This window comes from Sphaerodactylus townsendi, linkage group LG15 (genome assembly GCF_021028975.2).
Source record: "Sphaerodactylus townsendi isolate TG3544 linkage group LG15, MPM_Stown_v2.3, whole genome shotgun sequence".
Taxonomy (NCBI): Eukaryota; Metazoa; Chordata; class Lepidosauria; order Squamata; family Sphaerodactylidae; genus Sphaerodactylus; species Sphaerodactylus townsendi.
Window position 1 is genome coordinate 26,843,996 of NC_059439.1, and position 235,428 is coordinate 27,079,423.

The 235,428-nt window shown below is 47.8% G+C and overlaps 11 protein-coding genes across 18 annotated transcripts in view; 5 read left to right on the forward strand and 6 right to left on the reverse strand.

The window, feature by feature from the left end:
- Positions 1-16,727, reverse strand: part of TEAD2 (TEA domain transcription factor 2) — a 25,317-nt gene extending 8,590 nt beyond the window's left edge. For 3 of the 5 annotated variants that reach the window (XM_048518113.1, XM_048518115.1, XM_048518110.1), the window contains exons 1-9: positions 16,395-16,727; positions 6,931-7,131; positions 4,210-4,274; positions 4,056-4,118; positions 3,790-3,915; positions 2,157-2,215; positions 1,602-1,666; positions 1,375-1,508; positions 1-157 (exon numbers count right to left, since the gene is read on the reverse strand). The exon at positions 1-157 is cut by the window's left edge and continues 11 nt beyond it. In XM_048518113.1, coding sequence (XP_048374070.1) covers positions 1-157; positions 1,375-1,508; positions 1,602-1,666; positions 2,157-2,215; positions 3,790-3,915; positions 4,056-4,118; positions 4,210-4,274; positions 6,931-7,078 — 817 coding nt within the window. In that variant the 5' untranslated portion in view covers positions 7,079-7,131; positions 16,395-16,727. The remainder of the gene's footprint in view (positions 158-1,374; positions 1,509-1,601; positions 1,667-2,156; positions 2,216-3,789; positions 3,916-4,055; positions 4,119-4,209; positions 4,275-6,930; positions 7,132-16,394) is intronic. The other 2 variants (XM_048518112.1, XM_048518111.1) reach the window with 2 other exon arrangements.
- A 5,601-nt stretch (positions 16,728-22,328) lies between these two features.
- Positions 22,329-36,222, forward strand: DKKL1 (dickkopf like acrosomal protein 1). 2 transcript variants are annotated; one of them, XR_007246210.1, is made up of 8 exons: positions 22,329-22,548; positions 24,599-24,730; positions 25,001-25,087; positions 32,040-32,132; positions 33,901-34,048; positions 35,127-35,289; positions 35,732-36,127; positions 36,160-36,222. XR_007246210.1 is itself a non-coding variant. In XM_048516356.1 (7 exons), exons 1-7 carry the CDS (start codon positions 22,414-22,416, stop codon positions 36,057-36,059), a joined length of 1,086 nt encoding a protein of 361 aa, XP_048372313.1. In that variant the 5' UTR covers positions 22,330-22,413; the 3' UTR covers positions 36,060-36,222. The 2 variants fall into 2 exon arrangements, 1 of the variants encoding a protein (XP_048372313.1); XM_048516356.1 differs by having other exon boundaries at positions 22,330-22,548; positions 35,732-36,222.
- A 5,790-nt stretch (positions 36,223-42,012) lies between these two features.
- KASH5 (KASH domain containing 5) lies at positions 42,013-62,272 on the forward strand. Its single transcript, XM_048516703.1, has 14 exons — positions 42,013-42,082; positions 43,159-43,275; positions 45,189-45,369; positions 48,133-48,300; positions 49,406-49,523; positions 50,100-50,150; positions 50,511-50,588; positions 50,717-50,773; positions 52,611-52,670; positions 53,190-53,254; positions 55,034-55,124; positions 58,955-59,004; positions 61,379-61,489; positions 61,985-62,272. Exons 1-14 carry the CDS (start codon positions 42,013-42,015, stop codon positions 62,181-62,183), a joined length of 1,416 nt encoding a protein of 471 aa, XP_048372660.1. The 3' UTR covers positions 62,184-62,272.
- Positions 62,273-66,227: 3,955 nt separating this feature from the next.
- LOC125444900 (GTPase HRas-like) lies at positions 66,228-72,488 on the reverse strand. The gene is made up of 5 exons (XM_048517654.1): positions 72,321-72,488; positions 70,494-70,626; positions 69,814-69,992; positions 68,710-68,869; positions 66,228-67,643 (listed from the first exon to the last, which is right to left on the reverse strand). Exons 2-5 carry the CDS (start codon positions 70,602-70,604, stop codon positions 67,533-67,535), a joined length of 561 nt encoding a protein of 186 aa, XP_048373611.1. The 5' UTR covers positions 70,605-70,626; positions 72,321-72,488; the 3' UTR covers positions 66,228-67,532.
- A 4,136-nt stretch (positions 72,489-76,624) lies between these two features.
- Positions 76,625-85,457, forward strand: LOC125443968 (galanin peptides-like). 2 transcript variants are annotated; one of them, XM_048516385.1, is made up of 6 exons: positions 76,625-76,645; positions 77,803-77,883; positions 80,559-80,613; positions 83,623-83,715; positions 83,805-83,879; positions 84,862-85,457. In XM_048516385.1, the coding sequence occupies exons 2-6, from the start codon at positions 77,803-77,805 to the stop codon at positions 84,918-84,920; spliced, it is 363 nt and encodes a 120-aa protein (XP_048372342.1). In that variant the 5' UTR covers positions 76,625-76,645; the 3' UTR covers positions 84,921-85,457. The 2 variants fall into 2 exon arrangements, with proteins under 2 accessions (XP_048372342.1, XP_048372344.1); XM_048516387.1 differs by having other exon boundaries at positions 83,626-83,715.
- A 3,113-nt stretch (positions 85,458-88,570) lies between these two features.
- PTH2 (parathyroid hormone 2) lies at positions 88,571-93,118 on the reverse strand. The gene is made up of 4 exons (XM_048516705.1): positions 93,113-93,118; positions 92,474-92,537; positions 92,250-92,370; positions 88,571-89,226 (listed from the first exon to the last, which is right to left on the reverse strand). The coding sequence occupies exons 1-4, from the start codon at positions 93,116-93,118 to the stop codon at positions 88,833-88,835; spliced, it is 585 nt and encodes a 194-aa protein (XP_048372662.1). The 3' UTR covers positions 88,571-88,832.
- A 17,620-nt stretch (positions 93,119-110,738) lies between these two features.
- Positions 110,739-117,019, forward strand: GFY (golgi associated olfactory signaling regulator). The gene is made up of 4 exons (XM_048518088.1): positions 110,739-110,786; positions 113,083-113,487; positions 115,037-115,213; positions 116,648-117,019. The coding sequence occupies exons 1-4, from the start codon at positions 110,741-110,743 to the stop codon at positions 116,902-116,904; spliced, it is 885 nt and encodes a 294-aa protein (XP_048374045.1). The 5' UTR covers positions 110,739-110,740; the 3' UTR covers positions 116,905-117,019.
- A 1,886-nt stretch (positions 117,020-118,905) lies between these two features.
- On the reverse strand, positions 118,906-140,042 carry LOC125445180 (excitatory amino acid transporter 2-like). 2 transcript variants are annotated; one of them, XM_048518085.1, is made up of 12 exons: positions 139,909-140,042; positions 138,282-138,384; positions 137,970-138,136; positions 131,226-131,378; positions 128,732-128,982; positions 128,455-128,632; positions 127,056-127,182; positions 124,884-125,117; positions 123,544-123,738; positions 123,268-123,402; positions 121,728-121,962; positions 118,906-121,078 (listed from the first exon to the last, which is right to left on the reverse strand). In XM_048518085.1, exons 2-12 carry the CDS (start codon positions 138,323-138,325, stop codon positions 120,983-120,985), a joined length of 1,815 nt encoding a protein of 604 aa, XP_048374042.1. In that variant the 5' UTR covers positions 138,326-138,384; positions 139,909-140,042; the 3' UTR covers positions 118,906-120,982. The 2 variants fall into 2 exon arrangements, with proteins under 2 accessions (XP_048374042.1, XP_048374043.1); XM_048518086.1 differs by having other exon boundaries at positions 138,282-138,389.
- A 942-nt stretch (positions 140,043-140,984) lies between these two features.
- FLT3LG (fms related receptor tyrosine kinase 3 ligand) lies at positions 140,985-169,932 on the reverse strand. Its single transcript, XM_048517861.1, has 9 exons — positions 169,701-169,932; positions 162,010-162,080; positions 155,606-155,702; positions 146,358-146,468; positions 145,343-145,396; positions 145,097-145,249; positions 144,625-144,763; positions 143,282-143,454; positions 140,985-141,666 (listed from the first exon to the last, which is right to left on the reverse strand). The coding sequence occupies exons 3-9, from the start codon at positions 155,639-155,641 to the stop codon at positions 141,655-141,657; spliced, it is 678 nt and encodes a 225-aa protein (XP_048373818.1). The 5' UTR covers positions 155,642-155,702; positions 162,010-162,080; positions 169,701-169,932; the 3' UTR covers positions 140,985-141,654.
- A 20,939-nt stretch (positions 169,933-190,871) lies between these two features.
- On the reverse strand, positions 190,872-223,142 carry ALDH16A1 (aldehyde dehydrogenase 16 family member A1). Its single transcript, XM_048517493.1, has 18 exons — positions 222,158-223,142; positions 220,374-220,753; positions 218,176-218,278; positions 216,211-216,337; positions 213,942-214,120; positions 213,712-213,789; positions 212,800-212,984; positions 212,423-212,575; positions 208,826-209,023; positions 207,132-207,230; positions 206,580-206,716; positions 205,261-205,366; positions 204,169-204,338; positions 200,455-200,622; positions 195,016-195,220; positions 194,164-194,349; positions 193,736-193,861; positions 190,872-191,133 (listed from the first exon to the last, which is right to left on the reverse strand). The coding sequence occupies exons 1-18, from the start codon at positions 222,954-222,956 to the stop codon at positions 190,957-190,959; spliced, it is 3,576 nt and encodes a 1,191-aa protein (XP_048373450.1). The 5' UTR covers positions 222,957-223,142; the 3' UTR covers positions 190,872-190,956.
- Positions 223,143-226,131: 2,989 nt separating this feature from the next.
- Positions 226,132-234,724, forward strand: PIH1D1 (PIH1 domain containing 1). Its single transcript, XM_048516706.1, has 11 exons — positions 226,132-226,181; positions 226,820-226,917; positions 228,387-228,453; positions 229,459-229,644; positions 229,943-230,004; positions 231,352-231,436; positions 231,660-231,756; positions 232,476-232,526; positions 233,512-233,599; positions 233,733-233,876; positions 234,524-234,724. Exons 2-11 carry the CDS (start codon positions 226,831-226,833, stop codon positions 234,722-234,724), a joined length of 1,068 nt encoding a protein of 355 aa, XP_048372663.1. The 5' UTR covers positions 226,132-226,181; positions 226,820-226,830.
- The last annotated feature ends 704 nt before the right edge of the window (positions 234,725-235,428 follow it).

The window sequence follows — 235,428 nt, forward strand, 5'->3', positions numbered from 1 at the left end:
CCAAGAAAAAGGCATGGGGAGGTCCTTGGTCATACAAGTCTCGCAGCCCACCTCCTCGCTCTGGGAACTTGTCATAGATTTGCCGTACGTCCACGGTCTCCAAGGGTGAGTCGGTGGCAGGTGCTGGATCGATATGCACAAAACGATGTGGCTGCTGCTTACATTGCGGAGGACAAAGGGAGCAAGTCAGAGACAGAACTAACGGATATCTGCACAGTTCTGTCCATTGCAACGGCAAACCTTTCTCTAAACGCGCGATGTGAGCTTGCAATGACTGCCTGACTTTTAGACTTCTCTCTTTTAATTTTTTTAAAAAATAATTATTATGTTATCAACAAGGAATGACAGGAAAAGAAAGTTAAGTAAAAATAAAAGTAAGTAGAACAAACCTATAAAAAGGGGAAAAGATAAGAAAGACTAATAATAATAATAATAATAATAATAATAATAATAATAGTTTAGATTTATACCCCACCTTTCTTTCCTATAAGGAGACTCAAGGTGGCTTCCAAGCTCCTTTCCCTTCCTCTCCCCACAACAGACACCTTGTGAGGTAGGTGGGACTGAGAGAGTTCTGAGAGAACTGTGACTAGCCCAAGGTCATGCAGCAGGAACGTAGGAGTGCAGAAACATATCTGGTTTACCAGATAAGCCTCAGCCACTCAGGTGGAGGAGTGGGGAATCAAACCCGGTCCTCCAGATTAGAATCCACCTGCTCTTAACCACTACACCACGGTGTTTCCAAGAGCTCAACGGCTCAGTCATACGGCTGATTCTGGATTTTGTCAGAACTAGGGGGTCTAAAATCCAGACCCTTCAAGTCCACCCATCAAATTTAAGGTCCCCAATACCGGGGGGCTGGGGGGGGGGGCGAGGGCTAAGAAAAACTTGCAGTTCAACTAGCCAAATAGCCCCTATCAGCAATGTGTAGTCTGAGAGCACTTAGGCCCCTTCCACACACACAGAATAATGCACCTTCAAACCACTTTCAATGCACTTTGCAGCAGTGCGGAATAGCAAAAATCCACTTGCAAACAATTGCAAAAGTGGATTGAAAATGCATTATTCTGCATGAACAGAAGGGGTCTCAGAGACCAAACCAGAGTGAAACATCACTCCAGCAGAAGCCAACTTTTAGATTTCTCAAGCAAGATGACTCTCAGTTTTCCTCAGACCTTTCAAGATATGGCTACCCTTACTTGCTGCCTTGGGAAACGAGCATACGCCCTTCTGAAGATGCCAGCCACAGATGCAGGCGAAACGTCAGGAGAGAATGCTGCTAGAACACGGCCATACAGCCCGGAAACCACACAGCACCCCAGTGATTCCGGCCGTGAAAGCCTTCGACAATACATACGCCCTTCTGTCTCTCACCGAATCTGGTTCGCCCTGCCGCTCCACAAAAGCTGTGAATTCCACCAACCGAAGCGTTTCTGTACCAATGTGGCTTCCCTGCCAAGAGGCTGTACTGGGGAGGCGAGAGAGTCTCCCTGTGGTTGTATGATAACCTGTAAAAGAAACAGGAAGCAGGCTGAGGGCTAGCCTATGTCCCCCCCACCTAGGGAACAAGCTAGGAGAGGGAAACGAAAACAATAGCTTACCTGGGGCAGCAGGGGGCGCTGTGACCGGTGGGATGGTATATGGTGCCTGGACGGTAGGCTTGACACTGAACAGGTGGGGGAATAAAATGCATTAACATAAGTTGAACCCTGGTGAACATACCATTCAACTGGGGGGGCTTCACCACAGGGAGGGATAGATCAGCCCTTTAAACTAGTGGGAAAGTTCCCGCTGGGCCACCGTCCTGGAAGTGGCTAGCAGCAACCCCAAAATCGAGCCCAGCAGTGCTGGCAGAAGCCATTCGCTTTGGATGCGGTTTGAAGTGGCATGAGAAGAAGCGACGGATCAGCCTATTGTTGTTGTTGCCCTGGTCCAGATCCAAACCAAATGGACCCCATGGCTTGTCCTGGGGCTGGCTTAACATCTTCGACCACCCCCTCCCTGGTTATGCTGGAAGACAGGGGCGTACCGCCCAGGGGGTTGCAACCATTTCGTCCCATCCCCCCCACACACCCCTCCTCCTTCCCCCCAGGTCCATACACTGACTTCAAATTCTCTCTCCTCAGCAGAGGGCACGGGGAGCAGCAGACACTTACTCCAGAGTTGCTGAAGACTGGTTGCCATCCCCCATCCAGAACTGGAAGAACTCCGTCGACTGCAGGAAATGCAAAAGGAAAAGTTGGAGTACCCGGGGCACGTCTAGACGACGTAAATGGATTTCAGTTACTCCCTTTCTCCAGGGAAGCGGCATTCAGCTGTGACCTCCGACTTCAGGCACTTTGGCACATGCGGCATAATGCACTTTCAATGGACTCTGCAGCCGGATTTTACTGTGTGGAATAGCCAACTCCATTTGCAAACAATCGTGGAAGTGCACTGAAAGTGGATTGAAATGGCCTTATTCTGCATGTGCGAAAATGCCCATAGAATTCTCAGAGCCTCAGAGAATTCTTTGAGGGAAGAGCCATAGGAGTTTAAACAAAACGAATGGAACGGTATGGGAGCAGTTGAACAACTTAACTCCACTGGTTTCCATAAGAACTTAAGTACGAGCCTGCTGGATCAGACCAGAGTCCATCTAGTCCAGCACTTTGCTACTTGCAGTGGCCCACCAGGTGCCTATGGGAGCTCACCTGCAGGAGGTGAAAGCAATGGCCTTCTGCTGCTGCTGCTCCTGAGCACCTGGTCTGCTAAGGCATTTGCAACCTCAGATCAAGGAGGATCAAGATTGGTAGCCATAGATCGACTTCTCCTCCATAAATCTGTCCAAGCCCCCTTTAAAGCTATCCAGGTTAGCGGCCATCGCCACCTCCTGTGGCAGCATATTCCAAACACCAATCACACGTTGCGTGAAAAAAAGTTTCCTTTTATTAGTCCTAATTCTTCCCCCCAGCATTTTCAATGAATGTCCCCTGGTTCTAGTATTGTGAGAAAGAGAAAAAAATGTCTCTCTGTCAACACTCTCTACCCCATGCCTAATTTTATAGACTTTAATCCTATCCCCCCTCAGACGTCTCCTCTCCAAACTAAAGAGTCCCAAACACTGCAACCTCTCCTCATGAGGAAGGTGCTCCAATATGCTAGGTTTAATACTTGAAGACCTCTGTATGCTGTCACCCAGAGAGATTCTTAAAAAACCTTAAAAAGCAGACTTCTAGAACAGGAATACCATATCTTGTTGGGCCAAGCAAATAAATCATGCTCACTCCTTTCTGTCGGAATAGTACCAGAACAGGGGCACATAGCCAAATATCTTGAACTATTAACTGAACCCCAACGGAGATGGATTAATACAAGGGCCAGATGCAATACATTTCCATTGGCCATTACAAAGGGTTGCTACCTATCTATCCCTCTCCAGGATCGGGTCTGTCCACACTGTAAAAACCAAGTGGAGACTCTTGCTCACATTATACTTGACTGTCCGAGATATGTGGGTATTAGGAATTTCTCTCCTGGGCGGGTCTTAGACAAATGTGAAAGAGACTCTGACAACTCTGTTGTGGAGCTTTTGTTAAATAACACAGAGGCCGTGCTCTTGGAAAAAGTAGCAAAATTTCTTTTACAAGTGACAGAATTTTCTAAGTAACGTCAAATGCTAGATACAGTTTACCTGTCTGTGTTTTGAATGTACTTTTGATTTGTACTTCAGAAATGTCTGTAATGCTCTGGAGCCTATTTTAATATGCCTAATAAAGGTTGTTGTAGTGTGTGCTCCAATATGCTTACTGCAGTGGTAGATGGATAGTGGGTTTCTGACAGACCCAGTTTTTCCTGAAGGACTGAAGCAGAAATCAGCTGAGCAGAAGACATGGCGGCCATGGTCTGAAGGGCTTTGTCCTTTGCAACCTGGTCCTAGGAAAGAAACAAATTACGGGGTCCGGCAGGCGTTGTGGGAGCTTTGCCAAAACGAGCCTTCAGGAAGAAATTATGCTTGGCGTGAAGAGGCCGGGGGGAGCTGAAGGGACGCTTTGGGGCAGAAGGAAGGGCCTCACCTTGAGCTTAGCCTGAATCTCACGGGTTTTCCGCCGGGCCAATACTTGAATGTGACTGGAGACCTACAGGAAGGAGTTGAAAAGGAGTAAGCAAGGAAGGTCTCTGGGGAGGAAGGAGCGGGCCCTGACCCCTGCTCAGCCCTTCCCCTCCAACCTGTTTCCTTGTTCGCGTTTTCCCGGTTCTCAGTTTGATGTAGCGGGCGATGAGTTCGTTGCGGCCTGAACGGGAGACAAAAGGGACGTGAAATGCAAAGAACATCCGGCCCAGGCCAAGCAACATTCCCAGGCAATCCGATCCACCTGCCTTCCCTGCCCGTGCCTGCTGAGGCCGGCAAGATTCAATCCCGACTGGCTGGCTTGCCACAATGGACAATTAGCCAGCATATAGCGGTCGTGTGTTGTAACAATTCTGCACAAGCTCTCCTTTTATTTACTTATTTTCTTGAAGTTTGTACTGTATGAACTATGAGCAGTTGTTATACCCTGTCAAACTCAGGATCATATTACTGCACAGTTTATCTGTATTTTCTCTTGATGCCTAATAAAGGTCTTTGAAGTTGAAGTTTAATTCTGCACATGCTCGAACAGACATGTTCCCGGACACTTCTGAGTCTCCTGGACTGTCCAGGTACTTCATCCAGGGAAGGGTAGGTTGAGGTGAATGTATGCCTGCTTCTTGCCATCTCTGATTCCCCAAATCCATGGACACTGATTTAACCATCCGACATCCCAGTGACACCAGAAGAAAGACCACCTGCTTCTGTGCAAACTTTGCTGGGCTGCAATCCCCTCTGCGGGCATGCAATTTCCCCTTCAGATGTAATGCCACCAGACCCAGGGTCTTTGGCGTGGTGGCCCCCAGACTCTCTCTATATATATAAACCTTTATTAGGCATAGAATCCATATAACAGCTAACATTGTCCAAACAAGTATCCCATACATGAGAACCATCGCAGGTAATCATTTCAAAGTTTCTATAAGGAACCTAGCTACTAAAGTTAAAATCTCGGAGGCGGAATTGTTTAGTAGAAATGTAATCTTCCCCACAGTAGAGTATTCATTAAAGATTACAGGACAAAGAGCAAAAAGTCTGGTCCTAGATCCCTCGTATTTGGGGCAGTCGAGCAATATATGTTCCATGGTTTGAATCGCTGTGGTACAATGAGGACATTTCCGCTCTTACAGGTTGATTTTTCGGAACCTTCCTTGTAGCATAGAGCAAGGGAAGGAGTTACATGGAGCCCCCAGACTTTAGAACAGGGGTGCTCAACTCTGGTCCTCCAGATGTTCATGGACTACAATTCCCACCAGCCCCTGGGGGCTGATGAGAATTGTAGTTCACGGACATCTGGAGGGCCAGAGTTGAGCACCCCTGCTCTAGAATACCACCCTGACACAAATTCATTTTCCAACTTGCCTATTCTCCTTGAAAGAGCCAATTGATCGTGACTTCCCCCGGCCGCTGGGGCCACTGGGCGGCTGTTTCATAAGCAATGCCTGATGCAGCCGGCCAGATCTGTTCTTGTTTTGATTTTTTTTAAAAAACAAACTTTGATTGTGATCTGTTTTGGAGGCCTTTTGTTTTGGGGAAAGGCTTATGGCACAAAAGTCATAATAAACAAATTACCCAGATTAAATGCACTGTGTTGATGCAGGGATTTTATGGAAGAACAAGTTACCTCCTCTTCCATGAATCTGGGTTAATTACCACCTACGGGGAACAGGTTGCCTGTGAGGAGTCTCGTTGTTGCAAGAGGTCAGAAGCAAGCCTTTATTGGCATAGACAGCAGTACAACAATAATAAAAACAGATTAAAAAAGGATATACAATACAGGATATACATGTTAGGACGAAGAAAATCTACTGGCATTTAGTAATTTCCAGGAGAAAGTCTGCCACTATCATACAGAGAGAAGGATCAGGGTTATCCAACAAGTAGTGTAATCTAAATGAATCGGGGAGATCGGGTAAATGTAAAGGAGTGAGATTCACATACTTGGATCTGATTTCCTTGAATCTGAGACAGTGAAGTAATTGGTGGGCCAGAGATTCAACTGAGCCATCGTTACATGGGCACAATCTTTTAGCCTTTTCTTGCTTATTAAATCTGCCATGTAACAAGGCAGAAGGCATAACATTAAACCTGGCGAGCATTATGGCTCTCCTTTGAACAGGGTTTATTAAGCAATACAGGTAGTGTGCCAAGTGTCCCCGTTCAAATGGGAGAGAAAAATACAGGGGGGAGCACGTTTTCTTGGCTGCGGTGATTAGGGTAGAGAACTCTCTATCCAATAGTTGACCTTTTAATTTCCTATAAGCTTCTGAATAGGACAAAGGGCAAAGTGAATCCACTGACAGTCTGATAGAGGCAATTTTTTCTTCAATTATGGAAAATCAGGGGTTGGAATGGGTGTCAGAGAGCAGACGGTGGACCAGGGAATTACAGTCCGAGAGAAAATGAATTTGCAGCCAGAATCTAAAAGTCCTCAGCCAAGCGGCTGATTCCAAGGAGTTTTGACCTAACTCCAAACAAAGGGCTGCATAGGGATTGTTGCAAGAGGTGCTGCACGCCAAGTTCTTGCCGGAGGGTTACCTGACCGGGGGGTTCTCACCCTCCTTCTAGCCTTAAACAGCTATTGGCCCTTCAAAAGTTAGAAAGGAGATTCCGGCACGGCCTCTGCGTGAACCCACAAGGCCACTTTATACTTAAGAATCAGACTGTTCACTGCTGACTCAACATCGGTCTTGTCTGCTCCAATGAGCTCTGTAGGGTTACAAATAAAGGCCTTTCCCATTGCCTTATTCCTATCCCCCCCCCCCACCAGGAAGGATGGCAAGGCAGGGTTAAGCCGCTCCAGAAAGAGTCCCACGTACCGTACATCTTCCCCTCGTCCGAAAGTATGATCTTGCGCCTCCCGCAAGGCGGGTAGATCGCCAGCGCCTCATGGAAACTCTGTTCAATGTCTGGACTCCAGACCCCTTCGGCATCGTTGTCCAGACCTTTCTCCCCGGCATCCCCCATCTCCTGGGAGGGACTGGCCCTCACGCTGGACTCTATGACGTCAGGAAGAACACCTGAAAGACAACAGACGAGATGGCGGCACTGCGGGTTGGTATCCCAGGACTTAGAAGCGATGCCAACGGGTTGTCAAAAGAAGGGCTTTTTTGCACGTTGTCGGAAAAGAAAGGGTTTTGAGAGTTTGCCTCTAACAGGCCAGATGTGGGAGGGAACTTCATCTGGGTACCCGTTCTGGCGGTTTCTATTGTTTTCGTGGATGAATGCTTGGCAGGGTATGGCCGCTTACTACTGAACTCTGCCTTCCCACATTACCCGTTCGTAAGATAACATAAAAACCTTCTTGCTGGATCAGACCAAAGGTCCGTCCGGCGCAACATTCTCTCCGCGAGACCGGCCGACCAGAAGTGTCTGCGAAATTCACAGCCGGAGCTCAAAGGAACAAACGTACCCTGTTTGCCCGCGTAAACAACAAGCGTGTTTGCGTCCATGAAAAAAACTTTTCCACAGGCAAGCCCAGTTATTACAGCCAGAATCCGAAGAACGGAGGAACCAGATTCTGTAAACCCAAGGGAGCTTTAAACTTGTTTTTCCTCAAACAAAAACCCATAACACATACACGCTTTGTTTAAAAAAAAACACACCTTAGATTTTCATAAACAGTTTGTCCAACACGGTAATCAGCAAGCAGTCAGAACTTCCACCGAGTTTGAAAAAGTCGTTTTCAAGAGCCTAAGCGATGTTTTGGATCCTAGCCCCCTTCCTTAATTCTCCCTTCCTTGAAGAAGCTCCAGCTGAACGTATGTTGGGTTACACACTGTCCTAGCGACAATTCTGCAAAGTGGGTCAGGCAGTATGACCAGCACAGGGTCAGAAAGATTCGTGGCTGAGCAGGGGTGTGAACTCTCGTACACAGCACTTTATTCGCTGTGAAAAACAGCATTTGTGGGGCCCGTGGGTGGCAACTACATTTTAACAGGGGTCATCTTGCCAATGGAGGAAAGGCTGTGAAACACAGCAACATTGGCTCCGCCTCCTCCCTTTTCACAGGATCATAGAGTTGGAAGAGACCCCAAGGGCCATCGAGTTCAATCCCCTGCAATGCAGGAACACATAATCGAAGCAATCCCGACATACGTTTATCCAGCCCCTCTTTAAAAACCTCCAAAGAAGGAGACTCCACCACACTCCAAGGCAGTGAATTCCACTGTCAAACAGCCCTGACGGTAAGGAAACTTTTCCTGATGTTTAGGTGGAATCTCTTTTCCTTCACCTTGAACCCATGACTCCTGGTCCTAGTCTCTGGAGCCGCAGAAAACAAGCTTGCTCCCTGCCCAACATGACATCCCTTCAAATATTTAAACATGGCTATCATGTCACACTTTAACCATTCTCTTCACCAAACTAAACATCCCCAGCTCCCTAAGCCTCTCCTCGTAGGGCATGGATTCCAGACCTTTCAGCATTTTGATTGCCCTCCTCTGGACCCGTTCCAACTTGCCAATATCCTCCTTGAATTGCGGTGCCCAGAACTGTACACAATATTTTGTACCATCAAATCACAGCTGACCTACAGGGACCTTGTAGCAGCAGTGGCGTAGGAGGTTAAGAGCTCGTGTATCTAATCTGGAGGAACCAGGTTTGATTCCCAGCTCTGCCGCCTGAGCTGTGGGGAATTCAGATTAGCCTGTGCACTCCCACACACGCCAGCTGGGTGACCTTGGGCTAGTCACAGCTTTTCAGAGCTCTCTCAGCCCCACCCACCTCACAGGGTGTTTGTTGTGAGGGGGGAAGGGCAAGGAGATTGTAAGCCCCTTTGAGTCTCCTACAGGAGAGAAAGGTGGGATATAAATCCAAACTCCTCCTGCTCTTCCTCTTCCTCTTCCTCTTCTTCTTCTTCTTCTTCTTCTTCTTCTTCTTCTTCTTCTTCTTCATCATCATCATGACAAGAGGCATTGGGAGCCGGTTCGCCATTGCGTGCCTCCATGTCACGCCCCTGATATTTATTGGAGATCTCCAATCCAAACGCTAACCGGGGCTGGCCCTGGTTAGCTTCTGTGTTCCAAGCAGATCAGACTAGCCTAGGGTTACCAGATTGGGGCCCTCTCCGTCTTAGCAGAGAGAAAAGGGGCTCTCGGACACATCTTCCCAGCTTCCGTGTAGGACAGTAGTTCTCAACCTGGGGGTCGGGACCCCTTTGGGCAGTGATGGCGAACCTATGGCACATGTGCCAGAGGTGGCACTTGGAGCCCTTTCTGTGGGCACACACACAGAGTTCATCGTGGGGGGGGGGGGCGGCGGAAAATCACCCCCCGCCACACACATCTAGGCTGGTCTGGTCCACTGAGCACGACGTGCGTGCACCGCAGTGAGCAGGGATGACTCGGCTGGCAGGCCTGGTGCCTGTGCTCTGGGTGGCTGCTGCCCAAGGTGGGGGGCACAGAGGAGGCAGAGATGCTAGAGAGGCACAGAGCGGTGCACCCAGGACTTGCTGGTCCCTGCTCGAGCGGGTGGGGCGGAGGAAGAGAGAGCCAACCGTTTTTTTTCTAAACTAAAACCTCAGCATTCAGGTTAAATTGCTGGGTTGGCACTTTGCAATAAATAACTGAGGTTTGGGTTGCAATTTGGGCACTCGGTCTTAAAAAGGTTCGCCATCACTGCCTTTGGGGTTGAATGACCCTTTCACAGGGGCTGCCTAAGACTCTCTGCATCAGTGTTCTCCCTCTGTAAAATGGGTAAATGTTAGGTTTGGGGGTCACCACAACATGAGGAACTGTATTAAAGGGTGGCGGCATTAGGAAGGTTGAGAACCACTGGTGTAGGAACAGAGCCTTTCAACCTTGCCGTCTCTTGTGTGGGTAGCCCAGGGCCTTCCCATGATGCCCTTCAGCTGCACATTCCTCAAGAGCCAGTGTGGTGCAGTAGTTAAGAATCAGGAGAACTGGGTTGGATTCCCCACGCCTCCACATAAGTGGTAGACTCTAATCTGGTGAACCAGAGTTGTTCCCAGGAAGTGTGCATGGTTGCCAGCTCCAGGTTGAGAAATCCTGGAGATTTTGGGAGGTGGCATCTGAGGAGGGTGGGGTTTGGGAAGGGGAGGGACTTAAATGGAGTATAATGCTATTAAGAAGAAGAAGAGTTTGGATTTATATCCCCCCCTTTCTCTCCTGTAGGAGACTCAAAGGGGCTGACAATCTCCTTGCCCTTCCCCCCTCACAACAAACACCCTGTGAGGTGGGTGGGGCTGAGAGAGCTCCGAGAAGCTGTGACTAGCCCAAGGTCACCCAGCTGGCGTGTGTGGGAGTGTACAGGCTAAGCTGAATTCCCCAGATAAGGCTCCACAGCTCAGGCGGCAGAGCTGGGAATCAAACCTGGTTCCTCCAGATTAGATACACGAGCTCTTAACCTCCTATGCCACTGCTGCCACCTTCTAAAACACTCATTTTTTCTCGAGATGGATGGATCTCTGCCGCTTGGAGAGCAGATGTCATCCTAGATCTCCAGCCATACCCTGTAGGTTGGCAACCTTAGAAGCATGCAATGATGCCCCCCCACGTCAGACTGCTTTCTTCGCTTTGTGGTGGGAGGGGGGTCCCCAATTTCACAAACTATGCTGGGGCCAGAAACTCCTAGGTCGTACGGGCCTCATTTCGGCTATCGCTGGCGCAGGTCGGACACAGTCCAGAGCGTACAACCCCCGAAGGGGAGGAGCAGGCTCGAAACGGAGTCTTGTGAAGAACAAAAGCTGTTTTTGGAATGGGCGCACACTAATTAAATCTCTTCCAGAGAAACCAGATTGCGGGGGAGGGGGGAGCACATGGGTGTCTCTCTCTCCCCTCCCCTGTTCCCTGTCAAGCCAAACACAGTTGACTGTCTGGTTACTTTAGTTCAAATAAAGGAAGGGGGGGGAGTGAAGCAGCTAGACAAAGAAACCTTCCAGCATGGATTGCATCTCCTGTTCGAGGCAGGAAGGAGGTTCCTTTTTTTCCAATCTGTGATCAGATTTCCCTCCCGCCCCCTCCAGAATACTAGACTCTCACTTCCTTTGCTCCTGTTTCCTTGCAGGTCTCCCGACAGCTGTGAACCTTTCAGACAAGAAATGGTTCACAAAGCGAGGCTGGTCAAGGCTAGCATAAGATTGATCATGACCGCCAATTTCCTCAGAACTCGGCCAGGGCCGTTGCATTTATGAAAGTTAATTGGGGGCGGGACTTTCTCCTGCACTTTTCAATCCACTTTCAAGGAACTTTTAATGTGAATTGTGATAATTATTAAAGCCACCTGGATTTTTTTTTTTAAAAAACATGGCTTCTAAATTGTTGTCACAGGGCCTTGCCCCCCCCCCCCCGCCCCCCCCATGGCAAAAAAGCAATCTCCAGGGAAATGGACCAATTTTTTTTTTTAAATGGAGATCAAGTTAACACATCTACCACATACAGGAATTCTCTGTCCCTTGAGCTGCTGATATCTCTCAAAAGGACTTTAAGACATACTTGCCAATTAAACAGTGAACTGTCAAAAATATTACACCCATGCGTACTCCAACTCACTAGGTGAGTAACATTTCAACAATATCTTACAATCATATATATACAAGAAAGATTTTTATAAGTCAGTACACCGTCAGGTATGGCTATAAAACCTCTAGATTAGGTTTTTATTTCGGCAGTCCTTTGTCAAGCCAATAATTGTTGTATACAAATTCTTTTTCCTTACTCCTCTAGGAGCACAACTGTTTTTTCTTACACTAGATAGTTTCCAAACTGAATTCAAATTTCCCTTGAATGGCTCTTCTTTAAATAGTCCTTCTCTCTGGATTTCAGGATCTCATGTGACTGCCAAAATAAAAACCTAATCTAGAGGTTTTATAGCCATACCTGACGGTGTACTGACTTATAAAAATCTTTCTTGTATATATATGATTGTAAGATATTGTTGAAATGTTACTCACCTAGTGAGTTGGAGTACGCATGGGTGTAATATTTTTGACAGTACCTGTTGTACACCTGCCTTGATAATTAAACAGTGAAGGCTGAATCTCTAGTGTACATATTTACTTTGGAATCCGGTGACTTCTTCTCTTAACATCTGCAGGTAGCCTTAAATGCCCACCCCACCCCTGTGTGGCATATTCTGTTTTGCCCAAATAAACTCAAAAATACACACATTGCACTCTGGCTGTGTCCAGTCTTATATATTGATCTTACATATAATTAAACAACTTAACTTAATATGTATCTGTGTAACTTTAATTTCAGATATACCCATTAGAAGCCTCAAAGAACTGTTGGAAGTTGATTGAACATACTGGCATACTGAGGAAGACGCACGAAAAATGTTCTATACGCGCGAGATGTTTTTTATGTAGATCCTACAGAATTGGAATATGGACTATATGGAACTGAAGCTTTGTTTCTGAACAAATAATTGAATGGACTAAGTGATTATTTATGTTTAGTTATAAGAGTTGGAAGACTTATGCTGTATCTTTAAGAACTTTGTCAGAGAAATAAGGAAATGTAAATACAAATAGAAGTGTTAAGTTGTTTAATGATATGTAAGATCAATATATAAGACTGGACACAGCCAGAGTGCAACGTGTGTATTTTTGAGTTTATTTGGGCTAATGTTGACATTGCACTCTTAAAGATAGTGGTGATATTCTGTTTTGCAACATTGTGTTACTAGAATGAAATATCTGAGATGAAGGCTTTTTAATAAATTCAACACAGGGCCCCAGCCTTTCTGAGCACCTTTGGAATTCTGACACAAAATGGTTGTCAGGGAAGGTGGGGCCGTACACACACAGAGGAAGCCCCAAGTAACAGGAGATGATAACGACAACACACACACACACACACACACACACTGTGGTGGAATCTGCCACTTGAACAATGTTATCTGCATAGCCAATCAGATCTTCAGTGGTAAGACCCCCCACACACATTCTAAAAACAATGGGTGGGCACCATGTTCGGGACCCCCGAATTAAAGACTGTAATCCTTTGCATATTTCAAAGGAAGTAAATCCTGTTCACTGGCAGGACTTACTTCTGAGTTAACATGCTGAAGATGAGCTGAAGTCCTAAGCATTTGTTACCCTGGAGTGAAACCTCACTGAGCATAATACGTTTTAATTCCCAGATAACATTCCCAGGATTGGGATGAAGGCTCTGATAGCATTTGATGTAGAAATCTGTGAAATGCTGTTCACAGATGCGTCAGTTTCCGGAGGCTTGAAAACAAAACCAGAGCAAGCAAACGAACACACCGAGCAAAAACTCACAATATTTGTGCTTTTAAAAGTTCAACTTTATACAAGCCAAACTGACAACTTACTCTTTCCCTACACGCTTCATTGCTGCAACATCCCAGAGTTTGCGGCCGTGTGAAACGCTAAAAATAATCCCCAAAAGAACCTGCAGAACTAAATTTTCAGGACAACCAGTGGATTTAGATTTTTAAAAAAATAATGGTAAAAGTTAAACACGCTGCAGTGGCAGACCCCAGATCCAGATCTGGAATCCCACAAAGCGCCGGGCCTCGATTTGCTTCTCGCGAACCCTTTTAATTTGTATTTTTTTAAAAAAACCGAGAACCGCAGGGGAGGTTACAGAAAAGCCGTCCTGGCCTGCCTTCCAAAAAAGTACCGATAGGCCCCACAGCTTCATCCTGTAATTTGAGAAACCCCTGCACGTATGTGAAAGGTCATGTTTGTTTTTGGAATAAGTCACATCAAGGACTTGTGCAAACAGGAGACTCCTGCAGCCAAGTTTGTGTGTGCCTTTCTCTCTCACCCCCTTCCGACTCTCTCTTCCTTGCAGATAATACGGAAGACAAGAACCAGAACAAACAGGCAAAGGGTTTAAAACACCCGCACACACACACCCCTGCCCAGGCCTGCTCACCAAATCTGGGCCATCCGCTATTCAATCACAGCTCTGGACACACACTCATTTCTGTAGGAAAGATTTCTGTGCTTCCAATGTAGGAAGAAGGAGGAGGAGGAGGAGTCGTCTGGATTTAATCCCTGTCTTTCTCTCCTGTAAAGAGACTCACTGAGCATGAGAAGTGTTCATTCCCCGATTAACATTCGTTCGCAAACTTGGAATGAACACTCTGATGTCGTTTCATGCAGAAATCTGTGAAATACGGTTCCTTTCCCTTCCTCTCCCCCCAACAGGCGACTTGTGAGGCAGGTGAGGCAGAGAGAGTTCTGAGAGAACTGTGACTAGGAAAAGTCACCCAGCAGGCTTCATGCGGAGGAGTGGGGGAACAAATCCAGTTCACTAGATCAAAGTCCGCCGCTCTTAACCACCCCACCACACCACACCGAAGTGCCCTCTGCCTTAGAGAGCCTTTTAAAAAAATCCAGAGATTCGAAAATTTTTGGGCCTTAAAAGTAATAAAGGAACCAAGATTGTGTGTCTGGTGGGGAGATACAGGCAGAGGTGGGATCCAGCAGGTTCTTACCAGTTCCCGAGAGTGGGTTACTAATTATTTGTGTGTGCCGAGAGGGGGTTACTAATTGGGTCCGCTTTTCCATCTCCACACCCTCGCCTCCCCGAGAGGCACACTGCCTTTGAACGTGAAGGTTCCATATAGCAATGGCGACTAATAATGTCACTCCCTGAACTGGGTTAATCCCTCTCAGGTACTGCAATTCATTGATTCTCAGCCTTTCGTACCTTTTATCTCATCAGTCTCTATCAAAGAACATTGCTGTGTTCAGATTTGTGAGTTGGGGCATCTTCTATAATGTGATAATGATTTAGAAATGACCTGGTGCCAAAAAAAAAATTTGGGGTCATGGTGGGGTGGCTGCCCGGGGATCCAACTCAGGTTTTGCCCAGGGCTCAGGTTTGCCTAGGTACGCCTCTGCCCACTTTGCTGAGGGGGGGCTGGTGAGGGAACCTGTTACTAAAATTTTTGGATCCCACCACTGGATACAGGTCATATATATTCTGATAAGACTTCTTTGCTCGACCCAATTGAGAGTTTTAACAAAATTGGGGGAAGGGGGGAATAAGTCTAATAGTTCAAGTCTGTTCTCTGTTCCCCAGATGGTTTTGATCGAGGACCCTGGAAGTCCAAATAGCAAAATAGTTTCCACCAACTTTCTAAGTGTCCTGTTTTGCCTGAGGCCTGGTGAGTTCTAGGTGCTCCGACCTAACAGCGTCCAACCCTGCCTTTGTTAATACCAGTTCACACTGGGGAGACTTCTTAGCTAAGTTTTACGCAGGTCTGTGTAAAAAAGTCTCTGTAGGAGGGGCTGCTTGGGTCCCTTCTGCATAGTTACTCAGGAGTAAGCCCCGGCAGCAAAAGCGTTTAAGAGGCTCCATTAGAATTGCAGAAAAGGAGAGGAGGAAATCGACGAAATAGAAGACACCCAATCGACACAGGAAGCAATTCAGGGGAGCCAGCAACCTAACCCTAAAAAACGGTTGGCACATCTGCGCGCCACCCTTCGTAGGACCTCACTCTCCAAACCAGGGCCTCTTCCTCACATGCAGAATAATGCGCTTTCAATCCACTTCCAATGCGCTTTGCCGCTGTGCAGAATAGCGAAACCCACTCGCAAACAGTTGCGAAAGTGGATTGAAAGTGCATTATTCTGCGTGTGCGGAAGGGGCAGCCCAGGGCGCATTGGCAAGGCACTCTTGTTTTACAGGCGAGGAGAGATCTTATCTTTCCTTCCCTCACCCAGGGGTCTGCAACCTGCGGCTCTCCAGATGTTCGTGGACTACAAATCCCATCAGCCCCTGCTGGCAGGGGCTGATGGGACTAGTCCACGAATCCCTGGAGAACTCCGGTCTGGCTATAAAAAGAAGCCAGCCCTTGGAAAGTGGCAACATCAAGCAAAGAAGAAGAAACCCAAACCACTGCACCGACGCGCAAAAGTGGCGCTGAGAAACTCGCCCCCGGTTTGGAAAAGCCTTTGGAAAGCGCACGTTCAGAGATCAGATCAGAGGGAAAGATTCCAGGCGCGGGGCTACGGATTTGGTTTTCAAAGACTTTTCAAACTTTTCCAACGCGACCCTGCTGCGGTCCCCCCCTTGAAAAGCAAATCGCGAACACGCCTCGTCCAGTTGTCTAAACTTTCCCACAAAAGGGGGTGGGCTGCGGTGGGGAAAAAAGTTTGCAAAAAGTTCCCCCCCCCCCCCCGCCTCCGCCTCCAAATCCTGCAGCTCCCTTGCCGGACGGCGCGTTTCCCTTCCAGAACTGGCTTCCAAAGGAAGTCGCGATGAAAACAGACATCAAATGGGGGGAAGGGGGGGAGAGAGAAAGGAAAACACAAAAACGGATCGAATCGAGGACTTACCTCCAGATGATTCGCCCAGCGACCCGCTCTGATTGGACGAACGGAGGAGAAACTTTCTCTGAACTTTTGCGTTGCTTTTCCAAAAGAAAAAAGGGGGGAGAAAAAGTGGAGGGGGAGAAGCGGAAAGGTTTCGTCCCCCCACCTTGAGGGTTAATTTGGGCTGATCCCAGGAGATCCTCCGCGCTCCTTGGGGTCGGGATGGGAGGAGCTGGAGCGGGGGGCGCTGAGCGAAAGCGCCAACGGGACTGCGTGGTATTTTGGAAAGGTGACAGTTTTTCTCAGGAATCTTTGGAATGAGGCAGAGGAATGAAGTTAGCCAGCAGTGAGTCAGTTTCATGGGAGGGGGGGAGGGGCGGGGCCGAGGGATGCAGGGGCGGGGCTTGAGACACGCAGCCCCTCCCCGGCAGGAAAAGGTGCTCCAGAGAAGGAGAGGGCAGAAAAATCAGATCGCTTTGCTTCCAAAGAGACCTGCGTCAAACCAGGGCTGCCCTTCCTCTCTGGGACCTTTGCAAGTCCAGTTTCCTTCTTAGGCCTCAAAGGTGGAAACCAACAATGCAGTCGCGCATTTTGGGTGGGTGGGCTGGTTGCCAACTTTTCGGGGGGCCTCGGGTGAGAGAAGATTGTGCCGCCTGAGAAATGGGAGACCTGGCCTCCATGTGAGACCTGGCCTCCATGTGAAATGATGACGCTGGGCTTCCTTGATAGGCCTTTGGGGACAATGCCTGGTGGAGATCATGTTCCCTAAGCAGGTCATTTAGGGTTGCAGAGATCAACAGCATTATCCTAAAGCCTAAACAGTCACGCCCTTCTAAATCCATTGAAGTAACTCAATCTAGAAGAAGAAGAAGAAGAGTTTGGATTTATATCCCCCCTTTCTCTCCTGTAGGAGACTCAAAGGGGCTGACAATCTCCTTGCCCTTCCCCCCCTCACAACAAACATCCTGTGAGGTAGGTGGGGCTGGGGAGCTCGAGCTGTGATGACTAGCAAAGGTCACCCAGCTGGCGTGTGTGGGAGTGTACAGGCTAATCTGAATTCCCCAGATAAGCCTCCACAACTCAAGCGGCAGAGCGGGGAATCAGACCCGGTTCCTCCAGATCAGAGTGCACCTGCTCTTAGCCACTGCTCTTAGCCACTACGCCACTGCTGCTCTAGAAGAGTGCAGCGGCTTAGGACTATTTTGCATTGGCCCTGTAAACATGCTGGTAACCCATCCAGATGTCTCTAAATGGGCGAGTTGTGTACGTACTAAGATTTGCCTGCGCTGACTTGTTCCTTGATACGCTCGGCTTGATGAAGCTTCCAGAACCTCCCATAGAATAAACTACCATACATACTACTGGGTGAATGATGATGGCCATGTCTCTGTCTTCTAGCAGTAAAAATCGGGGACTTATCAGCTGAACCTAAGAAAGCAGGCAACTACAGCCATTTATATCCCCCTTTCTCTCCTGCAGGAGACTCCAAGGGAGCTTACAATCCTTGCCCTTCCCCCCTCACAACAAACACCCTGTGAGGTAGGTGGGGCTGAGAGAGCTCCGAGAAGCTGTGACTAGCCCAAGGTCACCCAGCTGGCGTGTGTGGGAGTGTACAGGTTAATCTGAATTCCCCAGATAAGCCTCCACAGCTCAGGTGGCAGAGCTGGGAATCAAACCCAGTTCCTCCAGATTAGATACACGAGCTCTTAACCTCCTACGCCATTGCTGCTCCGACCCCATGTTCCAGACAGAAGGACCCCATGTTTTTGCCCTTCTGTCTGGAATTTCTCTGACTCCATGGGGGGGCCTTCCTGTGAACCGGGGAGTGGCAGAGAAGGTTCCGGAAAGCCCAATGGCTAATTTGGCTTCACCTCTGCATAACGTATGCAAAGGCTGCCCAAATATACCCTATTGCTCAGTAATGCTGTGTGTGTGTAAAGCGCCAGTTCATACATTTATTTAATTGTTTGAAAAGTTTAGCCGTTTTCATGAGGCGTCTTTCGATTTTTCCACGTCTGTATCAGCGCATTTGCGTGTCTTTGTCTTTATGGATAGACAATACACAGATTATCTCTTAAGTTATGTTTGTACTTTAATGAGTGGGGTGTGCATACACATATACATGCTTAACTTTGATTTCAGTGAAAAGTAAAAGAGTCTGTGGGGAATCTTTTCTGGCATTTCCCTCCCACGATGTGGAGATAGTACACATATGCGCGCAACAGAATGGGCACGGTGACAGAAAAGCCAAATGTGTCTGTGTGAAGAATGCTGGCGTGGAATAACCATGGATAATTTGTCCCCAACAACATGGCCTTGGGGAACCTCCCATGATACCACTCTCTGTCTGCATCTGTAAATAAAGAACCAGGAAGTCGAGATAAAAACACCAGGAGCAATGCATGGAGGGATAGATGTCACCAAGATCTTCATAGCAACAGGGAAAGTCGGTGACAAAGGTATGCTGCAAAACCAGCCGTGGCGGAATTTGTTGTGAAGCGCTTCTGCACATCTGCTAAAAGCAAGCGTTTGCTCGTATTTCCCATGTGATAAGTTGGTCGTCCATGTCCAGCCGGCTTTACAGACTCATATCCGTCTCCCCCAAGAAGAATTCCGTGGAAGAGGAGACAGCCCGCCTGCTCCAGTGAAATCACGCACCACCATCTAATGGTGGCGTGGAAAAATTGCAGCCCCTGCTTCTTACTTCCTGGGCGTGAGCTCATTCACAGGAAACGCCGAATGCAATCCGTTGCAGCATCTTGTCATTCGGCAGAAAATATTTTTTAAAAAAGAATATTTTTTTTATTAATTTTCTCATTATAATTGACAAGCAAATAAGGAAATATAGAGCAGAAAAAGAAAAGAATACAGCTACCCCAGAACTGTATGGGTATTAACACTAACACATTGGATCTCAAGATTTCAAAGCTGATATCATTAGAACATCACACAGTTTTAAAATTCACTTCCGTCCATTAGCTCTAAGGCAGGGGCGTCAAACTTGCGGCCCTCCAGATGTTCATGAACTACAATTCCCATCAGTCCCTCCCAACATGAGCATTGGCTATACTGGCAAGGGCTGATGGGAATTGTAGTTCATGAACATCTGGAGGACCGCGAGTTTGACACCGGTGCTCTAAGGCATAGGTGTCAAACTCGTGGCCCTCCAGATGTTATGGACTACAGTTCCCATCATCCCCTGCCAGCATGATGCTGGCAGGGGATAGTGTAGTCGGACTGACTACCTGTCTTCATCGATAATATTCTAAAGAATATCTTGACTCGCATTCAAAGCCCACTCTCAGGACGCTGACCGGTCTTTTTACACCTGTCGCCCCCGTGTGTTTAGCTCTGTCCTCTGACCGACTCTGCTCCTCAGGGTTAAGTTTACCTGCTTTATTGTTGGCCCCTGCTCCCGTTCTTTAAACAGCAGCCTAACATGTACATATTAATACGTGATCGTGTGCCCTTCCTTGCAAAAGCATCACCTGATGATTTCAAGTGGCCGCCAAAGGCATAGAAGCACTGCAGACCATTAGTTTCGTTGCTTGTTTCTTGGTTAGCTGGCAGCACCATCCGGAATGCATTTTTAAAAGCCTTGCAATGTGCAATACTTCATCAGTTTGTATAAAGAAGAAGAAGAAGAAGAGTTTGGATTGATATCCCCCCTTTCTCTCCTGAAAGGAAACTAGATTTCGATTTCGAATACATTTAATGGCATATAAATAGTTTAAGATTAACTTAGCAAGATAATAACTGCCTTTACAACTTCTGACGAGTTAAAATAACACCATTTAAAAATTTAGCCACCGCTTCCAACAGCTCGTAGTTGTGGCTGTTTAAAAGATATATAACCTTCTGTTCATCTGTAATGCCTTCACTTCCATGCAGGAAGGGGATTATTGTGCTTCTTCCTATTTATCTCTTAAAAAGGACAATTCAACAGCATATGAGATACTGTTTCCACAGAACCCATGCCACACGGGCATTTCCTTTCTTTATGTGGGATTCCAAGGTGGCGTCCAAGGCTAAAGGAAGAAGGCAGGGCATTACACCTAGCTAAGGTGATTGCTCTACGCCACCGGGCCTCAACCAGGAGATAAAGGTACTGGGCTACAATTAATCTATCCACAGGTATTCCCAGAGAGATCGGGGAACAGGTTTTATTAGCTGAAAGGAAACTCAAAGGGGCTTACAAACCCCTTTCCCTCCCCCGCCCCCACAGTGGGTGGGGTTGAAAGTGCTCCGAAGAACTATGACTAGCCCAAGGTCACCCAGCTGGCGTATGCTGGAGTGCACAAGCTAATCCGGTTCCCCAGATAAGCCTCCACAGCTCAAGTGGCAGGACTGCATTTCTAAAAGCCCTGCAACGTGCAGTCCTTCATCCGTTTGTAGAAAGCAAATGTCCTTGGTATAAATGGCTGTTTCTGCCTCACAAGGAACTGCATCTTTACATGTGTAGTATAGCAGTGCCCAGCGTTGATTTCAGGAAAAGGAAATGTACTGTGGTAGCATGATGGATGTGATAAAGCAGCAGTTCTCCAACTTGAGCAACCCCTTTGATTTCATAAGAACATAAGAACAAGCCAGCTGGATCAGACCAGAGTCCATCTAGTCCAGCTCTCTGCTACTCGCAGTGGCCCACCAGGTGCCTTTGGGAGATCACGTGCAGGATGTGAAAGCAATGGCCTTCTGTGGCTGTTGCTCCCGAGCACCTGGTCTGTTAAGGCATTTGCAATCTCAGATCAAAGAGGATCAAGATTGGTAGCCATAGATCGACTTCTCCTCCATAAATCTGTCCAAGTCCATTTTAAAGCTATCCAGGTTAGTGGCCATCACCACCTCCTGTGGCAGCATATTCCAAACACCAATCACACGTTGCGTGAAGAAGTGTTTCCTTTTATTAGTCCTAATTCTTCCCCCCAGCATTTTCAATGCCCCTGGTTCTGAGTATTGTGAGAAAGAGAGAAAAATGTCTCTCTGTCAACATTTTCTACCCCATGCATAATTTTATAGACTTGTTTTGCGTCGACCCTTACGGCCTCTACTCCTTTGGCGGCCCAACCACACTTTTTCACAGCTGTGCAATAGAGACCAGAACATGTTCAAATTGTTAACAGAAATAGAAAAAGAGAATGGCGTCTCACCTTGCTGGGGGCTGAGGGAATGCATATTTGGTCTGTGCAGAAAGGGGCCCTCTGACCCAAAAGACCCAATTGCTACCCTTAGAGGCAAAGGCTGGCTCTAATGACGGAAGATGGGGGTAAAGAACATGCTCGGAGGCAACTTTGTGTTCATATGTTCTCAGAGGCGTTCAAAACCAGTGCTGCACACGAGGCTTTTCCTAGAGCTAGTTCATGTGAAGTCCATGCTCGCAGGGGCTGATGAGAATTGTAGTCCATGAACATCTGGAGAGCCGCAGGTTGCAGACTCCTGGGCTAGAGTCTGACCTGGGACCCAGAATGCCCGTTCAAAGGGAGACGGGGCCTTCCTCTGGGAAGGGACCAGGAGTGACTTGTAAACAGTGATCCCCGGCAACCTCTGGCCAGCTGTGTGGGTCTTTGTGGAGAAACAGCCCGACAAGTTCGGAGACGGAATCATTGGCTTATCAACGATTTGGTCAAACTGACCGCTTGGAGTTCTGGGATGTTAACAGACTGGTCAGTGAGAAGCAGGTATACGTGGGGTGTCCTAGAGCTGAGATGGGAATAGGGTGTGGGTGAAGGAAAGGGGGCACTAAGAAAGGTTTGCGGCTGGTGTGGGGGATGACCTCTGTTCAGCAGCTGGGATTAGGGATGAAAGCCTTTTGGAGCTGTGATTTTTCTGGCAGAATTTGGCACCTGCTCCTATCATTTAAGCATCAGTCCATGGATTGTGGAGCAAGGAGAGGGAGGTGGGTGGTGGTGGTGGTGGGGAATATCTGATTGACAGGAAGGGGTGAGAGAAGGCCCCGCCCCTACCGGCGTTCAGCCTTTCCTCTGATCTTCCTTCTGCCTTTTGTGCAGTTCAGGCTGCCTGCCAGAGGAGCAGGGACCAAGCCAGGATGCTGCTGCCGGTATGGGGGTTATGGTGCCTGACACTCCTGATGCAGGGAAGGACAGCTCCCGCCGCCTTCCTGCCCTTCAGCGCGGAGGGAATCTTCCGGGCTTTCAACAACCTCATCATGGAGCAAAACCAGGTAAGGGTCAGAGAGGGAAGAAGGGGAGGTCCAGGTAGCCAGATCAGCCCCCAAATAAAAGGGATGCTCCAGTCCTGGGAAAGGGGAATGCTATCTTCTAGGGAGGTGGGATTCTCTTCAAACAAGGGAGCATCCTTGCAGCAAGATGTACATCTGGCAAATGAATGTCGCAGCTAAGCTAACATCTCTTTCCGAACTTCTCTGCATCCCCCTCGTCCAAATATTTCTCCCGTCTGCTCCAATATACCGCACTGCACACCAGTCTTGTGTTTGGGTGCATATGCTGCTCTTGTTATCACTCGGGGGAACGGATGTGAGCGTATTCTAGCACCGACTGTCCTAGGAGTCCAAAACAGAACCAGGTTTTTTTTAATATTTCAGGAGAGGTTTGATTGTCAGCTGTTCACAAACCTCTCAGCCGGCGGCGTCTTCATTTTGGATGCAAAGGAGGGCTTCACAAAGCTGAAAAATTCTAGATTCTGTCATTAAACTGCAACTGTGAAACTGAAGAGATATACCCCCCGCCCTATAATTTCTTGCCAGTCTCTGGGGTGTGATGTTTGCTGTTTGGTGTTTTCAAATTTTCACTTGAATCTGTAGCCTTTCATGGGGTGTGACACACTCCAAAAATTATATTGACTGTAAAAATTGTGTAAGTATTCTGATTTCCCACAAGACAAAATTGGAGTGTTTATAGTCTGACAGTGCTGAGAATTCTTGAAGGACTTCTGAGTCCAGACAGTTCAATGACATGGGCCAAACGTACTTGAGAGATCCTCAGCTGCTATGGGGTGCCCTCTGAAATTATGCACGTTGTTAGGATTGCAGAATTACACACGGAGTCATTTGGGGTAGCTGCCCCTCAAGTGTGTCTTATTCTTGATCTTGTTTTTTAAAATTAGACCTGCAAACATTGGTGGATGAATCCACTGAAAACTTTTTAATCAACAGAAAAGATGCTCTCAACGAATCACTCAACGTCTTTAAACAAACTTAGCTCTTTGAAATAGAAGCAATATGAAAGATGCAGGAATTGGGTAGAAGAGGCATTCCCACTGACTATTTCAGGCAAGGAGGAATGCTTTTCCTAAGAGGGTATCTGCTATGACATGTACATGCGGTCACTTAAAAAGAAAGTACACTTCCCCTCCCTTCAAAACTATTGTTTTATTAATATGCAAATGTAATTAATCAGAATGGGCATTGTTAATCAACCTTCTGGAATCCCCTTTCCCAATTAAGAAATACCCATTTGTTTGGAGACTTACAAGAACCCAAATTGATATCTTTCCATGTCCCAGCATGGCGTAGTGGTTAAGAGCAGGTAGACTCTAATCTGGAGAACCAGGTTAGATTCCCTGCTCTACTACTTGAGCTGTGGAGGTTTATCTGGTGGATCAGATTAGCTTGTGCACTCCAACACACGCCGGCTGGGTGACCTTGGGCTAGTCACAGTTCTTTGGAACTCTCTAAGCCCCACCCATCTCACAGGGTGTTTGTTGTGAGGGCGGGGGAGGGAAAGGAGATTGTAAGCCCCTTTGAGTCTCCTTACAGGAGAGAAAGGGGGGGAGTATAAATCCAAACTCTTATTCTTATTCTTATTCTTATTCTTATTCTTATTCTTATTCTTATTCTTATTCTTATTCTTATTCTTATTCTTATTCTTATTCTTATTCTTATTCTTATTCTTATTCTTATTCTTATTCTTATTCTTATTGACAGCATAAAACACAGGACAGTATACAGGTCATTTTCAGAAACCCACTGTTAAATTAATTAAAACTTGAGCACGCAGTTCTGGGAGAACAGACACACAGACACAGAAATACCCACAAAACAATTTCAGGCCAGTGAAGAACAAGAAGTGATATGAAATCTGCCATGAGCTTCATATGGGTGTCATGTTCATGCCGAGCCATGTGACCTTTTGGGAACCCCATTCTGGGAGGTCCTTCCTTGTTGGAGTCAGAATACTGGACAAGATAGCTCTCTGGTGTCTGGCCTGATGAGACAGAGCTATTCTCGGACGTTCCCATCTTTGTCGCTGTAGGAAGCACTGGCGAATGAGCAGTTTGGCCGTCCAGTGGACATCAGCAAACTTCCCCCCAACTACCACAATGAGGAGGAAAAGCAGCGGAAAATGGGGAATGCCACTTTGTACAGCCACCATGAAATCAACAAGGTGAGTGAGCTGTTGATAAAAACTGGAGTGTGTTAGTTCTTTTAATCATATGAATCAGAATCAGCCACTCTAGTGGACCGTGGCTCTCTCCAGGGTCTCGGGCAGACAAATGTCCTACCATCTACCTTCACCCGCAAGGCATTTGGTGGGCTCGGCCAGGGAGGAAGGCGGGGCCTGTCCCATTTTTATTGCCACCCATGCCCCAGTGGTTCTATGTTCCGATGTTCTGTTGCCCCCTCTTAAACGCCATCCCGCTATCTGTACACGCAGGTGACTGACAACCGTACAGGTGAGATGATCTTTTCGGAGAAAACGGTGACTTCTATTGAAGGGGGAGACACCCTTCCAGAGAAGAAGGTCAGTACGCAACATATAAGCACCAACCTGTTTTAAGACGTACGTGGCCTGATTTGGATGTGTATGAGGAAGAAGGGACAGTCTGTACGGTGGATGGCAGAACCATTTTGCATGCGTTTCCAAGGGCCAAGTTGAAATGCCAACCTGTGAACAGACCTGTTGGGAAGCTAAGTCCTCCCATCCTCCCATTTTAGATGACAGCATTGTGGGTACAATGCCCAGACCTCCCATGAAACAACGCAAGGACATGTATGCCTCTTTTAGGAACAGACCTAGAGAAGGATATTTGGCCTCAATGTGCTACAGGCTGGATAGATGTTCCTAATGTGTCATGGGACACACAGGCACATAATTTTTACTAGACTGTTGGTTGTTCCCAGAAGTCTTGGGGGTTTCTCCTGCAGTCACCCAATAGATTGCTGTCCTTCCCCTACCTGCAGGAAACTTTTGACATAACAACACAAGCCTTTATTGGCATATAAAACAGGACAAAATTTTAAAACAAAACAAGGTTAAGAAATACAGTTAAAATTGCTAAAATTACTAATTTCTAGTATAAAATTTGCAACAGTTTCACAAAAGAGCACATCAGAGCTGTTCAGGAGATTGGGTATCTTATAACACTCATGCCACTGAGAACATTGCAAGAAAATGGAATTCATGTATTTCATCGCGTGTCTTATTGTATTTAGGGCATAGAAACAAAGAATGGTCAGATGTTTCAGCGTAGTCTATCACATGAACAAACTCTTTAGAACGTTCCATATTCTTAAAATCTTCCCTCCAGCAGAGTTGATGGCAGCACATTACATCTTGCAGTAGCCAAGGCTCTCATCTGGGTGGGATTAATCAGCAGACGAAGATATGCGGCCACATAATTCCCTTTGCATGGGATTAATAATGTAATTAGGAGAACAGGTTGTCTTGGCAGCACGAGACAAATTATGAAAATCTAGATCCAAGAGGCTTTTCATAACTAGTCTGAAGGCTTCCACCTTTGTGAGCATAAGGAGTGATTCCAAGGGGAAACCAATAGCTTCAACCTTTCTAAAGATCAAAGTATACCATTCTGAAATAAAGTGATCTGATAACAGAGAGGGAATATAGCTATTGGATCCCACTAGAAAATGTATATGCAGCCAATATTTTATGGCCCTTATCCATGCCAAGGTTTCTAGAGTTGTTTGGCCCATCTCAATGCACAACGCAGCATAAGGCACACATCTAGGGAGCCCCATTAGTTTCCTGGAAGATTTGTCCTGGATCATGTGATTCAAAATTCCATTTCCAACAGTGCCCAGCTAGAGGCCTCCCAGACAAACATTAAAACGGGGCATAAACTACCACTCCATTGTCATCTGCTCTAGCTTTGTAAAGGCAACTAAGCAAGGGCGGCTTTGTGGGGTGGATAAGTGGGGACCGGCACAGCCATCTCATCCAGAAGTCTCATGTTGAACAGTAAACATGTATTCCATTTAGCTATCATGCCTGACAGCTGTTTTTAGACTTTTAATCGATCTCTAATTCAGTTAAAAACCAACAATAAAAAATAACGGAAGGGCTCCATTTTTCTTCTCAGTCCAGACCACAAGACTCCTCTTTCCTTTTCCCATGAATTCCACCTTCCTTTGAAGGTAGGGAACCTCTTGAGGTCTCCAGATGTTCCAGGAACTACGAATTCCCATCCAGCCCTGCCAGCATGGCCAATTGGCCATGCTGATAGGGGCTGATGGGAATTGTAGTTCCTGAACATCTGGAGAGCCGCAGGTTCCCTACCCCTGCTCTAGCGGCTAGCCACAGCACACATCTCTAGTCCTAGAACCTGAGTGTTATAGTGGTTAAGAGCAGGTGGCCTCTAATCTGGAGAACTGAGTTTGATTCCCCACTCCTGCACTCCTGCTGGGGGACAGTTCTCTCAGAACCCTAACCCATTTACCTCACAAGGTGTCTGTGGTGGGGAGAGGAAGGGATGGAGTTTGTAAGCCTCCTTGAGTCTCCTTACAGGAGAGAAAGGCAGAGTCTCCTTACAGGAGAGAAAGGAACAGCAGTGGCGTAGGAGGTTAAGAGCTCGTGTATCTAATCTGGAGGAACCGGGTTTGATTCCTGAGCTGTGGAGGCTTATCTGGGGAATTCAGATTAGCCTGTACACTCCCACACACGCCAGCTGGGTGACCTTGGGCTAGTCACAGCTTCTCGGAGCTCTCTCAGCCCCACCTACCTCACAGGGTGTTTGTTGTGAGGGGGAAAGGGCAAGGAGATTGTAAGCCCCTTTGAGTCTCCTGCAGGAGAGAAAGGGGGGATATAAATCCAAACTCCTCTTCTCCTTCTCCTTCTTCTTTTCCTTCTTCTCCTTCTTCTTCTTCTCCTCCTTCTCCTCCTCCTCCTCCTCCTTCTCCTCCTCCTCCTCCTTCTCCTTCTCCTCCTCCTTCTCCTTCTTCTCCTTCTCCTTCTCCTTCTCCTTCTCCTTCTCCTCCTTCTCCTTCTCCTTCTCCTCCTCCTCCTTCTCCTCCTTCTCCTCCTCCTTCTCCTCCTCCTCCTCTTTTTCCTCCTTCTCCTTCTCCTTCTCCCTCCCTGCCACCAGCTGTAAGTGTACATTTTCCTGATTCCCACAGACCACTGAGGTAATGGCTTCCCTTTTGGTCCATGTCTTTCCAGGTTCCCAAGCCAGTGGCTAGTCAGGAAGCGGAAGCAGACTCTAGAGCGAACCGACAGTTAGTGAGATGGGACCTTCTGAGAGAGGCCCCCCCAAGCCTAGGCCTAGGCTGACCTGATCTTCCGCTTTCCCCGCCGACTCAAGAGCAAGCCAGTGTCTGAAGGCAGCTGGATCAAGGAAGAGCCCATCAGTGATAAAAAGCATAGGCTGCTGGCCATTCGGTTGGCATTTAACAGCCCAGCCGATCAGAAGAGAGTCCTCCCCGCCGCCCCTCAGCAGAAGTTCATCCCACAAAAGCGTCACTTCTTTTTCTTCTGGCGGAAAATATAAGCTGTGGGGAGGCTTAATCCGGGCCCCCCAAGAATTGTTCTGGTTTCCTCCATATTTCCTGTTGGGTTTGCAGAGGGATTGTACAAAAGAGAGGGGCCGTCATTTCTCTCCGTTTTGGTCAAAGTCATTCCAGAAAAAAACAGAAACTGTACGAGAATAGATCTGTACTGATACTTTGCCTCGGGGACTGAGAGAAGATATGGATGCTAATGCTTCCAGTATAACGCTATAGGCTGGGCCGTAACGTAGTGCGTATTTCTTCTGGGAGGACATGGGGGCTGGAGCCCCCGGTGCCACTTCCTGAGGGCGCACAGCGGGGACAGCCCAGGCTACATCCCATCCCAAACTCCAGGAGGTTCATGAAGGGGTGCAGTTGAAAGCTGGCAAGCAGGGCATGCCCCGGCCCCCGTTTCCACGTGGAGGTCAGGAGTGGCAAAGGCCAGCTTTAAACAGTCTGGTTTGGGCCAGGTTTAAACTGCAACCTTCAAGCCTGCAGTTTAGAGCTCAATCTAAGCCTGTCTGAGGCCAGGCGGAAACTGATCACAGGTGCCATCGAGCCTCTACCTTTATACTCTTGGCTCCGCCCCTCAAGCTGGCTGCCGTTTTAGGGAGGAATTTGCTCATTTTAAAACTACTGCAAGTGCCCATTCCTGATCAGAGTTTTTGCACGGGAGACCGGTGCCTTTTCAAGTACTGAAACAGCCCTTGTTCGAAGACTCCAATTTAGATTTTACAGGGGATACTTTTGAGAAGCCTGATTAACCACCTAAACCACCAATTGGCCATGCTGGCAGGGGCTGATGGGAATTGTAGTTCATAACATCTGGAGTGCCAAAGGTTCGCCACCATGGACCTAAAGACTGGTGAGACACCTGGGCCAGATTTGGTTCCTCCTGTTCTATGAAAAATTGACGTTGTTTGTTGGTTGCGTATAATTGCTCATGGATAGAACCAACTTTGACAGAGGCAGCAGACGATATTAGTGCCCACTTACAAGGAAGGGGCAATAAACGACTCTGCTAAGTAGTGTCCTCTTAGTCTTTTCCGTGTCTTGGGTAAGTGTCATCCTCAAAACGCATCTACGGAAAAAACTAGAAGACACAACGATACCCAGGAGCTGCTATTCCTAATTAAGCAACTTCATAAGTCTTCCTAGTGAAGTACAATATAATCTGCAATGCTCTGTTTCTAGTCATACTCTTTTCCACATAAAGATTGTAAATTCATCGCAAGATGCTGGATCTTCTCTGTTTTAGAATGCTCTGCTTGGGTCCTGCCTACTTCGATTTCCCCCTTCCCTACGAACGCAAAAATAAAAAAACCAAGGAGGGCGTTTTGTTAGTATTTAAGCCCGCATAAACCAGGGTGGAGAAAGAGTGCAGCGAGCTCTGGAGAGCCTGCCTGGAGCCTCTGGACATTGGACAGGAGGGAGGGTTGGTTTTGGTGTGGGGCTATGTGGCGGCTGTTCTCATTTCAAGCATCTGGGGAGACGCAAGTGGTACAGTCGCTTCAATATGGATACGGACCCTCTGCGTCTTGAGTGGGTGACCAGCCATCCCGATTTTAGCATAGGGACACTCACGCGTTTTTAAGTAATGTGTCGGCGTCCCGCCAGGCTTTGCCATTGTCCCGGTAAGGCAGTAATAGCCAATGTGCAGCCCACTTAGTAGTGCCTTCTGGGCCAACTTCCCTGTTTCCTGACCGGGGCGCCGCGCAAAACAGTGTATGCGTCAGCGCCCTGCTTTTTAATAGTAAAAATCTGGTCACCTTAGTCTTGAGGGACAGAAATTTGCCTCTGAGGCCCCTTCCGCACATGCAGAATAATGCGCTTTCAATCCACTTTCACAGTTGTTTGCAAGTGGATTTTGCTATTCCACACAGTAAAATCCAGCTGCAAAGTGGATTGAAAATGGATTGAAAGTGCAGTGACTGCGTAATGCGGAGAAAACCTGAACAAATGCATGCCCTAGAGACCAATCAATCCCCTCTGACATCCCACCCAGGGTGGGAAATTGATCACTTTAATACTGACTCTTCACGGGCTGGAAGTCCAGCTGGACCAAGTCGGCCCGCTGCCACTGCTGGGATACAACACACAGGACAGACTCCACAGTTTCTCCAAGCCTCATAGGGCTACAATGCTGGGGGGAAGAATTAGGACTAATAAAAGGAAACACTTCTTCACACAACGTGTGATTGGTGTTTGGAATATGCTGCCACAGGAGGTGGTGATGGCCACTAACCTGGATAGCTTTAAAAAGGGCTTGAACAGATTTATGGAGAAGTGAAGTCCAGGCATTCGCGCTACCAATCTTGCCAGTCCTCCCTTGATCTCCAGATTACCGTCAAATGCATTTAGCAGCAGACCAGGTGCTCAGGAGCAGGAGCAGCAGAAGGCCATTGCTTTCACCTCCTGCATGTGAGCTCCCAAAGGCACCTGGTGGGCCACTGCGAGTAGCAGAATGCTGGACTAGATGGACTCTGGTCTGATCCAGCAGGCTAGTTCTTATGTTCTTAATGTTCTTATGTTCTTAATGTTTGCCTGGCTGGCGGTCTGGCAAAGAGCAGCCTCCAGCCCAGCTCGGGGGAGAAAGCAGCTCACTGCATCTGAACTAGGCATGGCAACTCCTGAAGGCAAGATTTGCTGATAGTCGTTAGATGCACTATAAATGCTCTTTTATCAAAGTGCCATGTTTAATTCTGTGCAGAATAATGGTTTCGACAAAGGCTGCACTTAAAAATGAATGATAATGCTCATAGTCTTTTGGGACTGTTTTTCTACTTTGGATGCAGGCTACTTTCTCTTCTGCCACACCACAACTGATCGCACTTTAATCTTTTTGTGGAAAAGAGTATAGTAAAGTTACTGGGGTTGGGAGGTTAAACAGCAGGGGCTGCATTTCTCACTGCCTATGGTTTTCAAGCTTCTTCAGAAGTTTGCTTCTACAGATCTACATGCCGCCCGCCCGTTTCCCATCCTTTTACATGCTGACGACACAATCTTGTTTTCGCTTCCTGCAGTTGGCATGCACTGAGCTTGAAAAGCATGTGCGGAATACTGTTAAGCCTGAATCCTTATATATCCTAGCTTTATTTGTCTTATCTTTCATTGGAGCAGACTGTGGTATCTGAGCTGAGAATCTAATGGAAAAGAAGGAAATTAATGGCTTGGCTTTCTTTCTAGCTGATGATAACAGGCACAGTAAGAAGAAGAAGACAAGTTTGGATTTCTGTCCTGTAAGGAGACTCAAGGTGGCCTACAAACTCCTTTCCCTTCCTTTCCCCACAACAGATGCCATGTGCGGAAGGTGGGGCTGAGAGAGTTCTGAATGAACTGTGACTAGCCCAAGATCACCCAGCAGGAATGTAGGAATGCAGAGACACATCTGGTTCACCAGAGAAGCCTCTGCCACTCAGGTGGAGGAGTGGGGAATCAAACCCGGTTCTTCAGATTAGAATGCACCTGCTCTCAACCACTACACCATGCTGGCCCTTCACACTGGTGAAGGTTTGTGAATAAGATTCACTCTCAGGCTGTACAGGAAGCATTCTGATTGCAGTTGTCAAAGAGAAAGTGAGTTCCAACCAATCAGGTCACAGGACAGTCATGGCCAATCTCATGCTCAGGTAGGTGGACTCATCAGCATCAAGTGTTCCGTACCTGCTCCCAGGCATTTTGACTAGAAGCTACAAACCTAGGCTCCTTTGGCACATGCAGAATAATACACTTTCAATCCACTTTCATAATTGTTTGAAAGTGGATTTTCCTATTCCACACAGAAAAATCCACTTCTAAAGTGCCTTGAAAATGTATTGAAAGTGCATTATTTTGCACGTGCGGAAGGAGCCCCAGACGCAATTTCCTCACTTCAGCCTGTGATCAAAAAGCGGATCTGCTGGAATTATAGCTGTTCCCCAGTTCTGAGGGAGCCAACCTGCTAGCCTTGACAGAATTTCCTTCCTCAACAGGTGTGCGTGAATGACAATGATTGTCCAAAGGACCAATTCTGCTCTCGGTCGCTGCTTGCATCTCATTGTCAACAGTGCAAAGCGAAGCAGATGGTGAGTCAACTGGGATACGTCTCGCTGAGCATTGTTTGCATGCAACTTTGACGCTGCATCTGTCGCAGGAAAGTGTCCCCATCCCTGCAGATAGGGCGGCCTGCTCTGCAAAATGTGAGTCACAGTTGCCTCTGACTCAGCAAATTATTTGTCTCCTTGAAGGGTTTTCTTGCCCTTATTGCTTGCCTGTGTCTTGAAATTAAAGTATGGAAATTGTCAGAGGTGGGATCCAGCAGGTTCTCGCAGGTTCCCGAGAGTAGGTTACTAATTATTTGTGTGTGCCGAGAGGGGGTTACTAAGTGGTGATTTTGCCACGTGATTTTTGCCTTAGTTACGCCCCTCCTCCCGGCTTCTTTCAGCAGTGGCGCCAAGAGAACTTGAAGCAAAGTCCTAGCAGGAGGAGGTGCACCCGGTGTCGCGTGGCAAGGCCTGCGCCGGCGCGGCATTCCTGCTTCCCTCCCAAGGACCGGCGCAGTGGCTGCATCCTTGCCACAGCCCTGCCCAGCAATGCCCCGCCCCCAGAATGCCTGGCCACGCCCACGTAGTGCCCCGCCCAGCCCCATTGGTGCTATGCCACTGTTTGAATCCCACCACCATGGGAACCTGTTACTAAAATTTTTGGATCCCACCACTGGAAATTGTGATGCTGGGACTTCAGACACATATACTGAGAAATGTGAAGATGCACAGTCTTTGAACATGTTGCCTGAAGGAACAGGCGAACGGTGGCCATTTATACAGGCACTACTGACCTGTTCCCAGTGGGGTTTTCCTGCACTTTTTTTTTAATTGCACAGGGATTCTCCTCCTGTGAAGAGTTCCTAGCCGAGCTGATCTGTCATTTGGTCTGCAATCTCGTTGTTTTTCTGCAATCTCCATTTGGAGAGGCTGCCTGCCACTTTCCCCCCTGTTCTCTATGATCTAGTGTTAGTTTGCTAGACCGTGGCCCCTTCCGCACACGCAAAATAATGCGTTTTCAAACACTTTCACAACTGTTTGCAAGTGGATTTTGCTATTCCGCACAGCTTCAAAGAGCACTGAAAGCAGTTTGAAAGTGCATTATTCTGCATGTGCGGAATGAGCCCATGACAATTTCATGTCAATTTCAGTGATACAACAATAATAGAAAAGAAAGCTCTTCTGATCCTTCTGAAATGGTGGCCTGGAGAGTGGGTGGAACTGCTATGGTGTGGGTGGGGGAAGAATAACAGTTTGGATTTATATCTCACCTTTCTCTCCTGTAAGGAGACTCAAGGTGGCTTACAAGCTCCTTTCCCTTACTCTCCCCACAACAGACACCTTGTGAGGCAGGTGGGGCTGAGAGAGTTCCAAAGAACTGTGACTGGCCCAAGGTCACCCATCAAAAATGTAGGAGTGCGGAAACACATCTGGTTCACCAGATAAGCCTCTGCCACTTAGGTGGAGGAGTGGGGAATCAAACCTAGTTCTCCAGATTAGAATCCACCTGCTCCTGACCACTACACGACGCTGGAAGGTGGGGAGGAGTGCAAAAACCCAAAGGAAGCTACATGTTTGTTGATCTCCTGTGGTTTCCCTGAGCACTTTCAGAGCTTTTGGAAACTATGGGAGTGCTTTGAACTGAAGGCAGGGTGAGTTCTGAAGAGGGGAAAACGTGTGCGTAACTGGGAATCAAACCTGAAGGGAATGTTTCCTCAGTGCAAAGGGAGACCGCGAGTGCATAAGCGGCCGCTGTGCTTTCCAGAAATGGAGTCCAAGCTGCCTGCACCTCACCTGCTTTGTCTCCTAGACTTGCCAGAAAGATGAGGAATGCTGCTTGGGTTATCTGTGTGTGTGGGGCAAGTGTGCAGAAGGCGTAAGCCGAGGAGAAAGCGGGACAAGATGTGACCCGAACCAGGAAGAGTGCTCTCCGGGGTTGTGCTGTACCGCCAGCAACGGTGAGATACTTTTCAGCCTTGCAGGCTTCCCCTTTCACTCTACTCGAGACTTGAAGGGATGTGATAAAATGAGGCACTTGGGACATTTTTATTACTCCAGATGTTACTTGCTAGGTGGTACTGCTACGTATTGCATTCCAAAGGTGCATCATCTGCAAAAAGATAACTGTCCAACTGGGCTTTATTGGCTTCCGTTTGACCAGAGGTGGGATCCAGCAGGTTCTCACAGGTTCCCGAGAGTAGGTTACTAATTATTTGTGTGTGCTGAGAGGGGATTACTAATTGGTGATTTTGCCACGTGATTTTTGCCTTAGTTACGCCCCTCCTCTCAGCAGTAGCGCGCAGATCTTGAAGCAGTCTAGCAGGAGGTGCACCGGCGTGCGTGGCAGCCTGCGCCTGCGTGCATTCGTTTCCTGCCCAAGGACCAGAGCAGCGGCTGCGTCCTTGCCACAGCCCCTCCCAGGAATGCCCCGCCCCCAAAGTGCCTGGCCACGCCCCCGTTGTGCCCCACCCAGCCCCATTGGCACTACGCCACAGTTTGAATCCCATCACCATGGGAACCTGTTACTAAAATTTTTGGATCCCACCACTGCGTTTGACCCTTGTGGACCATCTGATTCCCCCATCTGGTTAGACCTGCACAAATTGAGGGGCAGGAGAAATCATGAGGATGCTGCTCAAATTACTTGTAAGCATGATGGAGAAACTTAATTGCTTTGCTGGACCAAACCAAGGTTCAGCATTCTGGCAGGGGCCAGACAAGGGTCCCGAAAAAGTCCTGGGAAGAAGGGGACAAAATATTTCCAGTGCATGAATACTGCAGGGACCCCTTTCATTTCAGTGTGGTTAACCTAGAGCAGTGGTGGCGAACCTTTGGCACTCCAGATGTTACGGACTACAATTCCCATCAGCCCCTGCCAGCATGATCAATTGGCCATGCTGGTAGGGGCTGATGGGAATTGTAGTCCATAACATCTGGCGTTCCAAAGGTTCGCCACCACGGACCTAGAGGCACTTATTTTGACCCGTACGTTTTGCACGTGTAACATCACCCGATTTCTGTCCTATCTCCTTGCAGCGTTGTCCTTTCCGCTCTGTGTTCCTTACCCAAAAGAGGGAGAAGAATGCCAGACACCAAGTGCCAACTTCTTTGGCATGATGGGCTGGGGCAGCCAGTCAGCTTTTGCCAAATCCGGGAAGTACTGTCCATGTGCCAAGGGATTGCAGTGTAGAAGGAAAAGGTAAAGAGGACTCGTTCTGCTGGTCCCCTGTTTCCCCATCAACAGAATGCTCCCTTCCCCAAACACCAGCTTCCCCAATCCCCCTTCTCAAGGAATTTCCCAGCCCAGAGTTGACAAGCTTAACTACAACTGTGTTTTAAGTTAAAAAACAAACCAGTGCTGAAAAAAAGAGGGGTAAACAACACAGAAAACACTGGAATGCAACGGGACCTTCTTGAGATGAAACGATTCCAGTGATCTCTTGGATCCGCTGAAGATGCCAGCTACAGATGCAGGAGAAACGTTAGGAGAAAATGCTACTGGAACATGGCCGAATGACCCGGAAAACCCACAACACCCTAGTGATTCTGGCCGTGAAAGCCTTCGACAGGACGTTGACATGATCCCAATTTGTGTGTCTGACACTGATTCCACTTTGCCGTTGTGTTCCCTTTCTTCCCAGATATACGATTTCCACATGTGAGAAGCTGGAGAACAGCGTGGACGTCAACAATCTCGGCGGACAGCTCCTGGACTTCGAGCCCATCCTGATGAACCGGGACAAAGAGGAAGCTTATTATGACGACTCTAGACAAGATGGCCCACTGGCAATCGTCAGTCTGCCCAAAGGCCCTTATTATATGGAAGATGCTGGGCTGAGTGAAGACTATGAAGAAAAGAGACTCTCGCCATGGGAGGGCAGTAGGGACGATCCCAACCAATCAGATTTCCTGGAACTTGAACATCTGGCTGACCAAATGGGACAGTACTTTGGACCTGGCTTTTACTAAATGGAAGAGTTTTTGCCTGAGATTCTCATAGTTTGTTGCCCCTCCTTGATGCTCGCCTCATCTTTTGCCTGTTCTTTCCAGTCCCCTTCGCCTCTTTCGTCTGTTCCTTCCACATTCTGCATGAGAACCCTTTGTTTTTGTTAATAAAAGCATTCTGATGACAGTGCTGTTGTATTTATACTTTGACTATAATTCTTTAGAATTGGATCTGATTTCATTTAAAAAGAACCCCTCTAGGCAGTCTTGAGTCTGGTTTTGAGAAACACCCTCTGGATAGGCTTGCAGTCTGATTCATTGCCTGGATAAATTATTCAACAGCGATAGGTATTGACTCGTTTGGTCCGGACACCACATCTATGTTAACACTGAAAATCCCTACAACTACCTTGTCAAAGGCTTTCATGGCCGGATTCAACTGGTTCTGGTGGGTTTTCCAGGCTGTGTGGCCGTGGTCTGGTTACACAGTGTTACACACTGTGTGACAGACTTCCCTCTGTGATACACCTCTGAAGATGCCAGCCACAGATGCAGGCGAAACGTTAGGAACAAGATCCACCAGACCACGGCCACACAGTCCGGAAAACCCACCAGAACCTACAACTACCATTTTTTTCAAATTAACATATGATGTGGTATAGTGGTTAAGGTCTGGTTCAAATCCCCCCTCTGCCGTGGAACTTGGAACACTGTCTCTCAGCCTTGACCAGGCAAGTATTTGGATGGGAGGATTCCAGGGAATACCAGGGTCCCAACGCTGAGGTCAGCAGTGGCAAACCACCTCTGAATGTCTCTTACCTTGAAAACCCCACCAGAATAGCCATAGGTCATCTGTCACACACAAAAAAAATCTTAATTGAGATTGGGACACACGATTGTCACTTTTGCAGACTTTTTATGTACAAAGACCGGTTTGTGTCCATTATAAAATATTTTTTTAAAGAAGCATTTCTTAAAGAAGGTATCATTAGAACGAGGGCTATGAAGAAACATAAAACAAGGCAATGAAGAAGAAGAGTGTGGATTTATACCTGTCAAATTCTCCATTCAGACAATAACTCACTGGATGGGTTCAAGGATTTTATTGCAGACATGAGAAAGACAACAAAAGGCTGTTCTGGCGAATTGGTGCCAGAACAGTTGATAATATAATGTAGCATTTCCCAATCCCCCCCACATACGAATCATCACAGCAAACTGTCCAGCCTGAAGTCTCATCCCAGCTCTGGACTTCAAGGCTGAGAAAACAGGTAAACCACATCAGCAAGCGCTCAAGCTCTCCCCAGCTATTCCCCCCTTCCAGCAAAGGCATCCTAACAATACCCCACCTTTCTCTCCTATAAGCAGACTCAAGGTGGCTTTCAAGCTCCTTTCCCTTCCTCTCCCCACAACAGACACCTTGTGAGGCAGGTGGGGCTGAGAGAGTTCTGAGAGAGACTAGCCCAAGGTCATCCAGCAGGAATATAGGAGTGCGGAAACACACCTGGTTCCCCAGATAAGCCTCTGCCACTCAAGCGGCAGAGCTGGGAATCAAACCCGGTTCTCCAGATTAGAATCCACCTGCTCTTAACCGCTACACCGCGCTAGCTCTCCTGAGACAACGAGTGTCTCAGGGTACTCCAGAGGTGTGAATAAAGAGGGAAGGTATCTATAGACGAAGTTTCTTAATAGATGGATGGTTAATGTGTTGTAAGGGATGGCCCACGCTAGATTGTGTCACGTCTTGAATACTACGGTAAGCAAGGTCAGCCCTGGTTAGTGCTTGGATGGGAAACCTCCAAGGAAATCCAGGGTCACTACGTAGAGGGGGGCCGTGGCAAACAGCCTCTGCTTGTCTCTTGCCTTGAAAACCCCATGGGATCATCTGCAACTCAAGACACTTTCCACCAGGGGAGAAAACACAAGCATGGGAAGTAATTTGAGCCAATGAAGGAAGACTCTCTCAAATTGGACTGCATACGATCCATAGAGTCAACGGTGAGTCCCCAGCAGTATATTTGCAGTCCTTCCCTGTCCAAACACTGTTTTAGGCAATTGCAGCATCTATCCCAGGCTGTTCAGAACTACACGGAAACATGAAAAGCCTTCCTACGACAATCGAAAGGTGGTGGTGGGAGAATGTCAGTTTGTGTCTCAACCGGGGAGGACATCTTGGAATGGGTAGCTGCCATTCAATTGCAGACAGTGCGACATGAGTTAGGTTTGGGCTTGGATGCCCTAACCCAGTGGTGGCGAACCCATGGCACGGGTGCCAGAGGTGGCACTCAGATCCCTCTCTGTGGGCACGCACAAATAGAGTGCCCCCCACACACATCTAGGCTGGCCTTGGCTGCTGGGCTCGATTATTAGCATTAAACCTAAGACCTAGTTTTGAGGAATCAGTGTAGGTAACCCTGTTAAGTGCTGTTATACCCCACTGATTTTCATGTGAAGAACTAAAGCGTGATCCTTTACCTGGGAGTAAGCTTGGTTGCTGGCAATGGGGCTTGATTCTGAGTAAACCCTCCCACGATCGTGATTCACCCGTTGGAAGAGTTGCACGGTTGCTTCAAAGCAAAGCCATCGACTACCACCAAACTTACTCCTGAGTAACACACGCCTCAGAGCCAACCGTCTTTTCTAAACTAAAACCTCAGTATTCAGGTTAAATTGCCGTGTTGGCACTTTGCGATCAATAAGTGGGTTTTGGGTTCCAATTTGGGCACTCGGTCTCGAAAAGGTTCGCCATCACTGCCCTAACCCCATCTGTTTCAATTGTGACTTTGGCAAATGATGTATTAAGAGATGTTGGGCAGAAAACTTTCTACGGAGGAAAATAGTCACGGTAGCATTTCTGGTTTTGAACATTTTTCCACCTTACATCACTGGGGTAAATGAGAGCGAGCAAAGACCTGTGTGTGCAGAAATTAAAAAGATAAGGGGCTGAAGAACTGCAAAGTACTATGTGGGGTGGAAGAAGTGTGTATTAACTGTGTTAAACTGGGTTGCAAAAAGTGTGCATTAACTGTGTTAAACTGGGCTGCAAAAAGTGTGTATTAAACTGGGCTGCAAAAAGTGTGTGTTAAACTGGGTTGCAAAAAGTGTGTATTAAACTGGGTTGCAAAAAGTGTGTATTAATTAAACTGGGTTGCAAAAAGTGTGTATTAAACTGGGTTGCAAAAAGTGTATATTAATTAAACTGGGTTGCAAAAAGTGTGTGTTAAACTGGGCTGCAAAAAGTGTGTATTAAACTGGGTTGCAAAAAGTGTGTATTAATTAAACTGGGTTGCAAAAAGTGTGTATTAAACTGGGTTGCAAAAAGTGTTGCAAAAAGTGTGTATTAAACTGGGTTGCAAAAAGTGTGTATTAAACTGGGTTGCAAAAAGTGTGTAGCTGAGAAACTGCCGGCTGCTGCGAGGGAAGTAAGCAAAGACTAAGGTGTGGGTCGGGAAGATCAACAATGGGACACACGCCTGAAAGAGGGATAAACAGAGACACCAGCTGTGGAATGAAGAGAGAGAGAGAGACCAATGGGCGAAGGGTTAACAAGATGCTTCCTTTGATCCGGACCCTCACTACAATGAGCCGCCCTCGGCCATTGGTCCACCTTGCCGCTTTCAGTTTTCCCGCCTTCCGCCCAAAGCTTCCCTCACAGCTACTACCAGAGCGCGGCTTTTCGGGCCTGATCCCGCCCTTTCGTCCCTCACCCTCTATATAAGGCGGTGGCCGCCTCCTTTTTGTTCTCCACAGGCGGCGGGACTTGGGGATTTTATTAGGCTTATTGAGGGGGGTGGTCGTGGTTTCCTCCACTCATCCTAATCTAGACGGAGGAGCTAGTTTCCAGGTTGAGTAGTTCTCACACGGGGGTCCGTGGCTGCAGCAATGGCGCATTGTGGTGCCAGGAACCCCCCCCCCCACACACACACATATCCTTACCTTCGCTTTATAAATCCACCGTCGTCAGTTAAACCTTCCTACCTTTTCTTTGAAATACTGGGCCGTCATTTTAACAGGCCCTTCTCCCTTCCCCTCGTGTCAATTTCCTTATTCCACATTTTTTGCTGCTAGCTATTAAACCAGGTTGGCTGCCCCCTCTTTTTTAAAAATTAATTAAATTAAAATTAAATTTTAATTAGATAATTTAAAACATCTTTATTTTGAGGAAGGACTGACTTTAAAATACACCACGGCGTGAACAAAATCCCAAAGTACAGAGACAAATGACAAAGATGCTAATAAACATTGGCCCCTTCCGCACACGCAAAATAATGCGTTTTCAAACCACTTTTACAACTGTTTGCAAGTGGATTTTGCCATTCCGCACAGCTTCAAAGAGCACTGAAAGCAGTTTGAAAGTGCATTATTCTGCATGTGCGGAATGAGCCATTGATACTCGTTAAATAAAAGGAAAACAGTCAAACAAAGGAACAATCAATAACATTCCTTTGTTACAAAAACATACTGTCAAAACAGTCTTAATTCATCATATCCTGCATACTGACTCGCCTACGTAGTACATAAAATCTACATCTGAAACACAAGTTCTCTTAAGTGGTAAATTATATCAAACAGAAGATAAGCGAAAAGAAATGATCTATTATATTTTCTATGCCCCCTCTTCATGGCCTTCCCCACGCCCAGCGCCAGTCCCCGCCGTTCAATATTTTATACGCTGCTGTTTGCTAAAACACAAGTGGATTCCGCATAGCATATTTATAATGCATTGCAATCGTTTGTAAATGAACTCGTCTTCCCTTTTTACAAATGGACAACGAATTAATTTATAGCAATTGCAACTGGTTATAAATATGCTGTGCGGAATCCACCGGAATCCGTCAGAATTTGCTTTTAATGCAGACCATTCTGTTTCAAATATTGGTATGGCTGACACTCCCAGGTGTAGCAGCCCTTTCCCAAAACTTAGGCTCATTCCGCACACGCAGAATAATGCACTTTCAAACTGCTTTCAGTGCTCTTTAAAGCTGTGCAGAATAGCAAAATCCACTTGCAAACAATTGTGAAAGTGGTTTGAAAATGCATTATTTTGTGTGTGCGGAAGGGGCCTTATTTTTTGCTTGAGCTTTTCTCAACTTCCTCCTAAACCCCCGCTCAGTACTTATCTTAACATTTCTGTTAATTGTTCCTTTTCCAAAGTGACGTCCTAACCTTCTCCAAATCATATACTACCTAGCAAAATTAGTTTGAAGTGAAATTCTGGTGCTCTAATAGTGAAGCATGCTGTGAATTCCACCATTCACAAAATGGACTATTAAAATGGATTGGGACACTGCAAATAATCTGGACAATCCCTAATATAACAGCACCCTCATATGGATAAAAATCCTCCTAGAAATATGCCTAAACACATTTGAAAGTTGAGCCATTTTGCATAAGCCAGGGCAAATGTTTATTTCTTACTGTGCGCAGTAAGAAATCTGTGCTTCTTACTGTGTATGAGAGTTGAATACATGTGCATTTCATGTATACGTACCACAGAATTTCTGGGGAAGGTGGAATACTTTTTTTTTTTACTATTTTGTTAGTCCAAATTTTGTGAGGCCCACATTTAAGCATAAATGGATCTCAGTTTTCATAACCAATACAGTTCTGATGGGAGGAAGCATTTTTTTAAAGTTTACATATTATACCCACAAAAAAGGGAATGGAAATTAATTCCAATTTTATCTTTATTTTGTTTATTGTAGTGATTCAACCAGTCATAACTCTCAGTGATTTATCAAATTGAGGGACTTTTCATGCCTTTGGTTTGTATAATTTTTAAATGAGTGGCAGTTTAAGTGTTTTTATTCGTTCCATAAAACTGGGCTGCTTGCTGTATAGACACTGGAATTTGTTGTGCTGTTATTTTGTTTGGTGCAGGTAGAACAAGAAATGATTTTAATAATCTACTTTTCCTTTAAAAATTGCTTCTAGAGAGAGAGAAGTTCCTCATCAAGGAATCGATCTATGTGCAGTGATGGAGAATGTTTGTCACAAGTCTCTTGAGAATACAGGAGATGCGGAGTTAACTTCAGAATCAGCAGAAGGTAAGTGTTGGCCATTCCTGAAATCATCAGTTTGTAATAGTTTGTATTTTGTGAGAAACTTCTGCTCCTAGAAGACATCTTGTCCTCCACACTTCATAACATAACATATAACATAACCTATTTTAATTGCAATAACTCAAAGCCATAGCAAAACAATAAAAACAACAAGCAGATAAAACAAATATAAAATCAAGTAAAATTGGTAAAATATCTATTAGAAGATCTATTAAAATACCAACAAACTTTATAGCTAAAAGAAGCAGAATTAACAGTAGTTTACTGTGCCAATTTAATAAAGAGTGATCTAGGATAAATCAGTGGATTCCTTTTAATTTCATGACAAAGGGCATCTTCCTGATGAAAACCATCAGGTAAACTTCAGGAATTCTTTCAGACAGGTAGCCACAAGAAGAGAGGAGGAGTTTGGATTTATACCCCACCTTTCTCTCCTGTAAGGAGACTCAAGGTGGCTTACAAGCTCCTTTCCCTTCCTCTCCCCACAACAGACACCTTGGGAGGCAGGTGGGGCCGAGAGAGGTCTGAGAGAACTGTGACTAACCCAAGGTCACCCAGCAGGGATGCAGGAGTGCGGAAACTCACCTGGTTCACCAGATAAGCCTCTGCCACTCTGGTGGAGGAGTAGGGAATCAAACCTGGTTCTCCAGATTAGAATCCACCTGCTCTTAACCAGTGCACCACGCTGGCTGTCACGACAGTCTGTGGTGTTTAGGTTCTCGCCATTTAGGTGAACTAGGGACAGTAGCTCTGGGAAGCCTTATGTCTAGTCGGAAGAAAAATAGTTTAATGGGTAGATACTTTTTTTACATTGCTAATTTCCCCTTCAACCTTTACCATGGTCTTACCTCACTGCTAGTTTCCTTCCCTTCCTGGATAGTGTCATAATTCCCAACCAAGCCTTTGTCAGGGAGATTTATTTTAGACGTCCTCACCTTAGTAATGGGACTGTAAATACATTTCATAACAGCCCCGGAAGGATGACTTGGCCTGCAGATAATCCAGGCTTAGAAAAAAAAAAATCTAATTTACGTTTAATGTTGCTTCCTCTTGTTCCTTAGCAGAGCCATGGGATAGCATAGGCGTCAGCAGCAAGAGCAGCATCCTGAGTGCCAGCCAGTGCTCTGAGGAACATGTTCTGAAGTGCACATTCAAGGCCTGTGATCCAGAACAAACAGGTAGAAAGTGTTTTAAGGCCACCTGGAGGCGTTCAGCCTTCAAATCCAGCGGGAGATCAGATTTGTGTTGTTTTGCTAACCTGTTTCAAGTACTTTTCAGAATTGGTTAACGTGAGCACCAGAAGTCTTTAGCGTCTCACTCGAGCTCTGACTTAGAAGTAATTAATTCATCAAGTTGTCATAAATCGGAAGTGGCTTTACAGCACTGACAACCCCCCCCCCCCCATTTCTTAATGCACTCAGATATTATCAGGGGAAAATCACAACAAATCAGGAGTAACTATTTAATAGCAATAAGTCCTGGGAGGAAGATAGACGTTTAAAAAAATAAGTTAGTTATTTGGGGTGTTGTGTGGGTGTTCTAGTAGCCTTTTCCCCTGACGTTTCGCCTGCATCTGTGGCTGTCACCTTCAGATGTAGGCGAAACATCAGCCACAGATGTAGGCGAAACATCAGCCACAGATGTAGATGAAACATCAGGAGAAAATGCTACTAGAACATGACCATTCAGCCCGGAAACCACACAACACCCTAGTGATTCTGACTGTGAAAGCCTTTGATAATACATTTAGTTATTTGCATCTTTGTTTGCTTTAGTACTCCGGCCAAGGCCGGGCTCAGGGTGGCTGACACACATGTTTAAGTTACATTTGGAAAACACTACATAAATAAGTTTATAGTTAAAAAACATTAAAATCATTCAGTACATTATAATTTCTCAGATGGCTATTGATGACATGTCACCCACATATCAATTCAACTCGCTCCAGCTTAAAGGTCTATGGGCAAGAGATGACGGGGTGTAGTCTCAGGGGCCAGTATGACAGAATTTGGACCAAGGGGCTTCTGATACAAGCCCAGCAAAACATCTTGGTCTTACAGGCTGTACAGAATTGGTTTATATCCCTCAGAACTCTGATGTCTTCTGGGAGAGAATTCCACCAGACTGGGGCCAGGGCTGAAAAAACCCTGGCTCTGGTGGAGGTCAGCCAAATGTCCTTGGCAGTGGCGTATCTGCCTAGGGACAAGGGGTACCCCTTGTCCCCGGGCACCACTCTTCTGGTCACGTGGGGGGCGCAAAATCGACCCCCCACATGACCAGGAAGTCCTGCTGTCTTGTTGTTTTCACGTGCCTCGACCCCTCCGAGGCACGCAAAAATGACAAGACAGCAGGACCTCCTGCTGCCTCCAGGCGCCCTCAACCCCGCCCTGGACTCCTCCCTCCCTTCCTCCCCCCAAGCCCCACCCCCCAGCCTCAGTGATTATAAAAGAAGGTCTCCGAGGCTGGGACTGCAGTCTTCTGGCCTGCCCGGAGGGGAGGTCAGAAGAGACTGCAGGCTGTCGGCTGGGAGCCCAGCCGGCAGGAAGAGTCTGGGGGGGCGGGGAGGTGGGCACCCTAAACCTTGCCCATGTTCATGGTGACATAGGGGGGTTGAGGGCAGTGGGGGTGGAGCCGAGGTGGGCGGGGCGGGGGCAGAGCCTGGGGGGCATCCTGGAGACAACTTGTCTCCGGGCACCATTTACCCCTGGTATGCCTCTGGTCCTTGGGTTCTAGGACCATCAGCAAATTACTATCAGAGGACTGAAGTGTCCTCCATGGGTGGTATGGGTCCCGAATATGAGTTTTTTAAAGGTTAAGTTTTTATTGAGGGGTAGTTGCTCAGTGGTAGAGCATTTTCCTCCAGAGCAGAAGGTCCTGGTTTCAGTCTTTGGCATCTTCTGTTAAGAGGATCAGATAGGTGAAGTTAAAGACCTCTTCCTGAAGAGCTACTGCCAGCCAGAGTGGGAAATAGATGAGAGCAATAAAGCACAGATATTATATAAATGAGAGGCAAAAGAAAGCAAAAGATCTGATTTCAAATAAACCTTTCTGCTTGGAGTTTTCTAGCTACCTTTATGTGTTCTGGTTATAGGAGAGGTATCTGTTTTCCGAATCATCGAATATTTACAGGAGATGACAGGACAGGGCAGTGAAGACTGGAGGTTTCATTCTCTCTATACAAGATTGGATCCAGAAGAGAGAGGCATTGCTGTTGACTTTCCTACTTTCCATCGAGTCATGAAGGACTGGATAGCAGATTGCCGACAAGATGGGTTTGTAATTATAGCAGTTGGCTGCATTGTCTTATTAATTGTTTTGATGTACATGTTAAATGAGTTGCTTTGCCATGGACGTTAAATTCCCTAGGAAAGATATGATTGGTATTGTGAGATGGGGGGTTAGGAATGGTCTTTTTAAGCATTAGGCAGAGGAAAGATACAGCAAAAAGGTGAAAGCATGTAATACCCTTTCCCTATGGATGGAAGGGCAATTCTTCTTCTTCTTCTTCTTCTTCTTCTTCTTCTTCTTCTTCTTCTTCTTCTTCTTCTTCTTCTTCTTCTTCTTCTTCTTCTTCTTCTTCTTCTTCTTCTTCTTCTTCTTCTTCTTCTTCTTCTTCTTCTTCTCCTTCTCCTTCTCCTTCTCCTTCTCCTTCTCCTTCTCCTTCTCCTTCTCCTTCTTCTCCTCCTTCTCCTTCTTCTCCTCCTTCTCCTTCTCCTTCTTCTTCTCCTTCTTCTTCTCCTTCTCCTTCTCCTTCACCTTCTCCTTCTCCTTCTCCTTCCACATGAGTGCCTTGATAATAGAGAGTGAAAAGAAAACTATAAATGAACTGAAAGCTCTGGCAAACTACGGTATGCACGCTCCAATTCCAGAACTAAATTTCTCCTGGTGAAAAACTGGAATTAAGGAGGAGTGAAGCATGCAGAGACCAAAACTCTGGAAGGAACAAGACAAAAAGGATCTACTCATTAGCAATTTTGAACCTTCATTCCTGCTAGATCACCAGGCTGTCCTTTCAGCTGCTACTCTACTCTCCACCTGGCAATCCAACCCCCCAACTTGGGGAAAACATGGTCTATTTATTATATAATTTTAAAAAAGGGTTTTTTTTTTAAATAACAGATTTTGTTGTTCCTGTGTTTCTATGTACCTTCCAATATCATAAAGTCTTCCCACACGTCAGTGGGTAAGTAAATATTTCCCACTAGCACAAAGAAGAGAAAACAACTGTACCGAAAGAGTGTGGAAAACAAGGAAAGCTCATCCAGTGCTGATTTACTTTCTCAGGCTGATAATAAGGCAGGAGATATGGCTGTTAATCTGAGTTTTATCTCGGAGATTACACAGTCCCCAAGAACTGGAGAAATTTATAGGCCATATCTACATGTGGCCATCTGGTTGTGCTGAAAAAAGAAAAGGAATAAATGAAGAAAAAGAGGACGTTGTCCTTAACTTTCTAAATATAGTGTGTTTGGTAATGTAGCCCTCTTTTGGTGCATAGACCTGTCTTTGCATAGATGGATCCCTCTCTTGATTTATTGACAAGGTGGAAATTTGCTGTTTAAAATGCAGTCTGTTTCTAGGGGTTGCTGGTGGTGGGGAGCCTGTATTAAGAACTGCCAAATTGATAGCATTCCCCTTCCCAAGATAAATATGTGTGTAGAAGAAGAAGAAGAAGAGTTTGGATTTATATCCCCCCTTTCTCTCCTGCAGGAGACTCAAAGGGGCTGACAATCTCCTTGCCCTTCCCCCCTCACAACAAACACCCTGTGAGGTAGGTGGGGCTGAGAGAGCTCCGAGAAGCTGTGACTAGCCCAAGGTCACCCAGCTGGCATGTGTGAGAGTGTACAGGCTAAGCTGAATTCCCCAGATCAGCCTCTACAGCTCAGGCGGCAGAGCTGGGAATCAAACCCGGTTCCTCCAGATTAGATACACAAGCTGTTAACCTCTTACGCCACTGCTGCTCCTTTAGTACTGATTACTAAATTAAAAAAATAAACATTTTGGCTTTCTTGGAAAGAAGCTAGAAATTTCTGGTTTTCATATGTGCATACCAATAGTGGGAGAAGGGCAGACAGTGGCACATGAGATTTCAATTTTTTACTTTTTTGGACAGGAAGTCCTGATGGGTTAGAAGTGTTTGCAAGGGATTGGCCTGTGGAAGTTTGTACATATTAGCCTTTTAGGCAGTGGTGGGATCCAAAAATTTTAATAACAGGTTCCGACGGTGGTGGGATTCAAACAGTGGCGCCGCCACGCACATGCACCTCCAGTCCCTATTGGGCAGGGAGGTTGCTTTAGTGACCCCTTCTCGGCACTCTGAAAAAATTAGTAACCATTTCTAGAGAAGTGGTGAGAACTGGTTGGATCCCACCTCTGCTTTTAGGGCCAAAACTGATGAGATGAAGAGTAGTAGTAGTAGTAGTAGTAGTAGTTTGGACTTATACCCCACCTTTCTCTCCTGTACGGAGACTCAAGGTGGCTTACAAGCTCCTTTCCCTTCCTCTCCCTACAACACCTTGGGACATAGGTGAGGCTGAGAGAGTTCTGAAGAACTGTGACTAGCCCAAGGTCGCCCAGAAGGAATGTAGGAGTGCGGAAACACATCTGGTTCACCAGATAAGCCCCTGACACTCAGGTGGAGGAGTGGAGAATCAAACCCGGCTCTCCAGATTGGAATCCTCCTTCTCTTAACCACTACACTACGCTGGGGGAATGTGTGAATAGATCTTTCTGCTGCTTTACAAAGGGAAATGGCAGTCTGACCTGAGGGGTGCTGATTGACATCAGAGCCTCACTTTCTAAAAGCAATCTATTTATTTGCTGCTGACTAGAAAATCTTTGTTGGCTTGTCTCTGTCAGCGAGGTCTGGCTATCTACAGCATCCGCAGAGTAATGTCCAAGGGGGCACGTACCAATATTGTTCAAAGGGGAACTGGCAAATAATAACGAGGGCTGTGGGGTTCCAATTAGCATTATCCTAGTAGACTGTTGTTCCTCTCTGACTTGCCACCCCTCTTCCTTATTTCTTTTCCTAACCAAAGAGACGAGGCAGCAGACTTGATGAGCAGCATCCAAGACTTGCAGCAGGGGAACAAGAAACTAGCCGTGCAGAATACCAAACTGCAAGGGACGATTGAGGCTGCAGAAGAGCTCAATTTGCGACTTTCTGAAGAGGTTGCCGAGTTGAAAGGAAAGCTGAGAGGGTGTGTTAAGAGTAAGACTGGCACACAATGTGGACCGCTGATTAAGGCTAATCCAAGGAAATAGATGTGGAGGCAGGCATGGCAAACCGCCTCCTCTCTTGTCTTGAAAACCCTATGGGGCCACCATAATTCAGCTGTGACTTGATGGCAAAAAAAGGAGGCTTAAGGAAGAGGAGAAGGGCTCTTGAGAAGAGGGTTACATGAGACTATGAGATATTGAGAGCCATGTTGAAGGAAGTTCAATTTGCAAATACGTCTGTAATCAGTGCAGTGGCTGATGCTTACTTTGTTCCCCTGTTCCCCCCTCAATTACCATGTCTTCCGATCAATGAAGCAGCAGTGGCGTAGTGGTTAACAGTAGGTGTACTCTAATCTGGAGGAACCAGGTTTGATTCCCCGCTCTGCCGCTTGAGCTGTGGAGGCTTATCTGGGGAATTCAGATTAGCCTGTGCACTCCCACACATGCCAGCTGGGTGACCTTGGGCTATTCACAGTTCGTCGGAGCTCTCTCAGCCCCACCCACCTCACAGGGTGTTTGTTGTGAGGGGGGAAGGGGAAGGAGTTTGTAAGCCCCTTTGAGTCTTCTTACAGGAGAGAAAGGGGGGATATAAATCCAACTCTTCTTCTCCCCCTTCTCTTTCTGCTTCTTCTGCTCCTCCTGCTCCTTCTTCTTCTTCTTCTTCTTCTTCTTCTTCTTCTTCTTCTTCTTCTTCTTCTTCTTCTTCTGCTTCTGCTTCTTCTTCTGCTTCTGCTGCTGCTGCTGCTGCTGCTGCTGGTGGCTGGTGGCTGGTGGCTGGTGGCTGGATTCCAAAGTTTCTGGTCCATGAATGGTAGAGCCTTCCTCTCATGTAACATACTTCTCCCATCTGAGGAAGGCTCCTTGTACTTGATGAAGGCCCCACTATTAGTGGTATGGAAATTTTGGAGGTAACCCCATTACATTTCCCAGCTTGGCCTGTGCTCCCTCCATCCTAATTTTGATATTCTTAATTGGATCGTCAACTCTTTTACTTGTCAGCTCCTTTGGTGCTTCCTTGTATAGTTGAAATACAGTGAGGATTGAAACTCATTGTAATCAAAGATCCGTTACTACCCTGTCCTGCAGCACCCAGCAAGCCCTAGACCAAGCAAGAGCGGTGGCAAATGAATTAGAAGACCTGAAGTGTTTTTCCAGGAGTTTGGAAGAGGAAAACAGCAAACTTCACGCACTAGAGCGACAATTGGTGAGTGCTTCTGAATATTTACTTGTGGAATTGATCCAGAAGAAGAAGGGTTTAGATTTATACCCCACCTTGCACTCCTGAAAGGAGTCTCAAAGTACCTTACAAATGCCTTCTCTTCCTCTCCCCCTAACAGACACCTTGTGAGGTAGGTGGGGCTGAGAGAGTTCTTAGAGAACTGTGACTGGCTTAAGGTCACCCAGCAGGCTCCATATGTCGGAGCAGGAAACAAATCCATTTCTCCAGATAAGAGTACTCTGCTCTTAACCATTACACCACACTGAAGTCACAACATTTTGTGGGGTTTGGAGGGCATGTGTTTTCTTCACAGTTCCTGTGAAACTGTGTACATGTCGTTGCACATATCTGAAATGTGTGGGTTTCTGTGAACTTTGGCTGGATTCGTGGTAAGTGCTGTTCAAAGGACTAGCTGATGTGCATGACCTATGTTCACAAGTTTCCATATGTATGCAGACCGCAGAAGTACTTCAGGAATCATCTTGTGGCTGCAAAATACTATGTCAGAATTTTGTGTCCTTTTAAAAACCTGTTTTAAGACATTTTCCGCTCAAACTTTAGGAAAAAGAACAGCAGTGTCTCTTGATTCAAGTGGATAACCTGCAGGAAGAGGTAAGGAGGAACAAAAATGCACCCCTGTTGTCCTGCTGGTGTTTCAAGAGTATGACCCAAACAGATGTATAGGGCTTAGGGGAGGATCTTGCTGCATTTGCAGTTGTGACATTTGGTCACCAAATGCAGAAGATAACAGTGAGGAACAGTCTGCCTGTGGTCTCAGGTATGCTATTACATTTGTCTGCTTCTCTTGAATGTACGTAGGGTGGAAACCGACCCAAGTGGATATTTGACGTTCGTTCTCGGTTTCCCCATTCAGGTGGGAAAAAAGTTCAGCTGAAACATCAGGGACATAGTTTACTGCTTTAGCACAAAGGGAGAAAACACTGTTAAAATTCTGATGTGTTTTTCTTACAGATCCGGAAGCTGCTCCTGGAAAAAGAAAGCTGTAAAAGTAAAATCAAACAGCTGAGTACGGAGAAGGCCCAAATGAAGGTACTGGTGACCTGAGGGGCAAGTAGAGCTCTACTCATTCGTCTGGTAACGTCTGTTCTTGTCCCTTAGGTTATTTTTTGTAAAAAGTCAGCAAGACAGTTATTTGTACTATTGTTTCTTTCTTGCAGTGTCAGCTCTGTGAGTGCGAAAACCTCATCTCCTGCAAAGACACTGCCCTTAACAAGGTGAGTTGCCTTTAAGAAAAAAAATAACAAATGAAAAGTAGTACCAAAAATTAGAAGTAGCACCGAACTGAAAATTAGGAGGGTTGAACAAAGGTAACTCTTCTAAGTCCTATCGGTCCCAAGCAGACTTAGCCACAGTGATCCATGCAACGATCACCTCTAGGCTGAATTATTGCAAATTGCTTTACACAGGGCTACCCTTGGGCTTGCTCTGGAAACTCCAGCTTGTCCATCATGCAGCAGCAAGGGTCCTAACTGAAGACTCATGGTGGACACACATTCAACCTGCGGTCCACCAGCTGTACTGGCTCCAGGTGGAGTACTTGATCAAGTTCAAGGTTTTAGTACTGATGCACAAAGCCCTAAATGGTCTGGGACTAATGTACCTATGAGACCCTCTCTCCTGTTGCATCTCCAGCATGGTGTAGTGGCTAAGAGCAGCTGGATTCTAATCTGGAGAACTGGATTTGATTCCCCACTCCTCCACCTGGGTGGCAGAGGCTTATCTGGTGAATTGGAGGTGTTTCAGCACTCCTACATTCCTGCTGGGTGACCTTGGGCTAGTCACAGTTCTTCGGAATTCCCTCTGCCCCACCTACCTCACAAGGGTCGAATCCCCACTACTGTCTTAGCCAGGTTTCAGAACACAAACTAACCAGGTTTGAGGGACTACCTCCCCATTGCTTGCGTGGCAGATTCTGTTTCTGGCACTCATTCTCCTTGTTAATCTGCGTTCCGGCAGGACCTGGTTGCAAGTGGCATAGACCCCATTAACACGGTTCAGAGCTGATCGGAGGAGAGGGATGAGGGTTGAAACCCTGACTCCTTTCCCGCCCTGGGCAACCAATCAGCACTGCGATGCACACACAGCCTTTCCTTGGTTCCATTTCCGCTTTTGCGATCGGCCAGCAGAAGGGGATGCAAACATTAAACAGTCAAACGCGTAACTTTGAATCGTTCATGGTTTACACAGGTAACGATTAACTGTTTTCACAGTTAAACAGTTAAACGTTAAACTTTTACACGCTGGTTTTTTTTGATCACACCCCTACAATGTATGTTTCCACAGTGGGAAAAGGTCCCACCCCATCAAGGCACGCCTGCCAATCAGGGGAGACTGGCGAAGCAAGCTCGCCTGGTAGTGGGGATTGCTAAGAGTTCTGCAACGGGGTGTGTCTGCTGTGTGCTCGCTGCGGTGGGGAGGGAGAAACTCCGATGAAGAGGACACAGTTTCACAACAAACAGGTTTGAATCTGTGTGCAAATTTCAAGTGGGGATTCGACCAAGGTGTCTGTTGTGGGGAGAGAAAGGGAAAGGAGCTTGTAAGCCACCTTGAGTCTCCTTACAGGAGAAAAAGGTGGAATATAAATCCAAACTCCTCCTCTCTCCTCCTCACACCTTCTAAGTAATTTGTCTTGTTCATCCCTGCATTCAGAACAGTTTTATCATGTTTCCAGTTACTTGCATTTCCATTTGGAAGTAAGGCTGCCTGCATGATTACGGGTACAAAGTGGCAATTTGAAATGGTTTGTTGGCGTTTATCTTCTGTTATGTGGTCTTCCTCTGGTGATGGACAGTACACAGACAGCAGAAGACAAATCCCACATCCTCACCAGCCATATATGTGGGCAAAACGTTAGGAGACAGCCGGGAAAACCCACTACACCCTGTTTTACAGGAGTTAGAATGTTTCTGCCTTCTTGAATCACTAGGTGTCACTGCAACATCGTGGCCGAGCATAACTGAAAAGAAGCCATTTTTTCAAAATCGCAGTTTGCTTTGACATGAAGTTGCCACAATCCCCAACTAATGGATTGATTATTTTTGATTTTCCCAGAAAGAGAAACAAACTGAAGAGTTGACAGTGACCCTAGATGAATACCAAATGATGGTTCAGGTAACAGAGGTCGTATTCGGGACCTAGGAGGAGTTTAACCAGAGTGGTGTGTTTATTATACGGCGTACCTTTTATTTAGTTTGCGATGTAGGAAGTACTCTCAACAACCTCCCATCAAATTCTGTGGCTATTATATCCTGTCAGAACAGATCACCACCTGCTACCTACTCTGGGATGAATAGTAACGAACAACAGACTCCAGAGATGCTGCTGCCAAACACCCTTTTTGTGTCAACAGCAGATATTTTAGAGTCCCATCCAAGAAAGAAAGAGATTGTATACTACTAGGAAGGGGTGGAGGGAGTAGCTAATCAGAGGCAAAAACTCCTAACACGTTTGTGCTCCTTCCAAATATGAAATATTGGAATTTTCACAGAATTGAACCATTAGAAAACTTGATGCCCTGGAGACTGGTAGGCAAGCACAGACACCTTATCTATTTAATTTCCCTCGGTTCTGTCTGCATGGCCATAGCGTCTGTCAAACATACATCCCGCGTTCTCTTTGTGGCCTCTGCAGGAATTGAAAGTGGAAGTCAACAGCCTTCAAGAACAGCTATGCCGTTCCCAGGAAGATGGGGAAGGGTAAATATTGTTACATTTTAGATGGGCCTTCTTTGTTGCTGGTTAGGATGGGCAAGGAATGCATTCCTGTTTGTCTAAAGTAGAAGGTATGGTCAGTGGTGGGATTCAAATAATTTAACAACTGGTTGTTTACAAGCACCATTTTAACAACCGGTTCTGCAATCCTGCCGAATCCCACCACTGGGTATGGTACTCCGCCAGTTATAGTTCTGTGATGTTTTCAAGATTGTCCATAAAATCACCATCATGTCTTGAACAGGGAAATTGTTTTGAATGTATAATATATATGAGCAGAGATCTAACTTTTTAACTACCTGCATTCTATATTTCTAAAAGCGTTAGTCATAAAATACGACCTGCTCATGACTAATCTCCATGAAGGCACACACAGAAAGAAAGTAACCCTGAGAGTCATTATTATGTTCTCACAGTTGCTCAGAAGAGCTTTCTTTTGAGGTGGTTTATGGTAGCTGGGGTTAAGCTTTTCACAGCGTTGAACTGTTTCTGGTCAGGCTCATATTAAGCTGTGGAGATCTGTCCTAAACTTCAGGGACGGTCCAGGATTCAGATTTTAAATAACTTATAGTTCCATCTTATGCAAGCTTATCTCAGTTTTACTCCAGTCTAACCCGCTAGGATTAAAACTTTGTATAGGATTGCATTGTAACAGTAACAGTGGAAGTGCATTATTTTTTTCAATATTGCCGTGCTCAACTGTGGATTAAAATAATTAGTGGCCTCTAGTGCATAAAATTGATAACTGTGGAGTTTGATAATTAATTTTTCTGTCGAAGGAGCAGTTGTCAGCCACTTGCCTGTCTCTAGAACAGGGGTCTACAACCTGGGCTCTCCAGATGTTCATGGACTACAATTCCCAGCAGTCCCTGCCATGCTGTCAGTTGGACATGCTGGCAGGGGCTGATGGGATTTGTAGTCCATGAACATCTGGAGAGTCGCAGGTTGCAGACCCCTGCTCTAGAATATGAATCTGACTGGGACTTGCCAAAAACAGTACATCCAGAATACAGCTGAGCAGGGAGCAGGAATATGTGGGGATTCTTTCTTTAGCACCAGGTATTTCCACTTGGGAGGAATCAAGTGACAGGACAGAGGAGTCCCGTTTGGTGATCTCCAGAGATTGCGGTTTTTGTCTTGTATGGAATCAGTCCATCCTTATTATTTACTCTCTCAATTTTTGTGTGGCACTGAGGATCTGAAATTTTTTTACTAGATGTTTAACCTTTGCCATGGAAAAGTAACATTGAGGGTATTCTAATTTAAACTTCCTTACTTTCTTACTTAAACTGTCTTTGTCCCCTTCCGCACACGCAAAATAATGCATTTTCAAACCACTTTCACAACTGTTTGCAAGTGGATTTTGCTATTCCGCACAGCTTCAAAGAGCACTGAAAGCAGTTTGAAAGTGCATTATTCTGCATGTGCGGAATGAGCCACTGACAGATACACAAATAGTTGTGGTCCTGTCATGACCGTCTTTGCCATGGCACAATGAGAATTTTTGCCAGTATGCCTTTCTTATTTGCTAAAGGAAAATGAAATCAGTGTGCTGTTTGACTAAAATGTAACTTTTGGGAGGGGTGTCTTCTTCTGGTTTGGGGCCGCAAATGCCCTTTATACCCTCTCCAGTATTTTCTGATAATTCTGCATTCCAAATCTGCCTTGCTCTTGTATGTAGGTGTCCAACCAAAATAAATAAGTTTATTAAACTGAACATGCTTCCTTATGCTAAATGTTACAACACCTGTCTGTTTGATGCAGGCTGCTAAACTATTCCCTAGAAAATGGGAAGACCTGCTCCATACAGGCCCCAGCACAGCCCCTCTCCATGGAGATTGAAGAATCACAGAAAGTAAGAAGTTGCCACACATTAATATTTCTTCTTGCATTGTTATCCTGTTGTTCTGACCATGCAGAGATAGGATATCCGGACTCACTTCAGATACCTTTATTTTGTACTGCCGACATGGGGCTTTTATCAGATGTGTCCACCACTCATGTGGAGGAGTGGGGAATCAAGCTCGATTCTCCAGATTAGAGACCACTGCTCTTAACCATGCCAATTTACCCTGAACTTTGAGTCCCCATGGTGGGGAGGAAGTGGGGTATAAATTTTTTTTAAAGCCCTAGTTAGCAAGGAAACTTTTAAAGGAACTCCAGTACAAGTTTCAGAAATACAAAACAGGGCATAAGAACATAAGAACTAGCCTGCTGGATCAGACCAGAGTCCATCTAGTCCAGCATTCTGCTACTCGCAGTGGTCCACCAGGTGCCTTTGGGAGCTCACATGCAGGAGGTGAAAGCAATGGCCTTCTGCTGCTGCTCCTGAGCACCTGGTCTGCTAAGGCATTTGCAATCTCAGATCAAGGAGGATTAAGATTGGTAGCCATAGATCGACTTCTCCTCCATAAATCTGTCCAAGCCCTTTTTAAAGCTATCCAGGTGAGTGGCCATCACCACCTCCTGTGGCAGCATATTCCAAACACCAATCACACGTTGTGTGAAGAAGTGTTTCCTTTTATTAGTCCTAATTCTTCCCCCAAAAAAGACTGGGGTTACCATAAAGTGAATACTAATCATCCCAGCGCAGAATCATTATTTTAAATTATAAAATAGAAGTTCATAGAATGGCCTGTGGGAAAGTGTAGGGATGCACTGCTGACCCAGCAGCACCGTGGGTAGAGCTGAACACCGGGCGCGCCCTATCGGGTTCTGGTCGCACTGCCTCCGCCTCACCCCCCCCCGGATGAGTCATGGGTCATGAACTACCTGGCTCACAACCACCGGTGTCTGCACAAAGGACAAACACCTGCCCTGCAGGATTAGGCCTAGACGCTGATGCTCCTTCCTCCCACGAAGCCAGTGCAGATCGCATCACATGATGATCTCTCAGTCTCCCCGCCTCTCCCGCCTCCTGAATCCTCTCAAGTTCTCTACACTCGCTTAGAATCATCAGTGCAATAAAAGGTGCCAGGAGCCAGCACGCAGGAGAGTCGCTTAGGAACACGGACACCCGCTACCTGCTGCTGGCGCCTTCCACCAGATGTGCGCTTCACCGCTATTCTGCGCTTTGTCTTTGCCGCCACTACAGTGGAAAGGAGTTATCACCCATTATTAGTGATGTCACAAATATGATCTGGTATTTGCCCTTGGTATTTCCACAGTCTTTGCTTGCAATAGCATGGATACAGTAGCTGGAAGGAGGACAGTATTTTCTCAGTGATGAAACATTGCAATTGTACTCCTACTGTGTTTCTCCGAAAATAAGACAGTGTCTTATATTAATTTCTGCTCCCAAAGATGCGCTATGTCTTATTTTCAGGGGATGTCTTATATTTCTGTGTTCTGTTCCCGGCCATAGGGCATGCTTCCAAACAAAAAAACTTTGCGTATATGTCTTACTTTTGGGGGATCCACGGCCTTATATTTCGCACTTCAGCAAAACCTCTACTATGTCTTATTTTTCGGGGATGTCTTATATTAGGGGAAACAGGGTAGTAGTGCCATTTCTGCAACAGGAGCACTGACTTGAAGGAAGGTACTAAAAACCACATGAAATATTTCTTGCACTTCCAACCTATAGGTTCTTTTTGTATTCAGCAGGGGATTCTGCACTGACCAAATATAACAGGTTCAGGCCCTTTTTAAACTGTTTTGGGGGAGAAGTTCCCACAGAAGTCGCCCCCTCAAATGCTTCTGACGTGCTATATTTGCCCGAACCTGGGTTAAATGCAGGTCGCTAAATTAGCTTAATTTTTCCTTTTAACATGGAGCTTTAAATGCTTCCTGCTTCTGCTCATGCGAACTACAACAAGCAGGAAGAGTTCTGTGCCCACCTTCTTCCGTCTGCCATTATGCTGGATTTCCCTGGCGGCTGCCATTCGAGTGGATTCTCCAATAGACAGCCACCGTGTTGTGCCGGTAGGTGGGTGGGTGGGATTCTCAGGTGAGGGGATTCTTGGCTGCATGGTTAGCACAGAAACACTGTGTTTCCTGTGCGAACCGTGCTTGCCTCCTGCTGTGGGGATCCCAGCAATCCCAGATGGCCCTGTATCCTCAGTACAAACGGCGGCAGAGGCAACACGGGTTCAGAATCAGCCTGAGATGACCGGGAGTCCAAAATCCTTTTAAAACTTAAAATACTTATTTCAGAATATTATAGGGCAATATGTCCGATTCCCTGCTTTGCTCACAACCCCTTGTTAATCTGAGGGGGAAGGATCAGAAATTTGTGGCAGGAGAAAGACTTGAACCCAAGTTCCCACAGTCTAGTCCAGCATTTCACAGTACACCACATGGACTCTTGATTCTCTCTGAAGCTAGCTCACACAGACAAGGTTGCTTTTCCTGTGATATTCATTGAAATGCATCCCAGTGCCAAATCCCACATTCTACGGGGCTGGTTGCTGATTGGAAAAACGAAAAGGCAAATGTGAAATATGTAAACTTTCAATTAAGGTTTAATTTTCTAATTTAATGTTCTTGGGGTATAACACTTGTCCCCAAGAGAAAGCAGACAAGTATGTAACAGCATAATTGCAGAACTTCCTGATCTTATATTTCCATTCTGTATAATCTCTCTCCACCCCCCCGCCCCCGACCCCCGCCATTCTTACCGTTTCATTTAGACTAATGGAAAACCCCTCAGTGAGATTTCTAGTATTGTATTTGTTAATTACCCTTTTCCCGGATAAGAGTTATTATTTCATCTGCCCAAACGTAGGTAGGGGTTTTTTAACCTTGCATAAAGGTAATTGGTTTTCTATGTGGGGCGGGGAGAAAAGAACAAACAGATGGAGAAAAATTGTCCTTTTGGGTGCCTAGTACCATTTACGTAGCTATCACAATTATGAGCCATGCAGCATTTACCGCAAATGGAGCTGGCTTACCGTAACAGCCACCTGACCCCAAGAACTCTTTTCTTTGATTGTACTTGAGTCTAGTTAGAAGAACCCCCCCCCCCCTCCAACCCTGATTTTCCTTTCTCCGAATGGTACACCAACAGAAAAGCGCAGCAATTCGGGCAAGTAATGTAGTCTCTGACAAGACTCTTTTCAGTCATCTCCCCAATTAGAAATTGAGGGGGCCTGCTTATACTCTTTGGGTGGGACAGGGCACTGCCCTTCCAGTTTGGTGGGTAAGCATATTGAAGAGCCTCTCTGGGGTGAAGTGATTGAAACCCTTTTTGAAGAGAAAAAAGGGGCCAGTTCATACATCCAGAAAAATAAAGGAGTTGAGTTTTACCTGAACTTCAGTCTGGAGAGTGTTGGGGGGTGGGGAGAAAGATTCCTCAAAGCATTTTCTGCTATGTGCTCCCCCCCCCCCTGTTATATGCAGTGTGTTTCTTCCCTTATTTGAAGTGCAACAGTTCAAGTATTACCATTAGAGAAAAGTTTGCAGATTAAGGTGTACTCCTAAGTCTCTTGGTGACCTTCAAATTATTACGTCAGGAGAAAATGCTACTGGAACACGGCCATACCACTCAGAAAACCCACAACACCCTAACTAAAGTAATAATTTGAAGGTCCCCAAGAAACTTAGGAGTACACAAAAATGTCTTCAAAAGTCATTGGAAATTGGATGGGCAAGACAGAACCAGGTTTAAATCCAACTGATACTAGATTTATGTAACTTATGTTAAAGCATCTTCAGCGTATCAATCACTGTTTTCCCCCCAAAAAGGCTGAATGTACAAACCTGCCAGAAATCACAGCAGTCGGCTCAGCAGAACAGTAAGTGTCCATGTTGGTCAGATCCACCCGTACTTAAGAGTGGCAGAATGAGGCTCCTTTAGTGGCAAACACTGAATGGGGAGCACTTTGTGGTAGAAAACATTCTTTGCACACAGAAATTCAATCCCCGGAGAGCCGCTGCCACTCAGAATAGGCAGCACTGACCAAGAGGACTATAGTTTACTTCATGCAAAAAAGTACAAATGGCCCCTTTTAGGATAGGGCTATATCATTTGGTTTCCTGTAATAGCACTTTCCACATTAGAACACAAGCATGATTTCTCACACCCTGAAAGGTTTAGTTATGTTATGTGTCCTTTTCAAACAACTCAGTTTCGTAATTAATATGAAACGGAAAAGGACTTCCATCGTATATTTCCTTGAATAGTTTGCTGCACAGTTCGGAAGGCTGCCTACCGTGTTTCCCTGAATATAAGACAGTGTCTTATATTAATTTTTGCTCCCAAAGATGTGCTATGTCTTATTTTCAGGGGATGTCTTATTTTTCCTGTGTTCTGTTCGTCGGGCATGCTTCCAAACAAAAACTTTGCTATGTCTTACTTTCGGGGGATGCCTTATATTTCGCACTTCAGCAAAACCTCTACCATGTCTTATTTTTTGGGGATGTCTTATATTAGGGGAAACAGGGTAGAGGTAGACTATGCTGAGGAGCTCACTGTACATTAGAAGAAGAAGAAGAGTTGGATTTATATCCCCCTGTTCTCTCCTGTAAGGAGACTCAAAGGAGCTTAAAAACTCCTTTCCCTTCCTCCCTCACAACAAACACCCTGTGAGGTGGGTGGGCCTGAGAGAGCTCAGAAGAACTGTGACTAGCCCAAGGTCACCCAGCTGGCATGTGTTGGAGTGCACGGGTTAATCTAGTTCCCCAGATAAGCCTCCACAGCTCAAGTGGCAGAGCGGGGAATCCAACCTGGTTCTCCAGACTATAGTGCACCTGCTCCAACCACTACACCATGCTGGCTTACATTCATGCACCCCAGATTCACCACAAAGACACCAGATTGGGACCCTGAGGTGGGGAGGGGATCCTTAAACCTTTCCCGGATGCAATTTTCCCGTCTCCAAATGGCCCCAGAGATCTGCTGTCTGCCCCATGGGAGAAACTTACATGTATTGATGGCTACTGGCAAGTTTCCCCAGTGGGACACATAGCAGCTGTCCAGAGCCAGTGTGGGTCAGAAAAGCCCCATGCAGGGGAGAAACTTTTAACTGCCTCTCCTCACACACCACAATCGTCATCTGAATCTGTGCTTGAGAGGTGAGTTCCCAGTGCAGAACTCGCAGCATCCGCCTGGTCAAACGTTCTTGTGATAGGGTGGGGGAAGGCAGGACGAAAGGGGTTTGGTCTTGATTACCTTTATGGGAAAACAAACAACTGTACCACGTGCAGCCCATCACTCCAGTGTCCTCCACGGTTTCTGTTCTGCGGCTGCTTCAGAGTACAGGTTTGTCCTCACATGGAATACCAGCCCTTGTTTTAAAACTGAACACAGCTTTCTCCTTTAACCAGGGCCCTTTCCCCACTTATCTTAAGCCCCGCGCTACTCTCCTCAAGTAGCGCGGGGTCCCGGGGTACTCCCCACTACAGGGGCGGCGACAGCGCAGCCGCCCCGACGCTGCTGCTCTCGCGCCCCCTCAGCTCGCGGCATCCCTGGCGCTCCTCAAAACGGCGCCTTTTGATGACCCTGCACAGGGGTCGTGGGGACGCCCGGGCGCGCACCAGAGATGCCACGCGCTGAGAGCAGCACGCAGCAAAGGGTGGTCAAAGGTAAGTGGGGAAAGGGCCCTGGTTGAAAGAAAAAAAAACCCTTTTGATCCACTTCAGAGTGAAAAAAAATCTGCTGGGTGATTGCTGGCAGAGTATCCTTGTGGACTGCAGGCACTACAAGCAGCAGGGCAGTGCCAAGCCCTACTTCACCTCTCCTTCCCTGGCCACCTTAAAGGGCTTTTCTTAACCAAGCTGAGCTGTTCTGGAATGTGACAGCACAGCTCACCTAGGAAGGGGGAAAGAGAGAGCTTTCGGCTTCGCAGGGGGCACAATCTCTGTCGATTGTGTACTTTTGTGCACTGCAGAAGGGAACGGCATCTTTAATCGCAGTTAGTGGCTGGTGACACTGGGGATGCCCTTCCCTTGATGTTTAGTACTGCCACACTGTGGCAGAGGTATATTTTCATATCCCTGTGTGCAGTCAGCCTGTGACTAGAGATTTTGGCATATATATCCCCATCCTCCCCGCCCGCCCGCCCATTTGCTGCCAATAATGCCAGCTGGTGAAATAAATATCAGTTGTCTTGTTAGCATTCCAAAAAAAGGAATTTCAGTGTCTGAAATGTTTGGCTCTCCGTTTGGCAGGTCTGAACCAGCCCCTGAAAAACAGGCTTTAGTCCCAGTACACCATGAGCTGATGCCAGCTGGTGGGAAGAAGAAGCCGTGCAACAAACAGTTTGCAAGTCTAATGGAATGGTGAGCAATTTCTACAATTGACTGTGTCGGGTTTTGGCAGTAACACTGATTAAATTGCACTGCTATTCAGCAATGGGTTTTCAACTGGTGGGTCAGGACCACAATTGGGTCACACCCCACCCTGGATAGTTCTCCAAAGAGAGCAGCAGTGGTGTAGTAGTTAAGAGCACGTGTACTCTTAATCAGGAGGAACCGGGTTTGATTCTCCGCTCTATCACCTGAGCTGTGGAGGCTTATCTGGGGAATTCAGACTAGCTTGTGCACTCCAACACATGCCAGCTGGGTGACCTTGGGCTAGTCACAGCTTTTCGGAGCTCTCGCAGCCCCACCCACCTCACAGGGTGGTGGTTGTGAAGGAGGGAAGGGCAAGGAGATTGTAAGCCCCTTTGAGTCTCCTACAGGAGAGAAAAGGAGATATAAATCCAAACTACTACTACTCCTCCTTCGAATCTTCCAGCAGTCATGAGACTAACATGATGTCGTCTCTCTGCACAGGTTCCTTGATATCCCGTTATGGTACATTTTGCTGCAGATCTTGCAAAAACTGGTGCTTCTGGGGCTCCTCCTTACCTGTGTTACATTACTGGCAATAGTCTATTTAGTGCTGCCGTACGGCCATCTCGTCTGGGCTGAATCCAGGAGAAATCACTGGCCTCACCTGCAGTTGCGATACCTACGCCCACCACCCATCTAGTACTGTCCCTCTTCAATTTGTGCAAAGGAAAGCAAGCGGATCAGGAAAGACCAGTGCCAAATTAAAAATAAATCTTCAAAATAAAACTTGACCAGAAGCCGAAGATTTATTGAGCACCAACTCAGCCAAATAATTTTTGATAAGGGTATTTCAAATATTCTTTAAAGTGTGCTAAACAACTTCAGTTGTTTCAGGAGCTTGTGTTTCTTTTGGAAGGTCAGTGTCTCCATCTTTAAGAGAAGTCTCCAGAAAGGTAAAAATAGTCCCCTGTGCTAGTATCAGGTTATTACTGATCCATGGGTGACATCACCTCACAACATTGACAAGCTGGAATGGGCATCCAAAATGGTAAAAAGGTCTAGAATCCATGCCCTACAAGGAGAGATTTAGGGAGCTGGGGATGTTTAGTCTGGAGAAGCAAAGGTTAGAGGGGTGGGGCATGATAGCCATGTTTCGATATTTGAAGGGATGTCATGTTGGTGACGGAGCAAGCTTGTTTCCTGCTGCTCCAGAGACTAGGACCAGGAGTCATGGGTTCAAGGTGAAGGAAAAGAGATTCCACCTAAGCATCAGAAAAAACTTCCTGACAGACAGGGCTGATCGACAGTGGAATGCACTACCTCGGAGTATGGTGGGGTCTTCTTCTTTGGAGGTTTTTAAAGAGAGTCTGGATGGCCATCTGACAGGAGTGCTCTGATTATGTGTTCTTGCATTGCAGGGAGTTGGACTTGATGGCCCTTGGGGTCTCTTCCAACTCCATGATTCTGTGATCCACTAGTTAGGCCTTGCTCTTGGGGTGGTCTGCTATTGCCTTCCCCAGTCCTGTACACTTTCCCCCCCAGTGAGCTGGGCACTCATTTTACTGACCTCAAAAGGATGGAAGGCTGAGTCAATCTTGATCTGGCTACATGAAACCCATTTCCTTTTGGGATAAAACTTACATCATGAGCAGAGCTTGGACTGCAGCTTACCACTGTGCACCACAGAGCTCATATAGCCAACTGCAAAAGGCCGCATGCTAATAGAAAACAAAAAGTCGCCTTTAAAAGAACACCCCTACCCCACCCCAAATGCAGGGTAAATGATTTTTCTACAGGAAGTAGGGCTGATCTCTTCAGCAGTTCCACAGAAATGAAATGTGGGGACCACAATCTGGTTTAAAAGGGCGATCGAAGCATGGCAGTTAATTCTGAGACTACAACGTTCAGAACTTTATGCAATATACAGTACAGAACAACTGAATCCCTCTGGATCAGTGTTTCCCAACCTTTTCGAGGTCAGGGTACCCTTGACCTCACTCTTCATATCTCAAGGTACTCCTGCCACCACCCCCCACTTTCCCCTCCCATTGCCCCTGCTTGCCACACCCCCCACCTTCCCCTCCCAGGGTGAAGGGAAGCACTGGGGGGGTGGGGGGGTGGCTGCTGACCTTGCGGCAGGCCCTGCCCCATGGCTCAGCTCCATGTCCTTGCTGGCGCCGGTGGGAGACACCACAAAAATGAGGGGGGGCGGTAGTGTTGCCATGGCACCCCAGAATGAGGATGAGAATGGTTGAGAATGGCTGCTCTGGATCTTGATCATTTCTTTTCAAAGAGGAAGATTCTGGTTCCCAAGGTTAGAAAAACAGGATTTATAGCCTAGATAAATCTTAGGATTTGTAAGAGAGACATCTTTAAAAAGGCTCCTAGCAGGACATAATCTATGCTCATATGGATACTGGTCCTTCCTAGATCCTCTAAGTCACAACTGCCCAAATGTCTCCTTTTTCTGAAGGTGCAAATACCTTCTGTGGCGGAAAATGCCATCAAGTCACATCTGATTTATGGTGACCCCTGAAGGGTTTTCAAGGCAAGCATCGTTCATAGGTAGTTTGCCATTGCCTGCCTCTGCATGGGCTGAAAAAAGTCCTGAGAGAACTGTAACCAGCCCAAAGTCACCCAGCAGGCTTCATGTGGGAATTTAACCCAGTTCTTCAGATTAGAGTTTACTGCTTTTAACCACTACACTAGGGTGGTCTCAGCACCTTCTACCAACATCTAACAAATGAGTTTTGCCTTAGTCTGACTTTACCAGCTGTTTCTCAGCAACTGAATGGGCCAATTTATAAATTATGCTTCCAGCAAGGACTCCAAATTGCTGTTTGGCATTTAATGATAATGTGTCGGGAAGGTACGGTAGTTTGTAGGGGATAATCAGCAAGTGGGAGTACTTGGCCCTATTGCCTTCTTATCTCCCCTTCCCTGGTTCTTCCTGCTGGAGGAAAGACTATTTGGGTAGAGGACTAAATTGCCTGCTCTCCTTCCTCTTGATTCTCCTGTACAAATTCCACCCAGCACTATCATTAGCATTTCCTAGTCCCCATCTCTGCAAAAGTAGCATGCTGTTCTATCTCAGGACATCCAATCCACACAGGGATATTTACTATGCCGGTCCACCATTTTGTTTTCTTATATTGTAAGGCTCCAAGAATGAGAGGCAACAGGGTAGCCAAAATGAATAAGAATACACTGAAATGAATAGGAATATGCTGTTGTGTCCCATAACCACATCCCAACGGGTGTCCCCTTGTCCGCCTCTCGTGGTGCCAGTGTTTAGATTTGCCTCACTAGAAAGAAACCGGCACTACCGGAACCTTGTATTACAGCATGTTATGTGAATCTCCCTTGGTTACATCACACGCTTACTTTAAGCCACAGAAACTCTTATACTTCACATCTGGATTGTCAGTTTGCTCCTTCCTCAGAAGATCAGGCCCATAAATACTACCTGAGCTTTTGTGACAACAGGAGATCCCAGCATTGGCGTTGCGCCCATGGTGCAGGGGACCTCCGATGCCCTGGGCGGAGCAGAGGCGGAGCCGGGTCATCAAGGGGGCGGGGCGATACCGCAGCAGGGGTGCAGGGTGTGTGCGTGCCCCAGGCGCAATTTCTCCTTGCTCCACCTCTGGATCCAAGCTCTTCCAATAAATTTGACAGAATGAACCACGAACGCAGATTCTAAAAGCTATAACCCCTCCCTGAACAACACGATAACCTATCCTAAGAGACTGGTTATATACAGAGCTGCTTTGTTTCCCCTTGTCAACCACATTAAATAAAACTAATGTTATATCAAAAGGATCAGACCACTACGAATGCAGCAAAGAGTGAGCAGCCAGTCATCTGTAAAAGGGTTTACAGGGCGTGACATTCATGATGAATCAACTAGAGCTCCCAATGTGGTTTTCCAGCACACGCGGCAAAGATGATCCTTGGAAAAAGTAAAGGGAGCTCAGCTTGTGTACGGTATATATTTTGGAGCAATAAAAAGAGTTGGAGTTACATAGAGAAGGTATGTTACTACAGTCCAGAAGCATTTTTAAAAGGAAGGAGAATTTTGGGGCATTCCAGGGACCATTAATGAAGGAGAAGCAGGAGGAAAGATCCATAACAAACAGAAATGCCTCTGCACAGAATCCAATCTGATAATAGAAGAACGTTTAGACCAGTGGTGGCGAACCTAAGGCACGGGTGCCAGAGGTGGCACTCAGAGCCCTCTTTGTGGGCACGTGAGCTGTCATCCCAGTTTGGGCACTTGGCAATGGCATAGCGCCCAGAAGGCGAGGGGTGCGCGACGTACTGGGCGCACACCCCTGTGGGGGTATGGCGAGGGTGTTCCGGGAGCAGGGCGGGGGTGTTTCGGGACATTCTGAGGGCATTCCAGGGCAGGGCGGGGGCATGGAAGGGGCACAGGGCGCATGCGTACCCCAGGTGCAGTTTCTCCTCGCTCTGCCCCTGGCACTCAGTCTCTAAAAGGTTTGCCATCACTGATTCAGACTGAAAGAGGCCATATTTTCAGGCAAATATCTGCTGATCTTGGAACCATTCAGAACCGACAAAGTCTCATAATTTCTTCAAAAGCCTCCAGAGAGCTTACGAACTTCCAAGACAACCCATTCTAGGAAATGTGCGCGCGCAAAGTGCCATCAAGTCAACCGCTGAGACGGGAAGGATAGTGGCAAAGGAAAAAAAAGCTAACTCCGAAACAGGCCGCAAACCCAAAAGAGAGGATTGCTTCAATGTTTATTGTTTGAAAACAGACATCAGACCTTATAGATCAGTTAGCTTATTCACAAGTTTATTCCCAGTGATGGGTTTTATTGTACAGTTCCTTCGGACTGTGGGAAAGGACCAAATCAGTTAACATAGGATTCTGAGATTTTTGAGCGGACAGTTGGAATACACAACAGGAGAGAAACTGATGCCTTATTTAATCCTGAGCAGTATAATTTTCAAAGTTAATTCAGACTTTACCTGGTTTCTCCCGCCTTGTCTTTTAGGAAATTCTTATACCCCACCCAAGGAGGCAGCAAAATATTTGGGAACAAGACTTTTGGACCAAATTTCTCTCTTCTTTCTAAAGCATCAAAATCATTTTGCTCCAAGCCATGGACAACTGTTTCTTAAAAGAGGCAGCAGTGGCTAGTTATATTACGATGTTTCTCTTGGTGTCAACATTTAGCCATTTGCAAAGACGGACTGTTGGTTTTGCAGAATTATCAGACGCCATTGCCTCTGGGTGGAATCTTTTTGTACTAATTACCCAAAGATCATTCACCTTTTCACACTGCTGATCTCCCCACACCATACACTCTTGATAAAACATTCGAAGGCAAGGAGAAGCCTTTACTCAGAAGTAGTGCGGTACAGCCCAAAAAACAAACTAGAGAAACAACGAAATACAGAAGTCAGCCACCCAGAAGAAAAAGAACCGAGCACCATCTATTTTAAAACAATGGGATGAAGTATTCAGCTACACGGAAGGTTTGGCTTTCCACATTTTCTTTCTTGGCCATCTCCAACCAACGCGGCTCTTTATTCTGCTAGCAAGAAACGTGGCACCCAGTCTATTTGGCTTGCTCTTCAGTCTCGCTGAGAACCAAAGGGAAAAATGCTACAAAAATAAGAAAGGCCCCTAAGGTTCTGACTCAGATGCTGCCTGTACGCTATGACTTCCATCTAACTGGCAGGATTGAGCTATTAGCAGGCCACTTTTTAATGGTCTGGCCTCTAGAATCCTAAGGATTGGAAACCCAGTGATATAAAACTACAGGGCAAGAAGTGACAGGAACATAAAATGTGGTTACAAATCCTCCTCATATCTGATGAAGTGTCCCAGTTTTAAAAACAAGAAAATAAAAATCAACGTTTTAAGAGAGAGCTCCGCTGCTGCCTTCTTCCAGCCAAAAAAAGGACGAGGGGACACGGCCTTCAGAAGTTATCTTGCAACTCGGGAGGGAAAAAACCCAAACTCCAGAGGGTCTTCCTGCATTCCCAACAGTGGAATTCAAAGTCTCTTCCCCACCCCCCTTCAGAGGATAATACACTTCCTTTTGGAAGATTTCTTCTTGCGCCCGTTGCTGATCTTTTCTTTGTGCTTTCGGATTTCTCGCACCAGGGTGTAGAAAGCATCCTCCACTCCCTTCAACATACACAGAGAGAGGACATGGAAAAGGGACAGAAAACACAAACAGATGACATAATTAGTTATCCTGTTTAAACATTAGGGGAGTTCAAGGCTTATTAAAAAACTGCAGATGGTTTCTTCTAGTTACTACTGGGCAGATCGATGAGTTCTCTCTCTTGGGTGGAGAAAAGACCCAAGTTGTCATTTTCTTGAGAAACTTTCATACATTCACCTCTGTCTTTGCTGTTCGAAAGCTCCTTGGGGTTGAAAACAGTAGAAGCATGGTGCTTTGTTGGTTACCCCCCCCCCACCCCCCCATCACCAATCAGATTCAGCAAGGCAAAGGACATGAAATACACTGTAGCTTCCAAATCATGAACTGCTCCTGCAGTGACACTATTAATGGTCTGGGCACTATGATTTTGGGTCTGAATCCCATTGCTTGGCTGAGTGTTGGCACAATGCCGTTGGGGAAAGGCATGGTATAAGTGTTTTAATAGAATACGTGAAATAAATAAAGTTGATCCCACTGCTAGGATGTAGATTTAAGAAAAGAAGATGTATTGTCGAAGGCTTTCACGACTGGATTCACCTTCTCTCGGTGATACACCTCTGAAGATGCCAGCCACAGATGCAGGTGAAACGTTAGGAACAAGATCCACCAGACCACACCAGAACCAGAAGAAGAGTTTGGATTTATATTCCCCAACAGTTGTGGATGTGCAGCACCTAGGACAGCCGTCTGCAACCTGCGGCTCTCCAGATGTTCATGGACTACAAATTGTAGTCCATGAACATCTGGAGAGCCGCAGGTTGCTGACCCCTGACCTAGGATAAGCCCTGGCTGTCATTATACACAGCTATACATCCCTGGGTTTAATTACTTCATTTTTAGTCCGCCATTTCTCTCCTGTAAGGAGACTCAAATCTTACAATCTCCTTTCCCTTCCCTCCTCACAACCAACACCCTGTGAGGTAGGTGGGGCTGAGAGACCTTTGAGACTCCTTGCGGCTGAGAAAAATGGTATAAATCCAAACTCTTCTTCTTCAAGCCCCTTTTTCCCTTGCATAATACTGTTACCTGTCTGGTTTTGGCAGAGGTCTCTACAAACGGGATTCCATAGCTCCTGGAAAGCTCCTGAGCCTGTTTAGTATCCACTGTCCGAGAGGGGAGATCACACTTATTGCCAACAAGAACCATAGGAACGTCATCGGAATCTTTCACACGGTTGATCTGTTCTCTGTAAATTACAGGGGGAAAAGAGGGTATAATCCCAGCATGAAGAATTGACAGGTAAGCCCAGAATTGCCTAGCTGTCCTAGAGCCAGTCCTAGTTCATTCAGTCCATTCAGAAGCAAGAGATCTTTGCACGGCATGCCTCTTATTTATTTACAGCTTGTGCTGCGCACTTCTCCTGAATCTGGGTAGTCCAGCTGAGGTCCACGTTAATAGGATGGGTCATCACGCCTTTCTCCTCCCAACTTAAAAACAAAAACTGAGCCAATCTTTGGAGGCTGCATGCTGAAGTGATGCTTAACCCAAAGGAACGGGGGTGGGGGGGGCGGAACACACACACCTATCCCATTCCTCCACTCATACTGTTGAAGGCTTTCACGGCCAGAATGAACTGGCTGCCGTAGGCTTTCTGGGCTGCGTGGCTGTGGTCTGGTAGTTTTTGTTCCTAACACCTTGCCCGCATCTGTGGCTGGCAACTTCAGAGGCCTGTCACTGTGCCACAGAGAGAAATAATAATGTCTCTGAAGATGCCAGCCGTAAACGTGGCCAAAATGTTAGGAGCAAAAACTACCAGACCACAGCCACAGAGCCCAGAAAACCAACAACAGCCCATCTCCACTCAAATGTGCAGGAAAATGCCAGGGAGCTGGAGAGGAAAAGACACATGACAGCCAAATGCCACAACTATCTTGATCCGAAAAAAAATAGGAGCCACTAAGCAGTGAGAATAAGTGAGGCGGCGGCAGCATCTCTGCAGAAGTTTGACTACTCTGCTCAAATCTCTGTGTTAGCGTTTGTATTGATTCCTAACCAAAGTCCCTTCCTACTAGCTGGAAAGACCGCACATAACTCATTTTCACGGATTTTAATTAGGTCTTTAAACCGGCCTCCCCTGCCAATAACATGACGGCTCAAGACAATAGAAAAGCTTAATCCGAGTCCTCTTACCGGTAGTGGTGAACATCTTCAAAAGACTTGGTGTTGTTGATTGCAAAGACACAAAGGAAGCCTTCTCCTGTCCTCATATACTGGTCCCGCATGGCACTGTACTCCTCTTGCCCTGCTGTGTCCAGGATATCCAAGAGGCAGGTCTCTCCGTCAATAACCACCTGTTTCCGGTACGAATCCTGAAAGTCACAAGCCCAGAGATGTGACAAAGCAATTTTTAACAAGTGAAATCTGCACAGGCAGTCTGATTTGAACTGGGTGGAAGATACACCAAGGCCCCTTCCGCACACGCAAACCACTTTCACGACTGTTTGCAAGTGGATTTTGCTATTCTGCACAGCTTCAAAGAACACTGAAAGAAATTTGAAAGTGCATTATTCTGCATGTGTGGAATGAGCCCAAGAAAAGGCGGGCAATGAGCCCCATCAAAGACAAGGGCGTTTTAGCGGCAGGCACAGGGAAAAGGGGCACATGTCTTAGATATGCTCAAAGGATTGTTGCAGATACCAAGACAATAAACAAGTTTTCCACAACAGCAGGAAGAACGACTGGAGGACTGAGAGAGATCGGCACACTGGAAACCCGGATAAATCTGACCAGGTAGTCTGATTGAAAGACAGCAGAGGATTCTGAATCTGGCGCTAAGGAAGTTGTCACCAGCTCTGGGAAGATTACCTTACCTCTATAGTTGGGTCATATTCATCCACGAAGTGATTCTGGATCAACTGTATGGTCAATGCACTCTTCCCAACGCCACCAGCACCCACCACTACCAGTTTGTATTCCGTCATCTCCGCGAGGTAATGGGTCAAGCTGAAAAGGAAGAGGAAGTAGAGCCAGTCTAGCCAAAGACGATGCAACAGAATTGTTTGCCCCCACCCACAATTCATGTGAGTTTACAGCACCGTGGAATCCTCTCAATCACACCTCCCCCCCACACTAGGTTCCGACTTAACTCCCCCTCCCACTATGTCGGAAAACCTCAGACCCAGTACTTTACATTAAAATAGATGATGTTTATTCAAATTGTTGGGCTCAACAAAACTCAGGCAGGGTACAGACATAACAATAAGCCATGACTCTGGTTTAATCAACGTTTGAATCCTGTCTTATAAAACAAAGATCAACCAGCAGACAGGGATTCAGATTTAACTACATGAACTTCTCAACAGTACAAGTTTTTCATCGGAGAGCTCGATGTGACGGCAAGGAGGACAGGAATTTTTTTTCAAGTCATAGGATCCCCCAGGGTTGTTCCTAGGATGAAAAACCATGGCTTGCCATTCGGTATGAATCATACCATAGATTTTTTTTTCTACAAAGAAGGGACTAGGACTCCTTGGCTCTTCTACATCACTAAAAGCAACTCGGACCGCAGGATTTCCAGTGCGAGGCATTTTAGAGATGCCAGTTTCTGCCACCAGAAGAGCTGGTCCCTTGGGTGGAGCAGAGCCAAAGCTAATACTGGCAGGTCAAAGATATCACTTGGAGTAATCTGGAGGGTCAGAGCCAAAGCGAAACCTAGACTCCATTGGCTTTCAGCCTCCCATCCTGCTAAACTTACATAAACAGCTTTATATATCAGACCAGTAAATATAGATTCAGGCTTGCTGAATCGGTACACCTGACACAAACATATATGCCACATGCAGGGTCTACATCAATCTGATTGACACAGCAAGTCCCTCCACAACAGAAGAAGAGTTGGGACCACTGGAAGCAGTGCAGGCCGGCATCACAATGCAGCTCAAACCTTACGAGCCAATTACTACAGGGGGACCCCTCCCTCTTTGTGGTTAAGGGCTCCAGTTCTCCACCAGCCACAAGGAAAGCAACCATCTAGCCACGACCATCTCCCGTCTTTGCAAACCTCCACCACCCCCAGTACATCCAAGGCCAACTTTTGTCCTAACAGCATTACCTGGATGCCTTTACTAGTCCTGGGACACACCAAAATCACTCTGTTGCAACAATAACACGCACCTCCCCCCCCTTGTTTACTTTGCGCTGTTGGGAGAGGAGGGTGCAGGGACAGGTGTGAAAGGTCAAGGAAGTTTGTAAGGAAGTAAGATACTAGCAGGGAAAGAGAAGAGACCTGGGAACAACGGAAGGGGGAGGGCGATGCTTAGGGCGGTGGAGGGGTCGCATCTACAGCTTGCAATCTTTCCCTTAAACCCCAACCCGCTTTCTGTTCCCATTACTCGTGCCCCGGTCTTCGCATTGTGAGCGCACATGCATGCCCACCTTAAGTTTATCCGCTGCTTTTTGCAAGCAGATGCCCCACCCTGAGCCAATCCCCCAACTCCAGTGTACGCCCATAATTTGGAGCTAAATGCAAATCTGTTCCCACCCACCCCTTCCCACCCAAGCACCCCTTCCACTTTCCCAGCGCCCCACCCCTCAATCCAACCACTTTCCCAGAGCCCCACCCCTCAATCCAACCTTGGTTGATCTGCTGTTAATCAAATCCCTGCAAACCCCCTCCCCCCGCTTGCTTTTGCACTTACCCGCCCAATCCCTACAGGAGGGGGAGGAAAGGCTCCGAGTCTTATTCGCCTCCCATCGAGGTGGGGAGGGAGCGGGGTGGGGGTCTTCCAGCGGCCGCGAGCGAGCGCACGCACCCTCCTTGCAAGGCCCGGGCCCAGGGCCGGCAGCGGAAAATCCCTCCCTCGAACAGCCTGACAGCTCCCCTCTATGCCCCGCCTCTCAATCGCGGGCAGCCAATAGAAACACGGCACCGCCCTGGACCAGCCAATCAGAGCCGCTGGCGCCATAGAGTTGCGGTCCATGGGTGAGGCTAGAGAAGCTGCTGGATGCTGGGAGGACTAGGGCGGGGCTCGGACGGGAGGAAAGAGTGTCAGCTGGAGATGGCATGGGCGCCAAGGGGCGGGGGGCGGTTTAAAGGGCCAGCTCCGCTTTTTTTCATTGTAGGATTGGCAGGCGGTTTCTGCTGGTGTTTTTGCTTCTGGTGGAATCACCTTTTTTTTTTTGTCGGGATGTAGGTTGCCTTTTTACACCCCTGGATTATCCATTAAGCAAAATAGGCACGTGCTTACTAGGCCTCAAGTAAAGAGGGTCCCAGATTAATTTTGAGACTGGGTCTGATTATGATCAAGATTTTGCAATTTAAAAATGCAGGAGAAAATTTTTTGTAGTAGACATAAAGTAGTAGTATAAATGTATAAGTCTAAGTAGTATAAGTATTAGTATAAATTTATTTTTATTTATATTTTATTTATATTTTAGATTTCTAGGCCGCCTCTTCCCCGAAGGGCTCGAGGCGGCTCAACAACATGGCTGTCATCAACAGCAACTCAATAACATAATAATAATAATTAAACATTAAAACTCCGGCAGCAATTACATATAATTTAAACAATCCAAGGAATTCAAACAGCTTAAAACAGTTCAAACAGGCGCCCCGCCTAAGGCTAAAAGCAAGGAAAAAATAAAAGAAAGAAAAAGGAAGGGAGGAACAGGTGGGCCCAGATGGAATCACAGCAGGCCCAGCCAAGATGACAAGATGGAAATGGAAATCGGCAGGATCTCAGTGGGGTAGTAAAACCGGGCGAAGCCAGCCTCTCCAAAAGCCCGGTGGAATACTTCTCATCTTTACAGGCTCCTGCTGAACTCCCTACAAGGTCCCGCAGAGGGCCCGGACTGATGGAGGTAGGGCATTCCACCAGGCAGGGGCCAGAGCTGTAAAGGCCCTGGCCCGGGTCGCAGGCCAGCCGCGATTGACGCTGGGCTAGGGAGTCATCATACTCCGGGCCACTGCTGAACACAGTGGCCTATGTGGGACATAAGGGGTGACGCCGTCCCGTAGATAAGGAGGGCCCCATGTCACAGTAGCGTCTTTGAAGGTTATTACCAGCACTTTGAAGACGATCCGGAACTCCACTGGGAGCCAGTGCAGACGGGTATAGCACAGGGGTGATATGATCTGAGTAATCACCAACCTGTTAGAAGCCGTGTCGCTGCATTCTGGACCAGGTTCACCTTCCGGATCAATCGCAGCGGGAAGGCCCGCGTGCAGCTTGTGCTGTGCAATCTAACCTCGAGGTGACTGTCGCCGGATCAAGCAGTGGCCAGGTCGGACCGGGAGAGATAGGGGAGCCGAACCGCCGTGCCTGGCGGAGGTGAAAGAACGCGAACCTGGGTAATATGGGCCACCTGGCTCTCCATTGACAAGGCAGAGTCCAGGCGGACTCTGGTAGGCTACGAAGCCAGGGATGTCGGGGCCAGAACGGTCCCCTCCAGTATAGGCGCCTGGAATTTCTTTGGTCTCTCTCCCCGGCCCAGCTAGAGGACCTCCGTCGCTTTGCCGGATTGAGTTTTTTTAACCTACTCTGCCTCAACAACCAACCAGCAAATCGACTCCAAACAATGCTGTAGAGCTGCAGGGGCAGAGGTCGCCTCCCTCTCCATCAACAGAATGAGCTGGGTGTCATCCGCATATTGGTGACAGACTAGCCCAAAGCTCCGCACCAGCTGAGCAAGGGGGCGCATGTAGATGCAAATAAAAGCTGGGAAAGCAAGGCCCCCTGAGGAACCCTACAACTAAGTGGGAGCCCCTCTGGGAAGCCTCAGCCTCGGCACCATACCTAAGCTGACTCCGACCCCGGAGAAACGAAAATCCATTGAAGTTTATCACGCCCCGCACTCCAGAGGCCGCTGGCGGGTGGGATCAAAAGGTCGTGATCGCATCACATCAAACGCCGCTGTGAGATCGAAAACACAAGCAAACGCCGCATCCGCTTTGCTCCAGCTGCATGCGGAGCTTTATTCGTGATGGCAACGGTGACGTTCTCTGTCCCATGCCCAGCACGGAAACCGGACTGGAAGGGATCGGTTAATCGATGCGTCCTCCAGGAAGCCCTGGAGCTGCTCCAACACCACTCTCTCAATTACCTTCCCCAGGAACGATAAGTTCGAAACGGGGCGGTAATTGGCCAGATCGCCAGGATCTAAGGATGGTCTTTTTAAGAGTGGGCGGACCACTGCCTCCTTCAACCCACCCGGAAACACTCCTTGCTCAAGGGAGCTGTTGACTATATTCAACAGGTGGGGTCGTAACTCCTCCCGGCAAGCCTTTATCAGCCAAGAGGGGCACGGATCCAGAGGACAGGTAGTAGGTCTAACAGCAGCTAGGACCCTGTCAACATCGGACTCGCAGAGTAGGGAAAACTGATCCAATCCAGAATCCAAAGACGGCGAAGAAGCCTCGAGTTCCTTTACTGTATCAATTGTGGCCGGAAGGTCCCGGCGGAGTGACGCGACTTTATCTACAAAAAAGCTCTGAAATGCCTCACAGCCGATAGTCAATTGAGAATTTATAGACCCCTCCACCAAAGAGGTGAGGGATCGAACAATCCGAAATAATTGTGCCGGGCGAGAGCTAGCAGATGCGAGGGAGGACGAGAAGTGGGCATTCTTCGCCCTCCGTATCGGATATTGATTGGCTTTCATAAACGTCCTATAAGTTGTTCACGCCACACGAAACTGACCAACCAGAACCGCATCTAGCCCGGTCTGAACACCGGTCACCGAATTTGCACCAGCGCCAGTCGGCATCACCGCACGCATCACCACGTTCGAGATCGCAGCATCAGCCTGGGAACGATTTCCTTGATGACATCGGACAGTCTGGAGTTCCAGCCCGTCGCCCGCTCATCGAGGGTGCCAGGAGCGCTCAGGGTCCCGCTAGGTGCCATCTTGTGAAACTTGGTCAGTCTCCATAAGTCTTCGCGGGCGGACATAACAGGGTCCGCCGCCTAGACAGGCTTGGCGCCGCGAAATAATTCGAACCTTCAGGGCAAAATGGTCGGACCATGGCACTCTGTTAACAGAGGATACGCACCATATTCACTCCCGCCCCAAAAACCAGATCCAAAGTGTGGCCAGCTTCATGGGTAGCGCCGGTGTTAAGAAGGGAGAGTCCCAGCGTCACCATGGATGACACCAGATCCACTGCCGCTGAACATGAGGCGGTGTCCACATGGACGTTAAAGTCCCCCCAAGACGCATAAGTCGGGGGAATCGCAATCGCCACTCGGCCACCTCCTCCAGCAGCCGTGGCAGGCCGGGCCACCCGCGCGCCAGGGCGACCGGGTACACCAGGAGGACGGCCAACCTCTCCCCAGACAGCCACTCGTCCAGCACAATTCTCGAATCCTGAAATTTGAGGGGCAGGGACTGCCCTGAAGGCTATGGAATCTCCTATTGAACATCGCCATTACCTCCTCCCCGGCCCTGTGTTCGGTGACTGGTGGGACACAAGCGAAACCTGGGGGCATGCATCGCATTGACGGCGCTTTAATCGCCTCAGCCTCCCGCACTCCAGGTCTCGCGATGCAAGCCAGGTCCATCATCTGCTACCGGTGAAAATCTCGCTGCGTTGCGGTCTTATTATTACTGGACCTGGCATTTATCAACACCAGGCTCGAAGCAGGGTATCCCTGAGTCTCTCTGCTCGCATCTCTCGGGATAAGCCGAGGTGGCCAGAAAGGGGACCTATATGCGCATCTCCCCCCCTTTCTCTCATATGGCCCCCTCCAACCCGCATATCTACCCCGTCCCCATAACACTGGGATCTCCCGGCCCCCCCACACTGCCCCCCCACTGCCGTCTCCTCCCATGAAAAAGTCCATGAAGTTATAAGTAAGAAATGAAGTTATAAGTAAGCAATAGTAAACATTGGGGTGCTGTGTGTTTTCCGGGCTGTATGGCCGTGTTCTAGCAGCATTCTCTCCTGACGTTTCGCCTGCATCTGTGGCTGGCATCTGATCTTCTGAAGATGCCAGCCACTCAGCATCTCAAGACAGACCTGAAGGTAGGAAACTTTCTCATCTTTGGCAGTTTATAATTTTAAGGCGTCCATCTGGGAATGGAATGCTGGTTTTAAGATCCCTCAATGGGGCTGATAAAGCATCACAATAGAGTACAATAGAGTATTCACTATTTTTTTGGTCAGCTTTCTGTGTGTAACAGGTAAGAATTCATCAGGTGTGACCTCTTGCGTCCTAACAGTGCCGTGAGGGCTATACCTCACCTGTTGGATGCAATCAAAAGCAAAAGATTTGGGACCATACCTATAATATTTGCCAGCTGCCCAAGAAGGGAAGGAAGGTGCTGTCTGTGAGGAGTCAGAATCTGAACACTTCAAGGTGAGGTACATGTTTTTCAGAGAGCTGAAGAGGTATCACAGAGGCATTACTGCCCCTGATGTACATACTCACTTGCTATTGTCTGTGGTCAAACAGGTGGTGCAGGTTTCTCTTGTGCCTTAAGAAAACCTGCAAAACCTGCTTGTCTGGAGATGACCATGAGATAAAAATAATACTTCTTTGTCCTAGATTCTTGGATGGGGGAATGCAGGAAAGACTCATGAGCTTAGTGGGACTTGCTCTCTAATAAGTGTGTATAGCATTGGTGGAGTGTTGGTGGAAAGGGCTGTTAGAGTGCAACTGACTAATGGTGACCCTGTAGGTTTTCAATGAAAGAGATGAATAGGGGTGGTTTGTCATCAGCCTGCCTCTTTGCAGCATCTCTCAATTACTCTGGTGGTCCCGGATCCAATTTTTTACCAGGGCTGCCTAGCTTAACTTCTGGGAGCTGACAAGAAGAGGGAGCAAGCTTGTTTTCTGCTGCCTCAGACACTAGGACACAGAGTAATGGATTTAAGGTGCCGGAAAAGAGATTCCACCTAAACATTAGGAAGAACTTTCTGACTGTCAGGGCTGTTGGACAGTGAAATTCACTGCCTCAGAGAGTGGTGGAGTCTCCTCCTTTGGAGGTTTTTAAAGAGAGGCTGGTTGATCATTGCTTTGATCGTGTGTTCCTTCATGGCAGGGGGGTTGGACTTGATGGCCCTTGTGTTCCCTTCCAACTCTATGATTCTAAGGAAGGAAGAACCTGGGCACCTGGGTAAGAGGATGATGTGATCAGAGATGGCATTTCTCCTCAGCTTCTCTTCTGTCTCTCTCACAGATGTGGCACTCTCGGCCCATGTTGTGTTTTTCTTTGCTCCTCTGTGGACTTCTTGGGGAATGCTTAGGAACTGCCCTTCTGGTGAGTGAGGTCAGCTCTTCTAGCCTTGATTTTCTTATGTTTCTTCAGCAATGTTATACTCTGTTTCACATTAAGCAAGGAAGAGTTGGTGTCTGCAAGCTCTTCAATAATCTCCAATCGTTTCCAGCATCGCCAGTATCCTTTATTAGTTAGACTTCATGGGAGGAGTCAGAGTCCTAAGCTTTCAATACTATTCAGTAGATGTATATCTCTCCTCCACAGAACAAAGCGTGCCGAATGCTCTGCCTGGGCCCTAATGCCTACCTAGCCCTGCTCTCCTCCCTCTTTGAAAGTGAAAATACGTTTCAGCATAAACGCTCCCGGGTCAAAGCACCATGTTCAGTAACACACAGAATAACCGTTTTGACGAAGGCAGCATGTAAAAATGAATGATAATTCTCATATTCGTTTGGAAATCTATACAGAAGCCTGCAATTTTCTCAACTGCTGTGCCTCCACTGACCAAACCAGTGTCTTTATGTGAAACAGATTATATCAGCACCAAGGTGTTTTTGTTTGGGAGGGGGAGGTCGTGGGCAACCTGGTACCCCCTCCCATCACCTTCCCATCACCTTCTCCCCATATGTCCCAAATAGGTCTCTGCGTTCGGCAGAGGCCAACTTACTGGTGATCCCTGGCCCCTCAATGATGCGGCTAGCCTCCACCCGGGACCCAGGAACCTTTACAACCCTGGCCCCAGCCTGGTGGGCAGCTTCTCCCACTCCAGGCTGTCAGGGCTCTGCGGGATCTCAATGTAAGGTTCCGCAGGAGACCTGCAAGACTGGGCTGTTCTACCCGAGACCTTTGGGGAGAGCTGGCCCACTGATGCCCCCCCCTTTACTTAACATCAGTGGATCCCTGCCGTCTCCTTCCCTCTTTCTCTTTTAGGGGACTTGAAGTTATGCGATGCCATCTGTTATGCTGAAGATTTAGTGTGCTTTCACGTTTTAATGGGGTGGGGTTTATTTTATATAGAGCCAAATTAATTAATATTTAACTGATTTTAGTCCTTGATTTTATTGTGCTCTATTTATGTTTGTTGTTCACCGCCCTGAGCCCTTCGAGGGAGGGCGGCATAGAAATAAATAAATAAATAAATAAATAAATAAATAAATAAATAAATAAGTACAGCCCCTGCTGCCCCCAGAGGGAGACAGGGAATTGAACAGCACTAACTTCTCCTTACTATTCCAAGAGGAGCAGACAGCCTTGGGGTTGGGTCTTCCTGACTCCTGTTTCAGTATTGCTGTAGAGTGGTGCCCAAGGTAGCCATGGTGCCTGCCGACGCCTTTCCTAGCCTGCACCGAGTGTTTTTGCAGAGTGGGCAGGGCAAGGCGGGGTTTTTGCCCAGCAAGGCATTTGACTGGCTGTGCTTTTCATAAACAGGGGTGGCTGCAATCTGTGGCTGAAGGAAGGTGCGTCCCCCACTTAGTGGCTGTTTGAGCTATTTTGAACCAGTTGTTTAGTGACTGTGCTCACAGCGCTGGGTCGAAATCAGAAGTGGGATCCAGCAGGTTTTCACAGGTTCCTGAGAGTAGGTTACTAATTATTTGTGTGTGCCGAGAGGGGGTTACTAATTGGTGATTTTGCCACGTGATTTTTGCCTTAGTTACGCCCCTCCTCTCAGCAAATGGCAGCGCGGGAACTTGAAGCAGTCTAGCAGGAGGTTGCACCGAATGTGGCAGCCTGCGCCTGCGTGCATTAAGATTTCCAGCTTGGGGACCCGAGCACAGTGGCTGCGTCCTTGCCCACAGCCCCGCCCAGGAATGCCCGCCCCCGGAATGCCTGCCCTGCCCCATCATGCCCCGCCCAGCCCCATTGGCGCTACTCCACAGTTTGAATCCCACCACCATGGGAACCTGTTACTAAAATTTTTGGATCTCACCACTGGTCGAAATCCCAAAGGTGCCCATTTACTCAAAAAGCATGGGCCCCCTCTTCTATAGAGCAACCCATTCTTCAGGGGACAGCTATGAAGCTGCCAGTCCAAGTTTGCATAAAACATTTGACCTTATCTCTTTTTGGGGGCTAGGTGTTAGGTCTCAAACCTTGAATCAATAAACTGACCCTGTGTGGTTGATCAGCAGTGTGTATTGGAAGGCAATGAAGCCCCTAGCTTGTTAAAGCCAGTTCTGGCGAACCTGGCTTTTGCTATCCCCTTTATTCAGAAACCGTCCCCCCTCCCGTTTTCCCAAAGAACGTGAGAAAGGTTGGCAACAGATAGAGATAAATCCACCTGGCCTCCTCTCACAGACCAATGGAAACATCCCGTTTCCCATGGGAGCAAGAGTGTCAGGGGTAAGCCTAGTTATCTACCGAGCGTGTGAAGCCATAAAGAAAAGATGAAAGAAAGAACGTCCCCCTTACAGCAGTGGTAACATATAGCAGGCTGGTTACATGTATCTTGCGGTGATTACATTGAGGTAGGAATGCATCTCAATCATCTAGATACAATCACCGGTGATATATCTTGTAACAATGACATGAAGCTAGGAATGCATCTCGATCAACTAGGTTCAATCCCTGACAGCTAGGTGGGCTTTGGTGGGGTAGGCCTGCGGTCTGTGTAGACATCCAGGTGACCAGAGGATGTTGGCTACAATTGCCTCTTTTGTGGGATTTCTGACAGGGTGGGACTCATCTAATCGGACTTTCCTTGCCTCTTCCTGTTATAGCCCAAGGATAAACGTGGCTGGACCCTGAACAGCGCTGGATATTTGCTGGGACCTCGTAAGTCTATATAGGCCTAAAGCAGGGGTAGGGAACCTGCGGCTCTCCAGATGTTCAGGAACTACAATTCCCATCAGCCTCTGTCAGCATGGCCAATTGGCCATGCTGGTAGGGGCTGATGGGAATTGTAGTTCCTGAACATCTGGAGAGCCGCAGGTTCCCTACCCCTGGCCTAAAGTGTCCACTTGGGTTGGGATGGGAAAGATAGGTGGGTGTGGCTCAAAGTACAGGAAATGGCGCCTGCGAATGGACTCCACCCGGATACATGCAAATGGACCACACCCCCTCTCCCACCTGTGAAGTGGACATGATGCCATGGAGAGAAACCCATCTCACCGTGACATGCTTCTGCAGATGCCAGTCATAGCTGCAGGCGAAACATCTGGAGCTAAAGCTACCAGATCACGGCCTCACAGCCTGGAAAAGCCCATAATGATTCTGGCTGTGAAAGCCTGTGACAATACATTGTTTAGGAAGGACTTGGGGGGAGCTGTCTTCTACCAGAACACGGAAGGGGGCGGAAAATGCCCCTCCAGTAGGATAGACAGATCTCATGGCGAAAGACCAATGACAGGCTCAGCTCAAGAAAGCCACAAGACTCTTGTGGCGCAGTGGTTAAGAGCAGATGCATTCTAATCTGGAGGAACCGGGTTTGATTCCCCGCTCTGACGCTTGAGCTGTGGAGGCTTATCTGGGGAATTCAGTTTAGCCTGTGCACTCCCACACACGCCAGCTGGGTGACCTTGGGCTAGTCACAGTTCTTCTGAGCTCTCTCGGCCCCACCCACCTCACAGAGTGTTTGTTGTGAGGGGGGAAGGCCAAGGAGATTGTAAGCCCCTTTGAGTCTCCTGCAGGAGAGAAAGGGGGGATATAAATCCAAACTCCTCTTCCTCTTCCTCTTCCTCTTCCTCTTCCTCTTCCTCTTCCTCTTCCTCTTCCTCTTCTTCTTCTTCTTCTTCTTCTTCTTCTTCTTCTTCTTCTTCTGTGTTTTCAACGGGCTTCTCAAGGTGTCCCCCCACCCATCCCCCGGTACTTTGGAAGCTTGCAAAATCTGCTTGGCCAGAGACAGCTAAAAATTAAAGAATGCAAATACCAAAGCTAGTTGGGCCATCTTGAAATCTCTCAAACTATTCTGTAACTATTCTTCTATATCTCATAAGGGAAGAATCTGTCAGAACCACAGGGGTGTAGACAAATTTTTTCCGGAGGAGCGCCCCACAGGAGCAGATCACCCAGCAGGAACCAGGAACAGCACACAGACACAAAGTCACCAAAGAAGAAGAGAAGAGGAAGAGGAAGAGTTTGGATTTATATCCCCCCTTTCTCTCCTGCAGGAGACTCAAAGGGGCTGACAATCTCCTTGCCCTTCCCCCCTCACAACAAACACCCTGTGAGGTAGGTGGGGCTGAGAGAGCTCCGAGAAGCTGTGACAAGCCCAAGGTCACCCAGCTGGCGTGTGTGGGAGTGCACAGGCTAAACTGAATTCCCCAGAGAAGCCTCCACAGCTCAGGCGGCTGAGCAGCCGGGGGAGATCAAACCCGGGAGTTTCAAGCCCTCCGGGTCCAGGCCCTTAGAGCCTACTCGAGCTCTCTCTTAACCTCCCTCGCCACTGCCTTGCTCCACCCGAGGTTCCCTTTTATTGTTGTGGTACTAAGCAGCAAAGTGCTTTGCCAGGCAGCAGGTGTTCCAAGACACACTCATTTGCCTTCCCTCTGCCACATATATACAAATGTCCACCTATCCGGTGCAGGTGTCTTATCAGTCCTTGGCTGCACACGGCACTGTCCAAGGTCAGACATAACTGTCATGTAGATTAAGCTGACACTTTGACAGCACCTGACAGAACCTCCCCCCTTTTAAACCCAGCTTATTATGGATTGTTTGCAGTGGTGGGATCCAAAAATGTTAGTAACAGGTTCCTACGGTGGTGGGATTCAAACTGTGGCGTAGCGCCAATGGGGCTGGGTGGGGCACGACAGGGGCGGGGGTGGGCATTCCGGGGGCGGGGCATTCCTGGGCGGGGCTGTGGCAAGGACACAGCTGCTGTGCCGGTCCTTGGGCAGGAAACGAATGCACGCAGGCGCAGGCTGCCACGCACGCCGGTGCACCTCCTGCTAGACTGCTTCAAGTTCTGCGCGCTACTGCTGAGAGGAGGGGCGTAACTAAGGCAAAAATCACGTGGCAAAATCACCCATTAGTAACCCCCTCTCGGCACACACAAATAATTAGTAACTTACTCTCGGGAACCTGTGAGAACCTGCTGGATCCCACCTCTGGTTGTTCGTCACATCAGGAGGGATACCGAAGAGCCAGTAAGATCACATTATAGCTGTGCCCCATTATTGTCTGTTAAAGGCAGAGTTGGGAAATCAGCAACTAATACTTCTTGGCAATGCCTGCCCCTCACATTCTGCATGAGCGGTGAGCCAGAAAGTTCAGTATCCATGAACGCTGCAGGCATCTGTAGGCAAGCAGCACAATCTTTGGCATCAATCTCCCATTCTATCATGTGAGCTTAACAACCATTGGACTGCCATACAGGTAGCTTCAACCGCTCCTGTTTACTAGGGACAGTCCTTTTGTTTCCGGAATGTGCCCTGGTCTGGTGTTGTCCTTTTCCTGATCCTTGGGGATCATCTTGATTAGAGCAAGTTGCTAAGGGTGTCGTTCTTTCAAAGCTCAGCACCCTTTCCTGGGATCCTAGAAGTTAAATCTCTGAATGGCAGATCTCCTCTCAGTGAGGTTCCTTGCAATTTCTCAGTGGAGATCAGCCCTCTCATGTGTATGCATGGAAGTTAAGACATTCCGCATCTGACGTGCAACTTCATTTTGGATGGCCGACTGTAGGAATGCTACGCGAGTGTATTTTTAGCCTGCAAACCAAACACCCTCTTTGATATTCATGCAGAATGAAAGGGGTATAGCCGGTAGAATACAGGCTTCAGCAATGTTCGTGGGCTGAATGCGTCTAGTTTAATCCAGCTTTCTCTTCCCTTCTGATTCCCAAAGCAGATGCCCACCAGACGCTGACGGATAAAGGAGGCCTAGCCGGTAAGCGGGAAGCTATGGAGGACCTGTATTCGTTAGGGCAGGATCCCTTTGGTGAGCACCTCCTCTTGACCCCTCTCCTCGAAACCCGCTCCGCCTTTCCATCCGCTCCGCCCTTCAGTCCCGGTTCTTCTCTCTTGCAGCTACAGCTGTCCGCCCCGCTGAGGAAAGCACTCTCCAAACCCTGATGGATTTCCTCTCTTTCCTGCACCTCCGAGGTGAGTGTTTCGGCCAGGCACCCTAGAAGGGAGAGGGGCTATCAGTTTTAATGAGCTAATTGTGGTGTCACAGAAAATATAAGATTCACAAACACGCGTACCTGTAATATAAATTGCTTGGGCCAGCGCCTATGTGCCACTCGTGTTTGTGAATCTTATATTGTTTTGGACGTAGCACATTAACTTCATAGATTGTCACAGAAAATATAACAGATAGTTTCTCTTCGCTCCACATATCTCTTGTCTGATATAATCAACCAATTAGGAGAACTGTGTTTCAGATATAGATTTAATGCAATACCTGGGCGAATCAGTATGTAAGACATAATATTGAAATAGAGTGTGAGTTTTTTTTTATAGTACGGCCGGAAGCTGTGGCCCCTTCCGCACACAAAAAATAATGCATTTTCAAACCACTTTCACAACTGTTTGCAAGTGAATTTTGCTATTCCGCACAGCTTCAAAGAGCACTGAAATCAGTTTGAAAGTGCATTATTTTGCATGTGCGGAATGAGCCTTTATGTAACGAACAACTTTTATTGATTGTTCTTTTTAGTTTTCATTGAAAACTTTCAAAAATAACTTCAATTTCTGTTTCTTTGATTGTTTGTTTTCCTCCTTTCTTTTCTTATTCTTCTTTTCCTTTCCTTTTTTCCCTTCTGTTTAATTAGAATTGATACGTTTATTAGTATTGTTGTCGTTTGGGCTCCTTTGGGCATTAAAATAACTTTCTCCTCCAGTTCTGAAATGGGTCACTGCTTGCAAGAAAGTGTATGCATGAATAGCAACAGCTCAAAAAAGGAAAGTTTATATAGAACTGCCGTGCATTCAGTGTGCACTTTTGTTGGTTCAGACATTTGTTTGGAGCAGAGGATGCTAGGAATGCCAAAGTTCCTTTTGCTGGTTGTTAGATGGGAAGTAGATGGGATCCCATTGGGAGCCTAAGAACTCATTCTTCTTTTTTCCCCATTTTCTTCTACAGAGCAAGCGGCTGTTTCACGCCTGCCACTCCCACTGGTGGAAAAATCCGTTCAACAGTAGCGTCTCTCTCCTAAATGGTGCCCCACCAGAGCTGCCTGCTATTGCCTCACTCAGACTTTCCCCCATTTCTCTTTCTCTGACTGTCTCCCTCTTTTTCCCCCCCGTGGAATTGTTATTCCAACACAAATTCGTGTCAGTATGTTTTGTTCTTGTGCCAAACCCTAAGGTTTCCTCTTCAGTTGACAGACAGTGCAGTGTAGTGGTTACAGTACTGGACTAGTTTCAGTCTACAGGAGATCACTTGGATTCGAGTTCAGTAGCGTTTTTAAGACCGACGAGAGTTTTAGGGAATAAGCTTTCGAGAGTCCAGAAAGCTGATATCTTAAAACGCTTGCTGTTCTTGATTAGACTCGAATCTAATTATGGGACTAGGGTCTGGGAGAATTGTGTTTGATTCCTCACCCTACTCTGGGAGTCCCCTGGGGGACTTTTGGGACAGTCACAAGCTCTCTGTCTAACCCACATCACAGGGTCATTGTGTGGATAACCACTACACTACGCCAGCATGGTGTAGTAGTTAAGAGCAGGTGCACTCTAATCTGGAGAACCAGGTTTGATTCCCTGCTCTGCCACTTGAGCTGTGGAGGCTTATCTGGGGAACTAGATTAGCCTGTGCTTCTGAGCTCTCTCAGCCCCACCCTCCTCACACGGTGTTTGTTTGGGGGGGAGGGGGAGGGAAAGGAGATTGTAAACCCTTTTGAGTCTCCTTACAGGAGAGAAAGGGGGGATATAAATCCAAACCTCTTCTTCTTCTTTCCCATCCCTGCTGTTTCCCAGACTTGGTCTCTTGCAATCATTCCTCTTGCATACGTGCATTCTTGCATAATCTTTTAACTCCTTTTCAAAAAGGGTGCACACAGTAACGCTCATTCCCTCTTTTTCGAGGCCTTCTCAACCGGAAAAGAGACCGCAACCAAGAAATCAGAAGGAGATTGAGACTAGAAAGGGCAGCCACGAAGGAGCTAGAAAAGATTCTTAAGTGTCAGGCTGCATCACTGTTGACCAAGATCGAGATAAATCGTGCCATGGCATTCCCTGTTGCTGTGTACGGATGTGAGTCTACTCTGACCACAGCACCAAATCGGCCATCACCCGAGCAATAGAAGACTCTTGTGCACAATCATGGTGGTTGCACACTTGCCCAGAGACTTCCTTGCCTTGGTCAAAACTCGCACACACTAAGATAAACACACATGAGCTTTCTGCAGCTCTCTCCTCTCTTCTGCTGGGACTGTGGTTTTGTTTTGTTTTGTTTTTGTAAACCAACCAATTTCATCCTCCTTGTGGGGACGGAGAGGCTGGAATTTGGGGGCTGAGTTTGTGCAGTTCCAGGTGGGAGAGGCCCACGTGAAAGGATTACTTGAATAAATCTTTCTCTTCTAAATTATATTTCTCTCTTGTGGATGTATGTGGTGATTTGGGCTCTAGGAAGAGTGGGGGGATACAGTTGTAGGGACAGCTGCCAGAGATTCTCTAACAGGAACGGACTGTGGGTAAAGTCACCTGTCATCCTGCTCCTTTGCCTGTGATTGGCTGTTTGATGCACTGAAATGAGCAGGTAAAAATTTCAGTGGTCCCCTCTGAATTAACAATTGGGGATACCTTCTACTTAACAGGAATGAATTCAGAGTTTAGAATTTCCCAGTTTAGAGAAAGACAGCTAGGAGAGATGGAACACGCAAAGCAGGTTTATTTATTTCTGTAAATTTATTTCCCACCCATCATCAGACTCGCTGGGCGGGGACATGATACACAGGGCGGATGTATTCTTCCAAAATGCTGGGCCTTGGGGGTACCTAGTGGTTTCAGGGCAAGCAGAGAGAGAATTGCTTCTAAGTCCTCTCAGCAACTAATTTTTAAGAGGGACTCTACTTTCAGATGTTCAGGGTCTAGCGATATTGGGTCTGCCCGCTGAAGTATTCTCCCTTGAATCAAGACACAAACAAAAGGCTCTTTATCTGACTGTTGTGAGTTTTCCGGGCTGTGTGGGCATGGTCTGGTCGTTTTTACGACTCACATTTTGCCCCCATCTCTCAATATAGCACATTTAAATCCCACTTTTCTACCACAAAGCTTAGGGCAGGATACACAATACTTCCTCTCCGCTATATCTTCCCCACAATCCTGTGGGGTCGGAACCTCTATTCCACACCGGGTCTTTGAGTCCATGGCTGTTTCCCACACGACTGTTTGTTCTCCCTTGATATTCTTACTACAGCACTGTTTGGGGAGACTCAACGGCCCCTTCCGCACAGGCAGAATAATGCACTTTCAATCCACTTTCACAATTGTTTGCAAGTGGATTTTGCTCTTCCGCACAGTGAAATCCTGCTGCAAAGTGCATTGAAAGTACATTAAAAGTGCATTATTCTGCATGTGCGGAAGGGGCCAAAGTCATCCTCTAGTACCTGCCCTTTTCTTGCAATCTTGGCACACACTTTTTGGAACAGTTGGAGAGCTTTTCCCAGGCTTAAAAAAACCCCCCAGGAACATCTGGATCACTAGAGCATCACAGCATTATCCATGGTCTACTAATGCCCAGCGTTCACTTTCTTTAAAAAAGCAAAGTCTCTTGCAGCACATTTCCCCACATATCTCCACAGTGAAATTGGCTGGATAGATACCTTTTTAAAAAATGTTTGTAGTTCTTATAATATGGCAATAGGTCATTATAATGATATAGCTATTTACCACCCCTCTTTTTTAAAAAAAGCTTTCTGTTGAGGAGGGGATGGTAGCTATAGAAGAAGAAGAGTTTGGATCTATACCCCACCTTTCCCTCCTGTAAGGAGACGCTAGGTGGCTTACACGCTCCTTTCCCTTCCCCTCCTCACAACAGACACCTTGTTAGGTAGATGGGGCTGAGAGAGTTCTGAAGAACTGTGACTAGCCCAAGGACACCCAGCAGGAATGTAGGAGTGTGGAAACACATCTGGTTAACTAGATAAGCCTCTGCCACTCAGGTGGAGGAGTGGGGAGTCAAACCTGGTTCACCAGATTAGAATCCACCTCTTAACCACTACACCAGGCTGGCTCTCAGAAGGGCTGAGCTATTGCAACCTTGGTTTGCCAGTATAAACAGCAACCAACACCCAAGCAGAGCTCACTTCTATGTAGCTGAGATCATATATCTATTTTGTTCTGCCTGGTTTGCCATGGAGTGAGCGCCAGAACAAGAAGACGGCTTGCCCTCAACCCCTCATGCTGATCTTACTGTGGAGAAAGAGCCCTTTGTGTGTCTTAGGCCCCTTCCGCACATGCAGAATAATGAGTTTGAGTTTTGAGTTTGGATTTATATCCACCCCTTTCTCTCCTGCAGGAGACTCAAAGGGGCTGACAATCTCCTTGCCCTTCCCCCCTCACAACAAACACCCTGTGAGGTAGGTGGGGCTGAGAGAGCTCCGAAGAACTGTGACTAGCCCAAGGTCACCCAGCTGGCGTGTACAGGCTAATCTGAATTCCCCAGAGAAGCCTCCACAGCTCAGGCGGCAGAGCTGGGAATCAAACCCGGTTCCTCCAGATTAGATACACGAGCTCTTAACCTCCTACGCCACTGCTGCTCCTGCACTTTCAATCCACTTTCAGTGCACTTTGCAGCTGGATTTTACTGTGCGGAATAGCAAAATCCGCTTGCAAACAGTTGTGACAGCGGATAGAAAGTGCATTATTCTGCATGTGCGGAAGGGGCCTTCGCAGAGGAGACCAGCTTAATGGACAATTGCCTGTGTGTTTGTGGAGAGGGGATGGAAAGACTTTGGAACGGAATTGGAAACAGGGCTGAGGGGGAGGGTGAACAGATTTGAAGCCTGCCATCGTTCTATGAAACAGCAAGCTCATTCTTGGTGAGTTTCAGCGAATGGTGTCACGTCCTCGTTGTCATTTCCCCTTCCCTGTGGCCGCCATCTCTCCTTCTTACTCAGAGTTCACCACCAAGAACTTTTGTATATAGGAATTGAGCCATTTCTGCCTTTCCATAGCCGTCAACATTTTGCTCTTTTCTCGGAAGGCCGCATCGTCGGCTACCGCAAGGCTCCGTTTCCCACCCCATCTTTGTACCCAGCTAAGTGGGAAGAAGGCTATCTCCGGGCCTTCAAGAGGCAGAGCTTCCTGAGGGGACTTCTTGTCTTGCCCTTTGCCATCTTTCCGTTCACGCCGAGGAGCTGTGACATCCGAAGATGTCCACTTGAGTTTCCAGTCGTGCAGGGTGAGGGAAGGGATGCGACTGCCCCAGGGGATGAAGGGGTTTTTGACGTCAACATTGCTGTCTGGTGAAAGAGTCTTCAACGCATCGTGCTTCCAAAGCAAGCTAGGAAAGAAAGCAAGTGGGAAAGCCTTTGGTTTTCTGAACAGACACTGGGATCTGGCAGGTTGACAACAAGAAGGCGACTTTGAGAGGAAAGTGTCACAGAAGGTCTATCTAAACCACACTCCGTTCCACATAAAGATGTTAGTTTGCTCAATTATGGTGCAGCAGTCGAGAAAACTGTATGCTTCCGCATTAAAATATAGTCCTGAACAAATATGAGAATTATTCATTTTTAAGTGTTGCCTTTGTCAAAATCATTATTTTGTGCATTATTAAACATGGTACTTTGAAACAAGCGCATTTCAGCCAAAATTTATTTTTACTTTCAAACTGATTGGGGCGGGGGGGGGGGGAGAGCAGGGGTAGGTAGGCACTAGGATCCAGGTGGAGCAGTCTACAACAAAGAAGATCCGGCATGCTTTGCTCTGTAGTGGAGGAATATACAATCTACTATCATCTATCTGTGGAACAAAGTATAAGGGCTGTCACTACACCTCCTGCAATAATCCCTTATATGTTAATTACAGAACCATGGTGGAAGAATTTAAGTTAAATTATAGAATTAACTATACTGTAAACAACTTGGGGCCAACCTTCTTGAAGTGTATAAAGTACCATGTGCATGGAAGGTATTCAAATATATCTGTGTGTGTGTGAGGGACAAAATTCCTTGGACACTAGCATCATGCTGCATCCAGACCAGGGGGCTGCAACCTGCGACTCTCCAGATGTTCATGGACTACAATTCCCATCAGCCCCTGCCAGCATAGCCAATTGGTAGTCCATGAACATCTGGAGTGCTGCATGATTTGTAGTCCATGAACATCTGGAGAGCCGCAGGTTGCAGACCCCTGATCCAGACCAATATGTTTTATTTTACTTTTAATGCAGTTCTGTGCAGCAGCCACTAGGGGCAGGAGAAAGGCTGAGCACAGTAAATGGCAGTCACTCTCGCCTTTCTGCAAGGCTGAAGCAAACCCTTGCTTAAGAGATCATGGGAAGCCCCCCCAACCGAACTAGCATTGGAGCGAGGCAGTCTATCCTTTCCCTCTTCCTTTTCTTACAACCCACTCCATAGTTTTGTCGTCCAGAGATCTTGCAAAGTGCGTCGCAGCAACATAAAACACCCTTTCCCTCTCTTTTCCTTAATTTCTCTCCCCCTTTTTCATACTGTCCTCCTTCATTTTGCTCTCTTTATTTCAGGATCTGCCTTCATGTCTCTCTCCCTCTCCCTCTTTTTTTCTCGTCCTCCCCACCTTTATTTGCAAGTCTTGGTCTCAACTTCTTCTCATTCCTATCCTCCTTGCCAACTTCGAATGTATTTAATAGCTGCATAGCAGCAAACCTTTGTTAATATTTTGGACAGAAGGAGGAAGTTAATATTTCCCCATGATCTAACAAAGTCGTAAAAGGATGTGTTCCCCTCCACATTTTACATGCATGCTGATGGACTGTTTATCTCTTTCAGTGGTTCTACACATGGGACAGGAATTAGATCCCCCAGCTTAGGCACCGGGTTGTTAGCATTGGGCACTTCCGCACATACAGAATAACACACTTTCAATCCACTTTCACAATTGTTTGCAAGCGGGTTTTGCTATTCCGCACATTGAAATCCAGCTGCAAAGTGCATTGAAAGTGGATTGAAAGTGCATTATTCTGCATGTGCGAAAGTGCCTATTAACACTGTGTTGGTGGGACATCTAATAGTCCTCTGTAATGACTACTTTGCTATATGACAGATACTATGATCTTTTTAGACAATAGCAGCAAAATTAATCCCAGTGATCCCAGTACCTCTCATCCAGCATCACTGCATAACCATCTTAACCCTGCTTTTGTGCTAGGTAAAAGTACAAGGGTAAACTGAAATGGGATTCTTATTAACCTACCTAACAAATATTTATTGTGATATGATGTTTTTGTGAAATGGAGCCTACTTGGTCAGATGTTAGAAATGTATCCTCTTGGTAGACATATATAAGTGTACATAAACATAAAATTACAAAATTAGACACATGGCTATAGAGAGTGATATACAGTGTGATATGATAATTTGGTTTGGATCAAGGTCGAATGAAGCGAACAGATGGAATTTTTGTCTGGGGGCCCAGGGTCACTCTCAGCTGCCCTTCACGTGAGTATCGTAACTATGTCTTTTCTTTGAGACTCCGTATCCTCTGCCGTACCATTCCCAGCACCACCCTATGCAGAATTACACCAGCGTGGTGTAGTGGTTAAGGGCAGGTGGATTCTAATCTGGAGAACCGAGTTTGATTCCCCACTCCTCTACCTGAGCGGCGGAGGCTTAACTGGTGAACCAGATGTGTTTCCTTACTTCACATTCCTGCTGGGTGACCTTGGGCTAGTCACAGTTCTCTCTGAACTCTCTCAGCCGCACCTACTTCACCAGGTGTCTGTTGTGGGAAGAGGAAGGGAAAGGAGCTTATAAGCCACCTTGAGTCTCCTTACAGGAGAGAAAAGTGGGGTATAAATCCAAACTCTTCTTCTTCTTCTTCTAAGCCGATTTATTTCAATTGATTTATTTAGAATTGCACTGCCAATCTGTCACTTACATCTCACAAACTCAACCCAAGTCTTCCTAGCCAAGTACCTGCTCCCAATGTCAGCCTGTCTTGTATGAACCTGCTTCCTTTGGTATTCCTTTCTGTTTCCCCTCACAGTCTCCCCTTCTACAGAAGAGAAGAATAAATGGGCTCTCCGTCTGGTCTGTGAGCTTCCTACATTTGTACTGAAGTTATAATCCCCCTAACCTGGAACCAATGAAAGCTCCTAATGAGTAGCCAATGGTTGGAAATCGGAGCAGGAAATTGTTGAAAGGGATGTGTGTGAGTATCCCCTTTAAAAATACCACCATCCAGAAAATTTAAAAACTCACTTGGTAAAGAGAGTCTCCCTTCTCTGCCACAGATTCTTTTACAGGACCTTGGTCATGTTTCAGAGCGTTCCCCCACTTCTCTGGGGGTTCCCAGGGGGAGGAAAGAGAACGCCTCGCCACTTACCTGCCTGAATCACGCAGTTTGGGAAGCAAGGTCCCTGAGGAGAGCAGCACACCTGAGCTGAGAAAGGTGATGAGCCAGAGTCCTCTGCCGTTTCTGATCTTGGGTTCCATCACCCCTGATCCTAGGATGGGAGAGAAAAAAACGGAGATAGAATCAGGAACGATCCTGCACAGATTTACTTACAGTATGGGGTCCTCTTCCTGTAAGCTCCCAGGGATCCTTACCAGCACATGAGGGCACCGCAAAGTTTTCTCGTAGCCAAAGTCCGTATCCCCATTCAGCTGCCTCCTGCAGGGGTATTTATACCCCCGTGTCTTTGCTTGTGACGCAAACCAGAAGCCCAGTGTCGGGGCAGGTGGAGGCGTTGGGGTCCCAATCAATGGAAAGGCAAGCCAGTCTCTTTTTAGGAGGAAGAACGGAATAGATTGCTCCGCATCACTTGGATCAAGAAAAATAATGAGGATGTAAAATGGAGCAATGGTGTGTGTGTGTGTGTGTGTGTGTGTGTGTGGAAACACACATACGCAAAAGTTATGATGGTGGGGTTTCAGAAGAAAGAAGTATGGTTTGTTTTTAAAGTGTAAATTGGGAGAGAGAAACCCAGCAACTGACGATGGAAGTAAACAGACAGAAAGGACAGAGCAAGAGGAGGGAAGGAAGGAAGAATGGAAGAAAAGAAATGTCTACATGGAAGAGATAAAGAGCCCCTATCTCTTACATTTTTATTCCACATTTCCTCCATCCCAAAGCAGCTCAAAACATTCATACTCCTGACCTCCCATTTTATCCTCACAACACCCCTGTGGATTAGATTAGGTTCAGGGTCACCTGGGGAATTTCCTGGCTGAGGACGCCATTGATACCTCCATCTCTAAGGCCCTTGTTCAGTATTCTAACTACACATCTATCAAATAAGAGCAGTTTGATCCTCGTGGCTAATTTGTCAACTGGTGAGGAAGCTTTTAGTTCATACTTGGGGCAGCTTTGGAAGAATCTGTGGTAAAATGGGTTGTCTGGCTGGTCTCTAGCTTGTCCAAGATGATTCAGACCCTGAGGTAAAAAGGTCCAATGTTTAGCAAAGAACATAGGCCATAATCCATCAAGAACCTGCTCATGTGATTCCTAGGGATTCCACATAAAGGAAATGCCCATTCTTTTTATGAGATAGGTAGGAAGAAGCACACAATCCCCTTCCGGCATGGAAGTGAAGGCATTACAGATAAACAGAAGGCTATATATCTTTTAAACAGCTACAACTACGAGCTGTGGATTCACATTGCCCTTTGTCCTATTCAGAAGCTTATAGAAAATTAAAAGGTCAACTATTGGATAGAGAGTTCTCTACCCTAATCACCGCGGCCAAGAAAACATGCTCCCCCTGTATTTTTCTCTCCCATTTGAATGGGGCCACTTGTTACATGGCAGATTTAATAAGCAAGAAAAGGCTAAAAGATTGTGCCCATGCAACGATGGCTCAGTTGAATCTCTGGCCCACCAACTACTACACTGTCTCAGATTCAAGGAAATCATATCCAAGTATGTGAATCTTACTCCTTTACATTTACCTCATCTCCCCGATTTAATTAGATTACACTACTTGTTGGACAACCCTGATCCTTCTCTCTGTATGATAGTGGCAGACTTTCTCCTGGAAATTACTAAATGCCAGTAGATTTCCTTCGACCTGTATTGTATATGCTTTTTAATCTTTTTTTTATTACTGTTGTACTGTTTTCTATGCCAATAAAGGCTTGCTTCTACAACTACGAGCTGTTGGAAGCGGTGGCTAAATTTTTAAATGGTGTTATTTTAACTCGTCAGAAGTTGTAAAGGCTGTCATTACCTTGCAATGTTAATGTTAAACGATTTATATTGCCATTAAAGGTATTCGAAATCGAATCAAATCGATTCCTAGGGTTGCCAACAGCTCACAGGGAGAAAAAGGATCTCTCACCTCTTTGACAGAGGCGGATGTTATTTATCAGGTGATATTGACCTTTAGCACACGTTTGGTCTCTTTGGGTCAAGCAAAGGTCAGTTTCCTTCGGGTCAGTTTCTCAATTGCGGATGCGTTTCCCCCTCTTCAGAACAAACTGCGCTGCAGATCAGAGAAGCTCCACACTCATTTTGCTTTCCCTAGCCCACACGGGAGAAATTCTTCTGGCATTTCTGAGGTTTGATGGGGGTCCTTTAAAAAAATTTGGGGGGTGGGCTCTTTTGATCTATCCCAGGAGTGATAGATTATGGAAACGGCCATTAAAAAGAAAATATCAGAGGCAGGCAGCAAACAACCATCTGAACCCAGGAGCAGCAGGGAGCAGGCAAAATGGTGGCTAGGCTTGGAGGAAGCAGCGTAGCACCTTCTTGTGTGTAAATGAGGAAATACTGGGAGACCCCACTGTGACACAACACACAACAGTGCCAAAAACGGTAAGAGCACAAAGTGTCATTGTTTACTTTCTGGCCACGAAACGCCTCAGGTGCTCCACACAACACAACCTCCTGTGAGCTTTGTGGCTGCGTACAAGGTTTGAAACCAGGTTTCCCTAGACCTAGTTCACTGTTCTAACCACTGCACGTACTGCCCCTTTGATGCACACAAAGATAGGAGGAAGAAATCATGATGTTGCTAAGGGACAGACAGGCATATCCGTGTAAAAGTCAAACATAAATGCCAGAATCACTGTTGTTTTTCCCTGAAACTAATACACATTAGAAAATTATATCAATACAGTACTAGCAAAATGGGAAAATTGGACTGCCCGTTTTCGCCTTGTTTCCTATTATTAAAACTTGTCTATTGGAGCCAATTGACCCCGCCGGAAAGGTCATTTTTAACACTGCCACTAATGAAGTCCTCTCCTACGCCAAGACGTGACTCACAGCTTGGGTATTGATGGAGGGTGGGCGGCTGGTGGTCTTATTTCGATGGGGCCTCATTAACATAAGGGCTCGTTAGTAGCCATGCTAGGAAACCACCGTGGGAAAGGAGTTGTGCCTCCATAGAGAGAGGAAAAAAGCATCTCCTCAGCTGTGCCCAACTTTTAAGTTCGCACATCAACATGGAGTCAAAATGGAGTCTTTATACATCCCCGGGGAAGACTTGAAGTAGCTTCCATTTCTCTTTTTTCCTTCATTTTATCCCTACAACAACCCTGTAAGGTAGGCGAAACTGTGTGTGATTGGCTCAAGGTCCTCCACTGCACCTCAACTGACCATACTGACATCTTAGTATGGCATAGGAGTGGCATAGGTGGCATAGGAGGTTAAGAGCTCATGTATATAATCTGGAGGAACCGGGTTTGATTCTCCGCTCTGCCGCCTGAGCTGTGGAGGCTTATCTGGGGAATTCAGATTAGCCTGTGCACTCCCACACACGCCAGCTGGGTGACCTTGGGCTAGTCACAGCTTCTCGGAGCTCTCTCAGCCCCACCTACCTCACATGGTGTTTGTTTGGGGGGGGGGGAAGGGAAAGGAGATTGTAAGCCCCTTTGAGTCTCCTTGCAGGAGAGAATCCAAACTCTTCTTCTTTTTCTGAGACAAAGTATAGGAAGGGATATAGTGGATAGAGTATAGGAAGGGATATAATGGATAGAGTTAGGGTTTTCAGGTCATAGAATCATAGAGTTGGAAGAGACCCCAAGGGCCATCAAGTCCAACCACCTGCAATGAGTTGGGTTGGGAAATTTCTGGATATTTTGGGGGTGGAAACAGGGTTTAGGGAGGGGAGGAGCTTCAGTATAATGCCATAGAGTCCACCCTCCAAAACAGACATTTTATAACGGGGAATTAATCCCCTGGAGATCAGTTGTAATTCTGAGAGATGATCAGGCCCCTCTTGGAAGAACAATAGCATCAAGACTACTATGTCTCCACATAGCTGGTTGAGATTACATGTTAACCATTTATGGAAATCTCCAACTAAACATTACACTGAAGATTACAAGCATTTATTACAAACCAAACCAACCGTGGCCTCCGTTTGGAAACGTGTTACAGGAAAATAAGCAGAGATTGCAAGTCCCCTGAATAAGCCATTGAGCGAAACAAGGAGAAACCCACTCCAGAACACAAGCAGAAAGATATAGTATTTAAAGAGACAACATAAAGAAGAAGAGGAGGAGGAGGAGGAGTTTGGATTTATATCCCCCCCCCCTTTCTCTCCTATATGAAGACTCAAAGGGGTTTAAAAACTCTTTTCCCTTCCCCCCTCACAACAAACACCTTGTGAGGTAGGTGGGGCTGACAGAGCTTTAAAGAACAATGACTATCTCAAGGTCACCCAGCTGGCATGTGTTGGAGTGCACAAGCTAATCTGTTTCACCAGATAAGCCTCCACAGTTCAAGTGTCAGAGCAGGGAATCCAACCCAGTTCTCTTAACCACCACACCACTCTGGCTCTCATATTTAGAATCACATTCAGATGTATATCGACTCTGACCGAACTGTAAAAATGTGTGACTTACTGTGGCGAATTTTGTTATATCAATATAAATTGCTTTGATGAATAAGAGTTGATTGTTCAAACATATGCCAAACTTCCACATTCTAACTAAAATAGCATATTCATATTCGGTTGCGCTAATGCTATTTTGTCTTAGACTCTTAGGTTGGTCCGTCTATTCGAGTAGAAGGAAGTAAGCGATAGCTGTATTTTTAAAACATTGTTTTAATACATCTTGACTGTGTGTTTTAAACAGATATTCAGATGCTGACTTTGTGGAAGAGAAAATAAGGAGTCGGCGTCTCCGCAGTTATCGATAGCGCCTCGGCTGCAAGAGCTGACCTTCGATGCCACTAATTGGTCCTTGGATCAGAGATACGGAGCTAAGTAGAAAAGGCACTTTCATAAATGAGTGGAGTTGTGAACCACCCCCGGACTCTCCATGTTCTCAGACGTAGCCAATGCAGGCATGTGGGCACTTGGTCTTTAGCCTAACACACACGTACGCAAACTCAGCCTTCCGAGGACAAAAGAGGTCAAAACACCCAAACAAAATACAATGAAACATCTGCTTTCGCACCAGATATGGGCAGTGGCGGGATCCAAAAATTTTAGTGACAGGTTCCCTCGCCAGCCCCACCTCAGCAAAGGGGGCAGAGGCGTATCTAGGCAAACCTGAGCCCTGGGCAAAACCTGAGTTGGATGTTCCCCCCCCCCCCATGGGCAGCCACCCCACCACAACCCCAAATTTTTTTTTGCACTAGGTCATTTCTAAATTATCATCATCACATTATAGAAAATGCCCCAACTCACAAATCTGAACACAGCAATGGTGAAACACACAGGTTCTTTGATAGAGACTGGTGAGATAAAAGGTATGAAAGGCTGAGAATCAATGAATTGCAGTACCTGAAAGGGATTAACCCAGTTCAGGGAGTTACATTATTTATTAGTTGCAATTGCTATATGGAACCTTCACGTTCAAAGGCAGTGTGCCTCTCGGGAAGGCGAGGGCGTGGAGATGGAAAAGCGGACCCAATTAGTAACCCCCTCTCGGCACACACAAATAATTAGTAACCCACTCTCGGGAACTGGTGAGAACCTGCTGGATCCCATCTCTGGATATGGCCATAAAGAAACGCAAACTTGTCAGAAGAGTGCCGTGTGGAAAAGACCTAAAGGATGTGTTTGCTTATTTGCTGAAACAATCTATTCACTTATTTATTTAAATATACCACAGTGTTTCCCCTGCATCAGAGCTCAAGGAAGCTGACAGAAAAGTCTTCGCAGTCAACAGAACGAGGTGGTAGAATCCTGAGATCATGGCAAAGAGGACTGTACCTCCAGATAGCAAGTCGGGGACGTAATTTTTGAACGCTCCCCCCAGGACAAAGTTCCCTCTAAGCAAAACAACATGAACCAGCCCATCTGAATGAAAATTTAGAACATAAGTACATAAGAACGAGCCTGCTGGAACAGACCAGAGTCCATCTAGTCTAGCACTCTGCTACTTGCAGTGGCCCACCAGGTGCCTTTGGGAGCTCACATGCAGGATGTGAAAGCAATGGTCTGCTAAGGCATTTGCAATCTCAGAACAAGGAGGATCAAGATTGGTAGCCATAGATCGACTTCTCCTCCATAAATCAGTCCAGGCCCCTTTTAAAGCTATCCAGGTTAGTGGTCATCACCACCTCCTGTGGCAGCATATTCCAAACACCAATCACACGTTGTGTGAAGAAATGTTTCCTTTTATTAGTCCTAATTCTTCCCCCCAGCATTTTCAATTTATGACTCCTGGTTCTAGTATTCTGAGAAAGAGAGAAAAATTTCTCTCTGTCGACATTTTTTACCCCAAGCATAATTTCATAGACTTCAATCATATCCCCCCTCAGACGTCTCCTCTCCAAACCAAAGAGTCCCAAACACTGCAGCCTCTCCTCACGAGGAAGGTGCTCCAATCTCTCAATCGTCCTCGTTGTCCTTCTCTGCACTTTTTCTATCTTTTTGACATCCTTTTTGATTTCTATCTCAGAAATTTCTATCTCAGCCTGGTTTTTGTTTTGCTGGTTTGCTGCTGCGCTCTGAAATGCCGCAGTCAATTATTCCACATCCTGACTCCGCCATCTTGTATTTCTCCATGTGTTGGTCAGGTCGGTCAGGTTTGGCTTTCCTGGTATGGCCAAGGTGGAGGTGGGAGAGACTTCAACCAGTGGGGTATAAATGCCATCAAGTCCACCTTGCAAACCTGCCACTTTCTCCACATGAACTGATCTCTGTCACCTGGGAATAAGTTATTATAATCCCAGGAGATCTCCAACCCCCAGCTAGAAGTTGGTAACCCTATTTTTGATCTCACCCTGCGGATTGTCCTTTGCTACTTGAAAGCAAGTTTGGCCACCCCTATGACCAGGGCTGGCATAGCAGTAAGCCTCCCAGGGACTTTGGGGTCTCTTGATATGTGCCTCTAGCTCCGTGGTGGTGAACCTTTGGCACTCCAGATGTTATGGACTACAATTCCCATCAGCCCCTTCCAGCATGGCCAATTGGCCAAGCCGGCAGGGGCTGATGGGAATTGTAGTCCATAACATCTGGAGTGCCAAAGGTTCACCACCACTGCTCTAGCTTATCCTGATCTGTTTCAGGCTATCTATTCTAAGGTTGTCTGTTTTTGAAACAGTCCCTGTAGCTGTCCCTTTAAAAGAGGTTTTAATCACACTGCAATTTGCAGATGAATTGATGGATTCAATGGGACTTATGCAAGTAAGCCAAGCTGCTACAGGCCTGGAGGTAAACGTAATAGAAGCTCAATGTTTAGAAATAGGCAGCTGAAGCTTTTCATTGATAAATAACTTCTGTTAAAGGGGCAGGGCATATTTTCCCCCTCCAGGCATTTGGCAAGCCTGCTGCTACAATTTTATGCAGGCTTACTTGAAAACAAGTTCAGGGGGACCTGAGATAAGTTTTGAGTAATCACAAATGGCCTCAAACGGTTCCCTTTTTGAATGTTCTTGAAGAGCCATTCACAGCCAATTGACTTTCCCTTTAAATACCCTCTATCCATTACAACCCAAAAGAGGATCCCTGATCTTCAAGGGATGAAGATGAAGGGAGCCGTGGTATTATTATTTATTGTGGGCTTATTAACACCTGCTGGGTCTTCTTCTCTGTTCACATTGGGTGAGCGTCTTAGAAAGGCTGTGGTAATTTTTTTAAAATAAGGAATTGTGACCCTTCATCCCTGTAGGGGTACTTGCAGTTTTGGAGACTGAAAGGTATATATCCCATCTTTTAAATGTGTAGTTAGGTTTGCCACTTAAATAGTCTTGTAACTTAAAGCTCCACTGAAGAAGATTTCAGTGCCACGGCATATTTATATTGAGGAAAACTGTACTTATTAAATTTCTGTTTTCTGTACTGTTCAGGCAGGAGAGCCTTTCTAGGTGGAAACTCTAGGGCAGGAGTCCCCAAACTACGGCCCGGGGGCCAAATGTGGCCCCCTGAAGGCATTTATCCGGCCCGCCAGGCATGGCGGCGATTGCTCCATTCATGTGCAGTGGGGGCTCGAGGGAGAGGAGGAACCAGCCCCAACGGCTGTTGATTGCAATTACATGATGGCACCCCCAAATCTCCATGAATTTTCTGACCCAGAGTTGGAAACCTTATATCGTGGGCAACTTGCTCACTTCCCTCTCAGCTACCTCCATGCTGTTGCTCTCAGGCTTTCTGTTCCGCCTCACTCCCATTGGCATCAGCCAGGCTGGCGAATCGCTCTGGCTGGCTGCTAGGGAGGAAAGAACCCAGGAAGATACCTGATCCTGGGTTAGATGGAATGCTTCATTGGGAAAGTTCTGCTTTTTTTTTTTTACAGGGGAAGGTATTCCACAGCCTCCCCAACAATATTTGGAGCCCACCCTGTACTTGACATCCTTTGGTCACTGTTCTAAAAATAGACCTTGACAGAAAGGCTGAAAGGTGAAATCAAACATTTTACAATCATTTGTGCATAGGAACTTGTTCATAGTTTTTTTTTAGTCCGGCCCTCCAACAGTCTGAGGGACAGTGAACTGGCCCCCTGTTTAAAAAGTTTGGGGACCCCTGCTCTAGGGATATACCATATTGGGATGTTTACTACAATTGTGCTTGCAAACAAGTAAGGTTTGGCCCTCTTATGGAGATATATTCTAATCTGGAGGAACCGGGTTTGATTCCCTGCTCTGCTGCCTGAGCTGTGGAGGCTTATCTGGGGAAGTCAGATTAGCCTGTGCACTCCCACACATGCCAGCTGGGTGACCTTGGGCTAGTCACAGCTTCTCGGAGCTCTCTCAGCCCCACCTACCTCACAGGATGTTTGTTGTGATGGGGGAAGGGCAAGGAGATTGTTAGCCCCTTTGAGTCTCCTACAGGAGAGAAAGGGGGATATAAATCCAAACTCTCCTCCACCTCCTCCTCCTCCTCCTCCTCCTTCATGATTCCTTATTTGAAATTTCAACTTGAAATAAAAGGGCTCTGCTTTTTCCTTTCTGAAAGTGTTAAGTGGATAGCATGTGTTCCATCCTTTGCTTGGTAAAGACGTCGTCCTCTCTGCATATTGGCCAATGAGCACAAATGTGTTGGGGCAACTTTGCAGCACAAATCTTTATAGATGTGCTAACTGATTAATCCTGTGCCAAAGAATGTGGGCGTGTCATATGGAGTTCTGAACTTGTTTAGAGACTGAGGATATTTATACATGTGCTACCTACCGCACGGTCAGTTCTCCCAACTCTGTTTTGTAGCAGGGTTTCCCCACATTTTTGCTTTATACAGGCTACCCTCCTGTGAAGCGTCTCTGGGCCGCCATTTTGCCCTCCTGTGCCCTCCTGTTTCTGTGCAACCTCCATTTGAGGAAATTGCCTGCCACCTTTTTGTTTTGTATTTTTGCCGTCTTTGGCCCAGCCTTGTCAATTTCTCTAGATCAGCCTTGTCAATTTCACTAGGTTCACCATTCAATTCAAAAAAAGAGAAGCCTTTCGGATCTTCCTGAAATGGTGGCACAAATAGCGAGAGGCGCTACTGTGGTCTGGGTAGGAGAGAGAGAGAAAAAGTCGCACTTAAAGAGCTTCTAGAAACCATGGGAATTCTTGATCTGACAGGGGCAATGAGAGGGAAACATGTGCATAACGTAGGATTAAACCCAAAAGGAGAGTTTGCTCAAAGAGAAGGAGGAGACCACATGTGCAGAAATGGCCTGATGCTTAAAAAGATGAAAGGGGTTCAAAACCAGGTTCCCTTTCCCATATTTATCTTCTTTCTCTCCTACCCTCTAGATTATCCCATTTCCTTGTATTACCGAGATTCTCGGCTCTCAACTGTGCTTTGGTTCCGACCTGCCTATTGCCTATATGAGCTATGGAATTCGGATGCCCTGGATTCTAGCCAGGCCACCCGACAGACGGCCACCATAGAGATGGAGGTGAAACTAGCAGGTATTGGTAGGTGGTGGTGGTAAACGAAGCAGCGTGTGAGAAACTGCTGGAGGGTTTTGTCTATATAATGGGGGGAACTTTTTTGAGCATGTGGGCCCCTTTGGAATTTTGTGAGAGGATGGTGAGCACCGCACCAAAATGGCTGCCACAGGGGGCGGAGCCTAAACCAAAATGGTGGCCCCAAGAGGCAGAGCTGAGAGGAATGGTTTAAGGGCAGGTGGATTCTAATCTGGAGAACCGGGTTTGATTCCCCACTCCTCCAACTGAGTGGCAGAGACTTATCTGATGAAGCAGATGTGTTTCTGCGCTCCTACATTCCTGCTGGGTGACCTTGGGCTAGTCGCAGTTCTCTCTGAACTCTCCACCTATCTCACAAGGTGTCTGTTGTGGGGAGAGGAAGGGTAAGGAGTTCATAAGCTACCTTGAGTCTCCTTAGAGAAGAGAAAGGTGGAATATAAATCTAAACTACTACTCCTCTCCCTCCTCACACCTTCTAAGAAGAAGGAAAGCGTGAAGGGGAATGAAACCACACACTTGTTAAGGAAAATGCAGCTGCTTACCATTCTTTAAAAGGGGCTTGGACAGATTTATGGAGGAGAAGTCGATTTATGGCTACCAATCTTGATCCTCTTTGATCTGAGATTGCAAATGCCTTAACAGTCCAGGTGCTCGGGAGCAACAGCCGCAGAAGGCCATTGCTTTCACATCCTGCACGTGAGCTCCCAAAGGCACCTGGTGGGCCACTGCGAGTAGCAGAGAGCTGGACTAGATGGACTCTGGTCTGATCCAGCTGGCTTGTTCTTATGTTCTTATTCTTCTTGACTCTCCAGTGGAAATATTCCTCATTTGAAACCGATCAGCCAATAACAAGTCCTGTATTTTGCACATTCAGTTTCTTGTGCTTCTGAGTGCATCTCTGCAAAGAGCGTTCTGGGAAGTTCTGATTTGCTCATTATTGATTCCCCGGCCTCCTGGGTTCTAAATAGATCGGCTGGAGGACAGATGGTTTTGGCTGCAGACCTTCCTGGGAGTAAATCACCCTGATTAAAGTGACACATACTTCTGACTAGAACCGCTTAAGGTTTTTCTTTTTTCTTCTAGGAGATAATGACGTGTACAAATCTCCCAAGAGGTTCCCTATACCCATTTGCAGCCCCTCCGTCTATCAGTCTTTGGCCTTGGGAGACCATGCTTGTGAGATGGGGCCCACACTAGCTTGCCTGAACGATACCTGCACAAGAGCTGTCCTTCCTGGTCGAAATTACAGGTGAGAGGCCTTCTAGGGGAGGGTGTTGGATGGGGGGCGGGGGGCAAAGTTGTTAGTCTGGGAAGGGGTGTAACGAGGCAAACTGTAGCCCTGGGCAAAACCTGAGTTGGATGCCCCCCCCCCCCAGGTTTGGTGCAGTTTGGTTCAGGGGGCCCAAAGTTATGGACCCTCAAAACTGTAGCCCCCATCTCCTATTAGCTCCCATTGGAAACAATGGGGGATGGGGGCACCCCCTTTGGGAATCCATAACTTTGGACTCCCGGAACCAAATCTCACCAAACTTGGGGGGGAGCATAAGGACAGTCTCCTGATGATACGCCGCTAGCCTAAAAACTGCGCCCCCTGCAGGCCAAAAATGGAAAACCACTAAAAATACCCAAGAACGAACCCTGCATTTTGATGCCCCCCACAAGGTGGTGCCCTGGGCAGCTGCCCACCTTGCCCAATGGGCATTACGCCCATGAGTCTGGGTCAACTTTGATTCATAAGCAACAGTATCATTTGGTTCTTACGGCCATGTCCACTGCCTGGTGGAACACCCTTCCTCCAGCTGTCCGGGCCCTGCGGGACCTTGGTGAATTCCGCAGGTGATGCACCCCCCCCCACTTTGGGTGGTCCCCCTTCTGATGGTCCCCTTAACATCTGAGGGACATACCGCCCCCCTCTTGGGAGGGTTTTCGTTGTCGGACGAGATATTGTATACTGGAACGCTGTGTTTTAATAGGGGTTTTAATTGTTTAATCCTAATAGGGCCATACATATGTCATTACAGTTGTATTTTGTTATGTTTTAAACTGTGCTCTACATATATATCAATATGTTGTGCACCACCCAGAGCCCTCCGGGGGAGGGCGGTATACAAAACCAATTAATAATAATAGTAATAATAGTAATAATAATCATAAGAACATAAGAACATAAGAACATAAGAACAAGCCAGCTGGATCAGACCAAAGTCCATCTAGTCCAGCTCTCTGCTACTCGCAGTGGCCCACCAGGTGCCTTTGGGAGCTCTAGCTCCCCCATTTTAGGTCGAATGCTTCTACTATTAGCATAGAGACACCTGTATACCCTGTCTCTGTCCTTAACCTGGGATTTATGTGCTTTACCCTCAAGTCTTTTGTAGACACTATCCCTTGTCACATGCACATGTTTATGTTCCTTGCTTGTATAATCTTGCTAGCTGAGCAGGCAGAGCTGTGTTCAAAATACCAAGGACTGGAATGCTGCGATTTATTGAGAGAAGAGCAAGATGGGTATGTGTTGGGTAGTGTCTCAAGATGCCTGAATCCAATAATGAAGATATGGACAAGTTATGAGAATTGGATGAAGGAGACGGGAGTCAAAGAAGACATATGGATAAGAAGACAACAACGAATGAACTTACTGCTGTTGGGTTAAAGAAAAGTAAAACATAATATTAGGGGAGGAAAAAAAGGGGAAATTTATTGTTTGGAAATTATATCAGAAAGATGTAAATAGAACGATTATTTCAAACTATACAATAAAAAATATTTTTTTAAAAAACGATGCCTGAATCCTGCTTTTGTCTCCCTCTCTTGGATAGAATCAGATTCCTTCTCTACAATCAAGAGCGGACTCTGCTGGCGGCAACCGACTGGTCCCGGAATTTCCAAACACGGGGTGAGGTTTTGGGAAAGGGGAGAACCACGACCTCTGATCCAGGAGACGCTCTGGAAAGAGGAATACAGATTGTGCCATTCCTGCGGCCACCCTAATAGAGGAATCCTCCTCCTTTCTGAACCCGTGGGTACTTCTAGAATTGTGGCACAGGGATGTGGACACAAAGCAACATGCAGGAGGTTGAAGTGGACACAAAATGTCAGGGAACAAGGTTGTGTGTCACACTAATATTTTATTTATTTAGTTATTATTTGGACTTTTATACCGCCCCATCCCCGAGGGGCTCCGGGCGGTGTACAACATAAAATATAGTTATAGATAAATTGCTAAAACCTTTAAAACAGTGATAAGAGTAATAAAAGGCGTCCGGCCAACCCCATTTTTAAAATCCTCCCCAGGAGAGAGGGGCGGCGAGTTAGTCCCATTAGATGATAGGGCCCGGATGTAAAGAGCCAACGGGGGGGGGGGACCATTTTAGTGGCTGGTCCCTCCAAAGGCCCGGCGGAACAACTCCATCTTACAGGCCCTGCAGGACCTCAGTGAGTTCCGCAGGGCCCGGACAGCTGGAGGAAGGGTGTTCACCAGGCCGGGGCCAGAGCCGTGAAGGCCCTGGCCCGCGTGGAGGCCAGCCGCATCATTGATAGTAAGTCTTATAATAGTAACTCTTCAGCGTTTTAGACGTAATATCTGTTTAGCTAGATCAGGGATAGGGAACCTGCGGCTCGAGAGCCGCATGCGGCTCTTCTGCCCTTGCACTGCGGCTCCACGAGCCGAGCCGCTGGCCCCATCCTTGCCCGCCCTGCAGGCAGCGGGGTGGATGCATCCATGCGCTTCTCAGAATGAGCGGAGTAAAAGGTAAAAAAACCCCTATATATATAGTGTTATCTTTATTTTAAATGTCAAAAATTATTTGCGGCTCCAAGTGTTTTCTTTTCCCATGGAAAACGGGTCCAAATGGCTCTTTGAGTGTTAAAGATTCCCTACCCCTGAGCTAGATGCTGCTGAAGCTGCAATCAGCCCATCAGAAGTCCTACTGGGCAGAAGCTCCACCTGACTAGGCCTCTTTCTAAAAACTCTTGGCGGACACCGGAAAGTTGTTGACCGGCATCACGGTGCCCAAAAGGGGCTACACTGGGAATCCCCGCCCTAATTTCTGCTCTGCAGGATTCTTTATATAATCAGGTTGCTTCACTGGAGAGCCAGCGTGGTGTCGTGGTTAAGAGCAGGTGCACTCTAATCTGGAGGAACCGGGTTCGATTCCCCGCTCTGCCGCTTGAGCTGTGGAGGCTTAACTGGTGAACCAGATTAGCTTGTGCACTCCAACACACGCCAGCTGGGTGACCTTGGGCTAGTCACAGTTCTTCGGAGCTCTCTCAGTCCCACCCACCTCGCAGGGCTATGACTGCCGCTGAACCGGAACTCCTTCCCAAATGCCTGTATCAAAACAGACTTGCTCTTTTGGGATTGTCTTCTGACAGCATTTAATTTTTCTTTTAAACAACATCCTGGATGGCCGCTCTGTGTTGACAGGAGTGTTAAGCTGCAGTGGCGTAGTGGCTAAGAGCAGTGACTAAGAGCAGATTGTGAGCTCTCTCAGCCCCACCTACCTCACAGGGTGTTTGTTGTGAGGGGGGAAGGGCAAGGAGATTGTAAGCCCCTTTGAGTCTCCTACAGGAGAGAAAGGGGGGATATAAATCCAAACTCTTCTTCTTCTTCTTGGACCAATGCCACCGACTCTTTCTTCTTTTTCCCTGCTTTAGACCTGCCTCACGATTTCCGCACCATGGACGTTGACTTTGGAGGCCACTCCGTCGGGCTGGTGGTCCTCACGATGCTAATAAGCATTGCGGTTTTTCTCCTGCTGGGGGCCACTGGGCTAGCCCTGATCGTGAGGCCACCGTCCGCTTTCTCCTTCGGAAGCCCCTCATCTGATGCTTGATGGAATCTGGCCCCAGAGTGGATCCAAGCTAGATCACCATTCTCCTAGATCCATCTTACGGATTTTGGACTTTCGCTTAATAAATGTGACTTGCACCTTTCTGAGGGTCTCGGCTGTCTGTCTTGTGACCGGTTGCCTGTTGAAGTGTTGGTGTTTACAAGTGTCTGTCGCTTTCAAAGTCATGAAAGTGTTAACTGGTTGGGCCACCTTTTAATGAGCTGACCTATTGATTAGCCATTGGCTGGGCATCGAGCCATTGCTCACATCTTTGTGAGCATGTATACCTGAAATTATATAGTGAACTTGTGTTCTTTGTTCTAGTCAGAGAATCAGTCCTAGCCATGAGCTAAGACTACTGTACATATGTACCAGTACAGTATAGTATTTATTGTTTTATCTCCATGTTACCCAACCCTAATAGCTTAGTAAACCTATTATTATTATTATTATTATTATTATTATTATTATTATTATTATTATTATTATTATTATTATTATTATTATTATTATTATTATTATACACATAACAACACAGCACAAGTGTCTGGAATTCATCTCTGAATATCGAGTCCTTCCCAAGGACCTAGGATATTAGAGGTATTTTATGAGAATGTGCAGTTCTAGAAGTGCTGCTTCTGCAGCATGTGGACTGGATGTTCCGTCCAAGCTTAGGCTTTCCAGATGTTTTCAAGATTTCTTGGGAATTCCTCCTAGAGCAATCAATTACTAGTGGGATTACTGTTGTTCTTTTCTGCCACAATCGCTCAACTTCAATTTGTAGGTCCTGTATTTTGTGATCTTTCCAGCTCTTGTCCTCTACTCCCAAAGAATAACTGGCACAGCAACATCTATGATCCAAACATGTTTTTTCTCTATCACTGTTATGCCTGGGGTAAGCAGTGCCAGGTGTCTGTCTGCCTATTCTAAAGTCCCAGAGTATTTTGTTTCTTCATTTTCTGTGGTCTTCTGGCTTGTGCTCGTACCCAGGTCTTGCTACAGGGTATAATGCACTTTTTGCAAAGGTTCCAGTGCACCATTGCTGCTAGCCTATCAGACGCTCTCAATGCATAGTCAGTTATTATTATTACATATTATTATTACATATTATTATTATTATTGATACCAGAAACAGTTACACACAGTTAGCAAGATCAATATGCTGGATTTTGTATTACATCACACGTGGGACACTTCCCTAAGCATCTAGGACTGTGTGATGTATCGACGAATAATGCGTGCAGAGCCAGTAGGGTGGCCTTTTGCAGCTGACATATGGTGATTTTGTCAGCGCCAATTGTTTTTAAGTGCCGTTCAAGATCTTTAGGCACTGCACCCAGTGTGCCGATCACCACTGGGACCACCTTTACTGGTTTGTTATTATTATTATTATTATTGTTATTATTATTATTGTTGTTGTTATTATTATTATTATTATTATTATTAATAATAATAATAATAATAATATCTGCTAATATTATCTGCTAATATAATATCTGCTAATATTATCAGTATCAGTATCAGTATCAGTATCAATATCAATATCAATACCAAGAATATCAATAATATCAATAATATCAATAATATCAATAATAATATCAATAATAATAATAATATCAATAATAATAATAATAATAATAATAATAATAATAATAATAATAATAATAATAATAATAATTTAGTATACTGCCCTATCCCCGAAGGGCTCAGGGCGGTGTACAGATAAAATATCAGCTAAAAACATACATATAATTAAAACAGCAGTAATATCTTAGAACATCGCCCGCGCCCTTACGAAACTTTCCTAATCCGAAATAATGGGTCCTGATGTGGTAGTTAGGGGCTCCATGGGGGGTAAGGAGGGCAGGGGGGGGAGGCACCCTCAGCGGCCAGTCTCTCCAAAGGCCCGGCGGAACAACTCAGTCTTACAGGCCCTGCGGAAATCCCCAAGGTCCTGCAGGGCCCCGGACAGCTGGAGGGAGAGTGTTCCACCAGGCCGGCGCCAGAGCCGTGAAGGCCCTGGCTCGAGTGGAGGCCAGCCGCATCATTGAGGCTTAGTAGAGGCTGATCAACTCACTAATATCTGGGTCTTTATTGGCATCTGCTAAACTCTGCTAATAATGTATACCAACCAGCAGGATAAAACGCAGTGTAATCCATACGGTCAGTTACAATCCTGTTCCTGCATTGTTTTGCTACAGTTTTGCTACCGTTCTAATCCCTTCATAAAAATTCCCTCTTGAACATTAGCCAGGTTGCTAAGCAGTTATTCTGTCTCTCTTGGGGCTTATGTTATGCTAGGTTCTTTTCTCTGGGGCAAAGGATGTCTGGGGTGGGGCAACTCTCTTCCACTGCATTCGACTGCAAGAGATTCTGTTTAACTTCAATCCGTGCCTGTTCCTGTTCTTTAGGTAAGTGTTTGCAACTGTCTGAATGGGAGACCTCGCCTTGCACTGGAGGGCGTGCATGCTAACTTTTTACAATCTCTTTATTGATGCTTCTCAAAATATCTTCGCCTCTAGGCTCTTTCTCTGTGTTAAGGTGTTTAGAAATCTTCCACTGGTGTTTGAACGCTCCTTCCTTTTATTTCTGGATTTAAGTACCGTGTAAATTACCTGGTTAATTTCCCCAGAAGCTGCTTTGAAATTGGCCTGCTGTCTATGAACCCCTTTAAATACATTTCCTAGAGGTTTCTATTTGTAGACATTCTCGAGCATTGTTGTCCAAGAGTTAAACCAAGAGCTCTAGGCCCCTTCCGCACATGCAAAATAATGCACTTTCAATCCACTTTCAATCCACTTTGCAGCTGGATTTTACTGTGTGGAATAGCAAACTCCACTTTCAAACAGTTGTGAAAGTGGATTGAAAGTGCATTATTCTGCATGTGCGGAAGGCGCCTAGAGCAGTGGTGGCGAACCTATGGCATGGGTGCCAGAGGTGGCACTCAGAGCCCTCTCTGTGGGCACGCGTGAACAGAGTGCCCCCCCACCCCATCTAGGCTGGCATGAGCCACTGGGCTCAATTATTAGCATTAAACCTAAGATCTAGTTTTGGGGAAACAGTGTAGGTAACCCTGTTAAGCACTGTTAAACCCCACTGATTTTTATGTGAAGAACTAAAGTGCAATCCTTTATCTAGGAGTAAGCTCAGTTGCTGGCAATGGGGCTTGCTTCTGAGTAAACCCTCCTAGGGTCGTAATTTATCCGTTGGAATAGTTGCACGGTTGCTTCAAAGCAAAGCCATCGACTACCACCAAGCTTACTCCTGAGTAACGCACGCCTTGAAGCCAACCGTTTTTTCTCAACTAAAACCTCAGTATTCAGGTTAAATTGCCATGTTGGCACTTTGTGATAAATAAATAGGTTTTGGGTTGCAATTTGGGTACTTGGTCTCGAAAAGGTTCGCCATCGCTGGCCAAGAGTATGCAACTATGGTTGCCCAGGGTGGGGCAGAAGAGAAGGAAACCTGGGTTTAAATCTTCCCTGAGCTATGAGCTATTTAGCTATTAAGTTCTTTGAGTGCCTCTGTCTCTGGGGAAAGAGACTTCTGAGAGAACTGTGACTGGGCCAAGGTCACCTGGTAGGCTTCATGTGGAGGAGTAGGGGATCAAACCTGGTTGTCCGGATTAGAGTCCGCCACTTCTAACCACTACACCATGCTGACTTGGAAGAAAAACAGTACCCAAAACATCACACATAAACCTGTGTACATTCTCATTGCTCTTTGATAGGCTGGATGTTCAGTAGAGTGAAGACCTCTGAGGAACTTAAAAGCTTACTTGGTACGTGGTTTTTTAAAACAGTCCTAATTTTTTAACAGTCACTCTTCTGCTGTCTGTAGGGGTTTTTCCCCCTCAGTGAGCTACACTGATTACTTTGCAGTCTTTCTCTGGGAAATCAATACTGGCCTGCTCCCCTCGATTCTAACCAGCAATTGCAGTTTTTTGTTCCTACGAAATTCTGATCACCGAAGGTAGACTGCGTCTCGACATGGGGGCTCCATTTAGATATCCTTGGTAATTGGGTTTGAGAAATCCATCCTTTCAGGAACTTGTCTAGTATTTATGTGGGCAGCTGGGAGTTTGGGTGGTCACTATTACAAAACTGAAAGGAATTAGTGCTTGAGAAAACAATTACGAACCTTTTGAAGGTATGTGTCTGTCGGGTTTGTTTTGTAATAGCTCCCCCTCAGAAAACCTTTCCCCCCTCTGCAAAGAGAAGGGGAGAGAGAGAAAGCATGAGAGTGCAAAACCAGCTAAGAAGCGCCATTGCCGCGTTTCGACGGTAGACAAGCTGAAAACTGTAAACAGGGATTTCCCAATGGCGGATTTGTTGATACACAGGAGAATCTGACTCTCCATTTTGTATCTAAGGCTGGGCCTCAGCCTTGGCTAGAAGCCTATTTTTTTAAAAAAACGTAGGACTTAAGAAAATGTTTTAGTCTAAAAGCAGGATATAAAAAGCATCTGTTCTTCCTGTTCCCACAGCAAAGATCTTGGTTGTGGCCATGCTGGGGTGGTTGTGCAGGATCTAAAGCAACCACTACGGAGCAGCAGTGGCGTAGGAGGTTAAGAGCTCGTGTATCTAATCTGGAGGAACCGGGTTTGATTCCCTGTTCTGCCGCCTGAGCTGTGGAGGCTTATCTGGGGAATTCAGATTAGCCTGTGCACTCCCACACACGCCAGCTGGGTGACTCTTTGGGCTGATCACAGCTGCAGACTTTCTCAGCCCCACACACCTCACCGGGTGTTTGTTGTGAGGGGGGAAGGGCAAGGAGATTGTAAGCCCCTTTGAGTCTCCTGCAGGAGAGAAAGGGGGGATATAAATCCAAACTACTCCTCCTCCTCCTCCTCTTCCTCTTCCTCTTCCTCTTCCTCTTCTTCTTCTGTTGTGCAGGATCTAAAGCAACCACTACGACCAGGCCTGGGTGAGGGAAACAGGAGACATCTTCTCTTTGGCCTTGCACAACACTCTTGTGAAGCAAAGCTTTGTGGAGCTTTAACACACCTGGCCATTAAACCCCAAGCGCAGAACCCCAACAGCAAGTCTGTTCGATGGGACCAGGGCAGGCACACAAGGGTCTTGAAAGCCTTAAAGGCCATGTGTTTATTGAGGGGCAAAACAGAGACTTTGCATCAGCTGTGCAGTAGGCATTCTTCTACCACCTGTTCAGTGTGGTGTAGTGGTTAAGAGCGGGTGGATTCTAATCTGGAGAACCTGGTTTGATTCCCCACTCCTCCACCTGAGTGGCGGAGGTGCATCTGGTGAACCAGATGTGTTTCCGCACTCCTACATTCCTGCTGGGTGACCTTGGGCTAGTCACAGTTCTCTCAGAGCTCTCTCAGCTTCACCTGCCTCACCAGGTGTCTGTTGTGGGGAGAGGAAGGGAAAGGATCTTATAATCCACCTTGAGTCTCCTTACAGGAGAGAAAGGTGGGGGTATAAATCCAAACTCTTCTTCTTCACACCCCGGTTTGCAGGGAGAAGGGTTTCAATCTCCCCCCCGCCCCCCGTTCTTGTCACATCCTCAAACCAACCTGTGGGGCTATTGCTGTTACTAGAGCACGAGACATTGGAAAACTATATCAAAACACCACTGGATTATTCAGAGTAAGAAACGAGCATAAAACATAGTTATCCTCATGTTATCTCTCTCCCTGTCTGTCTTGCTTATACTCCCACAAAACACAACAAACAGAGAACATGGTGAGTGCGTATAGGGAAGATTTATTCATGACTGATTGCCTGTTGGTCCATGTAGACCTAATGTTTGAAAAGGACAAATATTTTGTCGGAAGGCGCATTGAATTAATGTGGATTGGCCTCAGACGCTGATAGGTTTATGCATTCCTTTTGCGGTGCCATTTATTCAGTGGTGGGATCCAGCCTATTCGCACCTATTCGGTAGAACCGGTAGCCAATTTTTTGTCTCGTTCAGAGAATGGTTGTAATTCCACCACTGAGTCCTTTCGGAACCGGTTGTTAAATTATTTGAATCCTACCACTGCATTTATTGATTATCGATTTATTTATTTATTGACTGTCCTGCGTTTGATTCTGTTGTGTTGTTTTCTGCAGAAATTCCTCAGTGCTACGGTCTGAAAATGCATCGATATCGCCTTCTGTTTTGCTCCTTGCTCATCTTGGGGACAAGCTATGCTGCAGCTGACACCACCTCTATAACCCCTCTTCCTTCCTCTCCATCCCAATTCCCGACCGCAGCTTCCATCACCTCACAATCATCCGCTAAATCCACATCAGATCCCAAGTCTCTCCTTGCTCCTGGGCCTGACACGACGTCTCCGCCTGATCCTTCCCTACCTCAGGAGAACCAGACCCAACCTGTGTTCTCCCCTAAGCAGACCCCAAAGGCCTGGCTGTCTCAGGAGAAGACAGGCCACGCTTCCTTCAAGCTTCCTGTTGAGATTGAGAGACCCAATTCTGGGGCGAGCGGAGTGGAAATCGTGCTGATGGAACCAAAACGTGAGGCAGTTTAGCTGACCGACATATTTGCTGAGTTTTCTTGGAAGGAGCACTGAAGCCCCTTCCGCACATGCAGAATAATGCACTTTCATGAAGTTGTTACGCCGACGCAATGAAGAGACGAGACGCAGCGATATCAGGAAACCGGTGGAGAGAAGCCAGCGGCTAATCTAGCTGATCTGGCTAGTCTGCCGAGCTGGGGTCCCTGGCACCTTTATTAAGGGTTTGGGGAAGGCGGGAGAGCGGGAGAAAGTTGAGCAATTTGTGACTCAGCGGAGGGCTGCGTACGTGCAGGGAGAAACGTTCCTGTCTGGGTCGAATCCACATTCAGGCATCTTGTGACCCGGGTGTCTGGGGGATCCCGTGATGTGCATACGTGTGAGCCCAGGAGGGGACAGATGGCGCAGGCGTTCCTGTGCACTTTCTGAAGCTCTACTGGGTTCGCGAACGCACCCCTACACTTTCAATCCACTTTCAATGCACTTCGCAGCTGGATTTGACTGTGCAGAATAGCCAAATCCACTTGCACAACAATTGTGAAAGTTGATTGACAGGGCATTGTTCTACTTGTGTGAAAGGGGCCTGAGTCAATTGCTGCATTCTTGCATCTGTGACTGGCGTAAGGTGGGAGAGGGCTTGTTTCTTATGGCAGCATACGGCCACCACATCAGGTCTTGAATGCTCTAGAGCCGGGGTCCCCAATCTTTTTGAACCTGTGGGCGCCTTTTGCCTTCTGATACCAAGTAGCGAGCGCAACCACAAAATGACCCGGAAGACAGCCCCGAAACCCCGCAACACCCCACAAAATGAACCTCTGTGAGCCAGAGCCGACCATGCACACTCAGGAAGCCCATGTGTGAAAGATAAGAGGTGCAAATTTTAAAAATACACTTGGAAAGATGAGTCAGAGGAAGAATAAAACCGGCGTTGTGGTGGCCACTGTTGCTGACATGTTATTTTAATCTGCACAGCCAACCTGATCTCAAATGGCCAATTAGAAGCCCTGCTGGGGAGAAGCCCACCTGACCCCACCCACTTTGTAAACACACTTGGCAGGTACAAGGAAAGGTAACAGCAGGTGCCCTCGGAAGATACCTGGGAGATACTTGGCCTGCTTCGACAGAGGAGCACAGATATGTGTCCTTGATATGGCTCCTATGTCAAACAATATGGGAGTGGGCAGGAATAGGGTCTATATGCCCTGTCTTGCTGATTGTGACCAGCGTGGTGTAATGGTTAAGAGCAGGTGGATTCTAATCTGGAGAACTGGGTTTGATTGCCCACTCCTCCTCTTGAGTGGCTTATCTGGTGACCGGATGTGTTTCCGCACTCCTACTTTGTAGCTGGGTGACCTTGGGCTAGTCATGGTTCTTCGGAACTCTCTCAGCCCCACCTGCCTCACCAGGTGTCTGTTGTGGGGAGAGGAAGGAAAGGAGTTTGTAAGTCACCTTTAGTCTCTTACAGGAGAGAAAGGGGGGGGGTATAAATCCAAATTCCTCCTCCTCCTCTTCTTCGCTCTCCGCCTGACATTTTTCTTTTTGCTTTGCAGGCCGCGGGTCAATGAGGGAACCCCAAGAAACAGCCAACCACGCCATGGGGCTCTTCCTGGGGGGCTGTGGTCTGTTGCTGTGTCTTTTTATTGGCATCTATTGCATCTACAGCCGTGGGGCCAAGAAGGAGCCCTTTTCTCACCATCGGCTGTATGAAGATGGATTTGATGATCCCGGTAAGGGTGTCTATTGGGATTTCAGGCTGGGAAGAATGCCATTGAGAGTCTCGACTAGAGGAGGGAAGTTGTGAAGCCAGTGCACATTCATGAATACCGTTTCATAACAAAGAGTGGGGTTTCCCAGCAATTAATCCTCCTTCTGTACTATTGTTTCCAGCCAGGTAATAACTCACAAGTAACCTAGAAAGGGTCTGGATACTTTTAAGAAGAAGAAGAAGAAGAGTTTGGATTTATATCCCCCCTTTCTCTCCTGTAGGAGACTCAAAGGGGCTGACAATCTCCTTGCCCTTCCCCCCTCACAACAAACACCATGTGAGGTGGGCGGGGCTGAGAGAGCTCCGGAAAGCTGTGACTAGCCCAAGGTCACCCAGCTGGCGTGTGTGGGAGTGTACAGGCTAATCTGAATTTCCCAGATAAGCCTCCACAGCTCAGGCGGCAGAGCTGGGAATCAAACCCGGTTCCTCCAGATTAGATACACGAGCTCTTAACCTCCTATGCCACTGCTGCGGTGGGTTTTTTTTTGCCAACTAGTAGCTGAGACTTTAGCTTAGTCTCAGTATCTGGAATTGCCCAATGAAACTAATCAGCTGTCCACACACAGCAGATTAACAGGAAAAGGTCTTCTCACAATGTATAAATAAGCTATGGAATTCACTATTACAAGACCAACTGAATTCATGGAGGAGAGGTTGACAGCAGAGGCGTAGCTCAAAGGGGACTGGGGGGTGCGTGATGCACCCTGTGTGGGTGTGGTGAGGGCGTTCCAAGGGCATGGCGGGGGCGTGGCGGGATGGACAGGGGTGTGGCAGAGGTGGAAGATGCACCAGTGCACCGAGCGCTTTTTCCCCTTGCTACACCTCTGGTTGACAGCTATTAGGTGTGATAACAAAATAGAGCCTCCTTAGCCAGAGGCAACACACCTCTGAATCTTCATGTGGATTCGCCCCTCCAGATTTCCAGTGCATGCTTGAGGGTGGCATAGGTCAGGGATATCAAACACGCAGCCAGGGTCCTGATCGAGCCGAGGAAACCCCCCCTCTGCTCCCAAGCTGGCTTGGCAAACCATCCACGCGTGCCAATCTGGGTCTGCTACGGGTTCACCAGCTGAGACAGCCCCCCCCCCCCCAGTCACATTTAAGTCATATCCGGTCCTTGCAACAAATGAGTTTGACGTTCCTGGGGTAGGCATTCTTTTCTGTGTTGCCCTGCCAGGATGCGATTATCTTTTTATACAGTGGGATCAAAGGGAATTAAGAGGTAAACAGTTCAGATTATCTTGTTGGTGCGTCCTGATAGTGTACGGAACGGTTGCACAGGAATCAAACCAGAAGGTTTGTTACTGAAGAAATATGGTCAAAGCCTGAAGTGGAAACTTGATGGTGCCGACGACAGAAATTCTATTCTGTTTCAATGTCCTCCTTTCCTTCTTAGCTCTCTTCCTGGACAACCCAAAGGATTACGACTGGTTCTTCTACGAGACCGACGGTTACGTCTACCCCACGCCCTCCCAAAGCCCTCCCAAACCAATTCAGACCCTTTCCGTCCCAGCTCTGAAACAGCCGGCTCCTGTTCCGGAAGTGTCACCAGGGAAGCTGGAAACTTCGGAGGCTGCACCAGATGCGAATTCATCCCCAGCAAAGCTCGAATGTCTGTCCCCTGCCAATTTACACGCTGGGAATTTCATCTGAGGCTCCTATCATCTGAGGCTCCTATCGTCTTCAGAAGTCTGGGGCTGTGTGCAAATCCCTTTTCCCCACCCCAGTTTCCAGAGCAGTGCATTTCAAGCGGTCTCAATGAAACTCCCCCCCATCAGTTAGTCCAGGGGTAGGGAACCTGCGGCTCTCCAGATGTTCAGGAACTACAATTCCCATGATGGGAATTGTAGTTCCTGAACATCTGGAGAGCCGCAGGTTCCCTACCCCTGAGTTAGTCTGTTATGACATCTCTACTGCATAAATCAGTGATTCTCAACCAGGGTTCCATGGTACCCCAGGGTCCCAGGGGTACCCTGACAATGCTACCGCCGCCCCCCCCCCCACTGGAATCAAATGGATTTTGAAGGGGCGGGGGGAGGGGGGGTTTGGAAACCTCATGGGCTTCCTTTAAACAACATTTAAAACAGCATTGTTTTATTTGCCTAAATGCGGTGTGGTGTGGATTGGGGGGGGTAGATTTAAAGGGAGCTTTCCCTTTAAATCCCCCAAATCCATGCCGAATTTAGGCAAACAAACAACGCGGCTGTCAATGCTGCTTTCCCTCCCCTCCCCTCCCCCTGCTTGCCACTCCCCCCACCTACTGGCAAAAAAAGAAAAAAACCCTTAAAAATGCAAAAAAAATTCAAATGAACCTCAAGGGTACCTTGAGATATGAAGAGCAAGGGATATGAAGGGTACCGCGACGTCGAAAAGGTTGGGAAACACTGGCATCAATGCTTCCGTTTCAGTGCCATGCACCTTTTGCAATGGCTCTTTTCAATAGGCCGAGGTGGCCGTGATTAGATTTACCAGCCTCCAGTTGGGTTCTCCTGGAATTACAGCTGATCTCCAGACTGGAGAGATCAGGTTCCCTGGAGAAAATTTCCACTTTGGTTGATGGGTCTATGACAGTGATGGCGAACCTTTTCGAGACTGAGTGCCCAAATTGCAACCCAAAACCCACAATTTAACCTGAATACTGAGGTTTTAGTTTAGAAAAAATGGTTGGTTCAGAGGTGTGTGTTACTCGGGAGTAAGCTTGGTGGTAGTCGGTGGGTTTGCTTTGAAGCAATCGTGCAACTCTTCCAATGGGTGAATCACGACCCTAGAAGGGTTTACTCAGAAGCAAGCCCCATTGCCAGCAACCAAGCTTACTCCCAGGTAAAGAATCGTGCTTTAGTTCTTCGCATGAAAATCAGGGGGGTTTAACAGTGCTTAACAGGGTTACCTACACTGTTTCCCCAAAACTAGGTCTTAGGTTTAATGCTAATAATCAAGCCCAGCGGCCCAGGTCAGTCTAGCTGGGGGAGTGGGGAGAACTCTGTTTGCGCGTGCCCACAGAGAGGGGTGTGAGTGCCACCTCTGGCACCCGTGCCATAGGTTCGCCACCACGGGTCTATGACATTATACCCGACTGAGGTTTCTCCTTTCCCCAGAGGCCAGCATTCTTAGCCTCTACCACAAATGCATCAGGAATATCCCAGCCTAGAATAGGCAACCCTGGCATAGTTTATTGAAGGCCTGTGACGCAGAGTGGTCAGCCGCAGTACTGCAGTTATACTTTTAAGGAAGTGGGTTTTCAGGTTTAAGGTTGACTTTCCCCACTTTTCAGGAAGTGGGTTTTCAGGCTTAAGGTTGACTTGTTGACCCAAAACATGGGCCCATTGCCTGATGTACTTTTTAGGTGGAAATATTTTAATCCGTTTATATCTTGGCAGGAATAACATAGTTCCTTTTTTTATCCTTCTCCCCTCTAGGGGGCTTTTGGGCTGCACCTCTACACACATTTACTTGTGAGTGGATCCCATTTAATTCGATGGGACCTCCTTCCAGGTAAACGTGTGTAGGAGGATCACCAGTGGTGTCTACCCATAAGGATTTGCTGAATCTCAGGAGATGTGGGAAGATCATTTATTACTTTGGGAAACTGCGGTGCAGCATCGAAGGGAGTAAATTTTGCTCTAGTCTGCAATTGAATAAAACATGATGCTTAACTCTGCTTCCGTCTCTGATTTATTGCTCAAAACCATTCACACGGACTGTTAAGGACCCCAAACATCCAGTCTATTGGACTTGGGATTCATTCCTGAATGTATGGAAAAGCCTGTCGCATTCTGAGTGTGAGAGGAATAAGGATAGAAGATCAATGTGATATCCAATATGAGCAGTAGGTGGCGATGTGGAGTCGCAGATGCCACTGAAAGGCACAATAGGGCCAGTCCCCCAGAAGGGAGTGCAGAAATCTGGACGCGTCTTTGACCCCTTCTGCACGTGCAGAATAACGCACTTTCAATCCACTTTCAATGCACTTTGCAGCTGGAATTTTACTGTGTGGAATAGTAAAATCCACTTGCAAACAATTGTGAAAGTGGACTGAATGTGCATTGTTCTGCATGTGCGGAAGGGGCCTTGTGGCCTGCAACCGGATTGGGACAGGCGCAAGGTGTAAGGGATGAAGAGTTCCTGGAGAGCCAAAGGTCCTTCTGGAGTAAGGAAGGAGGTGCAAGTACCTGGGCCCCTTTCGCCTTTGCTTGCACGGATTGCATAACGTGCCCGTCTTGCTTCACGCTCCCTTAGGGACCTTTTGCTGCAATAAGACTCAGCTCCACTTCAGGGATCACTGGTGCAGGATTACGCCGGCGGCTTGACTCCATCGTATTGAAGCAGCCTTTTGCGTCATTGCCTCTCCCCAGGCATTGATTAAATTCCTGGCTTTCTGCTGCTTAAGCCCAACAGACGGAGGCCTTTCCACTCCCCAACCCCCCCTCCCCCACCTCCCTGCAATCCCTTTCTGGTCTCTTTCTCCCCTTGGGAGCTGGGCAAACCATTCTGGGGGCGCAGCCTTTGCCACGGAGCCCTGTGCGGCAGCCACTGGTTTGCCCCTTCCGCACATGCAGAAATAATGGACGTTCGATCCACTTCGCAGCTGTGCGGAAGAGCAAAATCCACTTGCAAACAATTGTGAAAGTGGATTGCCTTTAGCAAGCCTTTATTGGCATAGATGACAGTGGATTGGAAGTTCATTATTCTGAGTGTACTGAAAGAGCCGCAGGGACCTTCATTGTCTGGCCTCTCCAGCAAAGCAGATCTCTTGTTGCAGGTGGCGGGCAAAGGCCTTTCCCTGCTGGCCACCAGCCAAGATGGGAAATGTGGTGCTAAAATGCAGCGCTCAGTGCAGGACAGCTTCCTACATGCACGCGCCTACTGATCTAAAAGGAAGGTCAGTGTTTTTTCCTGCCAAGAACAAGGGGAGTGGCTTCCTTAAAGGGGCATACAAGTTACATCCAGCCTTCAAAACACACGCTTGCACACGAACAAACACATGCGCACAGACACACACACTGTCTTTTGCTCTGATCTGGACGGTCCAGGCTAGCTTGACCTTATCAGATCTCAGAAGCTAAGCAAGGTCAGTCCTGGAGGCCACCGGAGAATCCCAAATTAGCAAAACAGGCTGAAAGTAATATAAGGCACTTTCGCACATGCAGAATAATCCACTTTCAATGCACTTTGCAGCTGGATTTCAATGTGCGGAATAGCAAAACCCGCTTGCAAACAATGGTGAAAGTGGATTGAAAGTGCGTTATTCTGCCTGTGCGGAAGGGCCCTCGCGAGAGGCATTAAGGTTGGAAATTACCCATGGATCAGAATAATGCAGCAAGTCACCGACAGAGATTTTTTTTGAAAACTGGAAGTCTCTGTGAGGGCAATCAGCCAGTCTGGAAATCAGGATTGTAGTTTTAGAAATTTGATAAAATAACCAGGGAGGGCGTAGGGAAAAGTCATAGAATCATAGAGTTGGAAGGGACCCCAAGGGCCATCAAGTCCAACCCCCTGCCATGCAGGAACACACAATCAAAGCACTCCTGACAGGTGGCCAGCCAGCTTCCGTTTAAAAACCTCCAAAGAAGGAGACTCCACCACAAGCCACCTATTGCTTAGGTGCTGGCTATAGATATGAAATATTGCCAATTGGATCACGATAATAAACCAGTGTGTTTTCTCCCACCCCTCTGTCTTGCTGAAGCCAGCAGCAGCTAATAAGGGGGGTCTGGGGGACAGGGAGGAAGAGTCATTCTTCGTCTTCCTCTTTCTTCTCTTCGTCATCTGCAGGTCCTTCTTCGTCCTTCTCACTGTACTGTGATGCTGCATCTATTTTTTCTGGTCGCTGCAAGGAAAAAATGTGGAGCAGGATTAAAATTCAGGGTTTTGTGGGGGGGGGAGGGGGGAGTTGTGTCTAGGGCCGATTATACACCGGTGCTCTGGCCAGCACTGAAGGGAGAGTCTTTTCAGGGCAGACCTGCTACTGATACCTTTCCCCCACACTCCTATTCACTGTACGGCAGATCCCATAGTCTACGACCCTTTCCGCACATGCAAAATAATGCGTTTTCAAACCACTTTCACCACTGTTTGCAAGTGGATTTTGCCATTCCGCACCGCTTCAAAGAGCACTGAAAGCAGTTTGAAAGTGCATTATTCTGCATGTGCGGAATGAGCCGTAGTGGACTCTAGCTGGACAATCAGATGCAATTCCCCACTCATGCACACGAAGTCTGCTGGTGACCTACCTCACCAGGTGTCTGTTGTGGGGAGAGGAAGGAGAAGGAACTTGTAAGCCACCTTGAGTCTCCTTACAGGAGTAAAAGGTGGGGTGCAAATCCAAACTCTTCATCTTCTTCTTCTTAGAAGACCGCAGAGGTAGGTAGACAAGTCCAGACCCCACAACGATAGTTTCCAAGTTTGTGTGATCTCAGCTGCTGAGAGCCTGCCCCAGTGAATTTTGTTACATTCATTTTGAGATTATGCTTCCTCACCTCTTCTTCTTCCTCCTCATCTTCCTGGCTGGGGAGGGCTGTATACTCCGACCCGATAGAACCTTCCCGTGAAACCTGGTGGTTGCCCACGACCTGCAGTTTGAGGGCAATGGAGTCCGGCCCGCGCCCCTCAGACCGGCCGTCGAGGATCGCCAACTCTTTCTGCGAGAGGTGGTGGATGATGCCGGCGCCAAAGGAATCGCCCACCACGTTGATGGAGGTTCTCATGCGATCTCTTGGAAGGAGAGGAGAAAACAAGGAAGGCATTAAAAATTGATGAGATGGAGCCCCAACCCAGCGTGTCTGATTTCTCTTTGTGGTTGCTGAAACCCATTGTGATTTTGATAGATCTCTGGGAAAGGGAAAATCACTGACTGAGGGATCCCTAAAGAGGACACTTGGGAAGAAGAAGAAGAAGAAGAAGAAGAAGAAGAAGAAGAAGAAGAAGAAGAAGAAGAAGAAGAGGAGGAGGAGGAGGAGGAGGAGGAGGAGGAGGAGGAGGAGGAGGAGGAGGAGGAGGAGGAGGAGGAGGAGGAGGAGGAGGAGTTTGGATTTATATCCCCCCTTTCTCTCCTGTAGGAGACTCAAGGGGCCTTACAATCTCCTTGCCCTTCCCCCCTCACAACAAACACCCGGTGAGGTGGGTGGGGCTGAGAGAGCTCCGAGAAGCTGTGACTAGCCCAAGGTCACCCAGCTGGGATGTAGGAGTGCAGAAACACCAAAGGAACCCCCAAAGGAGGAGGAGGAAGAAGAAGAAGAAGAAGAAGAAGAAGACGAAGAAGAAGAAGAAGAAGAATCTGGTTCACCAGATAAGCCTCTGCCACTCAGGGGGAGGAGTGGGGAATCAAACCAGGTTCTCCAGATTAGAACCCACCTGCTCTTAACCACTACACCATGCTGGGTATGTGAATAAACCGTTGAAATCAAACAACAGAGAAAGACGCCTCGTCAAATGAATGCTTTTCAGCGAGTGAATTCCACACTGGGCTGTGTGTTGCTTTCAAGCGCTGTGAAACTGAGAATTTTAGTAATGTCAACATGCCTTTAGAGAATGGATTGTTCCCCTTACAGTATTCTAATGATGGCCTCAAACGCTTTTCCTCTTTGTATTCTATACTCTGTCTCAGAGAAAGATGTTAGTATTGCGGCAAGGAGCTTTTACGCATTGAAGCATCCATTCAACACAAACATCAAAACAAAAGGGGGAAAAAATCACGTAATGGCAACCAGGAATCATTTCGAGGAGGCGAGTGCAAACATTCATCAATGGTAAAAGGGGGGGGGGCAGATTGAAAACGTTTTCAAAACACTTTCGGCGATCTGTGCGGAAAGCGCTGCCGTTTCATCATTAACGTTTCCGTGTTCCTCCAATGGCCACGCTGACTGCTCTAGACATTTACAAACAAAAGGCTCAGAAGTCGAGGGATAAGCTGGGCAAATCAATACAGGGAGGGAAAAGGCATCAAGCTCAGGTTTTGGCCAAGTCCCGCCGCCCTCTCCCGAGACCAGACCCTTGGACTCCTGTCCTCGTGACACTCACAATAGCCAGTCCACGGCAATGAGGAGGCTGATATCTTGAGTGGGGAGTCCCACGGCTGTCAGGATTAGCAACATGGTGACTAACCCCGCACTAGGTATACTAGCTGCTCCGACACTGGCCAATGTGGCTGTTATACTGCAGGAAGAGATAGAAAGAGAGAAATGGGATCAGGGGACTTCTACCCCTCCCTCCCTCCCCCCCGCCCCGCCCCTCACAGTAGGATTTGCTATATCTGACTCCAGAGAAACAGCCTCTCCCAAAAACAAAAGGACTCACCTGACTGTTGCTATCTGTCCGCCGTCCAAGGTTATACTATTCATCTGGGCAATGAAGATGGCAGCCACCGCCTCATAGAGAGCAGTGCCATCCATGTTGATAGTGGCACCGATGGGCAGCACAAAGCGCGTCACCCGCTTGTCAATTTTCAGGTTCTCTTCAAGGCAACGGAAAGTAACGGGCAGCGTGCCAGCACTAGCAGGACAGGGAAGGGACACGGGGAGAACAAGAAGAAGAGTAGAAGAGTTTGGATTTATATCCCCCCTTTCTCTCCTGCAGGAGACTCAAAGGGGCTGACAATCTCCTTGCCCTTCCCCCCCTCACAACAAACACCCTGTGAGGTAGGTGGGGCTGAGAGAGCTCCGAGAAGCTGTGACTAGCCCAAGGTCACCCAGCTGGCGTGTGTGGGAGTGCACAGGCTAATCTGAATTCCCCAGATAAGCCGCCACAGCTCAGGCGGCAGAGCTGGGAATCAAACCCGGTTCCTCCAGATTAGATACACGAGCTCTTAACCTCCTACGCCACTGCTGCTCCTTCCACAAGGGGGTGTTAGCTGCATTCAGAAATCATGAAGGAAGGACGTTAAACTTTTATATTATTTTATATTATTATATTATTGAGCACCGCCTTGAGCTGGTTTCAGTTCTACAAGTTAGTGGGAGAAAGAGCGGGAGGCAAGGAGAGAAAGAATTACTTAAGAACATAAGAAAGAGCCTGCTGGATCAGACCAGAGTCCATCTAGTCCAGCACTCACAGTGGCCCACAAGGTGCCTTTGGGAGCTCACGTGCAGGAGGTGAAAGCAGTGGCCTTCTGCTGCTGCTGCTCCCGAGCACCTGGTCTGCTCAGGCATTTGCAACCTCAGATCAAGGAGGATCAAGACTGGTAGCCATAGACTGACTTCTCCTTCATAAATCTGTCCAAGCCCCCTTTAAAGCTACCTGGGTTAGTGGCCATCACCACCTCCCGTGGCAGCATATTCCAAACACCAATCACGCGTTGCGTGAAGAAATGTTTCCTTGTATTAGTCCTAATTCTTCCCCCCAGCATTTTCTTAGCAGGTATGTGCCTGACAGGGACACTGTCCAACTAAAAGAGTTGTCCAATGTTTTCATTGAACAGGATCCTCCCAACAGGTGTTTCTTTGTGCAGCCTTTCCACTAATCATTGCACAGTCACCACCACTGGTAAATTGTGGCAAACACTTTCCTCCGGTTAGTAGAGCTCTCCAAAACTGCCCAAAAAGAGGGGCCAAATGAAGTTTGTGGGCCTGTTCACAAGCCAAATCACTGCCATGTCAATTATACCCAGCGGGGGAGAGGGACAGCAAAGTTGCCCACACCTGGAAGCGGTGCCAAGGGCCGTGATCCAGGCTTGGAAGATGCCCGCGTAGAAGATGATGGGGTTCTGACGGGTGATGAGGAAAAAGATGAGCGGCAGCACCAGAGCTCCGTGGATGACCAAGCCCACCACGACAGTCACCATGTACATGCCCAGCTGCCGAGCCACCGTCTCCAGGTCTTTGATAGCTGCGATCTTGCCGCAGATCAGCGAGGCAATGCCGAACGGTGAATACCTGCGGGAAGGAAGGGCAGGGGATGACATTTCAAGATTGTACGTGGCCATTAAGTGAGGCTGCGCTGTATCAGCAGTGGGGATGGAGGCCAAATGCTGCGGAGCCACCACAGAACAGAGAACCAGCGTGGTGTAGTGGTTAAGAACCGGTGCGCTCTAATGTGGAGAACCGGGTTTGATTCCCCGCTCTGCCACTGTGGAGGCTTATCTGGGGAACCAGATTAGTTTGTGCACTCCGACACAGGCCAGCTGGGTGACCTTGAGTTAGTCACAGTTCTTCGGAGCTCTGTCAGTCCCATCCATTTCACAGGGTGTTTGTTGCGGGGGGGGGGGGATGAGATTGTAAGCCCCTTTGAGTCTCCTTACAGGAGAGAAGCGGGGATATACATCCAAACTCTTCTCTTCTTCTACTTCAAGAAACTTCTGTGTGGTGTAGTGGTTAAGAGCAGGTGCACTCTAATCTGGAGAACCGGGTTTGATTCCCCGCTCTGCCACTGTGGAGGCTTATCTGGGGAACCAGATTAGTTTGTGCACTCCAACACAGGCCAGCTGGGTGACCTTGAGTTAGTCACAGTTCTTCGGAGCTCTGTCAGCCCCACCCACCTCACAGGGTGTTTGTTGTGAGGGGGGAAGGGAAAGGAGTTTGTAAGCCCCTTTGAGTCTCCTTACAGGAGAGAAAGGGGGGATATAAATCCAAACTCTTCTTCTTCATCATCCCAAAAATGGAAGTGATAGCAGACTGTTGGGATGTAAGCTAACCAAAGAGACTGAGGTGGTACCCTAAGGCCTAATGAGAAAATCTTTTTTTCCACAGGGCAATAATCGATAAAAGATGTTTACTGAATGGCTTCTGGTGGCTACTTGGCATTCAAGACGGCTTCCTGTCGTATTGGCGCAGAGTCCAAGAGTCTGCAGATCTGTAGTGACTGGAGAGGATTAATTTGGCAGTGAAGGAGACAGGGCTGAGAGTTCGCAGTTGGTTGGATGAGGAGTTAATATACACCATGTGCTTTTGGGGGACTGGTCTTCTTTTAGACTTTAGAACCCTTTGGCTGTCTGCCTGCTTCCTCCTGATCAGCTGGCACATTTGGAAAGAAGCGGATATTACAAAAGACACCTCAAGTCTCCGTTGTTACAAGGAAATTAATCCCATAAATGCTCTCCTGAACCACTGCCCAGGGAAGTGGATTAGAATCGGATTTGCACAGAGTCGCGTGGCGTAGTGGTGCTTGCACTGCCACTCACACGGTCAGGAGTTCGAGCCCCCTGTGGGTCAGATATCCGGGCAGCTGGTTCATGGTCAACTCAGCCATCCATCCATTCCTTGGTTGGTAAATGAGTACCTAGATCAGTGGTGGCGAACCTTTGGCACTCCAGATGTTATGGACTACAATTCCCATCAGTCCCTGCCAATTGGCCATGATGGCAGGGGCTGATGGGGATTGTAGTCCATAACATCTGGAGTGCCAAAGGTTCGCCACCACGGACCTAGATCATAGCTAGGGGGTAAAGAATAGCCAGGGAAAGCAATGGCAAACTACCCCACAAAAGAAGCTTGCCTATGAAATCACTGTTCGCAGTGGTACCCCAGGGTCGGACACGACTGAAGGGGAAACTTTACCTTTTACCTATGCACAGAGTCATATATACTCTCAAATATGCCCAGAATAATTTATACTTTGCTGCCATTTCTGGTGTAAAACTGAACTGTTTTTCTGCTGCAAAGGGATATATAAGTTTCACGATAGAAATAACAAAGGTTGTGCCATCTCGCCTCCATACAGAATTATGGCCGGTGGCGGATTTCCATTCTGACATGTAGTTCAGGCTGTGTTCCACATTCTCTCTCTCTCTATGGTCTAACTCTGAGGAGATCCTGGCAGGCTTCGAGCCGGGTGCTTCTTCCTCCGGGCTGCGTATCTGTGCTTGGGAGACTCACCACATGATCATAGAGACCAGCTTCATGATGATCTCATTGAGGATGTTGAAGAAGTCGGCCACGGGCTTTGCCTGCTCGCCCATCTTTCCCATGCAGATCCCAAAGGCTATGAAGAACCCAATCAGACCTGTTAGGCCGGGTGAGGCGGGAAAGGGGAATGAGAGAGAGAGAGAGAGAGAGAGAGAGAGAGAGAGCCATTAATGCGTGTGCTGCTGACCAGAGGTGGGATCCAGCAGGTTCTCACAGGTTCCCGAGAGTAGGTTACTAATTATTTGTGTGTGCCGAGAGGGGGTTACTAATTGGTGATTTTGCCACGTGATTTTTGCCTTAGTTATGCCCCTCCTCTCAGCAGTAGCGCGCAGAACTTGAAGCAGTCTAGCACAAGGTGCACCAGCGTGCGTGGCAGCCTGCGCCTGCGTGCATTCGTTTCCCGCCCAAGGACCGGCGCAGCGGCTGCGTCCTTGCCACAGTCCCGCCCAGGAATGCCCCACCCCCAGAATGCCCGGCCATGCCTCCATCATGCCCCGCCCAGCCCCATTGGCACTACACCACAGTTTGAATCCCACCACCATGGGAGCCTGTTACTAAAATTTTTGGATCCCACCACTGCTGCTGACCCTGCAGCTATTTGATTCACAGTGAGTTTTTCTTACTGTTTTTCGTTTACACAGCGATTCTCCCCCTGCAGTGTCCCTAACCAAGCTGATCCACCATTTTGCCTGGCCACAGGGTCCTTGCTCTTTCTGTGTGACCTCCTTTTGGGGACGTTGCCTGTTGCTTTTTTCAAGTGTGTGTGTGCGCTATGTTTGGTACGGTGTTACTTTGCTAGATCATGTAAATTTCATGTAAATTTCATGTAAATTTCAAGGATCTAACGCTCCAGGGATAGAATTTCAGTGTTAATTTTTTTTAAAAAAATAAGAAAGTCCTTCTGATCGTTTTGAAACGGTGGCCCAGAGAGTGGGAGAAACTGTTGTTGTGTGGGCAGGGGAAGGTGGGGAGGCGTGAAAAAAAAAAATCTGAAGGAAGCTAACACCAAGGCCCCTTCCGCACATGCAGAATAATGCGCTTTCAATCCACTTTCACAATTGTTTGCAAGTGGATTCGGCTATTCCGCACGGTAAAATCCAGCTGCAAAGTGCACTGAAAGTGGATTGAAAGTGCATTATTCTGCATGTGCGGAAGGGGCCCATGTGATCTCCTTTGCAGCCAGTTTATGGCACGCTAGTCATGTTTTCAAGGCAAGAGGCAAATAAAAAAGGTTTCCCACTGTCTACCTAAATACTAGCCAGGGCCTATCCTGCCTAGGTTGACAAGCTTAGACTAACCCGGGCCATCCAGGTCCTTGTGCTAACCTATTTACTTTCTGCCAAATGTCACAGAGTATCTTAACACTCACCCAAAACATTCATCCCATCTTTGAATTCCAACCGCTTCTGTGTCACGGTGCTCGGGCCCACGTTGACTTCTGTTATGGTAGCGTTGAGTACCGAACCATTGGCACGGACTATCTGACTGATGTTTTCCTTACGCACAACCACGGGCGGCACAGAGACCTTCGTCGAGACAGTTTGGATCTAGGGGCAAAAGCGAAGGGGAGGTGGAAACAATTCTGGCAAAGAGGTACCTGCTGCCAAGCGATCCCTGACCCACGCGACAACTGCGCGTTGCGCTACCTGCTGGAAACAGGCCTGCACTAGGTTTTCAGGGAACAAGTTCCGAATCAGGTCCAGAAAAGCGTCCAGACTGGAGACTTCCTCGTTTTTGGTCATCACGGTGGGTGTTTTCCTGAGTTTTGGGTTGCCCGGGTGGATTGACAGGACGAGGATGACCCCCAATATGGCCGCCAGCACTGTGGTTGACATGTAATAGACCATGGCGCGAGTGCCCATGCGCCCGCTGGACCTGGCGTCAAGGCTAGCCAGACCTGCCAACAAAATGATTCATAGCACCATAGAGTTAAAATGGATAGAGTGGCTGTGTCTAGCCCCACCCACCCACCCCTTCCCTTCTTTAGGTTATTTTGTTCGTTACAACAACAGAAAGAAATGCTGTATCAGAACAATACTTTATAACACCCAGCATCTTGTTTCTTACACTGGCCAGCCAGGTGCCTGCAGAAAGTTCGCAAGCAGAGCATAGAGATGCTAGAATCCAGGTAGGACCTGGGATCCCCTGAAGCACAGGTGTCCAATTCGTGGCCCTCCAGATGTTCATGAACTACAATTCCCATCAGCCCTTGCCAATATAGCCAATGCTCATATTGGGAGGGACTGATGGGAATTGTAGTTCATGGACATCTGGAGGGCTGTGAATTTGACACCCCTGAGGCCTGGAGCTACAACAGATCTCCAGATTACAGAGATCAGTTCCCCTGAAAAAAATAAATAGATGCTTTGAAGGGTGGACTTTATGCCACTGAGGTCCCAGCCTCCATCTCCAACTCTCCAGGAGATTCTCAGAATGGAGCCGGCAACCTCTTCCCCCCATCAGTGGCCATGGGGGCCTGGAAAGAGCAAGCAATATGACGAACACGTTGCCAGCTATGGTGGACAACCCCCCATGCCTGAACATGTCACACATCCCCACTTGAGGCAGCAACAGGAGCAAAAAGGGATGACACCATATCAAGTGGGGCTCTAGGAATTTCCCCAATCTCTGTGGTATTTGCCATTGAGACTGGGGGGACTCCTAAGGTTTTTTTTTCACCTGTCAAAGATGGGTTCCCATCCCCATTTTGAGTGAGACTCTAGGAATCTCCCCCCAATCTTTGTGGTATTTACCACAGAGATTGGAGGAATCTCTAAAGTTTGTTTGACGCAGCAAGATCATTGCATTGAGGGATGCTCCCCCTCATAAGAACATAAGAACATAAGAACATAAGAACATAAGAACAAGCCAGCTGGATCAGACCAGAATCCATCTAGTCCAGCTCTCTGCTACTCGCAGTGGCCCACCAGGTGCCATTGGGAGCTCACATGCAGGATGTGAATGCAATGGTCTTCTGCGGCTGCTGCTCCCGAGCACCTGGACTGTTAAGGCATTTGCAATCTCAGATCAAAGAGGATCAAGATTGGTAGCCATAGATCGACTTCTCCTCCATAAATCTGTCCAAACCCCTTTTAAAGCTATCCAGGTTAGTGGCCATCACCACCTCCTGTGGCAGCATATTCCAAACACCAATCACACGTTGCGTGAAGAAGTGTTTCCTTTTATTAGTCCTAATTCTTCCCCGCAGCATTTTCAGTGGATGCCCCCTGGTTCTAGTCTTGTAAGAAAGAGAAAAAATTCTCTCTGTCAACATTATCTACCCCATGCATAATTTTATAGACTTTGATCATATCCCTCCTCAGACGTCTCCTCTCCAAACTAAAGAGTCCCAAACGCTGCAGCCTCTCCTCATAAGGAAGGTGCTCCAGTCCCTCAATCATCCTCGTTGCTCTTCTCTGCACTTTTTCTATCTCTTCAATATCCTTTTTGAGATGTGGCGACCAGAACTGAACACAGTACTCCAAGTGCGGTCGCACCACTGCTTTATATAAGGGCATGACAATCTTTGCAGTTTTATTCTCAATTCCTTTCCTAATTATCCCCTCCCCATGCCCCATCTCCTAGCGACGTTCCCTCTCTCCTGACACCTGGCAACCCTAGCATGAAGTAACCCTCAGAGGCTTATCCACAGCTTGTCCTTCTGTTCATGGAAGTTCCATTTAGCTAGCACGGTTAAATAGACATTGGTAGACCTATCATACGTGACTTCTTCTAATTCCTGTGTGGTGGGTACAAGTTCCACAAATCAACTAGGCGCTGTGCAAAGTACCGTTGTTGGTATCCATCTTGGATTTCCTACCCCTCAACTTTTATCAGTAGCCTCTAAGTTTTCATATTGAAGATGGTGGCAATCCGTCTGTCAAGCTCCCCACCTATCAACCCACATGACCTGTTCTGCTCCACAGAAAAGGTGGGAGGACCATCCCAGGTGCTCTTCAAGCATAGGCGGCCACAAGTTGCCTGAGGAGAAATGGAACACTCTTTCCTCCAATCCCAGAATTCCATGGGTTCCATTTGCTGCCAGGACTAACCAATATGGCCTCCCACAGAGGACTGTGTAAGGGCCTGGAGCGTGGTGGTGGTGGTGGTTCTATGCCCCCCTCCCCCGCTCACTCTCACCGGAAATTAGGCTGGAGATCACGAGGGGCAAGATGAGCATTTTCAACATCCGCATGAGGATGTCACCAGGAAAAGAAATCAACATAAGCAGGTCACTATCCAGCGGCGGGAGCAACCTCAAGAGACTGCCAAACACAGAGCCCAAGATCACCCCTAAAAGGAAGAGTTGACATTAATAATCGAAATCCACAGTGTTGGCACATAACACACCAGACGTGACAGCGGTTGAGGAAAAGGAAGTGACCATCATCGACAGAGCAATACCTGGTGATAGCAGGGTCATTGACAAAGAACACGAGGAGGTCACTGAATACCACGATTTGAAAATCCAGATTCAGCGACTATGGCACAAACCAGCTGAGCAAAACAGGCTCATGGGTGCTGTGTGGTTTCCGGGCTGTATGGCCGTGTTCTAGCAGCATTCTCTCCTGACGATTCGCCTGCATCTGTGGCTGGCATCTTCAGAGGATCATTTCCCAGCCACAGATGCAGGTGAAACGTCAGGAGAGAATCCTGCTAGAACACGGCCAAACAGCCCAGAAACCACACAGCACCCCAGTGATTCCAGCCGTGAAAGCCTTCGACAAATCAGGCTCAATTTCTTAATCAGGTTGTTTACCAAATACCCATATACATAACATACATTTTCATTTCATTTGTTTCATTAAAGAACCCAAATACATTTCATTTGTTTCAAACAAGAATTCAGATACCAACAAGTTGTATAAAGAAACCAGTTATAGTTCCCGTTCACACAAGTTCGAAGTCTTCTACCTTTAAAAATCCATTCAAAAATTCAACTCTGTCACAATTGCATGAACGTTGCATGTCTACTGTTTATTTAACAAACCAGCTGAGGTCACCCCAAAGATAATCGGTACCCTGGGTGCTATTTCGAAAACACTAGCGTGGCCCTTGAAGCATCTTCGAATTGACAAAATCAACACCTGTCAGATTCAGAAGGATACATTACAATATCCCAGGCCTCAGACAAGGTCAAATCTTTCTATCTGCTTTGTGATCAGTCTCCTCAGAGATCCCTAGACGTTGCCAAATTCCTGGCGCTGGCACAACAGATTCGCCACAGATTTTAGTTTATTTATTTATTGTTTTAACTGCTGGAAATGTCTTTTACTTATTTTATTTACTTATTTTAACTTGATTCTCCTCAACCTCTCTGTTGTATTTTAAACTCATGCCAATAAAAGGTTGATGATGATGATATCCCAGGCCTCTGGGTGAGGAGGCTCAAGTTGTAATGAAAGACCGACAACAACCAGCTACAGAACAGGCAGCTGGGATATTAAACAAAACTAAATAATATAAAATGAATATAAAAATATTCCGGGTAGCCACGTTGGTCCAACGAACAATCCATACAGAAAAGCCTTTGATTAAGACCAACTCAAATGATCCGATCAGCGTGCAAACTTTTCAATATGGGATCAGTTCAAAGAGGCCATGTCCTACTTGGAGGACAGCCAGTCTGAAGGGGTTCATGCCCCCGAAGCCTCGCTGGGAAAACATCCAAAATAAGAATGGCTAGTTACAACTGGGGCAAGTGCAGAGTCAGAGGACAAGGGGCAGGGGCCGGAGGGCGGGGATCAAGGAGAACAGTCGCTCTTTCCTGATGCCTCTTGCCTGCACCGGCATAAGATCTCTTTATTAAAATTACGTTCACATTTTACAATCGCATCCCCCAATTCTTTTGAAAGGAAACCAAAACATGCATTCAGGATCAGAGTCAGCATGGCGTTGTGGTAAAGAGCAGGTGGATTCTAATCTGGAGAAGCAGGTGTGATTCCCCACTCTTCTACCTGAGTGGCAGAGACTGATCTGGTGAACCAGAATCGTTTCCAAACTCCTACATTCCTGCTGGGTGACCTTCGGTTAGTCACAGTTCTTTGGAACTCTCTCAGCCCCACCTACCGCGACTTCTCAATAATGCCCTTCTGGGATTATTACGATTTGGGGAAAAGTCATTGTGGAGAAGGGTAAACCTCTTATCTACACATCCTGTGGTCTTGATGCTGATTGGGTACTGGATACGTGGGAATTGGGTGGGAATTCATATCTGGTGAAGGGAGTTTTGACTTCTGAAAACTTACACCTCAGATACCTTATTGCAGTGGTGGCGAACCTTTGGCACTCCAGATGTTATGGACTACAATTCCCATCAGCCCCAGCCAGCACGGCCAATCGGCCATGCTGGCAGGGGCTGATGGGAATTGTAGTCCATAACATCTGGAGTGCCAAAGGTTCGCCACCATGGCAGGCTTATTGGGTCTCTAACTCGCTACTGGTCTCGAATCTGGAGGTACTGTAAATGTTTTGAGTTTCTACGACGATATCCTTTTAAACATTAGAAACCAACTGCTGTGGTATGCGCCAAAGTCTCAGCTGGAGTCACAAGTTAGCCTTCTTTCTGATTTAACCTCATAGATTTGATTCACACACACATACCCCAGTGGTGGGATTCAGCCGATTCGCACCACTTCGGCAGAAACCGGTTGTTAAAATGATGCTTGTCAACGATTATGCTTGTTATTGTTGAAGGCTTTCACAGCCGGATTCAACTGGTTCTGGTGGGTCTCCCGGGCTGTGTGGCCGTGGTCTGGTGTGTAACAGACTTCCCTCTGTGATACGCCTCTGAAGATGCCAGCCACAGATGCAGGCGAAACGTTAGGAACAAGATCCACCAGACCACGGCCACACAGCCACTGGAAAACCCACCACAACCAACCAGCTGATAAATTATTTGAATCCCACCACCGGAACCAGGTTGTTAAATTATTTGAATCCCACCACTGCGTGACATACCCCATTCTGGGTTCTGTATGGTTTCTGGGCTGTCTGGCCGTGTTCTAGCAGCATTCTCTCCTGACGTTTCGCCTGCATCTGTGGCTGGCATCTTCAGAGGATCCTCTGAAGATGCCAGCCACAGATGCAGGCGAAACGTCAGGAGAGAATGCTGCTAGAACACGGCCATACAGCCCGGAAACCACACAGCACCCAAGTGATTCCGGCCGTGAAAGCCTTCGACAATACATACCCCATTCTGTTTAATATTTGCGCTTTAAAAGCATGTTGGGAAATGTAAAGGCTTTCACAGCCGGAATCAATTGGCTGATGTGCCTTTTTCAGGCTGTGTGACATGCCTCTGAAGACGTTAAGAGCAAAAACTACCAGACCTCAGCTTGAAAAACCAACAGCAGGCACATTGGGAAGCCTGATTACGATTCTCCAATGTAACACCCTTTAATAATATCAACCCTTCCGCACATGCAGGATAATGCATTTTCAATCCACTTTCAATCCACTTTGCAGCTGGATTTTACTGTGTGAAATATCAACATCCACTTTCAAACAATCGTGAAAGTGGATTGAAAGTGCATTATTCTGCATGTGTGGAAGGGGCCAGGAGAATCTGAACTCTCTTTTTGATTGTGAATGCCCCCCTCCAAAACGACAGCCTTTCCCTGCACTTATTCCTGGAACACACTGGATCCTGCTTTGAGTTGTTATCGTTACAGCAACTCAAGAGGAGACCCCCTAATCCCATCTATTCCCCATTCCCACCCTGTAATTCTCTGTCCCTTCTAGCATGTGAAGATATTCTTCGGGCCCTCTTGTTCAAGCTGATTAGGATCTGGCAGTGGACGTAAGGCAGGGTCGCGGGGAAGCTACAGCAGTTGAGAGGGATTAGACCATGTTTAATTTTCTTTCTCTCAGGCAATGACGTCAGAGGAACAATAAGAGACTAATGAAATCCTGGCCCTTCCCCCCATCCGTCTCTGGGTTTGCCAGTCACTGGGGAATGAGAGGACAGTGAATATATATGATCTATTGACAGAAACAGAACGATACAGTAATGGGGGCAGCGACAGGGAGATGTTTGGGGTTCCGTGCAGGGCTGCCACCTCTCGGTTTATTTATTTTATTTATTGGAAGTATTTATTTGCTGCCTTCCTATAGTCCATATTCAAGGCAGTTCACAGAGCACAATAAAAATCTAATCCAATCCGATAATCAACGAACAATACAATGCAATAAAATCACACACTACTGTAAAAATCCAAACTACAATAAAGTGCACCTAGAACATCTCAATTGCTTTCTGCCAAGATCAAAGAGTAGTAGTAGTAGTAGTAGTAGTAGTAGTAGTAGTAGTAGTAGTAGTAGTAGTAGTAGTAGTAGTAGTAGTTTGGATTATACCCCACCTTTCTCTCCTGTAAGGAGACTCAAGGTGGCTCACAAGGTTCTTTCCCTTCCTCTCCCCACAGCAAAAATCTTGTGACGTAGGTGGGGCTGAGAGAATTCTAAGAGAACTGGGACTAGCCCAAGGTCACCCAGCAGGAATGTAGGAGTGCGGAAACACATCTGGTTCACCAGATAAGCCTCTGCCACTCAGGTGGAGGAGTGGGGAATCCAACCCGGTTCTCCAGATTAGAAGTCACCTGCTCTTAACCACTGCAGCACACTGACTCTCACTTCCAGAAGTAGATCCCATTACAAAACGTTGGACAGCCACTGCATTTACTATTTTATAGAAGAGGTGTGTGTGTGTGTGTTTAAAAAAAGATTGCCTAGTTGTTCACAGGTAAGAAAAGCTGTACCAACTGTTCCTTCTTTCAAACAATATTAAAGCTACAGAAGTCATTCCCTCATTCTGTTGCAAATGTACATTACAGAGGGGTTTTTTGTGTGTGTGAAGATGAAACGGAGAAGCGTGGAATGATGTTGTTAGCCACTCTGGGTACCCACTGGGGAGAAAACTGGAGTATACATATTTAAATAAAAGTTATGGACCCTCACTTGCCCTCTGGGTAGTGAGCATGCTCAGTCAATCCTCATTGGGCCAGTGGGGGAGTTGTCTTATTGTTGTCATCTAAAGTCATATTTTGATGCTTATCTTGGGAATTCCCAAGTAGCCAAGAGCCCTGATCTTGTCTGAAGGTGATAAGCATTCAAGTATAACATTTGAAACATTCGAAAGCCTTCGACAATTCAAGTATAACACTTCTAACACAAGGAGTGAGCTTGGTTGGGGGCATGAAGGAAAGATCAACAGTTTAGAAATTCACCTACAAATACACAAATCCTTCCCTTCCTAGGATTCCACAAAGTCTCAGGGACTTGGGCACACTTATTTCTCCACAGATGCCAGCCTCCAGCTACATTCAAACCTAATGCCTAAAAACAGCTATCATGATACCAACAATAGTGACGATGTGTGTAAGGTACAGGTAGACTTTGGTCCCTTCCGCACATGCAGAATAATGCACTTTCAATCCACTTTCAATGCGCTTTGCAGCTGGATTCTACTGTACGGAATGGCAAAATCCATGTGCAAACAATCGTGAAAGTGGATTGAAAGTGCGTTATTCGGCATGTGCGGAAAGGGGCCAATTTGATTGTGCCCTTCCAAAAATAGTCTTCTCCACCATTTTGGTTCCACCCTAAGTCCCATTCTCTTCCTTCTCTGCTTACAAGAAACAGATAATCCTTTTTAACACTCTGCTGTTTCAAGCCAGACTGTCCCCAAAGATGTCACCAGAGGTCAAGAACCCAGCCATGTTGCAGGGCAGTGTGGTGTGGGTAGGTGTGTCAGGCTGTGTGTTAAACATGGCTGGTTGCCCAGAAGCAGATTAGATTTGGGGTTATGGAGGGTTATTACCCAGTCTGGCTTGAGAAAAAGGTCTCACAATACATAATGCACCATTTATTTTTGCCAGGATGGGGGAGAAGCTCTTGAACCACAACAGTCTCAGCAACTGTTGTGAGGCAGTGCGGTCCAGTACGCAGAGAATAGGCCCACTTTCTTAAACATACTTGCTAGTAAATTAGAAGAATAGGATCATAGAATTGGAAGAGACCACAAAGGCCATCCAGTCCAACCCCCTGCCCTGCAGGAATACACAATCAAAGCACTCCCAACGTAAGTTCATCTAGCCTCTGTTTAAAAATCTCCAAAGAAGGAGACTCCACCGCTCTCTGAGGCAGTGAATTCCTCTGTCGAACAGCCCTGATGGTCAGAAAGTTCTTCCTAATGTTTAGGTGGACTCTCTTTTCCTGCACCTTGAATCCATTACTGCGTGTCCTAGTCCTTTACCACGCTGGATTTCCCAGGTCCTAGTCCTACACCACGCTGGCTCTCATGGTCATAGAAGCATAGAATCATAGAGCTGGAAGAGACCCCCAAGGGCCATCAAGTCCAACCCCCTGCAATGCAGGAACACACAATCAAAGCACTCCCGACATATGTTCATCCATATAGTCTGTTCAGTGGTGGGATTCAAACATTTTAACAACAGGTTCCGATGGTGGTGGGATTCAAATAACGACTGTTGAAAAGTATTTAAAAGTATTTTTAATATCGCTTTTTAAATTTTAAGTATTAAAAATATTAATACTTAATAAAAACATTTTAAGTATTTAAAAAGTGATGTTTTAAATTTTAACAACAGGTTCTACAGAACCTTCGGAACCCCCTGAATCCCACCTCTGTGTCTGTTTAAAAACCTCCAAAGAAGGAGACTCCACCACACCCCGCGGTTGTGGACTCCACAGGTCACAGGTGGCTACTCTCCGTTGATTCGCTCTGTACAGCTCTCTCATCACCTGTTACTATTTGCTCATTATTGAGGCACACTGATGGTGTGTTATGTAGACCGTAGAGGCGGTATAGCCTCTGCACAGAAGACTGTAAAGGACAGTTTGCGTGCAAGTTGCACCGAGCCTTACCAAGTATGGTCAAGGTGAGCAGCGCATTTCGCATCAGCCAGCCACAGTGCCGATCGAGGCACGGTCTCGGTAACTCTTCCAGGCTAATGTGGGAAGGACCGTCTGCCAGGGGGACCTCCACATGGTTAGTCATCTCCGGCGCCAGTCCTGAGGCCCCTTGGTTTTGGCTTGAGGAGACGAAGAGAGGGAGGGGGAGTTACATTTAGAAGAAAGAGAAGCCCTGTTCTTCATTGCTGATGACAGAGGGGCCAGGCTGGGAGGCTATTTGGTAACCACAGGTGACGTCTTACTGGTTTTTGTGCCGGCTCTCACCTGTGTTTTTGTCGCAGCCCCTTAGCCACGTGGTTTCTATCCATGCAGGTTCGCTGACTGGGAAAGCTGAGAGTATCCAACTTCACATCCTTTGATCCAAAGGCTTTGCTCCCAAACAACAGAAAACGAACATTATATTTAGCATATTTTAAAAGAGTTCAGAGCACTCTGCATGTTTATCTCGGGTGACGAATGGGGTCAGCTTCTGGTCGCCAGCGCAGTCAACCTGGCTTCATAAAGGGCCTCCAGTTGCAAATGTAAACGTGTGAAGGTTGGGGTCTTAAATGATGCCTGAACAGGTCCCTTCCGCACGTGCAGAATAATGAACTTTCAATCCGCTTCCACAATGGTTTGCAAGTGGATATTGCAATTCTGCACAGCAAAAGCCAGCTGCAAAGTGCATTGGAAATAAGATTGAAAGTGCATTATTCTGTAGGTGCAGAATGGGATTGAATGGTCTCTACTCCAGTCCTCTACCTGACAGACTGCCGCCTGAGCTGTGGAGGCTTATCTGGGGAATTCAGATTAGCCTGTACACTCCCACACACGCCAGCTGGGTGACCTTGGGCTAGTCACAGCTTCTCAGAGCTCTCTCAGCCCCACCCACCTCACAGGGTGTTTTTTGTGAGGGGGGAAGGGCAAGGAGATTGTAAGCCCCTTTGAGTCTCCTGCAGGAGAGAAAGGGGGGATATAAATCCAAACTCTTCTTCTTCTTCTTCAAATAGCTTCTGAATAAAATAAATTCTGCACCCATGAGGGAAACAGAAAAAGAACATTAATTTACATTTACACCTAGGAATAGGGGGATAAAATACTTCAGAAAAGAGAACAGAAGCCAGAATTGTATTCTTGGGGCGAATATTGGCCTTTCCTCAGCCTCAGGATTCTCACAGGGTCAACGTTAGCCCTTCTCTTCTTCCTCTTTTGTCTTGCCATCAAGTCACAGCTGACTAATCGTGGCCCTGTAGGATTTTCAAGGCAAGAGAGACCCTTAGAGGCGGTTTTTCATGGACTGCCTCCATGTCATGACCATGGTATTCCTTGGAAGTCTCCCAGCCAGGGTCAAGGCTGAGTGTAAAGGTCACCTGGCCTGATTCCCTGGCGTGAGTGGGGTCTAAACCTGGGTTTCCCAGGTCCTCGTCTGACACCTTAACCGTTACACCACGCTGCTTCTCTTTCCAAGCTGGCTTGCTGACTTTTTCACAATTCTAGCAGCTGCCTTCCGCAAGCAAGAATTAAGCAAAAGTTCACCTGGCGTTTTTGTCCTAGAGCGATGGCAAAACACAGAAGCAAGTTGTAAACTTATATATCACACACACACACACTCACATTTCAATTCCAAATCCTATTCCCTGATTTTTTTTCCACCCCATCAACCATGTATCCTGGGTACCAGAGCATCGGAAGAACACAGGTATCTCTGCTCAATTCCTTCCTTCGTTTATCCCATAAGGGGCAGAGCGCCCCCTAGAGGGGAGCATCCCACAACCTCCTCTTCATCCTCGTCCCAAAGCCTTGTACAGACTCTACAAGATGTTGTGCCCTACAAAGCATCTCCATTTTGCCTCTTGATGCCCCACCCTGCTGGTCATCTTCCCCACCCCCACCCAATTGCTCCTCGCCCTACCTGGGGAGGGGGGCCGTGGTCCGTCTCGGTGGAAGGCAGAGGGGGATCTGAAGGCGGCCAGCAGCAGCTTTGGAGCCCCGTCACTCGACGACGTCAAAGTCCAAGCATGGAGGGGGGGGGCAGGGAGGAGACGGTCAAGAAAGATTACAGACCAGAGAAAGGAGCACAGAAATGACACAGACAGAAGAAATGAACATGGGGATAATACCCCTAACTGAGACGGAGCAGACGGGCTTTGCTTAATCAGTGGCAAAAAAAAACAGGAGGGGGAGTCGACCGAAGCTGGTGGGCCAAGGTGGGCACCCACTTGGTTCGCAAAAGATGTGAGAGAGACACTGATCTTTCTGCCGTTTCGCAAACAGCGGCTCGGGGAACGCTTCCAGAGCGCGCCATCTGTCCCGAGAGTCTAGCGTACCAATCACCCGCATCTTCCGTCTTCTCTGGATCTAAATTCTAAATCCTTGGTTTTTTTTAAAAAAAAAACTAAAAATCCAGGCACGGTTAACTCCTGATCTGAAAGTCACTCACCATTGGCAAGAAGTAAAACTAGCATGCTCAATCGGTACAAAAATGGGTAAGCTTCAGAGTTACGCAGAGTTGTTCCGCAGATTGCAAAAGGGAGAAAGGAAGGCAATGGAGGACCGAAGAAGACGAGACAGAGGGAATAATGATTGAAAGCGGACATGTGGGGAGTTGTCTATCTACCTCTAAGTGGAACTTTTACCTGAAGAAACCATCCCAGAGGCGAGAATGCTTAAAAGCCAGCGTGGTATAGTGGTTAAGAGCAGATAGAATCTAATCTGGAGAACTGGGTTTGATTCCCTGCTCCTCCACCTGAGTGGCAGAGGCTTATCTGGTGAACCAGATGTGTTTCCCCACTCCCACATTCCTGCTGGGTGACCTTGGGCCAGTCACAGTTCTCTCGGAACTGTCTGTATCTGTTGTGGGGAGAGGAAGGGAAGGAGTTTGTAAGTCCCTTCGAGTCTCCTTACAGGAGAGAAAAGGAGGATATAAATCCAAACTCTTCTTCTTTTTCTTCTTTGTGCACCACCGCTTGAATAATAAATTCACACAGGTCCTAAAATGGTTTTTATTTTTACAAAATAAAAATATATATTAAAAAAAATCTGTTGTCAGTATAAAAATTGCAGTACAGCGCCATCGTCTGACACAATGTGGTACTGAAGCATCCGTGTCTTTCTCGTATATATACTGTCTTCCTTGTATATATATATTCCTTGTTTCTCCTCCGTACCCCACCTTTCCAAGCAGATACTTCAGGAGAAATGTTGGACCTTTTTTTGTTCTTGTGCTTTGTCATCATAAGGCTTTTCTGTTTTTCCTTTGCTTGTTACCAGAAGTTCCCAGTTTGTTCCAGCTTATATGGCATTTTTACACTTTTAAATAGTTTATACCATTTTTACATCACTTAACGCGTGCACCCACGCGTGAACACAAACACGTACACGCACAAAAGCGGAGTTCCAACAGGAAGAATTCTGCTGAATTTCAACTGTCTGATAGTAAAAAAATGAAAAGGACGACTGTAGAATTGTCCCACCTAGGAAAACATGCCCACAGGAGGGATTTTTAAAATGGAAATCCTCAAAATGTGGTCTCTGAAGTCTGCAAATTCAATCCAGCAGCAAGGACAGGAAGAGCAGGAAGCAACTTGCTGTTGAAGGTGCATAACTGGAAGGACGTTGTCCTTCTCAACTTTGGGACCAGATCATCCCTTCAATTCGCTCATACTTGAAGCTGCAGAAGACAGACAAGGTGGAAAAAGGATCGTGAGGCCAAAGGAAAGCCACGGCACTAACTCTGTTGCAGGAACAGGACTTTGGATCTCTGCGATATCTCCCTGGTTGTTTATTTATGTTAACTCCTTTGAAGCGCTCAGCCAGTGTGTGGTTCTGGAGGAAGCTTACAACTGAGCCTTGCAAAGCTATAAGACTGAAACAAATCAAACAGCTACAACATTCAAAGACCAGCAACAAGACCTTCAAAACACACCAGAAGGGTAACCATCCAGTGGTGGGATCAAAAAATTTTACTAACAGGTTCCCATGGTGGTGGGATTCAAACTGTGGCATAGCGCCAATGGGGCTGGGTGGGGCACGACGGGGGCGTGGCTGGGCATTCTGGAGGCAGGGCATTCCTGGGTGGGGCTGTGGCAAGGACGCAGCCACTGCGCCTGTCCTTGGGCGGGAAACGAATGCACGCAGGCACAGGCTGCCACGCACGCCGGTGCACCTCCTGCTAGACTGCTTCAAGTTCTGCGCGCTACTGCTGAGAGGAGGGGCATAACTAAGGCAAAAATCACGTGGCAAAATCACCAATTAGTAACCCCCTCTCGGCACACACAAATAATTAGTAACCTACTCTCGGGAACCTGTGAGAACCTGCTGGATCCCACCTCTGTAACCATCACCAATGCTACTGCTCTTCTCCTTCACTCAGAATGCTCACGGGCAGCAGACTCCGGACAGACAGGAGGAACTATTTTCTTCAACCACTGCAATCATTCGTCGGAAAAACTTACTGTCACAAGATGTAGTACTGAAGCTTACAACAAAACAAATAGGGTTGAAGTGCAGAGACTAGCACTAGAGACTCTGCCAAGTGTTGCTTAGCCTGTTGAAGGAAAATGAACTAAATAGCCTTTACAAAAGGGCAGCTAAAAGATCTTTGGAAAACTGACCAAGTGGATATTTGCTTCCATGAAACAAGAAGCAAAAAAATCCCATACATTATTTCTGCGTTGTCTGAGGAAATCTTTCCTTGTGCTGGTTCCCTCCTGCGACTTCTCCTTAGCTTCCTTGGGAGACCCGGAAGTCTCAATTTTTCCATTTACTTCCTCCATACCATGCCTTGTTTCAGACAACTTGGTTATGTCTTGTTTTAGGTTACCTTTCCTCCCTAAAGGAGGAAGGAGCAGCAGTGGCGTAGGAGGTTAAGAGCTCGTGTATCTAATCTGGAGGAACCGGGTTTGATTCCCAGCTCTGCCGCCTGAGCTGTGGAGGCTTATCTGGGGAATTCAGATTAGCCTGTCCACTCCCACACATGCCAGCTGGGTGACCTTGGGCTAGTCACAGCTTCTCGGAGCTCTCTCAGCCCCACCTACCTCACAGGGTGTTTGTTGTGAGGGGGGAAGGGCAAGGAGATTGTCAGCCCCTTTGAGTCTCCTGCAGGAGAGAAAGGGAGGATGTAAATCCAAACTCTTCTTCTTCTTCTTCTAAAGCAAAAAAAAAAAACCTTTTCCACTTTAAGGAGGTGCTTGTGCCCCTTCGTCGTTTACGTTTTCCCCCTTTGCTGCATTTCTTCTACCTCTAGATCTCTGACTGAAGGCGGACTCCTTCCATTTCAGACTTACCGGCTGTGGCTGGAATGTGCTCCGGCTTGAACATTTCACGCTGATGAAAAGATAGACCAACAATGAAATCGGAATCAGAAGCCAGTGGTGTCTTTGGTGGTTGGCTGCTTTGGACGCCTCGATGGTGTTCAGCATTTGAGAAGAGTAGCTGACGTACGGAGTGCTAAGAGAATCTGTCAAGAAAAGAGGAAGAGTTTAGATTTATACCCCGTTTCTCTCAACTGGGGTCCCTTCCGCACGTGCAGAATAATGCACTTTCCATCCACATTCACAATTGCTTGACCGTGGATTTTGCTATTCCGCACAGCTGCAAAGTGGATTTTTTTAAATTAAATTTTATTAACTATGAAAAATTAACAATTTGAATTTCAGTTATTGCAGGATTTACAGAAATTATTATTATTTATTAATTATTATTTATTAAACTTGCTATACCGCCCTATCCCCGGAGGGCTCAGGGCGGTGAACAACATAAAGTCATACAAAAAACATAAAAATCTTAAAACAGGTACATTCTACAATAGGGCCCACGAGACCCATAATCTGCTACATATACCACCAATTCTCTTCCAGTGTGAATATGAGGAGGGGTCCTAATGATGTTACTGTATCCTCACTAGCAGGGTTTCCGGTTTTCACATATAAGTTTTTACATAAAGTGCTATTACGTTGAAAATCTTATCCATTTAAAAAAAACAACTCATTCTAACTTGCATGATACATTACAGTTTTTAAACTAATATAATTTCCAAAGCTAGGGATAAGCATATAATCTTGGATACATATAATTCAGTTCAATTTTTGATCTATCTATTTAGTATATATACTTTGTTGCTGTTTTATACAGAAAGAGGATTTTGTATATTAAATCTCTAAATCTAGATGACCTGAGGATACATAAAGTAAACTAGTCCATCATACTTCTATATAATTTGTCCCTCTTTATTCCTAAGTTACTTCTAAGCTCCTAATATTTCCTCCTTAATAATTTAAAGTTGAATAAGGTTTGTTCCATCAATACATACATCAATACATATTATCTATACATAAAAGAAACAACTAATACTTAGTCTTCCGTAACGTGCTGTCTATAGAGAGGAAAAAAGAAAAGAGGATTGAAAGTGCATTATTCTGCATGTGTGGAAGGGGCCTAAAAAGAGTTTTCAAACTGTCTTACAATTGCCTTCCTGTCTTCTCCCCACAACAGACACCTTGTGAGGCAGGTGGGGCTTTGAGAGTTCCGAGAGAACTGTGAGTAGCCCAAGGTCACCCAGCCAGAAAGTGACCACTCAACCAATGGGTGTATGCATTCCACCCTCCTGCCCACTGCTTGGGAATCTCACCTGGTTGGCACCTGATAGGGGTGCAACTGCTGAAGTCTTTGGGAAGATCTTCCATTTTGTCTCTCACTGCTCTGAAGATTTTAGGAATGGAATCGAAGAACACGGAGATGTTTGACCTCTCAAAGTCCACGCAATCACTCTGCGAGGCACAGAAAAAACAAAGAAGTAGAAAGGAGAAGAAAAAACGAAGGAAGAAGGAAGGAGGAGAAGACGGAAGGAGGAGAAGAAGGAAGAAGGAAGGGGAGTGTTTCGCCTGCATCTATGGTTGGCATCTTCAGAGGCACGTCACGGGAAGATGTGTTTCGTGACACGCCTCTGAAGATGTCAGCCACAGATGCAAGTGAAACATTAGGAACAAAAGCCGCCCGACCACAGCCATGCAGCCCAGAAAACCCACAAAAGCCAGTCGATTCTGGCTGGGAAAGACTTCGACAATACAAGAAGGCCTTTTAAGTATCAACTCGCAACTTACTTCTATTTTACAGTCTTCGAACAAGTCCTCCAAATTCATCCGCGTTTCTAACTCGGAGATGTTTTTACGGAGTTCAGACCCAGCCACCTGAAGCATGCGGTTTAGCTCCCTGGAGATGAAATGAAGTTGCCAGAGTTCGAAACACAGCTCATCCTACGGGAACAGTACAGGCCACGGAGCCGTCAGAAACCTGTTTTTACGTGCCCAGGTATTTCATTAATCAACAGAGTGTTTTTAATAACTTACTGATTTCAGGTTGGAGGGCAGCGACACAGGGTAATCCAAGAGCAAGAGTCCTTTCTGAGGACAGAGAAAAAAAGAGAGGCAGGCGTGGGTTGGGTAAGGTGGAGGCAGGACTAAAAAGTAGGAAAGGTCGGAGTGGGAGAGTGTTTACATTTTGAAGCGCAGAATCTGAAGGTCCAGCTTACTCTGTCCAATACAAGCCCGCCTTTTTTTTATCCCTTTCAAAGCATTGGCTCATTCCGCACATGCAGAATAATGCACTTTGAAACTGCTTTCAGTGCTGTTTGAAGCTGTGCGGAATGGCAAAATCCACTTGCAAACAGTTGTGAAAGTGGTTTGAAAACGCATTATTTTGCGTGTGCGGAAGGGGCTATTGTTTCTCACAAGCTGCTGTGTAGCTCACAAAACAGGAAAGGACCAGACAGCCCCACAACAGCAACATTAGAGTTGCAATCATTATCTTCAGATGCCAAATCTTGTTCGTATCACTCAGTCTGGAACAGCTATCAATCGTATTTTTATAGATGCACAGAATGTTGAATTTTAAAGGCAAGAGAAGAAGAGGTGTTTGGATTTATATCCCCCCTTTCTCTCCTGTAGGAGACTCAAAGGGGCTTACAATCTCCTTTCCCTTCCCCCCCTCACAACAAACACCCTGTGAGGCAGGTGGGGCTGAGAGAGCTCCGAAGAACTGTGTCTAGCCCAAGGTCACCCAGCTGGCACAAGCTAATCTGGTCTACCAGATAAGCCTCCACAGCTCAAGTGGCAGAGCAGGGAATCAAACCCAGTTCTCCAGATTAGAATGCACCTGCACATAACCACTATGCCACAGAGGTGGGCTGCCATTGCCTTCCTCTTTTGGGGGGGGGGATCTCCCATCCAAGTATTAACTGGGGCCAGCCCTGCCCAGCTTCTTATTCCTGATGAGATCTGGGTAGTCTTGACTATATAAGCTTCCTCTAAAACCTCAGAGGAAGTGCTGTGAACATCTGTTTCATAGGGGGTGGGAGACACTCACCAGTTTTTTGATGGTACTCGAAATAGAAGTTGTAGGTAGAAGTTCTTCCGTAAAGATGCAGTTTTCGCCGAACCCAGAGTGGGTGAAACACAAGAGCAGAAGGAGGGAGACCTAAGAGGAGAACACGAGCAGGTTTCCTTAAGTCGCTAATGACCCAAAACTCATCAGCCAAGATCGGCCCCAAATTCACACAGGGCTGTGTCCTCCAAGGCTTCTTCTGGACATGCAGAATAATGCACTTTTAATGCACTTTCACAATTGTTTGCAAGTGGATTTTGTGATTCCGCACAGTAAACTCCAGCTGCAAAGTGCATTAAAAGTGCATTGAAAGTGGATTATTCTGCATGTGCGGAAGGGACCCAAGTGATGGTTGGAGATCTCTTGCTATTACAACCAATCTCCCGCGGACAGAGATCCGTTCATCTGGAGAAAATACCTGCTTTGGAATGTGGGTTTTGTGCCATTATATCCCACTGAAGGTCGTCTTCTCCCCAAACCCCACACTCCTGAGGCTCCACCCCCAAAATCCAGGGGCGGGGCAACAGGGAACTGTGCCGGAGCACACGTGCACCCCGTGCCCCTGCCCAGGCACGCGCCTGGGGCATTGTGCCCCCCTGTCCCGTTGGCTCTACGTTACTGCCAAAATCTCCAGGTATTTCCCAACAACTATCTTTTCCTGCATCACTTCCAGTTTGGGGGATAAAGCAGCGGATGAGTTCATGCCCATCAGTCCCATTGATCTGAGCAGCCCTGCCAGGTTGGCTTACAGCCCAGCAGGAGTTATTCAGCTTGACTTGCTGTAGTAGTGCACTGCCGACCCGGCAGTGCCGTAGTAGAACGTTGGCACGCCAACGGACCTGCGGCCTTGCCGGTTGCATCGCACCCCCACTCCTCATCCCCCCATGAGTCACAGGTCGTGAACTGTCTGGCTCAATCACCGGGCGCAGGGACAATGATCTTGCCCCCAGGTGAGGATTAGGCTCAGACGCGTACGCTCTTCTCCGCACGTAGCCAGATGAGATCATGCATCACCTGATGATCTCCCGACCTCCCGCTCTCCCGGAACTCCCCCCAGTCCTCCCTCCTACACGCCCCCGATAGAGTAACAATAAAAGGTGCCAGGAACCGGCAGACGGGAGATTCGCTAGGAACACGGACCTCCGGTCTCCCGCTGCTGGCGATCTCCACCAGATGTTATCTCCGCGTCTCGTCTCGTTCTTACGCTGACCGCGTGGGTCGACTACAAGCTGGTGCCGAAACCCGGGAATCCTCGAACCTCCACCCTGCTCACCGTCGCCTGGGGAAGGGCCGCGATACCGAAGTCCGCTGGATCGGCGCATCCAGGGACCCCCGTTTCGGTATCGCCTGTCCTCTGGATCGGCGCATCCAGAGACACGCGTCCTAGGACACTCTCTCGTCCGACGGAACACCGGTGAGTATGGGAGCTTGCAAAAGCAGGGCTTATGACAAGCACGTTGACGAGCTGAAGGCGTTAACGAAATGCGGCAGGGTCCCCGTAAAGAGAAGGGAGCTGCGCAAATTGGTTGAGGAGATTGAAGCCCAGTGTCCATGGTACCCAGAGGGGGGGACACTGAATCTTAAGGACTGGGAAAACATCGGGCGCACTCTTCGCACAGAGCCTCGCGCGCCGATGTCGCTGCTACTGACGTGGAGACAATGTTTTGTCGCCATCAGCCTGCAGACCTACGGCTCCCTTGCTGTAGGCCGCCCTCCTTTCGATCTTTCACCTTCAATTTCAACCCCGGAATTTTCTCTATCCACTAAATTGGACGCCTGTCCTCCTTCTGCCCCCCTCGCTCCTTCACCCAATTCAAACTCTCCCGCGGCTCAGCCGCCCCCTCCCCTTGCTCCGCCTTCATTTTCCGAAGCCACTGCACCTCCGTCAGCGCCACGTAATGGCGCGGGTTTCAAAACTCTCGCAGAGCGTATTAGCCACGATCTGCAGAAGAAGGAAACCCTGACGGAAGACGATGCCGATATTCTTGCATTGTGCCCCATCCACTTCACAGATACCGAAGAGGATGGCATAGTTCGGCGGGTTGTCGAGTACCGCCCCCTGAGCTATAATATCCTTACCGAGCTCCGCAAAGCAATGCGGGACGTAGGAGTCACTAGCCCCTACGTGAGAGGCATGCTGGAAGCCATCGCAAGGAACCACCTAATGGTTCCAGATGACTGGAAAACCACCTTTCGCATGCTCCTGAGCCCTGCGCAATTTGTGGTCTGGGAAAGTGAGTTCCGCCAGCAATGCTTCAACAGAGCCGCCACCTCTGGCGGCGCCTACACCGCCGCTCAGCTTTATGGCTTCGATGCTTTTGCCAACCCCAACGATCAGATTGTCCTGCCTGAGGCCACCCTTACGGTCGCCTCTGAGTGCGCCTATAAGGCATTTGTCAAAGTCCCCAATGCCGGCCAGCCAACTCAGAGTTTCTCCTCCATCCGCAGAAACCCCAAGAGCCCTATGCTGAATTTGTGAACAGGCTCCAGGAAGCGCTCAAGAGGCAGGTAGATAGCGAGGAGGCCCAAAGCGAGCTCCTCATGCGCCTCGCAAAGGAGAACGCTTCCATGGAGTGCCGCAGGGCAATCACGGGCCTAGGCAAAAATCCTGAACTGGCCGACATGCTTAAAACTTGCCAGGACATTGGATCCTCCGCCCACCAAGCTAGCCTCCTCGCCGCAGCACTCTCCACCGGCGGGAGACGGTCTCAGGATGACTGCTTTAACTGCGGCAGACCCGGACACTTCCGAAGGGAGTGTAGGCAGCCCGGCGGGGGGGGCCTACAACCCCGATGGAGGAGGGTCCTCCCCCAGGAGGAGAAGGCCACCAAAAACCCGGTGCCCACGTTGCCAGAAGGGCTTCCACTGGAGAGACGACTGCCCGTCGGGAAACTCCCGCCCGGGCGTCTCCCCAGCCCAGGACCAAGGAGGGAGAGTACTAGAGCAAACTCAAATGCCAAGGCCCCTGCCAAAACCACCCCCCTCTCGTGGCATCTCGCTCACATGCACTCAGCCCGTCTCCTTTAAGTTCCCCCACGAGGTTCTTGTCGCCCCAACCCAGTATGACGAGCCCATCCCTACCGGGACAATTGGGCTAGTGCTGCCAAAGGCCTCTGCCGCTGAGCAGGGACTGTTCATCGTCCCCGGAGTGATCGACTCCACGCACCAAGGACCCATCCACCTCCAGGTCTGGACAAACATCCCACAGGAGCTGCCCGCCGGAGCCAGCTGCGCTCAGCTGATTCTCTTGCCCCATGCGCTGCCCGCTGCCGACCCAATAAGGGCTACGAGCCCCAGCAGCCAACATGGCGCAGCCTACGCCACCGTCGCAGCGGTGGAGACGCCTATCGGGAGCTCCCGTCCATATCTGGAGCTCGCCATAGAAGGATGTAAGTTCAAGGGCCTGGTGGACACCGGCGCTGATGTTACCGTCATCAGAGCAGCCGAGTGGCCCGACCAGTGGCCGACCGAGGCTTGCCCGCACATCTGGGGGGTGGGGGGGGAGACAAACCGCGAGACGGAGCATCCGCCCGCTCACGGTCAACAGCCCAGGACTCGAGCGGCAGCTCACAGTCCGCCCCATCGTTCTAGACATCCATGTCAATCTCTGGGGAAGAGACCTCATGAGTCAGGTTAAAACGACTCTGGTCTGGGATGGGTAAAGCCGTCACGGATCATTGATTCCAATCGTGCCTTCCGAAGTTGCCTCCTAATTTCCACAGGAAATCTGTTTCCCCCTCCCCTCCCCCTTTTCCTTCTGTTTTTTCGACCAGTAAGGGCGGGAGGGCCAATTGGCTGACTGGCCCTCCCTGGATTAAAATCTGGGCCCGTCCTGATACCGCAGTAATGTAAGCACAGGCCCTAAGCTAGGGGGGTGCTGCCGCACCAAATTCACCCATAAACCGGTTTGGGCACCCCAACAAGGTTGCTCTCCGGTTTTCTGACTTATTCCGGCCCTTGGCCGAGGCCGCCCCTTAAGGAGCGGTCTCGGCGGGCGGCACGCCCCCGAGATAATTCGATCACAAAATTTAGCACCATCCAGCCTCCTGCATTAGCCACCAAGGTCACGGTAAGTGCAACTCCCTTGCAAAGAAAACCCCCCTTCCTTTCTCCTTTGTGTGTGCAAGGAATTTGCCTCTAATCGCCTGATTGCTTCATTCCCCGGATGCACCCATCCCCCCGAAAGGTGCTTCCAAAGCCCCCTTTGTGTTGCTGATTAAGCATGCATACCCACAATCCCCCCAGGACTCGCCTGTTCCCTCCCCCCTCGAGGCTCGGACCCTCGCCTTGACGCACCCTGATGACGCTCTGAAGCCAATTCCCACCAGGGCCGCCTACCTCCTGCCCTCCCTGTCAAACAACTAAAGAAAGAGGAGTGTAGGCGGCCCCCAGGAGGTCTCGCATGACACCCAATCATCACAGGCTGCAAAACAAGCCTTCTTCCTTCCCATACTAAATATAAACACTAACTCGATCCCAATCTCCCGCCATCCGCTCTAGAACTGAGCCTGGCGGGACCCGGCCCCCCCCCCGTAACCTGGGAAAGGGGGGTATGTTTCAGTCCCTCTTCCTACAGGTTCCCGTGGACTCCGATTCGCCACGACAGGTCCACCCATGGAATGGCGCCAGGAGGAAACCAACCCCATCCCAGAGATGGAACGCATCTCTCTAGAGGATCCCGCCCAGCGATCTCGACAGGAACGCCGTCGCCAACGCCCAAAGACCCGGATGACCTGGGGAGACGTCAAGGCGACCACCAGCCAGGCCCTAGCGCTGCTGCACCAGCAAGACCACCCCGAGACACCCGAGAACCTCTGTGCCGCTCTCTTTGCGATCATCACCACCAACTCAGCAACCACCATCCTTTGCCTGCTCTGCTGCCTCCTGCCGATGGCGATCGGCCACCCCCTGACAAGCTTTCACCAGACCAACATCTGGGAGCAGTTTGCTGCCGCTGCCAACGTCTCATCTTTCTGCCTGGGCCAGTACCTAGGAGTCGGGAGCCTGCTAAGCTCCTGCCTGCTCCCCGTCTGTAAAGCGCCCGGAGACTTCCTGGCGGAGTCTGGGCTGAGCCCCTTCATGAATGCCTCATCCATCAGATACTCTATGAGCGCCGACTGGGGACCCGTCGTCCAAACCCTCCCGGCTGGCGCTCTTTCCCTTGTCACCAAGACGGTCGCTAACCACGAGTCCAACACCTGCGCCCGCATCACCGGCGCAGCCGCACGGGGAACCGACCCGGGCCCATTCGTCGGCTCGGCCAGTTGGAACTGCACACACATGGAGGACATTCCCCCCGTGTTCGGAAACATCCTGCCCCCAGGGGCTGGTTCTGGACCTGCGGGGAGAGGACGTTTAACTACATCCCCGCGCGACTCCCTGCCGCGCGCTCTGCTGCCTCAGTCGCCTCACCATTGTCCTACCCCAGGCCCCACCCCGGGAGCCCGGACGCCGCCGCCGCCGCTCCGCCCTGCCTTTCGACCCCTCCTGTCGGAGCGACGCGGTCGCCCTCTCCGAAGCGGAGTTCGTCTCCCTCGCAACTTCCCTAGTGGGAGTCCCCGGACTCGCTTCCTACAATGCTAAGACTATTGGCCGGCTGGCCTGTGCCCTTGCGAAGTCCATCAACTCTACCTCCACCGCTCTGGATGCCCTGGCCTCCGAGCAGCAGGAACTTCGTCAAGTGACCCTAGACAATCGTGCCGCTATTGATTATTTGTTGTTGTTGCATCACCAAGGTTGTGAGAATGTACATAATATGTGTTGTTTTAATCTTTCTGATAATTCCCAGTTGATCCACATGAAAGTGCGTGAGCTGCAAGAAGTTGTATCTAATCTGAAGTATGATGTTTTGCCCCATTGGTGGTCAGCCCTCTGGAGCTGGCTGCCGGGAGGATGGTTGAGTGCTATTGTACAGCTCTGCATTGGTTTAATTGTATGCCTTGTTATCGGATCTTGTTTCGTTCAATGCGTGTCTAATATTGCCTGTAACGTGTGTAAGAAACCCCTCGCATTTCCCTTACCCCGCAACCAAGTTCTAATGTTGCACAAGCAGCTTGGTCAGCTTGACCATACGACGGAGGAGACAAGCGTCCCTTTAAATCGCCCCTTAGCATTTCGGCCCCCCGTTTTCTAAAATGTAAAAAAGGAGGAGATGTAGTAGTGCACTGCCGACCCGGCAGTGCCGTAGTAGAACGTTGGCACGCCAACGGACCTGCGGCCTTGCCGGTTGCATCGCACCCCCACTCCTCATCCCCCCATGAGTCACAGGTCGTGAACTGTCTGGCTCAATCACCGGGCGCAGGGACAATGATCTTGCCCCCAGGTGAGGATTAGGCTCAGACGCGTACGCTCTTCTCCGCACGTAGCCAGATGAGATCATGCATCACCTGATGATCTCCCGACCTCCCGCTCTCCCGGAACTCCCCCCAGTCCTCCCTCCTACACGCCCCCGATAGAGTAACAATAAAAGGTGCCAGGAACCGGCAGACGGGAGATTCGCTAGGAACACGGACCTCCGGTCTCCCGCTGCTGGCGATCTCCACCAGATGTTATCTCCGCGTCTCGTCTCGTTCTTACGCTGACCGCGTGGGTCGACTACAACTTGCTCCAGGGCTGCTCTCTTTCCAGCCAACTCCTGACTCTCACCAATTAGACACAAACTTTGTTTATCCTCTGCGGTGTTAGATTTTTTTTTTAAATCTGGCGATTCAGCAGAGCGCTCAAAGGCTACTGTACGCCTGCGTTGTGTGTGCCAGGAACAAAATTACTCAGAAATGTTTACCTATTCAAGCCAATATACTTGATTTATTATAGGAAATACTCCATTTCTGGATAGGATAGAGTAAATATTGTTTCCTAATCTAATCTAACTAGGATGGGGGAGGACCTGTGCCCTGCCTTCACTGTTTCAAGACGGAGAAGTAGGGGTGTGTTTCTGTGTGTGTGTGAGCTGAGATGTGAAAAGGAGGAAGGAAGCTAAAAATCTACACATCAAAGGGATAGTGTCAAAGCAGTAGATAAAGGATGCCAATACCTTGGCCTCTCTGAACAGGCCTTCTGAACAGGCCTTCTGAACAGGCCAAATACAAAGGGTGTAGAATGTGATCTAAACCATTTGTGAGGGGGGGGGGGAAGGGGACTTCACACAGGTCCCATTCTCAAAAGTTCCCCCCTCCTCTTCCTTAGGAGGGTTTTAAGTAAGGGTTTTTCGTGGGACGCCGATTTAGTGTAGTAATTGCGGTTTTAATGGAAATTAGCATTTTATAGTCCATGGAGCTTAAGTTATTAACTTTAGGTATTTATGTGCTGTTACTGGAAACAGTTGAACTGTGAGCCGCCTCGAGCCCTTTGGGGATGAGGCGACCTATAATAATAATAATAATAATAATAATAATAATAATAATAATAATAATAATAATAATAATAATAATAATAATAATAATAATAATAATAATAATAATAATAATAATACTCCTGACCTCACGATTGTGGAAAAAAAGAAAGTGTGGATAGTTGATGTTGCAATTCCTGGTGACAGCAGGATTGATGAGAAGCAACTGGAAAAACTTACACGATACGAGGATTTAAGGATTGAACTACAAAGATTCCCAAGTAATAAACCAGCAGGCGTGGTCCCAGTGGAGATCGGCACAACTGGGTGCAGTGTGCCTAAAGACCTTGGACGGCACTTAAAAACAATCGGCGCTGACAAAATCACCATATGTCAGCTGCAAAAGGCCACCCTACTCGGCTCTGCACGCATTATTCGTCGATACATCACACAGTCCTAGATGCTTGGGAAGTGTCCGACGTGTGATGTAATACAAAATCCAGCATATTGATCTTGTTTGCTGTGTATAATTGTTTTTGTATCAATACAATAATCATCATAATAATCATAATAATCATAATAATCATAATAACCATTATAACCATAACCATAACCATCATAATCATAATCATGATGATGATGATGATGATGATGATGATGATGATGATGTTGTTGTTGTTGTTGTTGTATTGGTCAGTTATTTATTCACTCCTCTCGCTATGCCTGTGTTTTATGATGATTTATGTATGATGATTTGTGTTGTACACCGCCCAGAGCCCTTTGGGGATAGGGCGGTATATCAAATTAAAATAAATAAAAAATAAAAGGAGTTTGGCCCGTTTTATTCCCCTCAACCCAGGATTTGCGAAGGTCGCTAAACCACGGATCCTTTTGTACAATCATGGGGTTGAAGACGCTCCTGCACGCACACAACAGGCAAGAGGTGCTTTATTTCTCTCCCTTCCACCTGTTCACCGAAAGGCCCCTCCCGCACATGCAGAATAATGCACTTTCAATCCACTTCCAATGCACTTTGCAGCTGGATTTTACTGTGCCGAATAGCAAAACCCACTTGCAAACAATTGTGGAAGTGCACTGGAAGTGCATTATTCTGCATGTGCAGAAGGGGCCTAAGTTCTGCGCCATCTACCATCAGGGAGAATCCCCCCACCTGCCATTCTGTGCAGGTGGCCCAACAGGTTGTGGGCCGATTCTTGGAGTGCCCCACAGATACAAATTTCCCCGAGCACCTTTTCTCCCCATGGCAGTGAGTATGATGGATCTACAGCAACATTGCAGGGAGGTGCCTTTTTTCATTTTTAAAAAATGTTGTGTGTTGCACCTGTGCAGCTACGCAGGTGCAGCTGATCATACTGTGGGACAATTGGAATGGCTACGGGGGTTCATTTCTATATGCCTGCACAGCTATACATGTATTGCAGGAAATTCTCAAGAAACAAATGAGGGCAACGTTCCGAGCGCGCAAACTGTTCTTAAGTTTTCACTGTTGGCGTTAACTAGAAACACATTTATTCCCACCTCTCTATTCTCTCTCCTTTTCTTCCCCAGTTTGGATGAACTTCAGTCTTTGTCCAGATGTAGTGCTGTCACTGTTGGCTTCAGCTAGAGCCAGGTGCTCGGGAGCAGCTGCAGCAGAAGGCCCTTGCTTTCACACCCTGCCTGTGAGCTCCCGAAGGCATCTGGTGGGCCACTGCGAGTAGCAGAGGGCTGGACTAGACGGACTCTGGTCTGATCCAGCAGGCTCTTTCTGCTGTTCTTATGTTCACATTTATTCCCACCTGTCTTCTTTCTCCCCCTTTCCTCCCCAGTTTGGATGAACTTCACGATCTTGGTCCAGATGTGACTCCTTCCCTGATTCAGCCAGGTTTTTCTTACTTACCACAGAAGCATCTGGGATCCCATGATACCGAATCATCTCCTCGCAGCTTGATAGATGGCCAGCATGCTGAGGATTGCCCCTCTAAAAAGAGGGGGAGCTGAGGGGAAAATATAAAACCAACTCAAAGAGAACCAAGAAGCAGAGGAATATGAATCAGGAAAATAAGCTGGACAGACCCTAGAAACTCAGAAGAACCCCATCATCCCCTTCTCTCTCTACCTCACTAACATCAATCACGCCATCCTCCAATCCCTGACTCTGTTCCTTGCCAGATAAAGACTGAAATCACATGCGCACTGGAAAAAGCACCGCCATTATTATGCAGGGCGATTCTCTGACCTGCAGCACCATTCACACATTACTCTTCTCCCAGAAAGCTTCTTGTCGAACATGTATTCTGCTGCCTCAGAGACTAGGACCAGGAGTCATGGGTTCAAGGTGAAGGAAAAGAGATTCCACTTAAACATCAGGAGAAACCTCCTGACAGACAGGGCCGTTGGACAGTGGAATGCACTACCTCGGAGTGTGGTGGAGTCTCCTTCTTGGGAGGTTTTTAAACAGAGGCTGGATGAGCATATGTCAGGAGCGTCAGCGGAAACCTCAGGGAGATACCTCCAGATCCCAGAGACTATGCCGTTGCGGATGTGGATCTATAGAAACCATAACTCATATTCTTCTGGAATGCTGTCTTCACAGTAACCTGCGCATGATTTTAATTCACCCTCTGCTGCTTCCAAGACTTGAGCACTCCAAGTTCCAGACCACTCGCTTTCTGCTAAGTGACTGTAATCCATCGATCACCTTGGCAGTGGCTAAATTCTTGGAAAGCATTTCAAACACCCATATTTAAATGTTTTAAAAGTTTTCTCTTTTAAATGGAGACATTCTAATAATTTATGTGCCATTAAAGGTTAAAATGAAATGAAATGAAAAATGTCAGGAGCGTTTTGATTGTGTGTTCCTGCATGGCAGGGGATTGGACTTGATAACCTCCAATTCTATGATTATATTATCAGAAAGGAAGACAGCCTGTGAATGGTTGTAGCAAAGTCGGGAGGCAACGTTCCCAATCAAACTATTGCATTGCTGAAGCCAGTCAAAGCGAGCTATTTCCTAATCGCTGGTTAAACGAAAAACATCCACACAAGGAAGGGAAAGAGAAATATATTTGGGAATGGGGCATTCCCAAACCTGTATAACACGATGGAAAGGTTGGTGGGTGGAGAGCTAATGAAAAAAAACCCCACACATTTCAGCAAGAAATTCACCTGCTACCAAAACAGGAACAAAAGTTGGAATGCAGATGTGCAGCCAATTTCCTGCATGACGTAATGGGAATGCTCAGACAGGCATGTTTAAAACTGTATTCATTAACTAGATTTTAAATTACACTCTACCCCGCACCCGCAGTCACTCTGGGATCTCCCTTTCTTCAACCCTGCATGGTAGGCTAGGCTAAGAGCAAGTGACCGTCCCAAGGCCACAGGGGAGTTTGAATGTAGGTGACAGCAAGAGAGAGGTTCAAAAGTGTTTTTAAGTGGCAAGTGCGATTTCCATTGTCGCCCACAATCTCATATACATTGCAATTGACAAAATTTCATAGAACAGAATCATAGAGTTGGAAGAGACCCTAAGGACCATCAAGTCCAACCCTCTGCAATGCAGGAACACACAATCAAAGCACTCCTGACAGATGGCCATTGAGCCTCTGTTGAAAAACCTCCAAAGAAGGAGACTCCACCACACTCCGAGGTAGTGCATTCCACTATCGAACAGCCCTGACTGTCAATAAATTTTTTCGGATGTTTAGGTGGAATCTCTTTTCCTTCACCTCGAACCCATGACTCCTGGAGCAGCAGAAAACAAGCTGGTTGAGTTGCTCCTCCAAGTAACTTAACATCCTTCTTGGAAATGGTAGTTAAGGACAGGCCGTGAAGTCAGTGGTGGGATCCAAAAACTTTAGTAACAGGTTCCCATGGTGGTGGGATTCAAACTGTGGTGCAGCGCCAATGGGGCTTGGCGGGGCACAACAGGGGCGTGGCTGGGCATTCTGGGGGCGGGGCTGTGGCAAGGACGCAGCCGCTGCGCCGGTCCTTGGGCGGGAAACGAATGCACGCAGGCGCAGGCTGCCACGCACGCCGGGGCACCTCCTGCTAGACTGCTTCAAGTTCTGCGCGCTACTGCTGAGAGGAGGGGCGTAACTAAGGCCAAAATCACGTGGCAAAATCACCCATTAGTAACCCCCTCTCGGCACACACAAATAATAAGTCACCTACTCTCGGGAACCTGTGAGAACCTGCTGGATCCCACCTCTGCGTGAAGTACGGTGCATCTTGATTTAGTCAAGGGTTTCTAATACCCACGCAGCTTTCGGAGCCAACTGTAATAAGAGGTGCAGGCTTTAAATGGAGATATGACTAGCTGCAAAAACACCTGCACGTTGAGAGGTCAAAGTTCAAGCTTTTGAAGCATTTCTCTCTAGCCGTCTTCAATACAGGTGACTTGGTCAAACAGGTATCAGTTGACCAGAGTTTGCTGATGATAAACATCTGGGAAGAACTGCATAGACATCGGGGGATATGATAAAACTCAGGATGTGTTTTGAATCCAATTTACTGAGGGGGACCTGATGGTGCCCAACATCTTTTCTGGACCTACCAAGTGTTTTTAGAAAATAGGTGGGGCGAAGGGTGGTGCTTGCCCAGAATAACGGCTGATTGGCCACTGGAGCTCTTATTGGCCGAGCAGATTAATATAATATTGTGTCAGTGGCCGCTGACACCATAGTGCCGCTTTTCTTCTATTTCCTGCCTCTTTCCCAGTGTATTCTTAAAATTACTCCCCTTCTCTCTTGCACTTGGGCTTCCTCTGTGTGCATAACTCCGCCTCCTGTAGAAGCCATTTTGTTTCTTGTTTCACCTTCTGTGGCAGCTATTTTGTAGTTGCACCCACCACACGGTGTTGGAATACCAACAGTGCCCACAAACTCAGATTGGTTGGGGCTCCTAGTCTATTGGCTAGGCTGAGACACTGGCCCGACGTCATCCGGAATGTTTACAAAGTATATTTTTCTCCTTACCGAATGAGTCTCCCAAGTTGGTAGGGATGACCCCATTCTTCTCTCTGGCTCATTCCGCACATGCAAAATAATGCACTTTCAAACTGCTTTCAGTGCTCTTTGAAGCTGTGCGGAATAGCAAAATCCACTTGCAAACAGTTGTGAAAGTGGTTTGAAAACGCATTATTTTGCGTGTGCGGAAGGGGCCTCTGTGTGGTGTGGTTTGGGTTTTTTTATCATCCACAGGAAGCCAGCTAATTTACGATTAAGGGTCACAGGACCGGGGACTCCATTTATGTCAGCAAATGTTAGATACAGCGGAACCTCGATTTTCATCACCTTCGGTTTTCATCCATTTCGGTTTTCATCAATTTTTTCAATGAAAAATTTGTCTCTGTTTTCATCGATTTGCCTCGGTTTTCATCGAATTTGCAGTAAGGTGCAGGGGTTTGTGGAGAAAAATCACCCGGACAAAGCTGTTGCAGGACGTGTCTGCAACTTCTTCAATGACAATGTCTTGCCCCATTTCAGACAAATCTTAAAGAGGCATCAGAAACAGACCTCTTTGGACAGCTTTCTGGTGCGACATTGGTCCACTGGCTCTGAAGCTGGTCCTAGTGTTATTGTTTGTTACTGTTTTCAGCATTAAACACCATGTTTATTCACCAAGAAATGTGTCTCTTGTATGTTTTTTGGAGTGCCTGGAACAGATTAATTGGATTCCTATGGAAAAGTTTGCCTCGGTTTTCATCGGTTTTGGTTTTCATCGATTCTTTTCGGACGGATTACCAACGAAAACCGAGGTTCCACTGTACTCTGATCTAGACAGGTCGCACTCCAGAGGACAGTTCTTCCTTTTATACTTTCTACTGGTATAAAGGAATTATCTTTCCACACTTCTGCCATTGTACCTATTACCAAGAACATCATATTTCCTGGTTGGGTTAAGTCTTTTATTTTCTTTACTAACCCAGTGTTGAAAATCCACAAATACTTGGTATCGGGCGTCAATCAAGAAAACAATAGAACGGCCTTTTCTCTCTTCCTCCCAACTGTTTAACTTGGACACTAACAGTTTTTGCTCAGATTAGAAGAGAGTCAATTGGCTTTTTATTAACTGCTTCTAAAACACTAACAAATATTTGTATCGATTTTACAAAACCAACAACAGTCCCTTCTAGTCGAAGGACTTAGAACGTGGGACTTCTAACAATGGACAGAAATCTCAGCATTAAGGAACGGCAATCCCCAAAGCGATTTTCAAACAAAACAATGACGTTCTCATTTCTTATCACTTACAAATTCTGCCAAAGCCTTCACTAAACAGCTAGCATCAATGTGCTGTTGTTTCCATTCATATACAAAACGTCTGTGCACTTCCTTATATAAATATTTTGATGATTAATATATTCAATATTGACCCGGCAGATTTCCAGTTCTCCAGTTTTGTTGGTTGTGTTCTTCTGGTTGTAGTAAATTGGTTGCAGTGGTGGGATTCAAATAATTTAATAACCAGGTTCAGTGGTGGGATTCAAATAATTTAACAACTGGTTGTTTACAAGCACCATTTTAACAACTGGTTCTGCTGAAGAGGTGCGAACCTGATGTATCCCACCACTGATTGGTTGGCTTATATTGTCGGTTTAGGGATTTAATTCCTTGATGGGATAATTACCAAACAACCTTACATATAATTTTTTTTAAATTACATCAGGTGAAGTGACTATTTAATAATTGAAACTGTCTTTACTACTCAGATTGCTTAAGCCCCTATTTTTCCTCAGGCATTCACCTCCTTGTTCAAGTTAGATGGGTGGTGTCTCTAAGGCCCATTCCGCACATGCAGAATAATGTACTTTCAATCCACTCTCACAACTGTTTGCAAGTGGATTTTGCTATTCCGCACAGTAAAATCCAGCTGCAAAGTCCATTGAAAGTGGATTGAAAGTGCATTATTCTGAATGTGTGGAAGGGGCCTAATGACCGGGGGGGTGGGGAAGGGGGGGTACCTTGCTTTCCAATTCATACTGCCAAGCACCAAAACACATTCAAATCAGTCTCTTCTGTTTACAGCCTTCTGAATTAGTATTGTCCAGGCAGTCTATTATGAAATAAGTATCCAAAATTACACTCGCATACAATGCTATCCTAAGGACACTTTCCTGGGAGTAAGCCCCATTGAATAAACTTGGGTAGGATTCTCAGTAGGGGTTTAAAACAAGTGACTTAATAGAGGTGGTTTGCCGTTGCCCTGCCTCTGCATAGCAAGTTTATACTGGTATTCAGAGGTGGGATCCAGCAGGTTCTCACCAGTTCCCGAGAGTGGGTTACTAATTATTTGTGTGTGCCGAGAAGGGGTTACTAATTGGGTCCGCTTTTCCATCTCCACGCCCTCGCCTCCCCAAGAGGCCTACTGCCTTTGAACGTGAAGGTTCCATATAGCAATTGTGACTAATAATGTAACTCCCTGAACTGGGTTAATCCCTTTCAGGTACCGCAATTCATTGATTCTCAGCCTTTCGTACCTTTTATCTCACCAGTCTCTATCAAAGAACCTGTGTGTTTCACCATTGCTGTGTTCAGATTTGTGAGTTGGGGCATTTTCTATAATGTGATGATGATTTAGAAATGACCTGGTGCAAAAAAATTTGGGGGGGTTGTGGTGGGGTGGCAGCCCATGGGGGGGGGACATCCAACTCAGGTTTTGCCCAGGGATCAGGTTTGCCTAGGTACGCCTCTGCCCCCTTTGCTGAGGGGGGGCTGGCGAGGGAACCTGTTACTAAAATTTTTGGATCCCACCACTGCTGGTATTCCTTGGTGGCCTCTCATCCAATACTAACCAGGACTGACCCTGCTTAGTAGCTGAGATCTGAAAAGAACACTTAGAACTGATCTCCCAGAGGCCTCTTCCGCACATGCAGAATAATGCACTTTCAATCCACTTTCACAATTATTTGCAAGTGGATTTTGCTATTCTGCATAGTAAAATCCAGCTGCCAAGTGTATTGAAAGTGTATTGAAAGTGTATCATTTTGCATGTACAGAAGGGGCCTAACAGTAACTACTTAATGCAGAGCCTTCTGTCACAATTATATAAGTAAAACGAGAGAAGTCCCAGTTCCTGAGGGAAATGGCTGTGTAAATACAGTTCCACATCGCCGGGGTTAGGAACGTGATGCCCCTAGCAAACTAGAAATCTGCATAAAATCTTTTGGACTTCTTCTTTGCATCAGAGAAGAAGTCTGAGTTTTCTTTTTTTTTAAAATTTTAACTTCAATAAAGAAATTGTGCATACTTATGGTATTAAAAGATAAAATGTGCTGATATTATACAATACTATACCTACATTTTATGCATTTCTGAGTTTCTAAACTTTTCCTGGGTCATCTGCTGGTCTTCGCGTGTCATCTGTGGCTTCTGCAAAAGTCCAAAAAAAATTCCCATTTAATTTCTCACGCCCTGAGATATCAAAACCACAATGGGAAAGTTGTGATGGAGAAGGACAACTTATAGCATCGGCAAATCTCCCTAGTTTAGTGTTACCTTTGAACACATAAAGCAGGGGTCTGCCTCAAGGTGGCTGCAGGTGCCGTAATTTTAGAAAGTAGATAAGGCTAGGTGAGGTTTGGTTTTTTTCAACAGGGACTCTGGCCAATGAAGATCTGTTGGGCAAACAAGAAATGGACAGTCTCAAAATGGTTAGAATATATTTGGGAACAAATACAGCTAGAAATTTTTGAGAGACTGGCAAAAAATACACAATGGCAAGAGAAATTAGAAGATATTATGAAATTATGGACATTGTATGAGAAATGGATGGAAGAAGCCGGATTTAACGAAGAACTATGGAACAAGAGAATAAGAAGAATGAACCTTCTGCTGCTTGAATAACCAATGAAAAGAAGGGGGGGGAGGGGGGGGGGAAAGGAAAAATGTATAGTTTGAATAAACATATTGAAGGTAAAAAAAAAAGATCTGTTGGGCAGATTAAAAATAAAATTTCTTGGGTAGCGGCTGCTGCCACAGTGCAGGGATCTTCTGTGTGAAATCAAGAAAATCCTTATGAGCAATATGTCCATTTAAAAAGCTGTCCTGTTAAGCAGAACCGCTGTATGAAAGGTTGGAGAGTTACTCTCGCAGGTAAGTATAACCTTGCTACCTGACACTGTGTAGTTTGCTCTTCCTCCTGTGGCAGCCATTTTGTGGTTGTACCTGCCAGGTGGTGTCGGAATCCCAAATGCGCCCACACTTTAGGACAGTCATAAAGATTTTCACGTGGGCTGCTACCTCCAAAAGAGAAAGGCCTTTTTTCCCCAAGACCTTTTTAACTGGGGGAGACCAAGACAGGTGCCTTCTGCGTGCTCAATCACAGTCCTTCCCAGCAATCGATTCTACATTTAATATTTGTTTTGGTATTGTGTAACGTAGATAACATACGAACAGCTGAATCATGTTAATCGTGATAAGCCATTGAAGAAAAACTCTGTAGGCTGAAACCCGGCTGTCAGAATAAGTGGCTTGTTTTTCAACCCAGATAATGGAATTTGTTCAGTTGTACACACTTTATCGAGCCATTTGGACCAGCTGAGGTTGATAACAAATCATTAGTAGAACGATTGTACCTTTTAATCTTTGAAGCTGTGTTATAGGGTCATGTAATCACCTGTGATATTTCGATACTGAGTGTAGCATATGAACTGTAACTCTTTTCATTTTTTAAAGAAAAGTAAAGTTCATTGATACCTGCAGGCTGGAGCAGAGTCAGAGGTGAGGAAAAGAGGCCATAGTTTCCAGAGAGGCAGCATGGTGTAGCGGTTAAGAGCAATGGACTCTCATCTGGAGAACTGGGTTCAATCCCCCACTCCTGCACATGAAGCCTGCAGGGTAACCTTGGGCGGTCATAGTTGTCTCCAAACTCTCTCAGCCCAAACGGAAGTGTAACCCCCATGCTCAGAATGGGTTGATCCAGAAAGGGGTGGAGACTCAAAGCAGCAGAAGGCTGCAGAGCTCATGTAGTTTGGAGGAGACAAGGCTACCAGACTCAGACCTTGATTTGTATAAGCCCTTAACACCTAGTTAAGGTAACTGCAATGTTGTTGGGAACTACTGGGAAGGTAGTTGTTTATTTTTTGCTATGTTGTAAATGTTGGAGTTTATTGTTTCAGGGTTTTTTGTGGTTGTAATGGGTGAGAGTTCTCCTGGAAACCTTCATCATGTTGAAATCCTGTTCATCAAGCCCTTGGAGTCTTCAGGAGCCAACCCACTTGCAAAGAAGAATTGGACTTGGCAGTATCAGTAGACTGTCAATATAAGGACTTGAAAATGCAACCTGAACAGGACCTTGAAGTGTGATATTAAATGTTGATGTTTGATGTTAAGAAAGTAAACCATTTTGTTTTAAAAATTTGTTGTTGCAAACTCATTCCAAGTTCTGCCCCACAGAACCCACAGATAGAGGTTACAGAAGCAGGCAACGGCAAACATCCACTGAACATATCTTGCCTTGAAAACCCTACAGGATCGCCATAAATCAGATGGGAGAAAATGGAATCCTCAAACTCTTTGGAAGAAAGGTGGTGTACAAATGTGAGGAAGGAAGGAAGGAATGGGAAGAACAAATATCACAGTAAATCCTCAGGGAAGTCCTCTTGAGAATGGTGTTTACCATCTGAAAAACGATGTAGAAGAAGAGGAGGAGGGTTTTGTACCCTGCTTTTCTCAACTGCAAGAAGTCTCAAAGCGGCTTACCCTCCTTTCCCCTCCCCACAAGACAGCACCTTGTGAGGTAGGTGGGGGCTGAGAGAGTTCTGAGAGAACTGTGACTGGCCCAGGGCCACACAGCGGGCTTCATGTGGACGAATGGGGAATCTAACCCAATTCTCCAGATTGGAGTCCACTGCTCTTAACCACTATACCATGCTAGTCATATCACAGACGGAAAAGCATCTTCCTTGCCAAGGAGAGATGGCTTTTTCATCATATGTAACTACAGTCACACACACACACACACACACACACACACACACACACACACACACACGCCAATGCTTGGTTTCAGACCTGAACCCTACCAAGAGAGCTGAGGCCCCTTCCGCACACGCAAAATAATGCGTTTTCAAACCACTTTCACAACTGTTTGCGAGTGGATTTTGCTATTCCGCACAGCTTCAAAGAGCACTGAAAGCAGCTTGAAAGTGCATGAGAGAAATATCCTGTAGATGAAAGACCGATGGCTAATTACACTATTGTTAAATTGGGAAAAAGCTGACATCTGTCAGTCAACCATCCCGTGTGGCCACTGGTCAATCCAGAAACCTCATCCAAGGACATTTAAATCGCCTTCCTGTTCTTCACAAATGCATGCCAAGAACCGGAGATAAGTGTTAAGTGTCCTGTCTGAAATCAGCCTAAAAGACACACACCCTGATGAGAGATGCAGCATCGCTGCAAAAATGTTGAAATCATTTTTTTTTCTTCCACAGTGGGATTTTTCTCCAGGAATCCACCCTCTCGGTGCTGTAGGAAAGCGAAATACATGCACTCCTACACATGTAGGATAAAAATCCCACTTGATTCAGCAATACTCCCACATAAACATCTGAATGGCTGCTGACTTGACTTTCTGCTGATGCTTATGCTTTACAGTTTAAAGAACTCTGAAATGTTGCACACATAGAATGGTACTATCCAGTAGATTTAAGATTTTTTTTTAAAAAAAAGCATAAATGGATATTTAAACGATATCCAGATTTAGAGATGGAGCCAAATGGAGGCCTCTTCATCTTGTGGTATATCTGAATATTTTTAGTTAGGAACAAATAGGGAAAAAAATTAAAAGTTGGAAAATAGAAACCCCAACATTGAAGCACCCAAACTTAGGCTCATTCCGCACATGCAGAATAATGCACTTTCAAACTGCTTTCAGTGCTCTTTGAAGCTGTGCAGAATGGCAAAATCTACTTGCAAACAGTTGTGAAAGTGGTTTGAAAACACATTATTTTGCGTGTGCGGAAGGGGCCTTTGAAACTGCATTCAGATTCTCAGCCAAAAGAGAAGGAACTTGTATTTTTAAAAAGAAGGAAGGAAGGAAGGAAGGAAGGAAGGAAGGAAGGAAGGAAGGAAGGAAGGAAGGAAGGAAGGAAGGAAGGAAGGAAGGAAGGAAGGAAGGAAGGAAGGAAGGAAGGAAGGAAGGAAGGAAGGAAGGAAGGAAGGAAGGAAGGAAGGAAGGAAAGCTCTGGAAATTATTGCTTTTTATTCCACCCTTTCTCAGAGTGGTACAGAGTTCAGAGTGGTAAGGAGAGAGATCTTTTCTTCTGTAATTCCCCTGTAAAGGAGTGGGGAGAGAGATGAAACGACAGGGCCCAAGAACACCCAATTTCCATAGCAGAGTAGAGATTGAATACAGGACTTTTTTTCTCGTTGTCTACCACTATATCCCACTGGTTCTGCAAATGCCTTTGAGGCAGAGACTTTCGTTAAGTACTGCGCCCATTGAGGGTGCTAAACAATAATAATTCAAGTGGAGCAGACAGAAAAACTTTGAGAGCATCTGGAACTTATCCATATCTTATCATATATTCTGTCAGACTGCTATCTTACACATATTTTCATGAAAGAAAGTGCCATAATAGGGATTCCTTCTGAATATCCAATCCAATCCAAAAACCTTTATTAGGCATAAAACTGGAAGTACCGAACATTCCAAGTACAAGAACGGGATCATTGTTACACATCATGTAGGACACGGATTAAAAATGTGGCAACTGCTTCCATAATTTGTACATCAGAGCTGTTCAATCGCTTAGACATTTTTAGTTTGAGAAAAACATAAATTTTGGAGGTAATAAAGCTCCCAGATCAGTTCTAATACCTCGAACAGTAAAGCAGGATATGAGGAATTGAGTCCATGGTGTTGGGACAGTACCGACAACAACGCTCACTTCGTGGGATGTTAAGGAAACTACCTTGAAGATAGATAGAGGGGAATGAGTTGACCTTGCTCTGGTCATGACCCATCTACACTTATACCGTGTTTCCCCAAATATAAGACAGTGTCTTATATTAATTTTTGCTCCCAAAGATGCGCTATGTCTTATTTTCAGGGGATGTCTTATTTTTCTGTGTTCTGTTCGTCGGGCATGCTTCCAAACAAAAACTTTGCTACGTCTTACTTTTGGGGGATGCCTTATATTTCACACTTCAGCAAAACCTCTACTACGTCTTATTTTCTGGGGATGTCTTATATTCGGGGAAACAGGGTAGTTGACAAGCTGTTCGAAATATACAGCAGGGCTAGATTTCTGGGGTGTGATTCCAAAATATAGAGGGGAACAAGAGCTTTGCGCAGTACTCGGGAGAAATTGGTATTTCTGGTCATACAGTCTGGTCTTTAGATGAAGGTAAATCTCCGTGGCGGTGAGCATATGAAGAGACTCCCATGAGAAACCCAAGGAGAAGATTTTTTTTTCCGATATGAAGCCACCACTTCGAAAGCTGACGCTCCCTCATTTCTAGCGAAGAGAAACTTTTTGGATCTGTGCAGAAGCAGAGACGCAGCCAAAACTTAAATGTTACCGCCCATGCCCTAGTTTCTAATAGATGTTGCCTTGATTCCAGACAAAGCACACCATAAGGGACACAATGTGGGGTGCCAAATATCTTATATAGGAAGTTTGATTGGATGCGCTCCAGGTTCTTGTGCCAAGCTTGGATCCAGACAGGGACACCATACAATAGGTACTGGACCACCTTGGCATTAAACACCTTCAGTGCTGCTGGAATAAACCTCCCACGATGGATGTTAAAAAATTTCAAAACTGCAGCGGACAGATTCTTGCAACCTTTAATAGTGTTATCCCTATCAGTGGTCCAGCTTAACTTATGGTGAAATGTTATCCCAAGGTATTTGAACAATTTGACCTTCGGAATAACCACACACAGCAGTAGTATGCGCACAGAGAACGCCACAGGAGGTGGTGATGGCCACTAACCTGGATAGCTTTAAAAAGGGCTTGGACAGATTTATGGAGGAGAAGTCGATCTATGGCTACCAATCTTGATCTGCCTTGATCTCAGATTGCAAATGCCTTAGCAGACCAGGTGCTCAGGAGCAGCAGCAGCAGAAGGCCATTGCTTTTACATCCTGCATGTGAGCTCCCAAAGGCACCTGGTGGGCCACTGCGAGTAGCAGAGTGCTGGACTAGATGGACTCTGGTCTGATCCAGCAGGCTCCCTCTTATGTTCTTATGTTCTTAAAGTACGCTGTTCGTCCTGAAATATTTATTTTGATCCTCTGAAGATGCCAGCCACAGATGCAGGTGAAACGACAGGAGAAAATGCTACTGGAACACGGCCATACAACCCAGAAAACCCACAACACCCTAATGATTCCGGCCGTGAAAGCCTTCGACAATATTTATTTTGCCTACCCTGTTCCACTGCAGTATATCTATCATATGTATCTCTCGTTATACAGAAAAGTGGTTATGCAGAAAAGTGCTGTTGAAGGAACAGCAAAAACTCCTGTGGAAAGGGGAGTGCAGAGTTTTTTCCCCTTTAATCTAGAAACTTTCCATGCCGCCTTTCCACCCAATTCAGGACATTTCTAAACAGCACATTCTGGACAGGATGAGGCACCAAGTCCATTCGCAGCCTCTCCAGCTAAAAGGATCTCTGGCAGGGCTGGGAAGATCCCTTGGAGATTTCTGGAGAGCTGCCACCAATCAGAGCTGTGGACTAGAACCGGGCTAGTGGGTCACACCCTCTAGGGCAGTGATGGCGAACCTTTTCGAGACCGAGTGCCCAAATTGCAACCCAAAACCCACTTATTTATCGCAAAGTGCCAACACGGCAATTTAACCTGAATGCTGAGGTTTTAGTATAGAAAAACCGGTTGGCTCCAAGGCGCCCGTTACTCGGGAGTAAGCTTGGTGGTAGTCGGTGGCTTTGCTTTGAAGCAACCGTGCAACTCTTTGAACGGGTGAATCACAACCCTAGGATGGTTTACTCAGAAGCAAGCCCCATTGCCAGTAACCGAGCTTACTCCCAGGTAAAGGATCACTAGTTCTTCACATGAAAATCAGTGGGGTTTAACAGCGCTTAACAGGGTTACCTACACTACTTCCCCAAAACTAGGTCTTAGGTTTAATGCTAATAATCAAGCCCAGCTGTCCAGGCCAGCCTAGATGTGTGTGTGTGGGGGGGGCACTCTGTGCGTGCCCACAGAGAGGGCTCTGAGTGCCAGCTCTGGCACCCGTGCCATAGGTTCGCCACCACTGCTCTAGGGAACAGTCTCCCAGTGGCCCTGCGCATGACTCCGGGCGTCCTTGTTTGTTATGCCACATGTAGCGGTTCCTGTGCTTCTGGGTCAACCAATTGCCTGCATGGCTAAGCCAGCCATGTGCGAATAAATCAAAGAACTTCATTAAGTGTCGGGTGCAAGGCAACCTGAGTCTCTTCCACCACTGAGGTTGACTGCAGGAAGCTGTGTTGGGACCCAAGGAACAGAACGCATCAGGAAAAGCCTGTCACTCAAGCCCAGTCACTAGATCTCCAAGTTCCCCAAAACTTCTCCCCAAATCGGATGTTGGCTGAGCGGAGGAGGGATAGGGGTGGCGGCGGAGGAGAAACGCCCTCAAGGCATGAAGCTGCCTGTCTGCAGAATCTTACAGTGCAATTGCAGGATGTGGTCCAGGCAGCCCTTCAAGGTGCTGAGAAAGGACTCTGGTGACAGAGAAGCCAACACAACACACTGCACCTTACAGGGCGAATGCGATCCTGAATACACTTGATACCCTTCGAAACGCATTATTTGCAATGAATCTGGAAGGACCCGGCTCAGCTGCTGCAAAGCAAATATACAGCCTGGGAAGGAGGTCACTAGGACACGCGCGCCTCACCTGTCGCGCTTGGAAGGGGATCCTTCCACGGGCCATGCCTCGAAAAACTAATTTAACCCGGGCTAAACTGTCCCGGGTAGGTACTCCACTGAGCCCCCCCCCCCTTCTCTCCCAGCAGATCTCAATCGTGCCTACTCACCTCAGCCAGAGGAGCAAGAATCGTGGCCGGTTGACCGTGATCCCAAATCCGAAGGATCCTTCATGGGCTCGGGGCGGGGGAGTCCCTCCCCTCTGAGCCGGCGAGGGCAGCTGCTGCCCCTCTGCTTGCTACCGCGGGCAGGCGGCGGCCCCGACTCGCTGGAAACCTCTCGCAGCCCCGATTTATCAGGCGCGGGGCTGCGAAATCGAAAGTGCTGCGGTGAGCGGAGAGGAGGAGCCGCGGAGGAGCCCGGCGGTGGCTGCTGAGAAGCGAGGCGGTGGGGTCGGGGGGGACCCCCGCCGTGGCCGACCCGCTGCCCCCCAACCCTCGGAGGCCCCCGCCCCAGTTTAGGACCAGGGCTCGGGAGGGCTGGCCGTCAGCCTCGGAGTCGTGTGTGGGAGAGAGAGCTTTTAAGAAGAGGTCCCAGAACTTGACTTGCCTCCCGGCGCAGAATGGGGAGCTGCCCAACCCGAGTTCGATTCCAAGGGAAGTCTAATCTAATAAAAAGAGTATTTATTCGTGAACTCCATTCTGGATAGGAAGGTAGATAGATAGGTTCACTGTTCTAATCTAATCTAGCTGGATGGGGATGGATGTAGCCAGCATCGATCCTCTCTACACACATGGGGCAGTAGAAGTTAGAGAGCAAGAAGGAGTGAGAGTATCAGTCTAACACCAAAGGGATTCCAAGGGAAGTCGGTTCCAGGTAGCCGGCTCAAGTTTGACTCCTCCGTCCGATGTGGGTCAAATGAGTTCCTCGCTTTCTGGGGGTGAAGTGAATGCGGACTGGAGAAGAAGGCAATGGCAAACCACCCTGGAAACATAGTCTGTCTAGTAAAAGTCATGGGGTGATGTTACGCCCAGTGCTGGATTTGGAGGATGGGAGGCCCTCAGCTATTTCACTTGTGAGAGAGACCCCTCCCAATCCCCATCCTCACGACTAGAGGGAGATGGGGGGGGGGGGGGGTCCACGAAATGTCACGTGGTTGAAGGAGCAAGCTTGTTTTCTGCTGCTCCGGAGACTAGAACCAGGAGTCATGGGTTCAAGGGGAAGGAAACGAGATTCCACCTAAACATCAGGAAAGACCTTCTGACAGTCAGGGCTGTTGGCAGTGGAATTCACTACCTCGGAGTGTGGTGGAGTCTCCTTCTTGGGAGGTTTTTAAACAGGCTGGATGGCCATCTGTCGGGAGTGCTTTGATTGTGTGTTCCTGCATGGCAGGGGGTTGGACTCGATGGCCTTTGGGGGTCTCTTCCAACTCTATGATTCTATGAAATGGGATCCGCTTTAGTGAAGAAACCAATACCAAGACAGCATTATTCTGAAACGCAATGCAAGGTTGTTTAGAGACTACAGTGTGTTATGACAGCATGTGGAAGAAAAGGCCTCTGGTCGGGTCAAAAAACATTGTGCACCTGTAACCCCCATGCTCAGAATGGGTTGACCCAGTAAGGGGTGGCGACCCAAAGCAGCAAGAGGCTGCAGACCTCATGTAGTTTGGAGGAGACAAGGCTACCAGACTTGGACCTTGATTTGTATAAGTGTCTCTCTGGGACCCAAGGAACAAGGTGTTAAGGGCTTCTTTTTGTGGTTGTAATGGGTGAGAGTTCTCCTGGAAACCTTCATCATGTCAAATGTTGACGTTATATGTTATGTGTTAAGAAAGTAAACCATTTTGTTTTTAAAATTTGTTGTTGCAAACTCATTCCAGGTTCTGCCCCACAGAACCCACAGATAGAGGTTACACACCCAAAACCCGTGCGCTCCTTTGGCAAAATGCAATCAGCTCCCTTGTATAGGTGACTCCAGAGGTCTGCTTCCTACCCATCCCCCTATCTGTGGGGTCACCATAAGTCAGCTATGACTTGCCAGCAGAAGTAAACACACACACACCCAACCCCAAACCATCCAGTGTTGGGAGTCCTGGATGTTCCAACCCATTAGATAACTTTCCCCTTTTTTCCCCCACCAGTTGCTCCCCCTTTGGCTCAGAAAAGCTCGTGCTGCTGGGATAAATGTATCTGGTCTTTAAGGTGCCACCAACTGGCCTGCTGGTTTGTTTTGCGTCCCCCCCTTCAAGCCGCAGAGAGCCCAAGAGTCCTATCAACCCAATCGATGTCTGTCGCCTCCCTCTTTGGAATGTGCCATTTTTTTTCATGCAGTGTGTTAACCCGCTCCCAGCCAATCTCCACTGCATCAGGACACACAAGGGGCAGAATGGGAGTGGTCTTCTGCTGCACACAACTGGAACCCCCCCCCCCCCAAGACCTCCAGCCCTGACTGGCTCCACTCTTGTTCCCAGAGGGGCAAAAGCAAACTGCCAACCCCAACAGAATCCAAGCCTGAGGTCACGGGCCGCCCAGTGTTGCACAGTGAGGCTCCTCTCCGTGGTCGGGCTGCAGGGTCTCGGAGGAGTCTGGGCTAGGAAAGGCATCTGGAAGGTCAGCGGGGTCAAAGAACATTTGGGGATATTTGGGAGGCAGCAGCGGGGGTGGAGCAGGAAAGAATGGCCAGTTAGAGGCCAGCGCATCCTGCATTACTAGAGACTGCGCTTCAACACACCATCGTTTCACCAGCATGGCCACCGGGCTTTCATGCTGACAGAGGCTGATGGGAAACTGTAGTTCCTGAACATCTGAGAGCCGCAGGTTCCCTCACCCCTGAACTAGAGTCAGGGTAGGGAACCTCACGGCTCTCAGATGTTCAGGAACTACAGCCCATCAGCCCCTCCTGGCCAATTGGCCATGCTGACAAACTGATAGAATTATAGTTCGGTATCTGGAGGCTCCTGATTCTGAGCTCAAACACCACTGGGGAGAGGTTTGGTCTATAACCGTGGTGGCGAACCTTTGGCACTCCAGATGTTATGGACTACAATTCCCATCAGCTCCTGCCAGTATGGCCAATTGGCAGGGGCTGATGGGAATTGTAGTCCATAACATCTGGAGTGCCAAAGGTTCGGCACCACTGGTCTATAATATATCAATTCAAGAAGGATATTGACGAGCTGGAGCACGTCCAGAGGAGGGCAACCAAAATGGTATAAGGTCTGGAATCCATGCCCTACGAGGAGAGGCTTAGGGAGCTAGCCTGGTCTATTCCAGATCATGGCAGGTTGCCAACTACAGCCTGGGAGATTCCTGGAGATTAGGAGCTGGAGCCTGTGGAATTTGGAGAGGGATTTCATCCAAAGTCTGCAGTATGCCATGGAGTTCACCTTCTGAAACAGCTGTTTTCTTTAGGGGAACTGATTTTTGGCCCCCTGGGATCATTTGTAGTTCTGGGAGAACTCCAGACCTCCCTGCAGGTTGGCAGCCCCCTGCCCTGGACCCTAGCGATGTGCTTGTGCCGGCCTGGGGTGTTTTCACATTAAGATTCTGTAACGGGCTGATTCAATCTCTGCATTTATGTCACTCCTATTTCAGCTGTGTTGCCTAACTTTCCCTGCAAAGTTCTTCTAAATCTTTCAGCGTTGATAGCAGGTCAGATGCACAAAGCCCGATGGCTTCCTGGCAGAAATTCTTGAGAATTAATTCCTTATTTTCAACCTACATTGCCCTGGTTGAACACCGATTCCAGCAATCAAAGTTACCAAAGTTACCAACTGCTTAGTTGAGTAGCCGCCCGATCAAATGACCTTTTATTTTGGCATCTTTGCTGTTTGGGTTTTGTTTTGGCATCTTTGCTGTTTGGGTTTTGGCTCTTGATGGTTTCTTGCAAACATGGATGGTCTTTCCCCTACCCCAAATGAAAACCTTTTCTTATTCCTGGATGTATTTGTTGGTGTGTGTGTGTGTGTGTGTGTGTGTGAATTTCCAGGTGACTCTCTGGCAAGACTGCCAGTGGACAAGATAAGCCCATCTTTAATCCTTATAGGGCAGTGATGGCGAACCTTTTCGAGACCGAGTGCCCAAATTGCAACCCAAACCCCATTTATTTATTGCAAAGTGCCAACCCAGCAATTTAACCTGAATGCTGAGGTTTTAGTTTAGAAAAAAATGGTTGGCTCTCTCTTCCTCCGCCCCACCCGCTCAAGCTGCTGTAGGATTCAGCAAGTCCCACACGCACCACTCTGTGCCTCTCTAGCATCTCTGCCCCTTCTGCACCCCCCCCCCCCCGTGGGCAGCAGCCACCCAGAGCACAGGCACCAGGCCCACCAGCCGAGTCCTCCCTGCTCACCGCGGTGCGCACATGTCATGCTCAGTGGCCCAGGCAGCCTAGATGGGTGTGCGTGGGATGTGTGTGATTTTCCACCCCCACATGACGAACTCTATGTGTGCATGCCCACAGAAAGGGCTCCGAGTGCCACCTTTGGCACCTGTGCCATAGGTTCGCCATCACTGTTATAGGGCAATGCAAATAACACACATGCACAAAGAAGAAGAATTTGGATTTATACCCCACCTTTCTCTCCTGTAAGGAGACTCCAGGTGGCTTGCAAGCTCCTTTCCCTTTAATGTATTGTCAAAGGCTTTCATGGCCAGAATCACTGGGGTGTTGTGTGGTTTCTGGACTGAATGGCTGTGTTCTAGTAGCATTTTCTCCTGATGTTTCACCTGTATCTGTGGCTGGCATCTTCAGAGGATCTGGAAGATGCCAGCCACAGATGCAGGTAAAACGTCAGGAGAAAATGCTACTAGAACACGGCCATACAGCTTGGAAACAACACAACACTCCTTTCCCTTTCCCTTCTTCTCCCCACAACAGACACCTTGTGAGGTAGGTGGGGCTGAGAGAGTTCAGAGAGAACTGTGACTAACCCAAGATCACCCAGCAGGAATGTAGGGCCCCTTCCGCACACGCAAAATAATGTATTTTCAAACCACTCTCACAACTGTTTGCAAGTGGATTTTGCCGTTCCGCACAGCTTCAAAGAGCACTGAAAGCAGTTTGAAAGTGCATTATTCTGCATGTGCGGAATGAGCCTAAGAGTGCGGAAACACATCTGGTTCACCAGATAAGCCTCTGCCACTCAGGTGGAAGACTGGGGAATCAAACCCAGTTCTCCAGATTAGAATCCATCTGCTCTTAACCACTGCATCACGCCGGCTCTCCCAGCGCAAGCACTAGCACAAGCCGGAAGACCCTTTCAGAAAAAGGACAACCTTTCTCCAAAACTCTTTTTAAAAAGTGCTTTGAGTTCTATTGGGAATTCTCAATATTGGAGCCAGAGAAAAAGAAATGGGATTTATAGCTGATATAATTTATGGAGGACTGTAAGGACAACCGCTTAATTGCATTCAGCTGCATGGATGCCCCCCCCCCCGCCCCTTTGGTGATCCCGAGCAGCTTTTGCTGCGTAACAGCTTGTCTTCTGACTGACCAAGGGTCAAGGGCACCTTTATGGAGCTGTCAATCTTGTGCTGATCATCATCAGCGAGTTGACCTTCCTGGGAAGACAGCCCAATGAATGGGTTCCAATCCTGCGCTCGCTTACTTGGCCACGGTTGAGTAAACATGCACAAGATGGCCACAGGAATCTCTCGCGGCAGAGGACATTATCGGCTCACTCTCTGCATCATGGGGACAGACAAAACAACCACCGAAGAGCTGAGGCCATGGAATTTGGAAGGGGGCAGACAGCAAGCAGAGTTTCAGAAGGGCAGCTTGGGGGACTAGGCCGGGGATGACTCAGAAAGCGAGTCGAGAATCTCGTAGTCAAACCTCCAAGAGAAAGTCGGTGTGGTTAAAATGTCAGATTGTAAGCGGGGGGGAAACCCCAGTTCCAGCTCCTGTACAGCTCAAAAGGCGCACTTTGGTCAGTCGCTTTTTTGCAGTGGAAATCCCCCCCCCTCTCCGAGGGGATAAGGTGGCCAACTCCTGGTGGGAAAATTCCTGGAGATTTGGTAGAATGACCTGGGAAGGGAATGAGCCCCTACTGAGCACAATGCCATAGAGTCCGCTGTCCCAAACGGTCATGTTCTCCAGACGAAACTATCCCGGTCATCTGGGTGATAAATTGTAATTCTGGGAGGTCTCCAGGCCTCCCCTGGCAGCTGGCAACCCAAGCCAGGGGCCATTCCTACAGTTAAACAGAACAAAACACTCTCCAATGGCCAATATAGTAAATCAAATGCAGATAAATATTTATTTATTTGGAGTGTTGTGTGGTTTCCAGGTTGTATGGCCATGCTCTGGGAGCAGCAGTGGCGTAGTGGTTAAGAGCGGGTGCATTCTGATTGGGAGAAACTGGGTTTGATTCCCAGCTCTGCCGCTTGAGTTGTGGAGGCTTATCTGGGAATTCAGTTTAGCCTGTGCACTCCCACACATGCCAACTGGGTGACCTTGGGCTAGTCAAAGCTTTTCGGAGCTCTCTCAGCCCCACCCACCTCATAGGGTGTTTGTTGTGAGTGGGGAAGGGCAAGGAGATTGTAAGCCCCTTTGAGTCTCTTACAGGAGAGAAAAGGGGGATATAAATCCAAACTCCTCCTCCTGCTCTTCCTCCTCCTCCTTCTTCTTCTTCAAGCATTTTCTCCTGACGTTTCACCTGCATCTGTGGCTGGCATCTTCAGAGGATCTTATGGTCATGAAGCAAGTATATATACCTGTGGGATGTGCAGGGCGGGAGAAAGAACCGTTCGGGATCCCCCAAAGGTTAGGCTCCAAGGAACAGAGACGCAGTTCCTAAGATAATATAACGTGATAGACAGTGCAACAATGTGGTACAAGCATGCAAACTCTCAAATACACAAAACAAGTCTCTATTACCTGTACATACACGAAGTATCACCTATTATAGTAAGTAGCTAAATGGCATTGTTGAGAACACATTCCTGCAGGGCCTCTTTACAATGGGAGTAATCCCCCTATTCAACCATGAATTGCTACAGTTCAGTCAAAAAACATTGCAAAGAAAGCAGTTCACTTATATCCTCAAATGAATTTCCTCGCACAGTTGCAACGTCCAAGGACATGAGCTGTTTGTAGCCATCGGCCGAGTCCGTGGCTGTCTCTAGGTTTCGTGCCTTCATCAGTGAGTGGCAAAAAACCTCTTTGTAGTTTGGGACTTAACCATTCACTGATACTTAACCCTGTGCAATAAGTCCAGGGCATGGAAAGCCCCCCTCACACACCCTTCAGCAAGGCACCAGCCTCCAGGCCACTCTGGGGCTCGGAAAACCCCCTTGCTTGCCCTTCCAGGGCAAACTGTAGCCTTTCCTCACCTTCCCCCCTCCCCACCACCGGCGCCCCAACAATCGGAAAGGTGGGGAGGTGGAGGAAAAGGCCCTGGCTGGGCCAACCACGTTCCTCCGCCGCAACCAGGTAAGTGGGCGGGGCCAGGGGGCGGTGGCGAACTTTTGGATAAATTAATAGAATCCCACCACTGTCATAACCCCTCTCTCTTCAGAATAGAATCCCACCCACAAAATCCCCAGGTGTTTCCCAGCCCAGGCTTTCTTTCGCACAAGTCCCCCAAAACATTAGCAAAATGTTTGTAAAACATTTTCAATCTCCCCGTTTGCCCGCATTCACCCCCCTCAAAACCATTTCTGGCCACCATTTTGTGATCCCCCCCCCCCCCCCCCCCAGTTTTTAAACATTCTGTGTAGATGCGATGCTTCAGGGCTTCCATACTTCGGGTTGTGATTCGCCACAGCTCATGTAATTGATGCTTCATAGATCTTGATCCCGCCAAATAACACCTTCCCCTTCCCACCCCATAACTGACGAATAAGCAGGTGAGACGGAATGGAGTGAGCTCAGAAAACAGTCCCAAGGCAGAAGTCCAGGAACTGCAGAGAGGCATGGGAAATGTCTTCAAGAGATCACACAGCAAGTCACAACGTTTTGGAAATGTTTCAGTAAAAAGAATCACTAATCGTGTATCTAATCTGGATGAACCGGGTTTGATTCCCAGCTCTGCCGCCTGAGCTGTGGAGGCTTATCTGGGGAATTCAGATTAGCCTGGGCACTCCCACACACGCCAGCTGGGTGACCTTGGGCTAGTCACAGCTTCTCGGAGCTCTCTCAGTCCCACCTACCTCACAGGGTGTTTGTTGTGAGGGGGGAAGGGCAAGGAGATTGTAAGCCCCTTTGAGTCTCCTGCAGGAGAGAAAGGGGGGATATAAATCCAAACTCTTCTTCTTCTTCTAATCCTGAGGAGCCATTTAAAACATTTTGAAGCTGGAAATAAAATATTGTGGGGTAAAAACTATGCGGAACACCTTGGAGGAGACATTTTGTTTCCTGCCTCAAAACGTTTTAACGTGTCTGTGTGGGAAAAAAACCCAGATCTGGCAACCCTACTTCCCAAGGTTTCAGTTATGGTATATTAAAATCTGACAGCACATGCATGCACACACACACATTCACTCACACATACATACACAAACTCTCTCTCTCTCTCTCTCTCTCTCTCTCTCTCTCTCTCTCTCTCTCACACACACACACACACACACATTCCGGGGTACTTCTAATTCTGATCTTTTCCAGCTCTTTGCTTCCCCAAAGCAAGTTTCAAGTGGGGTGTAATTTTAGTCTGCTGTAGAAAAACTCTGACTGTCAAAAGCTTATACAGTGGAAATCTTGTTCATCTCTGAAGTTCTACTGGTCTTAAATCTTGCTCTCCCTCAAGCAGGTTTATCTAGAGCTGGCTTTGGAACAGACACACGGGCTCAGCGCTGTGAAGGATAAGGGCCGGGGTCATTTCAAGCATCAGTCAGGGCAAGCAACACCAGCCAGCCAGAGGGGACTTTGAATTACCCGTTGAAATCCGAGGTAGTCGGGATCGTAGTATTTATTCTGTAGGCGTGTGGAGAAAATAATAATTTCCCTGGGGAATCCCCGGCCACCGGATAGGCGCAGCTGGCTCCTTGCCAGCCTGCGTGGGCGCATGAACCAATCTTTGCAATGTTCGCCAATAGCCTTTCTCCCAGAGACGAATTCTGCCCGCGCCCACTTGATACACAGGTGACACCAGTGCTGAGATCAGCTACATGGCAGACGGAAGTGCTCCGGAAGGAGAAGGGGATATTGTCAGAGAGACAAGTTCTAGCAGGGCAAAGAAACGCTTGCAACACGCAGAAACTGCACAGATCAGCATTCCACAAATCCCATCCTCTTGAAAACTGCATCCTCTTTCTTGCAAGCTGCCCCTCCCCCGAAACTGGGTTATCTTCCTGATTCTCACGGTGTTTCTTCATTCCCACCCAGCTACCCATCCCTGCCATCCCAGATCTTCCCTGTCCTTATGCAGAGATCTCACACGCTATTTTTTCACTCCAACATGACTTGCCTGTTGTTCACACATGCATTCATGAAAACTTTGCAACTCTGCCTGTGTCAGGGAGAGGAAACAGGCTGTATCTTTCTGTCCAGTATACTTGGCTGCCATGTCAAATTTGTTGTGTACAGTTCTGGGCGCCGCAGTTCAAGAAGGATATTGACAAGTGGCAACGAGTTTAGAGGAGAGCAACCAAAATGGTGGAAGGTCTGGAATCCATGCCCTATGAGGAGAGACTTAGGGAGCTGGGGATGTTTAGTTTGGTGAAGAGAAAGTTAAGAGGTCACATGATAGTCGTGATTAGATATTTGAAGGGATGTCATGTTGGTGAGGGAGCAAGCTTGTTTTCTGCTGCTCCAGAGACTGGGACCAGGAGTCATGGGTTCAAGGTGAAGGAAAAGAGATTCCACCTAAACATCAGGAAAAACTTCCAGACAGTAAGGGCTGGAATGCACTACCTCGGAGTGTGGTGGAGTCTCCTTCTTTGGAGATTTTTAAAGAGAGGCTGGATGGCCATCTGTCAGGAGTGCTTTGATTGTGTGTTCCTGCATTGCAGAGGGTTGGACTATGTTAAGGTGACCAGATGGTCACCATTGCGAACTGGGACAGGTGGGTGGGCGGCTGCACGCACAGCCACAGGAGTGCACGGCCTTCTGGGGCGCTCCCGTTTCCTGCCCTGTCACAGGCAGAAGGCCGTGCACTCCTGCGGCCACATGGGAGGCTGCCGCACTGCCTTGTGCCCCAGAAGGCAGTGCGGCAGTCTTCCAAAACCCGGGACATTGGAAAAAACCCGCGGGACGCGGGACAAGTTGTTTCAAGGCAGGACTGTCCCGCCAAAAGCGGGACGTCTGGTCAGCCTAGACTATGTATCAAATGGCCTATACCTGGATGGTCCAATTTAGCCTGAACTAGTCAGATCTCAGAAGCTAAGCATTGTAGATCCTGGCTAGTCTGCACCCTTTTAAGATCGCAATAGCTGGTGTGCGTGTGACTGTTTTGGCATGTAGGAAGGAAACAGGCATGTAGGAAGGAAACAGGCATCAGGCCATACTGCAGGCCCGATCCACATCGTGGCTTTTTAAAATGGCCAAGTGCAGCTCTAAATGGGAATTGATGTCCATGGTTTGAGCTCAAGGCTTCCATAATGTTGGAAGTTGGCCCTAACGACGTTTGTGTTGGAGCTCACTTCATCAGACGCCTATGGTGTGGAGAATCTTTCCATGGGTGATTTGTATAACCGAGTTGGCCCAGTAACGTTTGTGTTGGAGCTCACTTCATCAGACACCTATGGTGAGGAGAATCTTTCCATGGGTTATTTTTATAACCCAAATGGAAGGACAGATAGAGCAGGATTTGAAGCAGAGAATGTGCAATGCAAATCATAAGAAAATTGAAGGAACATCTGTAAAGAATTACAGTATTATACCACATGGTAGATACCACAGACTACTAGATTAACATCTCTACAAAGGAAATCCTGTTGAACAGTTAGCAACTATAGTGAGAAAAGAAACCTCAGGCTCCATTCAAGTCAGAGGGAGAGACAGTATTCAAGCTCTTGATGAGTTCTAATTCAGCGTTGTTGTGCTGAATGCTCCTGTTTTTGAAGTCTGTTTTCTTAGGAGAACAGTAACTTTAAGATCTGCCTGCCCATGAGGATTAAAATGTCCTCTGACTTCATTGTGATTGTTGCAGTTTTTGGTGTCTTGATTCCACAAAGCCTGTAAGACAGAGGTGTTCTAGCAGGCCTATACCGTAGTTGAGGGCAGCGACAGTTTGAGGTCTCTTGCTGGTTGTAGTGATTAAGAGCAGGTGCACTCTAATCTGGAGAACCGGGTTTGATTCCCCGCTCTGCCACTTGAGCTGTGGAGGCTTATCTGGAGAACCAGATTAGCTTGTGCACTCCAACGCATGCCAGCTGGGTGACCTTGGGCTAGTCACAGTTCTTTGGAGCTCTCTCAGCCCCACCCACCTCATAGGGTGTTTGTTGTGAGGGGGGAAGGGAAAGGAGTTTGTAAGCCCCTTAGAGTCTCCTTACAGGAGATAAAGGGGGAATATAAATCCAAACTCCTCCTCCTCCCCCTCCCCCTCCTCCCCCTCCCCCTCCTCCTCTTCCTCCTCTTCCTCTTCTTCCTCTTCTTCTTCTTCTTCCTCTTCTTCTTCTTCTTCTTCTTCTTCTTCTTCTTCTTCTTCTTCTTCTTCTTCTTCTTCTTCTTGTAACAACCGGAATGACTAATGTGTTTCCATTCCAATCATTTGCAATGGAATTTTGCCATTTCACACTGTAAAATCCAGCGGCAAAGTGCACTGAAAGTCTAATTATTCTGCATGTGTGAAAACATCCTTGTATACTCTTAGAGTGACGTAGTGCCCCCTAATGGCCAGGCTTGCCGAATTGCTCACTCCAACAAGTTTATCATAAACGTTTGCCAGAAAGGAAGGGCAATCCTGGTAAAAGGAACATGCAACAGTAAATCTGTGGTGAAAAGGGCCTTTGGAGCATGTGCAGAGTGCATCACGAAAAAAATCATTACCTGCTTGTACACATCTAGGGTGAGGTTTTCATAAGCCATGGGATATGCTGCTAGCAGGTCTGCACTGCAGCCAATTCCTTTCTTAGAAATTAACCACAGGCAAAACCACAGCTCTGCCTTCTTCCTCTCGCTTACAACAATCAAGTCGCTTACAGAGTCATGAAACTGCATCTGAGCATCTTTGTGGTTGAACAAAAGATTTCTCCGCTTAACACGGGATGCTAACAGGGATGCTAAACACATAAATATCAACAAAACTGGTCACCAGGTGAGTACAAAGCAGTCAGCGGAAAATGAACCTAATTGTCAAAAGAAAAAGAGACAAGAGAAAATTATCGAACAGTTGTTTACAACAGTTTTAGCGGATAGACTGAAAGTAGTTTTACAAGTTTATTCATGAAGATCAAGGAAGGAAAGGAGGGAAAGTTAGAGCTGAGAAAAAATGAAATGCCCCCCAAGTCCTTGTAGGTCCACTGCTTATTTTCCTGTCATTTTGTAATCCAACTAAAGTTTTGCTGTGTTGCTTTCAAGTTTTGCAACACTGCATTGTCAGTTCTCCATACAATGCAGCACTGTTTTAAGCGGCCCCCTGCCCTGTGTGTCCGTGAAAAGGACAGACTGTAAAAGAAGGAAGTGAAACCGAAGTTAAATATTTGTTTGGGAGTCCGATATCTGTCCCATCTCTAGATCAATGTGTAATTTTGGTTAGGGCTGCCCCTGTTTTCACCTGTACATTGCCGGAGGATATGTGTTCTCCCCCCTCTTTTCGTTGTCTCTGTGACAGCAACAAATGAGGACTATGCAGTTGTGGGAATACCCTGCCTTTCCCAAATGATCGGTTCATAGGCAGTGCGCTCCTGAGACTGGGACGCAGTCTGGCCACGGCTGGGGATGGCACAGCTTCAAAGGGGATTGCCCAGAGGCATACTGCCCAGCGGGACATATGGGGCCAGTGGCGTAGTGGTTATGAGCTGGTGTACTCTAATCTGGAGGAACCGGGTTTGATTCCCCGCTCTGCCACCTGAGCTGTGGAAGCCTATCTGGTGAACTAGATTAGCTTGTGCACTCCAACACATGCCAACTGGGTGACCTTGGGCGAGTCACAGTTCTTCTGAGCTCTCTCAGCCCACCCACCTCACAAGGTGTTTGTTGTGAGGAGGGAAGGGAAAGGAGTTTGTAAGTCCCTTTGAGTCTCCTTTGGAGACAAAGAAGGACATAAATCCATCCATCCATCCATCCATCCATCCATCCATCCATCCATCCATCCATCCATCCATCCATCCATCCATCCATCCATCCATCCATCCATCCATCCATCCATCCATCCATCCATCCATCCATATCCATATCCATCCATCCATCCATCCATCCATCCATCCATCCATCCATCCATCCATCCATCCATCCATCCATCCATCCATCCATCCATCCATCCATCCATCCATCCATCCATCCATATCCATCCATCCATCCATCCATCCATCTCCATCCATCCATCCATCCATCCATCCATCCATCCATCCATCCATCCATCCATCCATCCATCCATCCTCCTCCTCCTCCTCCTCCTCCTCCTCCTTCTTTTTCTTCTTCTTCAAGTGTTCCCTAACTGTGGCCATTTAGTCACGTTGGGAGTGAAAAATTGCCCCCCACGCCCCTTCTCCTTCCCCCCGGGTCCATTCACTGACTTCAAGACCTGGTGCAAAAAAAGATGTTTAGTGGGTGGCACCCATACGGGCGCGCACGCGCGCGTGTATGTGTAAAACTCAGATTTTGCACCGGGCTACATTTCCCCTAGATACACTAGCGACTTATGCAGCTCAATGGGCTACCCTACTGATTTTGCTCAGAGACAATCCACAAGTGGGGGTTAGTGCAACATAAATGAAAACAAAGGTGACGCCAATAAGGGCTGTGGAATGGAATGGAAATATTGACGTGGCTTGCACCAATAGCCTCTTACATTGAGAAATTTACAAAAGCAAAAAACCTTTAGAAAGTATTCAGAGCAAGACGCAAAAAATCTTTGGTGTCATATAATACATTTACAAGCATATGCGCAGGCGCTCAAAAATGACCCAGAAATGGTCTCATAGTAGTCACATTCTTTCATGCAACCGGTTCAAAGAATGTACACTGATAAATTCTAAGACCATCTCGATGAAAATTAGCCTCTATAGTTGATAATCTTAGAAGTTAGACTATTGTTAGATAGCTTAATGTATGTATGATGTTTTGCTTTTTCTAAAATATGTATTAGTTAGCTACAGCAAGGTAGAGTGAGAAATGAGAAAGACTTTAAGGATAAGGAGTCATATTTACAATGTTAAGTTTCACTAAAGATGACTATAAGGTTATTTGTATTGGAGACATGATCCTTTGGATCTATAAAAACTGTCATTGTCTTCATCTTCCTCCTCCTCCTCCTCCTCTCCTCCTCCTCCTCCTCCTCGAGGCACTAACACTGACATTTTAAATAAAAACTGGTTTTTTTTACAAATATTGTTGTTTTTTTCACACTTAATAAAGATTGTTAATTTTTTTTAAAGTATTCCGAGACAGATGTAAAAATTCTTTGGTGTTATATAATCCATTTACAAGCATATGCAAAGTGCCCAGAAAGGGTCTCATGGTAGTCATATTCTTCCACGCTCGGTACACAGAAAAATTCTAAGAACATCTCAATGAAAATAAGGCTCTATAGTTGATAATCTTAGAAGTTAGACTACTGTTAGATAGCTTAAAGTATATATGATGTCTTGCTTTTTCTAAAATGTTTATAAGTTAGTTAGCTTCAGCAAGGTAGAGTGAGAAATGAGAAAAACTTTAAGGATAAGGAGTCATATTGACAACGCTAAGTGTCACTAAAGATGACTATACGGTTATTTGTATTGGAGACATGATCCTTTGGATCTATAAAAACTGTCATCGTCTTCATCTTCCTCCTCCTCCTCCTCCTCTCCTCCTCCTCCTCCTCCTCCTCAAGGAACTAGCACTGACATTTTAAATAAAAACTGTTATTTTGCTTTACAAATATTGTTATTTCTTTCACACCTAATAAAGATTGTTAATTTTTTTTTGAAAGTATTCAGAGACAGATGTAAAAATTCTTTGGTGTCATATCATCCATTTACAAGCATATGCAAATCCATTTACAAGCATATGCAAAGCATATGCCCAGAAAGGGTCTCAGGGTAGTCATATTCTTCCACGCGATCGGTTCAAAGAACTCCGTACACTGATAAATTCTAAGAAAACCTCCCTGAAAATTCCTTATAAAAGATTGCTTTCTCTTTACAGATAAGAGCACTCACGAAACGGAGCTGGTGTCCCGACATGATCCGACTTTGCAGAAGACCTCAAGAGCTTCAAGGGCTGTCTCTTTAAGGAGCAAGAGTGGTGTAGGAGGTTAAGAGCTCGTGCATTTGTTCTCCAGGGAACTGGCTTGATTCCCAGTTTTGCAGCGCTTCGAGCTGTGGAGGCTTATCTGTCTTCCAGGAGTTCGCGTATTCATGCACACGCCAGCTGGGTGATCTGGGGCTAGTCACAGCTTCTCGGAGCTCTCTCACCCCCACCTACCTCACAGGGTGTTTGTTGTGAGGGGGGAAGGGCAAGGAGATTGTCAGCCCCTTTGAGTCTCCTCTCCTGCAGGATAGAAAGGGGGGATATAAATCCAAACTCTTCTTCTCTTCTCTTCTCTTCTCCTTCTCCTTCATTATGGTCCACATTCTATGTCAGCACTAATAAAATAATTATTCCACAAACGAGACTGACTCTGCCCAAAGAAGGGAGCTGTCTGTCAAAGGATTTTATGATGCCGCTGAGCATGCCGTGTGAAAGAATATGATTTCCAGGTGGCCCTTTCTGTGTGCTTTGGAGCTATTTGTACACAGGCTTGTAAAGAGATTATGTGACAGCAAAGAATTTTGGCGACTCGCTTGGAATACGTTTAAAAGGATTTTTTGCCTTGTAAATGGCTTAGGAAGCTGGGGATGTTTAGTCTGGAGAAGCCAAGATTAAGGGGTGACATGATAGCCATGTTTAAATAGTTGAAGGGCTGTCATGTCGAAAAGGGAGCAAGCTTGTTTTCTGCTGCCTCAGAGACTAGACACGGAGTAATGGATTCAAGGTGAAGGAAAAGAGATTCCACCTAAACATTAGAAGAAGAAGAAGAAGAAGAAGAGTTTGGATTTATATTCCCCCTTTCTCTCTTGCAGGAGACTCAAAGGGGCTTACAATCTCCTTTCCCTTCTCCCCTCACAACAAACACCCTGTGAGGTAGGTGGGGCTGAGAGAACTCCGAGAAGCTGTGACTAGCCCAAGGTCACCCAGCTGGCGTGTGTGGGAGTGCACAGGCTAATCTGAATTCCCCAGATAAGCCTCCACAGCTCAGGCGGCAGAGCTGGGAATCAAACCCGGTTCCTCCAGATTAGATACATGAGCTCTTAACCTCCTACGCCACTGCTGCTCCTTAGGAAGAACTTCCTGACAGTCAGGGCTGTTCGACAGTGGAATTCACTGCCTCGGAGAGTGGCGGAGTCTCCTTCTTTGGAGGCTTTTAAACAAAGGCTGGATCAGCATATGTCAGGATTGCTTTGATTGTGTGTTCCTGCATTGCAGGGGGTTGGACTTGATGGCCCTTGGGGTCTCTTCCAACTTATGGCCCCTTCTGCACACGCACAATAATGTGTTTTCAAACCACTTTCACAACTGTTTGCAAGTGGATTTTGCTATTCCGCACAGCTTCAAAGAGCATTGATAGCAGTTTGAAAGTGCATTATTCTGCATGTGCGGAATGAGCCTAAGATTCTATGGAATTTCTCAGCTTACACAGCTATTGGTGATAGCCATGTTCAGTGCCCTTTCCCCATTTCCACTGATTTTGCTGGCTGTAAATAAGTCTGTGCTGGTAAATAAAGGTATTCCCAGGTTGAAAGGATTAAAACTGCCTCTGCTTCTACCCCCTGGCACAGGCTTCTGCAGGGGGAGAATGCCAGAGCCACGGCAGTCCTGGTGCCCGGGCGCTGCGGTGCTACGCAGCTTCCCGATACCGGCATAAGTGCCTCTACACTGGTGTAAATGCCCTGTATACTAGTTCAAATGGCATTTATGCAGGCACTGAGGTCATACTGCCTCCTGAGCAGTTTCACACCCCGCCCCCCCCCCCCCACGGATTGCAATACCAATACCATTTGTAAGGTTGTTGGTAGATTGAAGGAATAGGGTTAGTGCAGTTGGGTTTCAGTGTCTAACACAGGGGGTGGAAACTCCCTTTTGCATTATACAGACAAACTCAGAAGTTACAAAGTGACTGGAAACTCCCCAGCCTGAATTAATAAGCAACGCTCCCTTTATAAAGATTCTGACCACTGATGATGGGGTTGTGGGTGGGGAGAGAAGAAGACATCAAATTGTCCCAGGACCAAATTGTCCAAGGGTGGAGAACCCCGATGTACTGGTTCATGCAGTCTATGGTTGTTGGATAAGAAAGGATGAATCTCTCATAGGCTGATTCCGCATGGGCCAAAAACAGCGGTGTGAAAACAGTATAAACTCTTTTACACCATTTTCAGACTGTTTTCACACTGCTGTTTTTGGCCCATGCGGAATCAGCCTTAGGGAGTCAGCTAGGAAGCAAATTTTGCCAGTCTAGTGGCAGGGTTTCCAGACTATGGTTGGTAACCAGCAGGTACCTCAGGGGTAAAACCATAGGGTTAGGAACCAAAAAGGTTGAGAAATCTAATAACTATCCATTAATATATATTTTTATTGCACTGTGCTATATTCTTAACAATAAAACACTACAAGTAAAAATGTGTCAGAGCCAGTGTGGTGTAGTGGTTAGAGCAGGTGGACTCTAATCTGGAGAACCAGGTTTGATTCCCCACTCCTCCAAATGAGTGGTGAACCATATTTGCTTCCGCACTCCCACATTCCTGTTGAGGACCTTGGGCTAGTCACAGTCCTCTCAGAACTCTCTCAGCCCCACCTACCTCACCTGGTGTCTGTTGTGGAGAAAGGGAAAGGAGTTTGTAAGCCCCTTTAAGTCTCCTTACAGGAGAGAAAAGGGGGTGTATAAATCCAAACCCTCCCCCTCCTTCCTCTTTTCAGGTCCTTTATGTGTATTATTTTCTGAAAAACTGTCTATTTGATTTTTGCAATTGAGGCTTTGTGGCTATTTGTGATATTCTACATGTTTTTAAATATGAATGCATATTTAACTCTCTCAGCCCCACCTACCTCACCTGGTGTCTGTTGTGGAGAAAGGGAAAGGAGTTTGTAAGCCCCTTTAAGTCTCCTTACAGGAGAGAAAAGTGGGTGTATAAATCCAAACCCTCCCCCTCCTTCCTCTTTTCAGATCCTTTATGTGTATTATTTTCTGAAAAACTGTCTATTTGATTTTTGCAATTGAGGCTTTGTGGCTATTTGTGATATTCTACTTGTTTTTAAATATGAATGCATATTTCCTATTGAGATTTTTATTTATTGTGTTTTATTGTGCACAATGTTTTATTTATTGTGTTTTATTGTGCACAATTGTGTTTTATTGTACACACACACACTATACTATAATACACACACACACACACATTAATCAGACTTCTCAATCTTTTTAGTTCCTAGCTTGTTTTTCAGGTTGGGTTTGGATTTTATTCCAAGACATAATGAAAAAAGTCAACACCTGAAGTTCACAGTCTTTTTGAGCTGCAGACCAGAAGGCATTGCCAAAGCAACTGGATTACGTGACATCTGGCCCAGAACAGCTTCCCAGATGTTGCCGTGGCCCCTGGGCCTGAAGAAACAGCAAATGTCTTTGCAAATATATAATTCAGCCGTTTGTTGGATCTCTCCCAGCTCTGGTCAGAACAGTCAGTGCTTTGAAACATGGGCAGCGGAGGAAAAATGCTGGTGTCCTTTTCTTAAGGTACAAGATAAACCTAGATAACGAGAGACATCATGTCCCCTCCTTATGTTTACTAGGCAAAGGCCCCTTCCGCGCATGCAGAATAATGCACTTTCAATCCACTTTCACAATTGTTTGAAAGTGGATTTTGCTATTCCGCACAGTTGCAAAGTGCATCGCAAGCGGATTGAAAGGGCACTATTCTGTACAGTGATGGGATCCAAAAATTTTAGTAACAGGTTCCCATGGTGGTGGGATTCAAACTGTGGCGTAGCGCCAATGGGGCTGGGCAGGGCACAACGTGGGCGTGGCCGGGCATTCCGGGAGCGGGGCATTCCTGGGTGGGGCTGTGGCAAGGACGCAGCCACTGCACTGGTCCTTGGGCGGGAAACGAATGCACGCAGGCGCAGGCTGCCACGCACGCCGGTGCACCTCCTGCTGGACTGCTTCAAGTTCTGCGCGCTACTGCTGAGAGGAGGGGTGTAACTTAGGCAAAAATCACGTGGCAAAATCACCAATTAGTAACCTCCTCTCGGCACACACAAATAATTAGTAACCTACTCTCAGGAACCTGTGAGAACCTGCTGGATCCCACCTCTGATTCCGTATGTGCGGAAGGGGCCTATATTTTACAGGATGGTTTGCTGTTGCCTTCCCCGTTGTTGACACCTGGGCACTCATTTTACCTTCCTCGGAAGGCAGAACCAACCTTGAGCCGGCTGTGAGCAGAGCTTTGACTGCTGTACCGCAGCTTACCGCTCCGTAACACGGGGCTGTTCTCGTAAAGCTAGATTAATTTATAAGATGCATCAAGCACAGTCAACAGAAGTCAAATTGGGTAGCATCACAGTAGGCAGAGGGTGTGCAGCTCCCAATGAACCGTGCCTCTGTGCACGTTTACACTCTAAGGCTCATTCCGCACATGCAGAATAATGCACTTTCAAACTGCTTTCAGTGCTCTTTGAAGCTGTGCGGAATGGCCAAATCCACTTGCAAACAGTTGTGAAAGTGGTTTGAAAATGCATTATTTTGCGTGTGCGGAAGGGGCCTAAGTCTCACCTTCTTCTGTTCGGGTTACTCCCAAATTCAAAACACAACTTAGAGAGCCCGCTGCATTTATTATTTGGAGGTGGTTTCTGAAGTCCATCGTGTGGGAGCTAAAAACGCGATCGTTCGCTTTTCTAAGTCACCAACACAACATCCACTCATCTCAGAATTTCCCCCCCTTCTCCCCACACCTACATGGTGACCTTTTGGTCTCCCATTGAAAGTCTGAAAATACCACAGCCCTTTCCCCCCCGCTGGCTCTCAGAAGCCGTGGGCAGGAAAGAGCAGGACCCATCACAGTGCATTGAAGCTGCGGTTTTCCACTGGAGGCTCTGACGGAAAGGTGATTTATGATGCAGATTGCTCAGAAGAGAAGGTCTGAAAGATGCAGGACCAACGTGGTGTGGGCCACGCTTGTGAAAGAGAGGAAAAAGGCAAGCTGTGCTTGTCTGGATGAGTGACAGTGGTAGATGTTTATTACATTTCAGTGTAGAGAAGCCAGCTATATGTTTCTTCCTTTCTTATAACGCCAGAACCCGGATTCACGCCCTGCTGAACGGGTTGGCGGGAGTTTCAGGAGTAGTTTTTGGGGAAAACGTTGCTATGATTTTAATTAGGATGCTCAAGACACCCTGAAGAAGAGTTTGGATTTATATCCCCCCTTTCTCTCCTGTAAGGAGACTCAAAAGGGGCTTACAATCTCCTTTCCCTCCCCCCCCCCTTCACAACAAACACCCTGTGGGGCTTTCCGCACTGACAGAGTTGTACTGGTTTCTATCTAGGTTCACCTCAGTGAATCCGCACTGCAACTGAGCTCAACGTTGTTTTGTCTCAGTTCCCCGCCCCCCTCAGAACTGCGACATCCCTGTCGCAGTTATGAACTGCACCTTTCTGCTGGAACAAGGTTGATACCACTTCGAAGCTTCGAAGTGCAGACGCATCGAAACAACACCTCATCCGTTCAACCAATCAGGAGCCGCTTTTGTGGCATGCACAGAACGGGCATGGAACTGTAAACTGTAAAAAAAAGAACGCTCCCGTTTCCCATGGTAACACAAGCTCCAATCACGATCGAGGAGCAAAACAGGCACCAAGATGATCCCGCCCACTTAGCTTGGTTCCAGGGGGCCAAGTAAGTTGCTGTGCGGACAGCCTGGAATCGCCCCCCTCTGAAGGGAACCGAGTCGACCTTAGCTCCATTCTGTAGTGCGGAAAGCCCCTGTGAGGCGGGTGGGGCTGAGAGAGCTTGGAAGACCCCCTTCCCCCCTTCCCACCCTGTTTCCAAGCCAGAATGTCCTGGCCGGGAATCATCCCTGCCTTTTCAGCTGGGATTTCGGCCGCAGGTGCAGTTTTGTGAATTGGGGAAAGTTAAGGGGAGCGCCACATCTGTTCCGTGCTCCACATTCTGGGAACTGTGGTTCCCCCTTCCAGCTTCAAATAAGGCAAGACTTCCGCAGAGGAGTTTACGAATCGCTACCAAACAGTCTTTATTCTCCCCTTCCCCCTTTTGTCGACTGCCTTGCAGTCCTGCCCACTGGTTCGGAGGCTCAGTTGGCAAATATGTCGCCCATCGGCATCCAGACGCTTTTGCACTGGGTGGCCTGGTGGAGAAGTTCTTCCCCGGCTCCTTCCCACAGGTTGGACCAGCAACGGCCCTTCGCTCCGTAGTTCACCCAGGTCCTCTTCAGGTTGCCAGAGGAGGCCCACTCCACAAACGCAGAACCCTGCAGACGGAAAGGGGCGGGGCGGGGGAATCAAAGCACCCATAATAATAATAATAATAATAATAATAATAATAATAATAATAATAATAATAATAATAATAATAATAATAATAATAATAATAACAATAACAACAACAACAACAACAACAACAACAACAACAACAACAACAACAGCAGCAGCAGCAGCAGCAGCAGCAGCAACAGCAGCAACAACAACAAAACAACATGGCAATTACTACAACAGCAACAACAACAACAACAACAACAACAACAACAACAACAACATGGCAATTGAACCTGAATACTGAGGTTTAGGAAAAACAGCTGGCTCCAAGACGTGCGTTACTCGGGAGTAAGCTTGGTGGTAGTCGGTGGCTTTGCTTTGAAGCAACCGGGTAACTCTTCCAACGGGTGAATCACGACCCTAGGAGGGTTTACTCAGAAGCAAGCCCCATTGCCAGCAACCGAGCTTACTCCCAGGTAAAGGATCGCGCTTTAGTTCTTCGCATGAAAATCAGTGGGGTTTAACAGCGCTTAACAGGGTGACCTACACTGCTTTCCCCAAAACTAGGTCTTAGGTTTAATGCTAATAATCGAGCCCAACAGCCCAGGACAGCCTAGATGTGGGGGGGGGGGGGCGACTCTGTTTGGGCGTGCCCACAGAGAGGGCTCTGAGTGCCACCTCTGGCACCCGTGCCATAGGTTCGCCACCACTGCCTCAGACAGATCCTGTGAATCGGTTCTGAGATCAGCAGAACTTCCTTCTGTCTGAAGGAGCCTGTGCTTGCAAAATATGCCTCTGCTCCTGGAGGCCTTCCTACGCTGGAGAACGTCTGTGCCGTGGAGTGGATTCACAGGATCTAACTATAAGACCGCAGCCCTGATGCAGTTCTACAGGGCCTATAAGACGGAGCTGTTCCACCAGGTGTATGGTTGCGGCAGCTACGGTTATCATACTGGCCTCCCCCTACCATTTGACCTACCCTTCTCCCCTTGGGGGATTGGTTTGTATTCCTGCCACCTTGAAACGATCGAGAAGTTATTCATTGTTCATAGTTGAATATGCAGAATATTGTATTTCACTGCAAAATGGGGCTTTAACTGTCAGTAGCCACAAAGGGAAGAGCGGGATATAAAATGAAGTGATGATTTATGGTATGCACTTTAGAAGAAGAGTTGGATTTATATCCCCCCTTTCTCTCCTATAGGAGACTCAAAGGGGCTTACAAACTCCTTCCCCTTCCACCTTCACAACAAACACCCTGTGAGGTAGGTGGGGCCGAGAGAGCTCCGAAGAACTGTGACTAGCCCAAGGTCACCCAGCTGGCGTGTGTTGGAGTGCACAGGCTAATCTAGTTCCCCAGATAAGCCTCCACAGCTCAAGTGGCAGAGCGGGGGAATCAAACCCGGTTCTCCAGATTAGAGTGCACCTGCTCTTAACCACTACGCACTTTGATAACTCCAACCATGTCCTTGTGGGATACGTCCCCGTGCTGTCTTCGCCAGTGATTTCATTGCAGGTTGCACAAAACCGGCTGCAAACAGCAATAGGGAAGTTACCAGTGTAACTTGTTTACCAAGGCGCGACCAGGCCACGACACAAGCAGCACATGGGAGGTTGCAAAGCTGCTCGGCGTCAGCGTTGGATGGGGACACAGAGACGACCTGGTGTTTGCTTTATGGGTACATGAGACGTTAAGTCAAATAAGGTCAACTGCTGGATTGGCTGAGATCCTCGGCATCCCAGACAAGAACATGCACGAGGGCATTACAGGTCACGTTGCAAAGTTCTTACTCCACAGCTTTTTACTGAGAGTGCCAGGAAAAGACCAGGAAGCAAAGGACAGGGAGAAAAAAAAAGTCATCTGACCATGGAGGCCTAGAGAACTTGCTTCTGAAGTCAGCAGTGTGATGCAGCAGCCAACAAAGCCAATGCAACTCTGGGATGCATCAATAAGAGTAGATTGAGGGAAGTAATTGTTATCACTCTACTTTGTATTGGTCCAACCTCACCTAGAGTACTGTGTTCAATTCTGGGCACCGCAATTTAAGAAAGATGTTGACAAACTGGAACATGTCCAGAGGAGGGCAACCAAAATGGTAAAAGGTCTAGAATCCATGCCCTACGAAGAGAGACTTAGGGAGCTGGAGATGTTTAACCTGGAGAAGTGAAGGTTAAGGGGGGACATGATAGCTATGCTAAATATTTGAAGGGATGCCATGTCGAAGAGGGAGCAGGCTTGTTTTCTGCTGTTTCAGAAACTAGGACATGGTGTAATAGATTCAAGGTGCAAGAAAAGAGATTCCACCTAAACATTAGGACGAACTTTCTGACTGTCAGGGCTGTTTGACAGTGGAATTCACTGCCTCGGTGTGCGGTGGAGTCTCCTTCTTGGGAGGTTTTTAAACAGATGAACGTATGTTGTGAGTGCTTTGATTGAATGGCATGATGACCCTTGAGGTCTCTTCCAACTCTATGATTCTAAAAAATTCAGAATAAAAGAAAAGATACTGTGAAAACTGAATTCTGAAGGCATCCCCCTATTCTGTGCTTACCTGGAACAACTTCCGTTTCCCACAGCAACCTACAAAGAACACTCACCTCCTTGGAGCCAAAGTACCACATGGCTTGTACATCTTGGTGCTCAGCTAAACCCCGGCTGAGAAGGTCCCGGTTGCCTGAGATGATGTTCACCACTCCGCCGGGGACATCCGAGGTGTCAAGCACCTGGCGCAGGTGACATGGGGAAAAAAAGATGGGATGCCATTAGTGGCTGAAATAAAAAATAGATACAACCTTTTCTGGAGAGGAAGAACCATTTGTTTAGAATGTAAAAGATACCGAAGGCCAGAAAGGAGGTTCAGAGCTGGCTTAACAGCAAACCCCTCACGAGGTTTCCAAGGCAAGAGACTTTCAGAGATGGTTTACCATAGTCTGCCTCTGCATAGGAACCCTATGTGTGTGTTTGTCACAAGTTCTTCTGGGGATACAAGGGAAGCTTAATGGTAAAGAGGGAAGGAGAGTGGTACCTGATAGAAATCCAGGGCAGGCAAAGGGTACCGCTCGCTGGGGACCATCACCACGCAGTTGCCACGGACGACAGCAGGAGCCAACAAGCTGATGAAACTAAGCAGGGGCTGTTCGTCGGGGCAGGCGATTCCCACCACACCGAGGGGCTCTCGGAAGAGAAGGGAGGCTCCGTACAAAACGGTTTCCTGTTAGACGCAGGCAAGCAAAGGCCGTGAAAGAGTGAAGTCCTTCATTAGCTTCGAAAAGGGGAAACAGGCTGTTAACAAGGACATGCTGTGATTTAGTCCAAGGGGAAGATAGCTCACTGACTCACAGTTGGTTTCTGGGAGCAATTAAAAATGCTGGTTTTAACTGAAAAGGGCCTTGGACAGGGTGATGTGTGCCTGAGGCCCCTTCTGCACATGTGGAATAATACACTTTCAGTCCACTTTCACAATTGTTTGAAAGTGAATTTTGCTATTCCACACAGTAAAACCCAGCTGCAAAGTGCATTGAAAGTGGATTTTTTTAAAATGTTGCTTTAGCAGTAGCTGCCACCACAGCAGAAAGCTCTTCAGGGTGTGACTGGAACTAAGCTGCAGCCTCCATTTTGTGGTTGGCTCCATTACTGAGGCAGACAGTTTTGGCGGCCATTTTGTGGCGACGCCTGCCATGCCGTGCCTGAAATCCAAAGGCACCCACAGGCTCAAAGAGGTTGGGGATCCCTGGTCTAGAAAGGAAGAAGCCACAGTTTGGTCCAATTAATATTAAACCAGGCCTGATTTTCCGTACCCCTTCCAGGGTTGCAGCTTGTCAAAAGCTGACAGACCCCTACCGTATATATCCAAATACACAGCCCTGTCCCTTCTCACCTGCACAACCCCGCCGTACTTGTCAGAATACGCTGCCCAGTGGAACAGCCTCTGAATGCTGAGGTCCACCTCCCGCAGGGCCTCTTCTTTCTCCGCACCAGTCAAGGCCTCGAGTTGGGATGCAACTTCAGCTCGACGCAGCTCCAGATTCTCAGCCAAGTAGTACAAGATCTGCGCCCGAGTATGAGCCGTTTGCTTTGCCCACCTGATGAGATTAGACAAGGGGTTATCAATCCCCTGAAGTCCAGACCCCTGGCCCCCACACCTCCACCAGCTGCTTGCTTTTCAGAGAACGGCCTTGCAAAGAGAACACAAACCCATCAAGGAGGCCAATAAGGAGACTCAAAGGGGCTTACAAGCTCCTTTCCCTTCCTCCCCCCCCACAACAAACACCATGTAAGAGAACTCTGAAGAACTGTGACTAGCCCAAGGTCACCCAGCTGGCATGTGTCGGAGTGCACAAGCTAATCTGGTTTGCCAGATAAGCCTCCACAGCTCAAGTGGCAGAGTGGGGAATCAAACCCGGTTCTCCAGATTAGAGTGCACCTTCTCTTGATCACTACACCACGTTGGCTCAACAACAACAACAAAACCTTTATTGGGCATTAAATGGAATAAATATAAAATGAATTTAAAATCAGCTGCATTGAAAAAAAGATACAGAGTGAACACGAAGTAGAAATTGGCATCACTAAGATAACGTGTCGTGTATCTTAAGCACTTGCAATAATAATAATAATAAGAGTTGGATTTATATCCCCCCTTTCTCTCCTGTAGGAGACTCAAAGGGGCTTACAATCTCCTTCCCCTTCCCCGCTCACAACAAACACCATAAGAGGTAGGTGGGGCTGAGAGAGCTCCGAAGAACTGTGACTAGCCCAAGGACTACCCCAGCTGGCGTGTGCAGGAGTGCACAGGCTAATCTGAATTCCCCAGATAAGCCTCCACAGCTCAAGCGGAAGAGCAGGGAATCAAACCTGGTTCCTCCAGATTAGAGTACACCTGCTCTTAACCACTACGCCACTGCGATGGTTTCAAAGTCCTTGTGGTGGCCATAGTCCAGCAATAGCCAATGTTTAAAAGGAGCTTGGACAGATTTATGGAGGAGAAGTCGATCTCTGACTACCAATCTTGATCCTCCTTGATCTGAGGTTGCAAAGGTTTTAGCAGACCAGGTGCTCAGGAGCAGAAGCAGCAGAAGGCCATTGCTTTCACCTCCTGCAGGTGAGCTCCCAAAGGCACCTGGTGGGCCACTGCGAGTAGCAGAGTGCTGGACTAGATGGACTCTGGACTGATCCAGCAGGTTTGTTCTGATGTTCTTATGTTTCAAAGCTAGTGCTGACAACCTCCGGGAAATTAATTAATTAATTAATTAATTAAGTCCTTATATGTATCTTAACTCTGATTTTAATTAATGGTGTGGGGACATGTCAATGACCCCTGCAGAGTCCCCCAGCCAATCAGTTATCACGGTTGTAAGTCTTATCATTATTGGTCATCTGCTATCAGAGACCAGAGGGAGGGGCACAATTGGGGGGGGGAAGGTCACTAAAATTAACCTTGGCACCCGCTCTGCCACCAAACTGGGAGCAGCAGTGGCATAGTGGTTAAGAGCAGGTGTACTCTAATCTGGAGGAACCGGGTTTGATTCCCCACTCTGCCAACTGAGCTGTGGAGGCTTATCTGGGGAATTCAGATTAGCCTGTACACTCCCACACACGCCAGCTGGGTGACCTTGGGCTAGTCACAGTTCTTTGGAGCTCTCTCAGCCCCATCTACCTCACAGGGTGTTTGTTGTGAGGGGAGGAAGGGAAAGGAGTTTGTAAGCCCCTTTGAGTTCCTACAGGAGAGAAAAGGGGGATATAAACCCAACACTTTCTTCTTCTACTCTTCTTCAAACTAAGCCCCCCATCCCTACGGCCAATCTTCTATTTCTGTTCTCCTCTCAATGAATTTTATGATAGGGGATGCACAGCTAGGCTATCATCAGCAGGTTGTCAGTGGAGGGAAAAACGAAGAAAGGCCAAACTGATGAGGCGGAGGGTCTGTCCAACAAACAGCTCAAAGCCCAGCTGCGATCCCGTGGGGCAAGCAAGTGTTGACCCACCAGACAGTCAACGCTGCCAGGGCTTCAATCACCACCACACCCCATTTCTCAGGAAATTCAGTAGGTCAGAGTGTCCTCTTGCTGATCGACATGCCAGCATTTCTTCTGAGCCAGATTCCCAAAATGGCTCTTCCAACAAACGAAAACAAGAGGAAAATAGACAGAGGCGTGCCCACGCGTGAGGACAGGTGACCAGAGGACTCCAGAGATGCAAGGCACGGTGCCTTTAGGTCCTGAAAGAAGGATTTGCGTTTCTTTCTGACCCTCTACAGTACCCGTAACAAAATAAAACAAAACAAAAGACTAGCAAACATTTGGCCCGTCTCTGGCTTAAAGCCAGAATTTCATGATTTAAACTGGGCTGCCGGATCTAGGCCGTGGCTCTGTAGCAAATATGGGTGATATAGCAAGACAAACAAACAAACAAAAATCGGTATTTTTTTAAATTTGGAAATAAAGGTCAAGTTTCCCCTTCAGTCGTATCCAATCCTGGGGTACCACTGCAAGCAGTGATTTCACAAGCGAGCCGTTTTTGTGGGGTAGTTTGCCATTGCTTTCCCCGGCTATTCTTTACCCCCTACCTATGTGCTATGGACTCATTCACCGACCAAGGAATGGATGGATGGCTGAGTTGACCATGAGCCAGCTGCCAGGATATCCAGGGGCGTAACGAGGCAGCCCTGGGCAAACATTAGCCCTGGGCAAAACCTGAGTTGGATGCCCCCCCGTTCCCCATGCACAGGTGGCCACACCACTTCACTCACCGGGAATTTTTTTTGCACTAGGACATTGGTGCCTGCAGGGGGCGCATTTTTAGACATATCAGCACCATAATTTCAGCATATCATCAGGAGATTGTCCTTATGCTACTCCCCAAGTTTGGTGAGGTTTGGTTCAAGGAGTCCAAAGTTATGGACTCCCAAAGGGGGTGCCCCATCCCCCATTGTTTCCAATGGGAGCTAATAGGAGATGGGGGCTACAGTTTTGAGGGTCCATAACTTTGCCCCCCCCCGAACCAAACTTCATCAAACCTGGGGTATCATTAGGGCAGTCTCTTCGATGAGATCCTGAAAGTTCTAGGCTGAGACTGTGCCTCTCAGAAATGTGTCGTCTGATTTGTAGTCTTCAGGGTAGGTCTTCATTGCAGTAGCCAAGATTCTTTGGCAAATTTCGGGATGTTCTTGCAGGGAGGGCATTCTTGGATGTATCAGCACCAAAATTTCACAGGGTATCATCTGGAGACTGTCAAATATGATGGTAACCCCAACTTTGGTTTAGCCAGGTTGAAATTGGGGTTCATTGCGACCCTCAAAAGGGTAGCCCCCATCTCCTTAGCAAAGAATGTTTGATGGGGTACCCCATTTGAGGGTCCATAACTTTGGACTCCCTAAACCAAACTGCACCAAACTTGGGGGGGGGGGGTCCCATTAGGATAGTTTCCAGATGATACCCTGACATTTTGGTGCTGATACATCCAAAAATGCACCCCCTTCAGGAACATCCTAGAAATTTGCCCAAGAATCTTTGTTCTGCATTGAGTTTTCTGTATTGCTGTCAATGGGGGTTGCAGGCTGGGGGGGGGGACATTTCTGAAGGCACAGTCTCAAAACTTTCAGGGTCTCATCACCAGGTTTGGTACAGTTTGGTTCAGGGGGGGTCAAAGTTATGGACCCTCAAAACTGTAGCCCCCATCTCCTATTAGCTCCCATTGGAAACAATGGGGGATAGGGGCATCCCCTTTAGGAGTCCATAACTTTGGACTCCCTGAACCAAACCTCACCAAACTTGGGGGGTAGCATAAGGACAGTCTCCTGATGATACGCTGAAAATTTGGTGCCGCTATCCTAAAAATTGCGCCCCCTGCAGACAAAAAATGGAAAACCACTAAAATACCCAAAAACGAACCCAGCATTTTGATGCCCCCCACCTTGCCCACCTTGCCCAATGGGCATTACGCCAGTGAGGGTATCTGACCCACAGGGGCCTCGAACTCCTGACTGTGTGAGTGGCAGTGCAAGCACTTAACCACTACGCCACGTGGCTCCTGATTTGGATATACTGGAGTTGAAAAATATCAGTATTCCTGGTATTTGCTAGGCTTTTTTACCTCAGGTTTCTGGTTTTTTCCAGCGCCATTATTCCCTACGGAGAATCCTTTAGGGGGCGAGGGAGTTGAAGAAGAGAAGAAAAGTTTGGATTTGCAACTGGTTTTTTCTCTCCTGTAAGGAGTCTCAAGGTGGCTTACAAAACCCTTTTCCCTTCCTCTCCCCACAGAAGACACCTTGTGAGGTCGGTGGGGCTGAGAGAACGCCTATTGCACGTCTGATTCAAAGTTCCTGTTTCGCCCCTCATGTGAATGATCCCTCAGTCATGTAACTAAGCCTTTCAAGACCCTTCTGTGCCTGCCCTGGTACTGTAAGGAGAGAAAGGGGGGGGGATATAAATCCAAACTCTTCTTAATGGTCAGATGTGTGGAAGCTCCATTTGGATTCAGGACTGTGGTGCATTCATATCAAATTATCTGAGGCGCTGTAAATGACCTGCAACATAATAGGTTCTAGTTAACATGATACCGTTTCCCCTAATATAAGACATCCCCGAAAAATAAGACATAGTAGAGGTTTTGCTGAAGTGCGAAATATAAGGCATCCCCCGAAAGTAAGACATAGCTAAGTTTTTGTTTGGAAGCATGCCCGACAAACAGAACACAGGAAAAATAAGACATCCCCTGAAAATAAGCCATGGCACATCTTTGGGAGCAAAAATTAATATAAGACACTGTCTTATATTCGGGGAAACACGGTAGGTTCTAGGAGCAGCAGTGGCGTAGGAGGTTAAGAGCTCGTGTATCTAATCTGGAGGAACCGGGTTTGATTCTCCACTCTGCCGCTTGAGCTGTGGAGGCTTATCTGGAGAATTCAGATTAGCCTGTCCACTCCCACACACGCCAGCTGGGTGACCTTGGGCTAGTCACAGCTTCTCGGAGCTCTCTCAGCCCCACCTACCTCACAGGGTGTTTGTTGTGAGGGGGGAAGGGCAAGGAGATTGTCAGCCCCTTTGAGTCTCCTGCAGGAGAGAAAGGGGGGATATAAATCCAAACTCTTCTTCTTAATCTTAAACTATGTGGTGCAGAGTGGTACTGTTTTAAATCCTAAGGCGCACCCACCCCCGTTGTAGTAATGGTGCCCATCAGTAGTGGAGCAGACCCTTTGGCCCCAGCCAAAGGCCTTTTGTGTGGCTGTGGGTGTGGTAAAACACCCAGCAGACTTCTCTCCCCTCCCAACTAAGCAATCGGGTCTGCTTCTCCCCTCCTCAGTGCTAGTCAGACTCACCCTGCGGTTGCCTTGTGGGCTGCTTCCACAGCGTTACGGATGTCTTTGATGCTCCCGTCTGCCACGTAGGCCAGGATTTTGCCAGTGTGGTCGAGGACCGCTCGGGAACTCATGGAGTCCGGCCTCTTCTGGGCTCCCCCATAGTACAGCTTGTAGGTCCGGTCCACGCTGTCAACATACAGACACACGGGAACAAGGATAAGGGTCACATCCTCTCCTTACAGCAGTGGTGGCGAACCTATGGCACGGGTGCCAGAGGTGGCACTCAGAGCCCTCTCTGGGGGCATGCATGCACAGAGTTCATCATGTGATAATAGTGTAATTATTTCAGGGAGATTATTAGCATTAAACCGAAAACCTAGTTTTGGGGAAGCAGCGTAGGTAACCCTGTTAAGCGTTGTTAAACCCCACTGATTTTCATGGGAAGAACTAAAGCGCAATCCTTTACCTGGGAGTAAGCTTGATTGCTTCAAAGCAAAGCCACCGACTACCACCAAGCTTACTCCCGAGTAACGCACGCCTTGGAGCCAACCGTTTTTTCTATACTAAAACCTCAGTATTCAGGTTAAATTGCCGTGTTGGCACTTTGCGATAAATAAGTGGGTTTTGGGTTGCAGTTTGGGCACTCAGTCTCGAAAAGGTTCGCCATCACTGCCTTACAGCTATAGCTTTAAGCTGTACTCTGTTTCACATAAAGATGTTAGTAGACTGTTTTGAGGGCTTCTGAATTACCTATACTCTGGCTCAGAAAAAGATATTAGTAGGGTTGTATATTCCTCCACCACAGAACTCAATATGCCGGACTTTTTTTTTTAATTGTAGAATGGTCCGACTGGGTTCTAGTGCCCACCTGCCCTGCATTCCCACAATCCATTTGAAAATACAAATACATTTGGGCATAAACGTTCTTGTTTCAAAGTGCCACGTTCAATAATGCACGAAATAATCGTTGTGACGGCGGCCGCGCATAAAAACGAATGATAATTCTCACAGTTATCCGGGACTATGTTCTAACGCGGAAGTATACAATTTTTTCAACGGCTGCACCTCAACCGACTGAATTAACAACAGAGTACAGCTTCACCAAAGGAGTTTTGAATCTCAAGGCCTCCACACAAGCAACTCCAGGAATTATGGCAGTGGTGGCGAACCCATGGCACGGGTGCCAGAGGTGGCACTCAGAGCCCTCTCTGTGGGCACGTGCGAACAGAGTCGCCCCCCCCCCCCCACACATCTAGGCTGGCCTGAGCCACTGGGCTCGATTATTAGCATTAAACCTAAGACCTAGTTTTGGGGAAGTAGTGTAGGTAACCGTGTTAAGCTCTGTTAAGCCCCACTGATTTTCATGTGAAGAACTAAAGCACGATCCTTTACCTGGGAGTAAGCTCGGTTGCTGGCCAATGGGCCTTGCTTCTGAGTAAACCCTCCTAGGGTTGTGATTCACCCGTTGGAAGAGTTGCATGGTTGCTTCAAAGCAAAACCACTGACTACCACCAAGCTTACTCCTGAGTAACGCACGCCACGGAGTCACCCGTTTTCTCTAAACTAAAACCTCAGTATTCAGGTTAAATTGCCGTGTGGGCACTTTGCAATAAATAAGTGGGTTGTGGGTTGCAATTTGGGCACTCGGTCCCAAAAAGGTTCACCATCACTGAATTATGGTATTGTTAGGGTGACTATTATCGTCGTGTTTTTTTTCTCCCAAAGTGGTTTACCGCAGCATCCCCCCTGCCCCAACTTACCCCACAACATCCACCCTCCGAGGTATGTTAAGCCAACACTACCCAGTGTGGTGCCCGGCAGTCCAGGGGTTCAAACCCAGCCACCCCAGGTCCTATCTGCCCTTCTAACCACTAGAAATGAACGCCACAACGTAACTTCAGTAACACAGTGCAGGTCCTTGTGCTACGGTGGCAGCTGCTGCCAAAACAAATAAAACATTAAAAAAAAAACACAAGGCAAGCAAATCTCCAGCAGTGACACAGAATTCCATGTCCCAGAAGCAACTGGCAGGCACCAGACAGGATCTCTTCAGGTGCCATCTACCTGACCTAAATGCTTCATTCAGCATTTTCCATTCTCTGCTCCCCACATATTTTGGGAAGGTCAAATGAGGGCCAGGCAGGCGTCTGTGCCCAGGGCTTGCCAACTTCCAAGAGGAGCCCGGAGACCTCCCAAAACGACCACCCATTTCCAGACGACAGAGATTTCCAGACTACACAGAGGAGGGTGAAGAAATGCTCCCATTTTACCCGTCCTCCAGTTTCTCCAGTAGCAGATTTTCAGCTGAAAACCACCTACCCATAAGCCCCGCCGTGCAATGGCCTTGCCCGTTTTCCTGGGCAGGAGCCTGACAGGGGACAGGTCGAAGAGCCCCAGGTGGCTCCCAAGCATTATTATGGCTGGATCTCTGGTAGCAGAGGACCAATACAAACAAGGCTAAATGAGGGAGGGGCACAGTTGGGGGGGGGGAAGGCCACTTAAATGAACTCTGGTGCTTGCCGTACCACAAAATAATAATAATACAATAGTACAATGAGACATAAAACAAATACAATATAAGGTCTCATAAAACACAATATAACGATAAAACATTAAAATCCATTAAAATCCATTATAGCAGCAATTCCAGAGAGTACAAATAAAAATACATGCCCAAATGCATGCACAGATGGCGCCCAACCCAAAGGCCAGGGGGGCCAGCTATTGCCCAAAAATGGATGGTATCAGCGATCAGGCAATGCTGAAGATGGCAAAACTGTCGTGGGGGCTACAGATTATGCCCTCCTTCCCTTCCCCGCCCCCCCATCCCCTACTTTTTCTTCCCCACAATGTGTTTTATGATGGGAACGCAGAGCTGAGCCGATTGTTAGCCAGTTAGTGGGAGGATAAAACGAAGAGGGGCCAAACTGACTCACTCTGACAAACAGCTCGAAATCCAGATGTGATCTGGCCGAGACCCAGCCAGCCTCCTTTCTCTGGCAACAGCGGAAGGGTGAACAGCACTTTGGAAAAGACAAGAGAAAAACTGCACACCGGGGAGGAGAATTGATCCGCTGGACAGCTGAGCTTTGAACCACCACGCCCTTCTCAGGAAATTCGGGCGGTTTTGTTATTGTTGCCATTCTACACACACCAGCATTTTCTTCTAAGGCAACAAATGTGCCTTGTTCACGTGCCAGCGGGGGAGTGGGACCAGTCCATTAACTTCCTGGGAATGTGTCCAGGTGGCCCAGAGGGCCAGGAGCCGGCCGTCTCCAGCCAGGTGGCAGTAGCGGGCTTGCCTGTCACTGGCAGTGGTGTTGGAGAAGGCGACAGCCACACATCCACCTAGCCAAAGACCCCGTGGGTTAGAACATAAGAACATAAGAACTGGCCTGCTGGATCACACCAGAGTCCATCTAGTCCAGCACTCTGCTACTTGCAGTGGCCCACCAGGTGCCTTTGGGAGCTCACGTGCAGGACGTGAAAGCAATGGCCTTCTGCTGCTGCTGCTCTTGAGCACCTGGTCTGCTAAGGCATTTGCAATCTGAGATCAAGGAGGATCAAGATTGGGAGCCATAGATCGACTTCTCCATAAATCTGTCCAAGCCCTTTTTAAAGCCATCCAGGTGAGGTTTCGCTACTGCACAGACCTGATGGCTCAGCGTTTGCTCCAATGCTATTGGAGTAAGAAAAAAAAACAGTAAGAAAAAAAAACAAGCGCACTCTCACCTTGGAATGTTTCCTTCCAGATCAGAAGCTGTGGAATGTAGAACTCGCTTCTCCCCGGGGATTGGAGGCATCTCAGCCCCCTGTGAGGTAGCAAAGGTTTTGTAGCTGATGTCCACGGTAATGTGGCCCGGACGGAGCTGCCAGTTTGGTCTCACATACTCATAAAGGCTCTTGGGGGAAGGAGGGAGGGAGAAGGATTCGTATTCAATTCAACAGCTCTATTTATGAACTTCCAACCCAAGCAATTATAACCTTCTACACCAGTGGTTCTCATCCTTCCTAATGCCGCAATCCTTTAATACAGCTCCTCATGTTGTGGTGACCCCCCAATCCTAACATTTATCCATTTTACAGATGGAGAGCACTGATGCAGAGAGTCTTAGGCGGCCCCTGTGAAAGGGTCGTTCGACCCCCAGGTTGAGAGCCACTGTTCTGCATCTTCTCTCTCTTTCTCTCTGTGTTTATGTGTGTGAAGGGCTTTCAAATCGCTTCTGACTTAGGATGACCCTATGAATTAGTAGCCCTTTCCGCACAGATGCTTTAAAACATTTTGAGACAGGAATAAAATGCTTCCTCCATAAAATGCTTCCTCCGTGGAGTCCCGCATTGTTTTGACCCAAAAACGTTTTATTCGCAGCCTCAAAACGTTTTAAACGAATGCCCTTTAAAAACCATTCTTCGGTTGAAAAGTTTCCAAAACAGCTTCATCTGCCTGTGTGATCTCTTTAAGACGTTTCCCACGCCTCTCTGCCTTCCCTGCACTTCATCACACTGACAATCTCCGTCAGCCCATAAAGCATCCCTTTCCAGCGTGACGCCTGCACTGCAGAGTGACTTGCAGCTTACCTGTTCTTCTGGTGGGAGGTGTTTCAAGGTGGGGACCATCGGCCAACCACAAGCCTTGCTGCTTTCCTGACACGTGGAGCGAATGCCACTTTGGGGGACTGGTGCTCCGAAGAGCCACGGGTGGAGCATCTGAGAGCCACGTGGGGCTCCTGAGCTCTAACTGGAGACGCCGGGGCTCGAACCTGCCTGCTCCTGAACGTGAACCATCCCCCACCGTCTCCGCAGTTAAGCCTCAGCCCAACCCACCTCTTTGCCTCCGTCCCGGCCGAAGCCGCTTTCCTTGCAACCTCCAAACGCAGACGCGGCATCGAGCATGTTGAGGCCGTTGATCCAAACAGTCCCAACCTGCAAACTGAGAAGGCGGGAGAGAGAGGGGGCGGGTGGGGAATTCAGGTGCCGACCACCAGCCACAGCGATGCTCAAGTGGCTGCAAATAAAAGCTGATGTTCTATGTGCCAGGAACAGATGCTACAATGGGAACAGCAGGAGGAGGAAAATCCACCATGAGGTAGAAGCATATAACTTAATAGAGAGGCAAGTCTTATGTCTAGAGCCCACTGGCTTACTCTAATTGTAGCATATTTTTGTATTGCTATTATATATTTTAAGGTTTTAAAGCTTTGTTGTATTCTTGGGAATTTGTTGTGACCCGCCCTGAGCCCTGCGGGGATAGGGCAGGATAAAAATTGAAAACAAATAAATAAATAAATAAATGACAGCTACTCTTCAAAATCTCCAGCACAGAAAGAGGAAGAGTTTGGATTTATACCCCACCTTTCTCTCCTGTAAGGAGACTCAAGGTGGCTTGTAGGGGTGAGCCAGCGAACCCAGCAGAGATTCAGACAGAGCACAGGAATGCCTGCGCCATCTGTTGCCCTTTGGGCAAGCACGCTCACCTGTCACAAGACCCACATGACTGACGGGTCACAAGATGTCCTGGACAAAGGGACAAAAGGTGCATACCCCCATGTATGGATTAGGCCCAGACAGGAACATTTCCTCCCGCACGTACGCACGTACGCAGCCCCTATGAGTCATGTACTGTACAATATTCTCCCGCTCTCCCGCCTTCCTGTAAACCCTGTAAAAAGGTGCCAGGGACCCCAGCTCAGCAGATTAGCCGCTGGCTTCTCTCCACCGGATGATATCGCTGCGTCTCGCCTATTCCTTGCGTCGACTGGGACGACTTCAGTGGCTTACAAGCTCCTTTCCCTTCCTCTCCCCACAACAGACACCTTGTGAGGTAGGTGGGGCCGAGAGAGTTCCAAAGAACTGTGACTAGCCCAAGGTCACCCAGCAGGAACGCAGGAGTGAGGAAACACATCCGATTCACCAGATAAGCCTCTGCCACTCAGTTGGAGGAGCGGGGAATCAAACCCGCCTCTCCAGATTAGAATCCAACTGCTCTTAACCACTACACCATGCTGGCACATATATGTTGTTACCTGCCCTAACTCAAGCAATAATACTCAGTATTACAGACCATGTTTAGCACTGCGTACAAAACATGCTCTGCCGCCAAATCACAATCACTACACACACCAGCAATGGATTGGGAAGCTTACCAGTGGGCAACTTCCAGAGCCAGAGGAAGGGTCTCCGTCCACACGCTGGCAACCAATCCATAGGGGCTGCCATTCCCCAATGCCACAGCTTCCTTGGCTGTCCGGAAGGTCAGTGCTACTAGAACAGGTCCGAATAACTGGAATGCAAGCCATGTAACAAAGTTTGAATGAAAGGGGGGGGGCGCGGAAGGGGCCAGTCTGTTGTATCACCTGCTTTCTGATGCCACCAGGATTTGACCAAACCAGGGTTTATTTACCAGTTTATCATGATGCGTGAATGAGCAGGCAGGGAGACACAACGGTGACGAAAGGGCACTTCTTCACGTGATCAGAGATCTTCAGTGTCAAACCCGCGGCCCTCCAGATGTTCACGAACTACAATTCCCATCAGCCCTTGCCAGTATAGCCAATGCTCACGTTGGGAGGGACTGATGGGAATTGTAGTTCATGAACATCTGGAGAGCTGCGAGTTTGACACCCTCTACTCTGAAAAGAAAAAAGATTCCAGGGACACCCCCCCCAGCAAAAATTAACCCTTTTGCATCTTCTTACCTCTTCCCTGACGCAGCGGGAGGTAGTGTACACACCAGTGATTAAGGTTGGAGGGTAGAAGGACCCACTGGACGGGAGGGCTGCACAGGTCTGGAAGATCTAAAGGGAAATTATATATATATATATATATTAGCAGTAAAGCCTGTTGTGCTAAACAATACAATGGGCTCTAGACAGCTGTGGGCGGTGGGCACAGCGACAACGCAGGATCCGAACTCTGAACATCAGCTGTATTTGTGGGAAAATGCCAGGTCTTAGCTTGAGGTTGGCAACACTATTTATCCACTGGTCCTCCTCTTTGTTCCCAGTAGTTTTCTTCTGGATAGATGTCTACTTTGTTCCCAGTAGTTTTCTTCTGGATAAATGTCTACTTTGTTCCCAGTAGTTTTCTTCTGGATAAATGTCTACTTTGTTCCCAGTAGTTTTCTTCTGGACAAATGTCTACTTTGTTCCCAGTAGTTTTCTTCTGGATAAATGACTACTTTGTTCCCAGTAGTTTTCTTCTGGATAAATGTCTATTTTTCAGGGCTGGTTTAAAGATGACTGCATGATGTATTCAAGGTACTCAAAAGCACTACACAAAGGTTAATTATTTTAGCTGTTCACTCCACTCCCACAAACCAAAGGCTACAATAATTTTCTCTCTAAATACAGTTTTCCAGAACAGCAAGCCAGTTCTTAAAATTTCCTGTATCGGGAACCTGGTGTGTTAATCAATTACTTTTGGCATTTAAAAAATCCCACTGCCCCACTGGCTCCTTGGCAAGGGACTGGCTAGCCTGCTGTCAGGCCAGGTGAGACAGTATCTCGCTGCTGCGGCCAATGTCCCAGGTATTTCCCAGCCCGGAGCTGGCAATTCAATCTTCCAAACCTCTGGGCGCCTACAGTTCTGGGCACCGCAATTCAAGAAGGAAATTGACAAGCTGGAACGGGTCCAGAGGAGGGCAACCAAAATGGTAAAAGGTCTGGAATCCAAGGCCTGCGAGGACAAGCTTAGGGAGCTGGGTAGGTTTAGTTTGGCGAAGAGAAGGTTAAGAGGTGGCGTGATAGCCCTGTTTAGATATCTCTGTTGGTGAGGGAGCAAGCTTGTTTTCTGCTGCTCCAGAGACTAGGACCAGGAGTCATGGGTTCAAGGTGAAGGAAAAGAGATTCCAACTAAACATCAGGAAAAACTTCCTGACAGTAAGAAGAAGAAGAAGAAGAGTTTGGATTTATATCTCCCCTTTCTCTCCTGCAGGAGACTCAAAGGGGCTTACAATCTCCTTGCCCTTCCCCCCTCACAACAAACACCCTGTGAGGTAGGTGGGGCTGAGAGAGCTCCGAGAAGCTGTGACTAGCCCAAGGTCACCCAGCTGGCGTGTGTGGGAGTGCACAGGCTAATCTGAATTCCCCAGATAAGCCTCCACAGCTCAGGTGGCAGAACTGGGAATCAAACCCGGTTCCTCCAGATTAGATACACGAGCTCTTAACCTCCTACGGCTCAGTGGAATGCACTACCTCGGAGTGTGGTAGAGTCTCCTTCTTTGGGGTTTTTTAAAGAGAGGCTGGATGGCCACCTGTCAGGAGGGCTTTGATTGTGTGTTCCTGCATGGCAGGGCGTTGGACTTGATGGCCCTTCTGGTCTCTTCCAACTCTATGATTCTATGATTCTGTGGAGGCCTCCAAACCTTCACACATTATGGTCCCCTACTCACCTCAGCACCCTCCGCCCGAGCTTCAGCCACAAGACTCTCAATGGCATCTCGCTGCTCCTCGTCACCCAGGACACCCAGATCCACTGCCTTGTCCAGAGAGTCCCCCACACGCAGCTGACCCATCCGGTGCTTCAGGCGCTGAATGAAATCTTTGGCAATAGATTCCTGCAGGAGCAGCTGGGACCCGACATTGTGGGCCTAAGCATGGGAGAAACACAAACTAGATTAGAAGAAGAGGAATTTGGATTTACACCCCACCTTTCTCTCCTGTATGGAGACTCAAGGGGGCTTACAAGCTCCTTCCCCTTCCTCTCCCCACAACAGACACCTTGGGAGGCAGGTGGGGCTGAGAGAGTTCCGAAGAACCGTGACTAGCCCAAGGTCACCCAGCTACAAAGTAGGAGTGCGGAAACACATCCGGTTCACCAGATAAGCCCCTGCCACTCAAGTGGAGGAGTGGGGAATCAAACCCGGTTCTCCAGATTAAAATCCACCTGCTCTTAACCACGCTGGCTCTGAATCAGGATGGAGGACTGAGCTACAGATGCTATCAAGTAGGTCCTTGGCCAAAACTGGGCCTCTCACAGCATGATCATGTTGTGGAAACGCATCTGGTTCACCAGATAAGCCTCTACCACTCAGGTGGAAGAGTGGGGAATCAAACCCGGTTCTCTTTCTCTCCTGTATGGAGACTCAAGGTGGCTTACAAGCCCCTTCCCCTTCCTCTCCCCACAACAGACACCTTGGGAGGTAGGTGGGGCTGAGAGAGTTCCCAAGAACTGTGACTAGCCCAAGGTCACTGTAATGAACTGAGACCAGACAATCAGTATCACCATAGAAGAATGGGATCTTTATTGAAAGGCCTAGACTCCATCCAAAGGGTTGCAAGCAATGAGACAAAAACTTCAGAAAAGTGTCCAAGAGAACTCTGGCCCAGCCCCCACAGAAACCTTCACACGCCGGACCGGGCCAGTCTGGGAAATGCACCAAAACAACACAGATAACAAAGACAGCAAAACTCCACAGCAGGTGCTTAATCCCCTCTTCACACCAAGAACTGTGACTAGCCCAAGGTCACTCAACAGGAATATAGGAGTGGAGAAACACATCTGGTTCACCAGATAAGCCTCCGCCACTGAGGCGGGGAGTGGGGAATCAAACCCAGTTCTCAAGATTAGAATCCAACTGCTCTTGACCACTACACCACACTGGCGTTTATCCTCCAGGGAACGGTGGTGTGTACATATGTATGTGTATGTACATGCAGGTGCACACGCGAATGTATACAGTTAACACACACATGCCAAAAGTGAAAAGTGGCATTATTAAAACAGTTTTAAAGCTATCGATTATTTTACATCTTATTTACTCGTAGCGTTTATTAGTTGCCTTTCTATCTCACAGAACTCAAGGCCGGTTGCGATGGAAACAAAGCAATCACTGTAAACACAGTCAAATAAACATATATACACTGCAATTCAAAGTCATGATTGCAGGCAGTCATGAAACTGCAAAACTAGATTTATCAAATGCTGTCTTAAATACGACCGTAAAAATACTTCTCGCCCGTTGTTCCCGCTTCTACCCTCACAATAAATCTATGAGGTAAGTTATGTTGAGAAATAGCGTTTGGTCCAAATTCTCAAGTAAACCTTGGAACAAAAGCAGGGAGCAGTGGGTTGGGGTGGATTTGTCTCCGGCTTTAAGTATCATACTAAACTCATGACGCCCCCCTGACCCTCAAAAGTCTGGCAGCCTAACTGGGGCACCAGCGTTGTGTCCGTCTGTATGTTTGCATGCACAGTTTTTGGAGGTCAGTCAGTCACTCTCTCCCCTTGAACTTTTCTTCCTCACAAAAGGTCAGATTTCTCAACTACATCAGAAGTGGAATTTGGCTAGAACGGTCAAATCAGATATATGAGCTGCCAGTGGAATTAGTCCAATGTAGATACAAAGCAAAATAGATGTCATTTTTTATCAGCAGAGTTTAAAGCGGAGTCACTCTGGCCATTTCCAGATTGCTTCTTTATGGCTCCCTGGGGCCGACATAAAACACTGCTCCTAGGGAGCCATTCGCTGCATTAGCTACCACCTGGCTACGCTCAGCCTCCCCCAGGGCGGCGTAATGCTTCTGTTTAAAACAACTCCTTGTTGGTTGTTTTACTTAACAGCGAGCCTCAAGCGGCAAGGTGCAAACGGCACCGCCGGGAACACGCTGATGCCAGCTTTCCTTTCACACTCACCTTGTCCCCGTCGTCGGCCTGCTGGCCTCCGGAGCCTGGCTCTCTCACTGTCCTCCGACCCCTGGAGGTCGGAGGGCAGCGTAAGCGGAACTTCAGGAGGCCAGCAGGCCGATGGCGGATCGGGACAAGGTGGAAGGTGGGAAAGGGAAGGGGGCAGAGGCGGCTCCATGGAAGGAGCCACCGCCTGTCGCCAGCTGGTCTTCTTCCTGAGGTATACAGCCTCGCACGCTTGCGTGCTGAACGGTGACTCAGCCCCCACGCCCGGCAGAAATTCCTTGCCCGGCGTCGAAACCTGGGGGGCCGTGCGGAAACGGCCTCTGGTAAGATGAGAAGGTCTATAGTTTTCTTGCATTCACTGCAATCTTCTACCACACTTGGAAAAGAATACTCTCCACACAAGATGTACTTTCCATAGGAAGGTTTTACTTTAGCAGTTGCGAGGTTACACAAGTCTATGCTACACAAAGACTATAAAGCTACACAGAACTCTTCAGCAAGAACAAAGTTGAACATACACACTGAACTTAAACTCAACTCAGACCACTCTCTGAACTTAGCATATACAATGCTTTGCTTCTTATACATCCAACTGAATACTTTTCCCCTGCCCCAGCAACAGCCTCTCATTGGTCTAGAGCAGTGATAGCGAACCTTTTCGAGACCGAGTGCCCAAACTGCAACCCAAAACCCACTTATTTATCGCAAAATGCCAACGTGGCAATTTAACCTGAATACTGAGGTTTTAGTTTAGAAAGAATGGTTGGCTCTGAGGCGTGCGTTACTCAGGAGTAAGCTTGGTGGCAGTTGGTGGCTTTGCTTTGAAGCAGCTGTGCAACTCTTCCAACGGGTGAATCACGAACCTAGGAGGGTTTGCTCAGAAGCAAGCCCCATTGTCAGCAACCGAGCGTACTCCCAGGTAAAGATCGCGCTTTAGTTCTTCGCATGAAAATCAGTGGGGTTTAACAGCGCTTAACAGGGTTACCTACACTGCTTCCCCAAAATTAGGTCTTAGGTTTAATGTTAATAATCAAGCCCAGCGGCCCAGGCCAGCCTAGATGTGTGTGTGTGTGGGGCACTCTGTTTGCGCATGCCCACAGAGAGGGCTCTGAGTGCCACCTCTGGCACCCGTGCCATAGGTTCGCCACCACTGGTCTAGAGTCACAGTTGAACTCATCAATCAATGTTAAAGGTCAACTGTAGCTACTTCTCCCTAGACTGACTGTCTCCGGCCTTCTGTTGGCAAACTTCTGCTGATTAGAAGATGAACCTTTAGTGAACCTATCCTCTCTTTTTTTATATCATGACATGTTTACATCCCCTCTCAGGCCTACCAATGCTCCCTGATCAAACATACCTGTCCCCGGTTCAGCCAAATGGCATCCACCAGCCCATCGACGGCACTATCCAAGTCAGCAGAGTCAAAGACGATGAAGGGCGACTTCCCTCCAAGTTGCAGAGAAAGCTTCTTGCCAGTCCCAGCCGTTGCCCGTCGCAGGCTGCGGCCGGCCTAGAAGGGCAGAAAAGGTGTCGTATTCACCTGGAAGGTGCTTGGAGGTCTATTTCAGTGGCAGATTTACCCTCTCCCTTCCCCACCCTCCACAGCAGCTGAACTGTGAACAGCTATCAGCATTTCTACTGCATTTTCTGTGTCGAAAGAGTTCAGGTGTGTTATCGCCTTCAGACAAAAAGCTATTTAGCATATATCCCAGATTCCCAAAGAGGGCTATTTACCTCAGCGGAACCTGCAAAAGCCACTTTGTCAAGGCCCGGATGGGAGGCCAACGCCTCGCCCAGCGCCTGGTCACCCGTGATAACATTGAAGACGCCAGGAGGTAGCCCGGCTTGGGCACAGACCTCGGCCAGGAGCAGAGCCGTCAGACGGGTTGAGCTGGCCGGTTTGACCACCACTGTGTTCCCTGTTTGACAAAAGGGGCACAAAACAGAGGAGAATGAGGGAGCCTTGGAATTGTACGGTTTTGATTCAGCGGGGCTCTTCTTGCGTTCTTATTGACACCAGACTGCAAAATTAAAAACTGGCTTCTTAGGAGCAGCAGTGGAGTAGGAGGTTAAGAGCTCGTGTATCTAATCTGGAGGAACCGGGTTTGATTCCCAGCTCTGCCGCCTGAGCTGTGGAGGCTTATCTGGGGAATTCAGATTAGCCTGTGCACTCCCACACACGCCAGCTGGGTGACCTTGGGCTAGTCACAGCTTCTCGGAGCTCTCTCAGCCCCACCTACCTCACAGGGTGTTTGTTGTGAGGGGGGAAGGGCAAGGAGATTGTAAGCCCCTTTGAGTCTCCTGCAGGAGAGAAAGGGGGGATATAAATCCAAACTCTTCTTCTTCTTCTTAGCAAAAAATAAATAAAAATAAAATATAGCCTTGCAGAGACCTCCTAAGCAGGCTTCTTTCAACTATAGGGATGGAGGCAGCTAGCTTTTCTGTTGATGGAAAAGTAAAAGGAGACTTCCTTTGATTGTCCAAACAAGCTCTGATGGGGATGATAGCACCTGCATGAAAAAAACCAACCCTATGTGGGATGGGAACTGTGGAAAAGAGAATGGGGGAAGAGCGAGAGAAGAAAGCCAGCTGGATCCAACTCACAATAACCTTTGCAACCAGAGAATAATCTATGCTGAGACATACCCATGGCCAGCGCTGGACACACCTTCCAAGCCAGAGTCAACAAAGGAAAGTTCCGCGGGATGAGAACAGCTACGGCACCTACAGGAAGGAAAAATTAGTTATATCTTTAGGACAACACCCCCACTCCCCAATTATCTTCGGAACACAATTTTGCATTGACTGTTACCCACTTCATCAGATGCCAGTGGAGGCAGAGTTTTGAGCCAGAATGGCAACATCCTCCAACTCACCAAGAGGTTTCCAGTCCTTCATCTCCACCTCCATCAGCTGGGCCCAGCCAGCGTAATGGTAGAAATGACGGACCACCAAAGGCAGGTCTCCATCCCGGGCCTCGCGGAGAAGTTTCCCACCGTCTAGACTCTCCAGGAGGCTGAGCAACCGCTGGTGTTTTTGGATGGTCCTGGCCACACTGGCAAAACCGAAGGCACCGCGTCAGTTTAGTGAGGTAGAGGAAATACCTCCCAATGGCCTGGTAGGTGACTATTTCCAAAGCTCCATCCAGAACTAACAACAAACCACGGTTTGTTGTTACAGGAACAAGCCTTTGAAATCCTTCGGCCTGAACTCCTTCCCCTTCCGTCCACAGTTTTGAGAATGAATGCCTCCTCATTCCCAGGAGACCACAGTTCACTACAGGGGCGTAACGAGGCAGCCCTGGGCAAACTGTAGCCCTGGGCAAAACCTGAGTTGGATGCCCCCCCCATGGGCGGCCACTCCACCACAACCAAATTTTTGTTTGCACCAGGACATTGGTGCCTGCAGGGGGTGCATTTTTAGACATATCAGCACCAAACTTTCAGCATATCATCAGGAGACTGTCCTTATGCTACTCCCCAAGTTTGGTGAGGTTTGGTTCAAGGAGTCCAAAGGTATGGACTCCCAAAGGGGTGCCCCATCCCCCATTGTTTCCAATGGGAGCTAATAGGAGATGGGGGCTACAGTTTTGAGGGTCGACAACTTTGCCCCCCTTGAACCAAACTGCACCAAACCTGGGGGGTATCATCAGGGCAGTCTCCTGATGAGACCCTGACAGTTTTGAGGCTGTGCCTTCAGAAATGTGCCCTCCCCCAGCCTGCAACCCCCATGGACAGCAATACAGAAAACTCAATGCAGAACAAAGATTCTTGGGCAAATTTCTGGGATGTTCCTGCAGGGGGCGCATTTTTGGATGTATCGCCACCAGAATTTCAGGGTATCATCTGGAAACTGTCCTTATGATACCCCCCAGGTTTGGTGCAGTTTGGTTCAGGGGGGCCAAAGTTATGGATCCTCAAAACTGCGCCCCCTGCAGGCCAAAAATGGAAAATCACTAAAAAATACCCAAAAATGAACCCTGCATTTTGATGCCCCCCACAAGGTGATGCCCTGGGCAGCTGCCCACCTTGCCCAATGGGCATTACGCCCCTGGTTCACTATGATGTCTGAACTAGACAAAACGGCAAATTGTGGTTTCTTGCCTAGGCTTCTGAACCACAGTGCAATCCCAGCGTGTAGGCAAGAGAACCAAAGTTGCAGCTTACCTTCTCTGATTTTCAGATGTCCAAATAAACTGTGGCTTGTTAGGAACTAGGACGGGAGAGGGCGTGAAATTGCTCTCTCTCCCCGCCATCAGCGCAACTCTGCATTCTTCTACAACTTTTACCGCTGTGCTATAGAGAGTGTCTTAACCTACTGCATCTGTGTATGGTTCTCCAGTTGCACAGTGGCGGATAGGAAGGCGCTCCAAAGGGTGATCACCACTGCACAGAGGATTATCGGCTGCCCTCTCCCCTCCTTGGAAGAACTCTATAATTCCCGAAGCCTAAAGAAAGCCCAAAATCTTCCGAGAGACCCGTCTCATCCAGCACACTCTCTTTTTGAACTGTGACCATCCGGCAGACGATACAGGTCTATCAAAACTAAGACAACTAGGAGGCTTAGAGACAGCTTCTACTCTAGAGCTGTGGCCATGCTAAACTCCGCGGCTTCGGGTTGATGTGTTTGGGGCTGTGTAGGGATGGGTGGAGGAAGGGGAAAGTGAGGATGGGGTATGAGTCTGAAATTGTGTGCATCGAGGAATGCTGCTGTAAATTTCGTTGTGCATGCACAATGACAATAAATGCTTATGCTTGCCTCTCATTTAAAGACACACACGCTCACAACATTTTAAATCGTTACAATCAGTTTCCCTAATCTGGAAGAAACCAAGGCTGTGTTCATTAGAGGTGACACAATAACCCTCCTGTGTGTATCTGCAGTATCACCTTGTACCGGCATCCTCAAAGGATCATGGGAAACCGTTTGATAGTACTCAGAATTCTGTAAGAAGCCCATGCCCCCCCTCCTCCCATAGAACTACAGTTCCCAGAGGTCCCCTGGAAGAAGAAATTGCTGTTAACCCACATTAAGTCCACAGTGTATTCATGGAACACCAGCTGTGGTGACCATTCCAGAACCACCCGGGCTCTAGAAGCGGCAGCCGTGAGGCATCAAATCTGGCCTCTTGAGAGGGCCACTTACTTGTAGAGGTGCCGTGCTCGAACGTGACCAGGTTGTTGGCCCCAGGTTTGAAAAGCTTTCATGGCGGCACCGACAGCCACTTTGACGTCTTCTCCATTCCCCTGGAGGGTGGTGGCTAAGTGTTCCCCTGAGAGCGAGGGAGAAAGGAAAGAAGAAGAAGAAGAAGAAGAAGAGTTTGGATTTCTATCCCCCTTTTCTCTCCTGTAGGAGACTCAAAAGGGGCTTACAATCTCCTTGCCCTTCCCCCCTCACAACAAACACCCTGTGAGGAAGGTGGGGCTGAGAGAGCTCCGAGAAGCTGTATTTAATTTGTAAGTGAAGCAAGCCTTTATTGGCATAGAGCTCCGAGAAGCTGTGACTAGCCCAAGGTCACCCAGCTGGCGTGTCTGGGAGTGTACAGGCTAATCTGAATTCCCCAGATAAGCCTCCACAGCTCAGGCGGCAGAGCGGAGAATCAAACCCCGTTCCTCCAGATTAGATACATGAGCTCTTAACCTCCTACGCCACTGCTGCTCCTGTTTTTGTTTTGTTCTGGCTGGAAAGATCCCAAATCTGTGGAGTTGCTACCACAACGTGGAGTGCAGGAACCAGGGAAAAGCACCCACACTGCAAAAAAGCTGGCTGGGACCCAAGCCATGGCATTTGACATCATTTATTCTGTTCCCTGCAGCCACGCCAAAGACCATGAGACTTGGCTAGATTTCCCAGGGGAAACCAGGGGACGAGATTTCCCGGGTTTCATAATCTACCCCTCTCATGTTCTTCCAGCTTGGTATAGTGGTTAAGAACAGGTGGACTCTAATCTGGAGAACTGGGTTGGATGCCCCACTCCTCCACACGATGCGTGCTGGGTGATCTTGGACTAATCACAGTTCTCTCAGACCTCTCTCAGCAGTACATGAGAACATAAGAACTAGCCTGCTGGATCAGACCAGAGTCCATCTAGTCCAGCACTCTGCTACTCGCAGTGGCCCACCAGGTGCCTTTGGGCGCTCACAGGCAGGATGTGAAAGCAATGGCCTTCTGCTGCTGCTGCTCCTGAGCACCTGGTCTGCTAAGGCATTTGCAATCTCAGATCAAGCAGGATCAAGATTGGTAGCCATAGATCGACTTCTCCTCCATAAATCTGTCCAAGCCCCTTTTAAAGCTATCCAGGTTAGTGGCCATCACCACCTCCTGTGGCAGCATATTCCAAACACCAATCACACGTTGCGTGAAGAAGTGTTTCCTTTTATTAGTTCTAATTCTTCCCCCCAGCATTTTCAATGGAGCCCCCTGGTTCTAGTATTGTGAGAAAGAGAGAAAAATTTCTCTCTGTCAACATTTTCTACCCCATGCATGATTTTATAGACTTCAATCATATCCCCCCCTCAGACGTCTCCTCTCCAAACTAAAGAGTCCCAAACGCTGCAGCCTCTCCTCATAAGGAAGGTGCTCCAATCCTTCAATCATCCTCGTTGCCCTTCTCTGCACTTTTTCTATCTCTTCGATATCCTTTTTGAGATGTGGCGACCAGAACTGGACACAGTACTCCAAGTGCGGTCGCACCACTGCTTTATATAAGGGCATGACAATCCTTGCAGTTTTATTATCAACTCCTTTCCTAATGATCCTAATTATCCCCAGCCTTGAGGGGAAAGGAAGGAGTTTGTAAGCTGCCTTGAGTCTTTTTACAGGAGACAAAAGTGGGGTATAAATCCAAATTCTTCTTCTCCCCACTATACTCCCACCATGGGCTGGATGTATGGTTCCCTTCTAGTCCCAGAAGACTCTTGACTTAACCACATGTAATAGTATTGTTAATAATGTGCCAGTCACAATCCTGAGTCCGCACAGTACAGAGATCTGTAAAACAGCCTGCCAGGATAACTCTGTGCAGAGACCTTTGATTTCAATAGACTCGAGTAACTCAGCATAAGACTGCACAGACGGTCTCCCACGTAGCTGATCTCATCTCTTCCTTACCTGTCGTGGGATTTTTGGTGGCGTAGGTCTCCCTTCCCCCCGGTTTCAGCCACTCGCCATCCACGAAATGCCCAAAGCTACGGCTGTGAGACTCCAGCCAGGCCTGGGAAAAAGTCAGAGAAGAGGTTAATAGTCACAGATACAAAGCAGAATCTATCCTTTACCACGGGGAAGCTTGTCCCAAAATCACCCCAATTTATATTTTAAAATATGATGAAACGGTTTGTGTGAATCCCATTGGAGAGGGAGGAAAGGGGGAAATCGGCTTACTGAATACATGTTCGGCTCCCAACCTGTCACACTCTAGTAACTTTGGGGAAAAGAGAGAGGAAGGAGAAAATCACATTTACTGGAATAAAATCTTGCTAGTCTCTGAGGTGCCACAAGACTCCCTCTGTTTATCTTTGCAAAAACTGCAGCAACCCCCTTTGGAATGATCACAGAATCATAGGCCCCTTCCGCACACGCAAAATAATGCGTTTTCAAACCACTTTCACAACGGTTTGCAAGTGGATTTTGCTATTCTGCACAGCTTCAAAGAGCACTGAAAGCAGTTTGAAAGTGCATTATTCTGCATGTGCAGAATGAGCCATAGAGTTGGAAGAGACCCCAAGGGCCATCAAGTCCAACCTCCTGCAATACACACAAGGGCCATCAAATCCAACCCCCTACAACACACACACACAGAGGAACACACAATCAAAGCACTCCCGACATATGTTCATCCAGCCTCTTTTGTGATTCCCCTTCAGGGGGTTTTTTTGGTAGGTTTTTTTTGTGATTCCCCTTCTGGTTTTTTTTTGTAGCTATCTGAGGACTTCTTTTAAATCAAGCTTTAAATTAGATCAGTGTGCTTATCTTAGGATGTGCTTCAATTAAATGTGCTTATCTCAGAATCACGGCTTGTCTAGGATCACAGAGGCCCTGAACAACAGGTGTAAGAGACAGAACGTTTGGGTAGGGGGTCATAGCTTAGCGAAAGACTCCCCGTTTTGAAAGCAGAAGGTGTCCGGTTCAATCCCTGGCTTCGCCACTGAAAGAGCTCAGGTAGCCCAGGTTGAAAAAACTCCTTCTCCACTTCAGACCCAGGGGAGTCACCACCGGTAGACAATACCTAACCCAAACAAGATTGTTGAATGATGATAGATTATTTATAAGTTGCTAACATTTGCATAGCACACGTTGTAGTTATATGTGAATGCATATTGCAAGCCGAAAGCATTATTCGGGTTAGAGATTCAAGGAGTACTTTGGTATGTATGTAAATACAAGAATTTTCATTATACAGATTTAAAGTGCATTGCTGTCTTAGGACAAGTGTGTAAAAGTGGATCGGCTGTATTTACTCAGTGCAACTGTAACCCCCAAGCTCAGAATGGGTTGACCCAGAAAGGGGTGGAGACTCAAAGCAGCAGAAGGCTGCAGAGCTCATGTAGTTTGGAGGAGACAAGGCTACCAGACTCGGACTTTGATTTCTGTAAGCCCTTAACACCTTGTTAAGGTAACTGCAATGTTGTTGGGAACTAGTGGGAAGGTAGTTGTTTATTTTTGCTATGTTGTAAATGTTGGAGTTTATTGTTTCAGGGTTTTTTTTAATGTTTGTAATGGGTGAGAGTTCTCCTGGAAACCTTCATCATGTTGAATCCTGTTCACCAAGCCCTTGGGAGTCTTCAGGAGCCAACCCACTTGCAAGAAGAAATGGACTTGGCAATATCAGAAGACTGTAACTAGAAGGACTTGAAGTGCAACCTGAACAGGACCTTGAAGTGTGATGTTAAATGTTGATGTTATATGTTATATGTCCGTGGTGGCGAACCTTTGGCATTCCAGATGTTATGGACTACAATTCCCATCAGCCCCTCCAGCATGGCCAATTGGCCATGCTGGCAAAAGCTGATGGGAATTGTAGTCCATGACATCTGGAGTGCCAAAGGTTCGCCACCACTGTTATATGTTAAGAAAGTAAACCATATTGTTTTCAAAATTTGTTGTTGCAAACTCATTCCAAGTTCTGCCCCACAGATAGAGGTTACACAACCAAACCACATTTCTTGAATATGGTGGGCAGACAATACAGAGCCAGGCAGGTCAATAGCCCGACTAGTATAAGACAACTTTATAAAGCTTAAGTCCTCAAGAAGCAACAGCTGAAGGCAGGGGTTAGAGTTCTGGATAATGTTGCTCTTAGCGCATGCAACCTTTAAGAGCAGCGGCTCTTGAACGCTGGTGTCTTTCGGAAGGTCCCCATCAAGGTCTTTGCAGAGATTCCAGGTCTCCTCTTTGACAAGCGGAGACCCGCCCTTCTCCCGTCCTTCTCCCGCAGCCTCTCTCTCTTTTTGGCTCTTCGCCCACATCTGCCGGATCCAGTCCATCTCGGCGGCCCACAGCCTCCGGTCTTTCTCCCGCTGGGCCTTCTCGTCCTCCCACAAGCCCTGGAACAGTTTCTCCCGCTCCCGGAAATGCGTCCGGATGTCCCGGACGAGCTCGTCGAATTTATCATCCCGGGGTCTCTTCCTTCTGTTTCGGAGATGAGCGAGCTTTTCTCGCGTGCTCATCAGGGTTCGTGGTCTCGGGAAAGCTGGAGGGGGCAACAGAGAGAAGGCATTCATTCACAGATGGGACCAAGAGCCAGTGGTTCAGAGCAGGTGGATTCGAATCTGGAGAACCGGCTTTGATTCCCCACTTCTCCACCTCAGTGGCAGAGGCTTATCTGGTGAACCAGATGTGTTTCTGCACTCCAACATTCCTGCTGGGTGACCTTGGGCTAGTCACAGTTTTCTTAGAACTCTCTCAGCCCCTCCTACCTCACAAGGTGTCTGTTGTGGGGAGAGGAAGGGAAAGGAGGTTGTAAGCCCCCTTGAGTCTCCTTAGAGAAGAGAAAGGTGGGGTATAAATCCAAACTCTTCTTCTTCTCCTCTAGAAGTACCAAGAAGATTTCAGCACAGCTTCAATGACACCAACAGAATATTTTTAAACAGAAACGGATTCAGGGAGCCACTAACTTGGAAATGCACAGCAACAGAAACACCGTTCAGGGAGAAAGTATTCCTACAGGGTTTTATTTAGAATTGCACCCTCATTTGCACAGCCTACAAACTATCCAGGTAACCAGCAGAGATGTTCAACCCTTGTTTCAATCTCTGGAGCCAGAAGACGATGCACAATTTCACTCTAAGCCCGCCTCCCCATCCCCTTCCCCAGTTAAAATTATCTCTAGACAAGGAAGTTTTTGTGACTTGAAAGAGAGTCGGTCTCCCCTCCCTCTTCTGGTCATCAGAGTCGCCACACACCACTTTCAAAAGTAAATACGCCTGCATCCTGGATGGCCTAGAGTGGGGTCTGCAACCTGCGGCTCTCCAGATGTTCATGGACTACAATTCCCATCAGCCCCTGTCAGCATGGTCAATTGGGCCCCAGACTAACCTGATCCGGTCAGATCTCAGAAGCCAAGCAATATCAGTATTGGCTGTAATTTTTTTAACATACAGAGCATGTGACCTGCCTGCAGGGTCAAGTTAGGTATTTTCCGAATGTTTGACATGCCGAGCCAAAAAATTGAAGCGTTTGGATTTATATTCCACTTTTTTTCAACCTTAAACAGCCTCAAAGTGGCTTACAAACTCCTTCCCTTCCACTCCCCGCAAAAGACACCTTGTAAGGTAGGCGGGGTTGAGATTTGGAGAGAACTGTGTCACTCGCCCAAGGTCACCCAGCAGGCTTCATGTGCAGGAGCGGGAAACAAATCTGGTTCACCAGATTCGAGTCTGCCATCCACAGAAGTGTGAGAGCTCAAACCCGGTTCACCAGATTAAAGCCTGCTGCTCTTAACCACTCCGAGGGTTCCCCATCTCTGCTCTGGGGTCTCCTAGTGGGCAGGGCCCTGCTTTGCTGACGCCAGGAGCCACCCTGCCAGCTGTGACGCCCCGAGTGGCCGAATCCCTGGGTGCAAAGGGGTGCCTCTGCCATGAAGGTGCTCACTCACCTCTGCGGCTCAGCCCAGGCCGCCAGGGAGCGTCCGGTTGAGCCCGGGGTTCATGCCGCAGGAGTGGTGGCTGGAGACTGTCCCTCGGGGGGCTGTCCATGCGCGCCTCCTCTGGGGGGTACAGATAGGGTACCACTCCTCCACGGAGGGGACCGGATTCTTCCCGGCCGGGGCTTTTCTCTTCCTTGACGGCATGGTGGTGCAAGTGGTGGTGCAGGATCGGGGCCACGCCGTCCTCGTGGTGGAGCACTTGGGGCGAGGAGGAGGAGGAGGAAGAGGAGGCTGCTGCTGCTGCAAGGGAGGAAGGCTCGCCCTGCGGGTCCAGGTCGCTGTTGTTGTCCACCTGGGTCCAGGCGTAGTCCTCCTCCTGCAGGTCCTGCTCGGGATCCAGCTCGGGGTCGCTCTCCTCCTTGATCACCACCTGGCACCAGGGAGCCCCGCCGGGGGGGTCGCCCCCGCCCAGGATGGCATCCAGCTCGTGGAAGAAGCGGCAGCGCTGCCGGGCGAGGCCGTCGTGCAGCTTGGCTTGCTTGTAGCTCTTCTTGAGGTCCTTGCCCTTGGTGCGGCACTGGTCCTCGTCGCGGAAGTAGCCCTTCTCGGCCATGCGCTCCGAGATCCACTGGTACACGTCGGCATTGCGGTGGCACCGGCTCAGCTGCGCCTGGATCCCTTCCTCCCCCCACAGCGCCAGGAAATCCAGCGTCTCCCGGTGGCTCCAAGTCGCCGCCCGGGTCCGCGGCGCTTTGGGACGCTCCGGGGACTTTAAGCCCAGGAAGGAGGACGGGGAAGGCGAGGACATCCCGGGGTTGGGGGGCAAAAGTGGGCGCAGGGAAATAGAAAAAGGGTGGAAGCAAAGCAAATACGTATAAAAAAAAGATTAATTGCAATTAATTAATTGCAAGCCTGGGGGTGGGGAAAGGGGGCAAAACGGGGAGGGGGCGCAAAGGAAAATAAAAAAGGGGTGGATGCAGTATATCTATATATAAAATAACGGGGGATCCCTGCCCCCACCTCGGTTTAATTGCAAGCCTGGGGGGTGGGGAAAGGGGGCAAAGAAAATAAAAAGGGGTGGATGCAAAGAAAATAAATATATATCTCTATATAAAAGATCTGGGGATCCCTGCCCCCACCTCGGTTGGATTGCAAGCCTAACCCCGGTGCACGCCGGGATGCAGCCCCCCTTCACCCACGCGAGAGCGAGGCGGGGTAGAGGGGCGGGTACCTCCGCGGTAGCGCGTAACCCGAGGTGGGACTTACCACGGGCGCGCCGGCCAATGGGCGCGCAGTATGCAGATGACCCCGATGGAAAGCCGGGCTTTCGGCCCCGCCTACTCGAGCCTCCCAAGAAGGGCAATCTGGTTACCCCTCTGGCAAGAGACGCGGGAGATTTAACCCCAGGGGGACAGGGGTTAAATCCAAAGCCCCATTCCCTCCAGTATTTGAGAATCTGGCATTTTGCATGTTCTCTGGGGTCTGTCGCCTTTTGCAGGGGTTATTCCAGGAAGGTGTACACTTTAGGGTAGAAACCAGGACTTGCAAACATCAGAAGTGCCCCCCTAAATCAAAGCATCACGTCCAGCATCTTGTCTTGCGCAGTGGCTAACAAATAGGGGCCAAGGAATCCCAGTGTTCCCTTCCCAAAATCGTTCTGCAAGATTGACTGCCTCTAGATGTGGAAGATCCCTTAATTCCCCGTGGCTAATAGCCAATGTTGGATTTATCTGCCAGGACTTTTTGCTAACGTCTATGCAAGCAGCCACCACTGGCCGCTAAGTAAGAAAAGGGTGGGATTGTAAAGAGTGAGTGGTGAAGGTCAGAGCACGTCCTTATGCATATGAGAGACACAGTTCTAGGTTTCTCTGGAAAGGGAGAAGCGGGAGTTAAAAATAGCCGAGGGGAAAGATCTGAAAATGCCACGATCACATTTTAGTTCCACTTTTCAGGATCTCAAGGAGGACGTACACAGGTCACTTCTGTGTCTTAACCTTCACAACAATCCCGTGAGGTAGGCTAGGTGGGACACCACCACCAGCCTATGTGCTTTGCTTGACTGGAATGTCTCCCCATTTATAGACTGCTACTCCAGTCAAGGCACCACAGCGAGGTTCCTGGTCCAAAGAATGAGGACATCTAGGGAAAAGGATAGGAAGGCACCTGTGTTGTCACACCTGCATTCACCATGTCCCGGCTACTGACCATACTGGCAGATTTAAAGCAGCTAAAGACACCAATAATGTGCCTATTCTTTATGAGGCAGACCTTTGGATCGTGGCTGGTCAGTGACCCGCATCAAAGATTGAAAGTCCATCTGGCACAGTTGCTGGTTCAGCAGCAGAGCAAAGGTTAGCCACTAATCTAGAGGCAGAGAAAATATTGAAGACGAAGAGTCTGGATCTATATTCCACGTTTCTCAATCGCAAAGAGTCTCAAAGCGGTTTACAAACCCCTTCCTTTCTTCTCCCCATAATAGGCACCTCCAGTAATCCCCCCCCCCCAAAAAAAAACCCTCACAGTCAAAAACCCCACAGCCTAAAATGCAAGGTGGATTCTGCACCAACCAAACGAGGAGCAGTGAAAAATTACCCTCTTGCTTCCCCCAGCAACAATTCCTTCTCATCCAACCTCACTGCAACTCAGTTGTCCCACCTTGTAGGGAGGCTTGTCACAATTTGAGCCCTAAAGATCCGCATTTGGTGCGTCCTGGTCACGGTGGAAGGGGAGTGAGCAATTTCAGCCGGTTTCCCTTACCTGGGCTGCCCCAGTCCCTTCTGGGACAGGCCCATACTCCATGGAAGTGTAGATATCGTACACTGAAGGGGCTCCACGACTGCTTGGAGCCACACAGCCCGCCATAGACCCTGCCTGCTCGCCCGGGACAAGCAGGACCACAAATCACAGCCCTCCCACTGGAGGGATGCCACTTCCGGCCTCCCAGCGACCATAGAATCGTCATTCCGGAGAAGAAGGGCAACCTCACCTGTCCAGGGGCGTACGGAGGCAAACTGGAGCCCTGGCAGGAGGAGGAGGAGGAGGAGGGGCGGCGGCCCAATCGGCGCGCTCTCTCGGGACTCGTCACCCCGGAGGCGACGGGGAGGGAGGGAGGGGTGCCCGTCATTGGCTTCAAACGCCCCCCCCCCCCCACTTGGCCTGGCTCCCCCCGGACCCCGTCCCTCCCCTGGACCACGCTACGCTGACCGCCGCCTTCGCACGAGACCGCACGTGGATGTCATGGGGTGATTCCGCTATCTTCCCAAGCCTCTTGGAACTTGGCAGCCCCTTTGGACAATGGAGCCGAGAGCCTAGGGCTTCGCACGAGGCCCCACGTCGAGGTTGTGGCGTGTCCGCTCCTCTTTGGGCAGCGGAGCCGCTGAGGATGCTGCTGCCCTCCAGTGGCCAAAGGTGTGAATTACAAGCGCAACCCTCCCCCCCCCCCCCCCGCAGCATTTTTCAGGTTATAGTTGCTATAATGTGGCGTGTCCGAAGATTTCCCAGGGGGGAGGCACTCTGGCCGCCCTCCCTCTCTCCCTCGCTGTCCCTAAAGGACGGGGAGGGGCTGTCGGTGACCTGTCACTATAGATCTCCTACTCCTCCTTTAGGGAAAACTCTCGACCTGAACTTCCGGTAAAACGGGGATTGGCCGCTCTATTTCTTACTGACGTCTCTATGGTGGAACCCTTAGTATACATTGGGGAATTAGTATGAGTTTTACGGGCAATGTGTTGGTTTACATCGAATGACAGTGTTTGCTGGAATATTTTAATTGCATTTATTTACTGGTTTTAATATTGTTATTTTAACATGCGTGTTGGCCGCCCTCCGCCTGGCTTCAGCCGGGATGCCAAATGGCATAAAATAAAATAAAAATAAATCTAATTCGGTTTTAAATGAAATGGCACTTTGCTTCCCACCTTCCCTAAACTACCGTGGAACCGCAGGCACGGGCTGTTCTCTTTCGCTCACTTCCGACCTTTTTCTATGTCGTCACTTCCTTCCCAACCAAAAAATATATAATAGACGCTTAGAGTTAAGTTTAAACGTAGCGGGAGGGATCTGACCATTTGATTTGCTGCTTTGCCTAAAATCAGCGCCAAAGGTGGTTCTCGGGAAGGCGAGGGGAATAAATATAAGGAAAGGCTTCTCTCTTTTTGCTTTCTTGCCTGTGATCTTTTCCTTTCCTACTTGGGACAACCCAATGAAAGAGCTGCTATAGCAGTAGCAAGTTTGTTCCTTTGAGAGAGGAAGCAGGTAGGGGTGGGGTTGCTTCCAAATACATCTGCAAAGGAGGAGTGTGGGCTTAGGAAAGAGATCAGTTGGAGGGGGAAGATGTGGGACCTTTTATGTGGGTGCGTTGGAGGTGGGGTCCCCCACGAGGATGAAGATGGGACCTCACTCTCCAAACACGGGACGCTGTTCAGTAGCTGCTAGAAAATTTGGCCAAAGTCTAGAGATCCCTTGAATTCTGAATTGTCTTGAAAGTGAATGGCGACTTGTTCAGAATAGGAAAGCGAGGGGAGGGTGGGGTGGGACAGGGCTGCCATTCTCACTCCTTTGGGGCTTTCTCCCCCTTCCTGACCCTCTGGGTCTGCTGTCGGTTGCCTGAGTTGTCTGTCGCTGTCTTCCCTGCTCTGTTTTTAATCCTTGTTTGCGTCTCGGCCTCTGCAGGCGGCATCGCCATGGCATTCGCCATTGACAAGTCCTTGTTATCAGCTGAGTTGCAGGGAGAGGAAGAAGAGGAGGAGTTCAGACGCCTTCTGCTACAGGTATGCTGCCAACCCTGCTCTCTTCCGGGGGGGGGGGGGGGGGTTAGTTGGACAGCTGGCTCTGTCAATCCAACATCTGTTTTCCAGCAGTGGGTAAGGACCACAGGGCATTCCTCAGGGAGGGCTTGCGGATAGCAGCCGTTGTTTGCTGGCTGCTCCCTGACGCCTGTCAGTTGGAGGCTATCCTGGCTAATAGCTACCAGGAGACCCATCTGTCACAGAGTAGGATTTACGCTAGAGGAAGCCTGTTACAGAGGCCAGCAAGGTGCGGCTAAGCACTGGCTGAGCACAGCTGAAAGCAATTACCACTGCACACAGAAGTTTAACTGCGAGGAAAAACTTTATCAATAGTGCAGATATTTACAGTGCATATAGGAACTCAAACAACAAAGGAGCAGCATGCCCTGCAGCAACAGGTAATCCCTAAGAGCTAGTGCTGGTAAGCAAGCACTTCTTTTATATACAAAGTAACCAATCATAACGAAGAACAGCTGACTGGTTTCAGCTGGTTCTGACAAGGTGCTGGGAGGAGCAGCTGTCAGACTAGATCAGTTTGATCTACTTGTCTGCTCTCAGGATGTGTACAGGTATTTTGGATACTGTAACACCATCCTCCGTAAATCTGTCCGGCATGCTTTTCAATCTATCTGATCCAATGACTGTCACCTGAAGGTGAAATGTGAATGAGCCATTTCATCACATCTAGTGGCAATGAGTTCCCTTCTTTTGTGAGAAGTAGAATTCCTTTGGTCTGCCTTGGACCTACTGTCAAGTCATTTCGCAGGGGAGTAATGGCGAACCTATGGCACGGGTGCCAGAGGTGGCACTCGGAGCCCTCTCTGTGGGCACGAACACACAGAGTTCATCATGTGGGGGGTGGAAAATCACACACTCCCACACACACATCTAGGCTGGCCAGGGCCACTGAGCACGACGTGCGCGCACCGTGGTGACCAGGGAGGACTTGGCTGGCAGGCCTGGTGCCTGTGCTCTGGGTGGTTTCTGCCCGAGGGGGGGCGCAGAGGAGGCAGAGATGCTAGAGAGGCACAGAGCGGTGCGCGTGGGACTTGCTGGGGGCTACAGCAGGCTGGTCCCTGCTCGAGTGGGTGGGGCGGAGGAAGAGGGAGCCAACCGTTTTTTTCTAAACTAAAACCTCAGCATTCGGGTTAAATTGCCAGGTTGGCACTTTGCGACAAATAACTGGGGTTTGGGTTCCAATTTGGGGACTCGGTCTTAAAAAGGTTCACCATCACTGTCATAGGGTGATCCCAAGTTGCGGCATTACGGAAGAGAGAGAAACATTCCTCTGTCTCTATCATCTCTATGCTGCACATAATGTTGTAGATAGCTAACATGTTACCCCCCTAAATTTTCTTTTCTCTTTGTCATCCAGTTTGGAGCGGACCTCTTGGAATATATAGGGTTGTTGCAGGGATTGTAATGAGCCTATCAAATCTCTTTTTCTGTAGGCCACCCAGAAGATCCAGAGCGCAGCGCTCCCCCCAGCAGACTACAAGCCCATCCAACCTCTTCCAGGTAAAGGAACTTCATAAGAACATAAGAACAAGCCAGCTGGATCAGACCAGAGTCCATCTAGTCCAGCTCTCTGCTTCGCGCAGCGGCCCACCAGGTGCCTTTGGGAGCTCACGTGCAGGATGGGAAAGCATCAAGTAGGGCCGAAGGACAGAGGGTTTGCTGGGGGGCATTTGGGAGGAGGAGAGCTCAGGGCTGGGTTTTATACCCAGTTTCTGGGCAGAGGCAAACACAGAACAAGGTGAAGGTGGCCACCCAGGAAGTATTTGGAGGGGCCGTTGCTGGTTGTGGCCGATCAGTGCCAGGAAGTGTCCTTCACAGGTGTGTCTCGTCCTTATTTATTTATTTATTTATTTATTTATTTCTTTCTTTATTTCTTTATTTATTTATTTATTTATTGGGCTGGCGGGCTGGCTGGCTGGCTGGTTGGTTGGTTTATAAACCGCCCTCCCCCGAAGGGCTCAGGGCGGTGTACAATATGTAGATAGAGCACAATCAGATTAAAATACAATACATATATATAAGTTAAGATGGCTCTAATAAAAATAAACCCTACCCCATTAAAATGCAACTTATAAAATTAATATTAATATTAATGTTAACGAAGATGGCGCCTGCTATCAACTCCCTCTAAAAACATACATCAAAAGGGAAGGGCGGTAGGGCCACATGATGTTATTGCAGCAAAAAAGGAGGAAGGAGGAAGGGAGGGGCCCCTATCAACGGCTAGTCTCCCCAAAGCGTCTCGTGGAACACCCGTCTTGATGGCCCCTATGGAATTGTGCTGTCTCAAGAGGGGTCGGACAGTTGATGGAAGAGCGTTCCACCAGGCGGGGGCCAGAGCTGTGAAGGCAGAGCCCGGGTGGAGGCAGAGCTGGGTGGTGCCGCACAAGGGCAAATTTCTGCCTGGTGTCTTCGAAGGCCCCCCTGTCAGGCCTGAATTTTGCTGTCAGGTATTTTGGCTCAGCTGCAGGCTGGGACCGTGACACTCAGCTTTCCCCTGTCCAGGGTTCTGCCTGAAAACCCGCACCGATGCAGGTGAGAAGGTCTTCGTCAACGTCTGCAGGTCCCCGCACATCCCGCCACCTCCTGACCTGACCAGCGAAGAGCTCGAGTGCCTCATTGAGTCGGACAACGCCTCCACCTTCCGGATCCCCATGAGTCTGGGGGAGCCCCACGCCGAAGTGGACAAGAGTGAGTGGTCGGCTTGTCGCAGGGGAAATGAGGTGGTGGCATTGGCGGAGAAGGTGGCCGTGAAAGAGGACATTGAAGCTTCATTGATAATTCATGTAGGCCACCTTGAGTCTCCTTACAGGAGAGAGAGGTGGGGTATAAATCCAAACTACTCCTCCTCTCATGGGCTCTTCCAGTGAAATGTGGACTGATCACCTGGAAGATAAGTCTATTTCCTGGCCCCGCCTGTGGGCTTTGGGTCTGGGGGTCTCTTGTCTTCACGAGCAGCCAAACTCCTCCTTCTGCTCACCCCTTCCAGGTGGTCACGGTTGCACTGCGTATGATGTCACCATCAACACTGACTTCTTCGCCAAGATGGAGGTGAGGATCTGTTTGAATGGAGGACTTTCGAGACCGGTGGTTTTGCTGTCCGGGGAAGAGGCGGCTATTCTGTTGGAAGACCTTTCCTTGCGAGCATTTGCTGCTCTACAGGTTGAGGAGACAGGAGGAGCAAGGTTGGATCCAGGATTCAACCCGGTAGTGGTGTGCCTTCCAGGGGCCAGCTCCTTGTGTGCTTATACCCCACCCTGAGGAAGAAACACAGTGTGACCCTTATGGACTTACTGGCCCCGAGGAGTATCAGGAAGGCGTGACCACCCATTTCCCCATGGGGGTGGTGGTACTGTGGAATGGGTGGGAAGCTGCAGAGAGCAGCTGTGACCCCTCAACCACTCTCTGCTGCCTCTGGGTGCCTCTCAGTCATTCTTGCCCACCCTCTCATCCCCCTCATGTTGACACCCAGCATGGAGGAGTGGTCAAGAGCGGCAGACTCTAATCTGGAGAACCGGGTTTGACTCCCCACTCTTACGCATGAGCCAGTGGACAATTATCTGGTGGACTGGGTTTGTTTCTGCGCTCTTACGGATGAAGCCTGCTGGGTGATCTTGGGCCAGGCACAGTTCTCTTTGAACTCTCTCGGCCCCACCTACCTCACCAGGTGTCTGTTCTGAGGAGGAAGGGAAAGGAGCTTGTAAGCCGCCTTGAGTCTCCTTACAGGACAGAAAGGCGGGGTATAAATCCAAATTCTTCTTCTCTTCTGGTCTTACGAACATGAGTGAAGCGGTGTATAAAGTTGCCTTCTGATGAGTCTGGCTGCTCCAGTGTTGTCTGCTCTGACTGGGGGACCTTTTATCCTGTCATCCATTACCCAGGATCCCTTTAGCTAGAGATCTTGGAGCTTCCAGCAGGGACCTTGTGCAGGCAAAGCTGCAGACCTGGGGGGCTCTTCCCTCCCAGGGGCTTGGCGTCATTTAGGTAGTTGCTTGATTCTCTGACACTTCCCACCAATGTGAGATCACCCCGTGTTCGTGTGAGCAGTAGAAGAAGAGTCTGGATTTATATCCCACCTGTCTCTCTTGTAAGGAGACTCCAGGTGGCTTACAAGCTCCTTTCCCTTCCTCCCCCCACAACAGACACCTTGTGAGGTAGGTGGGGCTGAGAGAGCCCTGAAGAACTGTGACTAGCCCAAGGTCACCCAGCAGGAATGTAGAAGTGTGGAAATACATCTGGTTCACCAGATAAGCCTCTGCCACTCGGGTGGAGGAGTGGGGAATCAAACCCGGTTCTCCAGATTAGAATCCACCTGCCCTTAACCACGACACCACGCTGGCTTCCAATTGACTGTGGGTAGAGGCCAAACGTCTCCTGTCTTTCTCTCCCTCTGTCAAGAGCAACCATTTCCTCAGAGAGTTCTTCATCACAATTGCTTTGGAAGGATTAGCAGAGAAATACAAGCTGGACATCAGCCACGCAGGTATGGGGAATCGGCATTGCTCTGGAAAGCCAGTTCGTCAGTTTTGGGGGGACCCTCCTGATCTTCTGTTGTTGCCTTCCTGGAGGAAGGCTCCTGTGCGGAAATGCCCGGGTCTGGCTCTAGCAACGCCAGTCACGTGCTTCCTCCCGGCTTCTGTTTTGTGCCTGGGAACAAAGTTCCGCCACCAAGTTTTCTCACTTGCCTTTTACGCATCCCCTTCCAGAATGGTGCGTTCTGAAGAACAGGAAGTTTTTGGGCTCCATATCAGAGCAGAGAATCCGCACCAAGTCCCAGCCCATCATACAAGAGATGGATAGCAGGTACGCTGAGCTTTAGGGCAGCCTCCAGCTGGCTTTGAACCCCAGTTCCCTTGTTAGAGAGTCCTATAATATGAGTACCTCTGTTCTTTGGCTGTTGCATACTTCATTAGCCCTTGCTTATGAAGTGTGCCAGCGTGGTGTAGTGGTTAAGAGCAGGTGGATTCTAATCTGGAGAACCGGGTTTGATTTCCCCACTCCTCCACCTGAGTGGCAGAGGCTGATCTGGTGAACCAGATATGTTTCTGCACTCCTGCATTCCTTCTGGGTGACCTTGGGCTAGTCACAGTTCTCTTAGGCCTCTCTCAGCCCCACCTACCTCACAAGGTGTCTGTTTTGGGGAGAGGAAGAGAAAGGAGCTTGTAGGTCCCCTTGAGTCTCCTTACAGGAGAAAAAGGTGGGGTATAAATTCTAACTCTTCTTCTCTTCTCTTCTTGTGGCTACTTGCCTGAAAGAATCCCTGATGTATGTTTGTATTCCTCTCCAATTTCTCCGCCATTAGGGGGCTATAAAATGATGATAATCACGTTGTGTCGGTAATCATTGTTTTATTTTGTGATTGGGCTGTATGTTGTTTAAGTGAGTGTTGTAAGCCACCCTGAGCCTGCTGACGTGAAAGCACAGCTCATAAATTAAATAAATAAGCAAAAATTCCAGCACTGGAGTGGTTTAGAATTTGTTAATATGTTTTTGACATACTATGTTTAATTGCTTTTCTGTAGCCCAACCCAAGAGACGACGAGTAAACTCCTGCAGTCCGTTCCTACACAGAGGTATGGTGTGGTTGAAATGGGAGTGGGGGGGGGCTGGAGGAGAAGGAGAACAGGAGTTATATAGGACATAGTTATAAAGAAGAAGAAGAGTTGGATTTATATCCACAGGCTTATGGATTGCATTGTCAGAAGTGTGAGTGTGGCGTAGTGGCTAAGAGCAAGCGTGGTGCGGTGGTTAAGAGCAGGTGGATTCTAATCTGGAGAACTGGGTTTGATTCCCCACTCCTCCACCTGAGTGGCAGAGGCTGATCTGGTGAACCAGATGTGTTTGCACAACATGATCATGCTGTGAGAGGCTCAGTTTTGGCCAAGGACCTACTCGATAGCATCTGTAGCTCAGTCCTCCATCCTGATTCTGTCAGAGCCAGCGTGGCGTACTGGTTAAGAGCAGGTGGATTCTAATCTGGAGAACCGGGTTTGATTCCTCACTCCTCCACTTGAGTGGCAGGGGCTTATCTGGTGAACCGGATGTGTTTCCGCACTCCTACTTTGTAGCTGGGTGACCTTGGGCTAGTCACAGTTCTTCGGAACTCTCTCAGCCCCACCTACCTCCCAAGGTGTCTGTTGTGGGGAGAGGAAGAGAAAGGAGCTTGTAAGCCACCTTGAGTCTCCTTACGGGAGAGAAAAGTGGGGTATAAATCCAAATTCCTCCTTCTCCTTCTCTTGTTCTTCTCCTTCTTCTCCTCCCCTGTCTTTTCCTTACCCCATTCTTTCAATGATGTGAGGCACACACACATCAACATCATACTGTGGACTGCAGGTCTAATACAGTAATGTTTGATTAGGATGCTCTGGCCTGTCATGAGCCAGAGCAGGCAGCTAGCACTCATTTCCGTCATGGTCCTTAATCCTGGGCAAGCTGTCCAGCGCTATTCACAGGTCAATGAAAAGGATCCCAGGTGAGTGACAGGATATGCTCCTGCCACCCATCCCGTGAGATTCCTTTGCAGCTTACAGGTCTGGCCTGCCTTCTTTTCTTCCCCAGCGCTGCCACAGTTCCCACCTTTGCCATCGTTGCCCAGCCGCCGAGCCACCCCGACCGTCTAGTCGCAACGATCAGCCTCCCTAAAATGGTAACTCGGCACGTAATTCGGGAGCAAGTCCTGAGATTCCTGGGAAGGGTGCTCAGGTAGCCTAGTCCCAGCAGGTGGCGCTGTAACACGCTGCATGCCGTCCTCTTTTCTCCCCCCCCCCCGCCCCCCCCAGAACTCCGTGAAGATGCTCGAACTGGATTTGGGAGAAGATCGGATTGTATTGCGGGACCATCCTGGCTGGTATCACCTGGACATCTTCATTCCTTACAGCATCGTCCCCGAGGAAAGCAAGGCCCAGTTCAACAAAAGAACCAAGGTGAGTGAAGAAGTTCCCTCCCAATGCATACTATTTGGAGGGCTGCTCATGCTTTAGGTCAACTATTGGATAGAGAGTTCTCTACCCTAATCACCGCAGCCAAGAAAACGTGCTCCCCCCTGTATTTTTCTCTCCCATTTGAACGGGGCCACTTGGCACACTACCTGTATTGCTTAATAAACCCTGTTCAAAGGAGAGCCATAATGCTCGCCAGGTTTAATGTTATGCCCTCTGCCTTGTTATATGGCAGATTTAATAAGCAAGAAAAGGCTAAAAGATTGGGCCCATGTAACGATGGCTCAGTTGAATCTCTGGCCCACCAATTACTACACTGTCTCAGATTCAAGGAAATCAGATCCAAGCATGTGAATCTTACTCCTTTACATTTCCCCCGTCTCCCCGATTTAATTAGATTACACTACTTGTTGGACAGCCCTGATCCTTCTCTCTGTATGACAGTGGCAGACTTTCTCCTGGAAATTACTAAACGCCAGTAGATTTCCTTCGACCTGTATTGTATATGCTTTTTAATCCGTTTTTATTCCTGTTGTACTGTTGTCTATGCCAATAAAGGCTTGCTTCTTCTTATGCTTTCCCCGGTCATCTGACCTGGGCCCTGGGCCAACCCTCATTCTTGCCCCTTCCAGACTTGGATCAAAGGGGTACAGAGTTTGTTGACCCAAGCCTTTGTCCTTTGGGGAACTGCCGACCTACAGAAAGTTAGGAAGGTCCTCAATGGCCTCTACCATCAGAGTGACCCACCCGGAGCAGGCACAACTCGGGTGGGAATGCCTGCACCCCAGCCCAGGTGCCTTCCTATACTCCTTCTCGCCAGAAGAGGGCAGTAGATTTGTGCATTACTCTGCCATTTCCTGGATCTTCTTTGTTCTAGAGCAGGGGTCGGGAACCTTTGACATTCAAAGAGCCATTTGGACCCATTTTCCACGGGAAAGAAAACACATGGAGCCGCAAATACGTTTTGACATTTAAAATGAAGATAACAGTGCTTATTTTGTTTTTTTACCTTTACGCTTTGTACAAAACAGCTATAGTGTGTTGCTTGAAGAATCCATGAGCCAGCACCACTTTTCTCTCCCCTCCAACCTATACGCTCCCCGTAGGAACGGGGAGTGCGCAGCGGCGATCCGGCCGGAGCCGGGCGCCTCTTTCTTTCTCTCCCTTCCCTGGGGATCCCACAAGCTCCCCGTAGCAACGGGGAGCGCGCAGCGGCGACCCGGCCGGAGCCGGGCGCCTCTTTCTTTCTCTCCCCTCCCCTGCAGGGGAGGGGATCCCACAAGCAGCGCGCAGCGGCGACTCGGCCGGAGCCGGGCGCCTCTTTCTTTCTCTCCCTTCCCTGGGGATCCCACAAGCTCCCCGTAGCAACGGGGAGTGCGCAGCGGCGACCCGGCCGGAGCCGGGCGCCTCTTTCTTTCTCTCCCCTCCCCTGCAGGGGAGGGGATCCCACAAGCAGCGCGCAGCGGCGACTCGGCCGGAGCCGGGCGCCTCTTTCTTTCTCTCCCCTCCCCTGCAGGGGAGGGGATCCCACAAGCAG

Bases quoted from the DNA above. Each gene is read 5' to 3' on its own strand.
- KASH5 (XM_048516703.1), top strand. From the start codon at position 42,013: ATGGAGAATGTTTGTCACAAGTCTCTTGAGAATACAGGAGATGCGGAG. The intron at 48,301-49,405 runs GTGTGTTAAGAG...CCTGTCCTGCAG, and splicing joins TTGAAAGGAAAGCTGAGAGG to CACCCAGCAAGCCCTAGACC. The intron at 50,151-50,510 runs GTAAGGAGGAAC...TTTTTCTTACAG, and splicing joins TGGATAACCTGCAGGAAGAG to ATCCGGAAGCTGCTCCTGGA.
- DKKL1 (XM_048516356.1), top strand. From the start codon at position 22,414: ATGCTGCTGCCGGTATGGGGGTTATGGTGCCTGACACTCCTGATGCAG. The intron at 22,549-24,598 runs GTAAGGGTCAGA...TTGTCGCTGTAG, and splicing joins TCATCATGGAGCAAAACCAG to GAAGCACTGGCGAATGAGCA. The intron at 24,731-25,000 runs GTGAGTGAGCTG...CTGTACACGCAG, and splicing joins GCCACCATGAAATCAACAAG to GTGACTGACAACCGTACAGG.
- LOC125445180 (XM_048518085.1), bottom strand. From the start codon at position 138,325: ATGGATAGAAACCACGTGGCTAAGGGGCTGCGACAAAAACACAG. The intron at 127,183-128,454 runs GTGAGTGTTAAG...CCGGCCTAACAG, and splicing joins AGATGGGATGAATGTTTTGG to GTCTGATTGGGTTCTTCATA. The intron at 123,403-123,543 runs GTGAGTCCTTTT...CTCTTCCTGCAG, and splicing joins GGACAGATAGCAACAGTCAG to TATAACAGCCACATTGGCCA.
- ALDH16A1 (XM_048517493.1), bottom strand. From the start codon at position 222,956: ATGTCCTCGCCTTCCCCGTCCTCCTTCCTGGGCTTAAAGTCCCCGGAG. The intron at 206,717-207,131 runs GTAAGAAGATGC...CTTGCATTCCAG, and splicing joins CCCGCTGCGTCAGGGAAGAG to TTATTCGGACCTGTTCTAGT. The intron at 204,339-205,260 runs GTGGGTTGGGCT...CCTTCCCCCAAG, and splicing joins GCCGGGACGGAGGCAAAGAG to AGCCTTTATGAGTATGTGAG.
- PTH2 (XM_048516705.1), bottom strand. The intron at 92,371-92,473 runs GTAAGGATCCCT...CTCCCATCCTAG, and splicing joins TGCGGTGCCCTCATGTGCTG to GATCAGGGGTGATGGAACCC. The intron at 89,227-92,249 runs GTAAGTGGCGAG...TTTCTTTCCTAG, and splicing joins AAACTGCGTGATTCAGGCAG to CTTGCTTTGGAAGCACGATG.
- PIH1D1 (XM_048516706.1), top strand. From the start codon at position 226,831: ATGGCATTCGCCATTGACAAGTCCTTGTTATCAGCTGAGTTGCAGGGA. The intron at 229,645-229,942 runs GTGAGTGGTCGG...CACCCCTTCCAG, and splicing joins CCACGCCGAAGTGGACAAGA to GTGGTCACGGTTGCACTGCG. The intron at 231,437-231,659 runs GTATGGGGAATC...ATCCCCTTCCAG, and splicing joins GCTGGACATCAGCCACGCAG to AATGGTGCGTTCTGAAGAAC.
- LOC125443968 (XM_048516385.1), top strand. From the start codon at position 77,803: ATGTGGCACTCTCGGCCCATGTTGTGTTTTTCTTTGCTCCTCTGTGGA. The intron at 77,884-80,558 runs GTGAGTGAGGTC...TTCCTGTTATAG, and splicing joins GCTTAGGAACTGCCCTTCTG to CCCAAGGATAAACGTGGCTG. The intron at 83,716-83,804 runs GTGAGCACCTCC...TCTCTCTTGCAG, and splicing joins GTTAGGGCAGGATCCCTTTG to CTACAGCTGTCCGCCCCGCT.
- GFY (XM_048518088.1), top strand. From the start codon at position 110,741: ATGTTCAGTAGAGTGAAGACCTCTGAGGAACTTAAAAGCTTACTTG. The intron at 110,787-113,082 runs GTACGTGGTTTT...TGTTTTCTGCAG, and splicing joins GGAACTTAAAAGCTTACTTG to AAATTCCTCAGTGCTACGGT. The intron at 113,488-115,036 runs GTGAGGCAGTTT...TTTGCTTTGCAG, and splicing joins CGTGCTGATGGAACCAAAAC to GCCGCGGGTCAATGAGGGAA.
- LOC125444900 (XM_048517654.1), bottom strand. From the start codon at position 70,604: ATGACGGAATACAAACTGGTAGTGGTGGGTGCTGGTGGCGTTGGGAAG. The intron at 69,993-70,493 runs GTAAGGTAATCT...TGTGACTTTCAG, and splicing joins AATATGACCCAACTATAGAG to GATTCGTACCGGAAACAGGT. The intron at 67,644-68,709 runs GTAACAGTATTA...TGTATGTTGAAG, and splicing joins CCTCTGCCAAAACCAGACAG to GGAGTGGAGGATGCTTTCTA.
- FLT3LG (XM_048517861.1), bottom strand. From the start codon at position 155,641: ATGATTCGGTATCATGGGATCCCAGATGCTTCTGTG. The intron at 146,469-155,605 runs GTAAGTAAGAAA...TTCTCCTCTTAG, and splicing joins GGATCCCAGATGCTTCTGTG to GTCTCCCTCCTTCTGCTCTT. The intron at 144,764-145,096 runs GTAAGTTGCGAG...TGTGCCTCGCAG, and splicing joins TCGAAGACTGTAAAATAGAA to AGTGATTGCGTGGACTTTGA.